This window comes from Balaenoptera physalus (genome assembly GCF_965194825.1).
Source record: "Balaenoptera physalus genome assembly, chromosome: 3".
Taxonomy (NCBI): Eukaryota; Metazoa; Chordata; class Mammalia; order Artiodactyla; family Balaenopteridae; genus Balaenoptera; species Balaenoptera physalus.
This window is the reverse complement of record NC_138890.1, coordinates 65452871-65732912: the sequence shown is the minus strand read 5'-3', so window position 1 is coordinate 65732912 and position 280042 is coordinate 65452871. Positions and strand designations below refer to the sequence as shown.

General features: G+C 41.1%; 5 protein-coding genes, 2 long non-coding RNA genes and 1 pseudogene across 21 annotated transcripts in view; 2 read left to right on the top strand and 6 right to left on the bottom strand.

Annotated features, from left to right (window-relative positions):
• Positions 1-4505: 4505 nt before the first annotated feature.
• Positions 4506-20875, bottom strand: SKP1 (S-phase kinase associated protein 1). Of its 3 annotated transcripts, none has more exons than XM_082454820.1 (7): positions 20717-20869; positions 18561-18626; positions 17881-17977; positions 11969-12042; positions 8248-8391; positions 6039-6179; positions 4506-5394 (listed from the first exon to the last, which is right to left on the bottom strand). In XM_082454820.1, exons 3-7 carry the CDS (start codon positions 17975-17977, stop codon positions 5359-5361), a joined length of 492 nt encoding a protein of 163 aa, XP_082310946.1. In that variant the 5' UTR covers positions 18561-18626; positions 20717-20869; the 3' UTR covers positions 4506-5358. The 3 variants fall into 3 exon arrangements, with proteins under 3 accessions (XP_082310946.1, XP_082310947.1, XP_082310945.1); XM_082454821.1 differs by having other exon boundaries at positions 18561-18632; positions 20717-20867; XM_082454819.1 differs by lacking the exon at positions 18561-18626 and having other exon boundaries at positions 20717-20875.
• An 18739-nt stretch (positions 20876-39614) lies between these two features.
• On the bottom strand, positions 39615-56778 carry PPP2CA (protein phosphatase 2 catalytic subunit alpha). Its single transcript, XM_082454797.1, has 7 exons — positions 56465-56778; positions 46775-46984; positions 43840-44013; positions 43177-43266; positions 42486-42647; positions 41112-41230; positions 39615-40375 (listed from the first exon to the last, which is right to left on the bottom strand). The coding sequence occupies exons 1-7, from the start codon at positions 56564-56566 to the stop codon at positions 40303-40305; spliced, it is 930 nt and encodes a 309-aa protein (XP_082310923.1). The 5' UTR covers positions 56567-56778; the 3' UTR covers positions 39615-40302.
• Positions 56779-57075: 297 nt separating this feature from the next.
• On the bottom strand, positions 57076-172034 carry CDKL3 (cyclin dependent kinase like 3). 10 transcript variants are annotated; one of them, XM_082454748.1, is made up of 15 exons: positions 171582-172034; positions 168110-168292; positions 164577-164771; positions 156395-156573; positions 139900-140012; positions 137715-137854; positions 132107-132195; positions 129799-129952; positions 129364-129692; positions 128159-128249; positions 126786-126948; positions 125873-125970; positions 65232-65340; positions 64408-64469; positions 62558-63774 (listed from the first exon to the last, which is right to left on the bottom strand). In XM_082454748.1, the coding sequence occupies exons 2-15, from the start codon at positions 168272-168274 to the stop codon at positions 63610-63612; spliced, it is 2052 nt and encodes a 683-aa protein (XP_082310874.1). In that variant the 5' UTR covers positions 168275-168292; positions 171582-172034; the 3' UTR covers positions 62558-63609. The 10 variants fall into 10 exon arrangements, with proteins under 10 accessions (XP_082310876.1, XP_082310874.1, XP_082310875.1 ...); XM_082454749.1 differs by having other exon boundaries at positions 168110-168289; positions 171582-171934; XM_082454741.1 differs by lacking the exon at positions 171582-172034 and adding an exon at positions 168570-168912.
• On the bottom strand, positions 71805-90097 carry LOC309657418. Its single transcript, XR_014261804.1, has 2 exons — positions 88959-90097; positions 71805-88641 (listed from the first exon to the last, which is right to left on the bottom strand). It is a non-coding gene; the product is annotated as an uncharacterized lncRNA (long non-coding RNA).
• Positions 172035-172051: 17 nt separating the features above from the next.
• On the top strand, positions 172052-186008 carry UBE2B (ubiquitin conjugating enzyme E2 B). Of its 2 annotated transcripts, XM_082454822.1 has the most exons (6): positions 172052-172217; positions 174300-174380; positions 175913-175938; positions 179639-179728; positions 183051-183139; positions 184375-186008. In XM_082454822.1, the coding sequence occupies exons 1-6, from the start codon at positions 172174-172176 to the stop codon at positions 184501-184503; spliced, it is 459 nt and encodes a 152-aa protein (XP_082310948.1). In that variant the 5' UTR covers positions 172052-172173; the 3' UTR covers positions 184504-186008. The 2 variants fall into 2 exon arrangements, with proteins under 2 accessions (XP_082310948.1, XP_082310949.1); XM_082454823.1 differs by lacking the exon at positions 179639-179728 and having other exon boundaries at positions 172059-172217.
• Positions 184763-200349, bottom strand: CDKN2AIPNL (CDKN2A interacting protein N-terminal like). Of its 2 annotated transcripts, none has more exons than XM_082454824.1 (3): positions 200063-200349; positions 198652-198751; positions 184763-192083 (listed from the first exon to the last, which is right to left on the bottom strand). In XM_082454824.1, exons 1-3 carry the CDS (start codon positions 200299-200301, stop codon positions 192006-192008), a joined length of 417 nt encoding a protein of 138 aa, XP_082310950.1. In that variant the 5' UTR covers positions 200302-200349; the 3' UTR covers positions 184763-192005. The 2 variants fall into 2 exon arrangements, with proteins under 2 accessions (XP_082310950.1, XP_082310951.1); XM_082454825.1 differs by lacking the exon at positions 184763-192083 and adding an exon at positions 193420-193804 and having other exon boundaries at positions 200063-200346.
• A 25462-nt stretch (positions 200350-225811) lies between these two features.
• LOC309657416 lies at positions 225812-245968 on the bottom strand. The gene is made up of 3 exons (XR_014261802.1): positions 245112-245968; positions 243892-244067; positions 225812-228784 (listed from the first exon to the last, which is right to left on the bottom strand). It is a non-coding gene; the product is annotated as an uncharacterized lncRNA (long non-coding RNA).
• Positions 245969-255513: 9545 nt separating this feature from the next.
• The window catches only part of LOC309657408 (ADP-ribosylation factor-like protein 2-binding protein pseudogene), a 28916-nt pseudogene continuing 4387 nt past the window's right edge, over positions 255514-280042 (top strand). Inside the window, exons 1-2 of the transcript XR_014268311.1 lie at positions 255514-272774; positions 275668-280042. The exon at positions 275668-280042 is cut by the window's right edge and continues 4387 nt beyond it. The product of XR_014268311.1 is annotated as an ADP-ribosylation factor-like protein 2-binding protein pseudogene (transcript). The remainder of the gene's footprint in view (positions 272775-275667) is intronic.

The window sequence follows — 280042 nt, the reverse complement described above, 5'->3', positions numbered from 1 at the left end:
TTCTTTTTAACTCAGGCTCCCAAAGTCTGTACTGGTCTGCTTGTCCACAATGGGCAGTGGGGGTCTGAGAGGAGCTATAACTGAATGTACTCGGGGAGTACAGCAGGGAGTTTTACAACAGAGAACATAGATGGGGATATTCCCATAGTCAATTCCCTCGAATAAAAGCCCACCTTAGATCAAGAGACATTTTGAAGTTGTTAAGAACAGTATGGGACTGGACAAAGAGTTAACTGGAAAGGGCATAATTCTGTCCTAGGGTAGGCGTAGGAACTATCCTATCCCTAGCAGTCCCCATGAGTTAGGTCACTAGCAACCTAAAGTAAGGGATATTTCAGCAGCTATGAATTATAAGGGAGATAGTTACTAGTTCAGGCTGACACTTCTTTTAAGTTCACCTGGGTCTCTGGACCAGATGTTCCTTTTTTATTCAGGTGTTCTCACATTCCTTTATCTGAAGTCTTGTTCTTTCAGGCATGTGCAGTCAATGACAGGGCAGGGGGGGAATGGAGGAGTAGAAATTAGGTTCTAGCCACACACACACACACACACACACACAGCCACTGTGAAAACTCCTCTTGAATATATATATCTAAGTTTCTTCTGTATCCCCACCCTTCCTATAAGCCTCCTACTACAGAAATATCTGCAAAGCATCTGAAGCAGGTAAAAGTTAGAGGTTGTGAAATGGCACATTCAGCACACAAAGGAAAAATACCAATTTGCAACACATACAGGTGGAAGGTTCTGAAGGTGAGAGTACTTTTATGGAATAGGCTGATCCTCAGAGTGAAAGAAGAGGCCGGCATATAGCAGGTTAATAAGTTCAGCAAATGACTCCTGAACATGTCAAGTTCAGCAGTGTCAGAAGATCATGAGAACTAGAGACATGGAAGCAGGTACTGTTGTGAGCAACTATATTCCTCCTGCAAATGCCTCTCAGTATTGGCACACAGACCAGATATTGCCAACAGTGCAAAATACTGCAAGGAAGCAAGTATGTTATCCGTAAGTTAACAAACTGTCACTCAAAAGAAGTCCCACACTGGAAATCGCTCAAACAAGAGCCCCTTCACCAACACCTTTATGCCACCAACAATGCTGATAATCCACTGACAACTCAACAGGAAGGATAGCATTCAGCCTACCTGCTTAGGTGTTCAAATGGCTAAATCTTGGGCTAAGGGACATGTTCTAAACTTACATCATTCTTCATCTTGTGTACACATACAGTTCTTACTCATCCTGTTTTTTGAAGGTAGTGACTTTTAACAATAGTAACCAAGAAAAAGGCATCAAGACTCTAGTTGTAAAGTCCTCAATATTCAGAATACTTTAATAATAATAAAAACATTCTGGTTCACTCAAGAACTGCACTGCCTAACATGAGTCTGATGAATACTCTTCCTACAATGTCACCAAAATTCTTTCACCAATCCAGCTTTAATATCTCTTTCCAGACTATATTCTCTAGCAGGCCTAATGACACCCAACTTCTGCTACTAGTTCCAGACTGAGCACACTGCTTTCTCCCTCACCTTGGCATCCCTCCACCCCAACCAAATCCAACTTGACCTTTGAAACCAAGTTCTTCATGGAACCTTTCCTAGACCCTTCCAGCTCTGCAGCCCCCATTTGCTCACTAATGTTCTGTCTCAGAACATTTTTATTATTCATTTCCTCCCAGCAGTATTTATCTTTGCCTCCTAAGCTACACCAAAATCTCCTACGAAGGCAACTATGTCTTATACTTCCTATAAAGAAGCCAGGAGCTACACTTCAGGGATTTAACCATTTCATGTGCTTACCCTTTACTTGCAATCTTCTCCCTTATTCCCTTCTGGTTTTCATACAAATCCAGACAATTGAAGATTACCACCTTTTTAAAGCACAAGCAACTCATAAGGAGAACATTTATTTGGTACCTTCCCATTTCAATGTATACTGAGCTTTATAAAAATAATCAGAAACATCTTCAAATGGAACTGGTGGCAACCAAAAGTTAAGCTTTGAAAGATGAGATTCTGACGGATGTGGATAAGGTAAAGGCCGTGCTCAGATCAAAGGGTCTGCTGCTCTCTTTCCCTGTGGAAACCACTTCGTCTCCCTGTTCAAACTGCCATATTAAGAGCCTAGGCAGGACTTCCCCGGTGGCACAGTGGATAAGAATCCGCCTGCCAATGCAGGGGACACAGGTTCGATCCCTGGTCCAGGAAGATCCCACATGCCGTGGAGCAACTAAGCCCGCGCGCCACAACTACTGAGCCTGCGCTCTAGAGCCCGCGCGCCACAACTACTGAAGCCCGCATGCCTAGAGCCCGTGCTCCACAACAAGAGAAGCCACCACAATGAGAAGCCCACGCACCACAAAAAAGAGTAGCCCCCGCAAGCCGCAACCAGAGAAAGCCCGCACGATGCAACGAAGACCCAACGCAGCCAAAAAAAAAAAAAAAAATCACGTGGTTTGGAGTATCGGCCTGCCCTGAGTCATGTGCCTATAGTGACTCACTGTTACTCTCCTCCTTCTCCAGCTAGTTCCAGACTAAGTTCAGAATTACCATGACACCATGTTACAGAGCTGCAGTGCTAGCAGTCTACCAAGTTACAATATAGATCTTGCTTAATCAAGTCCAGCAGCTGATGTGTTCAAACAGTTGTAGAATAAACAAATCACAGCTATAATGCCACTTCAGGGATCTGTAACCTAAAGGGATGCCTCTGTGAATCTTTGGAAAAATATACAAACTGTAAAGCAATACCTACTTTGTATATTAAAAGCAGATTTATGAAGGCGAGCTAATAAAATATAACAGCACCTCAAAAGAGGTTAAGAATTATTAGAAACTGTTTGAGAGCGCACATTCTTAATCCATGACAATGTTAGGGAGAAAGTAATAAGCTAACATTCAGAAGGCGGCTGGTTTACTTTCCATCACAAGTGACCCAGAGAATCAATGAAAAGCTGAGAAGCCAAAGGACAGTCACAGAGGAGTCTTCACCAAGAGCACCACACTGCAGGTAGCTACTATTTCCAACTTACCCAAGACAAGGTAGGCACTAAGAGGCAGAGGCAGGACTCCAGCCTCAGTCTGACTTCATGCTACAGCATTAGCTCAGAATACTGGGAAATGAGAGGGCAGACAGGAGAGAGTGTGTCTTTGAAGACAGGTTTGCTATTATGGATAATGGGAAAGGGCCACTCACTTTCCTTGGACAAGGTGAGAGCCTGGAAAACTCTTGGTAGACATATTAAAGAAACAGAATATAACAGGGAAGACGGAAGAGGGAAAAGGGTAGGAAAGTGTTGCAGCCAGTTTGAAGGGCCTCTTAATATGCCTATGATTTATTTGGGTACATAATGTCCACAAATTGCCTATTTTCTCTTGGATGAGCTGTCAGATTTCTGTTAAACATGAGAGTTTAAGATTATCAGGAATTTTTGTTTGTTTAAAGACAAGGACCAATGTCTACAAAGTCAAGAAGAGAACAAAATTTTAAACTACTATATTGTCTGTCCACTCAATCTTACATATTCAGAAAGATCCCAGTATCCTTTAAATATGGGTAGTGATGATATTTAGTCCTGTAATTGTAACAATTCTTGGGGGTTACAGATCAACAGCTAATAGTAACAGGCTCCCGCTTCCTATAAGCTGATACTTCCTTTCCAAACTAAATAGAGCATATGCTAACAATCCTGAACTTTCAGGAAAGATTTGTTATGATATTGCTAGGGATATACTTGAGGTAGTTAAACTTTTGGCAAGAGCTGACCATTGGGAAATAGCAGAACTGAGACACTCCAGCTAAGAGTGAATGCTGCTACCTTCCCCACTAAAACCAGAACAAATGGAAAAACAAGCTTACTTCCTGAGTAAAGGGAATCAGGGATCCAGAAGTAGTCGAAGGTTTGCAATCTTTTTCTGTGAAGAGCCAGAGTAAATATTTTAGGCTTTTTGGTCAAATACAGTCTTTGTGTGTCTATTTTTTAACAATCCTTTAAAAATGTAAAAACCATTTTTAAGTCACAGACTGCAAAAACAGGTTGTAGGCTGGATTTCACCCACACACAGGCTGTAGTTTGCTATCTCTGGTACAGACAACAAATGGGGATTTATGTGAGACAGCACATGGAACTTTATTATAAAGGTAGATTTGGGACAAATAAGAGTTGAAATAAAAGCAAACTACTTTCAAGTAATAAGCTGAGCAAGAAGAGCTCACAGTAAACATGAAGAGAACACATTAAGGCTACATGTGAATATAGTTAATTCTAACTGGGAAAGTAAGTAAAAAAGGAACACAAGGAGGAAAGAAAAAAAATTAGAAGACAATTAGAACAGACAGAGTCTACCAGAACCTTACTGTTATGTCGCAGCCTCCAGTGAGCTAGGACATGAACTGCCTGCAACTCTTTTCTAACTAAACAACCATACGTAAATTTAACTTTTAATATTAAGTGAAGTGAAACATTTAAATACACAAAAAGCAAACCACTTACTACCTACTATGTAACTTACTTTTTATTGAAAGTATCTTGCATTCGTGACTGATGCTTTCTGGGTAACGCCATACATTTTAACATTAAAGGTTAAATTATTTTTTACATGCAAGTAGTGTTTATGGTTTTCCCCACGTAGGATTACTGATTATAAAAAGATGACACACCACATGGGTTAAGTGTCTCTTTTAATAGAAAAGCCAGCAAACTGTCTAATTCTGTTTCCTCCCAAACCACAAACTGAGTAGTAAATGAGCCTCTAGCCAACATATTCAAAGCTGAGAGGATTAAAAATGAAAAAACAAGTCCTCAGATCCAATTAAGGGAGCCCTGCTACATATAGGCTAATCAATACCAGTGGACTCCAGGAAGCTGGAAGACATTCTGATAACCCCACTCTGATAACATTTACCTCAATTAGCCTTTTTCCAGTTTCCAAATCATGAATAAAGATAATACGTTCTTAATTCTATTTCAGAAAATTTTTTTGCAAGTTGTTTTATTTACAATGCCAACTTTTAAAAGTCACTAAACTAAAGTTAACTGGACAATAAACTAGGCATAAATTGCTTTACAAAAAGAGGGAAAGCCCAAAATGCCTCTTTCTATAGAGAACCCACAGTTCAGTTTTATTCAGAGCAAAGAAAAAAGAACTTTTGATCATACTAGAAGAAACTGAGCCATAAGTTTGGAATCTGTACTGAAACTACACATGCAATGAGGACAACATTCTGCTAATACAACTGATTTGCTGCTGCATTTGTGGACTGTTTTTCTAATATTAACAATTATAAACAAAGCAGTGCAACTAGTATTTGGAACAATCCTTACAGTGTTACAGCATCAGACACAAAGTTTCACTTCTCCTCACACCACTGGTTTTCTTTGCGTACCTAGAAGAAGAGACAAATATAAAGAAGTACCTTAAGTAGTCTTCTCTAAGACTACTATCTAATGATTCATCAATAGCCTGTGAGGTGGGTCAGAAGGAAATAGATAGAAAACCGGAAAAACCCAGTTAACAGTAGGCTTCCAGGTTACCATTATTTCTCTCCCCAATTTTTTATTGTGCCCTGCTGAAATTATCAAGAAAAGCAAAGACAATGGGCAATTACAGCTTAAGTCACCAGAGATGACCTGCGTCAACAAAATCATTCTGATCTATTCATTTCTTCCCCATTCACTAAGTTGCTCTGAAGTAGCCTGGCACATAATCCATAGGGCCTGCTCTTCTGAAGTCAAATATTGATGGCTTACGTGTAAGGTCCCAGGTGCCAAAACTAGTAACTGCTAAGGAACAAATATCAAACAGCACCTTTGGATGAAAACTAATTGTTCTTATGCTTATAAAAGAACAGTATCATCTAAGTGCTTAGACTAAGAGACAGACCAGAATATTTTTAGCATATAGAAGGTACCTATTTTCCCTCAAGTAAAGTCAAGACTCCTTGATATAAATACCTCTTTTCCTAGCATGCTATGGGTTTTAGTCTCTCTTGAAAAGCATTTGATCAAGAACAAGCTGTTAGCCACCTACCTGGGCTTCCTCTTCTTCAGTAAAATCATTTTTGATATTGAATGTCTTTCGAATCTCCTCAGGAGTTTTCCCCTTGATCATATTGGCAACAGTCTTGCAAGTAACATCAAGCAAACCTTTGATGTCTAAGTAGTTTGCTGCCTGTAAAGTAATTGTTGTTTTCATTAAAGTATACTTGATGCTTTAAATTAAATCCGAAGTCAGTGACTAACAATCCATATCTAACTTAGCTTAAAATACTAGTTAATTTTAAGAAATTAAATGAATAAATAAATCAGACAAATTCTTCTGTGAAAGATTATTGTATGTCCCATTCTTTGTTATACCTCTGTAATATTGAGTCCTTGTGCTACATTCAGCAAACTACACTACCTCAAATGTTAAAGAATGGCCACTACTGGCAGTTGTGTACGCGTGCACACACACAAACACAAGTTTGTGTTTGACAAAAATATTTAAAGAATTCAGTGATGTTCCTGGCGGTCCAGTGGTTAGGACTCTACGATCTCACTGCCAAGGGCCCAGGTTCAATCCCTGGTCGGGGAACTAAGATTCCATAAGTAGTTATAGCATTACATTTTACTGACCTTCTGATTCAACTTTTGGTTTCTTTGATTTTCTCTATTGTTTTCCTGTTTTCTATTTTACTGATTTCTGCTCTTACCTTTACTACTCCCTTTCTTTGGGATGAAATGCATCTTTCATTAGTTTCTTAAGGTAAAAGCTTAGACTGCTGATTTGAAACTTTTCTTTTTTCTTTTTTTTTTTAAATATATTTATTTATTTTATTTTTGGCTGCATTGGGTCTTTGCTGCTACACGTGGGCTTTCTCTAGTTGCAGCGAGTGGGGGCTACTCTTCGTTGCAGTGGGTGGGCTTCTCATTGTGGTGGCTTCTCTTGTTGTGGAACACAGGCTCTAGGCGCGTGGGCTTCAGTAGCTGTGGCACGAGCGCTCAGTAGTTGTGGCTCACGGGCTCCAGAGCACAGGCTCAGTAGTTGTGGTGCATGGGCTTAGTTGCTCCGCAGCATGTGGGATCTTCCCAGACCAGGGATCAAACCCGTGTTCCCTGCATTGGCAGGTGGATTCTTAACCACTGTGCCACCAGGGAAGCCCCCTTCTTTACTAATATAGGTGTTTAGGGCTATCAATTTCCCTCTAAATGCTACTTTAGCTTCATCTCACAGATTTTCGTATGTTGTGTTTCATTTCCATTCAGTTTAAAATACTAACTTTTCTTTTGATTTCTTCGTTGACTCACGGGTTACTAAGAAATGTGTTACTTAGTTTTCAAATATCTGCAGATTTTCCAGATAGCTTTCTGTTACTGATTTCTCATTTCATTCCACTGTGATTAGAAAACATATTTTGTGTGACTTGAATCCTTTCAAATGAGACTTTTTTGTTTGTTTTGTTTTGCTTTGGCTGTGCCACGCAGCATGTGGGATCTTAGTTCCCCAACCAGATATTGAACCTGAACCCCCTGCAATGGAAGCACGGGAGTCTTAACCACTGGACCACCAGGGAAGTTCCCCTGTGACTTGTTTTAAGACCCACAACATGTCTACCTTGGAAGTATACACTTGAAAAGAATATGAATTCTGCTGTCATTAGTCTTCTACATCCTTATGATTCTCTGTCTACTTGTTTTATCAATTATTTAGAGACAGGTTTTGAAATCTCTAACTATGATTGTGGATTTGCCTACTTATCCTTTAGAGTTCTATTGGTTTTTGTTTCACTTTCTGGAAGCTCTGCTTTTAGGTAGAAAAACATTTAGGATTCTTATGTCCTCTTAATAATGAATAGACCACTTTATCATTATGCAATGACCCTCTTTAATCCTGGTAATATTCTTCGCTCTGAAATGTACTTTAATATAGTCACCCCAGTTTTCTTTTGGTTATTATTGTTAGCATAATATTATCTTATTCCACCCTTTAAACCTAATTGTGTCTTTATATTTAAAGTGAGTTTTTCGTAGACAGAACAGCTAACTCTTTCTTTTCTATCCAATGTGATGACCTCTAACCTTTAACTGTGGTGTTTAGACTGTTTACATTTAATGTGGTTATTGATACATGGATTTAAATATAGCATTGCAGAGTTTAGAGTTAAAATTCAGTATCAATGAATTTAACAAATTTAACTCCATGAAAAGTGCTAAAGGTATGGACTAGAAATATCTTATACTATGCATTAAAAACATACCAGTATAAGCTCAAAAAGTGTTCCTTGGTCAACTTTCAGGAACTCTTGATCCCACACAGGGATGTCATCTGTCCGCTTTTCTTTGTTCTCATCATCCTCAGGAGGAGGAGGATCATCCTTGTGGTGGGTGCACCACTGAATGACCTACAACAACAAAAGTTCATTCCTATATGGCATTTTATAACAAGGTACTTCGTTCCACTGCTGGGGCAACGTTATTCCTACATGGGGCTGAGAACTAACTGTAAGTCAACTTGAATAATAAAGTTAGTAGCCCAGCTTGAAAAGTACAACCCTAGAGTTCATGGAAGATCTTAAATAACAGAGAACCATGAAGACAGATTACTATACTTGACCATACTAAAAAGCTCCTGTGCAAAAAAACACATTAAGTTAGACAGGACAATGACTGGGAAATACCTGCAACATGTACATGCCAGCAATGCATTACCTTATAAAATATAAAACCTTAAAAATCTCTACACAGAAATGGGCTAAAGATATGAACAGGCAATTTACAAAATAAATCTGAATATGAATAGTCAAAAAGGAGGAAATGCTCAGCCTCATTAAATGCAAAATTAACACTACAGATACTACTTTAGACTGTACCCCCAAAAGATAAATAAAAATCAAGATGTCGATACTAGTCATTGGCAACAATGTGAGGATAACATGAACTTTTCTACTGTAGAGTGTAAATTGGTATAATCCCTTTGAAAAGTAACCTAGGAGTACCTAGGGAAGCTGAATATGTGCATACACTATCACCAAGCAATTCTAAACACCCTAGACACATGCACAACACTATCCAGTATAAGAATAATGCAGGAAAAGCCCAAAGTTCCCTTAGTAGTGGAATGAACACATTAAAGTTTCCAGAAGCTGATTAGCTAGACTGTGCACCATCTTATAGACCACAATCTACACTGAAAGTGTTAAGTTACAGAATCTAGGTGGTAGGAAAATGGGTGTTTGCTGTATAATTTAACTTTTCTGTATGATTAAATTTTTTTTATATTATAATGTTTGGGAAATAAACAATGCTGAGAGAAAATGGGAGAACTGAGAAATTATACTACCAGGATACAAAAAAGGGAAAGAACTACTTCTAGAAGAAAAAGCCAAGCATAAAGGGCTTTAATTAAGTAGCTTTTTAAGAAGTATTCCAGTAGTATACGAAAGAAACCAATTAGTAACATAATGGCATTTAAAAAGTCTTAAAAGGCTAAGTAGGGTTTCCCTGGTGGTGCAGTGGTTAAGAATCCGCCTGCCAATGCAGGGGACATGGGCTAGAGCCCTGGTCCAGGAAGATCCCACATGCCACGGAGCAACTAAGCCCGTGCGCCACAACTACTAAGCCTCCACTCGAGAGCCCATGAGCCACAACTACTGAAGCCCACGCGCCTAGAGCCCGTGCTCCGCAACAAGAGAAGCCTCCACAATGAGAAGCCTGCACACCACAACGAAGAGTAGCCCCCGCTCGCCGCAACTAGAGAAAGCCCGTGCACAGCAACGAAGACCCAATACAGCTAAAACTAAATAAAATAAAATAAATTAATTTTTTTAAAAAAGCTTTTAAAAAAAAAGGCTACGTAAGAAATTAATGCCGATGGGAGTTTCTGGTCAGATGAGAGACAAGGAAGGGAAATTTTACTTTACACTTTTACAGTTTTGGGGTCATATAATCAGTAAATATACTTAAGTTTAAATATTGATAAGTAATAATCCAAATAGATTGGAAAAAAATTATTCTAATTCTAATTATTCTAATTATTCACCCAACCCATTAACTCTAACCTCTACTTCCTTGCCTGTTCACTATGATCTAGCCACCACACTAGCCTCCCTGCCTTACCTCAAAAGACAGGACATGCTTTTATCTTAGGGTCACTGCACTTACTCCCATTACCCAGAGCTTTCTTCCCCCACATATTCATGTCTTTGTTCAAAGATCCACTTCTCACAGTAAGGCATTTCCTGACCATCTTTATTTTACAAATAGCCAACTCCCCCCTACCATCCCACTTACACTCCACAGCTTTTCCATCTGACATATTTGTGTTGTATGCTTCCCACACACCTTCAGAATGTAAACTACCTAAGAACAGATCTTGTCTCTTTAGTTCACTGCTGTACCTCCAGCACCTAAAAAATGACTGGAATTTGAATGAATGCAAGTAAAAGTCCTTTTAGAAGCATTTAATATTAGCATAAGATAGAATGTTAATTTGCAACACAAAACCCAGAAGTCAGAAAGGAGATCTAACTAGATAAAATACAAAGCTGTGAATTGACCTAAGACAAGCAAAGTGGTAAAAACTACATAAAGAACTCCTATAAAAAGCCTATTAAGACTACAAAATGGATGAACCTTGAAAACATTACTGCTAAGCGAAATAAGCCAGACACAAAAGAATATCCTATGATCCCATTTTTATAAGATAGCCCAGTATAGTCAAATTCACAGAGACAGAATACAGGATAGTGGTTACAAGGGGCTTTTTACCCAGACTAGGGATATTAAAAAGATTGGTAATAGCCAATCATGGTAAGAATATGGAAAAATATGCAGTGCAGCTGTATCTCATGCCAGGGTCAAGAGAAAGCATAAAATGCAACTGCGTATGGTCAATGACTCTGAAAATTCCTTAGGAAGGGGCCAACTGGAACCGACCGTTCCCATCTCTAAGCCTAGCCAGTTTTCCCCGCAATGTGGAAACTGGCTGCTGTTTCTTCAGAAGAGCATTCAGTTAAACAGCTAGCTCTATTAAGGAGCCATATGCTCTGAAACACTAAAATCCTATTCAATGTAGAGGGCTGGGGAATTCCCAGGTGGTCCAGTGTTAGGACTCGGTGCTTTCACTGCCATGGGCCCAGGTTCAATCCCTGGTCGGGGAACTAAGATCCCTGCGAGCCGCGCGCAGTGCAGCCAAAACAATGATAATATGTAGAGGGCTGTTTATGCTTAGACACAGGGTAAGGTGATCAACTAAAAAAAAAAGAAACAAACCAAAAAAAGCACATATCTTGTTCTCAAACTCCTTTTTTTAATATTTTTTTTAATTTTTGGCTGCGTTGGGTCTTCGTTGCTGTATGCGGGCTTTCTCTACTTGTGGCGAGCAGGGGCTACTCTTCGTTGTGGTGCACGGGCTTCTCATTGTGGTGGCTTCCCTTGTTGCGGAGCACGGGTTCTAGGCACGTGAGCTCAGTAGTTGTGGCTCGCAAGCTCTAGAGCACAGGCTCAGTAGCTGTGGCGCACGGGCTTAGTTGCTCCGCAGCATGTGGGATCTTCCTGGACCAGGGCTCGAACCCGTGTCCCCTGCATTGGCAGGCGGATTCTTAACCACTGACCACCAGGGAAGTCCCTCAAACTCCCTTTGAGGCATACCCATTCAGCAGACAAGCAATACAAAAAAATTTCCCTTTTTGCTAAGCACATACCATTATATTTCAATAATTTAAATGTGCTAATGAAAAAGACTAGACAACTTAAATATTCACAGGGCCTGGTTAAACTAAAATAAATATCTTAGTCATAATCTTACTATATAGTTATTGGTTTTGTTTTGTTTTGTTTTTAAGGAAGCTATCTATATATCAATATAGAAATATCACCAGGATATTGTTAATGAGAAAAGGGATACATACATACATACATACATACATATATATATATATATATATATATATATATATAAGGGTATAGTTGCTACCTTACCTTTTTTAATATTGCTGCATTAACATTTGGCAAGGGGACTGGATCATCATCTCCTTCATCATCCATTCCCAAATCTAAGTAAACCAAAAGAGAGTTGCCATTATTTTCTAGCCCCATTATAACAACCAGGCTGTTTCAAACAAGTAACTTGTAAGACATGTTATCTGAAAGACTATAAAAGTACTTTACTAAGAATAGTTCTCTTGAAAGTATTTAAAACTGGCGGTTCCTAGCAACAGCTCCATGAACCACCCAAAACTATATAAAAATGTGTGAGAAGACAAATACAGGATTATATAAAAAGAGTTCTTCATTAGGAGGAAAAGTAATTTAATAAGTGGGCTTGAGATAACTGGGTAACCATCTGGGAAAAAATTAAAGCCAGATGCTTACCCTTCCTCTTTATACCAAACTCTAGATGGACTGCACTTAGGAAAATAAAACAATGTGAGGTATTGCAGAAGTAACAGAATCTCAATCTATTAAAATCTGAAGCCCAAAAATGTATACACACACACACACACACACACACCAGATCGTGCAGCCACTGACAAAAAACAAGGCAGGCAGCTCCGTACATACTGGTATGATTTCAAGATTAAAGTTTTTAAAAGCCAGGTATAAAAGATAAATGTTACCTGAATAAAAATGGGAATATACTTATATTTATATTTAAAATATCTTCAAAAGGATATATAAGGAATTATTAATATTATGTCTAAGGTAGTTAATGAGAACATGGGTTGAGAGACTTAGTTTCAACATATACCCTTTGGTGTTATTCATCACATACATACTACTTATAATTTTGAATATATAGGTTTCTCTAATAAAAAGTCCTAACTTTTAGACTATCAAAGTGGTTGCTGAGCTCCAAAGAGAAAACTTAAAATCCGTATGTTACTTAAAGATTCTAAATAAGAGTATTTTTCAAACCAAATGGGTCCATCCTTCAGTTTCTACAGGACTAAAAAAGAGCTGCCAAAGAAACTTATGTAACAGAAGTACCAAGATCAGAGGTCAAAAGTACTGCATTGCTCTACTGGTTGTAGCACAGCACCAGTTATGCTGACGCGGTTAAGTGCTGAGTCATACATTTGAGTCCCTAATGTATAGCTGTGCTAGGCAGGGAAGAATCAGCAATGAATACAGGAGGATGGGAGGAACTGTTGCAATTTTAGATAGAGTTGCTCAGGATACCTCACAGAGAAGATGACATTTTAATTAAAATCCTAAAGGAGAGAACACCTAAGCAGAGGAAATGGCAAATGCAAAGGCCTTCTGATAGTGTCCTAAAAACACTAAGGAATCTAGTGTTACAAGAGCAGAGTTAGCCAGGTTGAAAGGAGATGACAGGGCCCTAACAGGGCCTTCTGCAATTTGGCTACTATATTGGTAAGAGATAGCAGAGAGCAGGAGGGGAAAGAGGGAAACCAATTATGGGGCTAGCAATGATCCAGGCAAGTACAAGTGGCTTGTACAAGGTATATAGCTATGGAAGAAGAAATAGTGCAATTCTGTATGCATTTTGAAGTGAGAGGCAACAGTATTTGCCAATAGATGGAAAGCAGAATGTGAAAGGAGTTAGCGACGGCTAAGGCTTATAACATGAGGAACCAGATGGATGGAGCTGCCATTGGAGTTGCCACTAATTGATATGGGGAAGGTTGTCAGAGAACTTGTTTTAGAGGGCAGGGAATCAAGAATTCTAGTTTGGGGACTTCCCTAGTGGCGCAGTGGTTAAGAATCCGCCTGCCAGTGCAGGGGACACAGGTTCGAGCCCTGGTCTGGGAAGATCCCACATGCCGTGGAGCAACTAAGCCCATGCGCCACAACTACTGAGCCCGCGCGCCACAACTACTGAAGCCCACGCACCTAGAGCCCGTGCTCTGCAACGAGAAGCCACCTCAATGAGAAGCCTGTGCACCACAACGAAGAGTAGCCCCCGCTTGCCGCAACTAGAGAAAGCTCACACGCAGCAACGAAGACCCAACGCAGCCAAAAATAAATTAAAAAAAAGAAAAGAATTCTAGTTTAATAAGTTTGAGATGTCTATTAGATATTCAATGGTAGACCAAGAAGTTAAATATGCAAGTCTAAAAATCAAAAGAAGAGATTAGAACTGTAGGTAAGTTTGGGAAATGATGTATAAATGATTTATAACACTATGAGACTAGCTGAAGTAACCAAGGGAATGACTGAGTATTGATCCAGTGAAGAGGTACAATGATTAAGCAAACTCCGGGGAACTGAAGGCTTTAAAGATGGGGAGACAGGTTGTGAGTGAGCTAAGTATTAAGTATCCTGAAAGCCAAATGTAGAAGGGACTGATCTACTGTCAAAGGCTATCAATAAGTCTAGATGAGAAATGAAACAATGCACTTGACAACATGGAGATCAATGAGTTTAACAAGCTTCTCCAGTGGAGTGGTAAAGATGAGAGTATATTCAAAAAGTATCCTATTTTCCTGTATGGGTACATTCACTCATCTCCCCTCTATTCCTCCCCACCAATGCCTTTACCTGATCCCATCTCTGCTGACAGTAAAACTATAAAATTACAATATTTCAATTTGGATCAAGCCACTTATGCTTTTCTTGAACTAGTATGAAATATTTTTAACTCAGAGGGGAGAAAAAGAAGTTATACTATGGAAAATGCATGTGTTTGGGGAATGAACAGATTAGAGGAAATGAAATACATAAGACCAGCTTGTTTAGATACAAATGTTATTTGGAAGAAGGCTTAAGTCACATTAAAAATAAGGGCCTTACAGTTGTAAAGGATCACTTCTCTAGCATTTAAACCGAGGATTTGAAATGGTTTTTGCTTTTAGACTGAATGCACAAGTACCAACAGTCATTCCTTTAAGCTATTTAGTTTCAAGGACTTCTGAAAGACACCTGTATCCTGATACCACAACCTGGACCTGAAGAAATGAGTCAATCCATGTGTACACATGCCAAGATTTTCACTTCTGATTGTCCACTGATTAGAAGATTTTATTTCAATACACTCCAGTCTTCAAGAGGCTAGAATTCTATATAAACCACTGGTACTTAAGATAAAGCCATTCACCTCTGATGCCCAAAGCTATGGAAGGAAAGAAACATTTTAACTGTTGCTATCTATCATCCACTTGCTTCAGTGATCAAAGTTGGCAGAAAACCTTCAAGCAGCCCTATGTTCCTACACTAGCAAATGCTTCTTTGAAGCAGCACAAGAGAGATTAGTGTGCCAGGCACCAACTATGATGAAATAAAGCAAGTATTCAGGCAGCAATTTTGTTATCAGTTTCTACATCTTCTAGATAAAGCCTTACTCACCTGCCTTTAGGGACACCTGGATAACTTTCACACTCTTTTATCAGTGACCATACTATAGTTCTTCATTCAACACGTACTTGATGAACAGTGACTGTGGGATGTACCAAGGGGTTTACAACTTAATAGAAGTAATCTATGTAAGTTACCAGGGTGCAGGACTGTAAGTGCCACATAACTGGTGTCAATTACCAAAAACAACTTTATGTTCAGCTTTTATTTTCTATTAGAAAACAGGAAAAAAACCAAAAAGAAAACCGAAAAGAATATGTTCAGCTTTTATTTTCTATTAGAAAACAGAAGACAAACCTTCTGCAGCTCAGCTTCTGCCTCTACCACACCTAATACTTGCTGTTAGAAGTCTTCTAACTTATTATCCCTGAAATCCTAAGTGACCAGTCTGCAGTATATGAATCTGATAATCACTCTGGTCACTTCAAAATGCCTCCCTTTTCCCTTGGCTTCCTACTCCACATATTCTCCACTTCTGACTTCACTCTTAACAGTCCATCCTGCCCCAATATGGCCACCTGCCAAGCTCAAGCTCATTTACTCCGACAGATATATATATATATGTATGTATATATACTCCTATAACACACCATACAAAGTCAGTCTATCTCTAGCAGCCTACAACTCAGGGGCCAAGATCCACATACTCAACTGACTAGCAGCTTATTTATTACAAAGATCTTTTGAGGGAATCTCTAACATACACAACATGTTCAAGCTCAAAGTCATTTTCTTTCCATTCCCCTCAAACTTGTTCCTCAGCTCTATCAACTACAAGTATCACAATCACAACCCCAACTAAAAACCTCAATTTTTTTTTTAAACACATCCTGTTTACTTTACCTCAGAATGATCTCCCAAAACATCTTAATTTTACTAGATTTGAAATATCACCTCACTAGTACTACACACTGCACTCTCTCCACAAGCCTTAAGAATAACATCAGCCAAGAAGTTCCCATAGCACCACTTGGCACAATTTTATTAATGCACTAATTATACCATGTGACCGTTAGCCTTGTTTGGTGTCTATCTCCCTGCCTAGTTTATAAATCCTTCAAGAGCAAAGACCACTTCTCACTCACCTTCTTTTCACCAGCACCAGGACTTATTCTTTGCCCGCCTTTCTGCTCTCACTGAACACTGACTACTATATCTCCCGCTAATGCTTGGCATATAACTCTTTAATTAAATATCTATAAGCTACAGATAAACAAAAACTTTTTGATATTTGAGTGCACTCAGCCCTCCATATCTGCAGGTCCCACATCCTCGGATTCAAACCGTGGATAGAAAGTATTAACAAATAAAAATTTTTAAATTCCAGAAAGTTCCAAAAAGCTAAACTTGAATTTACATAGCATTTATGGTGTTATTAGGTATAAATACTAGAGATAATTTAAAGTATAAGGGAGAATGTATGTAGGTTATAGGCAAATACTACACCATTTTATATAAGTGATTTGAGTATCCATGGATTTTGGTATCCCTAGGGGATCCTGGAACCAATCCCCTGCAGATATGGAGACAAATGTACTGAAGAACATTCTTATTACTACTGTTTTTTTCCCACCAATTCTAGAAACTGATTTGTATGTCTCCATATACTACTAGTGTCTACCAACCCACCGATAATACTAATTAGAGATCCAGGGCTTCCCTGGTGGCGCAGTGGTTAAGAATCCGCCTGCCAACGCAGGGGACATGGGTTTGAGCCCTGGTCCAGAAAGATCCCACATGCCACGGAGCAACTCAGCCTGTGCACCACAACTACTGAGCCTGCGCTCTAGAGCCCGCGAGCCACAACTTCTGAAGCCTGTGCGCCGAGAGCCCGTGCTCCGCAACAAGAGAAGCCCCCGCAATGAGAAGCCCGCGCACCGCAAGGAAAAGTAGCCCCCACTCGCCACAACTAGAGAAAGCCCGCGCAAAGCAAACAAGACCCAACTCAGCCAAAAATTAATTAATTAATTTTTTTTAAAAAAAAAGAGAGATCCATTTTAACTAGTAAAAGTTTCAAAACGTTTCAGGACCTGTTTTCTTGCCTTCCTTCTTTGATGCACTGCATATATGCTTTGCAGCAGTTTCAGAGGAATGACAAAACAGACAAAAGGGAAGACTTGGTTAAAAAAAAAAAAAAGAACGAAACAGACATCTACTCAGTTTACAATCTACTCAGCTTACTCCCGCTGTTGAAACAAGGTGTTCTATTTAGCTACCATATATAAGGTATCTCTTTTCCAAAGGCTTTAGTTTTTGTCATTAGAAATTATGAATGCAAATTTACTTGAAAGAGAAATGGGCCATTGTCTGAGGCTTGGAAATCATTTCAGTATTAGCTTATGGTATTATCTACCTAATAAGGGAAAAAACTCAGTAATTCAGAAAATGCAAAAATATTGACCTGTACCAAAAAAAATGCAGTTAATACTTTAAAGAAAAAAAAGTAAACTTTACCCCTTCATACCCCTGAGAGTTTTCTGACAGATTGTTACTTCTGTAGATTTGATGTTCACAGGTTATATCAAGCTACTCATTTCTTTGCCTTTCCCCTGACCCATGTTTTCTAATAAACTTACCTTCCAACATGGTCTTAATAGTCACAGATTGTTTCGCAATTTCAACATCAACTTCAAATATCTCTCCGTCAGAACTCTGCAACTTAATTGAAGGCATCTAAAAAAAGGTATTATATTGAATTTGAAATTTAAGAGATATTACTTCTATACAAACTACATTTCAAACTACAGTCTGTTAGACACCTTCTAACTTATTAACCGTAAAACCCTAAGGACCTATAGTATATAACCCTATAAAACACTAAGTGATTATTCACAGGCTAGCACACAAGTGTTTCTATAAAAATTTTGTCAAAGTGTAACTCCTAGGAACAGAAGCTTTTAAAGCCTGCCCTACTGAATTCATTACTAGTGTAAGTTTTAGAATTAACACTTTATATTTTTGATGCAAAATGTATCTAAAATGGACTTATTCTTTGCCCGCCTTTCTGCTCTCACTGAATACTGACTACTCCACCTGCAAACCTGAGGGAGGTAAGTCCAAAATAAACAAAGCTACCAGATAAGACAGTAATTTTCCCCCAGTGAGACTTACCAGTGAAAAATGAGTTCAGATCCAAAGAGTAGATCAGGATATACTTATTTATGTTTGGATCAATGCAAGACCATACACAAAAGAATAAAATATTTTAAGGATAAGCAGATGTTGTAAACCTAGTAAATTTCAGAGTCCTTTTTACCTTTCATTACTGACTGTCCAGGTGTCCAAGTTTGAGATCTCCTGCCAAAGTCCTCATAGTAATAACCTATTACTTGCGCCAAAAATGTATTTATTAACTCAGATTAATTATGAGTCATGAGGAAAAAGACACCTCTTACATAAAAGTTAATTAAGCAATTAACTTCGAAAGACTTGAGTTTCGGCAAAAAAACCAAAACATACAAACAAAAAAACACCTCTTTAAAATTAAATGTTCTAAGCTTCTAAGCCAGCAATTTCTTACCATATTCAGATTCTTGGGGGAGTGGCGCAGGGGAGGGGGGAACGGCAACAATACCTGACTGTAAAAATTCAAAACCTCTTTAAATTTCAAGTATAGATTTTTTTAAAGGTCCATCATAATCCTGTGATGTCACTATAGCTTAAAAACATAGAATTTGGCATTTAAAACACTGATTGAACCTGTTTTAGGTCCCAAGACTTAAGACCCATTAAATCAGCTAAAATATTCATTCTGCTTTCCCCAGACAACTGTCTCCATTTCCCAAACGACAAGCTGTTAAGGCAAGGAAGCAAAAAGGTAAAGCTGTTTTAAAACCAGCCATTGAAATATCCAGCTCTCAGCCGTCCATGGGTGGAGAGAATCAGATTTCATTTTACAGTTCACAAATATGTCTGCTTTTCCGTGATGCTCAGTACTTGCCAATAATGCAGTTGTCCTGCTCCATGGAGAAAGACCCAGAGCAGAGGACCTTCTCTGTGACAAGGCAATAACAAAAGGTATCCCCAAAAGAAATATTTTAACGTGAGCTCAATTTTTAATTACGAAACATTCTATGTTCTTTTTATGTTCCACAGTACTGGAGTGAACATTATAGAATCAAGAGTCTGGCAACACAGTTGATAAAATTACTTTTAAGCAAGACGAACATTTCATATTTCAAATAACTTTTGATAAACAGCAAGATCTGCTTAGTCATAGTCAAATTCGTCTATTAGGTTACTCCTAAGGGAGCTGAGATCTTAATAAATAGCAGAGAAACAATCGGTTAATCTGTAATTCGATGCACTTTGTAACGCTAAACTTGGTACTCAAAGACAACTTTTTTAGTGTTATACAGCTGGAATTCAGAGCAAAATTTTCGTATAATGATGGGTGAAATTTTGTTTGACATGCTTTCAAGACCATTCCTTCAATTCCTTATGCTCCAGTACTTGTAAATCACTCTGAGTGGGTTCTATCAACACCATAAAGGAAAAAACCTGTTTTAAGTGACCCGAAATTCCAACACCTCTTTTTAGAGGGTAGAGTGAAATCTGCATTGCTCTATGACACAGAAACATTCTACTGTAACGCTCTGATGAAAAAATTCATGACCCAAAACCTAAACCTGAAGTCTCCATTAAAAAGTAAACCGAAGCAGGTGAATGTCCTATCCCTTCAAAAACCAGGCACCTCGAGTTAGGAGTTAGTGCACCTAAAAGCCACACCGCTATAACGATGGCATCTGCTATTACAACAAAGGTTTCAGCAAGCCCATGCTGTGGCAAAGTAATGGGAGAGAAATATTCTGAAGGAGCAGGCGGCTCTCTGCCAAGATTCGGACCCAGCACAGTTAGCCAAGACCGGTGACTAGCGACGCTAGATACAGGGGCAAGAAAAGGATGGGTGCCAAGAATCCAGCGCTCCCGGACAACCACCGCCACGCTTCCTCCGGACACCAAAACAACAAACACGGACACACGCCCACGCTCACGACAGCCCCGGGAACTCCATTAAAAGCCCCGCCGCCACCCTCGCCCTGGGTGCCAGTGGCTGGCAGGCTCAACGCCAAGCGAGGCCCCCGGCCCCAGCCTGGGCCCTCAGCCGAGCTCCGCCACGGCTGACGGTCGCCCCGTGCAGAGAAGGCCTAATCTCGGGTTCGGCTCGCACCTTCTCCCGCCCGCCCGCCCGGGCACCCATGGGGCGCCGTGAAGACGCGAAGCTAGAGGAGGCCTCGCCGAGTCGAGGGGCGGGGTGGGAGAACAGGGCCGACAACGGGTTCCAAAGAGCCTGAGGGAAGGCCAGGCCCAGGTGCCTCCCGCCTCCAGCAGGGCCAAAGCACCAGCGGTGCGGCCACCAGCTCGCAATCCGCGGCGCCACCGCCCCTCCCAGCTCCGTCGGCGGCTACTCACGGTGTTAGGATTCAAGGAGATGGCTGGCCAGAAGCTGATGAGAGCAGGGCGGCGTCTGCAAAAAGAAACACAGAAAAGCGGAGAACAAGGCCAACACTGCCGAGCGGCGCGGCGTCTGCCTTTATACGAGCGGGCGCAGGCGCCGAGGACCCTGGCGCCCGTCACGTCACAGAGCCGGCGGGGCTGGCCGGCGAGATCGCCTGACGGCAGGCGGAGGCAGGCCGGGCGGGCCAGGCGGAGACGCGGCGGGGCGGGGCGAGGCGAGGCGCGGCGGGCCTTGATTCTCCACCCCCTCCCTCGGAAGCTCGGCTCGGTCTTCTCAAAGCGGGAACGGAGGACTGGCTGTGGTACTCCACGGCCTGCGAGGGTCCTTCAGGCGGGGGCTGTCCTAAGCTGAATTAAAGACCCCAGACCTGAAAAGCCTGGAAGCCGTGGGCGAAGGAGGGGGAGGAGGAGGAAGGGGGGAGGAAGGGGGGAGGAAGGGGGGAGGAAGGGGGGAGGAAGGGGGGAGGAAGGGGGGAGGAAGGGGGGAGGAAGGGAGAGAGAGGGGGAGGAGGGAGAGAGAGATGTTCTCCGGCGTGTGTGTTGAGGGTGGTGTTTGGGAGGGGCTACGGCTCCCTTTCAGGACGGGGAAACTGGGACTCCGAGAAAGAATGGGAGCTGGCCTTTCCAGTCAGCGCTGTGAGCTTCTGCTCAGGGTCTCAGTATCCTCCCCTGAACCTAATAGGAGTTAGCCCACTCTCCACAATAATCCATGCGGTGAAGTATCGTTACCCTTTTTTATTTGTGAGGGAACAGGTTCAGAACGGTTCAGTGGCAGAGCAAGGATTTTTTGGTACTCTGAACCCCTATTGCCTATCGTTGACTTCTGAAGAGGCCTCCAGTCCAAAGTAACCATTGTTGCAGAGAAACCCCAAGTGTAGAGAGGAGGCCTCTCTCTGCCAGTGAATATCCATTCATTCAGCAGAAGTGTATTGGGGACGGGGGTGGGGGCGTGGAGGGGAGCGGGGCGGTGAAGAGCCACCGGGCGAGATTCTGCAGCGAACCAGGCAGCCAGAATCCAGCCTGCACAGAACTCTTGTATGGGATGCTTCCTGAGGGCTGTGTGATAGTCTCCCTAGGATGAAGCCAACCATTAAGGGAAAGGGGTTAGTCTGAAAATCCCCCCCCCCGCCCTCCCCCCATCCTCTCCAGTCAGAGACTTTGACCAGCTCTACCCTGCTCTGCTTAGGGAACATCGCCACCCCTCCCTAGGAGACGAAGGCGCCAGGCTCAGCTAACCAACAGGCACGTGATGGTATTCCTGACGCCAAAGAAACAAAAGACACTTGCACACAGGGCCCCCTAAAGAAATCAGAGGCCTACAGCTCTTCTGGGAAGGGACTGGCAGGGAGGCCAAGCAGCTCCTTGGGTTACCAGGTCTTTGTCTACTAGCTGTGGTATCCAGTGTCTGCCAGGTGCCATAGCTGATGACAGGAAGATGAAAGGACCTACAGCTCTCAGACTTTGTCTCACAACACCGCCCTGCCCTCAGCAGCTCAAGCTTCAGGTCTCCTCCTCAAGACCCACTGGAGCCCCTTTGCTCCCCTGCCTATGGCATACAAGGTGGCACCTTGTAAAGTCTTGTTGAGCGTCGTAAGCAGTGCCACATCACACATCTAGCCTGAGGATCTAGCACGGGGCCTGGCATAAACTAGGTGTATGTTTTTTCCACACGTCTGTGGTCCCCCAATATTAGAGTCACCAAGAGATTCTTGTTTTTAAAAAGCATATTTTATTTACTCATGCAGCTATTGTACGCATAGATTATCTCAGGAAAGATACACAAGTAATTGTTGGCCTCAGGGGAGGGGCACTAGGTGACTGGAGAAGAGGGTTGGGGTGATTTTTCACTTTATACCCTTTCTACCTTTTGGATTTTGATCCATATGAATGTATTACATGTTCAAAAATTTCTTTACTTCAAAAAAATTGGCATCAGGTCAAGAAAAATACAGATTCCCAGGTCCACTCTTGATGTAATGAATCAGACTCCCTGGGGGCAGGTTTTTCTGACTTTGAACAAGTTCCCCCAAGTGATTCTTAAACCCACGGTAAGTTGAGAAACCACTATAGTAGGGACTTAGTGATGAAGCACTGCTAAGAAGGGGCCAGCAGTGTTTGTCAAAGGTGACTCATTTAGATTCACACTTTCTGAATCAACCATACCCTCCACTCAGGAGAGACAAGACAGTTGCAAGACTGCGGGGTGCGGGCTGGGGAACACGCATCCCCACTCATTTATCCGTAATCACCACCCCAGGTCAAAAAGGAATGGCCCCAACAGAGTCCCCTTGGTATGTGGGTGTGGGTGTGTTGTGGTTTTTTTTTGCGGGGGGGGGGGGGGGGAGGCGGTGATTCTGTTGATCCTGGAGCTAGCCCTAAGAAGGCTGAGGTCTCATCCTTACTTCAGTCACTCCACACACCATGTGATCAAACTCCTTGTGCTATAGAGGAAGAAAATAAAACCAAAGAGAAGGGACTTTTCCAGTGTCACAAAGCCATTGCAGAGCAGGGCTGAGGTTCCAGCCCCAGCTATGCTTCTGCAGCCACAGCCCAGATATTGAATTTTAGCCCCATCCCTCAAATGCCAGGAATATTTTCTGATTAACTATTCCCAGCATACTACCTCCAGGGAAGCAAAAGTCCTGGGATTCAAGCAGTCCAGGTGGGAAAATCTGGTTTTTATGGTGAATTCATTTCCAGAGATGATCTCCCTTTGTAAATAGAGTTTCACTGATGTAAAGGGCTCACAGGAGCATTCCTATGAGGACCGGCCCTCTCGGCGGATCTAAAATCAAACTTTGCTGCCCAGAATTCAGTCACACTCCGTTTGTCAAGGGCTTACCCATGGGAAAGACCTCAGGCTCTGCATGTGTGTTCCAGCCCATAGGACAGCATGTAAGCTAAGAAGTAATCCAGTCTACATGGTCAGAGATCTCCTGGCTGTACTCTCCTGCTGTGTCAACTTTCTCAGTCTTTCTGCCCTGATACAGTGGTAAGCACAGTGACTGTTATATGATCTTGAGCAAGTTATTTCACCTCTCTGAGCCTCACGTTCCTCTGCTTAGCCACTCCTTCTTCCCTTTTGTCAAACTCGAAGCCTTCCATCTAAAATCAGACTACCTATTACTCCAGAGCAGAGAGTGCTGAATGCAAAGAAAAAAGAGTGAAATTCTTGGATCTTGATTAGCAAAATGGACTCTTGAAACCCAAAGCTTTTTAACGCAAGAAGTTTTTTTGAGCAATGAAAGTCCAAGAGGCTGAAGGACTTATATCTTAAATTTTACATCAGCAACAGCATAGTCAGGAAGAAGGTATGATGACACCAGAGCGAGTTTTCTAAAACACTGGGGGTGGGGAAAAAATTAAGGCAAAGTGAGCATTGCAGTTAGCTACTGGGGTGGGCCTCTGAGAAGGGACTCTCTCTCACTCCCTCCCCCGATCCCCTCTACCCAGGAATAGGGAGAGATTAGGACCTACAGAAAGGTTTGGGAGCTCTGAGAGTGAAGAGAATCTGTACCTTGGTCTGTGAGTAAGGTCTAAAGTCTTCCATGATGAGAAAGTATGGCAGCAGTGAAGTAGAAATGGCACCTGGGTGTGCCTAGGCAAGTGGGCCTGGGAGCATCTCAGGCTGTTGAGGAGCATTGAAGTATGTCCTGAGACCCTAAAACAGCATGGAAGTTGCTCAAAGAGGGGCTAGATAAGCAGCAAGGGGCTTGTGGGATGTAATAAATGGAACCAAATGAGCCTAGAAGAATCTGCACAGTCCAAGCCAGAGACCATGGCACAAACACGGACATCCATGGGCACAGCAGAAATCAAGGATGACAGTTCACAACTGGCAGGGGTCAAGTCTACCTGCCTTCCTGAGCAGTAGAGGAAGATGGATGATGACCAAGGACCAGACAATCTCCAGCCCCCTCAACTCCCACTCCATGCCATGATCATATAAGCTCAGACTGTAGTTTTGATCCTGGATAGCAGAAGAGGGACAAAGCCCTCAACTTGACTGAGCGTACCCCTGAAATGACAGTGATCATACAACCACTTGATTAAAGTGACCAGATTATATTTTTGCTATCATCTGGAAATAGGTACTATAGAAAGTAAAAGAGCTATCATTTTGGCACACCCGAATTTTCTGACTTTAAAATTTCATACAGCCATGGTGCAAAGGAATCATATCGACCTGCTGCTGCCCACTTGCTGCTCACAGCTGTGTGATCTGGGTGGGATGTGTGGCTTCCCCTCTCTAACCCCAGTCTCCTTGTCTGCAGAATGGGGCTTATAGCAATACCTACCTCACAGGATTTTTGTGAAAATTATTTCAATCACTAGAATAGCTAAACTTAAGAGTGACAATACCAAGTGTTGACAAGGATGTGGAACAACTGGAACTCTCACATGTTGCTGGTGGGAGTACAAATTGGCATATTTCAGAAAATTGACAGTATCTACTAAAACTAAACATGCATATACCCAGTGGCTCAGTAATCCCAATTCTGGACTAATCCCCAACAGGAATAAGTCCTCATGTCCATAAAATATGTTTAGGAATGTTCCCAGTAACTTTATTCATAAGAGAAAAAAACTAGAAGTAACAAATCCATCAAATGGAAAATGAAAAAAATAAATTGTCATATATTCATACAATGGCATACTAAACAGCAATGAAAAGGAAACTACAGATATAGCCATGGATGTATCTCACAATGTTGAGTGAAAGAAGGTAGACAGAAGAGTACTTATGAGTCCATTGAAATTAAGACCAAAAACTAATGTAGGTTAGAGAAGATAGAATAATAGTTCCCTTTGCCAGGGAGGCAGGTATTGAAGAGAGAAGCTCTGGGATGCTGGCGATTCCCTATCTTGATCCAGGTGGTAGTTTCACGGGTGTATGCACATATAAAATTTCACTGAGCTATAATCATATTTGTGTACTGCCTACAAGTCATAACTCAGTTTAAAAAGCGAGGAGTGTAAAAATGGATGTTGCATACTTAGCATGGTTCCAGGGTCAATTCCAGAAGGAACTTTGAGCCCCTGTAGCCTCTCCTTCACATGGCTGCCCAACCCTCCACAGCCAAGGCTGCAGGAGTAAAGAAAGACATTGGGAGGGAAGGTGAGGGATTGTTGCAAGGCCCCTGTGCCTTATCTGCCCAGGGTAGAAGAGTCTAACTGAGGCCTTAGACAACGCTGCAGAAAGGGCCCCTCATCAGCTTCCTTGCTTCTATCATAGCCAGCCAGTGCACTGCACCACCCGCCCCCGGTGGGCTATGGACCCACCCTCTGAAAGCTGCCATGGAAGCTCTAGGCAGAAGGGGCATCCAACCTAAACAGTACAGGAGAAAACTTCCTGACCCATATCTGTACCCAGCACCATCAGAGAGCTGTGGGCCCAGGCTATATTGGAGGGTTGTCAAGCCAGAGTGGACCGGCCCATGAGATTGAGATGGGTTATGCAACCTGCCCCAGCCACATAGCAGGGAAGTGGGGAGGTGGGATTTGAACCTAGATCTGACCGACTCACTACAGAAGAATCAAAGCTTCCCAGAAGAACATGGGCTATTCTCTGTTCCACCCTCTCTCCCAGAGGGAAAGTCTATGGAGACACATTGGTGCCCCCTGTGGGCTCAGACTGGCCAGGATGGACCCAGCAAAGGCAGGCACAGGTATGGGGTTGCCCTACAGGCTGGTCCTGGCCAATCCCCAAGAACTACCAACACTGATTGGTTTCAGCCAGCAGATGGTGCCAGAGGGCCAGATGGCTGTCCAAGGAGGCCTTCCCCCTCCCAGGTTTGCACTCTTGGCCCTGCCCTCTCACTGAGATGCCTCCAGAAGCTGCCCTCTCTCCTCTCCAGGACCCAGAATCCTGTCCAGATCCCTGGTCTGGCTATCAGAGAATGAATGCCAGTGCAGATTTTTCACACACACCGTAGTTGCAGACTCCAATCCTGTGGGCCACAGCGTCCTTCTGTGAAATTGAATTCACACACAGCAAGTCCTGGCAGCAGGAATCAAGTAGGCTCAGTGAGGAGCAGGGCAGTGCAGTGCATCGAGGGCTCTTTTGCAGATGACAAAACCATGACAGGTATGACCTATAATCTCCAGCTATGTCTGCCTCCGTAGGAGATCAGAAGACCCCAGTACCAATGTGGCATCTGGAGCCAGCACACCGGGGCAGAGACCACCAGGCAGGGTAATCTGTCTGAAAGGTGTGCAGCCTAGCCTGCCAGCTGTCTGCCCGTGGAGCTCCAGGCCAGGCCCTGAGATGCTGAACATTCCAGGAGCCAGACTCAGGGAGTCATCAGTGAGGTGAAGCCAAGTGCAGCTTGATTATGTCCTGCAAGGCAAGTGTCAGTTTGTGACTACTGAATGCCCAGGCAGGAAGGCCAGTCAGCCAAGGGGCCACTGAGTAGCAAGGATTTCCCCAGGAGAATCTCTGACTCAGTCAATGACCCACTCACTAACTGGCTCAGAAAGCTGCCAGTGTGTAGACTGTGTCAGTCAATTAATCAATGAGTATTTATCTAGTACCCTCTGGCTTCAACCACCCCCCCACCCCCATGTCATCAGCAGGCAGTGGTAAACAAGAAAGATAAAGGATTTCTGCCCTCAGGGAGTTTCTCTTCTAATGGGTTAGATGTGACCAGCACAATTAAGGGAATGTTAGATAAGTACTGTGAAGAAAATAAGAGTTGAAGTTGGGGAGAGGGGGGGCAGCGATACATTTAAGCAGAAACTCGCTGAAGAAAGTACCAGCCATGGAAAGAAGTGGGAGAAGTGTTCAAGTAGAGCATGCGCAAAGGCTCTAAGGTAAGACTGAGTTTGGCATATTCCAGGAACAACAAGGCCAGCATCCTTAGAGCTTAATGCATGGGGGGAGAGTGCAAAGAGATGAAGGCCGAGAAGGGCCAAAACATGAAGAGCTTTGCAGGGAAGACATTATAAGAAAGTTGGATTTTCTTCTATTTGCATTTAGCAACCTCAGGGGAGGGAGGGTAAGCAGCAAGTGGCATGATGGGATCTACAGTATACAAAGATCACTCTTTTTTTTTTTTTTTTTTGGCTGTGTTGGGTCTTCATTGCTGCGCGCGGGCTTTCTCCAGCTGCGGGGAGCGGGGGCTACTCTTCGTTGTGGTGCACAGTCTTCTCTTTGCAGTGGCTTCCCTTGTTGCAGAGCACGGGCTCTAGAGCGCAGGCTCAGTAGTTGTGGCGCACAGGCTTAGTTGCTCCGCGGCATGTGGGATCTTCCCAGACCAGCGATCCAACCCATGTCCCCGGCATTGGCAGGCGGATTCTTAATCACTGCGCCACCAGGGAAGCCCCAAAAAGATCACTCTTGTGACAATATGGAGAATGGATTATAGTGGGGGAAAGAAGGGAAGTAGTAAGATTTTTTAGCAGGCTTGAACTAGCACAGGGGCAATGGAGTTGAGGAGAAAGATGTATTTGCAGGTATAGCTAGTGAACTACATGTGAGGGATAGCCGTGTGAATGGTGGTACTATTTACTGAGGTAAGGAAACACCAGGAGTTGGTGTGGGAGGAGATCAGGAATTCAGTTTGAGATGCATGTTAGAGATTTGAGTCACGTCAAGGAGGCGATTGGAAATGTAACTCTGGAGCTCAGGGGAGAAGTTGGGCTAAGGATATAAATTTAGGGCTCTTCCGCATATAGATGGGACTAGATAAGATCACCTAGGTAGAGGAGAAACAGAGACCTAAGCATTTAATCATCCTAACGTTTAGAGCACAGGAAGAAATTGCAAAGGTACCTGGGAAGGAGCAAAAAGATAGGAGGAACTCTGACAAGTACAGGTTTCTGGTAACTGACTGTACTGCTGAACTGAATGAATAAGCATTTTCAGAACTCTAATGAAAAACTGGTGAACTCATAAAAGTGCTAACAAAAGATCAAGATGAAAAAAAATTAATTACATGGGACTGAGTGAACTGATGAGGATGAGTATAATTTTTGTGACTTTCTGTCTGAATTAAAAAAAAAAAAAAATCCCACAAGGACTCAGAGGCAAAGAATATACAAATCAATTTTCACTGCAAAGTAAAGGAGCTGTTACAGTGGAGGATTACTGGACTGAATGTCAATATTATGACATAGTATGAGTGTGTTTCATGTTTGGTAATTGCAATCATTGTTGCTTTTGTTGTGGTCATCCATGTACAATGCTTGGTGTCAGTCTATTTATCTCTTGTAAAAATAAAATACAGTGTGTGTGTGTGTGTGAAAAAAAAAAATCTGGAAAAAAGTTGAACACCTATATACCCACCGCAGACTTTAAAAAAAAAAAAAAAAAGATAGGAGGAAAACAAGCAAATCACTAGATTTGCCCTACGCTAGTAATGGTGGAAGAATAAACTATTTCCAGGAAATTGAAATTGTTTTGGTCAATTGCTTCAAATGCTAGAAACTGGGATTTAATATTCAGAAAAATATCTACTATACTTCGCAATATGAAAATAATCTTAATAAAGCCAATGATTTCAGTGGAGTGGTGTGCTGAGAAGGGAATGTAATATGAAAAGATGGACAGAATAGATAACAGTTCTTTTAAGGAGTTTTGCTAAGAAGAGTATAGAAAAGGGGGAGACACTTAAGGGGGCTATGAGGTCAAAGAAGTTTGTTTTTAGGATTGAAGATACTGGAGCCATGTTTGTTTATGCTGCTGGGAATAATCCAATTGAGGAGATCAACATGAGAGACAGAGAGGTTGATGGCGGTGGTAGCAGGAGGAAGAGAGAGATCTTGTCTGACTGGACTCTGCAGTGTTAATAGGCAACGTCATCAGAGTTCTGGAAGGGAGATGCTGGCAATCTTTATGAGTCCTTTTGATGGCTGAGAACAAAATCTCAGGAAGCGAAGGGGATTGTCTGGTGGTAACTATGGTCCCTACCAGTATAGTTGTGTCAGTTTCTCTAGCCATGTCCTGCTGCGCAGGTGCAGCCCCAGGCTCTGGTCAGAAAATCCCAGGCTAGACTACAACAGGCTCCCATCCAGCAGCTTCCCTCCTGCCGCCCCCGACCTCCCCGCCCCAGCAGGTGAAGACAGAAATTTCTGGGGATGTTGTCAGGTCATGGTCAGTGCTGCTCTACAAAACACACTGCAGTTTTCTCTTATTTAAAATAAGTGTCATCTTGAGATAGTGTCTAATACAGACTGGTAAGAAGGGATAGCTCCTGCCATCCTTTAGGTCTCAGCTCAAAGTCACTTCCTCAGAAACCACCAGCCTCATTACTAGCGCAATCAGTGCAGTTAAATTTAATGAAAATTTATCTACATCAAAATGTCTTAATACAAGGAAAACTGTCATAATTCATCATCTTGAGTTGTGCAACAGACAACCTGCACAAAAGTATATGCAGGCTCTGGCTAAAAGGGCACCTGTTTTTACCTTCCTGTCCCCTTTCTCTTCACAGCACATGCTTCCTATCTGCCTTTGATATTTGTCTCTCATTAAGTGTAAGCTTCCAAGGGCAGACACTTGGTGTATTTATTCCCAGTGCCTAATAACACCTGGCATGTAACAGGTGGCTCAGTAAGCAGTTACTGAATGAGTGTTTAAATCTCTCTCCTTCTGCTTGCCCTTTCAAAGGCTGTTCCATTTTAAAAGGCTCCTGGCTAACACCGAGAAATATCTAATGAAGAAACTTCAAAGCTGCAGTTACCCAAGACAACACACCTAGGATCAGGGTCCTCACTATACCCTTCCACTTCCTTCACCATACAGTTGTCTTATGAGGATAGGACACAGCCCTGTGCTGCAACGAAGTCAAAATGGCTCCCAAGCCCGCCCAGGCCATCCTGTCACTTGTCTGACCCTAGGTACCTGTGATACACCACCTGAACGAGCCACTAGCCGCACTCTACCAGACCACTCAGTTCAGCCAGTGCTTGGCAGTGGCTTACTTACCCCGTGAGCTTTACTCAAACACTATGGCAACATCTTTTTGTTCCACTCCCCATTGCTATGCTCCCCCAGATGGCAGCAACCCCTTACTACACTCTGAATGAGAGAAGGAAACCCTCTTGTAGAATCACATACCTTATTCCACCCCACAGCACACACTCATCCTTGCTTTCTCCCTTTCTTTTTGTCGATTTATTCCTACCTCTCATCTCCCCCTTAGACAAGTATCTCTGTCCTTTGCCTCAAGACTTGGAAAGCCTTGAAATTCTCTTATAAAACAAGAGCATCAATAAAGCACAAGGCTTGGAATGTTAGAGTCAGCAAGCCCTAGAGTCACAGGCCTTTTTTTTTTTCTCCACATCTTCACTGAAGTATAAATGCTTTACAATGTTGTTAGTTTCTGCTGTACAACAGTGAATCAGCTATGTGTATACATATATCCCCATATCCCCTCCCTCTTGAGCCTCCGTGGTAGTGTGTATATGTCAGTGCTACTCTCTCACTTCATCCCAGCTTCCCCTTCCCCCCACTGTGTCCTCAAGTCTGTTCTCTACGTCTGTGTCTTTATCCCTGCCCTGCCACTAGGTTCATCAGTATCGTTTTTTTAGATTCCATACACGTGCGTTAGCATACAGTATTTTTTCTTTCTTACTTCACTCTGTACAACAGATTCTAGGTCCAAACACCTCACTACAAATAATAGTCATAAGCTTTTTTTTTTTTAACTTTTTTAAAAAAAATAAATGTATTTGTTTTTGGCTGCGTTGGGTCTTCGTTGCTGCACGCAGGCTTTCTCTAGTTGTGGTGAGCCGGGGCTACTCTTCGTTGCAGTGCGAGGGCTTCTCACTGCGGTGGCTTCTCTTGTTGCGGAGCACGGGCTCTAGGCACGCGGGCTTCAGTAGTTGTGGCTCACGAGTTCTAGAGCGCAGGCTCAGTAGTTGTGGCGCATGGGCTTAGTTGCTCCGCCGCATGTGGAATCTTCCCGGACCAGGGATGGAACCCGTGTCCCCTGCATTGGCAGGCAGATTCTTAACCACTGCACCACCAGGGAAGTCCTGAGTCATAGGCTTTTCAATGCAGACTGGTTCCTGCTGACCAGTCCAAGCAACAGAAGGACTTAGGACTCAGGCGTGAATCCATTCATCCAGCTACCACCTCCAGCACTCCTCCACCAAAAACTCAGATGAGAGCCAAAGCAGAGCCTCGATTCTGCTAAGTTGGTGAGGGTGGGAAAGGCTTTCTGTACCTACAAGAGGAAGGCACAGAACCCCATACTGGGGTGACCAACTGTCCCAGTTTGAGAATTGAAAGCTCTGCTTCCTGGGAAACCCTTAAGTACTTGGCAAGCCGAGACGATCGTCACCCTATGTTGGAGCTGTGCACAACTATGAGCACACTCAAACCACCTTGTGAGTTAACTTCATTTTGCCTCCCTGTTTAAAATTTAGCTACTTTAGGGGCCCAGCATAGTTTCGCCAACTCACTGCTGTTACTTGTAAAATAAATTAAAAGCGCATACTGGTTGGCATGGTATCCAAGACGCTTGGATACCATGCCAACCATGTACAAAAGAGTGTCGGCTATCATTTGTTGTAAGGGGGCCAGGAGTAACACACACACAGAGTGCTTATGTGCTGACACATGTAAAATTAACCTAGGTTGCTCCCAGGGAGGCAATTTACTTTTCATGATCATCATGAGGTAAGTATGATAGAGCATGACCACTGTACCAAAGGCATGCTTTATGTGCTGGTAGGTATGATTGTGAAGGTATCCACAAATCATTAACAGAACTTCACAGGCATAAGGTGGGGGAGATCATTTTTTTGTATACATCTCTATTGCTTGACTTTACTACAAGTATTATTTTATAATAAAATAAAAGATCAACTAAAAACAAAAAAAAGCCGGAGCACCCACACAGGTCAGAGGTGGGCAGCACTTGGGGTCAGGTCTTCCCTATCAGAATTTGTGGATGGTGAACTGGCACCAGGAGGCAAGAGAGTAATTTGCTCTTGGCTTCTGGCTCCTCCCAAAGATGACAAATTAATGGTCTTCAGAAAGGTGGGGAGATTGTCAGGTGATGAAAAGCTAGCAGAAGCTTCCATTTACTCTCGTTGTTAAAGCCTAAACAACTGACTAGTTTCCAACAGTCTTATACAAAATACCAGATGTTTAATTAAAGAGTAAAATACCAGGGGCATTTCTCACATACAAAAACACTCAAAAATCATTTCTGGCTATCAGGGAGAAAAGGAGGAATTATTTCACTTAGATGCAACAGACTGGGGTGGGGTGAGGGAGTGGTGAATAGGTGGAGCAGAGGATTTTTAGGGCAGTGAGAATACTCTGTATACAATGGTGGATACATGTCATTATACATGTCCAAAACCATAGAATGTACACCAAGAGTGAACCCTAATGTAGACTCCAGATGATTGTGTCAATGTAGGTTCATCAATTTTAACACATGTACCACTCTGGTAGGGCGTGCTGACAACGGGGGCGGTTATGCATATTCGGGGGTAGGGGACATATAGGAACCTCTGTACTTTCTCAATTTTGCTGTGAACCCCAAAATTTTTTAAGTCTTAAAAAAAAACTGGATGGGATATCCCACTCCATATATACCTCCTTAAAACAAACCATAGGTTTTCCTTTCCATTTTTAATATATTTGTCAAGCTAAGTCCACTGTGAAAGTTCCTTTATCCTCAGGAACAACAATTAGGCTGTGGTGGCAGGTGGTGAGTCGAAAATAATTTTCTTGATCAGACTCAGCTCTTTCAGAATCTAGTTCACATAAATGTCCTTGAGACACACAGTCAAGTCATTCCATAAGCTTCAGGAGCACAGTGACCAGTATACTTGACTTGGGCCAACACTCAAGAGGGCCAAACCTCCTTGACTATGCTTCCCAAAGGGCCTGCCACATATTTGGCTTACCTGAAGCAGGGTCAGGCACACACACAAGTCACTTTCTCTAGACCCAAAAGCTGTGTAGGCTCTTACCCACACTTCAAAGGCCACTAAATACCAATTTCAGCAAAGGAAAGCGAACTCTAATGCTTTTGATGCCGAGCAGGGCCCTGTGGGGCTCCTGGGCATGGAGGATTTTTGCCCCCCATTTCTTGTAGGCAAGAGTCCAGCCTCCAAAGGACCTTCCCTGAGTTCCAAAGGGCAGATTCGAACAGTTGCTAATCAAGGGAGGAGCAGCCACGAAACTACCTGAGGTAAAATTCAAGGGTCCACCTGAGACCCTGCACACACCCTAATCTTGACAGCAACCCACCCTTCTGACACTTTGCAGGAGGAGAATGCAAGACTGTTACTGCCTATTCCTTTATTACATACCTCTGACCACAGATTATATAACCTCTCCCTATTCCCCAGGGAGTGGGGCACAGTTCCAGCTAGCCTACTAGTGGGGCGCTGGCCTGTGTTCCCTCTCTGCCTGGCAAAGAAATAAAGCCACTTTTTCTTTTTTCTCCATAACACTTGGCTCCTTATTTATTTATGTTTGGCATTGTTGCACAGACAGCCAAGATTTTGGCAACACTTTCTGAAAGTCAAGGACTCTGGGGTAACACTGACTGAATAGCTTTACCTTCCCACCCCTCCTAAACTGTTGAGACAACTCAATAAAATAATCCATGTAAAATGTCTGACACATGGGAAATGCTGTGTTAGACATTATTCACATTAGCTATTTCTGCCATTTTAAGGCCTGAAGGTCCAATGCCTAATGCTCTCCTGACCACTCTGAATTCAACTAACCCCTTTACAGTAATGGTCATTTCAGCACTCTATTCTCCTTATTCACAAATGACACCAGAACCCTTACTTAGTTGAGAACATCAGCTACTGCTCTGAGGACTGAAGCATCAAAATTACTTGAGAAGCCACAGACCACTTATTCTGCACTCTTCAAACATACCTAATGATGTAGGCCATCTGCCATTTCAGGTTGAAAGCAGAAATGTCAAAGTGCTTCCAAGAGGTGGCTTAAACAGATACTCTCACCCATCTATCCACGTTCCCAGCCCTACTTTTAAAATCCTGCCTCCTGATTACTGCAGTAGGGTATTTTCCCTAGGATCTGAGGTGAAGTTGGAAATACCCACAGGCCTACAGTGCAATCATTAAGATTCTGCTTTGAAGAAATCCAACACCTGAAACTAATGCAATATTGTAAATCAACTATACTTGAATTAAAAAAAAAATAAAGAAATCCAGAGCAAAGGACAATATATGCAGCACTGGCACCAGGAGAAGAGGCCATAACCAGATCCCTTATCACCTTGAGCTTTTCACAGGACATGAGAGCTACTGCACTACCACCCCAAAGATCTTGGTCCATATTTGATCATCCTCTCTCTCCATCCCTTCCCTTTCCTTCCTTGGCTGCACTGGGTCTGCATTGCTGCACACAGGCTTCTCATTGCGGTGACTTCTCTTGTTGTGGAGCACAGGATCTAGGGATGCGGGCTTCAGTAGTTCCTGCATGCGGGCCCTGGAGTGTGCGGGCTACTGTAGTTGTGGCGCACGGGCTTAGTTGCTCCACAGCATGTGGGATCTTCGCAGACCAGGGCTCAAACCGGTGTCCCCTGCATTGGCAGGCGGATTCTTAACCACTGCACCACCAGGGAAGTCCCTCCAGCCCTTTTCTCTACAACCAGCTCTGGTGTAGCTATGGGGAGGGAGTAGTGAGCTAGGGCTTATTGTCTTTGTGGTCTTTTAATCACAGGTCATTGAAAGGATTAAAATTAAAGAGGTAGTTTTATTTGAACCAAGGTAGAGATCACTCTTCTTTTGCATGTGATTATGGGAAACAAAGATTGCTCAAGACCAAATACATATACAGCTTCTCCTCCCATTCCTCTTTCTTGCTACATTCAACACACACTCAGATCCTCACTGCTGCTGGCAAGGGACTTACCTTGAAAGGAAAGCTGGACCTAACAGCAAGGGTAATTCTACACACATTATTACGATCTGGCATATTTCACTATACCTTGTAAACTGGCTCTTTCCTGAAACACTCTTGAACATACCTGACCTTAGAGTCACGAGGCCCACCCTTGACCAGGCTTTACAAAACCTAACTACTAGTCCTTGCCCCTGCCCTGGAGGTAACACTGCTGTTTGATCTACTGCAAAAACCTAAACCATAATAGACCATGGAATCTCCTTACAGCTCAGAAGACATGCTAAGCCTTGAAGCAGAAGTGCTCAACAGACTCTGGCATTTCCAAAAGCTTTAATTAGACCTTTCACTTTGGTCTTCCTAGCGTCTGCAGAGCAAGCACTCTTAACTTCCTTTTCTATCACACAATGCTGGTCTTTGACTTCCACCAATGGGCAACAGACTGGATGGTGGCCACAACCTACCACTACACTAATAAGTCAGCTAAGAACTTCCCTGGTGGACCAGTGGTTAAGACTGTGCACTTTCAATGCAGGCGGCGCGGATTCAATCCCTGGTTGGGGAACTAAGATTCCACATGCCGCTCAGCACAGCCAAAAAAAGAAAAAAAAGTCTGCTAAATCATCTCTTGGAAGAACGTACCTGGTATTGTCCATTAAAGCCTAAATGGACTTTCCCAATGACAATATCTGGATGGCTGAGGCTATCTGAAGAGACTCCTAAGGGGGCTAAGCATTCATATGAAGCGGTCTGCTCCATTAGCAGCATTTTAGGCAGAGAAAACTTAACAGCCCACCCACTTATCCCAAACCTGTCGAGGATACAAACTACTTACAATTAAATTTCAGCCATGAAAATCTGTGTTTTGCCTAAAGAAAAAATAAAAGCAACAAATGAAAAAATGAAACAAAAATAACCAAAACACAACCACAGCCTTTTTTTCAGCATTCAATCACTAGCAGTAACCTCCTCCCTTTTCAGTTCCTGGGAGAGGAATTCTCGTCCAGGTATGACAGGAACCTTGAATCTGGGGTTTGTCACCCAGTCCACTTACTCTTAGTTATCAATCATCTTTGTATGTTCAACTTTCAAACAAATTTGTACATTATAAATATCCATAATCCATTTTCCTTCCCTCAAATTTATATACCAGCTGATAAGTGAACACTGTAACCTATTTACTGGATAGCACTAGGACTTCAAGCAATACTACTTACTGTTTCTGCAACATTCTACTTCTGTCTACATGGCAGTAACCTGTGCAATTAATTAAATACATATAATAAGAAACAGGAATATAATGTACTTATAGCCCTAAGATATAAGGCTTAAACTATAATTGAAACAAATATGGAGAACATTAGGTGTGTCCTAAATAATACATCTACGACCTGCATAATAACGTTATTCAACAGAATATGTAACTGTAAAGGGGAAAAAACCTAACTTAAAAAAGTTCATATTCCCTGGTGGTCCGGAGGTTAGGACTCCGGTTCAATCCTTGGTCGGGAACTAAGATCCCACAAGCTGCAAGGCGCTGCCCCCATCTCCTCCCCACCCGCAAAAAGTTCATAAAAGCTAGAAATATGTCAAAGAACACGTGAGAACAGATTAAGGCTTTAATGAAAAAAAGTTTTAGCTCATGGGAACAGAATCTACCTCATACCAAACAAGCCTATTATTAAACTTTAAGGTCCATTTCTAGTGACACATTACAGTTGAAAGTAAGGGACTACTTATTATACAGGACAGGTAAAAGTCACTACTGAAAGAAAATCATCACATGGTATATTTTAATTGTTCACTAAAACCCACAACAACCATCAATTAGCACAAAATCCAATATTCTTAAATTTGTAGTTGGGAAACTGAGCAGCGGTTCTTAAATCTAGAAGTAAATTAAAACCACTTGGGAAACTTAAAAATACTTACGCCTGGGCCTTCCTCCAAATAATTTAAATCATAACCGCTGTGGGCATCAACGTTAAGAACCACAGTAAAAAAAAAAATCCTTTCCTTATTAAGCTAAACCTAGGTCTTTCTGAAAAATTATCCAATACTGACACGCTACACTTCTATTTAAAACACACCTACTGCAACCAAGAAAAGGAAGAGTCGTCTATGTTTGCTTAGGATATTCAACCTAAGAAATGAGCACATCATTTTATCAATTCATTTTACCCTTACAAAATTAAGTTCCAAAGCAAATTTCTCCAAGTCCTCAGTCTAGAACACTAAAAAACATTCATTTTTTTGAACAAGCTTTGTAAAACTGAAAATTCTATTTTAATCTGTTACTAATTGAGAAATCAGCAACAGCAATTATATATTTTTAAAGCAAATTACTATACTTACCATTGCCCTTTTTTAAAAAATTTGTTTTTACTGAAGTATAGTTGATTTACAATGTTACACCAATGCATTTTCTTTACCCATTTCATAATCAGGTAGGTTACTAACACTTTCTAGCTTAGATGGCCAAAGTCCAATCATTCTCTACAATTAGCCAATTCGTTTAAACCCCGGTAATCATTCTAAACCCAAGCCAGTCTGGCCACAAGCCCCACCCCACCCCCTTTTTTTGGGCCATGCCACATGGCATGCATTATCTTACTTCCCCAAACAGGGACTGAACCCCTAACCCCCTGCAGTGGAAGTTTGGAGTCTTAACCACTGGACCACCAGCGAAGTCCCCACAAGCCCTTTTCTGTTAACCACAAGGTCTACTTTAGAGAGGTTGTACCTGGATGACAATAACATATCAGTTACAAGATACTCGTTCTTTTGTAGTCAATTTTGATCACAGGACCTGAAAAATCACTGCTTGGTATCTATCAACAGATCAGCTGGAAACTGGATTACGTACTGCACATTAATAAACTATTTGTTCAGTCAGAAAGAAAATGCATAAAATGACAAAACAAAAAAGAGACAGAGGGATGTATTTCTTATGAAAGCATAAAAGAGTAAAATGAAAGGGAGAAATGTGGAAAAACTAAGGGCTTTTGGACAATCAACTCCACGAGCTACCAAAAAAATAGAAAGTGGACCACTTAAAAAATATATATATTGTGTATGTATTTTCTTCAAGCATCTCAGAAAGAAAAATGCAAAAATTTCCTCATCAGTTCCAAATTCAACACAGTACAAAGCAAAGAAACTTTTATTACTATACCCGCACAATTAATGATTAAGTGTCTTGAAGTTTACCCTGGTAGCTTAAGACAATCAAGTATTAGTTTCCATAGAAAACCTGTTTTAACTTCCTAATCCTATTCAAAGGATAAAAGGGAGGGAAAAACTCAGTATGTGCTTATCACCGCAACTTCATTTCAAATGCCATTTTTGTCCTTGGGTGAATGTACATAACACTAAGCCATGATCCAGCAACAGTTTTCTATTTGGTTTAACTAGTATCATTTAAAGAGCATAATACAGGATAATGCTTTAACAGCTATATCTTATCTGAGACAAATTTAACTTTAAGATCACATGACAAGTAATGTACAAATATTCGTTAAGAACTTACCACTCTGTCAATCATCTTAAAGCGTCCACGTAACACACACAGCAATATTTATAACCAGAAACTGCAGTGACTGGTAAGTAGATACATTAGTTTGTTAACCTCTACCTGAAAACATGCTTTTTTCATTAAAAAACAAAACCCAAAAAACATAAATCTCGATTTATATGGTTTTACAATCAGGCCTTACTGAAGCAGCACAGACTTCATTTCCTTTCTTGCAGACAATATGCAGGAAGAAGAACCCACAAAGAGCATGCTGGCAATCTGACATATTGTACTATCCGGACTACAAATAAGTCCTGAAATTCATTTGAAGAATGTCAAGGAGTTACGAGAGAGATTATGTAGTGGCCTTGATTTTTATTTTTCTTTACCTAGAATTCTACAAATTCTAAAATTTATCAATTGATGTATCTTTTAAATAAACAGCACCAGTCTTGCCCATTGATACAATTAAAATTTGACTTTCTCAGTTCTTAGTTCACAAGTTTATTATGAAAAACACTGCAGTGCTCTTGTGCAGTAACATCGTCTTACAGGAGGGAGGAAAAAAAAAACAGTTCTGTTCAAAACAACTCACCAGGATCTGACAGTAACAAAGAACAACATGAGGCTGAGATTTGAGAAGGGGAAATAAACTGAGTGCAGACAAATCATACAATTAAATTAAACAGTATCCCTGAAAATAAACAAAACGATTTCAAAACTCACAAGTAGAGGGGAGGCCTTGGTACTTAATTTTAAAAATGTTCATTAAGCTCCAATGATTGTTTGCTGCTATTCTTATCTACAGTCATGCTGAGTAAAGCTATAGCTAAATGGAAGTTAAATTGTATTCACGAGGTGTTAATGTTTACATCTTATTATCTGCAGTCTCTCAGAGAAAGCAAAGTAACTACAAATAGCGCTATGCCAGAAACTGGTTTCTTGACCAACAATGTCGCTTCAGCATGCAATGAACTGGTTCATTCTAAAGTGGTCATGGCTGTTGATGACAAGAGGCTTTGTATTTTTATATGGCACATCTTTTTGGTCCGTGTGAAAACAAGTTTTTTTGAATGTTAACTATTCTCTGACACTTTGTGGAGTTACTGTTGCTCTTCCCATTTCCATTAGGTCAAAATATGGTTCATGGCAATACTGTACAAGTTTAAAATTTCGTTACAGGAAGTAGTCTGGGGTACGACGAGTAACATGTGGCTCGCCTCTGCGAGGTGCTGGGTCAAACTGCAAGCTGAAAAACAAGACATATTTGTTGTTTATACTCCAAGACATCAATGTACTGACAATTAAAATCAAGAATATTAGTCTTTGACTTTACATTTTTTAATAGTTTGTTTTTTTAAAAACTGAAGTATAATTGACTTACAGCACTGTTTTAGTTCCAGATGTACAACACAGTGTTTTGAAATTTCTATACATTAATTACAATATGATCTAGGTAAGTCTAGTTACCACCTGTCACCATACAGTTATTACAATATTACTATATTCCCCATGTTGTATATTTCATCCCCATGCAGATTTTTACACATTTCCCCCCCCATCCAATAACTTAATGTAAGAGAACCCTAATCATGCATTTAATAAGGGTCTTCTAGCTGCACACCTCCTCAAAGAACCAAGGCAACTTCAGCTAGAGAGGATATGCTTCTGTATATTTGTAGTTCCTTCTAAGACCATTTGAAAGAAGGATTCTAAATAAAGAAAGTTTAAATAGCCTAAGGTACTGTTACCTATCATCTCATCCTCAGGATATATTTTATTAACTCTACAATAAAAACATGGATTTAAAAGTTAAAACCCTAATAATTCATATTAGGATCTAGGTTTCTGTTGATGTGTTTCAAAGGAAACTTAAAAATCCAATTGGAATCTGGATTTAGCATGAGCTCTTGAACTGTTAAACTTCCTATTAAAACTAATATATTCAAATAATGGTAACCAACGACTCAAGTGTAAATACTTACAAAGAGTACTTTAGAGTATCATCAAGTTCCATGATTGCAGCTTGGTTACCGCAACGGTAACAATAGTTTGGAGCACTGAAAATCGTTACTACATTTCGGTCATGGCACCAGTTATATCCCTACAAGGAAAAGAACAGAAAAAAATCCCCTATTTTACTCCCTTATTTACACAACAAAATGTGACTTCTCTCAAGAGGGGAAAAAAAGATCTCCCCTTCTGCCCAAAAGGCTTTTTAAAAAGTATTGCTTTGTTTCTGGGTGATTTAATAATTTTCTGTACTCCACACAACTTTTTTTTTTTTCTTTTTGCTGTGCCGTGCAGCTTGTGGGATCTCAGATCTCAGTTCCCCGACCAGGGAATGAACCCAGGCCATGGCAGTGAAAGCACCGAATCCTAACCACTAGACCACCAGGGAACTCCTTCTGCCCAACTTAAAAAAAACAAAAAAAAACATGTATTTATTTTTTCCCAAAAGTACAAAAGTAGTCTACTATAAAAAGAAAATCCCTAAAAAAAATCACTAAACAGAAAAGGATAAGCTACTTCTTATATATCCGACTTTCGGTAAATAACAGCATTTCTTCAGCCTCTCTTATTGCAGCAGCCCTAAACATGATACAAGAATGAGTATATGGCCATTCCTTGTAGAGGCAGTTACATACTCCTGGAGACCAGAACCTTATTAAGGTTCAGTCTCAGTCAGTACAGGCATTACCTGTACTGCCCAAGGTACAAAGGAGAGGTGCCTCTAGGAACTCCAGCCTCATTCTCTCAAAGCCCATCTGAATACATGAGTTACTTTTCAAGTATTGTTCACAAATTTCTTTCCCTATCTCTAGCAAAGTCAGACTTTATTGATAATCACAATACAGTTGTATTAGTACTAATCTAAATAGGACCCTAATTTTATAAGTATGCTAATCAATGTTCTATGCTAAGAATTTAGCCCATTTCCCTTTAGCTTCTTCTTTCAAATCACCTGTAATCCTATCATCCAAAGGACCACTTAAACATTTTGGTGTATTTCTTCCCAAACTCTCTTCCATACATACACATGTTAAATACATGAAATAAAACTGAGACCATAAAATATTATTTTTCACTCTCCCCCATCTTACTTTCCCAGCCTTAAACCCCAAGCACTACTACAGTCATTAAGAATTCTCTGAAAACATTTTACCTGTGAATTTCATTTGGATCAAAAGTTTGAGATTTTAATTCTAGTGTGCATCTACTGAAAAGGCTCAGGCTATAATGGCAAATTCATCAGAAGAATACATGGCATGTTCTCACTATATCATATAATTTAAAATTTCCTAAGATCTTCCTTCATTTTTACTTAAAAAGCAAATCAGTCAAAGAATAGAACATACCTCCATCACCAGCTGATGAGCTCTAGACACCAACGTGAGGCCATTGGCATGATTAAATGTCTCAGAAATATCTTGCCCAAAGGTGTAACCAGCTCCTCGAGGAGATATACCCCAACCTCCACGGTCATCTGGATCTGACCATAGCAAGTCACACATTGGACCCTAAAAAGCAAGTTATATTTTAGATTGCCTTTTGCAAAATTGGTTAATATGTGATCTGAGTAATTCACCAAGAGCAGCACCCTACTAAGTCACTTTTTGAATGGTGTTTGCTGAAAATGGTAAAAGGTTTTGCAGATAGAGTCAAATAAATAAGAAACTATTTCCAGATGTCTTTAAGAGGCAGAGCCTACATCAATGAGTCCCAGTAGCAACAAGCCCTAACTAATTAATCTGCCTAGTGTATGCAAATTTCAATGTTAGGCAGTAGAGTTTAGTAACTAAGGCAGAAGCTCTTAAGACAACCAACACCTAGGTCCTAAACCCAGTCCCAGAGCTGTTGTGATCTTGGTAGGTTTCTTAACGTTAGCTTCTGAAGAATGCGGTCAACAAGAGTGTTCACACCACATGATCATTTTTGAGAATTAAACAAGAAAATACATACAATGAACTAAGTTACAATTAAATATTTCCTTTCTCTAAAAAGTTTTTTGAAAAGAAAAGATTTTATTACCAAAAATAAGGTCAATACCTCATGGGGAACTTCTTGTAGGCGATCAAGTGCTCTGATGTGATCCAGTGTATCTATGGATGGTGAGAGGCCACCATGTAGACAGAAGATCTGAAAAGAGTGGTTTACAACATTACCCTCATTTAAAATAAACTACAAACATTCTGGACTAAGCTGCAGGCTGTAGCCCACATCACTCGGCCCTGCTGGTGTTTCTGTGTTCTGCCAGAACCAGGCTTGTTTCTGCAGATCTTTCTTTCTTGCCTCCCACTCTAAACTATGGAATACACTCCCTTTCTTCCTGATAAACCATCCCTACTGCACCCAAATCCCAATCAGCTCTTCTAAGAAAACATTTCCCTGACCTTACCCTCATCATAGACAATTATCTTCCTTCTCACAGAATTTCCTTGCAGTTTCTTATGTGCACTGCTCTACTGGGACCAGTAAATAGCTAATTACATCTCCCCAACATGTCCAGAAACAGCCCAAGAGGATGGACAGGCTACATCTTCCATCCCCCTGTGGTCCCAACATATAGTTCAGTGCCCCTCACAAAGAAGGCACTTCAAAGAAAAACCTCAAAGGGATGTGAGGATGGAAAAATAAGTTACTGTCACCTAAATTAAGAAAGCAGATTCTTGAAAATAATCGGCAATGTAAGTTTTAAGAAGACCTACATACCTGCCCATCCACCAAGGCAGTGAGAGGAAGATAGTCAAAAAGATCTGTAAAATATTTCCAAACATTTGCATTTCCATACTTCCGTAAACACTCATCATAGAAACCATATACTTGTGTGATCTGTCTGCTCTCATGATTTCCTCGAAGAATGGTGATGCGTTCACGGTAACGAACCTGAAACAACAAAGTTGAAAACAACATGAACGTCTGGCTCTTTCAAAAACCAAATAAAAATCAAGCAAACATTCTACAGGGAAATACAGAATTCCAACTTTGCTGGAAAAAGCCTCCCACACCCCCACATCACACAAAAGTGAAATCACACCTACAGATCATTTATCCCATGGGGTATCTGCCAACCCCATTTCAACTAAAATCAAACTCTCACTACCACCAACTTTATCCCACGCATAATCATCAGCTGCAAAACTCCATCCATGAGTTTTTTAATTACATTATACAGCAACCATTACAATCCAGTTTTAGAACCTTTCCATTAACCCAAAAAGATCCCTTGTGCCTGTCTGCAATCATTCCCGACTCCCACTCTCAGCAACTACTGATACTTTGTCTCTTGAGATTTGCTTTTCTAGAAATTTCATATAAGTGGAATCAATACAATATGTAGTTTTTTTGTGTGTGTGGCTTCTTTCACTTAGCAGAATATTTTTTAGACTCATCTGTGAATGGATCAGTGGTCTGTCTCATCTTACCGCTCTGCACAGTATTCCATTGTATGGCTATACCGTATTTTGGTTTTTTATTCACCAGTAGACTGAACATTTGGATTGTCCGCAGTTTTTGGCTATTATGAATAATGTTGCTATGATCAAACCACACATAAGAAGTTTCTCTACGCATATATGCTTTCATTTCTCTTGGACAGATTGCTAAGTTTCTAATCTCTTCAACAAACTCACTAACATACGGTATTATACTAGCCTTATTGATGAAAGCCATTCTAATGGGCCTGATTCTGACTTTAATTTGCATTTCCCTGATGACTAAGGTTTGAGCATCTTTTCATGTGCTTAATTAATGACCATTCATATATCTTCTTGGGTGAAACATCTATCCAAATATTTTCTCCACTTAAAAATTATGTCTTGTTATAGGTTTTAAAAAAATATATATGAATACAAGTACTTTTTTCTTAGTGATGTCTTTTGAAGGACAAAAAATCAATTTTTATGAAGTCTAATTTATCAGTTTTTTAATGGCTTGTGTTTTTGGTATCATATCTAAGACATCTTTGCCAAACCCAAGGTTACAAAGATTTTCTATGTTTTATTTTAGAAGTTTCACAGTTTTAGCACTCATATTTAGATCTATGATTGACACTGATCCATTTGTAAGGTATGAGGTAGCTAACTTCATTTTTTGCAATATGGATGCCCAACAGTTCCAGCACTATTTGCTTAAGTTTCCTTTCCCCTGTATTAAGCCTGCTAGGGCTACCATACGAGGTACCACAGACTGGAAGGCTTAAACAACAGAAATTTATTTCCTCACAGTTCTAGAGGCTAGAAGTCCAAGATCAAGATCAAGGTGTCAGCAGGGTTGGTTCCTTCTGAAGGCATCTCTTCTTTGGCTAGATAACGGCCATCTTCTCCATGTGTCGTCTCATCTTCCCTCTGTATGTGTCCTAATCTCTTCTTATAAGGACACCAGTCATATGGGATTAGGGGTCACCTGTATGACCTCATTTTACCTTAATTACCTCTTTAAAGGCCCCACCTCCAATACAGTCACATTCTGAGGTACTGGGAGTTAGGACTGCAACATATGAATTTGGGGAAGGGGTGGTGGTGGCACAATTCAGCTCATAACACATTCAAACATAAACTCTTAAAGGCAGCATATTTATTCCTCCTCTGAGCACTGGGATTCATCCTGGGCTTTAAGTGCAGGTTAGCTTGCAAGGCTGCTTTCATAGCATCTAGTCACTGCAGAAACTTTCCATCATTTAATCCAACTCCTTCAATTTACAGATGCAGAACATAATGACCTCCAAAAATGTTTTGTAGCACTTTACATGATTCAGACCCATAGCTTCATGAACACTTACACTTTGTTAATTGCCTAAAATTTAGCTCTTGCCAAAACCACATCTCATTGCTTCTCTAGTACTAGAAGATGCTGACAGCCATCTTACCATTCTACATATTCTTTAAAATAAAATCATCTCCCCAAAAGTAAAGTCAAATAATTTCTTTTAAGGGAGAAAGGTCATCTCAAAAAAGCTTTTTACCGTTTTGTGTTTCACCTTCAGATCTCTGTATATCTCCCAGAGCTACAACTGGTATGAAACAACATGCTTTCTTTAATTATCATTTCTATTGTTCTAGATTATGTCATGTTTAATGGCTGCAAACTATTCCATTGAGATAAACCATAATTTAGATATTCACTTACCATTAGATATTTATATCAATTCTTTCTCTGATATTTAAGATACTACAATTTATGTTTTCATGTAAGTAAAGCTCTCTTCCTCTTGAACTTCTTCCTCTGCACAATTATACGATTATTGTGTCAAAGGATATAAACATGCCAATATTTGAAATATTTTGCCCCTTTAAAATACTTCAAAAATATCTAGAAAAATAATTATATTACCTCTCATATCCCAAATTACTGAACTAAAATTTCTATTTAATCAGCTTTCTAGCATTTTTAAATCATCTGACTGAGGCATTTTCTTCCTTAGAAAATAACCTTCTTGTTTTTATTCTGTACCATTCCCTCATTCAGAATGAAGATAGACCTATGATTTATTAAGTCCCAAACCTGAATATCTAAATTCCTAAATGTGGGGATTTATTCTAAAAGCTAACATGCACATGCAGAAAACCACAAATCACTGGGAAAAAAAGGACATTCAAGAGGACTGCCATACCCAATTCAAAATGATCAAACATAAAATTGAAATTACCTTAAGAGCTACAAGCAGAGTAACTGTTTCAACTGAATAATATCCTCTGTCAACATAATCTCCCATAAACAAGTAATTTGTATCTGGCGATTTGCCACCAATTCTAAACAGTTCCATGAGATCATGAAATTGCCCATGCACATCTCCACAGACAGTGACTGGACATCGAACTTCTTGCACATTGGATTCTTTTGTCAGGATTTCTTTAGCCTACAGATAGAGAAAAATAAACCAAGACATTTCACATTAAACAACATTAACAAAGATATGTTTAATTACACATAAGATATGTTTAAGTTACCCTTAATACAGCTTTAAAGGGCAGACTCAGCATAAGATCAAATTGCAAACAATTACAATCCCATTAAAATAAGAGGGCAAGACGATGCCTGGAACCTATTCACCAGCTATCTCACCTCTGATACCTAGAAAAAAAAACATGTATCAAGACACATAGTCCCATTCCCCTCATCAGTATCATGAGTTTTAGATCTATCAGTTGCTGTGTAAGTGCTAAAGAGATCATTATTAGCAGCCATATAAGATCAATGAAAATGGAGCAAGACACTCAGGTACCTAGTTCCCTAGCTTTAGAGTTCTAACTACAATGCACTCTAGGATTCCAGGCTACGAGGAGAGATTTCTTAGTCCTACTTTAAAAAAAAGATTTTTGGAAGACATTAAAATTTTGTCTGTATTTTGGGTTTTTTACACTCTTTATATCAAAACATAAACTTCTTATTTTACAATTGTGACTATTCAATATACATGGTTTTTATGCTGCTTTCAGAAAACTGTTTGGCATCCTATGCATTCCCCCATGTAACCACAAATTCAAACATCGAAACATCACTTTTAAGAGCAACATAATATTCCACTCAGTAGAAACTCTTATTCATTTCAACACACATTTATTGATCATTTACTGTATGCCAAAAACTGTAAAGAGAACTGGGAGATAATCATTCGTTTGCTCAACCATGAGTGATACTTTGTGCCAGGCCCTGTGCTAGCCCCTGGAGGTATAGTGAACAAGATAAAGATAGATCATTCCCACACTAGGGCTGGGGAGGGGGTACAGGGGAACGATCACAAACAAGTAACCAAGTAACAAAGTACAGACTGTATTAAGTGCCATGGAAGAAAGGGAGACAGTAACTGGTGGAGGCCACTTTTTAAGATATCACAACAAACAAGACAGCCGATAAACGTACACAGTGGAGCAGGAGAGGCAGACAATAAAAGATCATTACAAAAGAAAGGGCCAAGTGCTAAGACATGCTAGAGTAAGCAGCAGTGTTCGGGGCTCACAAAAACTGAGAGCTATGAAAACTGCCTGAGGTGCAAATAATGGGCGGGGGCTACAGAAACGGGATGGGAGTAGGAAACCGGAGGACATCAAACACTGGCAGATGCAATTATGTGTATAAAGTCCAAGGAGTTAAGCAGAAAAAGTTAACATGGCTAAAGCATAGCATGCAAGAGTAGAGAAGAGAGCAGACTGGGGTGGGGGCAGGTTAACAAACTACCCTGGTTTTTAGCACTGATAAGTCCTGTATCCCAAGAAACGCCTCAGTTGTACCCAGGCAAACCATGATGACAGTTGGTCACCCAGCTAGGAAATGTAGGAGGAGAATGGAGCATGGATATGGACTGAAAACGAGTCTAATCAAAGTAGTATTAAAGGGCTTCCCTGGTGGCGCAGTGGTTGAGAATCTGCCTGCTAATGCAGGGGACATGGGTTCGAGCCCTGGTCTGGGAAGATCCCACATGCCGTGGAGCAACTAGGCCCGTGAGCCACAGCTACTGAGCCTGCGCGTCTGGAGCCTGTGCTCCGCAACAAGAGAGGCCGTGATAGTGAGAGGCCCGCGCACTGCGATGAAGAGTGGCCCCCGCTTGCCACAACTAGAGAAAGCCCTCGCACAGAAACAAAGACCCAACACAGCCAAAAATAAATAAATAAAAATAAACTAACAAAACAAAACAAAACAAACAAAAAGTAGTATTAAAACAAAGATCCACTGGCAGAAAATTTGATTAGTGAATTAAGGATTTCAGAGGTAGGGCTGTGGATATGGATATCTGAGGTGAAGTAGAGCTTAAAGGCCACCCACCAGTATTCAGGGACCAATCCACCGACCAGTCTTGCCTAGTCTCCTTCCAAAACATCTCAATCCATATGCTTCTATCTTCTTTGCCAATATCCTGGTCCAAGCCACCATCAACTAACCTGGATTACTGTGCTAGCCTCCACAATAAACTCCCTGTTTCTAGTCTTCCTGCCTCCAATTTAATTTCCATGCAACAATCAAAGTGACAGTTTAAAAAATTATCACCAGATTCATTTTATCCACCATTGTCTACACAGCACCTCGCTAAAACAATGCCCCACACGCTTAATATATATTTTGAGGGAATCAAGAACTTAAACTGAGACAGCTCATCTTTAGGGAGAGTCATGGATGTCTGCCAGGACAACAGCATCAGTACGGACCTGGAAAGTGGTACCAAGTTCTCTGGAGAATGAAGAAATAACAGGTAATAACCATAAGGAAAAATGTCCAGGTATCTAGGTAAAGGACAGAAGCCTGAAAAACACAGGGAATTTTATCCTCAAATAGAAGGATGCAGAACCCATCCACCTGGGAGGGCTACTAGAGAAGGTTAAAGGATTCCTCAGGGAGAGTCAGTTAAGTCAAGAAGGTAAAAGTAATTTGTTCTGAGAATGGGTTTAAAGTGTTTTACTTCATGTATCTAATCAACATTTATTGAGCATCTTCTATGTGGGATCAGCAGTATGGAATGGTGTCCCAGAACGTACAGTGGGAGGCTGGGTCAAGGGAAGGCAACACACTGCAATATGCGGGTGAAACTATCTTAAGAGAATTGTTGCTAATGAGCCATTGCTCATTACATTTTGAGTGACAACCAAGGATGTCAAGGACTGGTTTTAAGGTAGTGGTATGCAACCTTAGCGGCACATTAAAAAATCACTTGAGAAGCTCTTTAAAAATATCCAGATGCCCAAACTACTCCTCTCCCAATTAAGTCAGAATCTTTGTCTGTGGGATCCAAGCGTCAATAATTTTTTTAAGTCTCCCCTCCCCACCCTACACTAGTGCTTTCTTAGGGGCAGCCAAGTTTAAGAACCACTATTTTCAAGTCTCCAAACATTTTGGGAAGCCTATTTCAGGACACTTACCAACCACTGACATCGCAATATTAGTTATTAATTTCATCTAACATTTTTAAATTTAGAAAAAATTTCCACTGTGTTTCAAAAGGAGATATTTCTTAAGAAATACATATAATCCATCTCTCTACAGTAATTCCAACTTCCCAATTTATTATTACTGAAAAGCAGAAGTTCACTAGGCATATTCCATTACTAAACCTGTTTGGAATTTATACCAGGCCAGATGTTTTCAGCACCTAGTACATACTAATGAAAACAGCTATGAATGAAAAGATAGGTCCTCCTTAAAAGAAATTTGTAGGACTCCCCTGGTGGCTCAGTGATTAAGAATCCACCTGCCAATACAGGGGACGAGGGTTCGAGCTCTGGTCCAGGAAGATCCCACGTGCTGCGGAGCAACTAAGCCCGTGCACCACAACGACTGAGCCTGCGCTCTAGAGCCCGTGTGCCACAACTACTGAAGCCCGCGTGCCTAGAGCCCATGCTTCACAACAAGAGAAGCCACCGCAATGAGAAGCCCACGCACTGCAACCAAGAGTAGCCCCCGCTCGCCACAACTAGAGAGAGCCCGCACGCAGCAACGAAGACCCAACACAGCCAAAAGTAAAAAATAAATAAGTTTATTAAAAAAAAAATTTTTTTTTAAAAACACACTTTTTGAGTTTTTGTCTCAACTTATCAGCTCTCAGATGATGACTACACAAAATACACTAGTCCCAGAACACCACAACAAAAGACTGTAGACGTCCTTACTAAAGATTATTCTAGTCAGAAAAACTAATCATAGCATAGCTTCTCTCAGACATCTCTTTTTCTATCACAGGAGTCAGGCCTTATAAATCCCAGAAGCACCTAATAGCACCCCCCTCTATGGGTCACCCAATGGGACCTCTAATGAGTCACCTTTAGTGCCTCCAGGCCTTCACCAACCATCAGTTGACGCGGAGCAACTAAGCCCATGTGCCACAACTACCGAGCCTGTGCTCCAGAGCCCGCGAGCCACAACTACTAAAGCCCACGTGCCTAGAGCCCATGCTCCACGACAAGAGAAGCCACCGCAATGAGAAGCCTGTGACCCACAACGAGAAGCCCGCACACAGCAACGAAGAGAAGCCCCCGCTCGCCGCAGCCCGCGCGCAGCAACGAAGACCCAACACAGCCAAAGAGAAATAAATAAAAAATAAATTTATATATATATATATATATATATAAAAAATTTTGGTTGAATGTATTCCAAAAACAAAAGTACACTGTCACAGTTAACAGTATCACTGACACTCCATAACCTGTGTGAACTACGCTTTGCGTGACTATCTAGGTAATCTAATGTTTGTCTTCCAGGTGCACTCTAGAACAAAGGTTCTCAACCTTCTTTCAACAACAGAAAGGTAAAAATTCCCATTGGTGGTAGTAACTAAATGACTAAGGCAGAGGTGGGGACAGGGTGTGCCAGAGTGACTGGCCAGCTGGTCACGTACAGTTTAGAAAATACCCAGATGCAGATATGTCTCTGTCACTGCTTTGTTTATCCATTCCAAACTACAATACCAATAGCAACCATGTATTGTGAAGAAATTAAGCTGTTAATCCCAGATTGCTCTTCACAGTTTTTTCAGACCCCACCCCCACCCGCAGCCATTTACTGGCAACCAGATCTCTGTCAGCCTCTTCTACAACTTCTGCTCCAGAAGCTGAAAGCAAGCCTATTTTAAACAACAAACAAAATCTTTCCCCTTCCCAGTTCTAGTCCATTTCAGATCTCACTTGTGTAGGAGAGAGCAGGTTGAGGGTTTTTTCAGAAAAGGATGGTAATGTGAAATGGGTAAGGAAAAAGGTAAAAATAAGAAGAACAGGTCAAAGTATAAAGAAAACGGTAAGGGGTGGGGGGTGGTTCTATGCCACACATAACTTTTCCTACCTCTCCTCAGCACCCTCAAAAAAGACCCCTCTCTGGGACTTCCCTGGTGGCGCAGTGGTTAAGAATCCACCTGCCATTGTACAGGAACACGGGTTCGAGCCCTGGTACGGGAAGATCCCACATGCCGCGGAGTAACTAAGCCCGTGAGTGCGCCACTACTGAGCCTTCGCTCTAGAGCCCGCGAGCCACAACTCCTGAAGCCCGCGCGCCTAGAGCCCGTGCTCCGCGACAAGAGAAGCCACAGCAATGAGAAGCCCGCGCACCGCAACAAAGAGTAGCCCCCACTCGCTGCAACTAGAGAAAGCCTACGTGTAGCAGCAAAGACCCAACGCAGCCAAAAATAAATAAATAAATTTACAAAAACAAACAAAACACACCAACCCTCTCCACCATGCGTCAACCCAAACCCAATGTCTCCTGGTTTTCCTAGCTTATCTCCTCCAAACTAAACAAGCAATACTCCACAGGTAACCGACAAACCTGACTTACAATGAGATAGAGGAAAAAAAGAACACCAGACTACTGTTAACTCAAATGCTGTTCCAGTGCCCATCATTCTTTCTATAGCATGAGTTTCACCTTAGTCCTATTGCCCATATTTGCAGACACAGAACTCTTGGCTCTGATAGAGAAAACAAAGGCAGAGTGGGGCAGGGGGTGGGGGGAACTTGTGTGTCTGAACAGAAGAACTGTTCACCTTTTTGGTGTTTCCTCATTAAGTCAACTCAAAACCAACTGCACTACCGCTTCATGCCTGGGAGATCAAAGAATACACACAGGCAAACAGCCTTGACTGTGGAAGCTATGAGGATAAAAAGAAGGGCATTTTAACAAGCTTAATGAACAATATAAATGTCAGTTACACTTTATTAGAATATTTTAGAACTCGGTCTCTGGATCATGATTTACAGTATCTGAGAATACATAGAAAATTAACTGAGGTTTATCATCTCACTTATCTTATTTGAGAGACAAATGCAGTTAGCCACGTCCAACATTGAAAAATAAGTCCTGTTTCCTCCTCCAGGAGAGAGTGGGACAACAGTATGTGACGTGAATAGGAAGCTTTAAAGAACAAATATGCTTTCTTTTACAGAGCTGTTGATTCTACAGTTCAGTCTGGCCCCAATTCATCTGCGTCTTCATTATTAACACTACCTCAAAAAAGAGAAGGGGGCTGTGAAGCAAGGCTAAAACATTGGGATTACAAACCATAAACCTAGGCAATCTCAATTTAGCCCCTGTAGTCAAGTCACTTTATCTTTCTGAGCTGTGGTTTCCATCTCTAACTGAGGATAATTGTCTCATAAACCTGTTAAGAGAACTGTGTATGTGAAAGAATGATGAAAACAATATTCTGTATCATGCTCCCCCCACAACTGCTTGTTCTCAATATTCAAATTACCTTTATGGAAATAAGCCAAACCACCTTTTAAATTAAACACACATACAGACTCAAATATATTACCCATTTCATATAGGAATTTAACCTTGGTCAAGTACTTGCAGGTCATCCAACTAGCAGGAAGACTCATACTGCATTTTATTTATAGTGCTTGTAGAGCAATGGAAAACAGCATACCTAGGTAAAGAACTCCTTTGGAAAAAAAAAATCTGGCTATCAAACAACATTCTCCACAAGTTTGGTAAGACATGAAAGCACAAAGCCAAAAATCATACCTAAATGAAACCACTGCTGAACATAACAAAAGACTGTTTACTATGGTTAAAGCAAAAACAAGCTGATACTATTTACTTCTTCCCATAGGTAGATGGAAACATACCAGTCCAGTTATACAGGTGTAGCAAATGACTACAGAGCTGTGACTATAGGCAAACTGCTTCACTCACAACAAATTTTTAAACAACGAACAAATTATGATCCCCAAAATGACAAGGTATATTGCACACACAACAACCCTGTCTTTGATATAGACTTTAATCACATCTTGGGGGAAAATAGCTTAACTAATTAATAACATAAAAACCATATCCACCCTTGTCTATAAACACACTTTCCTTCTTATAATCAAAGGAATTATCAACTATTACCAAATAGTTATCTCCACCAAGTATCGTTTCTTTAAAAAAAACTATTATAGTAATGAGAACTTTTGCTTCACTAAAAAGATTTGTACAAAAGATGTTTCAAGTCATGCACCCTAACTTATCCCATATACCTAAAAAGCTGCCTTCAAATTAACTTAGTTTGGAAGGTTAATAATGCTCCAAAAGTTGGAATACTTACAAGTTAAAAACAGTTTGAAGGCTGTGTGATAGCCCCCCAAAAAGATTCGTGTTTTGGAAATCTAGCTTCAAATATTTTCTCCTTTTTTTTTTGGCTCTAAGAATTAAAATCTTGACACAGTAGATGAGCAATGGAGATTTCAGCATAAATTGATTAACCTCACTACATCTTAGTTTTACAAACACGTGGCAAACAACGACCATTTACCAGATGGATCAAGCTTCAGCCACCCCACTGTAACTCCAGTATTACCTTCTGTTGTCTCCAGCACAAACCCTCTACTTCTGTGTTCCATCTACTACTGACTTCCAACTACATTCAGACTCCTTGAGAATAAGCATGATTATTTTTCACTGCTTTTCATTCATCTCATAAAAGTAAGCAATCTTGGATATCCAGTAAGTATTCAATATTTAAACACAAAGTACTAATTTAAAATGGAACTGTATAATCTAAGATTAGAAGGAACCTTGGAACATATATTTTAATTCTAGTTTATAGACAGGAAAACGTGGACCAAGTGAAGTGGTTGCCTCAAGGTCAATCACAATTAGTTAGTGGCAGAAAGAGGACTAGTGTCCAGTTCTAACTCACAGTCCAGTGGTCTTCCAATTACATCACTGCTCTCTTGCGATGTTTTCTACACAAATAACTAGTCATCTAGCCAACTACTGACTCAAGGTCTTAAACAGAGTAAAAACTCAACCTTAGGAGTCATTAAAATCATCACTTATGGTACCTAGAAACTAAGACCTAAAACTATACATTAAATAATTTTTAAAAGCCTATTTCTAAACCTTTAAAATAAATATTATCCTCATTTGATGGAAGCAAATTAAGGATCAAGAAGCAACAAAAGACTCTACATTGCTACCATTAAAATTCAGCTCCAAAAAATGATGTGCCACCTCATCAATAGGAGAGTTTTGTCGAAGCACAGGATAAATAAATCTGAGTTAGACTAACTTAAATTGCAATTATTCACAGAATAGTTTCTGAAAAAGCCGGTTTTAGGAGCATATACATCAAACTCATGAACCTAATTCTCACATCAAGCCACAAACAAGTCAGCATAATTGCTTTCTAATAACTCTTCACTAATACAAAATGCTAATATGATATTCCACAATTCTGTGGAACTAAAAAGAAATGCTGCAAAGTTAATTTTGAAAAGGTAAATTGAAACATTCATGGTGGACCTCATCATTTTCTCTATTTAGGAAACTGAATTATAAGACTAAAACCCAACAGGCTATCTGTTTCCCCAACTCCTTGGAAAAAACAAATCAGAATTAGGTAATTTAAAACGGACTTACTAAAATAGACTACAACATTCCATTTTCAACACCTGTGAGATAAATTATTTAAACACTAAGCACAATATCTGGGATACTGTAAAAGCTCAATCGACAACTATTCTTATCATTACTACCATTATTTAAAGTCACAAATATACAAACAACTTTTCCAAGAAAGAGCCAGAATACAAAATTTGCTCTTATAGTTTACGTTGCTCGTTTTAAAAAGAAATGGCAAAATGCCAAGTACGTTAGACTTAGAGAAGCGTTTCACACTACCCCATTTGAGTCGGCATATAAATCATAAACTGACACTTGATTTCCAATCCCAAAGTTCCTTATGTAGTATGACTCACCAAATTCTCCATTTCTTCCAACTATGAAAAATAAGTTATACTCCTCCCTATGACTACCACCATGACATTCGTAGAAACTAGGTTAAAAATTCATTTTGACATTCTTTAAAAACACGCTTCAAATAAGTCTCTGGAAAAGATATCTCGGTGAGTTTAACACAAACCACCCAAGACAGTACTAAAGCTGTGTGACCTTTAGAGAGGTCCTAGGATCTGGTCTATAAGCTTGACGTTCGGGGAGCTTCTGGACAGCTCTGGACCTAAGAATTAGGTCTGAGTACAAGTAAAAAGCCTCTTACTCACCTGAGTCCCAGGCCCCACTCCCAGGCCATAGAACTCAAGTCCTCTTACCTACATCTCAAAACCGTCCCCAACCCTGACCCACAGGGTCTCCGCTCCCCACAGCCACCTCGCCCCGTGCCAAGGCCGGGAAGCTCTGAAGCCCCGGAGTTGGGCGAACGGCGCCATTTTAGGCGGCGGTGGCAACGACAACCAATCCCTGCGCGGGAGGCAGAGGGCGCCGGGTCGCCCGGGAGCCGCCGCCGGGCCGCGCCGGGCGCCGGTCTGGGAGGCTCGGGGGGCCGGGGCCTCCGCCATGTTGCACCCTCCCCATGGCCGCCTCCTTCTCTGCGGGCTCGGCCCGCCGCGGCTCCCGCATCCGAGGTGCAGCTCACCTTCTCGCAGAGGCTCTTGACCTGGGACTCGGACAGCTGCTTGCACTCGTTCAGCTGCTCGACCCACTGGTCCAGCTCCTTGGTGAACACCTTCTCGTCCATGATGCCACCCGCCCGAACCGGCTGCCGCTCCGCTCTCCTCCCGCGCCGCCGCCCGCACACGGGCCACAAGCACACGCCGCCGCCGGTTCCCGGGGTACTTGTGCGGGTACTGGCGGTTGCTCGGCGCTAGCGCTGGCCAGCTGGCTCACCCCTCCGTGCTCGGCCACCGGCCGCGGCCGTCCTCCACTCACTCTAGCCCCGGAGCTCTGCTCTCTGTAATGGCGGCCGCCGGCGTGGTGACGTCACGCCCGGCGTCAGGAGGCGGTCGGGTAGAAAGGCCAGGACCAGAGCTGCGCAACTGCAGCGCCAGCCCGGATCAGCCGCCCGACTGGAGTGCTAGGGACTTAGGCGCAGGCGCAACGTAGCCAGCTGGTAACAGGCACCTTAGCCTTTAGGGCGTTGTCCTCCAGAAGGGAGAGGCCGAGGGGGAAGGGAAGACCGAGACCGAGCAGGGGCCAGGCTTGCAGCTGGGAAGTAGGCTAATCCCAGAGCAGTACGTCCTGCGCGGCGGAGGCGCGGACGTGGCGCAGGCGCAGTCGGGGTGGGAGGGTGGCTCCTTGCTGCTGGAGACTTTTTCTCTAAGGCGATACGCTTCGGCTCTTCACCTGGCGACTGAAATCAAATCACGGAAATTAGAAATGCGACCCCATGGCTCCTCCGTGATACAACACTGGAATTGCGTGGGATTCCTGCATCTTGGGGGCAAGAACGGGCGCCGAGTGGTAGCCTGCTTGGAGTGGCCACCTTCGCCTCCGGGCGCGGCCGGCACCTTGTAATTAGGTCACTCGTAGGCGGAGGAGGGTGTACCTGTCGGGGTAGGGCCGCGCAGTGCACCTGACTCCCCCGGCACACACCTATCCCCGGGCTTAGATGTCTCTTCCGGCGCGATGGCTGGGGCCTCGTAGCTCTCCTGGCTTCCGCACGCCCTGCGCAGCCTCACCCCTTGTACCCAAGGTGTGCGCCTTCCTCCTACTCCGGTTCCTCCGGAGTAGAAACGCTCCCCTCCCCCAACCCCTGCCCACTCGGGCCTACTTTCTCAAGGAAAGGCCGCAAGGAGATAGATGCACCCGTCCTGCCCGGGACCCGGTCGTGTTAGAAGCGGCAGTGGTCCGCGCTTTATATAAAGCTCGGATACCCTAGGATCGGACCTCTGTCTGGATGTTAATCTCTTTGAGATTTGTGAAATGTTTTCACATTTCGTCGTCCTTCCCTTCACAGAAATATTTGGCTCCGTAGAGTGCCAACTATGTGCTAGATCCATGACTAAGAGAGAGGAGGGTCATCCAAACAGACACGGTACCCTACCCTGGTGGAGTTTGTATTCTCCCAACAGTACTTCCCAGGATGGTCTGCGGATAGGTAGGCAGAAGAGCGATTATGATGTCCACAGGACCTGAGAGATAGCAGCTTTCCAAAAGACATTAAACCTTAAAGGGCAAGGCAAGAGGTGAACCTGGTCCCTGTCTTCTAGACTCCTTACTCCCAATAACTGCCAACCCAAGTACTCAGCAGTGTGCTGGAGGAGAGCTCTCACTCTGCAGCCTTGACCACATCATCCTGACCAACAAGCAGAGAAGGCCCTGGAGGCCAGGATCAGCCAATGGTGGGACTGAAAATTCTCCTTCATCCAAGACAACCTGCTTGGCGAGGTTGACTGGCGTGGTCTACCCGGGCTGGAAATTGCAATTCCACTTTCTCAATTTCTGACTATGTTTTGCAGTTAACGTCCCCAAACACAGAGGAATAAGAGTTAAGACTATGTGGAATGAATGGGGAAAAAAATCATCACTTGGTGCCCATGATTATAAAGCTATCTTATCTTATTCACCATTGCCCTGTACCTGTGAGAAGTGGTCCTTTCTCATCAGGCAAGAAGCAGACAGGCACTCAGAAAAGAGAAGGGAGTTGCCCAAGGTAGTGGTCAGGATTTAAAACTTCATACTCCCGGGCTTCCCCGGTGGCGCAGTGGTTAAGAATCCGCCTGCCAATGCAGGAGACACGGGTTCAAACCCTGGTCCGGGAAGATCCCACATGCTGCGGAGCAACTAAGCCCATGCACCACAACTACTGAGCCTGCGCTCTAGAGCCCACGAGCCACAACTACTGAGCCCACGCGCCGTATCTACTGAAGCCCGTGCGCTCTAGAGCCCGTGCTCTGCAACAAGAGAAGCCACCACAGTGAGAAGCCCGCGCACCACAACGAAGAGTAGCCCCCGCTCGCTGCAACTAGAGAAAGCCCACACACAGCAACGAAGACCCAACACAGCCAAAATTAATAAATAAATAAATAGAAAATAAAAATAAAAAAAACTTCATACTCCCAAGTGCAAGGTCTCAGCCACACTCACACAACTGACCTCAAAGGACTGAAATATGGAGCAGGCTCAGTATAATTTCCCTTGCCTGAGTTCTCTTATCTAAAAAGGTGGGGGTGATGTTAGTTTGGCAGATTAAAAAGTATTGAGTACTCAATATACGCCTAGATTATAATGAGTGGGTTTTTCCAAAATGCTGTGAGATCCTAGCTGGTAGCATTAATGCAGGTATTATTTTCTCTTGATGCAGATGACTTGGCTCTCCACCACCACAAAAATGGAAGATATAATTATATATACTTAAAACATCCTGCCAAATAATTAGATGCCATGACTTAACTTCTTAAGGAATGAATTCTAGGAAGCTCTTATTAGCATTCAAGCCGTGAAGTAAAGCAAATATGATTATAAACAGTACAGAACTAAATCAGAATATCGTTTCCTTTAGAAGAAATCTAGAATTTTTTTTTTTTTTTACTCTGTAGCACCCAAAATAACCAATGGATCTGAAAATTCAGTTTGATTTATCTGGTCTTGGCTAATTAGACCTGACTGTCTCAATTCTAGAGCTGAGGAATACCTGGAACAAAAAGTTAAAAGCAAGCCAAAAAGAATTGTCCTTTTTTGGGCTTCCCTGGTGGTGCAGTGGTTAAGAATCCGCCTGCCAATGCAGGAGACATGGGTTCGAGCCCTGGTCCGGGAAGATCCCCATGCCGCGGAGCAACTAAGCCCGTGTGCCACAACTACTGAGCCTGCTCTCTAGGGCCCATGAGCCACAACTAATGAGCCTGCGTGCCACAACTACTGAAGCCTGCGCGCCTGGAGCCTGTGCTCTGCAATAAGACAAGACACTGCAATGAGAAGTCCGTGCACCGCAACGAAAAGGAGCCCCCGCTCGCCACAACTAAAGAAAGCCTGCGTGCAGCAACGAAGACCCAATGCAGCCAAAAATAAATAAATAAATAAATAAAAAGAATTGTCCTTTTTATTTCTTGGCAAAAACCAGAGAATGAGTAAAGCAAATATGCTTCAAAAAAGAATCTTTGCTCAGGTGGCAAATTCAGTATACAGTGAGTCTGAGGGTTGCCTATGATGTTTAAACATAGGTATAAATAAAAATCATCTGATGATGGGGGCGGGGTATGAGGAAGATAACCTTGAGCAAATAGCTTTATAAAGGGCACTCTTAGCCAAGGTATAAAAATTGACATTAAACATGGAGAAGGAATGAGATGTATTTTATTTGTCAGCAATTCTCCTGGCCTTATGTTAGGTATATTTTGTTATTTCTTCTAGTTCCCTGACTTCTAAACTTACTGAGACAGAAGGTAGGGCTGTGTAGGTAAGAAATGGCATCTGGAGTCAGATGGACCAGATTTGAATTCCAGTTCTGCAACTGCCTAGATGTGTGAGATTTGGCAAGTTACCTAACTTTTCTGAGTTTTCTCATCTATAAAGTGAGGATCATTATAATAGCCAATAAAAGGGCTCTTCTGAGAATTAAATGAAATTATAAATGTAAGACACCAAAAAGTATATCATAAATGTCCAGTTAGTATTATTATTATTATTTCTAAGTGGTCTCTGATTCTAAATATACTTTAATGCCAGTTGGAGCCCCTCAGTGTCTGCCATGAAATACATAGTGGTCTTTGGAAACAAAACATAACTATCAGAAACATCATATAGGAATTCCCCGGCGGTCCAATGGTTAGGACTCTGCGCTTCCACAGCAGGGGGCCCAGGTTCGATCCCTGGTTGGGGAACTAAGATTCCACCCCCACCAAAAAAACATCATATAGACACAAAGCCATTGGATCAAGCGGGGAAGGGGGAGGATATTCAAGGAAAGAGAGTAGAGATGGAACAAAAAGAACACCCTCTCTCTTCCTTTGCCATCAAGCAAACATTCAGAAAGTTTGTTGTACAGAGAGTAAGTCACTTAGGAATAAATCCAAAAATTAATTCAGTTGGTCAGTCTTATGCTCCTGTCTTCTCTCTGAAAAAGGTGCCATATCTGATAACACACTCTTTGCGGCAAGGCCATATATGCCCCAGAAACCCAAAAACAGATCTGAGCAGTCAACATCTTAGTGGCTCTGCCCATGAGAAGCCTGCTATGCTCTGATCAACTGGGCCTGCCCAACTACCAGAAGATTTTTGCACTCACGATACGCAATGATGCTTACAACTCATTGGTATCTATCCCTGTTCCTTTCCTTTGTGGTTTTCAGAAAAATTAAACTTATACTGCCCTTTCACCTGAAATTAGAATTTTATAGATGTGGCCAAAATTTTGTGACCAGGAACTTTGCACAGATATAAATCAGCCCTTTCCCTTAGCTCTGCAGTTTGGCTAAAGAAAATATGACCATGTCCCCTAGTAATGTCCATGACATCCAGATACCATTGTGTTACAGAGGGAATATTTTTTTCTGTTAAAGGAAAAAAAAATCTGAAATGGAAAGCAAAGTTCATCACTCGGGAAGGCTGGGTAAACCTTAAGAATACTGTCACCAACTTTGCAGCTATTAAAAATCTTATCATAGAAATATGTTTATTGACATAGAACATTAATTGCAATATATTTTAAGCGAAAAAAATACCTTTATAAAACAGCATGTATGAAGTAGTACTAAAAACTGAGAGCAGGTGTTTATAGAAATTAGGTACTGGAATCACTCAGTTAATGTACCACAGTTAAAGAGATAAGGTCAAAAGTTCCCAAACTTTCACCACAAGTTTTACTTAGATTTAAATGCTGGCATCATCTAAGAGTGGTTTTACAACTTCAGAAAGTTGGCTCTTTTGCCCCATCCAAACTTCACTGGGTCAGATTATTCCAATTTAGATATGACTTAAACATAATAAACTTGTACCATGTGGCAGCAAGCTCATGCATACATCACCTAACTGTACACTCTCCAAATGAGGCCTCTTAGTGAATATAAATATTCCATTAATCCCAGTGTAATTCAAACTATGAATGTACAGTGGTTAGGCTGGAGATACTCCTAGTTTATGGGGCAGATGACACAGGAAATTTGGGAGCCAATAGTAGTGGCTGGGGTATGGAGCGGTGATGGGGAGCACAGACAGAAACTTTACCTTCAGTTTTAAAGATATTATGTATATCGAGATATAAATTTATTGCAGCAGAATCCTATTATAACATGGGGTTTTAAAAAATCATTTGCATTGGGGTTGGCAAACTTGTGTAAAGGGACAGAGAGTAAATATTTTAGATTTGCCATATGATCTCTGTTGTATCTACTCAACTCAGTCATTGTAGCCAAAAAGCAGCCACAGTAAAATGTAAATAAAGGAGTATAACTGTGTTTCAGTAAAACATTATTTATAGACAAGGAAAAAAAATCATTTGCATTGTAAGGGGAGTCCTACATTCCAACAATGAAAACACCTGGACAAACAAAACATCTGGAATTCTCTGTTCTTCTTGTCTTCCTGGGCTTGTGCTAGGCTCAATGCAGTGCCACCAATGCGAAGTTCTCTGGGGAACTATATAGGAAGTTTTAAACATGTATGAGCTAACATCTATATTAAGTAGTTGGGCAAAAATTCCTTCGGTGACTTTGTAATAACTGAAGCTTGGAATGTTATTTATGTGATAAAGTAATTTTAAAAATTACCACAGGCCTTAAAAAACAGCATGTATGATATAACCCAAATTTTATTAAATATATATTATAAAATATATGTTTATAAGAAACTTTAGAAAGATACACAGTGAGGTGTTGACAGCAGCTACTTCTGGTAAGCGGGATTGTTTTTTATTTTCTTTTTACTTCTGTAACAAAACATATTGCTTTTATAATTGGGAAAAGAAAATCTTCAGAATACCTGAGTAAATATGACACAGCACATTTTAGGGGAGTCACAGGCCCAAAGAACATGTAGCCAACAGTTCTAGTAAATATTCCACCATGCCCTGGAATATTACTCAAGGGCCCCCACTTTCTTGTGAAAAGAAGTCTCACCTCTCCTGTGGTCTTCTCAAACGGTCTCCTCACAAAGCATTTCAATATGGCCTTTTCTCCTGCCTTACCTCTCACTAAAAGCTCTTCCACTCAGCTCAGTGGGGCCCTAAATCTCCCAGACCAAAGCTATCCTCATCCATTCCATTCCTACTTTCACCTCTTTGCTCAGCCTGTCCCTGCTTCCCAGATAGTCCCTTGTATCTACATGAACCCTACTTGTCATTCAAGCCCCACACCCTCTGAACAGTCTTCCCTGATGACTCTAGGTCTCTCTTGATTGGGAGCACCTAGCCCCAGAATCTAGTGGAACCTCAGAGAGACCTGGCACTTGTCAGAGCAGAGAGGTATGAATGGAGGACTTATTGGTGAGCCCATGGGAGGTGTTCCCTAAAGACTCCCAGAAACACTGCCGAGGAGGGGGACATTTTGCTGGAGGTGGGAGTGAAAAATCTGTTCATATTTTTTTCTTTATTTTCCAGATTAATCAGTTCACCACCACTCTAACTTGATGCTAGGCAAGGTTTAAAAATCAGATCCCCCAAAGAAGGTGAATTTGCAAGCACAGAGGCATCTAAACAGTGCTTTGAAGTTCATTTGTAAAAACAGAAAGATAGGACCATACTGCACTCCTGTCAGATGGAAAGAAACAAACTTTCCCCTCACCAGGGTGTTTGTTCCCTAAGCCATTAGAGGGAACACCAGCCAGGGAGACCCCTTGATTACCAGGTACTTATGTGCTCCTCTTTAAGTTCTCATTGTAGTGGATGGTAGTGGAATTGGTTTCACAAACAGAAGAAGGAACAGTGTGTGCAGAAAAGAGAAAACTGGTGGATAATTTAGTGCCTACATGTTGAGGGTTGTTTCTTAGAGGAAAGATGCTAATCACTGTCTCTGTCTTTGGAGGAACAAGCAAGAGGAAATGAGTCTCTGTCAAGTAGTAACAATTATAAGGCCAGCATTAATTAAGTACTTACTATGTGTCAGGTACTCTTCTAAATGCTTTACATGTATTATATAATTTATCCTCACCACTCATGAGGTAGGTACCATTATTATCCTCCTTTACAGATGATGAAACTGAGGCACAAAGGGATTAAGTAACTTGTAAAATAACTAGTACAGAGTACCTAAACTCTTAACTACTGGAGAGCCTTTAGCATCAGATCACAAGCGATTTTCATAAAAGGAATATCTTGACCACTCGACCATCTGACACTTTCAATGCCTAGCAATCTCCAAGAATAGAACAATAACTGGTGTCCTTAAAGGCTGCAGCTTAGTGACTGGCCTGTGGTCCAACCCACCCCATCAATCCTACTCCCTAAATACACCTATCCCATCCCCTCCTCCACTTTCCTCTCCTCCTACCATGCCTTTCTGCTCTCTTTCCTCCTGATGTCCCCTCTTTTTCTTCTCTTTCTTTCTCTCCTACTCCTCCATTTCCACCCTATTGGGATAACCCATAGGCACAGTTTGGCTCCCCTTATGGCACTCAGAATCAAAAAGGCTGCTGGTCCCTCAGCCACACCTTTCCAAGCCACCTTCTTTGGGAATGAGATCCTTCCCATCCATAGGCTGAGTACAGGCAGCCTAAAAAGCAATGAGAAGAAAAAAAAGACCAAATAATTCTACAAACGAATTACCCAGCTTGCTCCCCATGTCAGGGAATATCAGTTTCCCTGATTGGTTTGTCTTGCCTTTAAGTCAAGAAAATAGCACAATGTGGACAGCACTCTCTTCCTCCCAGGAGCCAGCTGTAGTGTAAGGAAAAGAAAGCTGGGCTCATTTCCTCTTCTGCCACCAACAATCTGTATGACTTTGAGCACATCCTTTCCCATCAGTTTCCCCTCCAACAATGTAGAGATTGAGCTATATTGGGGAGCTCTCAAACTAGGATTCATGGGTGAATTCAAGGGGATATATCAATTCCTAAAGGATAATGTACAGGATTTTTCTTTTTTATTGAAAATTTTATTGAGATAATTTTAGATTCATATGCAGTTGTAAGAAATAATAGAGATCCCAATTTCCCAGTGGTAACATCTTGCACTATAGCAGTACACAACTGGGATACTGATATTGGTAAAATCCACCTATTTTATTCAGATTTCCCCAGTTTTACATGCACTCATTTGTGTATTTGTTGGTGTGTGTGTGTGTATTTACTGCTATACAATTGGGAATTTTCTTTTGCATGTGTTTTCTGGGGAAGGGTTCTTAGCCTTCATCAGATTCTCTCCAGTATCAGAGATACAAAAAGGGGATTGGATCCCAGCTCTGAGAATTCTAGAAGACTACACCACAAACCTCTACAGCTCTCTGTTCCAACAGCAATATTTAATTAGCACTTACCAGGGACTTCCCTGGCTGTCCAGTGGTTAAGACTCTGAGCTCCCAATGCAAGGGGCACGGGTTCGATCCCTGGTGGGGAACTAAGATCCCGCATGCTGCATGGTGCAGCCTAAAAAGAAAAAAAAATTCCAAAAAAATTTGCTAATTAGCACTTACCACATAGCATGCACAGGGATGCTTGGGGGTGGGGGGAGAGTTGATGGAAATAGATACAGGGAAAGCAGGGAAAACCTAGAGGTGTATAACACAGTCCACTGAGCTATGCTACAGCAGGGGAAGACAGACAGTCCGACAGGTAAACAAGTCATTTTTTAAACATTTATAGAAGAGGGATGGCCTTGTTGCTTCGAGCAGCTTGGGAAGTATTTCCACAGAAGCTGATGCTTGAGCTACATCTTGAAAGATAGTCCAGAATTCTTCAGCTGAGAAGAGAAGAACTAACTGTTAAAATCCATTCCCTTTAAATCATATCTGTTCTAGCTGTTTTGAAGAAAACAGGAAAACATGCCTACATTTGTTTATTCTACAATGTTAAGGTGTCAAATTCTTCAACTCCCATGTGTTGGTGTTGAGACCAAGGGATTTTTTCCCCCTGAGTCTACTTTCCACTGTCTTGTCCAAATTGGATACCAGATCCTGCTGACTGAGCTTGAGAAAGGCATTTTATCTCTGATGCCTTGATCACATCAGAGCTTATATTTAAAGCATGAGTGATGAGAAGAGACCACAGCCAAGTCCCTGGCTCTGTCCCATGCCTAGAGCACCCTCTTCTCTCTACCGAAGGCTCTGGACACCAATCCTAGTGAAATGGCTGGTGGGAGTCAGAGCTGGCCCGAACCATGAGTAAAAACATCTCTGCTCTCCAGTCAATTCTTCAATCGATGGGATCTCCTTTTCCACAAGGGCTCATCAGAAATCCTCAGGGCTGGGTGCCCTGGTTCCCCCATGTCTTCCCTCCCCATGTTCAATGTTTGGCTCCCTTGTATGGGCTCTGGCTCAGGCATCCCTTGGGGTCTCTTTCTCTATGTGGATTTCAGGTCCACATCAGGCTGTTTAGTTCCCGGTGCTGTTTTCAGGAAGATCATTCTCTCTGGTGGAGCCATCCCTGAGCCAGGGAGACCAAGACTCTTCCATCAGGCCCACTCTTTGAAGGGCTCCCTAGAAGCCTGATTCAAGGCACCATTTCTTAGGACCTCTGTGTCCTCAGGCAAGTTATTTAAGCCCCTAAACTTCAGTATCTTCATCTGTAAGATAGGGATCATAATAGTACCATCCTCACTGGGTTATTTTAAGCGTTAAATAAATTAACCCAAGTAAAGCTCTTAGCACATGACAAGTACTCCATCTACATTAGCTACTACTATTAACATCTATTTTTATAATAAAATTATTCCTGATTGTAAAAGAATTAATGATCACTGTAGAAAATTTGTGAACTACTGAGAGTTTAAGGAAAAAATAATCATAACATCTAGGGAAGAGTGATATAATCATTCTGATGTATAGTCTTCCCAGTTATTCTGTGTGTATATATATATACTTACAGGAAATAAAAACACTGGGTTTATATTGTGTATGTCTGTTCTGTAACCCATTTTATTCAACTGATATATAGTATTTTCCATACATTGGTACTTAAATACTCTTAGAATATTTTTAAAAGACTACCTTTTTTTCAAGCATATCGATGTAACCCAACTTAGGTAACTAATCCCTTAGTTTGGTAGTAAGATTGTTTCCTATTTTTATATTTGTAAATACCATGATAAATGTCCTTGTTCATAAATTTTTGTGTGCATCTCTGTTTATTCCTTAAGATAAATGTTTAGAAATAGAATAACTGCCAAGTGTCAATAACTTCAGTGACATTTCTAGGACTGTTTTTGTTTTATTTTGTTTTGTCTTAATGTCAGGTTCTCAGAATTGAATTAACCACAATCTTTGGTTTATGACATTATCATAATTGTTACTGGATGGCCTGATTTTGTTAATTTAGGTGGTAAATTCATTTCAATAATGTAATCAGTACCTGTGAATCCACAACCCCAAACAAAAGCTAGGACTTCAACAATAACCAATATTTAACCCATAAGGGCTTCCCCCTCATTTCCCTGTGCTCCCCAACCAAGGGAACCTGCATCAGATGTTCATTTCCGTGCTTTTCCTTTTATGGTTTCACTGTATTTGTATATATTCCTAAAGAGTAATTTTTTAAAATTGTTCTTAGCTTTATAAAAAGGATATCATGTTGCATGTAATCTTTCAGGATTTTTTTTTCACTTAATATTACTTTGCTAAAAATTCATCCATATCATTACATTTTACTGTAGTTCATTTTGACTGGTGTAAAATATCCCAGTGCGTAAATACACCACAGTTTACCATCCACTCTTCCACTCATGGGCAAGTGCATTGTTTCTGGGATTTAGCTCTTGTTCACATTGCTGCTATGAACATTACTGTAAAGGTCCCCTGATGTACTTGCACAAGAGTTTGTCTATAGAGCTGGTTTATACTTCCACCAGCTGTAGGTGAGAGAGCCTCTGGGTCTACATTCTCTGCTACACCATGAATCCATTTTGTCAGGTTGCTTTCCAGACGGGTGGATCAATCTACCTCCTTCCAGTAATGTATGAGAATGCCAATTTCCCCAAACTCTTTCTGACCCTAGAGATCATTTAAAATGTTTGACCATTTGACAAGAAAAAATATCTCCCTGCTGTTTAACTCTGTGGCAAGGTACTGACCCCACTAAAAGCTGAGAGAGAAGGGGTTTGGCTCAGAGAACTGTTTCCAGTCTGATAACTTCAGTGACATTTCTGGGACTGAATCCCCAGTGGCTCAGCTGCTTTCCCATGTCCTAAAAGAGGTGACACAGTTGCAAAGAGTGAGGGGGGCCAGGATGGGAAACAAGCCCAACTCACCACAGTGTATGCTTGTCTCCTGGTCCCAGCCTCTACCAGTGTCAGATCACTCTTTCTCCTTGATGAAGCAGGCATTCTCTCTCCCCACCCCCACCCAAGAAAAACCAGTATAATGCTGCCCTTTGTTATTTGAATTGATAATTTAGACCTCTTTCCCTGCTTTGCAGTAAAAGAACTTTCTATTTTGGGCTTAGTGACATAGCCAAAACCAAGCAGAGAGCAGCAGGCTGCAGCATGAGTTAATAGTCTTTCTTCAAGAAGAGAACTCACATGCAAACAGAAGGACCTTCCAAGATATGTCATCTGCATAGCAATATGCAGCCTTGTTGCCTGCTTTTCTGCTGACATATATTTCAAGGTTCAAAACTGAAGACTATCTAACCTTTGGAGTAAGCTGATGAATTAAGCCTGAACAATCAGGTTTCTTAATCCAAGTCAATTTGCTAGGATCCCCTCTGTGTACCTAGTGCTGCGCTGGGTATTGTCAGGGAAGAGAAATCTGTCTTTAAGGGGAATTCTAGCCACCAAAAATTATACTAATTTGAGGAGAGCCTAAACATTTACCTAAGAATATGCTTTCCTCTGCTAGTCCATTTATCTGCCTGAAATCTCCACATTAGTGTAGGGTCCTGGGTCTCAGGAAGCCCCCAGAATTACACAGAGATCATGTTTATAAGAGGAGCAATCTATTTAAACCACTGGCACCTGTTAGCACAAAACCACGGCCTGGAAGAATAGGACAGAAGACCTACCAACCTGTCTTTTGTCAAACTTTTTCTTATGGGAGTTTTCAAATATGTACAAAACTAGAGATAATAATGTAATAAACCCCCATGTACCTATCACCTGGCTTCAACAATTATCAACATATGGCAATCTTGTTTCATCTATACCTCCCATCTCTATTTTAAAACCAATTTAAAGCAAATCACGGATATTTTCATATTTAAATACTTCTGTATTTATCTGTAACAAATAAGACTTTTTTTTTCAATAACCACTGTATCACATTTTAAAAATTATCAATAATTCCTTCTTTTATTAAAAAATCAATAATTCCTTCATACATCTAGTATCCAGTCAAAAGTTAAACTGCCCTGATTTTCCCAAGTATCTTTCTGTAATACTTTATTCTAATCAGGAGCCAAGCAATGTCATTTGTCTTTGTTGATATGTCTCTTCTGTCTCTTTTAGTTGATAATTTTTTAATATTTAATTTATAACAGTTTCCCTTCCTCTTTTACTACTCTAACTGGTCCATACAAAGCCGTGCTTTTATGTATGTACGCATGTATTTCCTCTTATGCCCACTCCTCACTCCTGTCCTTTCCACAAGCAACCATTTTATTTGTTTGTTTGTTTATTTACTGCACTGTGCGGCATGCAGGATCCCAACCAGGGATCAAACCCATGCTCCCGGCAGTAGAAACACGAAGTCTTAACCACTGGACCCCCAGGGAAATCCCAGGCAACTGTTTTAATATCTTTAATTCCATTTTTTGGCTTGTATGTGTTCAAGGGAGTGTGTGTTGTTGTCTGGTTTGCATGCATTTTAATTTACATCCATAGCCTTGTGATATAGATCTCAATGGGTCTTACTTTTTCCACTGCGCACTTTGTTTTTAAGACCTAACCACACTGCCATGTGCACTCCAGTCCACCATTCCTGACTGCTGCAGAGGACTCCACCATGTACACATGGCATGTGGCCTCTCTGCTCCACAGTAATGGGCACTCCCGGTGCCACCCAAAACAATGCTGCCATGAGCAGCCTCATGTGTGTCCAATTTTGGACCCAAGTGGCAATCTTTTTAGACAATTTCTCATCCATGTGGTGTCTTTTTATGCATCAGAAAAGGCACCTCTTCCTCCTGGAGGACACAGTCCTTGCACAAGGCTTGGCAAGGTGGAGCTCAGGCTTGGTTTCAGCCCCTACTGGCCCCCTCAGTAGGAGCCTTGCTCAGGAAACAATCTGCACAACTGTAGGAGGTGGCTCTGCCAAAAATCATTTCCCCCATACTCACTTCCACCAGGTTTCCACTCTTTTGAACATCACTCCTGACTGCTGCAGGAAGGGGAGGGTGTTAAAAGACTGCAGAAATCTCATCATAGGATATGTGTATACTTAATGTGACTGAGTAGTGCCATATTGCTCGAGCACTGTATACTTGGGCTGAACACAGTTATCCTTCTCAAATGGTTCCAGCATGCTTCATCCCCTTCCATACCTCAAACCTGTGACACACTGCCACCTCAGTGCCCCGGAGCCCGCCTGTTGCCTCAGTGTCTCTTGGTTAGCTCTCCAACCTTATATTCTAGGAGTTACTAACTCATATCTTTGGCTTATTGATGTTCACTTTAAAGAGGTCTGGGTCAGGGCTTCCCTGGTGGCACAGTGGTTAAGAATCCGCCTGCCAATGCAGGGGACATGGGTTCAAGCCCTGGTCTGGGAAGATCCCACATGCTGCGGAGCAACGAAGCCCATGCACCACAACTACTGAGCCTGCGCTCTAGAGCCCATGAGCCACAACTACTGATGCCCGCGTGCTTAGAGCCTATGCTCCGCAACAAGAGAAGCCACCACAATGAGAAGCCCATGCACTGCAATGAAGAGTAGCCCCTGCTCGCCACAACTAGAGAAAGCCCCCGCACAGCAGCAAAAACCCAACATAGCCAAAATATATTAATTAAGTAATTAGGGGAAAAAAACCAATCAAAAACTGGGCAGAAGACCTAAATAGACATTTCTCCAAGGAAGACACACAGATGGCCAATAGACACATGAAAAGATGCTCATCATCACTAATTATTAGAAAAATGCAAATCAAAACTACAACGAGGTACCACCTCACATAGGTCAGAATGGCCATCATTAAAAAGTCTACAAATAACAATTGCTGAAGAGGGTGTAGAGAAAAGGGAATCCTCCAGTTCCTGTTGGTGGGAATGTAAGTTGGTCCAGCCACTATGGAAAACAGTATGGAGGTTCCTCAAAAAAACTAAAAATAGAGTTGCCATATGATCCAGCAATCCTACTCCTGGACATATATCCAGAAAAAACTATAATTTGGAAAGATACATGCATCCCTATGTTCATAGCAGCACTATTCACAATAGCCAAGACATGGTAGCAACCTAAATGTCCATCGACAGATGAATAGATAAAGATGTGGTACATATAAACAATGGAATACTACTCAGCCACAGAAAAGAATGAAAAAATGCCATTTGCAGCAACATTGATGGACCTAGAGAGTATCATACTAAATGAAGTCAGAAAGATAAAGACAGATATTATACATATATGATATCACTTATATGTGGAATCTAAAATATGACATAAATGAACTTCCATGGAACAGAAACAGACTCACAGACATAGAGACAGATTTGTGGTTGGCAAGGGGGAGGGGGGTAGGGGAGGAATGAATTGGGAGTTTGGGATTAGCCGATGCAAACTATTATATACAGAATGGATAAACAACAAGGTCCTACTGTGTAGCACAGGGAACTATATTCAATATCCTGTGATAAACCATAATGGAAAAGAATATGAAAAAATATATATATGTATAACTGAATCACTTTGCTGTACAGTAGAAACTACACAACACTGTAAGTCAACTATACTTCAATAAAATAAATTAAAAAAAAAAAGAAGTTATTGTGTCATCTCAGATGACTAATCAAGAAGAAATGGGCTGGGGACTTCCCTGGTAGCACAGTGGTTAAGAATCCCCTGCCATTGCAGGGGACACAGGTTTGAGCCCTGGTCCGGGAGGATCCCACATACTGCAGAGCAAATAAGCCCATGCGCCACAACTGCTGAGCCTGTGCTCTAGAGCCTGAGAGCCACAACTACTGAAGCCCACATGCCTAGAGCCCGTGCTCCATAACAAGAGAAGCCACCACAATGAGAAGCCCACACACCGCATCTAAGAGTAGCCCCTGCTCACCGCAACTAGAGAAAGCCCGCGCACAGCAACAAAGACCCAATGCAGCCAAAAAATAAATAAATAAATTTTTTTTAAAAAAAGAAGAAGAAATGGGCTCAAATTAACACAAGGGAGATTTAATTTGGCTCCTGATGAAGTATTTCACAAAAGAGGAAACACAGGCTGGACTAGGCCATGGGCAGGAAGATGGGAATGTCATCTCATTTCAGAGCTCTTCAAGGAACAGAAAGAGCAGGAGACCTTGCATAGTCTAGACTCGAGGCATGCCTGTCTGCAAGCAGGGGAAGGCCAAGGTGCCTTTCAAATCTGGTAACACTTCTGCAGAGTGGCTAGATGCTCTAGGCAAGCTGGATTTTTCATTCTTAACAACTGACCAAGAACCTATTCCTAGAGGATAAAGGAGGGCTGAGAGCCTGGCTAGGATTCCAAGAGCTCAGACTACCTGCTCTGTCTGCTCTCTGGAACCCCTGGAGCATGGGCCTATTCACTATTCATTTTCTTAACCACTTTTAAGGGGGCCAAGGAAAGGGGAATCTTAAAAGTTAATGTCCATTTAGTGGAAGAAACTTTCAAATAATCGAATCTTACCTGTTGTATCACAGCCATATTTACCAATTATCCATGTAGAGCTGCTAAAAAAGGTTTCTCCTAAAGAAAACTTCCTGGAGGTATTGAACAATGTCATACACAGAAAAAATGAGATCACAGCAGTTCCTAATGAGTTCCTTGGAGAACACATATGAGCAGGTCCATCCTAAGAGCCAGCAGCTCCCCAGCCCTTCTCAGCTGGGGCCCAGCAAGTGTATGAGAAAGTTTCCCCCTGCTGCTTCAGCCAACAGCTAGGAAATCCTAGCTGCACATACCAGGCTCCTTAAGCAATGATGAATCTGCTTCACTTCCCCCTTTACTTCCTAGCCGAGACTTGCAGTTTCAGTGTGGAAGCCAGAAAGGGCTGACGACATCACTACTTCCCCACAGCAGTTCACTCCGTCATCTTAGCACATTGCTTAAGAGGTAAGTCACCCTCCTCAAACTTCCTTTTGAAAGCCAGAACTAGAGATTATAGTTCTTAAATGAGACACTCAATCTATCCCTTGAATCCTATCAGAATAAAATTTTCAAAACAAACCTCCAAGGTAGATCTCTAGGACCTAGGTGGACGTGGGAAGTTGGCCGGTAGAACTAAGACCTGGCTTCTGGTATCAGCCCTGCTGTATATACCTGGTGCAAGACTCTGCACATTCAGGGTCTTTGGATAACCTTAAAAATAATGCTATGGCCTTTCACAGCAGTAAAATTTTCTAGAACTCTATGCTTAAAGAGGAAAAGAGGCTGCAGTTGCTGCAGAAGATTTCTGGAAGCAATTTCACCTACTCAGAAGAGTTAAAGCTGTGTTGGAGACACACCAATAAGAAACAAGACCCAGGGTTGTGGGCACAGCCACCTGGGGACAGGTCCATTGTCCCTACCACTTAGGAATGAATTTTGGAACAACCACTGGGTGACTGGAGAACATTGCTGCCATTCTCATCCCTGTTTCCCTCCTTTTCCCCTCCTCTCCCTTCTCCATTCTGAGACTAAATTACTTCTGTTTTACAGGAAGAAAAAGTATAATGTATTCCCCTTAGCTTCAAAGAGAATCACTGTTGGTGACTAAGTGAACTCAGCTGTTTCTGACACATAAACCAACATTTAGATAATCACCATCCCTTTGCAAGTCTTTTGAAAAATATTGGTTTACATTGTTTAATCTCCTATTTTATCTTTTTAAATTTTATCATTCTTGGAAAATCATAGTACTCAGCGCTATGGAGTGAGGGGCTGATTACATGGAATGTCCTGACATGATGAGATTACTAATCTAATGAAAGAGACAAGGCAAAGGTGAAAAAACTCTAGGAATACAGATAAAAGGCACAGGCAAATGCATAGGACATTAATCATAGCTCTACAGTGTTAGTGTAGCCTTGGAGGCAGGTGATGGACAGAATAGTGTATAATGCATTACAAAGAGAAATTACTGGACTTGCACATTTTTCTAGAACCAATTCATCAGCATTTCTCCTTTTTCACTACAATACTCAACCCAAAATCTAAACATTGCTAATTCTGCCCTCTACCTAAAGAGTGCTCATTTTAAAATTATGTATAATTTAAAACATATAAAGAGTAGACCTTTTATAAAGCTAATAATTATTCACTAACATATAGTGAATAGTATGATTCCCCGTGCACCCAGTATCCAGCTTTGACAATCATCAACTCATGGCCATTATTATTTTATCTATACCCCCCCACTGACTTCCCCCATCCTGTGCCATTTTGAAGCAAATTCTAGGCATCGTACAGTTTTATCAATAAATATTCATTATGTATCTCTAAAAGACAAAAACTCATTTTAATGTAATTGTTCCCACATTTGAAATTAATAATTCCATACTATCCAGGTGATTATCGTTTAGGAAGCAAATAAAAAATGTTGACCCGTGGAGAGAGGTGAAATATCCCCACAGCCATAGAGATGTGAAATAGTCATTGCCACAGGTTCTGTGGTTAAATAGGACATGCTTCTAGCTTTGCTGATAAGACCCAGAAAATGGGTTACGAGGTCTCACAGTCAACCTAATTGTTGTTATTTGTTTACTCAGCACTTCTGGGTGCGGAATTATGGGATGAAATCCCCCTGAAAGGAAGATGAGAGAGCCTGCCTTCTCATGTGTGATTCCCTTTGGACAAGTGGAGACGGTGTAATCAGCCCATGTCACTGTGTCACACATTGCCTCAGAACTACACATACAGCTCAGGAATGTGAGCAAGCATCTTAAGCCACAGAATTACTTGTAGATCCAGAGCACAGCCCAGAAGCAACAGTCTGAGAGTTTTCCAATACCTAATTCTACTGGTTTCTATTTCTTTGGAAATATTTCAGGAATTTATTGGAGATATAATAATATTTAGTGGCATTCATAAGGGTTAGAAGAGAAAGCAGAGTCATGTAAAAAAGGGGGGTTTGTTTTAAGAGATATATACATATTCCCTATATTCCTTTGTAATGACTGATTGACAAATGTTCCTTTAAGAATGTTACATAAATACAGGTTGGTTTACACATTCACAGAAAGATAGACAAAATGAAAAGGCAGAGGACTATGTACCAGATGAAGGAACAAGATAAAACCCCAAAAAACAACTAAATGAAGTGGAGATAGGCAACCTTCCAGAAAAAGAATTCAGAATAATGATAGTGAAGATGATCCAGGATCTCAGAAAAAGAATGGAGGCAAAGATCGAGAAGATGCAAGAAATGTTTAACAAAGACCTAGAAGAATTAAAGAACACCTAGAAGAATTAAAGAACAAACAAACAGAGATGAACAATACAATAAATGAAATGAAAAATACACTAGAAGGAATCAATAGCAGAATAACTGAGGCAGAAGAACGGATAAGTGACCTGGAAGACAGAATGGTGGAATTCACTGCCGCGGAACAGAATAAAGAGAAAAGAATGAAAAGAAATGAAGACAGCCTAAGAGACCTCTGGGACAACATTAAACGTAACAACATTCACATTATAGGGGTCCCAGAAGGAGAAGAGAGAGCGAGAACCCAAGAAAATATTTGAAGAGATTAGAGTCGAAAACTTCCCTAACATGGGAAAGGAAACAGCCACCCAAGTCCAGGAAGCACAGAGAGTCCCAGCAGGATAAACCCAAGGAGAAACATACCGAGACACACAGTAACCAAACTGACAAAAATTAAAGACAAAGAAAAATTATTGAAAACAACAAGGGAAAAACAACAAATAACATACAAGGGAACTCCCATAAGATTAACAGCTGATTTCTCAGCAGAAACACTACAGGCCAGAAGGGAGTGGCACAATATATTTTAAGTGATGTAAAGGAAGAACCTATAATGAAGATTACTCTACCCGGCAAGGATCTCATTCAGATTTGATGGAGGAATCAAAAGCTTTACAGAGAAGCAAAAGCTAAGAGAATTCAGCACCACCAAACCAGCTCTACAACAAATGCTAAAGGAACTTCTCTAAGTGGGAAACACAAGAGAAGAAAAGGACCTACAAAAACAAACCCAAAACAATTAAGAAAATGGTAATAGGAACATACATATCGATAGTTAGCTTAAAGGTGAATGGATTAAATGCTCCAACCAAAAGACGCAGGCTTGCTGAATGGATACAAAAACAAGACCCATATATATGCTGTCTACAAGAGACCCACTTCAGACCTAGGGTCACATACAGACTGAAACTGAGGGGATGGAGAAAGATATTCCATGCTAACGGAAATCAAAAGAAAGCTGGAGTAGCAATACTCATATCAGATAAAATAGACTTTAAAATAAAGAACATTACAAGAGACAAGGAAGGACACTACATGATGATCAAGGGATCAATCCAAGAAGAAGATATAACAATTATAAATATATATGCACCCAACATAAGAGCACCTCAATACATAAGGCAACTGCTAACAGCTGTACAAGAGGAAATCGACAGTAACACAATTAATAGTGGGGAACTTTAACACCTCACTTACACCAATGGATAGATCCTGCAGACAGAAAATTAATAAGGAAACACAAGCTTTAAATGACATAATAGACCAGATAGATTTAATTGATATTTATAGGACATTGCATCCAAAAACAGAAGATTATGCTTTCTCCTCAAGTGCACATGGAACATTCTCCAGGACAGATCACATCTTGGGTCACAAATCAAGCCTCAGTATATTAAGAAAATTGAAATCCTATCAAGCATCTTTTCCGACCACAATCATCACTATGAGATTAGAAATCAATTACAGGGAAAAAAACGTAAAAAAACCAAACACATGGAGGCTAAACAATACGTTACTAAATAACCAAGAGATCACTGAAGAAATCAAAGAGGAAATCAAAAAATACCTAGAGACAAATTAGAATGAAAACACAATGATCCAAAACCTATGGGATGCAGCAAAAGCAGTTCTAAGAGGAAAGTTTATAGCAATACAAGCCTATCTCAAGAAATAAGGAACATCTCAAATAAACAACCTAAACTTACACCTAAAGCAATTAGAGAAAGTACAAAAAAAACCCAAAGTTAGCAGAAGGAAAGAAATCAGAAAGATCAGATCAGAAACAAATGAAAAAGAAATGAAGGAAACAATAACAAAGATCAATAAAACTAAAAGCTGGTTCTTTGAGAAGATAAACAAAATGGATAAACCATTAGCCAGACTCATCAGAAAAACAGGGAGAAGACTCAAATCAATAGAATTAGAAATGAAAAAGGAGAAGTAACAACTGACACTGCAGAAATAAAAAGGATCATGAGAGATTACTACAAGCAACTATATGCCAATAAAATGGACAACCTGGAAGAAATGGACAAATTCTTAGAAAAGCACAACCTTCAGAGACTGAACCAGGAAGAAATAGAAAATATAAACAGACCAATCACAAACACTGAAATTCAGACTGTAATTAAAAATCTTCCAACAAACAAAAGCCCAGGACCAGATGGCTTCATAGGTGAATTCTATCAAACATTTAGAGAAGAGCTAACACCTATCCTTCTCAAACTCTTCCAAAATATAGCAGAGGAAGGAACACTCCCAAACTCATTCTACGAGGCCAACATCACCCTGATACAAAACCCAAAGATGTCACAAAGAAAGAACACTACAGGCCAATATCACTGATGAACACGGATGCAAAAATCCTCAACAAAATACTAGCAAACAGACTCCAACAGCACATTAAAAGGATCATACACCATGATCAAGTGGGGTTTATCCCAGGAATGCAAGAATTTTTCAGTATATGCAAATCAATCAATGTGATACACCATATTAACAAACTGAAGGAGAAAAACCACATGATCATCTCAACAGATGCAGAAAAAGCTTTTGACAAAATTCAACACCCATTTGTGATAAAAACTCTCCAGAAAGTAGGCATAGAGGGAACTTACCTCAACATAATAAAGGCCATATATGACAAACCCACAGCCAACATCGTTCTCAATGGTGAAAAACTGAAACCATTTCCTCTAAGATCAGGAACAAGACAAGGTTGTCCACTGTCACCACTATTATTCAACATAGTTTTGGAAGTTTTAGCCACAGCAATCAGAGAAGAAAAAGAAATGAAAGAAATCCAAATCGGAAAAGAAGAAGTAAAGCTGTCACTGTTTGCAGATGACATGATACTTTACATAGAGAATCCTAAAGACTCGACCAGAAGACAACTTGAGCTTTTCAATCAATTTGGTAAAGTAGCAGGATGCAAAATTAATGCACAGAAATCTCTTGCATTCATATATACTAATGATGAAAAATCTGAAAGAGAAATTAAGGAAACACTCCCATTTACCACTGCAACAAAAAGAATAAAATACCTAGGAATAAAACTATCTAAGGAGACAAAAAACCTGTATGCAGAAAACTATAAGACACTGATGAAAGAAATTAAAGATGATACAAACAGATGGAGAGATATACCATGTTCTTGGATTGGAAGAATCAACATTGTGAAAATGACTATACTACCCAAAGCAATCTATAGATTCAGTGCAATCCCTATCAAACTACCAATGGCATTTTTCACAGAACTAGAACAAAAAATTTCACAATTTGTATGGAAACACAAAAGACCCCAAATAGCCAAAGCAATCTTGAGAAAGAAAAACGGAGCTGGAGGAATCAGGCTCCCTGACTTCAGACTATATTACAAAGCTACAGTAATCAAGACAGTATGGTACTGGCACAAAAACAGAAATATAGATCAATGGAACAGGATAGAAAGCCCAGAGATAAACCCACGCACATATGGTCACCTTATTTTTGATAAAGGAGGCAAGAACATACAATGGAGAAAAGACAGCCTCTTCAATAAATGGTGCTGGGAAAACTGGACAGCTACATGTAAAAGAATGAAATTAGAACACTCCCTAACACCATACATGAAAATAAACTCAAAATGGATTAAATATAAGGCCTTAATATAAGGCCAGACACTATAAAACTCTTAGAGGAAAACATAGGCAGAACATACTATGACATAAATCACAGCAAGATCCTTTTTGACCCACCTCCTAGAGAAATGGAAATAAAAACAAAAATAAACAAATGGGACCTAATGAAACTTCAAAGCTTTTGCATAGCAAAGGAAAACATAAACAAGACGAATAGACAACCCTCAGAACAGGAGAAAATATCTGCAAATGAAGCAACTGACAAAGGATTAATCTCCAAAATTTACAAGCAGCTCATGCAGCTCAATATCAAAAAAACAAACCACCCAATCCAAAAATGGGCAGAAGACCTAAATAGACATTTCTCCAAAGAAGATATACAGATTGCCAACAAACACATGAAAGGATGCTCAACATCACTAATCATTAGAGAAATGCAAATCAAAACTACAATGAGGTATCACCTCACACCAGTCAGAATGGCCATCATCAAAAAAATCTACAAACAAGAAATGCTGGAGAGGGTGTGGAGAAAAGGGAACCCTCTTGCACTGTTGGTGGGAATGTAAATTGATACAGCCACTATGGAGAACAGTATGGCAGTTCCTTAAAAAACTAAAAATAGAACTACCATACGACCCAGCAATCCCACTACTGGGCATATACCCTGAGAAAACCATAATTCAAATAGAGTCATGTACCACAATGTTCATTGCAGCTCTATTTACAATAGCCAGGACATGAAAGCAACGTAAGTGTCCATTGACAGAAGAATGGATAAAGAAGATGTGGCACATATATACAATGGAATATTGCTCAGCCATAAAAAGAAACGAAATTGAGTTATTTGTAGTGAGGTGGATGGACCTAGAGTCTGTCATAGAGTGAAGTAAGTCAGAGAGAGAAAAACAAATACTGTATGCTAAAATATATATATATGGAATCTAAAAAAAAAAAAAAAAAGATTCTGAAGAACCGAGGGGCAGGACAGGAATAAAGACACAGACGTAGAGAATGGGCTTGAGTACACAGGGAGGGGGAAGGGCAAGATGGGACGAAGTGAGAGAGTGCCATGGACATATATACACTACCAAATGTAATATAGATAGCTAGTGGGAAGCAGCCACACAGCATAGGGAAATCAACCTGGTGCTTTGAGACCACCTAGAGGGGTGGGATAGGGAGGATGGGAGGGAGACACAAGAGGGAGGAGATATGGGGATATATGTATAGCTGATTCACTTTGTTATAAAGCAGAAACTAACACACCATTGTAAAGCAATTATACTCCAATAAAGATGTTAAGAAAAAGAAAGAAACAAGAAAAATCTCAAATAATCAATCTAACCTTACACCTAAAGGAACTAGAGAAAGAAGAACAAACAAAACCCAAAGTTAGTAGAAGGAAAGAAATCATAAAGATCAGAGCAGAAATAAATGAAATAGAAACAAAGAAAACAACAGCAAAGATCAATAAAACTAAAAGCTGGTTTTTGAGAAGATAAACAAAATTGATAAACATTTAGCCAGAATCATCAAGAAAAAGAGGGAGAGGACTCAAATCAATAAAATTATAAGTGAAAAAGGAGAAGTTACAACAGACACCACAGAAATACAAAGCATCCTAAGAGACTACTACAAGCAACTCTATGACAATAAAATGGACAACCTGGAAGAAATGGACAAATTCTTAGAAAGGTATAACCTTCCAAGACTGAACCAGGAAGAAATAGAAAGTATGAACAGACCAATCACAAGTAATGAAATTGAAACTGAGATTTAAAATCTTCCAACAAACAAAAGTCCAGGACCAGATGGCTTCACAGGTGAATTCTATCAAACATTTAGAGAAGAGATAACACCCATCCTTCTCAAACTCTTCCAAAAAATTGCAGAGGAAGGAACACTCCCAAACTCAATTATGAGGCCAGCATCACCCTAATACCAAAACCAGAAAAAGATACTACAAAAAAAGAAAATTACAGACCAATATCACTGATGAATATAGATGCAAAAATCCTCAACAAAATACTAGCAAAGAGAATCCAACAATACATTAAAAGGATCATACACCATGATCAAGTGGGATTTCTCCCAGGGATGCAAGGATTCTTCAATATACGCAAATCAATCAATGTGATACACCATATTAACGAACTGAAGAATAAAAACCATATGATCATCTCAATAGATGCAGAAAAAGCTTTTGACAAAATTCAACACCCATTTATGATAAAAAGTCTCTAGAAAGTGGGCATAGAGAGAACCTACCTCAACATAATAAAGGCCATGTATGACAAACCCACAGCAAACATCATTCTCAATGGTGAAAAACTGAAAGCATTTCCTCTAAGATCAGGAACAAGACAAGGATGTCCACTCTCACCACTATCATTCAACATAGTTTTGCAAGTCCCAGCCACGGCAATCAGAGAAGAAAAAGAAATAGAAGGAATACAAATTGGAAAAGAAGAAGTAAAACTGTCACTGTTTGCAGATGACATGATACTATACATAGAGAATCCTAAAGATGCCACCAGAAAACTACTAGAGCTGATCAGTGAATTTGGTAAAGTTGCAGAATACAAAATTAATGCACAGAAATCTCTTGCATTCCTATACACTAACAATGAAAGGTCAGAAAGATAAATTAAGGAAACAATCCCATCCATCACTGCAACAAAAAGAATAAAATACCTGGGAATAAATCTACCTAAGGAGGTAAAAGACCTGTACTCAGAAAACTATAAGACACTGATGAAAGAAGTCAAAGATGACACAAACGGATGGAGAGATATACCATATTCTTGCATTGGAAGAATCAACATTGTGAAAATGACTATACTACCCAAAGCAATCTATAGATTCAGTGCAATCCCTGTCAAATTACCAGTGACATTTTTTAACAGAACTGGAACAAAAAATCTTAAAATTTGTAAGCAGACACAAAAGACTCTGGATAGCCAAAGCAGTCTTGACGGAAAAAAATGGAGCTGGAGGAATCAGACTCCCTGACTTCAGACTATATGACAAAGCTACAGTAATCAAGACAATATGGTACTGGCACAAAAACAGAAATATAGATCAATGGAATAGGATAGAAAGCCCAGAGATAAACCCACACACCTATGGTCAACTAATCTATGACAAAGGAGGCAAGGATATACAATGGAGAAAAGACGGTGTCTTCAATAAATGGTTTTGGGAAAACTGGACATCTACATGTAAAAGAATGATATTAGAACTCTCCCTAACACCATACACAAAAATAAACTCAAAATGGATTAAAGACCTAAATGTAAGACCGGACACTATAAAACTCTTAGAAGAAAACAGGAAGAACACTCTTTGACATAAATCACAGCAAGATCTTTTTTGATCCACCTGTTACAGTAACGGAAATAAAAACAAAAATAAACAAATGGGACCTAATGAAACTTAAAAGCTTTTGCAAAGCAAAGGAAACTACAAACAAGATGAAAAGACAACCCTCAGAATGGGAGAAAATATTTGCAAATGAATCAACAGACAAAGGATTAATCTCCAAAATATATAAACAGCTCATGCAGCTCAATACTAAAAAAAACAACAACCCAATCAAAAAATGGGCAGAAGACCTAAATAGACATTTCTCCAAAGAAGACATACAGATGGCCAAGAAGCACATGAAAAGCTGCTCAACATCACTAATTATTAGAGAAATGCAAATCAAAACTACAATGAGGTATCACCTCACACCAGTTAGAATGGGCATCATCAGAAAATCTACAAATAAGAAATGCTGGAGAGGGTGTGGAGAAAAGGGAACCCTCTTGCACTGTTGGTGGGAATGTAAATTGATACCACCACTATGGAGATCAGTATGGAGGTTCCTTAAAAAACTAAAAATAGAATTACCATATGACCCAGCAATCCCACTACTGGGCATATACCCAGAGAAAACCATAATTCAAAAAGACACATGCACCCCAGAGTTCACTGCAGCACTAATTACAATAGCCAGGTCATGGAAGCAACCTAAATACCCATCAACAGACGAATGGATAAAGAAGATGTGGTACATATAAATAATGGAATATTACTGAGCCATAAAAGGGAACGAAACTGGGTCATTTGTAGAGACGTGGATGGATCTAGAGACTGTTATACAGAGTGAAGTAAGTCAGAAAGAGAAAAACAAATACAGTATATTAATATGTATAAAACGGATAACTAAAAAGGACCTGCTGTATAAAAAATAAATTTTAAAAAATGTCATATATTAACGCATATATGTGGAATCTAGAAAAATGGTACAGCTGAACTGGTTTGCAGGGCAGAAATACAGACACAGATGTAGAGAACAAACGTATGGACACCAAGTGGGGAAAGTGGCAGGGGGCGGTGGTGGTGGTGTGATGAATTGGGAGATTGGGATGACATGTATACACTAATATGTATAAAATAGATAACTAATAAGAACCTGCTGTATAAAAAATAAATAAAATTCAAAAATTCAAAAAAAAAATACAGGTTGGTTTACATAGTTCCCCAAGATATGCAAAAAATTCTGTAAACCAAATCCTATTTTAAAAGATCTCAAAGGGAACACATTTTGTAAAGCTAAAAATTATTTCCTAAATTATGTTCTTTTTTTAAAGGGCTTTTTAAATTATTATTATTATTTTTTTAATATTTATTTATTTTTATTTATTTATTTATTTGGTTGTGCTGGGTCTTAGTTACAGCAGGCATGCTCCTTAGTTGTGGCTCATGGGCTCCTTTAGTTGTGGCACATGGGCTCCTTAGTTGTGGCAGGTGAACTCTTGGTTGCGGCATGCATGTGGGATCTAGTTGCCTGACCAGGGATCAAACCCCGGCCCCCTGCATTGGGAGCGCAAGTCCTAACTGCTGTGCCACCAGGGAAGTCCCTATGTTCTTTTTGAGTCTAGATTTTTAAACATGTTTTTGTTTTTCTTAAAATGAAACAATCTCAACGAGGCTTGCAAGAGGAAATCACATATTCTTGGGGCTCTGCATGCCTTTTCACTCCTGCACCACTACTGCAAGAGCCACCTGACTGGTTTTTCTGCTTCTCATCCTGCCCCTTCACATCGAGTTGTCTTCCTAAAGCACATATCTAATCGTGCCACTTCAATAATAGGCATTTAATGCTTCCATCACCTTCCAAAAATCCCTGATTCCTTAGGATAGCATTCCAAGTTCTCTGAGATGTGTCCCTGACTTATTGGAACAACCTTATCTCCCACTGTTCTCCAATCTCCACATATTCTATTCTCCAGCCACATCAACTAGTAAATATTTTTAGAACATGGTCCATGTTTTTCCAAACCCTAAACGACTTATTTTACTTCCTAGAAAAAGGAACAGTCGCAGCCAAAAATAAATAAATTAAAAAAAATTTTTTTAATTAAAAAAAAAAGAACAGTATAGCCCAGTGTTTAAGAGCATACCCATCATGTCAGACTAGATCCAATCCTGACTCTGTCACCTTCCAGCTGTGTGGCTTTGATAAAATCACTTAATCTGGCCTGAGCCACAATTTCTTCAGCTCTAAAATGGGGATAATGATAGTGCTTTTCTCATAGAGTTGCTTGGAGGATTCTGTTGGATTACGCAAGCAAAATGCTTAGCACAGTGCCCAGCACATAATAAACATCCAATATATGATAGCCCTTATTTCAGTCTGTTAAGGTCCACCTATCTGTCAAAAAACACTACCCCTTGAAGCATTTTTAGTTCCCCCAGTCTCATCTCTCCTTCTAGGATCCCAGAGATCATTCATACCTCTTTCTCCACGCTACTTTCTGCCTTACATAATTATTATTATTTAGATACATATCTTCTCTGCTTTACTTTACTGAATCCCTGCCATGTACTAAGTGCCATAGGGAAGAAAAGATGAAGAAAACTTGGTTCCTTGCCATACAAGTGTTCACAATCTAGTTAGTAAACAGACATTGGCAACGCAATACAATTCACTCAAATACAATGATTGTTGAATAAAGCTGTGGCTCATTATCATTACTGTGATACTCTGTTTCCCTGAGGTCCTCTTGCACAGAATAATCTCAAAGTATGAGCTGGATTTTAACCCAAGGACCATGACCATTTCCCCTACTATCAAGCAGAATTTACCTCTTGAGAGCAAATACAGTGAAATACAATTGAACATAGCTGAATTTAGGGGACTATCAAGGGAAAAGTTGTATCAGTGATGTTGTCAGATTCAAACGATATGATCAAACCATGACTTCCTCTGTCCCCAAAGCTTTTTCCAAAATAAATGCACAAAGCGTTGGACCTAAAATACGGTACAGGGCTAGAAGCACATTTAGCCTCCTTTTCCTGATGATGCAGTTGTGATGTGTATTCGTGGTGTGTTTGTAATTCGAGAGCAGAACAGATGGTGAAGGCTGCATATCCATGCTGCATCCTCTGTCCCTATAGATTGTCAAGTCCATGAGGTCAGTGACTCCCACTGAGTTTTAGCTGCAGAAAGAGTCCTCTGCTTGTACTAAATGATGCTTTATGTCAGTGCCAGGTTCTCAGTGTCAACATGACTTGAAGTGAGACTCGCTCAGGTCCCTGCCTCACCCAAATACCAGAAGATGACTCTTACAGCGCCTACTACAGCAGGAAACAATGCAGCTGGACAGCATATTGGGGGCATGTAAACTGGGCACACGTCATCAAGATGGCGTCTCATGAAATAATTGCTCTGGCCTGCCAGCAAAAGAGGAGTGGCTTCTTGTCCCAGGCGGAGCTCACCACCCCCTTTTCCTAGACTGCCTGAGTCCTACGACCAGGAGCAGAGCTGGGCTGGTTTTCTCCCTCTATCTCCAGAGTTCTAGCTCTGTGGGTAACTGTGGGAAAGGAAGCCTATTCAACTACAGGCAGTTTCGTGTTTCTGAAAACATATTCAAAAGTCAGGTGTATGGTCAAACATACATTTTGTTTAAATGTTTTAAGGACAGTTCATTCCCAGAAAGCTAAAAACATTATAAAATCCCTAATTACGTCTCACATTTTAATCACAGTGTCCAACAATATATTTCCAGCACTTATAGATATTCTTTCTTTTTTTCCTTTCCTTCACAACTGAGTATGTCATCTGACATGTGACATCTGGCATGTAAGAGTCCAGATAAGGCTTAAGATTAATTAGCACCCTCTTAGCACCCCTAAGGAGCTCATCTTTGTCTTAATGCGATCACATTCATGAGAGTGAGGCTTCTTTTTTGTGTGTGTGTGAGGAGTGAGGCTTCTAATCACTAGCATCAGCAATCTCATTTTTCCACTGCAAATAATTTTCATTTTTACCCAAAAAAGAGTAAAATATTCAAATTGTCACATAAGCACCACTATGCCAACAATGAGAGCAGCACTTTCAAGACTGCACCATGGACCTGGCAGAGGATACTAGACTGCAGTAGCCCAGATGATGGATGAGAGCCTGAATATAAGACAGGTGAACTAAGGAGAAGCTGGGATTGCAGTGAGTATGAAAGTAAAATGTTTGAGAGAGGAGGCTGCTTGTTCTGTTAAAACAACCTGTGTACAGATAGCACCTGATGGGTTACAATCTACTTCCAGGTACATTATCTCATTTGGCCATCACCTCACTCTTTCATCTCATCCCACACCCTTCCTTAAGTTTCAAGGAAGAACAAGGATGGCAGGAGGATGGAAGTAAGTATTTGTTTAGCATGGATTATTAGTAAACAGAAAAGTATTATTTATATCTTTCCTTGATATGGTAAATATTGAGTAACTGCATAACCATCTAATAGGGTGCTAAGAAGAAAGATATGTTACAGGAGTTCTTTACACAGGTCTATAAAAGGGACAAAAAAACAACATTATCACAGTTAAATGATTATCAGTGATGAACAAACCAGGCATCTGTGGAAATGGCTGCCGGTTTCCACAAGCCACCTGAAGAAGTCTAGATTCTGAGCCCATCAATGGAGTGAGTGAGCTGCCCTTCACTCAGAGTGAGATCTTCAGCCCCACACATTTTCAATAGAACTTCACTCAAGATGGGCTACCCTTGCACAGGGTAGCCCATCAGCAGTTAAAAAAATTAAAAGAGGGCTTCCCTGGTGGCGCAGTGGTTGAGAATCTGCCTGCCAATGCAGGGGACATGGGTTCGAGCCCTGGTCTGGGAAGATCCCACATGCCGTGGAGCAGCTAAGCCCGTGAGCCACAACTACTGAGCCTGCGCGTCTGGAGCCTGTGCTCCGCAACAAGAGAGGCCGTGATACTGAGAGGCCCGCGCACCGCGATGAAGAGTGGCCCCCGCTTGCCACAACTAGAGAAAGCCCACGCACAGAAACGAAGACCCAACACAGCCAAAAATGAATAAATAAATAAATAAATAAAGAAGCTTTCATTTAAAAAAAAAAAATTAAAAGAGAGGCCTGATTCAAACAAAATGTAAAAACGGGAGAAATACGGAATGTGAACACTGATTGGATATTGATAACATTAAGAAACTTAATAGGGCTTCCCTGGTGGCGCAGTGGTTAACAGTCCATCTGCCAGTGCAGGGGACACGGATTCAAGCCCTGGTCTGGGAAGATCCCACATGCCGCGGAGCAACTAGGCCCGTGAGCCACAACTACTGAGCCTGTGCTTTAGAGCTCACGAGCCGCCACTACTGAAGCCCGTGCGCCTAGAGCCCGTGCTCCGCAACAAGAGAAACCACTACAATGAGAAGCCTGCGCACCACAACGAAGAGTAGCTCCCGCTCGCCACAACTAGAGAAAGCCCATGCAGCACTGAAGACCCAACACAGCCAAAAATAAATTTATATATTTAAAAAAAACTTAATAACTGTTGTAAAGACGTAATTATGTCTTTATAAAAAGAGGACTTAGCTTTTAGATATACACATTGAAATATTTAGGAAAGAATTATACTGATGTCTAGGATTTGCTCCAAATTAATACAAGAGGGGAGGAAATAAGTGGGGGAATAGATGAAACAGAATTGGCCATGAGTTGATAATTGTTAAATCTGGGTGATGAGTACATGGGGGATCATTATGCATGTATCAAAATGATACTCCATCTACTCATATATATTTGAAATTTCCCCTAACAATAAGTTTTTTTTTTTTTAATTTTGGAGCATTGGAAACATAAATTAAAACTGGATGTAAAGAATCCATATCAACATGGACAAAGATTTAAAAAATAAAAAAACTGGGGAAAAATAAGTTGCAGGAGGATATGTACTGAATGATACCTTTTATGTAAAATGCCAAACATGCCAAACAGTACAATACAAACTTTAAGCATACATGCATAGAGTTAGGAAGACAAGAATGGACACGCCAGATATAAATTTTAGAACCGTGGTTATTGGGGATGCAGGAAGGGGAATCTAAATGGGAAAGTTACACAGGGGCTTCAACTATTTTTGTAAACTTTTACATGAGGTCATGGGCACATAAGTGATTATTATGTTATTCTCTCTCTCTTTTTTTTTTTTTTGGCTGTGCCGCTTGCGGGATCTTAGTTCCCCAACCAGGGATCAAACCTGTGCCCCCCGGGTTCGAGCCCTGGTCTGGGAAGATCCCACATGCCGCGGAGCAACTGGACCCGTGAGCCACAATTACTGAGCCTGCGCATCTGGAGCCTGTGGTCCGCAACAAGAGAGGCCGCGATAGTGAGAGGCCCATGCACCGCGATGAAGAGTGGCCCCCACTTGCCGCAACTGGAGAAAGCCCTCGCACAGAAATGAAAGACCCAACACAGCCATAAATAAATAAATAAAATAAATAAAAAATTAAAAAAAAAAAAAGTAAATAGGTAATGTTCTATTTCTTCTTAAAAAAAAAAAACAAAACAAAAAACCTGTGCCCCCTGCAATGGAAGCGCAAAGTCTTAACCACTGGGCCGCCAGGGATTTCCTTCTAAACATTTTAATATTTCTAAAATGTTTCACAATAAAAATATACATATAATATACAAATTAAAAATAAAAAATGAAACAGAAAGTGGATAATCATCTGTAGGGATGTTCTGGAAGAGTCCTGCACTTCTTCTACTGACTTTCAAGAATAATATCTATTTCCACCCCACTCTCAACTTGTAAGAATTGCTTTTTTGGTTAAAATATTTGTATTATGAAAATATAATACTGGTAAAAATATAATTAGCATATTTAAAGAATAGTAATAAAATAGACTCCCTTGAATCCAATTAACTTAAGAAACTCAACATTACTAGTGCCACTGAAGCTCCAGGTATGCTCTCTGATCACATTCCCAGCAGACAGAGCTGCTATACTGAACTTTGTGTTTGTTATTCCTGTCTTTCTTTATAATTTAATCATATATTGTATATTTCAAGATATAGTTTTGCATGTTTTTAACTTACACATGTGAAATCATACTGTGACTTGCTTTTTTGATGAAAGATGTTGGTGAGGGACTTCCCTGGTGGCACAGTAGTTAAGAATCCACCTGCCAGTGCAGGGGACATGGGTTCGATCCCTGGTCCAAGAAGATCCCACATGCCGCAGAGCAGCGAAGCCCGAGCACCACAACTACTGAAGCCCGCGCGCCTAGAGCCCATGCTCTGCAATAAGAGAAGCCACCACAATGAGAAGCCTGCACACCTCAACGAAGAGTAGCCCCCGCTCGCCGCAACTAGAGAAAGCCCACACGTAGCCATGAAGACCCAATGCAGCCAAAAAAAAAAAAAAAAAAAAAATCACGTTGCAATCAATGTTTAAAAAAAAAAATTAAAAAGATGTTGGTGAGATTTACTGATGTTGATGCATGGAGTTGTAGTTCATTCATTTAAAAACTGTGTGTGGGAGACTTGCCTGGTGGTCCAGTGACTAAGACTCTGTGCTCCCAATGCAGGGGGCCCAGGTTCGATCCCTGGTCAGGGAAATAGATCCCACAGGTATGCCACAACTAAGAGCTTGCATGCTGCAATGAAGATCCTGCATGCCGCAACTAAGACCTGGATCAAGCTAAATAAATAAATAATTTTTTTTTTTTTAAAAGTAAAAACTGTGTGTGTGTGTGTGTGTGTGTGTGTGTGTGTGTGTGTATTACATATATCACTGTTTATTCATTCTGTTGTTGAAGGACTTCTGATTTGCTTCCAGTTTTTGCTATAACAAACAACACTGCTAGAAACATTCTTATACTACTTATCTTCCAAAGTCCATGTGCAAGAGTTTCTCTAGGGTAAACACTAAGGAGAGGAACAGTTGGACATAGTGTGTGCCCATCTACAACTTTAGCAGGTAATACCAGATTTTCCAAAGTGGTTGTCCCAATGTACATACCCACTGGCAGCATATAAAAGAACCCATTGCTCCACATCCTCACCAACACTCGGTGTTGACAATTAGTTTTTGCCAAATGTTATTTTCTTACTCAACCTCAATACAATAATCAAAAGCAGGAAATTAACATTAATATATTACTACCATGTAATCCACAGACCTCATTCAAGTTCCTCCAATTGGCCCAGTATGTCTTTTTTTTTTTTATGGCTAGCAGTTTACTCTGTTCTTTCTATGAAATCCTTACCAAGTCTAAGATTATGAAAATATTGTCCTATGCTTTCTTCTAGATGCTTCATGGTTCGAGCATTTGTTTGAGGATCTATGTTACATCTCACATCAATTTTCGTTCATGGAGTGAGGTAGGAGTTGAGGTTTACCTTTTTTCTTCATAAGGGTATCTAATCATTCCAGGATCATTTGCAAAAAGATTTTCTTTCCCCAATAAATTTACATGGCACCTTGCTTGATAATCAATTGACCATATATGCTGTGGGCGTATTTCTGAACTGTCTGTTCTATTCTATTCGTTCATGTTATCTTTAAGCCAATACCACACTGTCTTGATAGCTTTATCAGCTAATGTTAAGTCCTCCAACTTTGTCCTTTTAAAATAGTATGTTGTATAATCTAGGTCATCTGCATTTCCATATGAATTTTACAATTGATTTGTCAATTTCTTTGAAAAAGATCGCTGAGATTTTATAAGGTTTGCATTGAATGTATACATCTATTTGGGCAGAATAGATAACAACAATATTGAAAATTCAAATCTATGCATGTTATTTCTCTTTCCATTTATTCAAATCTTTAATTTTTATCAGAAATGTTTTATAGTTTTCAGGGAAGAGGTCTTGCATTACAGTAACGTTCTTAGGTATTTTTGTGATGTTATTGTATATGATACTGCTTTCTTTCTTTCACTTTTCAGTTGTTTGTTGCTAACATATAGAAATACATTGTCCCCAAAGGTTTTCCATTGCACCTTCCTTTAACCCTTTCATACCTTTGTCATCCCTATGCAATCATTGATTTGCTTTTGGTCACTGTACATTAGTTTGCACTTTCTAGAGTTTTGTATAAATAGAGTTATATAGATTATACTCATTTTGTCATTTATCATAATTATTTTGAGATTCAGTCATGATGTATCATGTATCAATAGTTTATTCATTTTTGTTGCCGAGTAGTATTCCATTGTGTAAATATGCCATAATTTGTTTATCCATTCACCTGCTGATGGACATTTGGATTTTTCCCAGTTTGGGCCATTAAAAATAAAGCTCACATGAACATTTGTGTACAAATCTTTATAGTGGACACTTTTTTTCCATTTACCTTAGGGTAAATACCTAAGAGTGAAATGGCTGGATTTCATGGTAATTTTTTTTAAAAACTGATAACCATTTTTCAAAGTTGTTGTACTATTTTGTAGTTCTGCCATCAGTGTGTGAGAGTTCCAGTTCCTCTATATCTTCACCAACACTTGGTATCACCAACCTCTATTGATTTGTTTTTAAATCTTCATTTGTTTTTAAAAAAATTTTTATTTATTTATTTATTTTTGGCTGTGTTGGGTCTTTGTTGCTGCACACGGGCCTTCTCTAGTTGTGGCGAGTGGGAGCTACTCTTTGTTGCGGTGCGCGGGCTTCTCATTGCAGTGGCTTCTCTTGTTGTGGAGTGTGGGCTCTAGGCATGCTGGCTTCAGTAATTGTTGCACGTGGGCTCAGTAGTTGTGGCTCACGGGCTCTAGAGCGCAGGCTCAGTAGTTGTGGCACACAGGCTTAGTTGCTCTGCGGCATGTGGGATCTTCCCGGACCAGGGATCGAACCCATGTCCCTTGCATTGGCAGGCAGATTCTTAACCACTGCACCACCAGGGAAGTCTGTCCCAGTATGTCTTTAATAGCAAAACACTCTAGTACAGGATCACATGTTTTATTTAGTTTTCACCTCTCTCCTTCTCTTTCAACATGGAAAAGTTCTTCCATCTCTCCTTGACTTCCAGGGCCTTGACTCTTTTGAATATTGCAGGCCAGTTGTTTTGTATAGTGCCCCAGATTTTGTTTTCCTGATATTTCCTCATGTTTAGATTCAGGTCATGTATTTTTGGCCGGACTACCAGAGAAATAACTTTGTTCTTCTCACTGTATCCTGTCAGGTGGTAAATTATATCAATTTCTTCCATTACTGAAAATGTTCACTTTGACCAATTTACTAAGATTTCTCCTCTGTAAAATTACTCTTTTCCTTTTGTAATAAATAAGTATCCGTGGGGAGACACTATGCAAATATCCTGTTTAGTTTTAGCATCCTTGCAATGATGCTTGCCTGCACCAATTATTAGTGTGATGGCAAACGATGAGTTTCTTTTTCCATCATTCCTTCTACATTTAATAAATGGAGTTCTACTGCAAGAAAGAGCTGTGTCTTCCACATTTACTTATTTTTTCAATTATTCATTTATATGTATGAGTCATAGATACTCATTTTTATTTATGCATTATACTGTATTACCATCATTATTTGTTTTGTTGCTCCTATTGTCTCAGATTTGAGCATTAGGAGCTCCTTCTAGTTGCTATCTGTGTCTTTCAACATTTTTTTAAAGGACTTCCTTACTTTCACAACAAGATGTTTCAGGCTCATCATCCACTTTCCCTGCACCAGCCCCAGAATCAGCCATTTCTCCAAGGACCTCTGTTATCTTTTATTGAAGAACAGTATTTAGAAGTCAAGATCTGGGCACTAGGTGTGTTCACTGCTACTGGAGTGTCTCAGCAGACAGAACTAGGATATATATAATTGTATACACATATGCACATATATATACCGAAATCTAATAAAAATTATATATTTGCTCAACCCTAGAATATACATATAATTAAGTGTCAGAATTACTAACACAGGCTCCTGTGAAACACAAATTTATTAACTAGAGTACAATATTTGTGTACTGTTCTTTTTGTTTTGGGCCTTATAGTATATAGTCAAAATACTCTTTTCTAAAGTTATTTAGGTTAGTTCTTTCCTTCTCTTCCCTCTCCAGTGTGGTTATTTTATTCATTTGTAATATAATTAGGTTCCTTTGTTACTATTTGTATTCAACTTTGGGTCCCACCCCCAAAAGACACACACACACACACACACTCACACACACTCCTGGTGTCAAATGAGTGGTGATAGAATAACAATATCTGATTGGGGGAAACAATGAGCCTCAACCTTTATTCCACGCCATATGCAAAAATTAATTTGAGACTAGATCTAAATCAATCAAACATTACTATTCTAAAACTTCTAGAAAAATACATAGAAGAATATCTTTGCAACCTTGGGGTAGGCAAAAATTTCTTAGATCATAGAAAACACTAGCCATAAAAGAAAATATTGATAAGCTGGACTTTATCAAATTTAAATATTTCTGCTCATCAAAAGACACCATTAAGGGACTTCCCTGGTGGCATGGTGGTTAAGAATCGGCCTGCCAATGCAGGGGACATGGGTTTGATCCCTGGTCCGGGAAGATCCCACATGCCGCAGAGTAACTAAGTCCATGCGCCACAACTACTAAGCTGCACTCTAGAGCCAGCGTGCCACAACTACTGAGCCCACGTGCTGCAACTACGGAAGCCCACGTGCCTAGAGCCTGAGCTCTGCAACAACAGAAGCCACCGCAATGAGAAGCCCGTGCACCGCAACGAAGAGTAGTCCCTGCTCGCCACAACTAGAGAAAGCCCACGCGCAGCAACGAAGACACAATGCAGCCAAAAATAAATAAAATTAAATCTTAAAAAAAAAAAAAGTAAACAGGAGTCTTGAACAGGCAACCAAAGAAGATATATAAGTGGCCAAAAAGCACATGAAAAGGTGCTCAGTCATTACTCATCAGGAAAATGAAAATCAAAACCACAATGAAATACTACTCTACACCCCTTAGAACAGCTAAAATAAGAGATGACAAACCCGTCATTGGTGAGAACATGTAACAACTGAAACCCTCAATCACTGCTTTGAACAACTGTTTTTTGCAGGTTTTCCTTATATGAACTACCCTCTATGAACTACCAGCATTCACAGGTACTTACCTGAAAAAAATGAAAACATTTGTCCAAAAAACATTTGTACAAAAGTGTTCATAGAAATATTAAAATCTGTCAACAGCTCAAATTGTATCAACTGGAGAATGGATAAAGAAATTGTGGCATATTCATACAACAGACAACTACTCAGCAATTTAAAAGGACTGAACTACTCAGAATGGATGGATTTTAAGGGATGTTAGCTATATCTCAATAAGGCTATACAGAAAAGGAATGAATTAAAAATACATGTATAACATTGATTAATCTCAAAAACACTGTCAAATGAAAGAGGCCAGGTACAAAGGAATACATACTATACGATTCACTTACCTATATATTATATTTCATTTTCATAAAATTCGAATACAAATAAAACTAATCTGTGTTAACAGAAGTCATATAGTGGTTGCCTCTGGTAGGAGGCATTGACTGCAAAAAGAATAAGGTGTGATATAGTTGTTCCGTATTTTGCTTTAGGTGGTGGTTATGTGAGTATTTTTGTCACAACTCTTGACGCTAAACAGTTAGGACCTGTGCATTTTATTTTATGTAAACCACACCTTAAAAAGAAGATATCATTGGGACTTCCCTGGTGGTCCAGTGGGTAGGACTCTGCACTCCCGATGTGGGGGGCCTGGGTTCAATCCCCTGTCAGGGAACTAGATCCCGCGTGCATGCCGCAACTAAGAGTCAGCATACCACAAGTAGGAAACCCACATGCCACAACTAGAAGATCCCACATGCCACAGCTGGAGGATCCTGCATGGCTCTACGAAGAAGATCCTGAGTGCCACAACTAAGACCCGGCACAGGCAAAATAAATAAATTAATTTAAAAAAGAAAGAAGAAGAAGATATTAAGAAAATGAATAGCCATATCACACATTGGGAGATAATATTTGCAATGCATAGGTGTGACAAAAGACTTGTGTTTAGAATATGTATATCAAGAACCTCTAAAAGTCAGCAATAAAAAAGCAAACATTCCAGTTGAAATTGCACAAAACATTTTAACAAACACTTAACAAAAAAGACATAAGGATGGCTAATAAGCATGTGAAAAGATGAAAAACATCATTACTTACCAGGGAAATGCAAATTAAAACCTCAATGAGTTACTACTACACATATACTAAAGTAGATAAAATGAAAAAGACTGATTCTATCAAATGTTTATAACGATGTGGAGCAACTGCAACACTCAACCACTGTTGGTGGGAGTGTAAACAGTTTTCTCATTTTAGACAACTGTTTGGTACGATAGTTTCTTATAAATTTAAACATGCATCTAGGCTATGACCCAGCAATTCCACTTCTAAGTATTTCCCCAAGAAAAAGGAAGTCATATATCCACAAAAAGGCTTGTACAAGAAAGTACATATATGGGAGTTCCCTGGTGGTCTAGTGGTTAGGACTTGGCGCTTTCACTGCTGTGACCCGGGTTCAGTCCCTGGTCGGGGAACTGAGATCCTGCAAGCCACAGGACGCAGTCCCCCCAAAAGGTACCTAGCATCCTTAATCATAATAAGTAAAACAACTCAAATGTGCATCAACTGGAGAATGTATAAAGAAAATATTTTATATTCATATAATGGAATACTACATTGACAAAAAAGTAACGAATAACTGATAAATGCAAACCACAGATGAATCTCAAAACATTACACTAAAGTATACATACTATATTCTATTTATATGATTCAAATTTCATGAAGTCCAAAAGCACGCAAAACTAATCTATGGTGTTAGAAATCAGAAACTGTTCGCATTGAGGGTGAGTAGAAAGATGACTGGGAAAGGAACTGGGGTAATGGAAATGTTCTGTATCTTGTTTCAGGCTGTGTTTACATTGGTGAATACATTTGTCAAAACTCATTCAACTGAAGACTTAAGATCAATTCAAAAAGCCCTCGGGGACTTCCCTAGTGGTCCAGCAGTTGGGACTCCGAGCTCCCAATGCAGGGAGCCCGGGTTCGATTCCCGGTCAGGGAACTAGATGCCACAACTAAGAGCCTGCATGCCACAACTAAAGATCCCACGTGCCACAGCTGAGACCTGGTGCAGCCAAATAAATAAATAAATAAATCTTTAAAAACAAAAAAATAAAAAGCCCTCAAAATAAAGATGAAATATATGCATTTTCAGAAAAACATGAATGTGTCAGCAGCAGGTCTACACTGAAGGAAATACTAAAGGCTATTTTTCAGGTAGAGAAAAATGATCCCAGATGTAAACTTGGAGATGCAGGGAAGAATAAATAGCAACAAAAAAAGGTAAGTATTAACTGTCTAAGACAATAGTATGTACTGCAGAGTTAACGTATATAATTAGAATACATGACAAAAATAGCACATAAGTCAGGAGAGAAGTAAGAGGAGTTAAAGTATTCTAAAGTCCTTTCATTGTCCAAAAAGAAGTAAAAGTACTAATTTTATTAAACTGTGACAATCTACAGAGAATTGTAAAAGAAGGTATAATTAACAAACAAATAAAAGGGAAATTTTGAATAATAAAAATACTTAATAAATCCATGGGAATTCCCTGGTGGTCCAGTGGTCAGGAATCCACCTTCCAATGCAGGGGATGCAGGTTTGATCCCTGGTTGGGGAACTAAGATCCCACATGCTGCGGGGCAACTAACCCCGCGTGCCACAACTGCTGAACTCATACGCCTCAACTAGAGAGCCTGCATGCTGCAAACTACAGAGCCCATGCACTCTGGAGCCTGCGTCACAACTAGAGAAGAGAAAACCCGGTCGCCACAACTAGAGAGAAGCCTGCACGTCGCAACCAAGAGCCCGCGTGCCGCGAGTGCTGCAACGAAAGATCCCACATGCCACAACAAAGACCCGACACAGCCAAATAAATAAATAAATAATTTTAAAAATAAAAAAATAAAAATACTTAATAAATCCAAAAGAAAGCAACAAAGGAGAGAGAAAACAGAAATAAATGGAACAAATGGAAAGTAAATGGTAAGTTGGTAGATTGAAAGCCAAACATATCAATAACTACATTAAATATAAATGGCTCCAAATAAAAGACATAAATAGACTGGATTTAAAAAATTTTAAATGGCCAGCACCAACCATATGTTGCTTAAAAAAAACTATTTATATGAAATATATAGCAATACTGAAAGTAAAAGGAAATAAAAATATGTACCATACAAACATACAAAAAAGCTAATGTAGCTGTACTGATAGCAGATGAAGACTTTATGGCAAGAAGCATTACTAGAGATAAGATATATTTCATAATGAAATATGGTACACTTTACCAGGAAAATGTAACAAATCTAAATTTTATGCACCTAAAAACATAGCCTTAAATGTATATAAAGAAAAAATTGATAGAATCAAAAAGGACAAATAGACAAATCCACAATCATAGTCAGAGATTTTAACACACACCCCTCAATAGCTGTTAGAATAGGCACATGCCAAAGAAGCAGAAATGGTATAAAGATTTAAGCACTATAATTAACGCTCCTGACCTAATTGACATCTATAGAACAGTGTACCCAAATTTACTATATGCTGGTGTATGAAACAAGTAAATACATTTCAAAGGGCTGAAATAATACAGCGTATATTCTCTGACCACACTCTAATTAAGCTAAATTCCAGCTTCAAAGATATTCACGTTTGGAAACTGAGAAGAACATTTCTACAAAGCTCATGGGTCAAAGGAGATATCACAAAGGAAATTAGAAAATATCTTTTACTGAATAATAATGAAAATACTACATATAGAAACTTTCAGTACAGTTAAAGCTGTGCTTAGAGGTAAATTTATAACATTAAAATGCTTATTAGAAAAAGAATAATGGCTGATAATCAAAGATTTAAATTAGAAAATGAACATAAAATTTAACCTGAAGAAAGGAGAAGGAAAAAAATAATACAGAAGCAGACACAGAAAACAAACATACATAGAGTGCATCGACTTAATTGAAAAGACTTTGAAACTGATAAATTGCTGTCAAAACTTATCAAGAAAAAAATGAGAGGGCTTCCCTGGTGGTGCAGTGGTTGAGAATCTGCCTGCCAATGCAGGGGACACGGGTTCGAGCCCTGGTCTGGGAAGATCCCACATGCCACGGAGCAACTAGGCCCGTGAGCCACAGCTACTGAGCCTGCGTGTCTGGAGCCTGTGATCTGCAACGGGAGAGGCCGCGACAGTGAGAGGCCCGCGCACCGCGATGAAGAGTGGCCCCTGCTCGCCTCAACTGGAGAAAGCCCATGCACAGAAATGAAGACCCAACACAGCCAAAAATAAATAAATAATTTATAAAAAAAAAAAAAGAAAAAAATGAGAGAAACCACAAATGACCAACGTTGATAACGAAAACTGGGACTTCACTACAAATCCTACAGACTTTTATAAGGGATATTATAAACAGCTTTATGCTGACAAATTTGAAATTTTAAATGAAATGGACAAACTCCTAGAGAATCATAACTTACAAAATTAACACAAGTAGCAGCAGCAAAAATAAATAAATAGGACTTCCCTGGTGGCACAGTGGTAAAAATCCATCTGCCAATGCAGGGGACATGGGTTCGAGCCCTGGTCTGGGAAGATCCCACATGTTGTGGAGCAACTAAGCCCGTATGCCACAACTACTGAGCCTGCGCTTAGAGCCCACGAGCCACAGCTACTGAGCCTGTGTGCCACAACTACTGAAGCCTGCATGCCTAGAGCCCATGCTCTGCAACAAGAAAAGCCACTGCAATGAGAAGCCCACGCACGGCAACGAAGAGTAGCCCCCTCTCGCCGCAACTAGAGAAAAGCCCACACACAGCAATGAAGACCCAATGCAGCCAAAAATAAATAAATAAAAATAAATTTTAAAAAATATTTTCTCCCATTCTCTGGTTGTTTTCCTCCACTTTTACATTTTCTCCATATCCCTGCATATTGATCATATGTTTTAATTTTCTGTATTTCTATGCTTTGGCATCTTGAGGTCTTGCTGACACTTGAGGGACTGCCCCCTCCTAGGGCTAGTCAATGCCTAGAAATAGAACTCACCTGTAAGCATGTCTTTCATATGCAGTCAATCCATATGCATCCATACGCCAACTAACTTTTTTATCAGGCTCTTACACTCCAGGCCACTATTCCCCTGCCCTAATCACCCCAGGGCCAGGTACAGGAAAACTAAGGACAGCCCCTACCCCCCAGAGCCTGCTGAAATTATTCAAACTAGCCATTCCTAAGACTGCTTTTCTGCTTGGCACATTCTTCCCTGTGGAAGCTACAATAAAAGCTCTTTCCCAGGTTTCCCCCTCATTCCCTCTGCCTCCTGACCAATGCTGGTGTTTCCCCATGTGGCCCTCTGTGGCATGTTGTTCCTCCTTCTCTTGAGATCTGTTGAGTATAACAACAATCTTTTCAATGGTAGTTTTCTCCTGATCTGTTGGCCTCACCATACCAGAATAATAATAAAACCTGTGTTTAATACACCCTGGGTTTTAGCAATTTGATTATTATGTGCCTTGCTGAAATTTTGTGTTTATCCTGCTTGGGATTTATTTACCTCCCTGGATCTGAGGACTTATAGTTTTCAATGCATTTGAAGACATTTCAGTCATTCTTTTTCAAATATTTTTTCTGCCCTTTCCTCTATTTTTCTAGGAACACAATTACATGTATGTTAGAAGGATTAATATTGTACCAGAGTCATTTTGCTTTTATTTCAGTTTTGTTTCATTTTATTTCTATCTTCCTCTATGCTTCAATTTGGATGGTTTCTATTGCTATGTCTTAAAGACACTGATATTTTCTTTTACATTATCTAATTTGCTTTGGACTCAATTCAGTGAATTTTCATTTCACTTCACATAATGTATTCTTTAGCTCTAGAAGTTCCATTTGGATCTTTTAAAATATTCTACTTCTTTCTTCATTATGTTTCTGTTTTCCTCTAAATATATGAGCATTTTATGATAGCTGTTCTCAAGTCCTTGTCTGCTAATCCATCAGCATTGTTTTTTCCCTGGCCTCACCACATGGCATGCAGGTTCTTAGTTTCCCAACCAGGGATTGAACCTGTGCCCCCTGCGGTGGAAGCATGGAGTCTTAACCACTGGACCACCAGGGAAGTCCCCCATCATCATTACTTTATCTCTTTCTATTGACTGATTTTTAATTTTCATTATGGGTCATGTTTTTCTGAGTTGTTTTCAAGTCTAGTAATTTTAGTTTGAATGGGAGCTGTTATGATCATTTATTCATCCTGCTAACGTATGATTCTTCTGGGATCTCTACTGAATATGCAGGTATTCAACAAGATCGTTCCACACTGGCTGTCAGAAACTTGAGTCTCTCCTAGCTCGGTGTGATCTCTAAGAAGTATTCAGCTTATAGCTCCCTGGCAGATATTCTTTGACTGGCCTCATAAATTTCCTCTATGCATGCCTTGTCAGTCTGGTTACTCCAAGAAGCAGATGCCAAGAAGAGGATTTGACATGAAAGAGATTTATGGAAGTAAACACCTATAAGGAAAAATGGGAAGGGAGCCAGGGGTAGCTAACAGAGTCATAAGATTGCAAGGCAGGTCTAACCCTTGTGAAGGAGAGAGGAATGAAAGTAAGACTGAGTGGAAAATATTTACACTGCACTGTAGCTCTCAGGAAGTTTGGGAAGCTGATGTGGAATCCTCAAGCCTTAGTCTCCCATCAGGAGAACTGCATTTCTCAGGAACAGGCCTGCCTTATAACCCTGATGAGCTCAGTCATTAACTGAGATTAACATGTGGGAAGTGTAGCTTTAGTGCAAATGCGGTGCCAGATTTCAGAGTGCAGCAGCTGGGGCTCACTTATGCTCTCCACAGTCAGAGATCTAAGAGGTACATTTTTGTGGCCACCAGAGATTCACCCATTGCACCACATATATCTACTTCTCACAATTTGGAGAGAGGTTCCTCCATGATTCCTGTTACCCTTCTTGAAAGGAAATTCAGAGGATGGAGAACAATGAGACAAATTACAGCCCTCATCACTGCAGTTGATCTCAGGGCTGCAACTGGTACTTACCCTCCTCCATGATTCATTCTGCATTTTCCTCACCTACAGGTCATCATTTTAGCAGGTCGTGGTGGCTTACCTGGTAGTGTGACCCAAACCTACATTCCTGGGCAGTCTGAACCCTTGGTAATCATACCCTCCTCAGTCAGAAGTTGCTACGTGAGTCCATTCACAGTTACAGTAGTATAAGGGAGTAACACGGGGTACTCAAATGGATATCTTGGGTTTAACACATATCCCACCTTGCCCCCTTCATGTAACAGTAATCCTACCTCCTGCTGCTCAGGGCCAATTACCCCTACCAATATGGTGACTCCTCTTCTTGCTTGCCATGGGCACAAGGAATCCAAAATTCCATGGTGACAACTCAAATTTTTAGTTCAATGGGACTCTTGCTGTGGCCTCTAGCAAGAGTGTGCCCCTTTTGGAGACCAGGAACTCCAATTCTGCCAAAGCCCTGGGTTGCAGGGATGGAAAGTACAAAATCCCAAAGTAGGTCATTAGGAGTGATGTTAAATGGAACTAATCCTCCTTCCATGCCTTGGTCCCCAAATCCATGGGGATCTAGCACCCTATTATTCCTACTAGGGATACAGCACACTATAAAATGCCTCTGATTTAACACATATTCTGCATCCTGAAGAATGGCATATCATCCTTTTATAAGATTGCCTCTGAGGTGTCACTTCAGCTGCACCTTATAAAGCATCCAGTGTTCTATGATGGTTATGGGACCACACCCACACCTCCTTCAATGTGAAGTGGTTGGATGCTATGCTGTGTGTATTTCCATGCTTGTGGATCAGGTTTTCTGTAAGTTCCAGGCTACTAAGAATCTGCAGGCAGGAAAGAATAGCCATATTCAGAATGGGTATCTATCTCAGTGAGGATGAAACCCTAGCTCTTCAAGGATGGAAAGAGCCTGATATATTTGACTTGCCACCAAGCAGCCAGTTAGTCTCCTCAAAGAATAATGCCATGCCAGGGGCTCAGCATTAGTCTCTTTGCTGTAGGTTTCAATATACAAGTCTTGCACTTCCTTTCACTAGGGTATTCTTTTTTTTTTTTTTTTTAATTGAAGTATAGTTGACTTATCACCAGGGTATTCTTAATGGACTTGGTGAATGACGGGTCCCCTGGGTCCTCCTATGGAACATTACTCTCTGGTTGTCTTCTGGTCTTATATAATACATTTATTCTAGCATGCCCACTTCCCTCAGTCTATTTATTTCTTCCTTTGTCACTGTAAGGGCAATTCAGGCATTTCTACTTCCCTGAGTGTTGGCCATAGTTTTCCTCAGGCTTAAGAGCAAGCACAGCAGTGTATTTTCTATAACCCCTAAGGTCCTTGCTAGGGTGTTAAATCTCGTGTCCTGAGAAGGTTCCCTCAAGTCAATGAATTCTTGCTTATCTAGGCTTATATTCCAGTCACCTTGATCAAACACCCAAAAATCTAATTCCAGGGATATTTTCCTGAATCCTCCTGGTAAGCTAGCTAATTTTTCTTGTTTCTTTTCTTCTTTTTTAAAGATCAAGTCCATTTTTAAAAAAATTTATTTGTTTTATTTATTTATTTTGGGCTGCATTGGGTCTTTGTTGCTGCACACAGGCTTTCTCTAGTTGCAGCGAGCGGGGGCTACTCTTTGTTGCGGTGCTCGAGTTTCTCATTGTGGTGGCTTCTCTTGTTGTGGAGCATGGGCTCTAGGCACACGGGCTCAGAAGTTGTGGCACACAGGCTTTGTTGCTCTGCAGCATGTGGGATCTTCCCGGACCAGGGCTTGAACCCGTGTCCCCTGCATTGGCAGGTGATTCTTAACGACTGCGCCACCAGAGAAGCCCCTAGCTAATTTTTCTTATTCTTTTGGTTTAAGTTAAATTACACTCCCTGCAGTTGGAGCTCTGGGAGGTGCATTATGATGGCTGCAACACATGCACATATTACTACTCAGCCAAAGATTGGAGGGGAAGCCACGCAGATTTCTAAGTTCCTTCTCTACATAGCTTTCTCTTCTCTTGTATTCTGCGTTGCAAACTCTAGCCACCTTGACCTCCCCAAGCTTATATCCCTACCGCATAAACTCACCAAATGTGCCAGGCTATCAGTGAATCACCACCTCCCTGTTTAGTGATCCAGAAATTGTAGAAAGCCTGTGTGATCATAATGATTGCTTCACTCATTTTTCTTCTCTCAGAGATCAGTGTCCTGGGCTGCCTGTTGCCCAGTGTCCAAGACAGTTGTTTCATATTTTTTTCTATTATCTCAGAAGTTGGCAGCAATAAAACAAAACCTTTGACTTGTTAGAGTTTAATACAAATTACCACTTTCACTACTTCTCTGATAGCGCTAACTGTAAGGAAAGCTGGGAAAAGTAGATTTTATTCCAGGCATTCATGTGCTCAGTTAAAAATCAGGGATTTTATTACAAAAGAAGAAGCAAAGAACAGATATTTGGAGATGACTATTAATAATCTGCTTCAGTATTCCAAGTTTACAGCTATTTTCTCTCCATCCTTACAAAATATTATTCCAACTGTCTCCTGACTTTCACTGTGCTGTTGAGAAGTTGCTGTCATTACCCATCATTCATTTGCAGTTATCAGTCTTTGACTACTTTTAATCTTTTTTCACTTCTTTGGTGTTCTGCACTTTCATGATGATATATCTGAGAGTGGGTTTCATTTTAGTTATTCTTGGATTCACTGGGATTCCTGAATCTGAGGATTCTTGTTTTTTTTAAATCAATTCTGGAAAAATTATCAGCTATTATTTCTTTGAATATTGCATTTCCTCATTCTTTCTATTTCTTCCTTTTGGAATTCTGATTAGTATTATGTTAGATCTTCTCATACTTCATCCATGTCTCTTAACTTCTATTTTATCTTTTCTACCTCTTTGTCTTTCAAGGCTATACACTGGGTAGTTTCTTTAGATCTATTTTATTATTATTTAATAGATCTTTATCGGAGTATAATTGCTTCACAAAACCGTGTTAGTTTCTGTTGTACACCAAAGTGAATCAGCCATATGCATACACATGTCCCCATATCCCCTCCCTCCTGAGCCTCCCTCCTATCCTCCCTATCCCGCCCCTCTAGGTCATCACAAAGCACCGAGCCGATCTCCCTGTGCTATGCTGCTGCTTCCCACTAGCTAACTATTTTACATTTGGTAGTGTATATATGTCAACGCTACTCTCACTTCACCCCAGCTTCCCCCTCCCACCCTGTGTCCTCACATCCATTCTCTATGTCTTCATCTTTATTCCTGCCTTGCAACTAGGTTCATCAGTACCATTTTTTTTTTAAGATTCCATGTATATGTGTTAGCATACGGTATTTGTTTTTCTCTTTCTTACTTACTTCTCCCTGTATGACAGCCAGAGAGTGAGGTCCATCCACCTCACTACAAATAACTCAATTTCGTTTCTTTTTATGGCTGAGTAAGATTCCATTGTATATATGTGCCACATCTTCTTTATCCATTCATCTGTCAATGGACATTTAGGTTGGTTCCATGTCCTGGCTATTATCATAAATAGTGCTGGAATGAACATTCTGGTACATGTCTCTTTTTGAATTATGGTTTTCGCAGGGTATACATCCAGTAGTGGGATTGCTGGGTCATATGGTAGTTCTATTTTTAGTTTTTTAAGGAACCTCCATACTGTTTTCCATAGTGGCTGTATCAATTTACATTCCCACCAACAGTGCGGGAGGGTTCCCTTTTCACCACACCCTTTCCAGCATTTATTATTTCTAGATTTTTTGATAATGGCCATTCTGACCAGCGTGAGGTGATACCTCATTGTAGTTTTGATTTGCATTTCTCTAATAATTAGTGCTGTTGAGCATCCTTTCACGTGCCTATTGGCCATCTGTATGTCTTCCTCGGTGAAATGTCTATTTAGGTCTCCGGCCCTTTTTCTTTTTTTTAATTTTTTTTGGGCTGCTTTGGGTATTTCATTCCTGTGTTAGGCTTTCTCTAGTTGCGGTGAGCAGGGGCTACTTTTCATTGCGGTGCATGGGCTTCTCATTGCAGTGGCTTCTCTTGTTGTGGAGCACGGGCTCTAGGGTGTGGGCTCAGTAGTTGTGGCACACGGGCTTAGTTGCTCCGTGGCATGTGGGATCTTCCCAGACGAGGGCTTGAACCCATGTCCTCTGCACTGGCAGGTGGATTCTTACCCACTGCGCCACCAGGGAAGCCCCACCCATTTTATAATTGGATTGTTTGTTTTTTTGATATTGAGCTCCATGAGCTGTTTGTATATTTTGGAGATTAATCCTCTGTCCATTGTTGCATTTGCAAATATTTTCTCCCATTCTGAAGGTTGTCTTTTCATCTTGTTTATGGTTTCCTTTGCTGTGCAAAAGCTTTTAAGTTTAATTAAGTCCCATTTGTTTATTTTTGTTTTTATTTCCATTACTCTAGGAGGTGGGTCAAAAAAGATCTTGCTGTGGTTTATGTCAAAAAGTATTTTTCCTACGTTTTCCTCTAAAAGTTTTATAGTGTCTGGTCTTACATTTAGGTCTTTAATCCATTTGGAGTTTATTTTTGTGTATGGTGTTAGGTAGTGTTCTAATTTCATTCTTTTACATGTAGCTGTACAGTTTTCCCAGCACCACTTATTGAAGAGGCAGTCTTTTCTCCATTGTATGTTCTTGCCTCCTCTGTCGTAAATTAGGTGTCCATATGTGTGTGGGTTTATCTCTGGGCATTCTATCCTGTACCATTGATCTATATTTCTGTTTTTGTGCCAGTACCATACTGTCTTGATTAGTGTAGCTTTGTGGTATAGTTTGAAGTCAGGGAGCCTGATTCCTCCAGCTCCATTTTTTTTTTTCTCAAGACTTCTTTGGCTATTTGGGGTTTTTTGCGTTTCCATATGAATTGTAAAATTTTTTGTTCTAATTCTGTGAAGAATGCCACTGGTAGTTTGATAGGGATTGCATTGAATCTGTAGATTGCTTTCAGTAGAATAGTCATTTTCACAATATTGATTTTTCCAATCCAAGAACATGGTATATTTCTCCATCTGTTTATGTCATCTTTGATTTCTTTCATCAGTGTTTTATAGTTTTATGAGTACAAGTCTTTCGCCTCCTTAGGCAGGTTTATTCCTAGGTATTTTATTCTTTTTGTTGCAGTGGTAAATGGGAGTGTTTCCTTAATTTCTCTTTCGGATTTTTCGTTGTTGGTGTATGCCAGAGATTTCGGTGCATTTATTTCGCATCCTGCAACCTTACCAAATTCACTTATTAGTTCTAGTAGTTTTCTGGTGGCGTTTTTCAGATTTTCTATGAATAGTATCATCTCATCAGCAAACAGTGACAGTTTTACTTCTTCTTTTTCAGTTTGTTGTATTCCTTTTATTTCTTTTTCTTCTCTGATTGCTGTGGCTAGGACTTCCAAAACTATGTTGAATAAGAGTGGCGAGAGTGGACATCCTTGTCTTGTTCCTGATCTTAGAGGAAATGCTTTCAGTTTTTCACCATTGGGTATGATGTTTGCTGTGGGTTTGTCATATATGGTCTTTATTATGTTGAGGTAGGTTCCCTCTATGCCCATTTTCTGGAGAGTTTTTATCATAAATGGGTGTTGAATTTTGTCAAAAGCTTTTTCTGCATCTATTGAGATGATCATATGGTTTTTATTGCTTAATTTGTTAATGTGGTTTATCACACTGATTAATTTGCCTATATTGAAGAATCCTTGCATCCCTGGGATAAATCTCACTTGATCATGGTGTATGACCCTTTTAATGTGTTGTTGGATTCTGTTTGCTAGTATTTTGTTGAGGATTTTTGCATCTATGTTCATCAGTGATACTGGTCTATACTTCTCTTTTTTTGTGGTATCTTTTTCTGGTTTTGGTATCAGGGTGACGGTGGCTTCATAGAATGAATTTGGGAGTGTTTCTCCCTCTGCAATTTTTTGGAAGAGTTGGAGAAGGATCAGTGTTAGCTCTTCTCTAAATGTTTGATAGAATTCACCTGTGAAGCTATCTGGTCCTGGACTTTTGTTTCTTGGAAGATTTTTAATTATGGTTTCAATTTCATTACTTGTGATAGGTCTGTTTATATTTTCTAATTCTTCCTGGTTCAGTCTTGGAAAATTGTACCTTTCCAAGAATTTGTCCATTTCTTCGTGGTTGTCCATTTTATTGGCATATAGTTGTTTGTAGTGGTCTCTTATAATCCTTTGTATTTCTGCAGTGTCAGTTGTGATTTCTCCTTTTTCATTTCTAATTTTATTGATTTGCATACTCTCCCTTCTTTTCTTGATGAGTCTGGGTATGGGTTTATCAATTTTTTTTTATCTTCTCAAAGAACCAGCTTTTAGTTTTATTGATCTTTGCTATTGTTTCCTTTGTTTCTATTTCATTTATTTCTGCTCTGATCTTTATGATTCTTTCCTTCTACTGACTTTGGGTTTTCTTTGTTCTTCTTTCTCTAGTTGTTTTAAGTGTAGGGTTAGGTTGTTTATTTGAGATTTTTTCTTGCTTCTTGAGGTGAGATTGAATTGCTATAAAATTCCCTCTTAGAACTGCTTTTGCTGCGTCCCATAGGTTTTGGGTCACTGTGTTTTCATTGTCATTTGTTTCTATGTATTTTTTATTTCTTCTTTGATTTCTTCAGTGATCTCTTGGTTATTTAGTAGCACACTGTTTAGCCTCCATGTATTTGTGTTTTTTTACAGGTTTTTTTCCTGTAATTGATTTCCAATCTCATAGCATTGTAGTCAGAAAAGATACTTGATACGATTTCAATTTTCTAAAGTTTTCCAAGGCTTGATTTGTGACCCAAGATGTGATCTATCCTGGAGAATGTTCTGTGTGCACTTGAGAAGAAGTGTATTCTGCCACTTTGGGGTGGAATGTTCTATAAATATCAAATAGATCTATCTGGTCTATTGTGTCATTTAAAGCTTATTAATTTTCTGTCTGGATGATCTGTCCATTGGTATAAGTGAGGTGTTAAAGTCCCCCACTATTATTGTGTTACTGTCGATTTCCTCTTTTATAGCTGTTAGCATTTGCCTTATGTATTGAAGTGCTCCCATGTTTGGTGCATAAACATTTATAATTGTTATACCTTCTTGGATTGATCCCTTGATCATTAGGTAGTGTCCCTCCTTATCTCTTGTAACAGTCTTTATTTTAAAGTCTATTTTATCTGATACAAGTATTGCTACTCCAGCTTTCTTTTGATTTCCATTTGCATGGAATATCTTTTTCCATCTCTTCACTGTCAGTCTGTATGTGTCCCTAGGTCTGAAGTGGGTCTCTTGTAGACAGGATATATATGGGTCTTATTTTTGTATACATTCAGCCAGTCTGTGTCTTTTCGTTGGGGTATTTAATCCATTTACATTCAAGTTTATTATCGATATATATGTTCCTATTACATTTTCTTAATTGTTTTGGGTTTGTTTTTGTGGGTCTTTTTTGTCGCTTGTGTTTCCTGCTTAGAGAAGTTTCTTTAGCATTTGTTGTAAAGCTGGTTTGGTGGTGCTGAATCCTCTTAGCTTTTGCTTATCTGAAAAGCTTTTGATCTCTCCATCAAATACGAATGAGATCTTTGCTGGGTAGAGTAATCTTGGTTATAGGTTTTTCTCTTTCATCACCTTAAGTATATCCTGCCACTCCTTTCTGGCCTGCAGAGTTTCTGCTGAAAAATCAGCTGATAACCTTATGGGGATTCCTTTGTATGTTATTTTTTGTTTTTCCCTTGCTGTTTTAATACTTTTTCTTTGAATTTAATTTTTGTTAGTTTGATTAATAGTTGTCTTGGTGTGTTTTTCCTTGGGTTTATCCTATATGGGACTCTCTGTGCTTCCTGGACTCGGGTGACTATTTCCTTTCTCATGTTAGGGAAGCTTTCCACTATAATCTTTTCAAATATTTTCTCAGACCCTTTCTTTGTCCCTTCTTCTTCTGGGATCCCTATAATTCGAATGTTGGTGCGTTTAGTGTTGTCCCAGAGGTCTCTGAGATTGTCTTCAATTCTTTTCATTCTTTTTTCTTTATTCTGCTCCTCAGCAGTTATTTCCACCATTTTTTCTTCCAGTTCACTTATTCGTTCTTCTGCCTCCGTTATTCTGTTATTGATTCCTTCTAGTGTATTTTTCATTTCAGTTCAGTTATTGTGTTGTTCATCTGTTTGTTCGTGAGTTCTTCTAGATCTCTGTTAAACATTTCTTGTATCTTCTCAATCCGTGCCTCCATTCTATTTCTAAGATTCTGGATCATCTCTACTATGATTACTCTGAATTCTTTTTCAGGTAGATTGCCTATTTCCTCTTCATTTATTTGGTCTTGTAGGTTTTACCTTGCTCCTTCATCTGTAGCATACTTTTTTGCCATCTCATTTATTTTTTTTTTAATTTTTAAAGATTTTTATGAGTGGGATTGTGTTCCTGTCTTACTGGTTGTTTGGCCTGAGGCTTCCAACACTGGAGTTTGTAGGCTGTTGGGTAGAGCTGGGTTTTGGTGCTGAGATGAGGATCTCTGTGAGACCTCACTCCAATGAACATTCCCTGGGGTCTGAGGTTCTCTGTCAGTCCAGTGGTTTGGACTTGGCACTCCCACTGCAGGAGCTTCGGCCCAACCCCTGGCTCACGAACCAAGATCCCACAAGCTGTGTGGGGTGACAAAAAACAAAAAAGACAATAACAAAGTAAAAAATAAAATTAGACTAGGAAACTAACAGATATGTTAGAAAGAATGTAAAAATAAAAACGCAGATGAATCAACAACTGGAAGGTACAACAGTACCACAATAGTAAAAAAGAGGAGGGGGGAAAAGAAAAAGAAAAGGGGGGAAAGGTCTTGGTTGTGAAGGGCGGGGCCTAAGAAAAGGTGAGGTTTGGGTGGTGGGCGGAGCCAATGCTCAGCACCCACAGGGCTGGAAAAAGCCCCAGTGGCTGTGGGGGTGGGGCCTAGGCTCAACAGAAGGGGCCAGGTGTGCCCCCCACCCCTGGTGTCAGAGGGCGGGGGACCTCACCTGGGAGCCCAGCAGGCTTCCTGGGCTCGAGTGGCAGGGCAAACGCCCTCCTCTCCTGCTCCTCCCAGAGGTCCCCTCCTGCCTGCCTCTCCTGAGCTCCCCGGCCTCAGGGTGCTGATCCTGTCTGGCCTCCACTTCTCCTTCCCCCTCAGTCCGCCCACATCCTACCAGTTCACTTGGGGGTCCCTCCCGTGTCCTTGGGCATTAGGGTCCCCCACCAGCAGCTGGAAGGCACCCTAGTTTTTAGATCTATTTTAAAGTTCACTAATTCTCTCTTCAGCGCTAATTAACATTTGACCAATCCACTAGGATTCTAATTTCAAATATCATATATTTATTTCTAGATGGATGTTCTATTTTTTCTTTTTCCAAATCTGTCTGGTTATTTTTTATAGCCTCTTGTTTTTTTTAATCATACAATCAATATTCTCTTTATTTCTTTATATGTAGTAAATAAGCCTCTGTGTGTATCTGACTAGTTTAATTTATAAAGTCTTAGCAGATTTGCTTGTTTGCTGTTTCTGCAAACTCTCATTCATGTTGCCTTATTTTTTATGTGTTTGTGATTTTTAATAGTGAGCCCATGTTCATAGTAAAAGTATCTGTGGAAATTCTTTAAGACCTTCATTTAAAGTACATTCCTGGGACTTCCCTGGTGGTGCAGTGGTTAGAATCCACCTGCCAATGCAAGGGGACACAGGTTTGATCCCTGGTCCAGGAAGATCCCACATGCCACAGAGCAACTAATCACATGTGCCACAACTATTAAACCCGCGTGCCTAGAGTCCATGCTCCACAATAATAGAAGCCCCCACTCTCTGCAACTAGAGAAAAGCCCACGTGCAGCAATGAAGACCCAACGCAGCCAAGAAAACCAAAAAACAAAAACTCAAACATCAAAATAAATAACATTTTTTTTAAAACTTAAAAAATAAAGTGCATTCCTCCAGAGAGTATTTGTATTTGCTTCTGCCAGGTAACTGGTTTCATTACTTACGCAGTAGCACTTTAAACCACATTCTAATCTTGGGTTTTTTGGATCATACATGTAGGTGAAATGCGACACCAAACCTGTATGAAGGATGGTTATGAGTTCTCAGGGAAAGGTTGTTGGTTTGATTTTTTTTTCCATCCAGAGCCAAGGACAAGACAAACAAATTTCTCTATAATCACTCTTTGAGGAGTATATTTTGTCTAATTCACTCTTTACTAAGGGTATCACTTTTTAAGGACTCAGCTTTATGTGTAGTTTCCAATACAACTTCTCACCTTGCTTAGGCCCTAGACTTTATCTCCAATGCTCTAAACCACCAGTAACTTTTGGCCATTAATGAGAAGTTTCATAATTGGAATTTTTCAGGATATCCAACACACATACAGTCAGATATCTAGTACACGTATTGCCAAGAAAAAGTAGAATTGCTTTTGATCTGAGAAGGCTGAAACTTGATAAAAACTTCAACTAAGCCCTCCTAAAGGCACACAGAATTGTGAGTGCTCTGAAGTTTTAAAGAACTGCAACATGACACCACTAACTGCCAACCCAAGACTTCTTATGACAAGCTTGCTCTGTGACATCCATGCCTCAGATTCTTACTGATCATTTTTAACATCATTCATTGATTCTTCAGCAAGTCTTCAAACTACCAAGGTCATTCTGAATTTAAATTATTTGTTCCATACATATCAAGGTACATAATTATATGAAGGTACTGGGGGTAGGATGTAAAGGTACAAAGATATAAATTAAGAGGTAAGTAACTAGCATCATAAAGCAGGATGTGAAACATATAAATTTGTTTATATATAATATATAGTATAAACAATAAAAAACGGTAGTCTAATTTTATTCTTCAAGGTGTTAAATGCATCAGGGTGCTTCCTATCACTGTGACTATATTCTACGTTCCTTCTTCCAAATGAAAGGAAATGAGTGCCACATAGCAGCAACCTACTGAGCTACCAGTTGTAACCCCTTCCACTTATAACAACTCCACTTGGCCAAAGGATTGAAACCAGGACTCCTAATCATCACATGAATATCTACCCAACAGATTTCAAAACTTGACCTGGTTGACTGCCAATTCAGCTGCCACTGCCTCTGCCGTTCCCACTTCTCTGCATGACTTTTGGTAGCTACAGAGAACCAAGTAATGGCAATCCCATCAGCCCTGGTCCAGGAAGATCCCACATGCCGCGGAGCAACTAAGCCCGTGCACCACAACTACTGAGCCTGCGCTCTAGAGCTCACGAGCCACAACTACTGAAGCCCGCATACCTAGAGCCCGTGCTCTGCAATAAGGGAAGCCACCACAATGAGAAGCCCGCACACTGCAACAAAGAGTAGCCCCCGCTCGCCAAAACTAGAGAAAGCCCGAGCACAGCAACAAAGACCCAACACAGCCAAAAATAAATAAATACATTTATTTAAAAAAAAGTAATGTAACATTTTATACATGCAGAGCAGACATGTATTTGTCATCCATGCCAACTTCATATCTAAACAAATAGAGATCAAGGCACAGATCCCCTCAGAATTTCACAGGCAGTATGCAACAAGAGTAAAGGGCACCTGTAGACCTAATTTATTACCAAAGTGAATGAAGTCAGGATAAACTCGGACAACTTGGACAAAAGAACTAAGATTAAAGACCATAATTCTGGGGAATTCCCTGGTGGTCCAGTGGTTAGGACTCTGTGCTTTCACTGCTGTGGCCCGGGTTCAATCCTTGGTCAGGGAACTAAGATCCCACAAGCCGTGGGCATGGCCAAACAAACAAAACCATAATTCTGCATCTTTGAAGGAGACAACTAAATTTGATCAGTACAGTACAAACTCACTATGCCCTGTGTGTATTAAACTTTATCTCAGTAAGTCCTCACAAAATCTCTAAGAGATAAGCTATTCTTGTCTCCATTTTCCAAGTGAGGAAAACTGAGGCAACAAAATACCACACACATACTCCCCAGTGAAGAAGTGGTAAAAGCCATGATTCTAATTTAAGCAATCTGATTATAATCTGGACTCTGTTATACTATGTGGCTTTTTTTTAAAGATTTTTTTTTCATGTGGACTATTTTTAAAGTCTTTACTGAATTTGTTACAATATTGCTTCTGTTTTATGTTTTGGCTTTTTGGCCCTGAGGCATGTGGGATCCCAGCTCCCTGACCAGGGATCAAACCACCTCACCCCCGACACTGGAAGGAGAAATCTCAACCACTGGACAGCCAAGGAAGTCCCATACTACATGGCTTTTAATAAAAATTGAATGTTCATTCAACAAATATTTTTAAAAAGAAAAAAGCCCCAGAAATTTATAGGTATAGTTTCAATAAATATTCTGATACCACTAGATATTCTGTTTAAAGGACAGCATTAACGGAACCAATTTTCTAAACTCAAATCTATCAAACAACAACCCAAGAAAGACTACTGATAGCAGATTATTCCATAATAAATCTGGTTTTTAAGGTTTTTCATGAGGCATCAGATGCTTTAAACATTTTAATAATACTGTTCAATGTAATAATTAGTAGCCACAAAGAAATTACTCAGAGATGCCCAAGAGATGCTGTCTGAAATGTATATAAATAATCTAGGGCTTGGTTTGAAAGGTCCTAAGACTTTGGAGTCATCCACCTGAGGAAACCCAAATCCTAGCATGCATTTTTATTACAGTTCTCATCTCAGGGAGTAAAAACCACTGATTTAGAGCAAAAAGCACTGTCTCATTAGGATCCCATCTTCATATACTAGTTCAGTCCAACAGGGAACTGAATGGCTAGTCCTGTTAGATCAGGGCAGACACTAGCTCCAGGTCCTGAAATGCTGGACACTGAGCTCCCTCTGGAGGAGGTTAGGACTAAGTGACTTCAAAGAGAACTTCAGAATCATCTTTACCCTTTGGCAAGAGCGGCACAGAGACCATGTAATAGCCGCTGGATACCTGCAATCTCTATACTGCTATCCATTAAATGAAAAGCCAATTGTGAAGAGCAAGCACCTTAACCCAAAGTTAGTCTGAAAGGCAATCGGAAGCAAACTTCATTTTATTTACCTCTTTGAGTTATATATTTCGTTTATTCTTTCGATACCATCCAATTAAGCAAGCACATTACTTCACTTATTCTAAGCCAAGAGAGTTAACTGAGAGATCTTCATAACACTGAGACAACACTCACACAATTTCTCACTCTATGGCAAGTATTAAGGGTACTAATTTAGGACTTGCCTGGTCTCCTGACACGCAGTCACTAAAGAAACAGAAATGTGGTGACTGAAGGTGGTTAATCTAAACTTCTGACCCATATACTGTAACTCACTTTGTAGAGCATTATTTCTTTTTACCCTTTCACTTGTCTTACCTGAATTTCCTTGTCTCTTTATAAATTTTGAGATACAATTTTTCTAACTTATCTGAGATTCCTCTGAATTCTGTTCCTAAAAAGCATCCTTCAGTTTTACCTATAAATGTAACTAAGTTTCAATTCCTCCATTAAAACACTAACAAACTGTAAGTTCACCTTGTCTACTTCACCTTTAAACTCCATGCTGAATGACTGCTATTCATTCCTTGTTCAGCTACTTGAGCAATGAATATTATTAGCATGCTATAGGAAGCACATTCTACCACACCAATAAAATTATTTCATATTTTATTCTTTGGTTTTTCTCCGGCTTCTCTGGTGGCACAGTGGTTGAGAATCTGCCTGCTAATGCAGGGGACACGGGTTCGAGCCCTGGTCTGGGAAGATCCCACATGCCACAGAGCAGCTGGGCCCATGAGCCACAGTTACTGAACCTGCGCATCTGGAGCCTGTGCTCCGCAACAAGAGAGGCCGCGATAGTGAGAGGCCCACGCACCGCGATGAAGAGTGGTCCCCGCTTGCCACAACTAGAGAAAGCCCTCGCACAGAAACAAAGACCCAACACAGCCATAAATAAATAAAAAAAAAAATTAAAAAAAAAATCTTCCAAGAAACAAAAGTCCGGGACCAGATGGCTTCACAGGTGAATTCTATCAAACATTTAGAGAAAAGCTAACACCCATCCTTCTCCAACTCTTCCAAAAAATTGCAGAGGGAGAAACACTCCCAAATTCATTCTATGAAGCCACCGTCACCCTGATACCAAAACCAGAAAAAGATACCACAAAAAAAGAAAATTATAGACCAGTATCACTGATGAACATAGATGCAAAAATCCTCAACAAAATACTAGCAAACAGAATCCAACAACACATTAAAAGGATCATACACCACGATCAAGTGAGATTTATCCCAGGGATGCAAGGATTCTTCAATATATGCAATTCAATCAGTGTGATACACCACATTAACAAATTAAGGAATAAAAACCATATGATCATCTCAATAGATGCAGAAAAAGCTTTTGACAAAATTCAACACCCATTTATGATAAAAACTCTCCAGAAAGTGGGCATAGAGGGAACCTACCTCAACATAATAAAGGCCATATATGACAAACCCACAGCAAACATCATACTCAATGGTGAAAAACTGAAAGCATTTCCTCTAAGATCAGGAACAAGACAAGGATGTCCACTCTCACCACTATCATTCAACATAGTTTTGCAAGTCCCAGCCACGGCAATCAGAGAAGAAAAAGAAATAGAAGGAATACAAATTGGAAAAGAAGAAGTAAAACTGTCATTATTTGCTGATGACATGATACTATACATTGAAAATCCTAAAGATGCCACCAGAAAACTACTAGAACTAATCAATGAATTGGTAAGGTTGCAGGATACAAAATTAATGCACCAAAATCTCTGGCATTCCTATACACCAACAACGAAAAATCCGAAAGAGAAATTAAGGAAACACTCCCATTTACCACTGCAACAAAAAGAATAAAATACCTAGGAATAAACCTGCCTAAGGAGGCGAAAGACTTGTACTCAGAAAACTATAAAACACTGATGAAAGAAATCAAAGATGACATAAACAGATGGAGAAATATACCATGTTCTTGGATTGGAAAAATCAATATTGTGAAAATGACTATACTACCGAAAGCAATCTACAGATTCAATGCAACCCCTATCAAACTACCAATGGCATTCTTCACAGAATTAGAACAAAAAATCTTACAATTCGTGGGCTTCCCTTGTGGTGCAGTGGTTAAGAATCTGCCTGCCAATGCAGGGGACATGGGTTCGAGCCCTGGTCCAGGAAGATCCCACATGGCGCGGAGCAACTAAGCCCATGCGCCACAGCTACTGAGCCTGCACTCTACAGCCTGCGAGCCACAACTACTGAAGCCCGTGTGCCTAGAGCCTGTGCTCCGCAACAAGAGAAGCCATCCCAATGAGAAGCCCGTGCACTGCAACGAAGAGTAGCCCCCACTCACCACAACTAGAGAAAGCCTGAGCACAGCAACGAAGACCAAATGCAGCCAAAAACAAACAAACAAAAAAAAATCCTACAATTTGTACGGAAACACAAAAGGCCCCGAATAGTCAAAGCAATCTTGAGAAAGAAAAATGGAGTTGGAGGAGTCAGGCTCCCCAACTTCAAACTATACCACAAAGCTGCAGTAATCAAGACAGTATGGTACTGGCACAAAAATAGAAATATAGATCAATGGTACAGGATAGAATGCCCAGAGATAAACCCACGCACATATGGGCACCTAATTTACGACAAAGGAGGCAAGAACATACAATGGAGAAGAGACAGCCTCTTCAATAACTGGTGCTGGGAAAACTGTACAGCTACATGTAAAAGAATGAAATTAGAACACTACCTAACACCATACACGAAAATAAACTCCAAATGGATTAAAGAACTAAATGTAAGACCAGACACTGTAAAACTTTTAGAGGAAAACATAGGAAAAACACACTTTGACATAACCACAGCAAGATCTTTTTTGACCCACCTCCTAGAGTAACAGAAATAAAAACAAAAATAAATAAATGGGACTTAATTAAACTTAAAAGCTTTTGCACAGCAAAGGAAACCATAAACAAGACAAAAAGACAACCCTCAGAATGGGAGAAAATATTTGCAAATGCAACAATGGACAAAGGATTAATCTCCAAAATATACAAACAGCTCATGGAGCTGAGTATCAAAAAAACAAACAATCCAGTTAAAAAATGGGCAGAAGACCTAAATAGACATTTCACCAAGGAAGACATATAGATGGCCAAGAGACACATGAAAAGCTGCTCAACATCACTAATTATTAGAGAAATGCAAATCAAAACTACAATGAGGTATCACTTCATGCTGGTCAGAATGGCCATTATCAAAAAATCTAGAAACAATAAATACTGGAAAGGGTGTGGTGAAAAAGGCACCCTCCTACACTGTTGGTGGGAATGTAAATTGATACAACCACTATGGAAAACAGTATGGAGGTTCCTTAAAAAACTAAAAATAGAACTACCATATGACCCAGCAATCCCACTACTGGGCATATACCCTGAGAAAACCATAATTTAAAAAAGAGACACGCACCACAATGTTCACTGCAGCACTATTTACAACAGCCAGGACATGGAACCAACCTAAATGTCCATTGACAGATGAATGGATAAAGAAGATGTGGCACATATATACAATGGAATATTACTCAGCCATAAAAAGAAACGAAATTGAGTTATTTGTAGTGAGGTGGATGGACCTAGAGTTTGTCATGCAGAGTGAAGTAAGTCAGAAGGAGAAAAACAAATACCATATGCTAACGCATATATATGGAATCTAAAAAAAAAGAAAAAAATGGTACTGATGAACCTAGTTGCAGGGCAGGAATAAAGAGGCAGACATAGAGAATGGACTTGATGACATAGGGTGGGAGGGCGAAGCTGGGGCCAAGTGAGAGTAGCATCGACAGTACCAAATATAAAATAGTTGGCTGGTGGGAAGCAGCAGCATAGCAAAGGGAGATCGGCTCAGTGCTTTGCGATGACCTAGAGGGGTGGGATAGGGAGGACTGAAGGGAGGCTCAAGAGGGAGGGGATATGGGGACATGTGTATGCATATGGCTGATTCGCTTTGTTGTGCAACAGAAACTAACACAGTATTGTGAAGCAATGATACTCCAATAAAGTTGTATTAAAAAAAAAGAAGAATACCCAGCCAGTGAGTTGATAAGAAAATGAAGGTTGAACAAGCGTGAAAGTAGGAAGATCAGTTACTAGAAGACTACTACAAAATCCAGGCAACAAATGTTGTAAATAGCAGTAGAGGGGTAAAAAGTAGTCAAATCCTGGAAATACTTTAACAGTAGAGCTGGAAGGATGTAGGTTAGAGATGCAGAGAGAGAGAGAAGTCAAGGATTACTCCAAGATTTTTCTCCTGAGCAACTGGAAGAAATGGGGTTGCCCTTAACTAAGATGGGGAAACACGGAGGAGTAGCAGAGAGTGGGGCAGAGATCAGGACCTTAATTTGGGACATGATAAGTTTGAGATACCTATTATACATTTTAGCAGAGCTATTGAATGGACAATTGGAAATCTGAGTCTGGAGTTACACGGTCAAGTCCAGGCTAGAGAGAGAGAATTAAGAGTCATCAGTATATAAATGATATTTAAGGCCATGCATCTGGATGAGCTCACCAAGGGAATGTAGAGAGAGTGTGGTCTATTCACACTTGTCTAATATATTGTCACTCATCCTAGGATTGCTAAGAAATAGTTATAATTGATTAGTTATAGTTGTTATTTGGGAAACCTATCAGAAGGCAGACAAACATAGCACCCTTCTTTAAAATGTCATTGGCAAAAGAAGAACAGATTTGTACACCTTAATTTTGAAACTAGAAGACCCAGAAAGAATGACCAGTTGGTTTACAGTCATTTGGAAGAACAGTAGATAATAATCACTATGAACTAATAACTTTTGACAAGTATTAGCAGCCAATAAACTATCCAACCTGTCTACTGCTGAAGTTCTACTGGCAAACTTCATACCTCAAACTTTCATATTATTGGCAAAGAATTTACAGAATAAATGATCATTACGATAACCAGAATAAGAACAACAAAAAGCACAGGCAAGTCCCTACAAATTCCTGTCCCCATATCTATATCCTTAGGGATAGTCTTAAACTAAAAGAACAGACAATCAGGGACATTTTATATAAGGTAGAGCTAGAACTTTTGGTAATGACTCTAAAGGTTACTCCTTATTCACAATAGTGACTAGATCTCTCCACTTTCAGAATTCTTTAACTAAACTTCTAGTTCCAGCCATGATTAATAGGTATTGATATTACCTTAAACAATGGTAAAACTGGAAAAAATAAATTAAACAACTGTTTTCAGACAATGAACAGCAGATAAAGGTCAATTTCATCAGATATATTAATAGTCCTAAATATATATGTACCCAATAACAAAGTTTCAAAATGCAGAAAGCAACTACTACTAGAACTGAAAGGAGAAAGAGGCAAATATATAATTACAGTTGAAGATTTTAATATTCCTCCCTCAGCAATTAATAAACTAGTATACTGAAAATTAGTAAAGATATGAGACATAAATACCTCATTAGCATAAACTCAGGTATGGTTGAAAGGGGCTTATTATGAATAACAAAGATGCTCCTCTCACTCCTATCAGTCAGGAAATTATAAAGGTTTGGGGACCTCTGTGTCAGGAAAAGGGGACAAAGACCAAATATTTGTATTTCTTATTATATCACAATATTACAAAGAGCAAATTAAACCCAAAATAAATAGAGGAAAGAAAAGAGCATAAATCAATAAAATAAGAAACAAACAATAGAAACAATAAAACCAAAAGCTGGTTCTTCAAAAAAATTAGGAAAGTTGATAAACCTCTAGCTAGACTAACCCCCCAACAAACCCCTACAAATTACCAATACAAGAAATGATAATGGGAACATCACCTCTTCAATGATAACACGGGCAAATGATAAACAATGTTACGCCAATAAAAATCAACAACTTTGATGGAATAGATAAATTCCTTGAAAGAGGCAAATTACCAAAACTGACACAGGAGGGACTTCCCTGGTGGTCCAGTGGGTAAGACTCTGAGCTCCCAATGCAGGGGGCCCAGGTTCGATTCCTGGTTGGGGAACTAGGTCCCACATGCATGCCACAACTAAAGATCCTGCAAGCCTCAATGAAGATCCCGTGTGCTGCAACTAAGACCTAGCACAGCCTAAATAAATAAATATTTAAAAAAACAGAAAACAAAAAACCTGACACAGGAGAAATAGCAAATCTGGATAGCTCCATATTTATTAAATAAATTTAAGGAAAATTGAAGTTGCATCTTAAAATCTTTCCACAAAGGAAACTTTAGGCCCTGCTGGCCTCACTGGTGATTTCTAAAAAATGTTTAAGGAGGAAATAAAATCAATCCTACACAAATTCTTTCAGAAAAGAGAAGAGGAGGTAAAACTTCCCAACTCATTTTATAAAGCACCTTAACACTGATTATCAAAAGCAGGCAAAGACAACACAAGAAAAAAAAAGGGACTAAAATCCCTCATTAATGTAGATGTCAAAATCTTAATAAAATATTAACCAATCAAATTCAATACAATACATAAAAAGGATCAAGTAGAGCTTAATGCTAGGAATGTAGGGTTGATTTAACATTAAAACATCAATTAATGTAATTCACATTAACAGAACAAACGAGAAAAATCATAAAACATCTCAGAACATACAGGAAAAGTATTTAACAGAATTTAACACCTGTTCATGGTAAAGACACTCAACAAACAGAAACAGATGGAAACTTCTTCAATCTAATAAAAATTGTCTACATAAAACCTACAATTAACATCACACTTAATGGAAAAGGCTGAATGTTTTCTCTCTGGTATAGGAAAAAAGGTAAGAATGCCCACTCTCACTACTTCTGTGCAACATTGTCACACATCACAGAAACACTGGAAAGGAAGAAGTAAAACTATCTTTATCTGCAGATGTTGTAATTGCTTATATAGGAAATCCTAAGGAATAGACAAAAAAAAGAAGGAAGGAATGAAGGAATGAAGGAAACCTACTAGAATAAATAAATTTAATTTAGCAAGGTCTCAGAATACAGGATCACAATATAAAAACAAATTGTACCTCTGTAATACTAGCAACAACCAACTAGAAGATATTAAAAAACAATACCATCTATAATAGCATGAAAAACTAAGACACATAGGAGTAACTTTAATGAATGATGTATAAGACTGCTACAAAATATTACAGAAAAAATTTAAAGATGTAAATAAATGGAGAGTTTATACCATGCTTCTGGGTTGGAAGACTCAATATTTCTAAAATATCTATTCTCCTCAAATTGATGTATAGATTTTAACACAATCCCAGTCAAAATCCCAGCAGGCATTTTTGTAGAAATTGAAAAAAAAGGACAATCCTTTGATGTAAGGATCAAGAAATATATAAATGCAATAGGCAATGGGCAGACCTATATTTACTGAACCCACCACAGGAACAACTCTTAATTTCCCTGGATGAGATTAGTTACTAAAGCTAACAGGGAGTCTGTTAGAAAGATATGTCATATATAATAATCTGAGCTGTTAATTTTAATCAACCTTTTAATGAGTTGAAAAGAGATCACAAGAAATTATCAAAAGAAATTATCAAACTATCAAATTATCAAATTATCAAAGGAAATTATGTTTCCTTTGTTTTTCATGTCTATTTAGTAAATACAAAATCAGGCAGAGTGCTTGTAAAATACCAGATAATCCCACTTTATTGTTTTTTGAAAAATATGACAATCAAGAATTTTGGTAGTATACCTCTTCTGGGTCATACATAAATAGAAAAAGTTTGTACCACATAAAAGGCACTATCAGACTGAACTAGGAAACTGGAAGAGTGCTGGCAGTTGTTGAAAGGGATAAAAAAAATTAATATTTAAACACCATATAATTTTCTGATACTTTATAAATATTGTAAGTTATAAATATTATAACAGAACATGTTAGTCAGCTATGTAATCATGTAATAGTAATGAACTGCTTTTAGAAAAATGTCAGATATTTCATTAAGAACTCACTTCAGGAAGCCTGAGCATTCTAGGAAATAACTGACACTTAGGTTATGTGACTAGCAGAGGGCAGAGATCAGTATAAATACGGTGTGTGTCATATGACAGGATGTGTTACCTACTCAGTAATCACAGCAAGTAAAGAAGCAGGCAGAGAGGAGACGACTTTTTAATTCCAAATCAAGACATCACATCAGCAGAATTCTTAGAAGAAAGAAAGAAGAAAACAGTGAATGGTTTGCTAACAAAACAAAGTTGGATGATGATACCAACGAATTGCTGTCTTAACAGCTCATGTTACATTTCTATTGTACATAAAATTAAAAGGGAAGACTTGTCAATTTGTATTTTTAAGATTTAAAAGAAAAGACACTACCAGAAAAAAAATCTGTTCCTCTTCAAATTCTTCCCCTTACAATGGCCATCTCCACCCTAAAATTAGAAACCAAGCCAATAAGTGGGATAAGAATGTAAATACATGTTGCCAAAACCTTGCCTGTATTAACGTTAAATTATATGTAACAATATATTCTATATAAACTACTAAATGATAAATATGCTGGTCAAGCCAAAAGATTTGCTTCAATGCTTTGCTCAATTTCCATCCTTTTAAACAACCTTCATGATGTTTAAATACTGCTCCAGAACGTCCAGTGTGAAACCAAACCCACGTTTCATGCTTATCAAGTGTATCTGTTTGCTCAGAAATGTTTGGTGCTCCCAGACATTGGGATCTCACTTTATTACACATTTAGAAACTTTTCCATCTATAATTATAAAGTTCTGAACCAAAGCTAAGAATGACCACTAATCAAACATGACTGAGACAACAGGTCATCAAATAAAATTATATGACTTAACATAAGCTGTAGTTTTATTAGGATGTACCAGTCAGGAAGTTTTTATAAATTAATGTTCAAATTAAGAAAACATGAATAATCTAAAGATTAATAAATTTAAAAACAAATATAGGTGAGTATACACATAACTACACAGGATTTACGATATATCTGTAGAATTCTCTAGTCAGCATTTTTGTGTATGTAATATTAATAAAAAGGATTTTTTTTTAACCATACAGTGATTCTGGGATTCCCTTAATTTTCAGCTGCTGCATTTTCTACTCTACATCTGGCAGGTTCTTCTTCCTTTCAGTTTGTGCATTTCCTGTATTCTAAAAAGTAAATAAAAACAGGACCTTAATTGAGGAAATGGTGAGTCTTTGGCTAAGGAAATACAGCCACAGATAAGTACTTATAATTTGCACCTGGGGGTTATTTTATAAGGTACAGGAACACTATTTAGCAAAGTATTCCTTATTATCATCATGAGACAAAACTGAAGGTGGCTTTTCTATGGACTCTTCTCTCTTGCCTAACTCACTCATCAGCAGTTATTAGAATTTCTCTCTAGGTCACAGAGTCTACTCAGTTCATGTATATACTATTAACTGGGAAGTGCCTGGATGTGATTTGGTAATTCAAAAACAAATCAATGAATAGAACAAATAAGTTGCCATTCCCTATCTTAGTGTTTTAAAACATGTCATATTCTCTCATGCTCTAAATTAACAAACTACCAACTCGAAATTTAGGAAATTTTCTTAATTCTGACATTAATTTATTAAAAGCATTTGAACCAGTCTTACATGCAATTTCAGTCGCTTGTCAGAACTGCATTTTAATGATTAGTACAAATAAACTACAACCATCACTGACGACTTCTGGATATTTCTAACAACTACAACTGTTTCAACATTACTCTTAAAAAGATCGTCTTTTCAGGAGTTCTACACCATATGTACAAAAAGGGGTTTTCCTTTCCTACTTACTTTTGTATTTTTAAAATGACAGAACTGTCTTAAGAGTTCCTTTCTTCCTGCATTAAAATGTAATTTTAGTTCTGGGGGCTCTCATAGGACAGTAGGATAAACACATGTAGCACATTACTAGTCTGCCCAAACTCAAGAGCCCTAACTCACCCAATTATTCAAAAAATGTGCAAATGGTGTGCTGTTCAACATGCTGTGACCCAGGTTTAAAAGTTTAAGCCAGTTTATTACTTTTCATAACAAACTAAAAGATGACCATTAACGCCTTTCTTGTTCTACCTAGAAAATATTTCTTTTCTGCAAAGTTGATTGTGGAGTTGTTAACAAGTTCTAGGCCAGGAATAAGGCATAAATGTCACTGTGAAAATATATCTAACAGTGTCTGGTAACTCTTACCTGAATGTTGCAGAGATTGAATAGACTTAGTTAAAATACCTTCTTACATAATTTCAGATCAAAGTTTCCATCTTCTAATTTCTTCAAATTTCCTTAGGAAGTATGTACTAATTTTATCATGAATAAAAATGTAGTCAATTTTATTTAGAAAATAAGAAACTGAGATAACAAAGTTAATGACCACACAGGTGTACAGGATCGAAGGCTGTCAACAGAATTTAATTCCGTGGGTACTCAGCATAATCCCTTTCCCTTAAAAGCGTACCTTTAAAGAGTATTCATTTAGATGTTGATGGCTTCAAGATTCCCAAATAAAATTCAAGATCATCTGACAGCTGAGAGCAAATCTTTGAAAATAGGACAGTAGGTAGAGAGCAGAGATGGGGGAGTAAATTGGACAAAAGAACAGGAAGAAAAAGGCCAAAGACAAAATACATATGTTCTTGTGGCCAGTATAATCCTATGTTTATACCATTATTCCTTTCCTCTGGCATGGTTTACCCACCACTGGGTAGTACACATAACACACATACTATTTTCCCTGGGTACCATATATTCAATCACTCAACATTCAAATGAGAGTTCATATTTACTACCCTCAAAAAATAACCTTTAAAAAACTTTCGTAATTGATTATTCTAGGAAATTTTAGTTCTGTTTCTAGAGGTCAAAGATTACACAATTATGAATTTTTATCTGACTTTCCAACAGTAATAACTAAAATTATATACTAAGTCAAGGGTTCTAAACAGCATTACTTAGTAAAAGCTATAAATAAAAAAGTCTGGGCTTCCCTGGTGGCGCAGTGGTTGAGAATCTGCCTGCCAATGCAGGGGACACGGGTTCGAGCCCTGGTCTGGGAAGATCCCACATGCCGCGGAGCAACTGGACCCATGAGCCACAACTACTGAGCCTGCGCGTCTGGAGCCTGTGCTCCGCAACAAGAGAGGCTGCAATAGTGAGAGGTCCGCGCACTGCGATGAAGAGTGGCCCCCACTCACCGCAACTAGAGAAAGCCCTCGCACAGAAATGCAGACCCAACACAGCCAAAAATAATAAATAAATAAAAATTTTTTAAAAAAAAAGTCTTACCTCTTGTTTTTCTTGATATTGATCTGCATTAAGTAAAGTTGGTATTTTAGATGAATCTGTTTTCTTTGATTCCCTCTTCAGCACTTTTATCTGTTTAACTTTTGCAAAAATATATACAACAATGAGAACTTGTTACTCCTACCTTGGAATTTTACTTTCCTTTTCAACAGTTTTAAATGGAAATTCTGATATCCACTAAAGTCAGTTTCTGAGTTTACTATAAAGGAACTGAACAAATCATGAGTTGTAATGGTATGATGTGCCAAATATAAATGATTTGTTATATAATTTTACTAACAGTCTACCAGTCTGTCCTCTAAATAAAGAGAACATTTATTTATAAAATTCTGAGTATAACTGTTAAGTGGATCAGATAATTCCTCTTGAGCTATGCAAGTACTATTTTCTTGCTCTTATATTATCTTTTCACAAGGTGTCACTGTTCTTCAAAGAAACATAATAATAACACTGCAAAAAAATGAGTTTCATTTTATGAGCTCAGTACATGTTATAAATCTTAATCTACTAAATCCTTGGATGCCTGAAGCACACATATCATTCCTCCTATTATATGGGCAAGTTATCACAGAGAAACAGAGGAAACTGATTTACCCCAGGTCATATACTAAACCAAAAACACCTTCCTCAAATACTGTTCTAACATTCCAACAAAATTGAGCTAATGAAAATTTTACTTTTTAAAGTTTTCTTAACCCTTTTTTAAAGTTATCTCCTTTAAGCCTTACCCATTATTTGACTATGGGAAAAAATTTTTCATCAGCTGAAAATATTTTGCATAGCAATATACTCCTTTCTACCTAAATCACATTATAACATCTAAGTTATATTACCAAAAAAGGTCTTGTAAAAGATGAAGTCTGTAGATTTCCAAAGCTATGCAACAAATATGTACCTTCCATTCCTTTCATCTCCTTTGACTGTATTGTGAAAGGCAATTCTGGGAAATGGAATTCTTTCCTGTTAGTTCTGGAAAAATTCAGCTTCCTTTTGTTTCCATTTGCCATTTGGTCACTTTGACCTGTTCGCTCATTAAACACACCCTTCTCCATTTGGCTCTAAAAAAAACAAATAAACAAGAGTTAATTTGAAGAAAGGTATGTAACTGCTTATTGAATGACAAGCCTACAAATGCCAGCCATTTGGATGGTATAAGATAGGCATAAAAATATCTTTGCAAGGTTATTTTAATAAGTAAGAAGTAGAAGAGAATACCATCAAACATATAAACAGATCAAACTCCAATAAAAATTTTATAAAGTAAACTTTTTCTAGCATATTCAATATGCTGAGAATAGTCTTGATCATAAGAACCACAGTCTCAACTTTGATCCTATTCATTGCATTTTGACTTTGGACAAATTGCTTCAGTTCGTTTTATTAATAACTTATTTTTCTATTTACAAAATGATGTGCTCTGGACACTGGGAAAACCCAAAGGAAAAAATTACTTGTGAACTCAGCATTCTGGAAAAACTTTTGTGTTACCTGTTTTTGTTCACTTGACAACAGATGATAGAAACTTTCCTAGGTTAATGAACACTCTTCCACAATGTAATGCGTAGTATCCCACTGTGTGGATGTACTTTAACGTACTTAACCAGTCACTTGCTCTTGGATGGATCTGTGTTGTTTTCAATGTTTTATTATTATAAATAACACTGTGCTTCAATTTTTAATTGAACTATTTTCCTATGTGAAAAATGAGGAAATGAACTACATTGATTATGTTTTCTTGTGAAAAGATGTATTTATTTGGTAATTGCTCTTAATCTAAAAAGTAAGATATTAAAATCATTTCTTGGAAGTGAAAAACCAAAAAGTCTTGTGACTTTTTAAAACATATTTATTTATTTATTTGGCTGCGCCAGGTCTTCATTGCGGCATGCGGGATCTTTTTTTTTTTTTTCAGTTGCAGCATGCAGGATCTAGTTCCCTAACCAGGGATAGAACCCCAGCCCCTGCACTGGGAGTGTCGAGTCTTAACCACTGGACCACCACGGAAGTCCAGTCTTGTGACTTTTAAAGGTGAAAAGCTTACCTTCTTTTCCCAAGTCACACATTAAATACACAAATCAAGTTATAAGAAATAAAAATTGTGAAAGCACTAAGGAAACGATGACCTATTTTCACCTCAGGAAAAAAAAAAAAAGGAAACTAAAAGCACGTTAAAAAAAATGTTAGAGCCCCAAACATAGAGAAAATGACAGAAGGTGGGGGGATAATGTTGAAAGAGGCCATATTTTAATGACGAGCTTCTTGCCTTACTTGAGTGGGACCTGCATCCTCATGCCTATTAGATATAACTTGTCCAATAGATTGTGAAGAAGTACGTCTCTTTTTTGCTCTTTCAGTTAACCTATTATTTAAAAAAATGAGAAGTTATTAGAACTTCCCAGAAGTGCTTCTGTTTTAGCTTCAATAATGATGTTATACCATGGTAGTCTACTATTTGAACAATAAGTGCAAAAATGCAACTGTTAGTCCTTAAGTACCAATTGCTCTAAGTAAAGAGGTGAAAACAGAGCAGAGAACAACTCACTCATGGCTAACATCAGTGGTGACAACCATGTTGTAAGGTTACTCCAGCTGGCCTACTTGGTCCCTTCTGTCTGTTCTGAACCTGGATCTCTTAACTACTGCGTTCATGAACTTCCGAGCTGTCTGACCAAGGCTAGTTTGTAACTATGGTTACTGCAACCATGGTTTAGGAGTCACCTCAAGAACGATTGGACACCTGCTGTCTATATTCTGTTGTACAGACATGTCCACTTGCCACCTCTGCAGACCACTAAGCTTCACAACTTATAGCCCAAATCAGTCTGTTAGGATTGGCTTAGGATAACTGAACTAAGCCTCCTTCCCCAACTACAGCCATAGTAATTTCCCTAAATTTAGAATGGGCCCTGATGCCTTGCTAGGAAGACCCCTGTCATCCATTACACTGCCCTTGATTAACCAGACTCATGGTACCAGTCTCTCAATCTGTATTAGTAGTTAAATCTAAAATCGGTCCAATATGCTGTTTTTCTCCCAAAATTTGACCTTGAAAAGCTACTTGACTACACACGATTATTTTCAACTATCTTTTCTCCATTTAGACAATTTGCTATGATACGAAAATAAAGCTTACTTTATTATTCAAAGGCACATCAATACCAAAACTGAGGTCACACTACATTTTTCTCTTCAAATGGGAAGTAATTTTTCTGAGGGTCTTTTTTTTTTAATGAGGTTTTTCCAAACAGCATTAGTGAAAAACTAAACACCTAGATAGCCAAGAAAAGTTATTTCTTCTGTAGCATTCATACGAAGCACTTAGTAATGGCCCATTATATGATTATAATTTCAATATACCTTCAAAATCAGTTTATATATAGACACTACGAAGTTGATTCTTTGAAATACCATTATATAAAAACACTGTATTACTTAGGTCCATTACCTTCTGTTTCTTTTCTGTTAAAACTCACCTTGAATTGTAGTGGGAGAGATTTGAATTAGGATTTGAAGCCATCAAATTCCTGCTAGTTAGATTGATGGGTGGCATCACCATACTACTTCCAGCATGTGGATCGTCTTTCATGCCCATAGAGTTAGTGCTGGGATTGACAGGGTTTGGTGGTTCACTGATTACAGGTTTTATATCTTGAGACATAGTATGAGCAATTTCAACTGCATCCTGTTGACAATGTCCACCTTCACACTCTATCTTTTCTGGTTCTAAGATATCTCCTTTTCCTCCTTTAACTTTAATAACTCTGACTTTGATCTCCTTGGGCTTTTTCTCTTTTTCCATTTCCTAGAATAGATACATCCAAAATCTGAGTCAGGAGAACAGTTATTTTTATCATTAGAGTACTAACTATAAAATAGTTATACTGGCTAAAAAGAAGACCAATTTTTACCTTTCCCAAAACTGAAGTACTTAGCAGTGTATTAGTATAAATTGTTTTTCTATCATCTTTCATAAATTCATTTTCTTTAGAATTCTCTTTTGGCTTTATGAATGATTTGACTTTTGCTTCTTGTAGCAATTTAGCTCTCAGTTCTGGTATGAATCTGATAAAACAAGCAATATCAAACACTTTTATTTATGTTGATAGAGTATTTTATCTTTAAAAAACTTTCTAATCAATTAATTTGCATTTGAGCTACAGCATAAATAAGTTATCAGTAATGCATGCCAAGAGATGGCACAATATTTACCTAATACAAATTGTTTCCTGGTAAAGATACATCTTTCTAAAATTTTTCCATGGTAATCTACTATTAATAAAACTTTTACAACATAGACTTATATGAATTAGATTCCTTTTTTGATGCAAAGTTTACTTAATAAAAGCATTGTTTTTAATTTTGATAAATATACTATTCTTTTCAAGGAAGACTCAGGCCACTTTGTCCCTTTTGTGGTTCTTCAAAGTAACAGGACTTAAAAGATGAACTAGTTTCTAAAATTTACTCTAGAGAAATATTTTCAGAACAAAATGTAATGGAATACATCAATATTGAAGGGAGGGGCTTCCCTGGTGGCGCAGTGGTTGAGAATCTGCCTGCAAATGCAGGGGACACGGGTTCGAGCTCTGGTCTGGGTGGATCCCACATGCCGCGGAGCAACTGGGCCCGTGGGCCACAACTACTGAGCCTGCGCATCTGGAGCCTGTGCTCCGCAACAAGAAAGGCCGCGACAGTGAGAGGCCCGCGCACCGCGATGAAGAGTGGCCCCCGCTCGCCGCAACTAGAGAAAGCCCTAGCACAGAAACGAAGACGCAGCACAGCCAAAAATAAATAAATAAATAAATTTATTTATTAAAAAAAAAAAAAATTGAAGGGAGATTGTTTTGGTTTTAGTTAGGCTTTTTTAAAGTTATTTATTTTTTAATAGAAAATCCATTCACATGGCTCAAAACTCAAAAGGTTATACCGAAAAGTCTCCTTCCCACCCCTCTCCCGAAGTTGCACAGTTTCCCTCCTTGAAGCAGCTACTGCCATCAGTTTGGGACTGAATGAATTCTACCATGAATGAATTCTTCCCTAGAATTATAGTAAAGGGTAGTGTGAGGAGATGAATAACCAGTATCATTAGTTTGGCTGAATAAGAAAATGGCACATTTCTGTTAAAACTTCCTTGCATTGCAGAAGGTCCGTGAAAAAAAGAGGCCTCTTATCCAAGTAAAAGGTCTTCCCCAAAACATTTTCTGAGGCTTCTATTATTGGAACTCAAGAACTTTCACCCCATAATAGTAAAAACCTAATATCTAAATACCCAAGAGAAATCAAATTAGTCTATGTAGAATTGATAGGAAGCAATTTTTTTATTCAATAACTGACCCTTCTTATCAATGGCACTTTTAATATATCTTCTCTTTTTTTAGATTAAAATTCCTGAAATGCCTGAAGTTCTAGTTACTCTCAAAGATTCCCTTTTCTTTGCCTTTTTCTATTTTGGTCTATCTTCAATGGAGGTCCTGGTCTTTTCTATGCCTGATCTTAACTCCATCACATTTTTAACTAATATTCATGTTTGTGACCTCATATCCAAAGGCAAACTGATTGATTTTGCAATTAATGAGAAAGTTTTCCTGTTTCTTTCAAAGCCCAAATAGAAAATGGTGTGTTTTTTTAAAAAGCATGGCTGACTTATGAATCTACATTGTCATTATATATTTTAGATACAATGTGAGACAGAGACAGGCTTTAAGAGGCATGGTCCCTGTCTTCAAGGAACTTCCAGTTTGGTGGGGAGAATAAAACAACAGGAACTGCAACAGAGAATAAGTAAAGCAGAGAAAAAAAATCATCTGGGAAATGAATGCTAATTGTAATATATAGATCAGAGATGTTATCAGAGAGGAAAAACTGAACTATTCTGAGTCAGAGGTCTAAATGGAAACAAATCTATAAAGTATTGATTGTTTATTTAATGTTATCTCTGGCCTATAATGAGAATTGAAAATGCATGTGAAGAGCTTAGTACACTGCCTAGGACATAGTAACTGTGTAATGAATGTTATGTACACTTTTTTTTATTATTAGAATTTTCACCATGACACCTGTAAGTCTACCATATACTTAGTCAATACAGAAACTCAGTAAGTTTTTGATAAATTGAATTCTTCTGTTGTGTAACATTAACCTACATAGCAATTTTCATGCTAGTAAAACATCCTAACATAAAACATGAAAAAGTCCACACTCACTCAAAATGCTTACTTTTCAATAAATCCATCTCTAGTAAAATACTCATGATGCAAAAGATCAGTAGATGATATCCTCTCAGCAGAATCAATTTGTAAACAAGCCTAGAAAATGAAAAAAGATTCTATGTTAAACAAACTCTTAACAGGGCTCCTAAAGGTAAATGTTAAATTTATTTCACAAATGTAGGTGTAATTAATTACCCAGAGCTAAAAGAGTTCTTGAAAAGATGGAATTAGACCTCAGGAATTTCTGACAGTGAGTTCTGACCACTTATTTCCCTAAGAAATTTGTACTTGTAAGGCATTATTACAGGTTAAATGTCCTGTGATTCTAGCCAAAACAGAAGTCGGTCTATTTCTGCTGGAATTAGCAGGAATTAATTAGCTCATTTTGATCCTCTTATCAGCCCTGTAAGGTGGAAAGTTCATGGATTATCATTTCCATTTTACAGAACTAGAAGCATGATTAGTGATTTGCCAAACTAGAATTTTAATTCATATTGTCTGATTACTAACCCAGTGCTCTTTCTATGGCATAAAACAGTTTCACAAATATCCAAGCCCCAAATCTTTCTATAACCCATTATCAGAACAGCTCTTTTCTGTTTCCCTAACTTGGGAGGACTTCAACTGAGTAGAGAACCAAAAAACCCCCACAAAACAAAAAGAGACAATGGAAGTAAGAGTTTTGTATAAGGGGCTTCCCTGGTGGCGCAGTGGTTAACAGTCTGCCTGCCAATGCAGGCGATGCGGGTTCGAGCCCTGGTCCAGGAAGATCCCACGTGCTGCGGAGCAGCTGAGCCCACGTGCCACAGCTACTGAAGCTCGCGTGCCACAGCTACTGAGGTCTGTGTGCCACAGCTACTGAAGCCCGCACACCTAGACCCTGTGCTCCGCAGCAGGAGAAGCGACCACGGTGAGAGGCCCGCGCACCGCAGCGAGGAGTGGCCCCCGCTCGCCGCAACTAGAGAGGGCCCGCGCACAGCAACGAAGACCCAATGCAGCCAAAAATAAATAAAATAAAATAAATTTTTAAAAATTATTTTAGGGGCTTCCCTGGTGGCGCAGTGGTTGAGAGTCTGCCTGCAAATGCAGGGGACACGGGTTCGAGCCCTGGTATGGGAAGATCCCACATGCCGCGGAGCAACTGGGCCTGTGAGCCACAACTACTGAGCCTGCGCGTCTGGAGCCTGTGCTCCGCAACAAGAGAGGCCGCGATAGTGAGAGGCCCGCGCACCGTGATGAAGAGTGGCCCCCACTCGCCGCAACTGGAGAAAGCCCTCGCACAGAAACGAAGACCCAACACAACCATAAATAAATAAATAAATTAATTAATTAATTAAAAAAAATTTATTTTAAAAAAGAGTTTTGGATAATAAGATGCACATAATGAATCTATATATAATTATAAATAGAACACATTTCTCTAATCAAAATATTAAATATAGAATTTGAATAAAAGCTATTTGCCTTATAATATTCATTCTTCCTCTAAAAGAAGGCAAAACATACTAATAATAGTTAACTTTTATTTACGCTTACTATGTGCCATACAACACTCTATCTAGCCTTTTCCTATTACTTGATCCCAACAACAATCCTACAAGGTGGGTAGTATTACTATCCTCATTGTACAGATGAGAAGACTAAGGCCCAGAGAGGACAAGTAATTTGTCTAAGATCTCATAAATAGAAAAGATAGTTAAAGTCCAGAATATCCAAAGTAATTGCATACAATATTACACTTTTGTTTATTTCAAAAGGTGTATGTTTAAATTGATTCACAGAAAAAGTTGTAGAGATCTGCTATACAACAATGTGAATATAGTTAACAACATTGTACTGTACATTTTAAAATTTGGTAAGAGGATAGATTATATGTTATGTGTTTTTTACCACAATTTAAAAAAAGTTGACTCACAAAGTAAAACTGAGTCCATTATCATCTTTATGATGTGGGAATATTCAGATCCTTAAGACTGCAACTAGCTAAAAATATGTGCTTATTTTAGAACATAATAGTTATCCAACAACAAAACTTAGGAAGAAAAATGCTAAAAGGTCATAGCCTATTAGAAGCAGATAAATATTCTTTCTGTGAATAATATAATTCACAAAATTTAAATACTTGCCCTAGTTTGGAAAATGTAAAATACCATACTTTGAGAAACAGACTGGCAGTTCCCCCCGAAAATATAAATACACATCTACACAAAGACTTATAAGTGAATGTTAATAGCAATTTTATTTGTAAAAGCCAAAAAGAGGAAACAACCCAAAACAGGAGAATAGATAAAAAATTGTGATATATCCATACAATGTAATACTACTCAGCAATAAAAAGGAGCAAACTACTGATACACACAAAAACATGAACTGAATCTCTAGACTACAATGCTGAGTTAAAGAAGCCTGACATAAAAGAGTATATACTGTTTGATTCCATTTGTAGACTATTCTAGAAAATGTAAACTATAGTGACAAAGTAAATCAGTGGTTATCTGGGGATAGGAATGAAGGGAAGGATGGATTACAAAAGGACGCAAGGACATTTTGGGGAATGATGGAAATGTTAGGTATCTTGGTTGTAGTGGTGGTTTCACAGGTGTTTACATCTATCAAAACTCATCAAGTTATACACCTGAAGTACATATAGTTTACCGTACAGAAATTATACCACAATAAAATTGTTTAAAAAATTTAAATCTGGGAAAAAAATACATGCTCTACACCAGGTATTAAGATGTATTTTAGGGGGCTTCCCTGGTGGCGCAGTGGTTGAGAGTCTGCCTGCTAATGCACGGGACACGGGTTCGAGCCCTGGTCTGGGAGGATCCCACATGCCGCGGAGCAACTGGGCCTGTGAGCCACAACTACTGAGCCTGCGCGTCTGGAGCCTGTGCTCCGCAACAAGAGAGGCTGCGACAGTGAGAGGCCCGCGCACCGCGATGAAGAGTGGCCCCCGTTTGCCGCAACTAGAGAAAGACCTCGCACAGCAACGAAGACCCAACACAGCCAAAAATAAAATAATAAATAAATAATAAATAAATTAAAAAAAAAAAAAAAGATGTATTTTAGGGAATTCCCTGGTGGTCCAGTGGTTAGGACTCGGCGCTTTCGCTGCTGGGGCCTGGGTTCAATCTCTGGTTGGGGAACTAAGATTCCGCAAGCCGCATGGTGCAGCCAAAAACCAAAAAGACGCATTTTAAAGTTACAGTAATCAATCAAAACTGTATCTGTACTAGAATAAAGAGAGAAATCAACAAAATAGAAACAGACCCAAGCATGTATAAGCATTTTGTCTATGATAAATGTGGCGTTCCAAATCACCAGATTATTCAAGTTGAAAAAAAGTAGTTACAAAATATACAACAAAAGACTAATATGTTTATTATTTTGCAAATCAATATAAAAAGATACTTGAAATGACAAATAGGTTAAGGATTCTTAAAATAAGAAATACAAATGACCAATTAATATTAGTAAAACGTCCAACTTTCCTGTTAACGACCTAAGTGCAATTTTAAGAAAGGTACTTTATTTCTAGTTTATTAAGTTGGCAAATATTTTTTAAATTATAATATTCTGGGACTTCCTTGGTGGTGCAGTGGTTAAGAATCCGCCTGCCAATGCAGGGGACACAGGTTCGAGCCCCGGTCCGGGAAGATCCCACATGCTGCGGAGCAACTAAGCCCATGAGCCACAACTACTGAGCCTGTGCTCTAGAGCCCAAGAGCCACAACTACTGAGCCCATGCACCACAACTACTGAAGCCCATGCGCCTAGAGCCCGTGCTCCGCAACAAGAGAAGCCACCGCAATGAGAAGCCCACGCACAACAATGAAGAGTAGCCCCACTTGCCACAACTAGAGAAAAGCCTGCACACAGCAACGAAGACACAATGCTGCCAAAAATAAATAAATAAAATTTAAAAATAAAAAAATTATAATATTCAATGTTAGATTGAGAATGGAGATTTATATCCAGTGCTACTTGAGTATAAATTAATGAAACCTTTCTGGAGAAAAAAATAGCAAAATATATCAAAAGTCCTAAAAAGTGTAAACCCTTTGGTCCACTAGTCACACTTCTAGGAATTTATCCCAAGCAAACAATACAAGTTCATAAAGACATATAAAAGATGTTCACTGTAGCAACTTTACCAATAGTGAGAGAAAAAACCTGAAAACAAATGTCCAAATTGCAAGATAAGTTAAATAAACTATAGTACAGTCATACAATGAAACACTATGTAAGCCCTAAAATTATGATGTAGCTCCATATTTATTGACATGGTAGTATGCTTAAAATATACTGCTAAGTGAAAATAAACAGGTTACATAGCAGTGTGTAAAGTATGATACCTTTTAAAAAGCATAAACTTCTATGCATGTAGTTGGTTGGGAAAAGCCCAGAAGTATGTAAACCAAAATGTTAATAGTAATTGTTCCTGGATTGTGGGGTTGGGAAAATCTTAACTTCTCCTCACTGTTTATCAAGTATTCCTATTTTTCTTATGATCATTATGTATTCCTTGTATGATCAAAACTATGACATGAAAAAAGAAAGAAATTAAAGTGAAATGTAGTAAACAAGTCTTATCCTTTAATAAACTCTAGTTCTTTCCAAGTACCAAAGAAACAACCTTCTTCCTTTGATAATAGTCTTTAGATGTTACATGTCATATGTTTAGTTTTATCTAAATAACAGCAACAACAGTTAACATTAACAACATTTGTTGACAGCTTATTCAAGCCTCTGTGCTGAGAATATTTCTACCATTACCTCATTTAATCCTCCAGCTCCAGAAAATAAATATTGTTAATGTTGTTTTATAGCCCAGTAAACTGAGGCACAGAGATTGACTTGCTCAAGTTTACAGAGCTAATTAGTGACAGAGCTGGGTTTTAAACAAAGTTCATGTGAATCCAGAGCCCCTTCTTATAAACACCACACTATACTTGCTTTGAAATTTAGGTAACCACTTTTTTTAAGGGCTGTACATTGGAAACAAGATACCTTAGTTGACCCTGGGAAAGGAAACAGGCTGGAAAGAGAAAATAGAAGCAAGTAACTCTCACATTTTGAATTTTGTACTAAGTATGCTGGTATATTTATTATGTAGTTCAAAATAAAATTTAAATTTTAAACTAACTTAAAAGTGCTATATAATGTTTTTGCTTCCTCCGATTCAACCTGAATTTTGGTACTGGTGTATCCTCAAACAACATTAAAACTGCAGCTGCGAACGCCTTGTGCATACCTTAGAATACCACTGTACAAGGAACAAATCCCTTGGGTAGATTGCTAGGAAGACTGGCTGTTAAGAGGTGTTGATAAACATGGTAAGTCCTTAAAATTTTCCAGTTTATCCCTAATTATCAATAAAATTGGGATAAACAAAAAATAATAGACAGGATTACCCCAGGGGCCTTTCATTTCTAACAGTCTGTGACTTTTAATTTCTCTGAACTTAAGACATAAAGACAGAGGAATATAGTAACTTTTAACAGATAACATTACTTCATGAATCCTTTTGGAATTTCATTAAAGTAATATCCTAAAACTGTATTATAATTTATGAAAATTTCCCAGAATAAGTCCTTAATCTCTTAACATACATGAACAATATCTGCCAACAATCCATTTAGCTTTGGGTATTTTTTTCTTGCATTTTTGGGGTGTTGAACTTGAGGAAGGACCACCCCAGCAAAAATGGGATTCTTGGAAAAGATATTCTGCAAGTGAGGTGTCAAATTGCCTGAAAAGAGAAAAAATATATACATAAGAAAACAGGGAAATTATTCTATAATCAAAATAATAAATTGTTATGTAGTCTGCATTAAATTACTAAAAAGGGAGAGTAACAGTTAAGTTCTTTTAATTTTTTAAAGTTGAACAAGGAACTATCTGAATACAGCATAAAAAAATGTGAGTTTCCCCAGTAATCTATTGATAGTACACAGGCAGTAGAAAATATAAAACCACATGTGCATATTCTTTTCCCAAAATACAAGACATATTATATAATGCCATCAGAAAAGGCACATTCAAACTTTTACATATTTCTATAAGGGTATATAAATGGTTTAACTAGCAAGTGTTCATCAGCAAAGCCTTACTCAAAACAGCTAAAATACTAAAATTATATAGAAATAGGAATCCTGCAAAGAAGAAACAAGGCTATAGAGTAGTAGTAGAATGGAAAGAACTATAAAAAGGAGTGGAGAGAGCTAAGTTCTAGCACTAGTTCTGCTATAACTAATTCTGTGACCTTGGGCAAATCTTCCTTTTCTGTGTCTTGGTTTCCTCATTTGTAAAATAACAAAACTGATCCCACCATCTCTAGAGGTCCTTCTAACATTAATCTCATAACCAGAACTTTAAAGATGACAGAAAAAAGTATGATGTTTTAAGGCTCTGAACGGTATCTTTAATCAATATTTACCCAGATTCACAGTTTTTATAGTTGTTCACAGTACCTTTCTCATGATCCTGTAATTACATGTTTATGTATAGCTTCCTCACCACAAAAAAGGCTCCTCAAGCTCCTCATTCAGAGGTATATATATATAAAATCCTTGAAACTCCATGAGCAATGCTAACCATGAAAATGTTTTGGTAGTCAAAGCAGATCAGCTCTCTGCTTATCTACTGTGGTTTAAAAAAAAGTTTTCTCAGTAAATAATTGGTTTTCTATTTCCAAACACTTTTATTTATTTATTATAAATTTATTTATTTATTTATTTATTTTTGCCCGTGTTGGGTCTTCATTGCTGTACGTGGGCTTTCTCTAGTTGTGGCGAGTCGGGGCTACTCTTTGTTGCGGTGGACAGGCTTCTCATTGCGGTGGCTTCTCTTGTTGTGGAGCACGGGCCCTAGGTGTGTGGGCTTCAGTAGTTGTGGCGCCGGGGCTCAGTAGTTGTGGCTTGTGGGCTCTAGAGCGCAGGCTCAGTAGTTGTGGTGCACGGGCTTAGTTGCTCCATGGCATGTGGGATCGTCCCAGATGAGGGCTCGAACCCGTGTCCCCTGCATTGGCAGGTGGATTCTTAACCACTGTGCCAACAGGGAAGTCCTCCAAGCACTTTTAAAAAGCATCAAAATCAACTCTATTACTTAAAAGTCCTCTTTGAAAGAAGCAAATATTTGTAGAAGCCAAAATTTTAAAACAACTTTCAGACAAACTGAAGTAGGTTTCTATTTTACTATTTCTTAGTATCAACCATCAAAACATGGCATAGCTATTTGCATCCCGGCAAAGAAAAATATTATTTGCAAAAACAGAGGAGAGGGACTTCCCTGGTGGTGCAGTGGTTAAGAATCCGCCTGCCAATGCAGGGGACATGGGTTCAATCCCTGGTCCAGGAAGATCCCACACACCACAGAGCAACTAAGCCAGTGCACCACAACTACTGAGCCTGTGCTCTAGAGCCCGTGTGCCACAACTATTGAAGCCCATGCATCTAGAGCCCATGCTCCACAACAAGAGAAGCCACCGCAATGAGAAGCTCGAGCACCACCATGAAGAGCAGCCCCCACTCGCCACAACTAGAGAAAGCCTGCGTGCAGCAACAAAGACCCAACACAGCCAAAAATAAATAAATAAATAAATTTATATTAAGAACAAAAAAAACGGAGGAGAATTTTCTACCTTTTTTATCAGCCCAAAGCATCCATCTACTCCCATCTACCAAAAAAATACGCTTCCCTGTTCTTATAAAGAAAACACTAAATTTGAAAATCAAGCAGAATTGATCTGGAAACACTTATTTGAGGCATTTAACGGCATATTTCAGTAATACCTACCTACTTTTAAAACAATTTTATGAAGTAAATCCAAATCAGAGCTGCTAGGAAGATAGGGATTTCCAGTGGCCATCTCAATAATCATACAGCCCAAAGCCCAGATATCCACAGGTCTGAAACAGACAAGAATAAATCACTTTTCATGGAAAAATATATAAAACATCTTTTCTGAAAAACCTTTTTTTTTTTTTTTTTGGCTGCACTGTGGGGCTTGCGGGATCTTAGTTCCCCATCCAGGGATTGAACCCATGCCCCCTGTAGTGGAAGTGCAGAGTCTTAACCACTGGATCACCAGGGAATTCCCTAAAAAAGAACTTTTAAAATAAAGTTAACGCTAAAGAAAACAGAATGGTTAAGTGGTATCATTTATCAATTTTCACTACAATATCATATAGCAACTTTAGGATATATATTAAATATTATCATGTTTTATTAGTAACTTAAATAGTTTATATTTAAATTGCATGAGAAGCCATGTAGCAGTCCAAAATAATTAATTATAATTCTAAAATTGTTTGAAATACTTATATAAGGGCATTATGATAAATGGTTTATGACATAGAATAGCTGAATACTAAAATCATCTTGTACTTAGAAAGTAAAAATTAAAAATCTTAAATATTTTACCACTTACTTTCATTTATTTATCTTAATGAATTGTGAGTCATCCATAATTCAAGCTTTTTTTCCCACATAATCAGTTTTTTAAATAGATAAAAAGATGCCCAAACTCACATTCAGAAGAAATTATAAATAAACACTATAATGAGATCTATTTTTCACTGATCCAACTGACAAAAATTATAAAATTTGATAACTGCTATGTTGGTGAGGCTATGGAAAATGAATACTCACATGTACTGCTCTGGGAGTATAAATTTAAACAACTTCTTTGGAGGAAAATTGGCAAAAGCTACTAAAATTTTAAATGTACATATTTTTGACTAAACACCTTTATTCTTAAGAACTTATCCAAAGATCTACTCACACATGTGCACAAAGATAAATTATAAGAGAATTTCACTGCAGCACTGTTTGTAGTAGAAAGATTGGGAACAACCTAGACATCCATCAATACGGGAATAGCTATGTAAGTTTTTGTACAACCACACAATGAAATATTACTCAGTTGTTAAAAAGAATAAGGTAGGTCTATCTGCATGTGTTAATATAAAGTGATCTCTGAGATAAACTCTCAAGTGAAAAAAGCAAGATTCATTAAAGAAATCAGAGGAGATGTAAACATAATAAATGGAGAGACATTCTATGTTCATGGATAGGAAAACTCAATACTGTCAAGATGCCAGTTCTTCCCAACTTGATCTATAGATTCAACGCAATCCCAATCAAAATCCAATTTGGAGGGGACTTCCTTGGTGGCGCAGTGGTTAAGAATCCGCCTGCCAATGCAGAGGACATGGGTTCGAGTCCTGGTCCAGGAAGATCCCACATGCTGTGGAGCAACTAAGCCCGTGCACCACAACTACTGAGCCTGTGCTCTACAGCACGCAAACCACAACTACTGAAGCCTGCGTGCCTGGAGCCCGTGCTCCACAACAAGAGAAGCCACCGCAATAAGAAGCCCACGCACCGCAACAAAGAGTAGCCCCCGCTCGCCGCAACTAGGGAAAGCCTGTGTGCAGCAATGAAGACCCAAGGCAGCCAAAAATAAATAAATACATTTATTTTAAAAAATCCAATTTGATTATCAATAAATTGATTCTAAAGTTTATATGGAAAGGCAATAGAACCAGAAAAGCCAACATGATGTTGAACAAGAACAAAGTCAGAAGAAAGACACTATCTGACTTCAAAACGTACTATAAAGCTACAGTATGTGAGACAGTGTGATATTGGTGAAAAAATAGACAAAAAGATCAAGAGAACAGTATAGAGTGCCCAGAAATAGACTCACAGAAATATGCTCAACTGATCTTTGACAAAGGAGCAAAGGCAATTCAGGAAAGAAAGTCCTTCTAATAAGTGATACTGGAACAACTAGAAATCCATATGCAAGAAGAAATGAACCTAGACACAGAGCTTATGCTTTTCACAAAAATTAACTCAAAATGGATCATAGACCTAAATGTAATATGCAAAACTATAAACTTCTAGACAATAATATAGGAGAAAATCTAGATGACCCTGGGTTTGGTGATGAGTTTTTAGATACAATACTAAAAGCATAATCCACAAAAGAAAAAATGGCTAAGAAGTACATCATTAAAATTTTAAACTTTTGCTCTGTGAAAGACATTGTTAAGAAACTGAAAAGAGAAGCCACAGAGTTGGAGAAAATATTTTCAAAACCCATAACTGATAAATGAACTGCATCCAAAATATACAACTCAAATAAAACTCAATAATAAGAAAACAATCAGGGACTTCCCTGGTGGCACAGTGAATAAGACTCCGCACTCCCAATGCAGGGGGCCCGGGTTCGATCCCTGGTCAGGGAACTAGATCCCACATGCATGCCGCAATTAAGAGTTTGCATGGCACAGCTAAGGAGCCCACGTGCTGCAATTAAGGAGTTGCTGAGCCACAACTAAGGAGCTGGTGAGCTGCAACTAAGGAGCCTACTTGCTGCAACTAAGACCCTGTGCAACCAAATAAATAAAGAAAAAAGAAAACAATCAAATTAAAAATTGGGCAAAATATCTGAACAGACACCTCACCAAAGAAGATATACACATGGCAAATAAGCATATGAAAAGATGTTCAACATCATATGTCATCAGGGAACTGTAAATTAAAACAATAATTAGACAGATACCACCAAACACCTATTAGAATGGCTAAAATCTAAAACACTGACAATACCAAATGCTGGTAAGGACGTGGAACAACAGAACTCTCATTCATTGCTGTTGGGAATGCAAAATGATACAGCCACTTTGGAAGACAGTTTGACAGCTTCTAACAAAGCCAAACATAGTCTTACCATACAATCCAGCAAAAACTGCACTCCTTGGTATTTAGCCAAATGAGTTGAAAAACTTATGTCCACAAAAAACCTGCAGATGAATGCTCATAGCAGCTTTATCCATAAGTGCCAAAACTTGAAAGCAGGTAAGATATCTTTCATCAGGTGAATGGATAAACAAACTGTCAGACATACATATGATGGAATATTAAGTGATTACAAAGAAATGAGCTATCAAGCCGTAAAAAATATGAAGGAACCTTAAATACACATTGCTAAGTGAAAGAAGCCATCTGAAAAGGTTGCATAATGTATGACTCCAATTATACAACAGTCCGGAAAAGGTAAGTGTATAGAGAGATTTAAAAGATCAGTGGTTGACAGGGGTTCAGGGAAAAGGAGGGAAAGATAAAATAGTAGAGCACAGAGGATTTTTTGGGCTGTGAAACTATTCTGTATGATACCATAATGGTAGATACATGACATTATACATTTGTCAAGACCCACAGGAAACACAACACAAAGACTGAATATTAATATAAACTATGGACTTTAATTAATGATAATGTATAAATATTGGTTTATCAACTCTAACAAATGTACCAAACTAATGTTAGATGTTAATAATAGGGAAACTGTGCTGTGCGGGTGGGGGTAGAGGGGATATAGGGAAACCCTGTACTTTCTGTTCACTTTTTCTATACACCTAAAACTGCTCTAAAAAAGTGAAGTATATTAATTTAAAAAATTAAAAGAGAGAAAAAAAACAAGATTCTATACAATATATATAGTATGTTCCTATTTCTGTTTAAAAGGAAGGAGATGTGTGTCTGTTTGTGTGTCTGTGTGTCTGTGTGTATTGCTAGATAATGATTTTAAGGAACAAATGACTTAACTGTGGTGTATACAATTTGTTAAGTCCACATTACAACAAAAACTGGATAATAGGAACTTAAAAGCTTGCTTCCTTCACAAGTTTTAAGAACTTACAGCAGAAACTAACACAACATTGTAAAGCAGTTATACTCCAATAAGAAAAAAAGAAAAGAAAAAAAAGAACTTAATAGAAATTTATAAGTTTTAGTGAGAAACAGTAAAATTAAGACCAACTTATTGCCTTCAAAGTTTTAAGTAAAGTATTTTTAGGCACTCTCCCTACAGTATGAAATTCCTACTCACCTCCTCCACTTCTAACAGAGGCACTAAAAACACTCCTACACAAATAAGTTCACTTTTTCCCAGCTTGTTCTGAACTTTCACAGTTCAGTTTGGTAAGGTAAGGCATTATCTGCAGAACTGTAAAGAATTATCTAGGCAGGTCTCTCAAAGAGCAATAGGAGACAAAATACATATAATTGATTGTCATTGCAGTGCTAATCTTAATGGGCTCCCCCATTATCTGAAGTATGAGTAAGTCCTAGGATAACATGCAGGAATAAGAGGAGGATTAAAAAGAATCATATGGGGGAAGAACTTGGAGATCTGCTGACCTACTCTCCAGTGAAACTGCTGAAAATTATGAAAAAAAAACCCATAATAATTAAAACCACTAGAAATAGTCCTAAGGGCAAACAGTGGGGGAAGGACTTGGAGATCTGCTGACCTACTCTCCAGTGAAACTGGTGAAAATTATGAAAAAACCCCCACAATAATTAAAACCTCTAGAAATAGTCCTAAGGGCAAACAGCAAATGAAGAAATACCTATTCAAGAAAATCTATGAAGGGACTTCCCTGGTGGCACAGTGGTTAAGACTCCAAGCTCCCAATGCAGGGGGCCCAGGTTCAATCCCTGGTCAGGGAACTAGATCCCACATGCATGCTGCAACTAAGAGTTCACATGCCCAACTAAGGAGCTGGCAAGCCGCAACTAAGGAACCCAAGTGCCGCAACTAAAACCTGGCGCAACCTAATTAATTATTTATTTAAAAAAAGAGAAAATCTATGAAAATTTGTTTAAAAAGATGAGTATGTGGTATTTGAATCAAGACCACTCTCTCCCTCCTCCACTCTAGCTCAGTAAGGCAAAGACACTACCCTACACAGTTCCAGCCAAGAACTTCAGGCTTCCTTTTTCCCTAGCTCCCAGTCAGAGGGCTTTATTCCCAAGAGGAAAACTTCAGTATTTCTCATATTTTCCCCAGTTACCTGTTCCTGAAGCTAAGTCCTGGGTGAGTGTGGAGAAAAACTTCAAAACAGCAAGAGAAAAATAATTCATCACTTACAGAGGAATCGCCTTAAGATTAACAGTTGACTTCCCAATAAAAACAATCTAGGCCAGGGACTTCCCTGGTGGTCCACTGAGTAAGACTCCACACTCCCAGTGCAGGGGGCCTGGGTTCGATCCCTAGCGGGGAACTAGACTCTGCATGCATGCTGCAACTAAGAGTTTATATGATGTAACCAAGGGTCCACATGCCGCAACTAAGGAGATCCCTCATGCTGCAACTAAGACCCAGCACAGCCAAAATAGATAAATAAAAATAAATAATAAATAAATATAAAAAAAAAATTTAGGCCAGAAGGCAGTGGTACAACATATTCAAACTGCTCTAAGAAAAAATTATTAACTAAAAATCCTATATCCAGCAAAGTTATCTTTTAAAAATGAAGGTGAAATAAAGACTTCCCCAGATAAACAAAAACTAAGAGAATTTGTTACCAGCATGCCTGCATAACAGGAAATACTAAAGGAAGTTCTTCAGGCTAAAAACAAGTGACCCCAGACAGTAATTCAAGTCCACACAAAAAACAATGAGCCCAGGTAAAGGTACTTATGTTATTATAAAAGACTGTACATTACTTAACCATAAAAAAGAATGAAATTTTGCCATTTGCGACAACATGGATGGACCTAGATGGTATTATGCTAAGTGAAATAGTTCAGACAGAGAAAGACAAATACTGTATGATATCGCTTATATGTGGATTTTAAAAAACAAGACAAATGAACAAACATAGCAAAACAGAAACAGAATTATATATAGAGAGAACAAACATGTGGTTGCCAGAGGGGAAGTGGGTGGGGGAAGAGAGAAGTAGGTGAGGGGGATTAAAAGGTACAAACTTCCAGTTACAAAATAAATGCGCCAAAGAGATGAAACGCACAGTATGGTGAACATAGTAACTATGTAATATTTTTGTATGATACATATCATAACTAAACTTATCATGGTGATTATCTGAAATGTATAGAAATATCAAGTCACATAGGGTTATAGGTCAATTACATTGGGTTGGCCAAAAAGTTCGTTCGGGTTTTTCTATAAGATGTTATGGAAAAACCCGAACGAACTTTTTGGCCAATCCAATACTTTAAAAACAAACAAACTCATAGAAAACGAGATTAGATTTGTGGTTACAACAGAGGCAGGGGTATGTGGGGGGAGGGGAAAATGGATGAAGGTAGTCAAAAGGTATAAACTTCCAGATATAAGATAAATAAGTACAAGGGATAATGATAAATATAATTAACACTGTTGTATGTTACATATGAAAGTTGTAAGAGAGTAAATCTTAAGAATTCTCATCACACAGAAAAATTATTTTCTATTTCCTTAATTTTGTATCTATGTGAGATGATAGATGTTTACTAAACTTACTGTGATAATCATTTCATGATGTATGTAAGTCAAATCATTATGCTGTATACCTTAAACTTATATAGTGCTGTACGTCAATTACATCTCAATAAAACCGGAAGAAAAAAAGACAGTATAAATTCCTATTTTTCTCTTTTATTCTCTTGATTTATTTTAAAAGCAACTGTATAAAATACTATGCATATAGTATATTGTTGGGCCTATAACATATAGAAATGTAATATATGTGTAACATTATTTGCCAATAACAGCAAAAAGGAGGTAAGAGAGAGCAAAACTGTTTTGGCTAAGGAAATTACTATAGATTGTAAAGTAATAATTACAACAAGGTATTTTTGGGTTTGTAACATTAATAAATTATTATACACAGCAAAAATACCACAAAAAGACAGAAAAGGGAATAAAGCTATATAGGAGTAAGTTTTCTATGTATATATCACTGGAATTAAGCTAATATAAATCTGAAGCTGATTATGATAATTTAAGGTGTACATAATAAACACTAGAGCCACCACTAAACAAATCCCCAAAAACTATAGCAAAAAAAATCATTAAAGAAATTGAATTGAGGGACTTCCCTGGCGGTCCAGTGGGTAAGACTCCACGCTTCCAATGCAGGGGACACAGGTTCGAACCCTGGTCAGGGAACTAAGATTCCCACATGCCGCACAGCGTGGCCAAGAAAAAAAAAAAGAAAAAAAGAAATTGAACTGATACATTACAAGATATTCACTTAATGAAAAAGGAAAGCAGTAAAATAAGAACAGAGGAACAAAAAAGACATGAGACATAAATAAAGAAATAAAGCAGGTGTATGGACTTCCTTGGTGGCACAGTGGTTAAGAATCCGCCTGCCACCCGCTCGTGTCTTGCACATTATTAAAGACGTTAATGACAAAAAAAAAAAAAAAAAAAGAATCCGCCTGCCAATGCAGGGGACACAGGTTCGAGCCTTCGTCTGGGAACATCCCACATGCCGTGAAGCAACGAAGCCTGTGCACCGCAACTACTGAGCCTGTGCTCTAGACCCGCAAGCCACAACTACTGAGCCCACGTGCCACAACTACTGAAGCCCGCGTGCCTAGAGCCTGTGCTCCACAACAAGAGAAGCCACCGCAATGAGAAGTCCGTGCACCGCAACGAAGAGTAGCCCCCGCTCACCACAACTAGAGAAAGCCCACGGGCAGCAACGAAGACCCAACACAGCCAAAAATAAAATAAATAAACAAATAAATTTATTTTTTTTAAAAAAAAGGATATATTAAAAAAAAAGCAGGTGTAAATCTAACTATATCACTAATAACATTAAATGCGAATAGATTCAACAATCTACTTAAAAGGCAGAGATTGTCAGCCTGAATTTCAAAAAAAACATAATTCAACTATATGAGGTTTACAGGAGACACATTTAATAAATTTTACACATTTATTCAAAGATACAAACATATTGAAAGTAACAGGAATGAAAAAGCTACATCATGCAAACAACAACCACAAGAAAACTGGACAAAGTAGACTTCAAACAGAAAATGTTACTAGAGATAATGTTATAATGATAAAAGTGTCAATTCATCAGAAAGCTATAACAATTATAAACATGTTGAGAACAACTGGACAGAAGATCAACAAGGAAACAGAAGACTTGAATAACACTATAAACCAGTTAGACCTAATAGACATCTATCGAATACTTCATCCAATAACAGAATATACATTTTCTCAAGTCGCATGGAACATTCACCAAGATAGACTATATGGTAGGCCATAAACAAACCTCAATAAATTTAAAAAGACAGAAATGATACAAAGTATATTCTCCTATCACAACAGAATACAATTAGATATAAGTAGTAGGAAAATTTGGGAAATGACACATTACTAAATAACAAATGTATCAAAGAAGAAATCAAAAGGGAATACAGAAAATACTTTGAGATGAATGAAAATGAAGAAACAAAACAAAATTTAGGGTATGTAGGTAAAGCAGTGCTTAGAGAGAAATTTACAACTATAAATGCCTATATTAAGAATTAAGGGGCTTCCCTGGTGGCGCAGTGGTTGAGAGTCTGCCTGCCAATGCAGGGGACCGGGTTTGAGCCCTGGTCTGGGAGGGTCCCACATGCCGCAGAGCAGCTGGGCCCGTGAGCCACAATTACTGAGCCTGTGCTCTAGAACCCGCGAGCCACAACTACTGAAGCCTGTGCACCTAGAGCCTGTGCTCTGCAACAAGAGAGGCCACGATAGTGAGAGGCCCGCGCACCACGATGAAGAATGGCCCCCGCTTGCCACAGCTAGAGAAAGCCCTCACACAGAAACGAAGACCCAACACAGCCATAAATAAATTAAAAAAAAAAAAAAAGAATTAAGACAGACAACACACCTATCCCTATCTACACAGCAGCACTATATACAATAGCCAAGACATGGAAACAACTTAAATGTCCATTGACAGATGAATGGATAAAGATGTGGTATATATATATATACAATGGAATACTACTCAGCCATAAAAAAGAATGAAATAATGCCATTTGCAGCAACACGGATGGACCTAGAGATTATCACACTAGTGAAGTAAGTTAGAAAGAGAAAGACAGACACCACATGACATCACTTATATGTGGAATCTAAAATACGACATAAATCAACTTACCTATGAAACAGAAACAGACTCACAGATATAGAGAACAGACTTGTGGCTGCCAAAGGGGCTGGGGGGTGGGGGAGGGATGGATTGGGAGTTTGGGATGAGCAGATGCAAACTATTATATATAGAATGGATAAGCAACAAGGTGGTACTGTATAGTTCAGGGAACTATATTCAATATTCTATAATAAACCATAATAGAAAATAATATGAAAAAGAATATATGTCCATGTATCAATATAACTGAATCACTCTGCTGTACAGCAGAAATTAACACAACATTGTAAATCAAATACCCTTCAATAAAATTAATTTTTTTTAAAAAGAATTAAGACAGATATCAAATCTACAACCTAACCTTCCATCATAAGACACTGGAAAAAGCAGAGCAAACTAAAACTACAGCAACCAGAAGGAAGGAAAACATTATTAGATCAGATCAGAGTGAAGACTAATGTAACAGAATTTTTTAAAATAGAGAAAATCAATGAAACCAAAAGCTGGTTCTCTGTAAAAAATCAACAGAATCGACATTCAGCTAGAATGACTAAGAAAAAAAGAGTGAAGACTCAAATTACTGGAATCAGAAATGAAAGAAGTAACACGACTACCAACCTTACAAACATAAAAAGTACTATCAAAAAATACAATGAACAGGGACTTCCCTGGTGGCACAGTGGTTAAGACTCTGAGCTCCCAATGCAGGGGGCCTGGGTTCAATCCCTGGTCAGGGAACTAGATCCCACATGCATGCCCCAACTAAGAGTTTACATGCCACAACTAAGGAGCCAGTGAGTCTCAACTAAGGAGTCTACCTGCTGCAACTAAGACATGGCGCAACTAATAAATAAATAAAATATTTTTAAAATACAACGAATAACTGTATACCAACAAATTAGAGAATTCAGATTAAAGGATAGTTTCTGAGAAAAACACAAACTACTGAAATTGGTTCAGGAAGAAGTCAACAGGTACCTCTTTGGTGGCCCATTGGTTAAGACTCCACGCTTCCACTGCAAGGGGCACAAGTGTGGTCCCTGGTTGGGGAACTAAGATCCCACGTGCTGTGTGGCACAGTCAGAAAAAAAAAAAAAAAAAGAAAGAAAAAAAATAGACAATCTAAATAAACCTACAGCAAGTGAAAATTTTGAATTAGTAATCAAAAAACTACATACAAAGGAAAGCCCAGGCCCAGAGGGCTTCACTACTGAATTCCACCAAACATTTAAAGAAGATGATCATGTGAATTCTTCACAAACTCTTTCAAAAAATAGAAGAGGTATGAACAGTTCCCAACTCCTTTTTAGAAACCAGTATTATCCCGATACCAAAATTGGACAAAAACATCACTAGAAGAGAAAACTACACACCAATATCTTTTACACATATGGACACAAAAATTCTCAACAAAATACTAGCAAACTGAATCTAGCAACATATAAAAAGCATTATACACCATGATTAAGTGGGATTTATCCCAGGAACACAGGTTAGCTCAACATGGAAAAATCAATTAATGTAATACATTATATCAATAAATTAAAAAACAAAAATTCACATGATCATCTCAGCAGGTGCAGAAAAAGTATTTGACCAATACCCTTTCATGATAAAAACCCTCAATAAACTAGGAATTAAAAGGAAACTTTGTCAACACAATAAAGGGTACCTATGAAAAAACCACAGCTAACATCATACTTAATAGTGAAAAGATGGGGAGTTTTTCTCCTAAGATTTGGAATAAGACAAGGATGTCTGCTCTTACCACTTCCATTCAACATTGTGCTGGAGGTTCTGGTCAAAGAAATTAGGCAGGAAAAAGAAATGGAAGGCATCCAGACCAGAAAAGAAGTAAAATTATCTCTACCCACAGATAACATGATCTTTTATACAGAAAGTATAAATCCACTAAACAATTATTAGAACTAATAAGTTCAGCAAGGTTGCAAGATACAAGATCAATATACAAAAATCCCTTGAATTTTTTTACACTTGCAATGAACAATCTGAAAATGAAATTAAGAAAATTTGATTCACAATAGCATCAAAAAGAATAAAATACTGGGACTCCCCTGGCGGTCCAGTGGTTAAGACTCTGCACTTCCACTGCAGGGGGTGTGGGTTCGATCCCTGGTCAGGGAACTAAGATCACACATGCCACGCTGTGTGGCTAAAAAATAAAAAAAAGTTAAAAATTAAAAAAATAAAAGAATAAAATACTTAGGAATAAATTTAACAAAATAAATGTAAAATGTAACAAATGGAACCTAATTAAACTCAAAAGCTTTTGCCTAGCAAAGGAAACCATAAACAAAACAAAAAGACAACCCACAGAATGAGAGAAAATATTTGCAAATGATGCAACTGACAAGGGATTAGTCTCCAAAATTTATAAACAGCTCATGCAGCTCAATACCAAAAAAACAAAAACCCAATCAGAAAATGGGTGGAAGACCTAAAGAGACATTTCTCCAAAGAAGACATACAGATAGCCAACAGGCACATGAAAAGATGCTCAACATCATTAATTATTAGAGAAATGCACATCAAAACTACAATGAGATATCACCTCACACCAGTCAGAATGGCCATCATCAAAAAGTCGACAAACATAAATGCTGGAGAGGGTGTGGAGAAAAGGGAACCCTCCTACACTATTAGTGGGAATGTAAATTGGTAAAGCCACTATGGAGAACAGTATGGAGGTTCCTTAAAAAACTAAAAATAGAGCTACCATATGATCCAACAATCCCACTCTTGGGCATACATCCAGAGAAAAACATGGTTTGAAAGGATACATGCACCCCAATGTTCACTGCAGCACTGTTTACAATAGCCAAGACACGGAAGCAACCTAAATGTCTATCAACAGATGAATGGATAAAGAAGATATGGTACATATATACAGTGGAATATTACTCAGCCATTAAAAAGAATGAAATAATGCCATTTGCAGCAACATGGATGGACCTGGATATTATCATACTAAGTGAAGTAAATCAGACAGAGAAAGACAAATATCATGATATCACGTATATGCGGAATCTAAAAAAAATGGTACAATTGAACTTACTTACAAAACAGACTCACAGGCTAAGAGAAGGAACTTATGGTTACCAGGTGGAAGGGTGGTGGGGAGGGATAGACTGGGAGTTTGGGATTGACATGTACACACTGCTATATTTAAAATAAAATGCCTTCCCATGAAAAAAACGTAAAATGTATGTGCTAAAAGCTATAAAACATTGTTGAAAGAAATTAAAGATCTGAAAACATCTTATGTTCATAGATGAGCAGACTTAACATTAAGATGGCAATATTCTCCAAACTGATTTATAGATATGCAATCCCTATCAGAATCCTAGCTGTCTTATTGGCCAAAAAAACCCCCAAAATTGATAAATCTGATCCTAAAATTCACATGGAATTGCAAGGGTCCCATAACAGCCAAAACAATCTTAAAAAAGAAGAACAAAGTTGCAGCACTCACACTTCCTGATTTCAAACTAGCTACAAAGCAATGGTAATCAAGACAGTGTGGTTCTAGAACAAGGATAGAGATACAGATCAATGGAACAGAATCAGAAGTCCATAAATAAACCATCTGATTTTCATCAAGGGTGCCAAGACCATTTAATAGGGGAAAAAAATCATCTCTCCAACAAATGGTGCTGGAACAAATGGCTACACACATGCAAAAGAATGAAGTTAATTAAATTAACTTCATTTAAATTAACTTCATTATATTAATTAAATTAACTTCACATTTAATTAAAAATTAACTCAAAAAAGATGAAAGACTTAAATGTAAGAACTAGAAGTATAAACCTCTTAAAACAAAACAGAGGGGTAAATCTTCACAACCTTGGATTTGGCAAAGGATTCTTAAATATGACACCAAAAGCATAGGCAACAAATGGAAAAAACAGATAGAATGGACTTCATCAAAATAAAAAATTTTGTGTGACAAAAGACGCCATTAAGAAAATGAAGAGACTACTTCAGAGTGAGAGAAAATATTTGCAAATATATACCTGATAAGGAATTTGTATCTAGAGTATATGAAGAATTCTTACAATTTAATAATAAAAGCCAATATAATTTAAAAATGGGCTATGGGTCTGAACAGACATTTCTCTAAGGAAGATATATAAATGGCCAATAAGCACATAAAAGATCAACAATGAAGTTCAACAATCATTAGTCATCAAGGAAATGCAAATTAAACCCATAATGAGATACCACTTCACACCCATTAGGATAACCAGAATCCAAAAGTCAGATACTAACAAGTCTTGGTGAGGATGTGGAGAAATTTGTAACCCTCATACTCTGCTGGTGGGAAAGTAAAATGATGCAGACACTTTGAAAAACAGTCCGGCATTTCCTTAAAAAACTCGACATGGAGTTACCATATGACCCACAATTTCAAATCCTAGGTACATACCCAAAAGAAATAAAGACACATGTCCACAGTAAAATGTGTATACAAATGTTCACAGCAGTATTATTCATAATAGCCAAAAACTAGAAACAATCAAAATGTCCATCAACTAATGAATGGGTAAATAAAATGTGGTATACCCATAAAATGGATATTATACAGCCAAAAAAGATAAAGTACCAATACATGCTGCAACATAGATGAATCTTGAAAACAATATGTTAAGTGAGATAAATCAGTCCCAAAGGACCAGATATTGCATAATTCCACTTATATGAAAGTCCAGAGTAGGCAAATCCAGAGAAAATGAAAGTAGATTGGTGGTTGCCTAGGCCTGGAAGGGTTGGGAGGAAATGGGGAGTGACTTTTAATGAGCACAGGATTTCTTTTTGGGGTGATGAAAATGTTCTAAAATTGAATGTGGTAATGGTCGCACGACTCTGTAAATATACTAAAAACCACTGAATTGTACACTTTAAATCTGTCAATTGTATGGTATGTGAATCATTATCTTTAAAAGACCTGTCACTAAAAAAGGCTAAACTAAGTAGATATACTTTTGCGTAATAAAACTATTAAAAATGCAAGAAACTGATTATAATAAGAGTCAAGGGACTTCCCTGGAGGCGCAGTGGTTAAGAATCTGCCTGCCAAGGCAGGGGACACAGCTTCGAGCCCTGGTCCGGGAAGATCTCACATGCCGCGGAGCAACTAAGCCCATGTGCCACAACGACTAAGCCTGCAGTCTAGAGCCCGTGAGCCACAACTACTGAGCCCATGCGCCTAGAGCCCGTGCTCTGCAACAAGAGAAGCCACCGCAATGAGAAGCCCATGCACTGCAACGAAGAGTAGTGCCCGCTCACTGCAACTAGAGAAAGCCCGCGCACAGCCATGAAGACCCAACACAGCCAAAAATAAATAAATAAATCTATTTAAAAAAAAAAGTCAATATCATGTTACTTTTGAGGTTAGAAAGAGTACTGTAAGTGGAATAGGGCACATAGAGGGTTTTCTGGGGTAGCCTGCAAAATTCTATTTTTCCATCTGGTGATGGAAGTATACATTTGTTGTGTGAGCTTTTCTTGTATCTGTGTTTTATTTTACATGTTTTAAAATGTAAAGATGTTAAAATCTAACATGTTTTAAAAACTCACTAGCAAATTTATTTCAAACTCAATGTGAAGCCTTGCATTAGAATCCAAACTGACTATATACAAGGCATCAATTTTGGCTCTCTAGAATACAAGAGATTACACCTATCCTCAAGGAATTTATCTTTCAGCAAGAAGAATATTTTAAAAAGAGGTAGATAGAACTAGGCCATATTAAATATTAACTGGTACAAAATTTACATATAATGTACAACAGGATTTAGAGGAGGATATGATTTGGGGGCAAGGGATAGGAATAAGGGGGTACATCAGGAAAGGAATTTAAGTAAAATATCACAAATAGAGGGTAAAACTAGGAGAGATCTTACAGAGGCTACATTGATTGAGCATTTACTTTATTTTCATTTTTCTCATTCATTAAATCATTTAATCCTCACAACAAACCTATGAAGCTGGTTCCATTATTATTTCCATTATACAGATAAAGTAACTGAGGCACAGAGGTGGTCTGCATATGGTATCAGTGATAAGTACAGTCGAAAGCATACCCTGGATAGACTTTGGGTAAATTAGTTTTTCTTAGTAAACTTACTCACTTTCTTACTTTCTTAGTGTCTTACTCACTACCTGTCTTAGTGTCGTCTTATTTGAAATGGGGATAAAATACTAGCACCTTCATCAGAGGGTTGTTGTGAAAATTAGATAATTTAATGCATGTAAAGCATTTAGAACAGTTTCTAGCTTTAAAATAAGTACTTATTGATGTTAGATTTTTTAAAAAATAAATTTATTTTTTTATTTATTTACTTATTTACGGCTGCATTGGGTCTTTGTTGCTGCGTGTGGGCTTTCTCTCTAGTTACGGTGAGCGAGGGCTACTCTTCATTGCTGTGCACGGGCTTCTCATGGCGGTGGTTTCTCTTGTTGCAGAGCACGGGCTTTAGGAGTGCGGGCTTCAGTAGTTGTGGCATGCGGGCTCAGTAGTTGTGGCTCGCAGGCTCTAGAGCACAGGCTTGGTAGTTGTGGTGCACGGGCTTAGTTGCTCCGCGGCATGTTGGATCTTCCCGGACCAGGGCTTGAACCCGTGTCCGCTGTATTGGCAGGCGGATTCTTAACCACTGCACCACCAGGGAAGCCCCTATGTTAGATATTATTATAATAACAGAACAATGGTTTCTAGGAAAAGCATGTGAGAATTATCCCCACTCCCATTTCTTGTATTCAGTTGTACAACTTGGTCCCTTTGTTCTTCAAGATTCATTATTTATTAGATTGTTGTTTCCTATACTGTTTCTACTGTTTCACAATAGACTGAGACCTTTCTACTTTTTGAGGCCTCTAGAACAGTACAATTTAAAAATTATTTGCCAGTCTGCAAAGACTGTGCCATATTCAAGAAGCAGGAAATCTGGCAGATCCTGTGGTAACACTGGCAGAGTACAGTAAATGTAGAGCCTACAGGTAAGCAGAGGAGGCAACTCTGTTAAGGGTGTGGCACAGCTTAAAGCAAGCATGGATACAGCCTGAGGGGTGACTGCATAGGTCTTCTGGGGCTGGGGCCACTCAGCCCCAGAGGGCAAGCGTGGTAACGTTAATAGCAGCAGGGCAGGTGCCTAGGGTCTCTCTGCTCTATTTTGGGGTGTCCCTTTTCTAGCCCAAACCCAGATGCAGAAGGCAGAGGGTGTCAGTAGCATGGGTGACAGATACACCAAGGGAAAAAAAGAGACGGCTAGGAAAGGCCAGGCAGGATTCCCAAATATACTTACTTTCCATAAGATGTATCTTTTAATACTAATTCTGGAGCTCTATACCAGCGTGTGGCCACATAGTCCGTATAAATGTCTCCAGGAGCTGCTAGCGTTCGTGCAAAACCAAAATCACAGAGTTTAGTAATTCCTGACTGGGATACTAAAATATTCTCAGGTTTTATATCTCGATGAATGATCTAAAAACAAACAGAAGATGCAATAGATTAAAATGAGGTATCATTATCTAGAAAATCTCTCAACAATTACATAGAGAAAATCTAGCTAATTAAGACAGTAAAGCTATTTTCTTACCAAATGCAAATGATTAACTACACAATGCAAAAGCTAAATAGTTATATACTTACAGTTCTTGCCCCATCTATCCTCTCCAAACAAAGCCAAGAAAACAGACATAATACTGAAAAGGTAAATCACATTCCTAAAAGGAAAAGTAATTAAAAGAACTTAATGGAAAAAGTTTAACTTTCTTTTAACCCCATGTCACACTCCAAGTACTGCCCTTTCTCTCATTTCCTTCACAGCTAAACTTCTCAAAGACATTATTTTTACTGTCTTCACTTTGACCACTCATTCACTCCTCAAGGTAATGCAACCTGTCTTCTGCTCCCACATTCAAACTGCCCTAGCCAAAGTCATCTACAGCCTCGTTGCTACATCCAACACACACCCCTCAATACATATCTTACTTGGTATCTTAGTGTAAAAGATATCAACCACTCCTCCACTCCTGACTTCTGGGACCTAAAATTCCCCAGTCGCCTCCTATGGCAGTTCCTTTTTCTCTATCTGTCCGTAAATGTAGGGTTCTGGTCTTAGGCTTCTCTTCTCTTACATCTTGTTTCCTGCACAATCTCAACTACTTTTTTTTTTTTTAGCACTTTCTTCACTTGGTTATGGGAACACCATATCCTTTTGGGCTTCTTCCCATCTATTGGCTGTTCCATCTCAATCTCACCTACTATTACAGCCTTAGTAACTATCCATAAACTGATGACTTCCGTATTTCTATTTCTATCTTTCCTGGTTTCCACAAGGAATGGAAGTCCACAAGAAGTCCCACAGGGCTGAACCACACATCCCCACAAACTCAGCAAATCCAAAACTAAACGCATCATCTTTTCTCCCAAACTCATTTGTTCTCAACAGTCCTTTAGCTCAGTAAATGGAACCAACATTGATCCCATGGCTCAAGCCAGAAATCAAGGCACTTTTCTCCCTCAGGTTCCATACTCTCTCAACCTGTCTACTTCTCTCCCTAGTTCAAGTTCCCTCAGTTCTCTCATCAAAATTACTAGCTTACCAAATGGTCTCCCTGAATTCACTCTAACCCCCTCCAATCCATTGCCCACAGTGAAATCACAGTACTATTTTAAAGTCACATGTATGATTATGTCACTCCTTCAAGGATTCCCTACCCCACAGGACAAATTTGAAGCTACGTAAAATGGCTGGTAAGGCCTTATAGGATTTGGTCTCTGCTCACATTCTCAATGTCCCTTTGCTAGCCTATTGAATATTAGCTTCCCAATTTTCCAGGTTTGTGTCATCACTTTTTGCATTTGCTGATGCTGTTCTAACCGCCTAGAACACTTTGCTTGGCCAACTATTTCCTCAGGTCTCAGCTGAGATGTTTCTATTAGATGTTCCTTCTATATGTTCTCACATTATTCTGCACTTCCCCCTTCACAGCATTTGTCATGCTTTATTATTAACTGCCTATTTACTTTTTTGTCACTCCCATCAGACTGTAAGTTCCATGAGGGCAAGATGTATGTCTGTTTTGTTCAGGCTGTATCTCCAGGGCCCAGTACAATGCCTAAAACAAAGAAGGCATTTAAAACCTTTATCAAATGTATTAAGCATATTCTCATCACCAGAAAAGTATCATGACACAAGTGAAAATATCTTGGTGACAGAAATCTGGGATCTTTCCTTTTTTATACAACTTGCTGCTATAAGTCTTTGGGGTTGGCTCTTGTTCTGCCTCACTCTTCCTCCTAAATGGCCAAATAATTAATTTAGGGTAATGAGTCACCTTAAAGGAGACATCTATAAAACTATATTAGTCCTTTTTTACTTCTACAACTTTTACTGAGCGACTACTATATGCCAGACACTATACCAAGATCTGAGGATATAACATGAGCAAAAATAAACATGGAAAAGCACGTTAAGATACCACTTCACACATTCTGCCTACTACACATCCATCACCCTCCTCCTCAGTGCTCTAAACATGGGGGAGAAAGATTCACTCAGCTGATGTCTTAATGTTCTCACTCGTTTTAACAACTAACACCATGACTACATGGCAGAACTCTATCCTTGAGAATCAAGCACTCTCTGAATCCCAACTTTTAAAATTCTGTGTTTTGACAACATCCTCCTTGGTCTTCCACAATCACTGAGACCTCTATAAACACAGTATTTCTTTCTATGTGTTTAGATCTTCTTTAATTTCTCTCATCAATATTTAATAGTTTTCAATGTATAGGTCTCATATATCTTTTGTCAGATTTTCTCTAAGTATTTTATATTTTTGATGCTGTTATAATGGTATTTTTAATTTCAATTTCTGATTGTTTGTTGCTAATACACAGAAATACTATTAATTTCAGTATATTGATCTTGTATCCTACAACCTTGATAAACTTACAAGTTAGTTCTCTTAACTTTGTTGTAGATTCCATAGAATTTCCTACATAGATGATCATGTCATCTGTGAATAAAGACAGTTTTACTACTCAAAAAAAAAAAAAAGATACCACTTCACACCCACTGGAATAGCTATGATCAAAAGACAATAACGGGAGGATGCAGAAAAACTGGAATACATTGTTGATGGGGATGTAAAATGGTACCACCACTTTGGAAAAAGTTTGGTAGTTTCTTTAAAAAGTTGAAACATAAACTAACCATGTGATGCAGTAGTATTCTTAGCTTGTCCTATTTCTATTCCTCTCTCCACAGCTCCTGGTAGCTTTGTAAACCAACAGCCCCCAAAATCATGGTGAAAACTAGCAGTCTAGCAGCCACCAGAGGGAGTAGAATAGGGTTGTATCTCCTCCAAAGCCCCATTCCCAGGTAATAGTCATTATTTGACATGTCTGGCAGATCACTGGAAAATCGCACTAGAAGTCTTGTCTTTACTGACCTAACTCAGGGCTGGCCCAAGCAATCAGCCTTCTTAGCAGCCACTGTATAACATTATAGCCACCTGAGGAAGCTATAACAGGACAAACAACAAGCTGACCAAAATACTTAATTAAAAAGAAAGGCTGTTTAGAATGGATAAACAACAAGGTCCTAATGTATAGCACAGGGAACTATATTCAATATCCTGCGTGATAAACCATAACGGAAAAGAATATAAAAAAGCATGTCTCTATGTGTATAACTGCATCACTTTGCTGCACAGCAGAGATTGCCACAACATTGTAAATCTACTATACTTCAATTAAAAAAAAAAAAGAAAGGCTGCAGTTGAAAGGTATTATAGTACAAAGTTTAAGAGCACAAATTGTGGTGAGACTAACAGGTTCAAATCCCTACTTTACCCCTTGATATTGTGAGAGTGGGGCAAGATTCATGAACATGGCTTCCTCATCTATAAATGGGGGTGAAATAAATATATATTTCCTAGTGTGGTTTTGAAGAATATGCCATTACGTATGCCTTAATATATGTAAAACACTGAAAACATTTAAAATAGTGCCTCATGTGTGCTAACTGCCACAAAAATGTTGATTACTATTATGATTCTTCTGTAAAAAAGAATTGAAGACATTCTCTGCATTCTGACATGGTATGACCTCCAAGATATAATGTTAAGTTAAAACAAAGTATGCGTGTAAAACAAGAGGAAAGAAAGAAAGAAAGAAAGGCTGGGAGTGAGATGTCCATAAAGGGTTTGAAAAGTTCCAACATATTCCTGAGAATCATGAAGGGTACATGCACAGCTGTGCACACACCCAGGAAAGACCTGAGATTGTCCCTAAGCTCTCAAGACTGGCGGACTTTAAGGTTCTACACAAGCAGGAAGGTAAGGCTAAGGCAGAGTTGTAAACTGCCTGCCTGAACATTGAAGACATGGCCCAACACAGAGAAAGAGCCCTCAGTAAATATGGCTGAGAGATTTATTGGTTTCAAGAATTGAAGGAAATTTCTGTCCAAACCTTAGCTGACCACTAAACTAACTGAGCAGAGATTTTAGTGGTCACACATGACAAAGAATTCAGACTTCACAGAATTAGTTCAGCAAAGTAACTAAACAAATAGCAACAACTACAAACCCTGAGAGATGGGAAATTCTGACTTCCAGAGTTACCACATATTATTTTAAATGTCCAGTTTTCAACAAAAAATTACAAATGTCCAAAAAAAATCCCCCCAAATAGGTGTGCAAAGAAACAAATATGGCCATGCACAGGAAAAAAAAAAAAGCAGTCAATAAGAAGCTTTCCCTGAAGAAGCCCAAACATTGAAGCCACTAGACAAAGACTATAATTGGCTATTTTAAATATGTTCAAGGTTAAAGGAAACCATGTCTAAAGAACTAAAGAAAAGTATGAACACATCTCACCAAATAAAGGATATCAATAAAGAGAAAGAAATGATTTTTTAAAAAACCACTATCGAGAAGGCAAAAAGGCAATCCACAGAATGGGAGAAAATATTTGCAAATCATGTATCTGATAAGGATCTAGTATCCAAAATACAGAAAACACAACTCGACAATAGAAAGACAAATAACCCAACTTAAATATGGGCAAAGGACTTGAAGAGACATTTCTTCAAAGAAGATATACAAATATAAACTTGCCTATTCTGGACTTTTCATTTAAATGGAATTTATACTTACATCTTTTGCATTTTGACTTTTTTCACTCAACATAATGTTCTCAAGGTTCACTCAATTTGTAGCACGTATCAGTACTTCATTCCTTTTTGTGGTTGAATAAATCCGACTGTAGGGTTGTACCCCATTTTGTTTATCCGTTCGTCAGCTAATATACATTTGAGCTGTTTCCACTTTTTGGCTACTTTGAATAATGCTGTTATGAACATTACTGGGCAGGTTTCTATGTGAACATATGTTATCAGTTCTCTTGGGTAGATACCTAGGAGTAAATGTGCTGGGTCATATGGTAATTCTATGTTTAACTTTTTGAGGAACTGCCAAGCTGTTTTCCATAGCAGCTGCACCATTTTACATTACCACCAGCAGTGTATGAGGGTTCCAATTTCTCTACTTCCTTGCCAACATTCATTCTTGTCTGTTTTTTAAATTACAGCTAGACTACTGGGTGTGATATGGTATCTCATTGTGGTTTTGATATGCATTAGCATAATGACGCAGGATACTGAGCATCATTTCATGTGCTATCAGCCATTTTTATATCTTCTTTGGAGAAATGTCTATTGAGTCCTTTGCCCATTTTTAAATTGGGTTGTCTTTTTATGTTGAATTGTATTTTATATATCCTGGATACTAGTTGCTTATCAGATACATGATTTGCAAATATCTTCTCCCATTGTGTGAACTGTCTTTTTACTTTCTTGATAGTGTCCTCTGACGCACAAAGTTTTTAATTTTGATGAAGTCCAATTTGTCTTTTTCTTTGATTGCTTTTGATGCATTAATACATGATCACACAGATTTACACCTATGTTTTCTTCTGAGTTTTCTAGTTTTAGCTCTTATGTTTAGGTTTTTGATCCATTTCAACTTAATTTTTGTATATGGTGTGAACTATCAGACTTTGGATTCAGTGAGTTTAATTCTCCTTTATTTTGTAGTGAAATGCTCCAAAACTACACAGAACTCCATATTACAATGATTTATAATAACTCTGCTCCATGTGCTTGAATATTTTTGTTTAATTTTTTTTTTTTTTTTTTCCGCTGCACCATGCAGCTTGTGGCATCTTAGTTCCCTGACCAGGAATTGAACCCTGGCCTTTGGCAGTGAAAGCAGAGAGTTCTAACCACTGGACCACCAGGGAATTCCCCTTGAATTTTTTTGACTATTGATTCATTTTCTTTGTTAGTTTTAAGATCATTTATATTTTTTTCCATTTTGATTCCATTAAGGCATTTTTGTTTGTTTTAGTGAACTACTGTTGACTTACAATATTGTGTTAGTTTCAGATGTACAGCAAAGTGATGCAGTTACATACTTTTTTTTCCATACTATTTTCCATTATAGGTTATTACAAGTTATTGAATATAGTTCCCTGTGCTATACAGTAAATCTTTGTTGTTTATCTATTTTACGTATAGTAGTTTATCTGTCAATCCCATACTCCCAATTTATCCCTCCCTCCCTTTCCCCTTTGGTAACCACAGAATGTTTTCTATGTCTGTGAGCCTGTTTCTGTTTTGTATATAGATTCATTAGTATTACTTTTTAGATCCCACACATAAGTGATATATATTTGTCTTTCTCTGACTTATTTAACTTAGTATGATATTCTCTAGGTCCATCCATGTTGCTGCAAATGGCAATACCTCATCCTTTTTATGGCTTAATAATATGATATATATCTATTTAGATATATATATATCATGTTCCTAAACCAATCATCTGCTGATAGACACTTGGGTTGTTTCCCTATGTGCTTGAATTTAAACACCCATATAAGTTCAAAATTGTTATTTTAGTTTTTCCTCCCTTTGAAGTTTTCTACTCTCAGTATAGCCCATAATGGTGTCTCCCATTATTCAAGAAATATTTTTAAAGTCTACTACAGGTAAGACACTATAGGGATACAGATAACATATAACTATTCCTGACTCCTTATCTGCACTATTTAATGAGCACTTAAAACACACCTAGTGTTAAACACTACCTACTACCTAATTTGATCTTTATAAAAGATCTGTGAGGTACTATAGTATCATTTTACAGATGAGGAAAATGAAGTTCAGAGAGGTTAGATAACTTTCCTGGGGCCACAGAGTAATGGGGCTACCACCTTTCATTGTGCAAGTGTGAACTCCACAAGTTGTGTGGTTATCCATACATAAGCTGGTGGGTGAAAATCCAGGACAGTCTGATTCCAAGGACTGTGTGCTCTTAACTATTACATTATACTGTCCCCCCATGGATCCAGTTGGCAAGGAAATTACAATCTGAATTTCCAGTTGCTATCATAACCACATTTTTCAAAGCTGCAACATGAGATGCACTATTACCAAGACAGAAAATTAGAAATTAAGGTATCTGAAAAAGCCTAGGGCATATAGATGTTATGCCTATATCACTTACTAATAAAACTACTTTTGAGGCTTGTACTGTTATTTCACAAACATACATCTAACTTTACAGAAAGTAGAGCTCATGTTGGGAACAAAGTATGTCCATAAAATCCTGCTGAGATAAACATTAACTAAACAATGCTAAAAGACAGCACTAAAAATCAAAACAGTTGATCCTCTTTCCTTTCTTGACTTAAATGACAAGGCTCTACACCCCTCAGCGACTTTATTTCTCTCTTTTCTTTCCCTAAAGGCATCCACCTTCTCTTGCCATTCCCCTGGCCTAGTTTCCAGTTCCTACCTCCAAACCTCCCTTCATCTGAGCTGGCTTGACTTTCAATGTTTTAATGTACTTTCGTTAATAAAAGATGCCCCAGTTGACTGTTGATTCCTCTATACCTCCTTTAGCATCCCATAGTTGGTCTGCCCTATAGTTATAATTAGTGTGTGTTCAATACGTTTTTTGGTTCTGCAACTGAATTATAAGGTAGTAACTCCCCTGATCTTCTATTTTCAGGATGTCAATTAATATTGTCCAGAAAAATAATTTTAACAACTTTCATAAAAACAGAACAATGTTTAAAGGGCACTTACAATTCATATTCATCCTAGTTTGGCTTATTTTTAAGCACTTACATTATTTTTTTTTAACATCTTTATTGGAGTATAATAGCTTTACGTTGTTGTGTTAGTTTCTGCTGTATAACAAAGTGAATCAGCTATACGTATACATATATCCCCATATCCCCTCCCTCTTGCGTCTCCCTCCCACCCTCCCTATCCCACCCCTCTAGGTGGTCACAAAGCACAGAGCTGATCTCCCTGTGCTATGCGGCTGCTTCCCACTAGCTATCTATTTTACATTTGGTAGTGTATATATGTCAATGCCACTATCTCACTTCGTCCCAGAAGCACTTACATTATTATTGTGAAGATATTCAATTGCTCGAAGAATCTGGAAGAGGTATTTTCTAAGTCGTTTACTCTCTAGTCCATGACAATAATGTTGTAACTCATCTAATACTGTGTGGTCAATAAATTCAAACACCAAATGAATTTTCTTTTTCTGTCTAAAAACTTCAATCAGATTGACCAGGTTTTCATGACGGAATTGCTATTAACAAGAGAAATGGATTTTTAGTATTTCATGCACCATAATTTGTACATATAAGACCCATATAATTTTAAAAAGAAGAAATATTCTCTGCTTCTTTTCCTCCATTAATTTCAATAAAAATTTCTCAACTGATTTGCTTACATTTCCATTTTTTTTTAATGTTAATCTATTTAATAATTAATATTTATAGAACACAGGGAGATGTATTGCTTTACTTCAAGTTGACATTTGGTTGCCTACTAAAATAATTCAGAGTTAATGTACTAAAATGTATTCTGCTAAGAAATATCTTCCTATCTTTTAAATTGGTTTGTGATTAAAAGGTCCTTATGATTTCAAATGAGCATGGATTCCAGTGCCACTGAGCATGTAATCTGAATTTACAGAAGTTAATTACTCTCTGAGATTTGTCCTGAACTCTCAAGAGTAAAATATAAGTTCCAGGTGGACGTTATAAATTCACCACACTGTAACAAAAGGGTATCAAAATATCTAGAAACTTTTCATATATGTGAAATACCAATTTATATCCATAGGAACTTTACATAAATATACAATTATTTGTGGGTACATTTTTGTTCATTGTCTGTAATATTCTATTAAGCAACCAAACACATTTTTAGACTGGTAAGCACTCACTGTCAAGATAATTTCAAAATGTCAAAAATGGCATGTATCAGCTTAGAAAACAAAAGAGGTTTATCATTTTATGCTGCTTATTCTATTTTTTAACACACTGACTTAATTACAATCAATTCTCAAATATTTAACTTTTTCAAATTACCAAAAATATTTATTCATTTGGCTAAAAATTAAGGGGTATATTTTTAATGTTGGATTCATCAAAAAGCTATACTTGTAAGAGAAAAAGTTTGCCTTTATTCCAATGGCACAACATCCATTTTTCTACTTATCTGTACTAATACGTAGACTAAATTCCTCAAAACATGACTAATAGAAAAACATGCCAAAATATAATGCCAGATTTCTTTCCTGTTTTTGCTCCCAATCCAATTTCCCTGGTTGGTGGGGTGCCAGAGTGCTGCAGCAACAACATGCTGGCAGTAGCAAAAAAAAAAAAAGACTGCCTTTAGACACTATAATATTAATCCTTCAACTAAGGAGAATTACTGGTTTCTTGACCAGTCTTAATTTTAAAGGCAAAAGCAGATAAGGGTGAATGCGAGTTAATAAGCATTAAGGAACATCCATCCAGGGGTAAGGAATCAGTGACTTTCTCAGATAAACCATAAAACCACTTGAAATACTCCATTATCCTTTTTCAGGTTGTTTACCTTTGTTTTCCTTTATAAATAGAAAACTTTTCTACAGATATTCTCACTAATTACTCTAACTGTAACTTATTTAATGAAATTCTAGCAGATAAAAATTTAGTTCTAATTAAGTCATTATGGCAGTGTTTTTAGACTAAGAATGTTAACTAATCCAAGAAATCTCTCGTGGAATTAGATCTGATCAAACTAAAAATTCTACAAGAAATAAACCAATGAGAAAAAATAGTTAAGCTATCTCAAAATAGTTTGCACAATAGTTGTAATAGTAAATTTTCAAATTCATCTCTGTGTTCTTGCCACATATTGGTTATTTTTACAAAACAATTAAGAAGAAAAAAATAATTAGCTTAAATGCAACAAAGGTGAAGAAAGAGCAAAAGATATTGCCTGGGAAAAGGTCTCCTTCTAGTCAGATTTTCACTTATGGTGCACAACAGTTGCCTTACAGTATTATTATGTTTTAGGTCATCAGGATAAGGACAGGTATCGCTCACAAAATCATAACATCTTTACTGACTTTAACTTTCCTTTTCATTGTCTAGAAATAGAGCAGTTCCAACAATCCACACATGCCTAATATATTTCTTCTATTTAGAAAGCAAATTGATCCATCATATCTAATATAGACTTACAAAGAAAGAACAGAATATTACTTTTGTATCAGATAAAAAAGAACAAGAACAGTATCTGTTTTCTTCATCACATGTAAAAACATCTAGGCAATGAACCTTAAAGCATCTAGATAAATTCCAATAAACAAAATACATATGTATATTTAAATATTTTTAAAATCACTACTTTTGTACCCAATTGCCAATGAATCTTAATGCTCCTTTCTTTACACTCCTGAGGTCTTTCCACTGAGTGGACCTATCATACCTACATGAAATTCTATCTTGTCCCCTGATCTCTCCTGCTATTGTTCTCCACCTCTAAACACCTACCTATCATCTTTACTGCACTGTATTCCTGTCACCTCAAATTCAACATTTCTAAAACTGAACTAGTTCCCAAACCATGTCTCTTTTGGGTCTTTCATATTTCCATCAATGGTAGCAATCACTGAACCTCAAAGATACCTTTGATTCCCCTTCTGTTTCCTTCTACACTTTCATGTCTTCTTTAGTAATATATTATGTTCTAACTCTACTTTCCATTCAAATTGCTGCATTCTAGCAAGGACCCTCACATTTAACAGGATTCCTGAATTAAAAACACAACAGATCTCCCTATTTTTACTTTCTCAGTCCTCCAATCTACTCTAAAAAATAATGCTAGATTAATATTTACAGTTTCTTTACTCTGAATTCAAAACCTCGCACCTCTCACAAAATCAAGTTTTGATTCCTTAGCCTAAAAGACAAGACTTTAAAACCTACCTCCAGCTTAATTCTCTAATCTCACCTCCTTCTATTTCCATATAAGAAATTCTACAGGCAAATGCTCTTTGTCCTTTCTGCTCTGCTCTTTGTCCTGCCTTCAGCCTCTCTGAGTTTATGCTGTTCCCCTAACCTGGAATACAATAGTCTCTCCCTCTTTCCTAAATTCTACATACCCTTTAAGGCCAAATTCATGATCCATTTCCTCCAAGAAACCTTCCCTACCCAACAGGACTTTGTGTTAATCACTTGGCTTTTATTATCAGCCACTTAATATTCAGTATTATTTTTATATACCCTCTTGTCTTTCTAATTAATAAAAGTCCGGAAGAGCAGGTACTGTCTTTTACGTCATTATAGTCACAGCATCTGGCACAAAACCCTGCACAAAGCAGACATTTTTACTAAGTATTATACCTGGATATTTCTGAATAATTACTTCACAATATTTGGCATAGCTTTTGTTACATTATACATAAGAACATATATCTAGTATCACTGTAAAATTACAAAATGTACACAGTAAGGTAAGCTAACACACTTGTTTTTCTATTATATGTCCAAATACATATGTTAACTGAAATATTCATTATATAATTTTTTATTCCATAACAACTTCCCTTTTGACTTACAGAGTGCAATTAAGGCAAAAGAAGCAAACCTTTAGCAACTTTATTTCTCTCGTTGCAATTTTGTTGACAGACTTTTCTGGTTTCTCATAAAATACCTTAATGGCCACTATCTGCCCAGTATCCTTATGTTTACACTTCATGACTGTTCCATAACTTCCCTCTCCCACTTTTCCAAGGGTTTCATACATCTCCATTTTCAAGCCCAGCTTCTTCTTTATAAAAAGAAAGGGGGGGGGGGAGGAAGAAGGTTAAACATTTATACCTTTATTTATTCAAGGCGGATAATGCATTTCCACAATAAACCCATACTTAAAAATACGAAAACAGGAAAAGTAGGAATCTTTTCACAGATTCTGTTTGTCTTCGGGAACTCTGCCAGTTCGGCAGTAAGGGGTCCTTGTGGGGCTCTGGCCCCCACCAGAACTTGGGGAGCTTCCTGCTGTCAAGATCATTCCCACCAAGAGTGAAGATTCGCTCACTACATGTCACCTATTCATCATGAGTGGGGTCCCCACACGTCCAGTCATGCCCGCGTCAAATATGAGGTTCCCGCAAAGCTGCAGTCGCCAACAGGTCAGGCCCTGGGGCCCAAGAAAACCTCGGTCCCACCCGCTCCTCAAACCAGGCGTCTTAGGGTCCTGGACCAGTGCCGCGCCCTTCGCCCCTCAGTCGACCTCGTCCGGACAGCCGCCGCCGCCTCAGCCCATTCTGCAGTCTCGCCGGCCCGGCTCCGCGCAGTCTCAGCCGGGAACCAGGACACCGACCCTACCTATCCCGTCAGCTCCCGACGGCCTACTGCCATGGCAACAGTGCACCGGGCCTCTCGCTCGGGGCCTAGGGCGCAAGACCGGAACACCGTCCAGGCCCGACCCGGAAGGAAAAAGAGAGAACAAGCAGAAAAGAGTTCCGGTGGGGCGCTAACTGAAAGCCTCCTTGAAGGTGGAAGTGGGAAATACGAGCTGCTGTCGATCAAACTGGGGCCACTACACAAGGTTGGTTTTGAGCGGCGATGGGGGCGGGTCGCATTTTGACGGCAGCTTGAGTGACTGCAGATCCTCTAGGGAAGGGGAACCGGCGTGGAAGTTTATCCGACCTGCGTCTTAGATGCCCCCAGGCTCGTGAACACTTGCCACTTGTGCCGGATCCTAAAAGGATGCCTGGTGTCACCAGGCAGAGATTTCTTGTAAAACGAGACTTCCAAGGAAGTCTTGTGTAATTATAGTTTTCTAAGTTACCTATTTAACGTTAATATTCCATAGATCTGATTTCGACCTCAACTGTTGACATTCATCCTTAAAACAGGGATAAAACGATTCATAAATCAAGAACATTTCTTGAACACCTCTTATATGCTTACAACTTTTTTTCGAACTCATAGTAATCCTTTTAAAAAACTCCCTTCCTACGTGTCAAAACTCTAAAAGTCCCTCTTGAAAAGCAAATAATTCAGAGGGCTCCACTACCCCCCAAAAAGAAGCCTTAATCTAATTGCTTAAGAACTAGACATGAGGTTCTGCTGGAGTGCCAGCCTCCAATGAATAAACTGAATATCACTGGAAGCGCCCAAGGAGTGCTGTCTTTGTTAGGGCTTTCATTTCTTTTTTCTGTAAAAAAAAGTGTAAGAGGCCGAATCTCACTGTGCTGCTCGGAAATAAGAGAAAGCACTATTATTGTCCGATAAATGCTAATCCAGTTGGTCTCACCCCAACATGCACGTTAAAATCACACCTACAGAGCTTTTTAAAAGGTCCCATCCCCAGAGATCCTGATTTAAATGAGTTAGGGTAAAGGAACTGGTATTTTAAAACCTTCCTAAGTGTTTTCTATGCTGCTAAGGTTTATACTGAGAGAGGTGTGGGGGAGGAAGGAGAAGTGGTCATGGTTTTTTGCTTATCACCACCAAAATATTTAGAATTGTCTTTCCTTTTGAAAAGTTATTCAACCATGTTAGAAAATACTTTCTATCTATGAATAAGAATATCATAATAAATCTTACAGCGGACCCAGACTTGCTGTAAAGCACATTTATTAAATATTTGTTGTTGGCTTAATAGTGACAAGGGACAAAGCATGAATCAGAGTTCCTGCTCTCAGTGAGCTCACAATCTAAAGCTACAGTCTCTACAGTATAAAATTATAGCTTTAAAACTATTCTTTCTACAAATAGATTATGGCAGGCCTGGTAACCAGGACAGCCTATGATTCTTTCTTATACAGTAAAGCTCTAGGACTTAAATGAAATCTCCTCACTTGATTTTCTCAGAAGCGTTACTTCATTTTGAAAAACCATAATCTGTAGATTTCCAGAACAATTATAATAAATTGCTAGACAAATGACATAACGGATTTAAAAAAAAAAAAAAGTTTCTCTTTGGCATTGCACTGTAGGTAACCCTACCAGTGTGTCCTCATCCTTAGTTATAGGGAGGATAAGGATTGCTGTGGCAGGAAGGCAAAAGTAAGAATATTCACCTTATTAGAGAACTACATTTGTGAATGCGTGTCTGTCAAGAGTTAGGCCTGGCTAACTTGATTACCAAGGCAGTTACTAAAAACAAGAGAAAGAATTCAGGGATTGAAGAAAGGGAGGTACCAACAAAGTAGAGAACGTTAACCCTTTCTGGTTCCATGAAAGTATGGGCAACGCTGAATTCCTCATTCTATCTTCCTATAACACCTTGGGCTGAGGAATTGGCCGAATGGGTTAAAAGAGCTCAGAGTTCAGACCAACAAAGCCCTGAAGAACAGAAATTGGCGGCAATAGAGGAAAAGAACTTAATGACTAGAAGTAATGTCAGAATCCCAATGGTCAACATCCCCGAGCCCCCCTAGAGGGGGACATTTCAGGTCATTTACTTGCTAGTGTAGAAAACCTGAAATAAGTTACTCAGGCTAGATACATAACCCCCACCGACGTTTGCATGCTCTCTGCCCCAGATCTGAATCATAGTATTAGGTTTCTCTGACAACCAACCACCTATTGATATACTCTCTTGCGATCACCCCCACATTTCTTGACAAATACAACGGTGCCCTATTGTAGCCAAATCCACGGACTCACAAAACCTCAAATAAGAGCAGACCCATAAAGGAAAAACAATTCCGTAATTCTATGGGGATTGTAAACAAATATTAGATAATCTATACACCGTTCTTTTATCTCTGCCCAGAATTTCCAACCCTGGAAACCCACTGGAATGCACATGCAGGATTTTTGGTGGCCCTAAGGAAGCATTTCAGGGGATTTTACTTAGTATGGGCCTCAGCATTGAGCTGGGGAAAACGGAGGTCCCTTCCCTGTTCCCCACATACCAGACTTGATAAGCCATTGAGTCAACTAGGGGGCATTTTAAGTCCAAGTTATTTTTGGCTCTATTTTAAAGATTTAAGAAGCAAAACAAACTACTGCTTCCGACACCACCTCATCAGTTGCCGTTCATTGGACAAACTGGACGGAAAACTAATAAAGGTGTATAGCCGTCCTCAGCCCCGTAAATTTACCCGGTTCAAAGACCTGGAGGAAACTCGGATCCAGGCGACGCTCTCACGTGATCCGTTCTAATCGCGTCATAGGGACACGTGGTTCTAGATACTTCGTCCCCTCCCCCTTAGGCGTGGATTGTTGACAACGCCGCCGGCAGTCACGTGATCTTACGTCATCCCACCTTCTTTCCCTGATATCTCTGGCCCCGGATGCGTCCCTCTCTCCCCACCCGGTTGAGCCTAAACTAGTAAAAGAGGGGGAAACGGGTTGGTGTTTCGGTTTCGGTGTTTCTTGATCACAATCTCCAGCCTGAGCACAGAGAACAATAATTGGCCGATTAGTTGAGGAAGCCAAAATGGATAGGGTCCCTGCTAAAGGGCTCCAATAACGAGCTCTCCTACGTCCCGTCCCCTTCTCCCCACCCCTCACTCCATGGTACTGGCGGAGGGCGGAGGGATCTGGAGGCGGCGGAGGGAGACGTCATTGCAGGGTTGTTTGTGCAACCTCGGCGGAGGCAGTGATCCACAGTGATTCGGCCGCCGCGCTGGGGGGTGGGGGGGCTGCGCGGGACTCTTTTTTTTCAGGCTGACCGCGGGGCAGCTGGGGAGCATGTCGACCCCGGCCCGGAGGAGACTTATGCGGGATTTCAAGCGGTAAGGGCCTTCATCTTCGCCTGGATGACGGCTCCTCCCCAAAGCTACGGGGCTGCAGGGCGGGGATCCGGGACACCTTCCTCTCATGACCCTAAGAGGGCCGCTGTGGGCCCAGCGGGACGGACGGAAGCGCAGTCCTAGCCCCCGTTAGCACTCTCGTGTCCTTGCCTGTTCATTCGTTCGACGTAAGAAATTTCGATACCCCCTCGCCACCCCCTCCCCCTCAAAAAGTAAAAAGATGGCCATGGGCTGTCCTAGGATTCCCTGCTGCCCACTTGTCCCAGTTGCCCGATGTCTCGCCCTGGTGTTCAAACCTCATCCCCCGCCCCTGCACCTTGCGGTACCTCCTCTCTCTGCCCTGAAAGCAAGCCCTTGCAGAAGCCTTTCCCCCCGCTAGCTGCACCAGTTAGCTTTGTTCGATGGCCTTGCGGTCTCCTTCGAGGGCCAGGGTTGGGGCCAAACCCTCTCGCCCTCCCTCCCTCCCCATTCTTTCTGCAGTGAGGGTGGGGTCTGATGCGCTAGGGCCGGAGGTTAACCCATCCTCCGAAACCCGACTCTCCCCCCGCCCTCCTGAAAGGACCTTGAGAACTGGCTTAGAGGGCTGGGACTTGGGCTGGCAACCCCAGCTGCTAGTGCTTTCTGGAACTCAGCTCTGTGGCCTGGTGTATAAAGCCCTATCTATAGCCTCCAAAGCCTGGGGAAATGCCGCCTTGGAGACTGGCGCTAACCTGATACTCCTTGGGCCTCCTTTTGTAAAGTAGGGTTTTGTTAGGAGGTGTTGGGGTTAGTGAGGAGGAAGTGACTTTTTTTCAGTTGTTTCCCGTTGATTGAATGCTTGGAGGTACGGGGAGAAAAATGACCGAGAAAACTTAGTATTACGCTCCTCTGCGCATTTTTAAGTGTTTTTCTAGGGAGACCCGCCCTGCTTGAGGCAAAATACCTAGTGTAAGAACTTAGAATGGCCGCTCAGGAAGTAATCTCTCAACTTCATTATAAACCCTTAAATGAGGCACTTGGAAGCCATTGTTTGGGGCTTTGGCCAGTTTATCATTGAGTGTATTCGTAACTTAGCATTTATCTTTGGTGGGCGGGCTTCAAGCAGCATATCCTCTAACGCTTCTGTTCGTTGTGGCCTATTCTGCTTGAGGTTGACTAAAAAGAGCCATTTTGGGGGGTGACTAATATCAAGTATCATACCACATGGCAGTCTATATATATATATAATGTAACTTTTTTTTTTTTACTGACATGACAGTCTTTAAAAGGAGATGTTCTTTTTGGTGCAGAACTCGCTTTCTACAGCTTGAAACCAGTAGATTTCAGATTAGCTCCCATGAGTGAAATTCAAATATTAGAACTTCCCAGTTCGTGGCCATTGTTACCCTGGTTTCTCACTGCAGTTCTCTGCTTAATTCTGAGTTGTATACTTGGCATCTTTGGTAGTTTTACAGGGGACTTTGGTTGCAAGAATTTGATTATGACAAATTTTGGAAGGTAACTTTGTATTGAGTTGCATGATCTGAGAGGTAGATTTAGTGTTGGTGCAGAGCTTTTAAAATAGGGACTGAGGGGAAAACCTTACCAAAGCTTTGATTACTTTAAAACCTATTGCTAATTGAAGCAAATGGGATAAAGTAACTCTACTGCCTAAAACTAGTTTCCTAATTAAATTGGATATACGTGTGTTTTCAGTCATTTAGTGTTTACACTGAGGTGGGGTTTTTTTTGTTTTTGTTTTGGGGGGAGGAATATTTGGTGGCCATGTTGCACAAGTAGCTGTGGTTAGGACTCACGAAGTCTTTGCATGTTGACAACAGTAAAATCGTTTTTTCACTTGAGCTTTTTACTTTGTTGTTACTGTTGAAGGCAGTTCTTGAACAGATATCTTAACCTTGGTGATATTTGAAGAGGGATGACTCCAAAGCGCTTTTAAGTCATGGTTTATTCCAGCTCAGCACAAGAACAAGGAAATTGATTTACTTTGTTTCTCAAAGTAGATGGTGTACAGTCCATAGGTGTTCTGTTTGGCGTTCTTAGTGGCCTTAATGTTCAACTTTTAAAATTTCTACTCTGGATTTCTAGATTGCAAGAGGACCCACCTGTGGGTGTCAGTGGCGCACCATCTGAAAACAACATCATGCAGTGGAATGCAGTTATATTTGGGTGAGTTGAAAGAAATGACAAATGGTAGGTGTGGTGATTTTTTTAAGAAAAGTGAACGTATAACAACTAGGAAAGGGAGCTGAGGGATCAGGGATCTTACAAAAACTGCAAGGTAAAAAAAAAATTCTGAGAAGAGTTTCGGCAGTTACATAAAATTTATGATTTTATGATCACTTTGGGCTTTACATGATAAAAATATCATTTGAGACTAAAGGAGAAAGATAAACTATTTTGTGGAAAATGTGCCAAGCAAATTCTTATGCTTGCATTCTACTAGAACTGTAAAAAGGCTAGGAACCAAAAATACTAGAACTTCCACCATGGTAAGGATTTAAATGAAAAATGTTTCACACCTCAGTGTGAAATAACTGAATGGAGCCTTTTGAGATGCATTCTTACCTTTTACAGATAGTAAATATTTTATATATGCTTTTTAATTTAAAATTTCCTTATGGTTTTTCTTTAGTTTTCCAGAACTGGATTTTATTTTCTTTCGCTCTTTTTAAACTAGGGTTTTGCACTAAAACTTTAAAGGAATACTTTTGTAAACAGAATTCTGAATTGCTATTGAATCAGTTATGAGAGTCTTCGTTAAAGACTAGTGGAAAACTGAGTGTAGTTCACCCTTCTAATTCAGGCTGTTAGAATGCTTCTTTGAGATCTTGAATGTGCCTTGCAAGTGGTAATTAAACTTCATGTTGCTGCTTAGGAAAGATGAAATTGGAATGTGGTAGCAAGGAAAAGATTTGGGCAAAAGAAACTGGCTTTCTTGGTGACATCAGATAAATCTAGTCGATTTGAACAAGAGCTATTGCTCTTTTGAAGAGCAGGACACTTTGGTGTCATAATTATCTTTTTTTAATATAAATTTATTTATTTATTTTTGGTTGCATTGCTGCGCATGGGCTTTCTCTAGTTGCAGCGAGCGAGGGCTACTCGTCTTTGTAGTGCGCAGGCTTCTCATTGCGGAGGCTTCTCTTGTTGCAGAGCACATGCTCTAGGTGCGCAGGCTTCAGTAGTTGTGGCGCACGGGCTTAGTTGCTCTGCGGCATGTTGGGATCTTCCTGGACCAGGGCTCGAACCCTTGTTCCCTGCATTGGCAGGCGGATTCTTAACCACTGTGTCACCAGGGAAGTCCATGGTGTCATAATTATCTTAAACGAAAGGGTATTGATTTCCATCTTACTGATATACATTGAAAGTAAGACTTTTCCTCTTAAGAATACAGATACTTACAAAAGGGTTGGTATTTATGAACTGAATTCTTTTTGTGCTAAAATTATGACAAGTTTTTTTTGTTTTGTTTTTTGCAAAACCACCCTAAAAGGAAAACTTTGAAAATTAAAGTTACCTTTTATGTCTATATCAATAAAAATCCAGGGCTGAGGTGATACTAAATTAACAATAACTTAAATACTCCACAAATTACCAGAATGAGCCCCTCTTTCTCTGAGTTTATTCTTTCCACTTGTGAAAATCAGGAAAAAGCAGAATGAAAAACTTCTTTTAATCAGAAATCTTCTTGTTTTCAGACCAGAAGGGACACCCTTTGAAGATGGTAAGTCATTCTCAATGTTTTCTATTAAGAGGCTTCTTTTAAGTAGGGAATTGTAACACCAACCTATCTAGTTAACTAGTTTCTATTGTTAATAGGTCAAATTGTAACTAAATAATGCTACTGAGAATTTATAGTTTACAAAGGACTTTCTTCTCAAGTCAGCTTGATCACCTTCATTACTAGTTCCCTCTGTTACTTTGATATTGGCTGTAGAACTCTAAGCCTAGATTAGATGGTGGGGTCTATGTTGAGAATAGTTTAAATGGCCTTGTAGCATGCTAAAAGTGTCCTTGAGGTAAACATCAGAAGGGTAATCATGCTTTTTTAACTTTATGTATATTGATCAGGTGCTGAGCTGAAATTGTTCTTAATCATACACAGCTGCCAGTAGCTTCACATAACAGCTAGCATTTGACACCCGTAAATAGTTACCATTCTGCAGGATCTTTTGCGTCTTAAATTCAGTATTTTCACCAAGAGCCAGAAGAATGGAAAACTCCTTCTAATATGTATTTATAGTTGAACTTCTCAAATTGAGTTTGACCAGATACTTAGTTTCCCTAATTATAGCATGGATTTTTAAAAATTGTTAAACAGGTTTGTCTTAGTTATCACAATGGCTTCAGAATTAACCCATCAAGGATATTTGTACAAATAATGATTGCAGAAGTATTTTTAAGGAGATAACCTGAATGTTCAATAGGAGAAATGGTTAAGCAAATTATGATATATCTAGACTCTAGAATATTATGTACCTATTAAAGAATAAGGTAGATCTGGACGTATATCTGAGGAGACAGAAAACTTGCAGAATGTATGTTGTAATACCACATTTTTACTAAATACATACATGCAAGTGTGTGTGGTTAAAGGGGGTTATATACCATACTGTTACCAGTGGTTACCTCTAGATGGGGGGTAAGGAGTTGAAGGGAGGTACTCAAGGAGTTCAGCTTTTTACTTTATACCAGAGGATTCTTAAGGGTGGTCCATAAACTCCTTAAGTTCCCTGTGACTCTTTCAGGGGTTCCATGGGATCAAAACTGTCTTCAGACCAGTAGTGAGACATTCGCCTTTTTCATTGTATTAACATTAGCTCTGATGGTACAAAAGTGTTAGTGGTTAAAACTGGCCCTAAGCAGTTTAGCACCTTGGCATATATCAAGATAGTGGCACCAAACTGCTGGGAGTCATTGTATTTTTTGCATTTTAAAAGATGCCAGTTTCAGTTTAAAATGTCTTGATGAAAAAGTGGGAATTTATTAATATTACTAAATTCTGACCGTTGAGTATGCATCTTTTTAATATTCTGCGTGATGAAGTTGGAAGTATGCATGAAACACTTCTCTTACATACCAAACTATGATGGTCATCTAGAGGGAAAGCAGTTCTGCAGTTGTTTGAGCTGCAACTTCAATTACTGCTTTTTTCATGGAACATTTTTTACTTGAAGGAATGACTGACAAACTCCGGTTATTTAGATTCGAGTTTGTATTTGGTTGACGTATTCTTAAAAGTTACCAAAATGAGCTGTTAGGTCAAGCAAAGTGACTGACAGTATTTGTAGCTGCTGATAAAATGACGGCTTCCCAATACTTTTAAGACTTCTCTCATGAGATCAGTAGGTGGTATTACCTGTTGTGATTTTTTTTTTTTGATGGAGTATATATATAATGAAATACGGCAACATTTAGAAGATTTGGATAACTCAGTGAACCAATATTTTCCAAATGGCCAATGTATTAGAAAATTATGGACGGATAAAAGATATATGCAACAGTTGTTAATATAACTGATGAAGAAAGTTTTTGTGGTTTCAGATTCTACATTGCAGCTAACCTTTAAAAATGTACCATTTCTTTGGTGTAATATCAAAGAATATCTAAATTATCTGAAAAGGCTATGAAAATAGTCTTTCCTTTTTCATTTACATATTTGTGTGAGGCCTGATTTTCTTCATGTACCTCAACCAAAACAGCATGTTGCAATGATTGAATGCAGAAGCAGCTAAGAGAATGCAGCTGTCTTCTATTAAGCTAATCATTTAAGAGATTTGCAAATATGTAAAACAATGCTACACTTCTCACTAACTTGGTTGGGGGAAATATAGTTATTTTCATTAAATGTTACTTAGGTTAATGTGTAATGAGTTTACAGTTGTTAATAAATATGTTAAGTTTTCCTTGAGTTATAGTTTCTAATACAATAAATATAGATAGTTATAGCCTGTGATGTGCTGGAGGCAGCTTATACCGATTGTGAGACTAGATTGTTTAAAAATTTGGGGGAATTTTTGCAAGTTGGTTATTAAAGAGCCCATATTTTTAAATTATTTTCAATTTTTGGTAGAAATACTGTAAAATGGTATGCTGTTCTCAACTTCATATTCAGTGACTTCACTTTGGAAGCTTGGCGTGGTTGGGAGTAAGAGTATAAAGGGGTCCTGAGACCCCATAATGTGAATTTAAAAAGGTTAAAAAAAAGCTGTTTCATATCTGTGTTTGTCTGAAGTGTTTATGTTGTACATTTTTAAAATTAAAATTAAAACTGTAAAACTATATAACTAGGTATAAGGCTATCTTTGCTAATGAACTGTACATTTTATAGACTCTATTAATATATCAAAATGTGAATTAAATATCATCTTTGATTTTGTTTGTATCTTTGGCCTCCCTAATGCCAAATTTCCAAACAAAAAATGTAAAGAGGTAGAGGTTACATACTGAATATATGAGTAATGAAAATAAAATATTAAATATTTTACTAAATACATGCCTCTGATACTGGAGTCATGAGTTTAGAATTTAGGGTGAGAAAGGGTTTTTGTTTTGTTTTTTTAAACTGCATTGATGAAATAAGGAAAGAAGCTTGTAGAGACATCTGGAATGGTTTTAAACTTTTATTGACTTCATTAGGAATAAGCCTCAACTTACTATGCCCAAGGTGTTGTGGTTGGAGTACCTATCCAACCTTCAGGTAGATTTCCTCAAAATAAAAGGACTCTGGATAGTGAATAAATGCAAAAGGAGGCTAGAAAGACAAACACGAAAATATTAACGGTGGTTGTTTCTGCTAAATAGATTTGGAATTTAAGAGCTCTTCTTTGTATACTCTGAACAGATTGACTTTATTATAAATGCATAATTTTTTTTAAACGCCTGTTTCTTTTGACCATAAGATAATGATTTAGACTGACCAAAATGTACTGTATTGGTCTATAACCAACAGTAGGCAGTTACACTAATGCTTAACTGATTCGTGGCATACTTAAGTGATAGGGACAGAGCAGACTTTTCACATTAGTGGCCATGCCTCCAATCTGAGTCCTTTGTCATGTGGTGGTGAGCCCATCTCAAAATCATTTGGCACCCCCTTCTAAGTTACAATAAATTATTTGTAGTTCCTCAAATGTGCATTTAAAATTTTGGTAGCTAGGGCAAAATTGCTTTCCAACAATATGACAGTTAATGTTCCCACCAGTAGCACATGTAAGTGCTTGTACCCCCCAAGTGCTTGCCAATGCTGTATGTTATCAGTACATAAATAGTATATTTAGTATGTTTTATGCGCTAAACCAAAATTGACATTAATTTTTGTGTGGTCATGCAAAAGCCAGCATGGGCTTGGGAGTTCATTGATGAAGAGAGAGAAAAGTTATGCTTGTCTTTACTGTAATTATTTTGGTTTGTTTTCTATCTAGGTACTTTTAAACTAGTAATAGAATTTTCTGAAGAATATCCAAATAAACCGCCAACTGTTAGGTTTTTATCCAAAATGTTTCATCCAAATGGTAAGTAGCAATTTATTAGCCTTTGCAAATGATAGGAGGAAAAAAGAGTTGTTTCATCCTTTTAGGTCTTGCCCATACTTCTCGTTATTAGGGCCCACTTCTAGATGTTGCTTCTATGTCAATATTAACCATACTTTTGTAGTCTGGAATCTTATCAAGGTTCCAGATTTGAGGTAAAGTTTTGTTTTAATAACTTCTGATTTTAAAGTAATATCTATTTATTTATCAAAATGTGAAAGATACTAAAAAGAATTTATAGCTTAAAATTTAGCTTGCAAATAAATGTACAAAATTAAGATCATGTTGTATGTAAAGTTAAGTAATTTATATATAACATGAACATTTTCACTTATTAAATATTCTTTTGTATCTTTTTTTTTCTCCTCCTTTGGCCGCGCCACGCGGCTTGTGGGGTCTTAGTTCCCCGACGAGGGATCGAACCCGGGCCCCCGGCAGGGAGAGCGTGGAGTCCTAACCACTGGACCACCAGGGAATTCCCTGTATCATTCTTAATGGCTGCAAAATGTTCTGTTTTATGAGTTTACCATTATTTATTTAATCATTGTCCAGTTGGTGATTTTTAATTGTTTACAGTTTTAAACAGCACATTTTTCTTGACAATAAATCTCAAATACCCATGAATAAGTTTTTAGAAGTAGGATTACTAGGTCAAAGATTTGTACGTTTTTAAGGGTTTTTTTTAAATACAGTTTTCCTCCCTTGTTCCTATTTTTACTTTTAGCAGTTTATTACTATTTTCCATAAATGATTGCTAAGTGACTCTTTTGTAATTAAATTTGCTCTTCCTGACTTATTGCTCTTTACTTCTAATAAATTTGTATTCCTGGATTATAACTTACTGTATGAAAGACTTATTTTCCAGAATATTTAAGTTCTTTTTCCCTTTTATATCCTTTGCACATTTAAATGTGGTTTTCCCCATCAGTTAACTTACTTTCAGGAGGAACATTTTCAGAGGTCCTCTTGATTGTGCGTCTAGTCTAGAACTACAGACTACGTGAGATAACTGCAGGCAGATAGGGGTCTCCCTACTCATAGGAGAGGTGTGTTTGTGTGTCTGGAATCAAGGTGACTTCCCAATAATAGATTAGATCATAGATTTAGCCTTTGTGCTTTATTGCTGTGAAGTCGCTTTTTCTTTCAAGGTCTTCCCCCACCCAGAGGCAAGGCAGCTTTAATTTTACTGTTTCTATTCTGAGGAAATTTTCAAGTCACTTATTATCATTTATTCTACTGTAGCTTTACTAGCTTAGACTTGTTAGTGAATCAACCCAAACTGTAGTAAGGGAGCTCTGTAAATCAAGGTAGAAAAGACTGTGGAATGTGCAAGGAGTACATGTGTATAGGTTTAAGATTTTCAGCCTTAACAAATTTATAAGGAAACAGTGTATTTGATTTTTCTTTTATCCCTTCATATTAATAACATGGTTTCCCTTATTTCCACTATCAGTACCTTATTTAGTTAACTTCCTAGTTTGCTTTTTTTAAAACATCTTTATTAAAAGATTGACATACTGTGCTACTCACCCATTTAAGTTGTACAATTCAGTGGTTTTTAGTATCTTCACTGAGTTGTGCAACCATCACCATTATCAATTTTAGAACATTTTTATCACCCTCCCCCAAAAATCCCATGCCTATTAGCAGTCACTCCCCATCCCCATCCCCCCCTGCCTCCCAGCCATAGGCAACCACTGATTTATTTTCACTCTACAGGTTTGCTTATTCCGGACATTTCATATAAATGGAATCATAATATATGTGGTCCTTTGTGATTGATTTCTTTCAGCTGACATAGTTTTCAGGTTCATCTGTGTTGTAACACATACTTGTACTTCATTTCCTTTTATTGCTGAATGATAATCCATTGTATGGATAGACTACATTTTGTTCATTCATCAGTTGATGGATGTTCGGTTTCTAGTTTACTTTTGGATTACTTCTCAAAAATAGTTACTAGTTCAAAACTTTAAAATCATTTTACAGTTTTATGGGTCTTACAGAGGTGATGATTTTTGCTTTGGACTTGCTAAGTTTGATGTTCCTATGGGATACACAGTAAGCGGCTGACTATGCTGCTTTAAAGCTGAGAGTTAAATCCGGTCTAACGCTAACAATTGGAAGTACCTAGCACATAGATAGTAATAATTGAGGCCATGAATAAAATTGCCCAGAGGGTGTGTAAAGGGTAAGAAGGAAGAGGACCGAGGATAGAGCCCTGAGGAATGAAGGTACTTAAGTGTAATTTGCCTCCCCTCCCCAAAAAGGCCTCACTTATTCCTGTTTGATGCAGAGTGGTCTGGCTTGTTCTGTGAAGCATTCCACAATTTGGCAGTATCTATAACATTTAAATGCATTTATCCTTTGTCAACACAGCAATTCTGCTTCTGGAAATTTATTGTAGAGATAAATAATCTGGCAAGTTCTGGATAAAAATTTATGTTCATTGTTTGTATTCTCACATAATCAGTTCAGGAGGGGGGAAAAGCCTCTCAAATGTTAGACTTTTAAAACGGTAATCACTTGATTTTTATTTTTATTATGAAAGGAATGCATACTTATTGGAAAAACAAATCATAAAGTACAGGAAAGGTAAAGAAAATAATACCCTTCATAATCCTACTATTTACAGATATCTACATTTTGGCATTTAGTCTTACAAATGTTTTTGTGATTGCATATACTTCAAATGAAAATATTTATAAATAATTCTTTATAAAAAATGGAATTATCCTAAATAAGTAATTGGAAACTTATTAATGTAATATATTGGGGGTGTCATTCTACATTAATTAACATATGGTAGATGTATATCATTTCTGGCGGCAGTATTGGTATGTACCGTTAATAACGTACCATTATTTAGCCAGTCCCCTCACTGTGGACCAAAGGTAGTTTCCAGTTTGTCACTTCTATAAAGAGTATTATAGTGAACATCCTGTAAATAAAACTTTGCATGTCCATGATTATTACTTTTAGAGTGGAATTGCTATGTCAAAAAATTAGCTTTTTTATCCCCCCAAGAACTTTATTTAGGAATATTTGGAAATGTGGAATTTAAACAGATTTGCTATACAGTATGTGATGAAAAAATTTAACTCTCACTCAGCCTCCTGATCAAAAGGCGCATAAAGAGTCCTTAGTTTGAGACTGATTTTCCTGTGAGACAAAAAGTTTTAGTTATTGACTAATGTTCAAGATTTCTGACTGAACCAAGCATTTGGTTTGTGGTAAAAATTTCTCTTTAATTGTTAGAAATGACAAAGTTAATATGTAACCAATTTTAGTGTTGTCTTTGCAGTGTATGCTGATGGTAGCATATGTTTAGATATCCTTCAGAATAGATGGAGTCCAACATACGATGTATCTTCTATCTTAACATCAATTCAGGTAAGCATGTGTTAGGATGCATCTTAACTTTTCAAGATTCTGTGGGATATAATTGGCTCTTTTAGGATCAATTTAAAGGCCAAGTGAGCAAACTAACCTTCCCAACACTAAGGTAACCAGTGGCAGAGCTTGGACAAAACCCTCATGATTTTTATACAACCAATCTGCTTTTTCATTCGTGACCACATTGGATCAAATACACAATCATTCTGATCAAATTTAAGTATAAAGTGTTCTCACAGGTCAGGTGTTTGTTTTGTTTTGTTTTGTTTGTTTTTTGCCACACCACAAGGCTTGCGGAATCTTAGTTCCCTGACCAGGGATTGAACCCATGTCCCCTGCAGTGAAAGTGCAGCGTCCTAACCACTGGACCACCAGGGAATTCCCTCACGGGTCAAGTATTATTCGTGCCCACAAAGAAGAGTCTTCTTGGAGAGAGATAAAGATGATTGTTTAGAAAAAAACGTAGGGACCTCAAGAAACTGCCAAGTGCAGAGAAGCATTGAGTATGTTACCCCATCCAAGAAATTCTATTTTAAACGAAAGTAAATAACTATTCGCCAAAGCACTCTGGCAGAATATTTCAGAGTTGACCTTGAATGACAGTTTGGGGGAGGGGTGGGGGGTGAGTGATGTTTTAGTTATATGGGTTTGAGAGGAGCAGAAGTAACGTTTTTGGTTTATGACCTTTTTAAAGTTTTTTCTGTCACACTTCTGCTTTAATTCACGTCATCTTATAAAGTGTTTTCAGCTTTCCTGTTTCATTCCCTTGCTGCTAGGTGCATACGTTTTGTTGATTAAAGGAAACAAGGTACACTACCCAACTTACTGTCAGAAATTTGCAAGTTTACCTGAGTAATAAGAGTTAAACTTTGGAAAATGTTAGTTGCTAAGCTATTTTATAGATATTGTGTATTAACCAAATCAAGTTATTTCCTGGTTATTGTCTCAGTATGCTGAAGAATATTGTTCTTTTCCAATTTCTTTGAGATTAGAGGTCTTAAGGCAATTAAGAACTATCTGTTTTGAAAGCTTAAGTTCTCTAGCAGCAGGAAACTTAGTGTATTTATCAAACCATTGCTGAAAGTACTTAGATCTAAAAATATGTAAGACGTACTAATTTCTGTCTTTCTTCACAGAATAATTTGTTTTGTACAACTTCTGTGCTCCATATCGGACCCATGTTAATATAAATAACTCTACAAATATGTTTTATCTTCTGTCTTTCCTTCTAGTCTCTGCTGGATGAACCAAATCCAAATAGTCCAGCCAATAGCCAGGCAGCACAGCTTTATCAGGAAAACAAACGAGAATATGAGAAAAGAGTTTCGGCCATTGTTGAACAAAGCTGGAATGATTCATAATAGACAACTGGTCTGTTAATCTTTTTCATCATTGTTGTGTATAATTTACCTCTCAGTAGACAGGCTAACAAATTTTAAGTGCCACAGGTTTTAAGGATTCTGCAGAAAAAAAAAAGTCCTTCGGTTTAGAACCTACAAAAGCTTGTGTATCTTGATTAATGTACTTTTTATTGCATGGTGTGAACTAAGTTATTGCTTACATAAATTTGTAATATATCCTGTTTGTATTTTTTTCCAAGTGTATAATGTTGGTGTGGAGTTTTCATGACAGAATATACACATTTTGTAAATCTGTACTTTTTTCAAATATTGAATGCCTTATTTTTGAATTCTTTAGATTTTTAAATTGGAGAAAAGCACTTAAAGTTTTTTATATATGAATATTACATGTAAAGCTGTTAAAATACATAACTTCAGTGCAAGAGACTTTGTCACTTATTTCCTTATCTGAGTAGGAGGGGTTAATAAGTCTCTAGCTCTCCATCAATTGATAGTTTCATGTCTGATTTCAAAAGAACAGATTTATATTTTATCAAGAAATTCTTCAAATTTGATTCTAAACACCAATTATAATCTCAAACTTTATTTTGAATGTACCTATATTAGTTTCAGTTGAGCAATTATAGACATAACTGGTTTGATTCTGTCCAACTCTGTATTAGGCCACTTGTTACTGTTTCTTCATGCACTACTTACTGTTAAACTCTACCTTTTGCGATTTCACAATTTGCACCTCCACCACGAGGAATTGGCACCTCTACCATGAGCAGAGAGCTGATGCAACTTATTTTGCTGCTTGATAGCACTTTAAAAGATTTTTGATAATGAAAAAAGTAAACCGTCAACATTTACCAAAAACTCATGCCCCACTATTAACAATAAATAAGAACTTGTTGCATTGGTTTGAACAAGGCAGATATTTGGAAGGAATCTTGGTGTAATTTAAATATTTGAAAACTGCCTTTTAATGCAATTGCCTATCTGTTTATTCTGGAAAAATGTTTTAACACCAGGGCCTGCTGAGTTGCTTTCTCTTGTGGAGATTTTTTTTTTTTAATCTCCTAAGTTGTATAAAAGTTGTACTGCATTTTAGTTTACTGGATAAACATAAAACACAGTATTGAAGAAAGCTAATACAAAGCTATCCTATGCCTTCAAATAGTATAGAAAATGGAAAATATACAAGTAAATTCTGTTGAACCACCTGTGTAGTCTTTCTAGTAGTTAAAAGAGCTATTTCATTAACCCCAAGAGTTTCTTGCACATTCATAGTAGCTTAGTAAGCTAACAGCTTCTTTTCTATTGAAAGACTGATTTCTCTACTGGAAGACTGTAGGATGGCAATATCTATAGGTTCTATTTATTAAGCAAATTTTAGAAAGGATAAGTGCTGATGTTTCCCTTTAAAAGTTAATACTTGGGAAATTTGGGGGTAAGTGTATGATCTTAGGGAACTTTTGATACAATTGAGAGTTAACTCACTGGAATTATGCCCCCGCCCCCCCCCCCCCAAAAAGATGCTTTATTTAAAGGTACTTTTTGGTCATATCAAATGTGTGATACTTCTATATTCAGCTCTAAAACAGTTTCTTTAGACATTTACTCCAGTGACTGTCTCTTAGATTAAATATACAGTAGCTATGATAGTCTCCCCTCTTATTTCATTAAATGCTATTTGGATACTACAAAATCTATTTTTATCCTTAACCTGTTTTCCCTGTTTAAAACTGAAATATTTCAAGTATTGATAGATAATTATAAGGAAGTTACATCTTACTTCGCAGGCAGTTAATGAGCTCTAACTCCTAAATTCAACACATGCATAAAACTCATATCTAGCCCCCATTCCTACTGGAGAAAATTCTTAGGAATGTTCCATCTCTCAATTACTCTTCAGTTTTTTTCTTCAGCCTTGGAACAGATTCCTGTTTCTTTGGTTGAATACCAGATGTACTTCAATTTACAAAGTCATGTCATGCAAAGAATGTTTACTCTAAAATTTACTACATAAATTTTATAAATGTATGGTACGGCAAGAGGCTAGAACTAATTTATTTTGGTACAAATTTGGATTCATGTTAAAGATTAAGTGCATTTGTGATGTGCAATTCCTCTGTAACAGTACTTCTAACATAACTGTGCAAGGCACTATTCTAAGCACTTTAACATGATCACATTTCAAACTCAGAGTAATCTTATGAGGTGGGTACTACCGTATTACAGATGAGGAAACTAGGTACAGATCAAGTAACTTTCTCATGGTCAACCAGCCAGTATGTGATAGAGCTGGGATTTGAACCCAGGCAGTCTGGTCTTTTAGCCAATAACTATACTATCCCTTAAGAGACGTTAAGGGATTGAGTTCAGTTTTAAAATTCTACTGAACTTAAATATTCATCCCAATTTGTGAAAATACCATGTTGATTGAGTTTTATATAGACTTGTGTCTATCCAGTGAAGAGGTTTTCACCATTTTCCACTTTTTTTTCTAATGTAAACAAGTAAAGTCTGGATATAGGAACACTCTCATCTCTGATAGAAAGCACTCTTGACTTATAGACCAATTTTTTTCCCCTTCCTAGAAATATCCTTGAGTCTGTACAGACACACACCCCAAAATTAAAAAGTTCCATGAATATGAATAACTTCTGAAACTGATCTAAAAATTCTTCCTCATGTAGGCGGAAGGTAGTGGAGAGGAAAGCTATTGAAGGTGGCTTATTTAGCAAGTCTGTTGTGTGCCCAGTAAACAAGGTACCTATCTTAATTTATTCATTTAGTACTCTTTTAGAAGACAGAAGCCTGGGGCTCAAAAAACAATTTAGAGTTAATGTCTAAGGTAACCTCAATTCTCCCAGGTTTTAAGAGAGATCAAGTTTTTAGGTCTTGGTGGTGTTTATTACAATTCCTTTCTACTGCATTCAGCAATGCAGAGTCCCAAAGGAATCTGGTATGTGGGGATTATGTATGTAAACAGAGAAGTCCATAGGTGGAAAGCCATTAAAGGTAAATGAAATTGTCCATAGGACAGGGGCCTTGTGCGAAGATGGTAGCCCTGTTACTTCAGTTCCCATCTAGTTAGGGAAAAACTAAACTGTTGTCTGATATGGGGAAATTCTAGTTATCTTGTTCCAGTATATGATATAGAACACAAAGATATATTAGAAACACACAGATGTGTGTGCTGTTTTTTCAGTAATTTCTCCCTACCATCACTACAGGTTTTTAAAATAATTTTGTCAATAATATCCTGAGGTTTTTAAGTTTTCTGTTCATAGCATGGACTAGGGCTTTCTTTTAGTTGGGCCCAAAAGATGAACGAGATGCACCCTATACAAAACTCTCTTAGCTCAGCAACATTAGTTCCTTGCTGGTTGAAATCAAGAGCCCTGGAAGGAAAAGCTCCAAGTTTCCTCTTTGGCATATGGAGGACTCAGACTTGGGCTAGAAGCCTGCATGGACTGTCAGGAACTCTGCCATTGACTTAGTGCTAAAGCTTGGCCACAAGATGCTTTTGTTTACCAGTGACTTCTGGAATTGTATATTTGGAAAGACTCTAAATATAGAGTGTACTTTGCTGAGTAAAATCAAATAACCTTTTAGCTGGTTAGAGAGGTCTTTATGTGGTGATGGTCTTCATTTGGTTACAAGTGTGATGCTTCTGTAGTCCTTTGGGGGGATATTAGAGCTGACCTCAGGCTCCATCAACCTGAACCATTTAGTTGCCATTCTTCCTGGAATGCAGGAGGGCTTTTGTGGTGTCTTAAGGGCTGCCAAAGTGCAAGTGTAAGCACACTTAAGGCAGACCTCTTAATGCTGCTTCCTGTCTGAAGCCCTCTTCCCTTCCCCCTTTACAAACAAGGCCTTGTGCCAAGAATACTGCAGCCCACCAGCTAAATTGGACTAGCAGCACTTGAACAGAAGAATGTCAAAGGCAGCTCTTTGGCTGGCCTCTGCATAACGTCATTCTACGAAACTTGAGTTGGGAGATTTTATGTTTTTATGTTTTTGTGTTGGTGCTAGTACAAAGACAACAGGAACGGGAAGCTTCTTGTTCTTATAACTATCCTGAGCAGAGAATAGGAAAGAATCCAGAGACTAGCTCATGGCTTCAGCTTCAGCTACAGGCCTAGAATATCGCCTCCAAAGAAAATCTAGATTAGTGACCTTGCTGTATTGTAGTGGGCCTTGGCTATAGGACTGTACCTGCATGAGCACATAAGGCTGTGGTTTCAGATGGAGACTCCCTGGAACATCGGCTGGAAAGCTGCCTTTAGAATGAAGACTGTCAATCCCAGGGGTGGGTACAAGAGATCTCTCGCAAGCCAGAAAGATCAGCGAGGGCAGTACTGGGGCCTGGTGGTAAGTTGATGATACCATCTGTTAGGGAGAAAGTTTCCTTCCTAGCTTTCATTAGCCCTTACACATTGGTTCTTTGGCAGGGGCTGGATATTGTGCACAGAGCAGCTTGAGAACAGACCACGATCACCATGGCGCCCTCTCAAGACCTAAGTTTGAGGGATCAGGCTGTAAGAGCAACAATATAAGTACCAAAGATTGGAGCCAAACACTGGGAACTGCTTTCCAGATAACCTCTGGCAGTACATGCACAGGCCTAGGGAGGAGGCCAACAGGACAGCAGTGGACCTCCAAGAGTCCAAGCTCTGAATCCTCTGGGGACACTTTAATTAGCGGCTTTGTTTTTTGTTATAAAAGTAGAACGTAGTCATAAAAAATAAATTTGGTAAGCACAAAGGTAGAAGGAAGCATGAGTCATTCTCACCACCTGAGAAGTTGAGAAGAGCTGGTTTAAGGGGAAGTGAGGACTGTAGGTGTTGGTCCAAGCCCAAATGTTTCCAAATAGTCTGGGGCCCAAAATTCACACCCAAAGTGATAAGGAATCTAGTCAGTTTACAGTGTGAGACTCCAGGGCAAGCCTTCTGCCAGGCAGCTATGTTCATGGAGAAAGGAGCACACCCACAGCCTTTGCAAGCCCCAGACCCCTAGAGGTAGGGATTCCAGGGCTGGCCGCGTGCTGACCCCTTTCCCCATCCTGCTTCTGCCCCCTGTCCAAAACAGCCTGGCATTTAATTTGTGCTGCATTGTTCAGTGCCTGCTGCCATTTGTTCTGTCAACATAACTACTGATACGTTGGCACCTAATGGGTGCCAAGCTGCATGTTAGGTCCACCCTTTTGCAGCTTTGGGAATGGAGACTGGTCTGGTGGGGTGATTATGGGTGGTCATTTTTATTTTATGTAAATTTTATTTGAAACATTTCATATCCTCCCAGCGTGGCCTCAAAGGGAAAGTAGGGCAGAAATGAAGCAATTCACTAAGTGCCAGGTACTTATACAGACATTGGTTTTTCTACGGAATCCTCCAATAAAGTAGGAATCATCCGCACAGTGCAGATCCCTACACTGAGGAACTCAAGAGGAAGGAATTACTACCAGTTCACAACTACTGGGGATAATTAAACATTCTTAATAAGAGAAAATGCTGAAGGGAAGGAAAAATGCAGCCCTAACAGCATGAGATTTTGGTGCTAGCATTCACAGCAAAGCAAGGGCTTTAATCACTAGGCCCATGCAGTTCAAGGTTGACCTTACTGTTAATTGCCCCTCCACTAAAGCAGGGGTGGACCAAGACCTGCCTCAAGGGGCTTGCCTGGTGGTCTAGTGGTTAAGAATCCGCCTTGCAATGCAGGAGATGCGGGATCAATCCCTGGTCAGGGAACCAAGATCCCACATGCTGCAGGGCAGCTAAGCCCACGCGCTCCAACTATCGAGCTTGCATGCCGCAACTAGAAAGAAGCCTGCGTGCCACAACTCAGACCCGACACAGCCAAAAATAAGATTAAAAAAGAAAAAAAAAGATCTGCCTCAGGCCCCTAACAGCTTCTTTCTCCTAGGCAAATTAAGTTCAAGGGCCATATTCAAGGATATTTTTGGTTCACTGGCCTTTTTTTTTTACTAGGCTGGGAAAGAAGGATGGGACCTGCACTGTGACTACCTGGATTATGTTTAAAGAGGTATCCTTGTCTGACAGCACTGTCAAGGAAAAAAGCTCTGGTTCACATGCCCAGGTCTAGAACAGGTAGGAATTAGCTCCATTCTAATAGGAGCTTAATAGTCTCAACTTTTACTTTCTATTTGATTTCCAAGGGAATCTGTTCAGGTGATGTAGTCTTTGTTACCCCACCTCCTCAGCTGGTACGCTTGTCTATGAGCAAGCCTTCAGGCCCACCTCCATCTCTGATAGGAGCACATGCAAAGGACTCTGCCTCTACTGCTGGCAGTGTGAAAAAAACCCTTCCACACCAAAATGAGAAAGGCAGTCAATACTGCCACCCCTTGCCCTGGGTGTCATAACTTAGAAGGGACAGAGTAAACTTTGGGAAAGAAATTAGCAGGCTTGCTTTTCATTTAAATAAACAGGTTCTCTGGCTAGCTATTTTAATGAAAAGCAAGCCAGGCAAGGTTCTGTTTCTTAAGAGGGAGAGCATGCATTTATTTGTTGAAGGAAGCAATTTCCATACGACCACCAACCTGTTTAAGTTCTAAAATTCTTGCCTCTTAAGGATTATGTTTACTCTTATTCCTACAGAACTGAAAGGTATCCCTAAACTAGTCAAGAATGAGAGCCAGGACTAGATGACAAGATAACTAAATGACAGGCCTCAGACCCCAGAAGTTGACAGTCTCCTTCCAGACATAAGGGTACCCAGGCAGAGACTTTAGAGCTGGACAGCTGGGAAACACAAGTCACCTGACGGTTAGGGTATATATATCTCATGTCAGATACAACAATGTGTATTTTCACTGCCATTTACTACAGATAGCAAAGCAACAGAGGATGGGCAGTGATAGTTAATGTGATTCCTCCCAGTGCCCACAGAATAGGTAAGCCACAGGTCCAAATGGATCCTGGAAAAGTTCAGAGGGAATCCTTTCCTTTGCAAAGGCAGAATATTGATCAGGAGGGCCACAGACTCTGAGGAATGTTTCAAAAAGCAACTTTCTGGATAACATAAGAGGGCATCACTATTAACTGAGCACCCTAAACTGTACCGTTAGTATAGGTCACCCAAACACAGGTCTGAAATGCACAGGTCCATTTATATGTAAATTGTTTTCAATAAATATGTACAGGGTCTGCAGTTGGTTGAATACATGGGTTGTTCAAGGATCAACTGTAGTTGCTTCTCAAAAGGTCTTGAGACTTAGGTCTTTAACAGATAAGATCCTCTCCTAGTCATTACTTGCAGTAATACTTTACCATGTCCCTTCCTGTGATCTCACTTGATCCTCACCCCATCTTGTGGAGGGCTGTATATATGAAGAGACCAGTAGCTTGCAGCTTATATCTGGTGTGAGCTCCAGTTTCAGATCTAAGAGTGGGCCATTATACTTGCACAAGGAGTGCTGCAATGCAAATTTTAGATTTCTATGCCACTTTCCACTCCAAAAAAACAATGGATAAAATTCTAAAATATTAATTTTATAGGTGAGATAGCCACAGAGGTTGTGAAGGTAAGATGAAAAACAGGCAGCTTATCCTGGGAAGAGTAATGGGATCCTGAAACAGAAAAAGGATATTAAGTGAAAACTAAGGAAGTCTCAATGAAGTGTGGACATTAGTTAATAGTGTACCAATATTGGTTCATTAATTATAACAAATGTACCGTACTAATGTAAGATGCTAGTAATAGGGGAAACTGTGCAGAGTATATGGGAAATCTGAACTATCTTTGCAGACTTCCTGTAAATCTAGAATTGTTCTAAAATAAAAGCTTATTTTTAAAAAGTTTTTAAAAAAGGGCAGCTTAAACTGAGGAAGCAGAGAAAACCCACTAGAAAATGGCACCAGAAAATTTGATTAACTAGAGAAGTCTTCAAAAACTATAAAGACTGCAATGGATATGTTCCTGATAGGACATTTTATTTTATATCTTATAGAGAGGCCAAGGCTCACTGAGCACCGTGCTTGGCCCTCTAACATCTTAATCCTTGCCATAGGTCTTTGTGGTAGGTATTTCTACGATCTTCATTTTCCAGGAAAGGCCACAGGAGAAAAGTGGCTTGTCAGAGGTCCTGAGATCTTCACTTGGCCCACCCTAGTGGTCACTACAGATTAGAGCTAGAAGCTGCACAGAGATGTGGTATGCTGTTTGGCCTTAACCTTGAGCCATGGGTGAGAGTCGTCCTACTTCTCTGCTCCCAGACACCACGCTCCCACAGTTGCTCTCCTCTTCAGCACTTCAGTGACCTGAGTTTGCCAGTAGATTAAGCTAAGGCAGGTCCACTGTCGTATTCTGCCACCCTCTCCTGTACAGTGATAAGTGACTCCTGCTGTGACTGTTACATTGTTGCCCCCCAAATGAAGTCCCTCTCGGTATTTATGCCTGGAGATAAGTACTTAAGAGTGGGTACTAAATAAGAAAGAGGAACAGGGAGGGGGTAAGAAACATACATCAACTGAAAGGGGGAAATTAATAAAACCAGAATTTCTGAGCAAAGCAGCACTGCACTAATAAGCAAGTATTTCTTGAGGGACTTTGTACAAGGCAATTCCTCAAGCCTAGAATACTGAAGCCTCAGGCTCCCTGCAGAAAAAGAGAATATGGGCTTTATTCAGCGGCCTGGAAGGCTTTCTAGAGAACCTACAATCAACTGGCTGCCTGGAACAAGCTGTGGAATCTTGTGTCAATGAGTTTTAAAATAAGACTTTTTTATAGGCTGCCTCTTCCCATGAGCTGGTAGATGCCTGAAGCCTATGATTTGATTTTCACTCAACTCTTCAAAAAAAGATGAGGTGTGTGTGGCAATAGGGTACATGGATGGTGTAAACTTCAGGTAGAAATAAGAGATATAGTTTACCTCAGTCGGCGGGGAAAAAAGACCATAAAGCAGAATCACACATAAAGGTACGTTGTTGAAAAATCCAAAGTGTAAAATTCACTACCTGCCATTATTACATCAACATTAAAAAAAAAAAAAACAGGCATTTTTAACATTTTGACCAACATTCAAAACCTGAAAATAAAAAAGAGGGCATGATTTATAAATACATAAATATCCATGCATACTTTTACAATGATAGCTACTAGAAGAATGAGAACTTTTAAAACGTCAATCTAGACAGATTCCCTTTCATTCCAATTGCCTCTTTCCTACATGTTGTTAATATCAAGAGTCTTAAGAGAGCTGCTGAGGTCAATGTCATATTCATCCCAGCCTCCTTTCCAAGCCTGTAACTAATGATGAAAATGTGATGAATCTTCTGCCTTAGCTTTGATGCTAGGAAAAAAAGAAAAAGTTAGTAGCCATGTAGTCTAATGAATCAAACTCATAAATTAAAATACAGCAGTGATGCAATATTTATGTACTACCCAGATGGTAGGTAGACTCAGAAATTATTAAGATTTTACTACATACAGAAAATTCAGCAAAACACTGACCATACTACCCATTTGGAAGCCAGAGTCTAATTTTTTTGTCTTGTCACTTGTGATCGATAAATGTTCACAATTTAAAGTGATAACAGAAATACTTAAAAAATAACTTTTTCCATGGCATGCTCTGCAATGAAGGCTTCTAAAAACAGAATCACAGGGCTTCCCTGGTGGCGCAGTGGCTGAGAGTCTGCCTGCCAGTGCAGGGGACAAAGGTTCGAGCCCTGGTCTGGGAAGATCCCACATGCCGCAGAGCAACTGGGCCCACAACTACTGAGCCTGCGCGTCTGGAGCCTGTGCTCCGCAACACGAGAGGCCGCGATAGTGAGAGGCCCGCACACCACGATGAAGAGTGGCCCCCGCTTGCCACAACTAGGGGAAGCCCTCGCACAGAAACGAAGACCCAACACAGCCATAAATTAATAAATTAAAAAAAAAAAAAAAAAAAAAACAGAATCACATAAACACTTATTGTTCTAAATTAAAATCAGTTGAATCCAGGTAGTAATTTACAACATTTCACATTGAGTCAGGATATTTAGGAGATGTGAAGGTTATAGGTTTCTGGATTTCACACTATTAGAAACTACAGAAACTGCATGTTTTCTAACAGTGGTGAACTGAAGCAGATATATTCTTTCTGGGTACTCTCTAGCACCACTGGTAAATTTAAACTTGGCTTTAGACAACTTTTAAGCAGGGTGCAAAGAAATCATTTTGTCTGTCACCTTCTATTTGAATGGATTTCCTTAACATTTAGCAGTGCAAGTGAATCAGTCTGAGACACTTTTTAGTAAGCAGAGTTTTCAAGGTATGACCTATTTCCTAGAAGCCTGTCACTCCAGTCTTTGAGAAGTGAAGAAGCGAAATTCCTCAGCAAAAGCAAAATATAAGAGGGCTTTGTCTTTTTAGGAGAATGCAGTATCACCTAAAGAAACCATCTTTAGTCCAAAAGGAAAGAGAATCCCCTAAGCCATCTCTCAAATTTCCAATAGGATAGACCAAGGCTATAGCAGAAGAGTTGCCACTGGCTTTGGCTGCTGCAAGTATGGTCTTTGACTCAAGGTGCTGGCAGGTGATTCACTCAGCCTGGGCACCAGGCAACAGACCGGCCTGTGGGGTCAGACAGAGCTTTTCTGGCTTCTTCTATTTCTGTGGATAAAGGGAAAAGAAAGGTAGCTCCATGGAGCATTTATCTTAGGATACAAGACAAAACCTGATTTAACTAATCTGATAAGCTGAAAAAAAATATTTTTAAATACTCACAAATAGTTGCCACCTTATTAGAATCACATCTCCTTCCACCAATGGAGTGGCTGCTCCATTACTTTAGAGCTTGCCAAGACTGTATATAATGCACAAAAAGCCTCTTGAAAGGCAGGCACACTTATTTTTCCAACTTCTCTTTCACATTTCATATTTAGTCACTTTCCATACTGCCACTTTCCCTCTTGGACAAAAATGTTCTTAGGGGGACTTCCCTGGTGGCGCAGTGGTTAAGAATACGCCTGCCAATGCAGGGGACCCAGGTTCGAGCCCTGGTCTGGGAAGATCCCACATGCTGCGGAGCAACTAAGCCCATGTGCCACAACGACTAAGCCTGCAGTCTAGAGCCTGTGTGCCACAACTACTGAAGCCTGCGCGCCTAAAGCCTGTGCTCTGCAACAAGACAAGCCACCGCAATTAGAAGCCCGCGCGCCACAATGAAGAGTAGCCCCTGCTCGCCGCAACTAGAGAAAGCCCGTGCGCAGCAACGAAGACTCAACGCAGCCAAAAATAAATAAAAGTAAATTTATAAAAAAAAAATGTTCTTAGGAAAAATGGAGTAATTAAGTGGACAGATTTTTTGAGCCAATAATGATAGCTTCTTAGTCAATCACTCCTCTTTCTCCTTAAGACAATGCCTTGGAAATATAAACTCTGACAGTCTTAGTAATAACATCATTCCTGAGTGAGCTGCTGCTCTTTGTTAATTATTGCTCATTAATGGGTAAAGCCGGTTGGTCAATCACGAAGTCGGCTAGTAAGTACCTAGGGAGGGCTGTTAGATAACTGAGACTGTTCAATATATTTGTGTCTGAATCCCCCTTTTTCAAAAATAAATCATACACTGCAAATATCTGATAAATACCACCTGTCAGAGACCAATGCTCATTTCTTTTCTCAGATTCCACATCCCCCTTTCCCCGCCAAAAAAAAAAGAGTTGAACAGACCACAGAGGTGTACTACCCTTAAAACTGCAGAATAACCATGAAGTATTTTTAAAATCTTACTTTAAAGAACTTATGTCCCTAAGTTATCTTCACTATTCAGTCTCGGGATACCAATAATTCCAGGCGATTCATTTCCACTTGCTAGCTAGCTTCAAAACCCAACTGAAATAATTTTAGAGCTAGGGATCAAAGAACTATAACTGACCTTTTCAGGTGCATGGCTCAACATCAAAGATTTTTGTTTTTGTTTTTTGTTTCTGGGCTGGCAATGTTGCTTAATGTTTGCCAGCCTCTATCTATTACATGCAAAAACCTCAGGCAAGAAGACAAAAAAAAACTGCTGCAAAGCTCCCAGGGCGCTCTTTCCAGTGGGCTCTCAGGGTAGCCTTCAATAGAGAAGGGACAGCCTTCAACACAACACAATTCTGTCATGGCACACAGATCAGATGACTTGTTCTCAGGACAGGCTTATCTAAAAGACTCTTACCAACTGGCAAAACTCTACACATCTTCTAAGTATCTCACTTTTCAGGATCAACTTAGCTTCATTTTCAGTGACATCAACAGTCTAAAACGTGGTTACTAAGAAAACATAAGTTTTATTTGAAGGAAGTTCAAACATATATAATCAAAAAGTGCTATAGAAATACAGGCTCCCTGTAGGCTTCTTCCAGGTAGCTAGGTGCCAATCATCAGTCTGATGGCAGAGCTCGTTTCAGGGATGCCAAAGTTCATTTCTGAGGACTCTTCTCTGGAGGCTGACACTGTGCAGTTAAAGTGTCAAAAATGAATATCCCAGGACAGGGCTCCCTACATTTTTGAGGTTCAAGACCCCTTTACAATGTTTTTAACAGTTTAGAAACTCTTCTGCTCAACACACATACATATACTTCTTCACACCAGCCTATGGATAATGTTAGGGATGTGCATATTAATTACAGAACCTCCTTAGTCTCTTCTGGAGTCTGAAGCCCAAATATCGTGAAGTGTTCTGACCTCTAACATCCCAGTATGACGGGAAAGAGACAGAGAAGTATAACAAAATTTATGTGAAAACGGATCTTACGGAGGGCAGAATACCTCTTAAGACTAAAAGGCCAAGGAAAGAATCAGCCATGAGCAGTCAGGAAGTAAAGGCTCATCCTATTCCCTGCCTGCCCCTGACGAATGGGGTGCAATCAGGTGGCCGGAAATTATCTAGACGCCCCATGCCTGGGCCCCAGGAACCTCACCGCTAGGATACTGAAGGACTTACTAGAGGTTTTTTAAAAATATTATATAAGAGAATCCAAAAAGTCACAAACTCCCAATTCACAACGGCTCCCGGGCTACAAACAATAGCCCTGTAACAGATTTTAAAAACAAAATAGCCCCTTGGACACAACCTGAACTTTTGATTCCAGGTTCAATTAAAAAACAATACTTTTTTAAGGAAAAATATCTGAAATCAAGTGGGGTGTGCTGTTTGGGGCTGAAGTACTTTCTGGGCAGCTGAGGATTTGATTAGCTCCTGACACTCACACTGAAGGGAACCTTGTTATATGCCCAGCTTCCCAGAAAAAGACCCAGCTAGGGTGAAGCACGGGCTTACCTATGTTTCTGACGATAGAACTATAAGAGAGGCCAGCAGTCTTTACTCTTTTGCTTTGGTCAATTTTGTAAGCATTTTCTGAGCATCTTCTCTGGGTTATGCCTATACTAGGTTTTGGAATTAGAAGGACTAATATCTTAAGCACCATCTCTTCCCTCAAGAAGCTTACAATCTGCTCTTAAAAAGGTCTGGGTAAAGTGCTAAAGAAATAAACTACGGGAGATGAGGAAGCAATTAATTTTGTTGCCTGAGGAGACCAGGGCAAATGAGAAAAACCATATCTTGGGAGATTGTGAAAAGCAGTTGGGACGCCCAGCCCCATCCTCTGAGCTTCCTTCTGCCACACTCTCCATGGCTCCAGCCAAAGGACCCAGATACAAGGCTCGACAGGCAGCAGCTCACCATGTAAAAAATCCACAGCCTCAGATCAGAACAAGCCTGGCAGAACAGGGAAAAGCTATGATGATATTACTCCATCTACATTTCCATCAGCAAGTCAGAGGGTCCAAACAGGTCTGGTGGGGTCCTCACCGATTGGGGTAAGGATGAGTTAATGTTACCAACAAGATTTTTTAATAAGTGGGAAACTGTAGCACTCTAACCAACATTTTCTTAAAATTCAAGCAAAAAGCTCACAACAGAATTTTCCTAAAGGAACTGAAGAGGTTGAGTTTATGTGTTACTCTACCAACAATGCGTAACTTATCTACTGAGTTGTTCTCTAGTTACGAAAAGGCTTATACCAATTACAGAGAAATAAAATGAAAGGGCTTAGATTGGGGTAGTAAACAAGAGCATTCAGAAAACAATATACTCTAATACATCATCATAAAGGCAGGGGCCATTAGCTCTATACCATTTCAAATGCACTTGGAAATCCTGTTTACCTTTTTCATTAATTCACTTCTGGTAGTAAATTGTGGCAGGTCTTCCACTTCAATCCCATCAGCCATTTCCATCACCTTGTCTAAAAGGTCTTTGTTGTAACTGCACGATAAAAAGTAGTAAGATAAAAACCGTGGAAGAATTATTGTCACTGTGGGCTAAAAAGAAATTGCAGGTAGCTGGACTATAAACTCAACTCTCAGAGGAACGATCTGATACTACTGGGGAAACTGATAGATGTTCAGTATCAAGTTAGAAAATAGTTCTTGCGCATGTGGATACAGAAGCAGCACTAGGGATGCCAATGGAGCAGGCGTTTTAAGATTTACAAAACAAACAAGACTTACAAAAATAGAGGCACTGTACCTCTGGCAGTATATATTCACGGATATGATATGAGGGCCAAAATTCTTTTTTATTTTTTTGAACATGTGGAGTATTGGTCTAACGAAAATAACATTATTTGTTCATTTGTCCGATTTTCTAACATTTGCCTAATCTTGGATCCTGTTAACCAGAATTTACTAGAGGAACCTGGAAGTCAGAAAAGGGAGGGATACAGCAGGCACTGCTTCCCCATATCCTGTTCTAATAACTCCCCAAATCTGAAAGTAAAACCAAGCAGCTTAGGGCTGGAGGGACCATGTGACCAGACAGCCATAAGGAGCACAGAAACCAGGACTAAGCCAAGTCATCTCATTATCCTAACACAATTTCAGGAAATGCTAAATAAAAGGATGTGGGAGCCTCAAGATTTGCCACCTGCTTCATGGAGTGGCAGAGGGAGTGCCATTTCAAAAAGTCCCTTGAAGGCATTTGTTATTTTGATAAAAGGAAAGGCAGAGAGGCAAAGACTGCTTCTTTGGGTCCAGCAGACTAGGACATGGGGAGAAAAAGACAAGGACCACAGATTACATCCTGCCATAAATGGTAAAATCCACCAATCCTGCTAGATGCTGCATGAGCCTAGGTATCTCTTTCCCTCTCTCAGCTTCGTAGATGTAAACTGGAGATCTGAGTTTCTGTCCCTGCACGTTTGCCACGTGGAAGAAAGTAGCTAATGAACTTAAAATGCCCTCTGCAAAGGTGACAGTTTGAAGTAATTATAATAATAATATAAATAACAATGGCAACTCGAACGCCTAGCATGTATAGAGCTCTTGCGAGATGACAGCCTGTGCTAAGTGCTTTTCACCCTTTAATACTGTAGTCATCACAACTAATTTTCCATATGAGGAAACTAAAGCTCAGAGAGATTAAGTATCTTTCCAAAGGATTGGCTAGGGTGGAAACCTGCCTTAGGCCTGTCTAGTACGGTTGGAGTTTGGGGGCAGGGTCAGCCTTGGGCGGGGGTCAGCCCTGGGGGAGGACTGCGGATCGGGACAGGGTCAGCCAGCCGCCAGGGGTCCGCACCTGCAACCCAGGAAGAGGTGGTTGGCCCAGACCATGGAGAGGGATAGCAGCTGGTCCAGGCGGCCGCCGCCGTCTGGCGGGTCGCGGTAGTCGGGCAGGTGGCGCAGGATGAATTCCATGCGGGCCTTCCATTGCTTCTCGCTCTCCGAGTAGGAGCGGAACTGCTCAGCGAAGTCGGTCGCCTGCCGCACACCCGAAACCAGCTCCTCCACGGCTGCTGCCGCCTCACCACCCACCATGGCGCCCTCCGCCGCTGAGGGCAGGACCCGCCCACCGCCTTCCGTACACGCACTGCGCCACCTCCCCACGGCTAGAGGGGCCGCAGCGGCGAGCGACTGCTCAGGCGGACTGGTCTGGAGCGCCCTCGGCGGGCGCGGCGGCTTCACCCGGCCCGGCCCCTCAGACTTCTGCAGCGCGGCCCCTGGAGTGGGTCTACCCCGGGGCCTCAGGGGCAGTTCTCGGCCCACCCCGCGGGGAGCCTGAGGGAAACTGGGAAACTGAGGCCCTCCCAAGCACAGAGTAAGGGCGGCCCTCTCCAATTCGGCAGCCGGATGCCAGCCAGGACTGTACTGTGTCCTTGGCCTGGGAATTCCCCGGGCACCCGGCCCGCAGACCGATGCCCCCAGTTCTGAGGACGTATAGGTGTAGCTGCTCTGGATCTACTTTTACCGATTCCCAGAGGCCTCGACACTCCACCCAGATTGTGGCCCGCCTTCGTGGAGCCAGTAATCCATCCAACTGAATACCTGCCAGACCCTTTGCTAGGTACTGGAGATGCAGTGAGAGCAAATTCAGAGCGCTGCTCTAATGAACTTTACAGTCGTGAATACTTAATTGCTCTAGGGTGGTTTTTCAAAGTTGACAACTTTTAATAAAGAAAGGCCCTGAGTGCTAGGACCATGAATAAGCAAGAAACCTGATCCAGACTTGGAGGTCAGGGAAATGATGCTGGAGAGCAGAGAGATGAACAAGAGTTAACTACATGAAAACGAGTAGGGCACTGCAAGAGAGCCTGGCCTGGTGAGAGAACTGCAAGATCTGTATGACAGATCCTAAAGTGGGGGACAGTGGAGGAGATGAGGCTGCAAAGATCACCAAGCACAGTAGGTCATGGAAGGAGTTGTGGTCTAGACCCTAAAAGGAATGGGGAGCCACTGAAGGATTTTAACCAGGCGTATCCAAAAGATGTTGGGAGGAGCCAAAATGGATGTGTCAAGAGGAGATGAGCAGGTGAGTTGGCCTAACTCTGCTGTCTGTCCTAGGGTCAGGTAGACCCATCGACAAACAGAAGAGCTTCCTCATAAGAGGTGCATTTCCCATCCCGTTCAAGTACAATAACTGGGAAACCACTTGAGCCTCCATCAGCCTTGGGAAATTATTGACCTAATAGGTTTCCCCATCATCCCCCATCAAATGTGGGGCAGAGTACAGAGCTGAGCCTAGAATCCAGGATCCAGGATTCCAGTGTAGGTCCTATGTTGTGAATGAGGCCGAGGGGCAGAGCCACCTATGTGTTGTCTGCTGCTTCTGCAGCTTCTGATGAGACATCAGGGCCTCCAACAGGCAGAAACCCCATATAGAATGGAAATATCAGGCAGTCTTATGAGTAGACTGTGCCTGTAGAACCAGCACCAGGCTCAGTGACATCCCATTGTGGTTAAAAATATGGAGGCACGCTACTCTCACCCTGGTGAGCAGGAAGAATGTGAACAGGGCTGTGAAACCAAAGACAGACTCAGCTACTCTACATCAGCCAGGAATAGGTGCCCAGAGCTGGGGCTCCCAAAACTGAGTGCAGATTATGTCTCCTGAGGGCCTTGTTAAAATAGTGAATTCCCAGGGAGTTTCCTGGTGGTCTAATGGTTAGGATTCGGCGCTTTCACTGCCGTGGCCCAGGTTCAGTCCCTGGTTGGGGAACTGAGATTCCACAAGCTGTGGGATGTGGCAAAAAAAAAAAAATAGTGGATTCCCAGGCCCATCACTGGATGTTGAGTCTAGGCTCCAGGTAATTGATTCCATCTGCAGCTGGCCAAACTTTGAAAAATGTTGATGAGGGTTCTTGGAACCAAATTCTGGGTCACCTGATTGTATGGTGGAGAGGTTGAGCCAGAAATAGGGACCTGGGCTTTGTGACCAACAGCTGCAGCTACACAGCTAACTCCGCCCCCCAGGGTGTGAAAAAGCTAAGAGGTCATCCAGCAACTGGCTCATTTAGCATCATCTTTGATAATGATGAGATATATGCAGACGTGTACCTACATACAAACATATTCAGACATCCATGCAGGTTATAACAACTCAAAAGTACACAAATAGTAATTCTTTTTTTATAATATGATCTTGTTAACATTATACTTTCAAAATGTAAAGTAGCCTAAAATGATTACATAATATTAACATTTTACCAGCCCCTACGGCAAGTCCAATTACTGCCCAGTTTATTGTTTCTAACTCGTTTCTGTGATTCAGGTTTTCTTAAAGTTACTTACTTATATAGACAAGGATCAGTTTTCCTACTTCATCTTCGTTTTAAAACATCATTATTGATATATAATTCCATAAAATTCACCATAAAATTCACCAATTTAAAATACTCAATGGTTCTAGTATATTCACAGATTTGTGCAACCGTCAACACGAATTAAATATAGAACATTTTCATTACCCCAAAAAGAAACTCCATACCCATTAGCAATTGCTCCCCACTCCCTCAAGCCCCTGGCAACAACTAATGAACTTTTTATCTCTATGGATTTCCTATTCTGGACGTTTAACGTAAATGGTTTCTTGTGACTAGCTCTTTCACTTACGGAATATTTTCAGGATTCATCCATGTTGTAGCATGTGTCAGTACTTCACTCCTTTTTTATGGCTGAGTAACATTCCATTGTATGGATATACCTCATTTTGTTTATCTTTTCATCAGTTGCTAGACATTTGGGTTTTTTCTACATCTTGGCTATTATGAATAATGCTGCTGTGAACATTCATGTACAAGTTTTTATGTGGACATATATTTTCAATTTTCTTGGTAGATAGTGGATTGCTAGGTCTATGTTTAGCTTTTTGAGGAACTAACAGATTGTTTTCCACAGTGTCTGCACCATTCTGCATTCCCACCAGCAATGTATGAGGGTTCCGATTTTTCTATATCCTTGTCAACTCTTATTATTTTCCCTTTTTTTGATTATAGCCATCTTAGTGGGTACAAGGCTGTATCACATTGTGGTTTTGTTTTGTATTTCCCTAAGGAATAATGATGTTGAGCATCTTTCATGTGTTTATTGGCCATTTGTATATCTTCTTTGTAGGTATGTCTATTGAGATCCCTTGCCCCTGTTTTTTTTTAATATCTTTATTGGAGTATAATTGCTTTACAATGTTGTGTTAGTTTCTGCTGTACAACAAAGTGAATCACCTATATGTATACATATATCCCCATATCCACTCCCTCTTGTGTCTCCCTCCCACCCTCCCTATCCCACCCCTCTAGGTGGTCACAAAGCACCGAGCTGATCTCCCTGTGCTATGCAGCATCTTCCCACTAGCCATCCATTTTACATTTGGTAGTGTGTATATGTCAGTGCTACTCTCTCACTTCATCCCAGCTTCCCCTTCCCCTCTGTGTCCTCAAGTCCGTTCTCTACGTCTGTGTCTTTATACCTGCCCTGCCGCTAGGTTCATCAGTACCGATTTTTTTAGATTCCATATATGTGCGTTAGCATACGGTATTTGTTTTTCTCTTTCTGACTTACTTCACTCTGTATGACAGACTCTAGGTCCATCCACCTCATTACAAATAACTCAATTTCGTTCCTTTTTATGGCTGAGTAATATTCCATCGTATATATGTGCCACATCTTCTTTATCCATTCATTGTCGATGGACATTTAGGTTGCTTCCATGTCCTGGCTATTGTAAATAGAGCTACAATTAACATTGTGGTACATGACTCTGTTTGAATTATGGCTTTCTCAGGGTATATGCCCAGTAGCGGGATTGCTGGGTCATATGGTAGTTCTATTTTTAGTTTTTTAAGGAACTGTTCTCCATAGTGGCTGTATCAATTTACGTTCCCACCAACAGTGCAGGAGTGTTTCCCTTGCCCTTTTTTTAAAAAAAAAAAAAAAATAGACTTTATTTTTTAGAGCAGTTTTTGGTTTACAGCAAAATTGAATGGAAAGTACAGAGAGTTTCCATATATCCCATCCTCCCCTGACCCCCACCACACACAGCCTCCTGCACTACCAACTGCTCTCACCAGAGACACATCTGTTACGTTGACACATCATTCTCATCGAAGTCCGCAGTTTACGTTAGAGTTCACACTTGGTGTTGTACATTCTGTGGGTTTTGACAAATGCATAATGACATATATCCATCATCATACTAACATGCAGAATAATTTTACTGCCCTAAAAATCCTATCAGTGTTTTCTGAAGAGCAAAAGTTTTTAATTTTGATGAAATCAAATTTATTATTTTTTTTATGAGCCATGCTTTTTTGTCCTATCTAAGAAATCTTTGTCCTATCTAAGGACAAATCTTTGTCCTATCGAAGAAATCTTTGTCTAACTCAGTGACCTAAAAATTTCTGTATTCTTCTGGAAGTTTTATAGTTTTACGTTATACTTTTAGGTCTGTGATTCATTTCAAGTTAATTTTTGTATATGATGCAAGGTATGAGTTGTCAAGAGCAACAAAGAATATAAGATTTTATCCCACTTACAAGCTAATAGGTTACCCTTCCACAGTTTCAGTGGGTGCTGGCAAAATACTTAAGACTCCTAAAACAGAGACAAAGAACTTTGTGACTCAGAGCACAGCAAACATGAGTTTCATGTTTGTATTGGTTCCCCTTGTCCCCTAAGTCCCACAGGGGCTATGCCAAAGGGCCCAGGTAGATAAGGTACAAACAGGTACACACAGTGGGTTTGTATGACCACTGAGGAACCCCAAGTTTAAGGAACATCAATCTTTTTTTTTTTAATTTATTTGGCTACGCTGGGTCTTAGTTGTGGCATGCAGGATCTTCAGTTGCGACATGTGGGATCTAGTTCCTTGACCAGGGATCGAACCCGGGCCCCCTGCATTGGGAGCATGGGGTCTTAGCCACTGGACCACCAGGGAAGTCCCAGGGAACATAAATCTTTTATAAAGGACTGCAAGCAAACCTGCTCAACCTTTGCCCCAGAGCAATACATTATCTTTTTTATCTGGATGGTAAACAAATTTACCCTTTGCTCTGAAGGTAGACACTATCCCTAGGCTGCTTCATGGACAAAACATCCTTGAAAAGACAGTCTGGAACAAAAGGGCAGTTAGTGTCTAACTCTTAAGGTGTGCAGATACTTGAGAAACCCATGGAAAATTATTTCCCAGCATAGGTTGAGATTTTTTTTTTTTTTTGCATATGGTTGTCTAATTGGTCCAGTACAATTTGTTGAAAAGATTATCTTTTTTCCATTCAATTACTTTGATACCTTTGTCAAGAATTAATTGACCATATATGTGTGGATCTATTAATGGACTCTCTATTCTGCTGCATTGATCTATGTGTCTATCTTTTTACAAATACCATAGTGTCTTGATTACTGTAGCTCAAGAGTTAGCAAGCTTTTTCTGTTAAGGGTGGGCTACATATAATTCCTGTTGTATACTTTTTTTTTTTGAATTTTAGAATTTTATTTATTTTTTTATACAGCAGGTTCTTATTAGTTATCCATTTTATACATATTAGTGTGTATACTTTTCTTCGTTTCTTTTTTCAACCATTTAAAAACATAAAAAGCATTGTAGCTTATGGGCCTTACAAAAATAAGCTGCAGGCTAATTTGGCCCATGCTGTAGCTTTATAGTCTTTCTTTTTTTTTAAATATTTCTTTATTTATTATTTATTTGGTTGCACCGGGTCTTAGTTGCGGCACGCGGGCTCCTTAGTTGTGGTAGGTGAACTCTCATTTGCGGCATGCATGTCGAACCCAGGCACCCTGCATTGGGAGTGCAGAGTCTTATCCACTGCGCCACCAGGGAAGTCCCTATAAAGTCTTAAGATCAGGTCGTTTAAGGGGGCTTCCCTGGTGGCGCAGTGGTTAAGAATCTGCCTGCCAATGCAGGGGACACGGGTTCGAGCTCTGGTCTGGGAGGATCCCACATGCCGCGGAGCGACTAGGCCCGTGAGCCACAATTACTGAGCCTGCGCGTCTGGAGCCTGTGCTCAGCAACAAGAGAGGCCGCGATAGTGAGAGGCCCACGCACCGCGATGAAGAGTGGCCCCCGCTTGCCGCAACTAGAGAAAGCCCTCGCACAGAAATGAAGACCCAACACAGCCATACATACATACATACATACATAAAAAGAATGTAAGCAGACAAGAATAGCATTAAAAAAAAAAAATTTAAAAAAAAATGGTCCACATCAAAAAAATCTTAAAAAAAAAAAAAGAAGTAAATCACTAAGTCCAGTACACATTTGAGGGCAAGGTGTTTTAGGCTCCATCTTTCAAATAGAGTGTCAAAGAATTTGTGAATGGATTTTATAAATTTATTTATTTATTTTGTTTTTGGCTGCGTTGGTTCTTCATTGCTGCATGCGGGCTCTCTCTAGTTGCGGCAAGTGGGGGCTACTCTTTGTTGTGGAGCACAGGCTTCTTGTTGCGGGGCACAGGCTTCATGTTGCAGTGGCTTCTCTTGCTGCAGAGCATGGGTTCTAGGCGCACGGGCCACAGTAGTTGTGGCACACAGACTCAGTAGCTGTGGCTCGCGGGCTCTAGAGCGCAGGCTCAGTAGTTGTGGTGCATGGGCTTAGTTGCTCCGCGGCATGTGGGATCTTCCTGGACCAGGACTCGAACCCATGTCCCCTGCATTGGCAGGTGGATTCTTAACCACTGCGCCACCAGGGAAGCCCTGTGAATGGATTTTAAACCACCACATCTTCTTTTATTTAAAACATTTTTTTCTCTTCTCTTCTTTCCTCTTCTTCTCCTTCTTCCTCTTCTTCCTTTTTCTACCCCTCCTCTTTCCTCCTCCTCCTAAGATTATCTTCTAGAACATTCCTCACCAACTCTTTTAATCATGGGCCTGGAAACCTTGAGAGAATTCTAGAAGATACTTTAGAAAATACTCTAGAATACTTCAATTCTTTTACCGCGAATTTATTTCTCATGTCTACATTGCATTGGTTAGTAAGTATAGCATATCCTAAATATTAGTGTCTCTAGTATTTCCTTGTTAAGTAAAGTTTTGCTTTTCTGCTGAAAGAAAAACCTATTTTTCCATTTTGAGGAAGTATCCATTGATTCCCAGTTTACTGAATGTCTTGTTTTTAATCAAGAATAAGTATTTGATTTTGATCATTTGATCATTTGATTTTGATCAAATGCATTTTTAGTATTTATAAAGTAATTACATGATCTTCTATTTAGAACTATTAATATGATGATTTATATTGATAGATTTTCTAATATTGAACCTTATTTCCATTTCTAGAATAAACTCCATTTGGCCACTGTATATTATTCTTTCAGTGTGCTTCTCTGGATTCTGTTTGCTAGAATTTTATTTAGGGTTTTTTCATTGATATTTATGAGTGAGATAGGCCTTTTTTTTCTTTATTCTTATAATCTTTATTATATTTTGGTATTAATGTACTTATATTTGCTTTATGAAAATAATTTGTAAACTTTTCTTCTTTTTTTAGGCTGTGGGGCGTTTTAGAAACCATTGGAATCATCTGTTCTTTTTTTTTTTTTTAATGAAAGCTTATTTATTTATTTATTTATTTATTTATTCATTTTTGGCTGTGTTGGGTCTTTGTTTCTGCGCGAGGGCTTTCTCCAGTTGTGGCAAGCGGGGGCCACCCTTCATGGCGGTGCGCGGGCCTCTCAGTATCGCGGCCTCTCTTGTTGCAGATCACAGGCTCCAGATGCACAGGCTCAGTAGCTGTGGCGCACGGGCCTAGCTGCTCTGCGGCATGTGGGATCTTCCCAGACCAGGGCTCGAACCTGTGTCCCCTGTATTGGCAGGCAGACTCTCAACCACTGAGCCACCAGGGAAGCCCTGTTCTTTAAAGATTAGTAGGCTTGTAGAATTCCCCTGTGCAATAATGAGCCTGGTGTTTCTTGGGGTTTTTTTGGGGAGGTGAAGGGTAAGTATTTGACAAGTTTTATCAATTTATTTTGACAAATTATCTAATAAATTATTTATTATAAATTATATATTACATCTGTATATATTATATTTATGCATAATATATTTCATTAAAATTATTTTGACAAATTATTTTAGGCAGATTGGTGTATTTTGGTTTTCTATCTTTAGTTTTCTGATAAAATTGTACATTTCATATAGGTTTTCAACTTTATTTGCATAAAATTGTATAATGTGTTCTGTTATGGTTTTTTGTTTTGTTTTTTACTTTCTAATGTTTGTTTGACTATTTCCCACCTGTAATTTCTTACTTGAGTTATTTGTATATTTCCTCTCCTTATTTAAATGATTAAATTCGCTTGAGACTGACCTAATTTACAGATTTTTTTTCTAAGAACAAGTTTATTTATTTATAAGTTCTACTTTATTTTTGTTATATTAACTAATTAATTTCTGTATTTGTCTTAACTTTCCTTTTGCTTGCCTTTGGTTTACTTTTAAATTATTTTTCTAGATTTTTGAATCAGCTGTTTAATTCACTTATTTTCTTTCATTTATGTTGATACAATCATTGGAGGCTATTAATTTTCCTTTGAGTACTACTTTAGCTATACTCATAGATTCTTTGATATGGTATGTTCATTATTATTGTTTTCTAGAAATTCTAGTTTTGAATTTGTATTTTCCCTTTGATCATGGAATTATTTTAGACCTCCCACACACCCCCAAATAGAAGGGCACTTTTTCTTTTCTGAATATGTTATAAATGTCAGTGTTTATTGTGTTATTATAGGATGCTGTCTATATTCTTTTTACTGTGGGAATTTAATGAGGTTTGGTTTGTGGCCTAATTTATAATCTTGTGTGTATGCAGGAATATCCCAGAGCACTTGAGAAAAAAGTATGTTCTCTATTCTCAGGGCACAATATTTGATGCATATCAATAATATCTACATTTTTTATTGTGTTGGTTAGACTTCTAGATCCTCATTTAATTTTGACCTCTTGATCTGTTTTGGATTGAGAAAGGTGAAATCAAAGCCTTCTATTATTAGTGTATGTTGTGATGGGATTTCTTTTGTGTTATGATTCCTACTCATCTTGTGAGAAACTCATAGAACTTAAGCTGTGTTAAGTAGTTCAAAATGGAGTCACAGTGGCCAATGTGAATTTCCATATTAGTTGTTTTGAAACATCTGATGTAGGATTGTGAGTGTCTTAGTGTTAGAAACTAAGAGTGTTACTTTAGATAAGAAATTTGTTTGGTAACATCTTAGGAAAGACTTCACTGGAACAGAAGGTACATCAGATAGAGACTAGACTCCCTGTGATGTAACCATTATACCCTGCTGGTAGACTCCTTAAAATGAGACCCTTGAGTCAGGTGACTTGAAGGCTCTTTGCTGGAGGACCCACCTCCAGGCTGCTGAGAGCTGTTCTAGACTGACACTGCCAGAGACTGTCGGAGCAGAGGGCGACTTCTCACTCAGGCTTGTTGTGAGACCTGTTGAGGGACTGGGGACCACTGCTGAGATGCCTCCTTCTGAGGACTTCCCCTTGGAGTGGTTCATTACCCCTTTTCTATTTTCACTACTTTGACTAACCTGTGTTGTGCATTAATTGTGTGCAGTAGACCAAGTGATTGTGCATTGAGTATTGGCTATGTTTCATACATCTCCAGTCCTGTGTTCTTACCTAGCCTTACTGCTGGGCCCTACCACAATGTGTCTTTGTCTAAATCTCCTTGTATCTCTATAGTTCTATAATGTGAAAGTTCCTGCTGTGTTATTTGGTACATAGATATTCATAAGTTAAATTTTCATGATGAATTATAGCCTTTAGCATTTAAAAGTACTTCTCTTTACCTTGTTTAAAGCTTTTTGTCCTGAATTCTGTGTTGTCAGATATTAAGACTTTTAATGTTTGTATTTTTCTGGTATGCTTTTCTTTCTCCATCCTTTCATTATGAACCTTTCTGAATCATTTTATGTATATAGTCTAGAGGTGGATTAGGCTTTGCAATCTACTTTGAAAACCATTTTTAAAATAGATGACCCACTTATATTTATTGAATAGACAGATATATTTCATTTCAACTCTGTCGTATTATTTTATGTTGTGTTTTCATTATATATTTTTGAATTTGCCCTTTTTATTAATGTAGTTTTTTGTTGTTGTTGTTGTTGTTTTTAAATTTATTTATTTATTTATTTATTCTTGGCTGTGTTGGGTCTTTGTTTCTGTGCGAGGGCTTTCTCCAGTTGCGGAGACCCGGGGCCACTCCTCATCGTGGTGCGCGGGCCTCTCACTGTCGCCGCCTCTCCCGTTGCGGAGCACAGGCTCCAGACGCGCAGGCTCAGTAGCTGTGGCTCACGGGCTTAGTTGCTCCGCGGCACGTGGGATCTTCCCAGACCAGGGCTCGAACCTGTGTCCCCCGCACTGGCAGGCAGACTCTCAACTACTGCGCCACCAGGGAAGCCCTATTAATGTAGTTCTGATATTCAGGAAGGTTTGTATTTTTGCTCTAAAAGTTACCTTTATAAAGTACCCTCAATCCACTCTTTTTGGGGACTGTATCTTGATTCCCTACTATGAGCAACAATAAAATTACCTTTTAATTTCATCCTCTCTGCCTCACCCCTCCTCCATCATTTAGTCAATAGAATTAACAATCTTAGTGTTTATGTTGCATATGATTAAGCTTCTACTTGATTTGGAAACTTTAAATACTATCCTTTGAATCAAGTAATTTGAGGTGATCAGTAAACTCATTCTTATTCCTATCTTCTCTCTTTCTTCTTCAATTTTGTATTAGTAATGAGAAATGTCTACAATATTAAGTAAGGCATGTAACATCTGCATTCTGATCTGTCACCCTAATCTCTATATTTGTTTTACTCTTATTTCTACAGTTTAATACATTCAGTGCTCAAGGAAGGTCCTTTTACCCTGATTTCCTCAGGCTTGCTTAGGGGTGCTGAGACTGCTGTCCCATAGTTCTAGCAGGTTCCTCTGAAAGGGCTCATGAGAATGATATCCTGACTTCTTACAGATTTTTAAATGTTTGTCTGCAGGGTTTATACCTGAAGATCAGTTTGGCTGGATAGAATTCTTGGTCTTGCAGGTGTGGCTCCACTGTTTGTGGTAGTGATTGTTGCCCTGGAGAAGTGGTGGAAGGGTGGAGAGGTGGGGCTGGGGGACCTCTCCGTTGCCACAGTCTTGGACTTCTGACATGGACTCCTTGAGAAGTCACCTGTTCTGTGGATTTCAGAGCTTGGTTGAGGAGCGCTTCTCTGTTTCCCAGATTTCTTTACAGCCTTTGTCTCTAGGAAAATGGACCCACTTTTAAAAGTTTTATTTTTTTCCAGTGCTTTCCAAGACTTTCCACTGTCCCCTGTAATCATGCTTTGTTCAAAATGACCTTGTTCTCACAGTTTCCTTTCAGAATAGGGTCCTTCCCTTCCAGAAGGGAATCATTGCTGGAGATTTCTGAGCTCTCTGAGGCTCTACATCCCCTCCTCACTCAAGGTTTTTCACCAGCTTTCCTGCTCATTTTCACCTCTGGCTGCTCTTAACAACACTTTGGAGGTTGCATTTTTCTCCCGGTTTCACCACATACGTAGTTGGCAGGTTTGTTGTTGTGCTTGTTGAGTGTGAGACAATTCAGAACTAAACTGCTGCCATGTTCCTTCTGAAATGGAACATTTTCCTATTTTTAAATTATAATAAATAATATTAATGCCACTAAAACATCCTTTCAACTAAACCTCAATGGACATCAGGGTTTTTTTTTTCCTTCTGAGAAACTCCTAAAAGTGAAATTCCTGGTTCAGAAGGGCATGCACACTTTTAAAGCTTTTACTATGTTTTGCCAAAGTACCCACTAGAAAGTTTATACGTAAGTTTCCATATCTATCAGCCACAGGCTTCTTCTTTAAAGCCGGTGAACAGTTACTGCAATCACTGCTCGAACATTCTAATATTTCCAGACTGTCTTGAGCAAAACTTTCCTTCTCTTTGTGCAGGCCCCCACTTTGCAGCTGACACTCTGTAGAAGTCCCCCACCCAGAGGCCGTGGCATGGAGTCCTGAGGCTGGAAAAACAGCTTGTCATTATTTACCTTCCAACACTTTCAGCTCTTCTCTTCTGATCTTGGTCTTGAAAAGGGGGGTCAATCCAACAGGTGAAAACACTCCTGGAAATGGCTCAAGAAGGCCTCCTAGTGGGTGGTCAGATGAGAGCACTGAACCATGGACCCCCACGGTTTCCTTTTTCTTAGCAAATAACCTAAATTCATAGCGGTCCTGGAGGTATCAAAGGGAAAAAAGTACCTAGTTCCCCTCCATAAGTGACAAAACTATTTCAAAATAGCCAAATGGACTGGAGAAGCGGTTTTATTCTTGCCCATCCTGCTTTGGAAAAGTTGAAAATGCAGGTGCATTAAAAATACCAAGTGGAGAGAGCTCTTGGATCTGGCTTCTCAAGCCTTTGTACAGGTTTTCCCAGCCAAAGCTGGGAAACATTAAAAGTTTTGAAACCCTGGGATCCATGGCTATTAAAGAAGTATCTAAATTCTAGATATTCGTCTCCTAGGGCTTCTCCCATATCCTGACTAGCTAACAGCAGAGGGCTCTCACAGGGACAAATAATATGCACAACTTGTTTTAGTCTGCTTATGATAATTGTCTCAAATTAACATCACAAGGCAGTGGAAATTACATTCCCCAAAGGCTTCCTACTGCAGGAAGTTACCCTGCTCCTTACTGCAAAGGTAGTAAAGATTAAAATCAGGTTAGCCCTCTGTTTTGCAAAAGTTTGTTAATCCATCATTTATATTCATATAAGATGGTGTTTTTTATCAAAATGCATGAATGTTTTAACCTGTTGTAAATGTAAGCTTAAGTTTTTCCTGTTGAATTAGACAAGTCTTCTCTCTGCCAGAAACATTAAAACTGATATTCTTATAACAGCAGTTCAGCGGCTGCTTTAACCTAACTGAATGGATATTCAGCGCTCAGATCACAGAAAGTTCTAGTTCTTCACTATTTTGTATGCCTCGGGCCATACCAGGAGTTGAGTCTGAGTGCCTTATTTTAAGCACAGCACTGATGAACTGAAGTGCTCACAGGGAAGGAGATGGAGGAGGGGAGTCAGAGACCAGGTTATATGGGAGCAAAGGACACAGTTGGAGAGGCCCTAGGACTGTCTTCAGATCTTTGAAGGGCTGTTTTGTAGAATACGGCTTTTCAAGGCAGGCATAAGGCCAAAGAGTGAGAGCTCTATAAAATTAGATTTAATCTTTAAATAGAAGAACTTTAAACAATTAGAGATGTCAGAAGAAAACAAAATGCTTCGTTGGGTTGAACCGAGCTCCCGGTCATCTCACATCTACACTAAATTCATGATTGAACTAGATACATAATTAAATATTTTACGATTAAAAAAATATGGCCACAGCTATTTGTTTTTAGGAAGACCTGAAAATGTTTAAGAAAAGCAGACTCTTTTGTTATTCTATTAGTTTTGCTGAATAGGACCCTGTGGCTGATCATCTTAATCCCAATTGGAGTTCTGAAACCTGTTGCCTGCCTGGCTGCCTTTGACATCTACTCACATAAGGAATAATAATAGCAAAACAACAAAAATGCTTTATATTTGTGTTCTCCCTCATTTTTAAATATCTAAATTTTAGCTGTTTCTCTTTCTCTATATACATTTATGTACATGTATTTCCAAATTATGTATTTATATATTCCAGAAATAATTTTAGCTTTCAGGAGGACTCACATATCCTTTGTATTAATTCTATTAACCCCAAAGAACAGTTTCCCCAGCACAAAAGGGAGAAAATTATTACATTCCTACTGTTAGTCAGTGGTCGTAGAGGATTTCCCCACAGTTCAAGAACAAAATCCTCTTCTGAGAGTGAAACTCTTAAGTAAGCACACAGTACACTTTTTGTGTAAGAAATTTGCTTAAGGAGATAGTTTTTCCAGACAACCCAATCAAAAAATGGGCAGAAGACCTCAATAAACATTTCTCCAAAGAAGACATCCAGATGACCAACAGGCATGAAAAGATGCTCAACATCACTAATTTTAAGAGAAATGAAAATCAAAACTACATTGAGGTATCACCTCACACCAGTGAGAATGGCCATCATCAAAAAGTCTACAAATATTAAATGCTGGAGAGGGTGGAGAAAAGGGAACCCTCCTACACCTTTGGTGGGAATGTAAATTGGAACAGCCACTATGGAGAACAGTATGGAGGTTCCTTAAAAAACTGAAAATAGAGTTACCATATGATACAGCAATCCCACTCCTAGGCATATATTCAGAAAAGATGAAAACTCTAATTCGAAAAAATATATGCACCCCAATGTTCATAGCAATACTATTTACAATAGCCAAGACATGGAAGCAACCTAAGTGTCCACTGACAGATGAATGGATAAAGATATGGAATATGGTACAATGGAATATTACTCAGCCATAAAAAAGAATGAAAAAATGCCATTTACAGCAACATGAATGGACCTAGAGATTATCATACTGAGTGAAGTAAGTCAGACAGAGAAAGACAAATATCACAAGACATCACTCATATGTGGAATCTAAAAAAATGATACAAATGAACTTATTTACAAAACAGAAACAGACTCACAGATATAGAAAACAAACTTATGGTTACCAAAGGGGGAAGGGGAGGGGGAGGGATAAATTAGGAGTTTGGGATTAACAGATACACACTGCTGTATATAAAACAGATAAACAACAAGGAGCTACCATATAGCACAGGGAACTATATTCAATATCTTGTAATAACCTAAAATGGAAAAGAATATACATATATATATATATATATATATATATATATATATATATATACATACACACATATATATGTATAACTTGATCACTTTGCTGTACACCTGAAACCAGCACAACATTGTAAATCAACTATACTTCAATTAAAAAAAAAAAAGAGAGAGAGATAGTTTTTCAATAAAAAGCAAGAAGGTGGAATTCCCTGGTGGTACAGTGGTTGGGACTCAGCACTTTCACTACTGGGCCCGAATTCAATCCCTGGTCGGGGAACTGAGATCCTGCAAGCCACACAGCCCAGCCAAAAAAAAATAAACTAGCAATTTTGGGGGTTTGAGTTTTAAAAAAAGCAAGAAGAGGTGATATGGATGTGGTTCCACTCTTGAATTTAGCTAAGTTAAATTTATTTTTTATCTTGCCCCACCCCTTCTCAAGAAAGAAAATGCAGCAAAGGGATGGTGATGACTGGTAAGAGCCCTGGGCTCATCTCCTGTGCCCTGAGGAACAGATGGAGGGAAGCAGCCAGGCATTGGGCCCTGGGGTGGACACTGCTGCCAGTCACAGGGCAAGAACTGCACTCTTTTAATACTTTTGGACTCACCAAGACTGGCCAGGGACTGGTTGGCACCACACCACGACTAGATACCAGATCACTTCTCAGCATCTAACCAGGAAGTTCTGTCACCTGTTATACACTCTCCCACACTGTGAATATTAATTGCAGACAAACTTTCTGGTTCTGCCATCTCTTTAGCCACAGGATTAACCTGTGGGGCTAGTGAAAGGAGAACCACATTTTAGTGTGCCAGATTTAGCACACACAAAAAAATACTGGAAGCTAGCTTAAATTTGAATTTCAGATAAACAAATAATTTTTTAGTGTAAGTATATCCCAAATGTGTTTTCTTTGGCAACCTGCCACATTTTTCCAATCAATATTTAAGACTTTGAAAGAAAAATGAATGAATGAATGATGAGGAAGATCAATAGGACAGAAACAAATCACAGAGGTGTAATGAATGCATATCTAACACTTTTAAAATTTCTGTTTTTGTCAATTTAAAATATTTTCTATTAATTTTTCTTAATTTTTAAATTTTCATAAAAATAACATATATACCCCCAAAATTAAAAAGTCAAGTAGTACTAAAAGAGACATGGTGAAAATAGCAGTCTCTTATCCCACCCAACCCCAGCTCCCTGTTTGATGCTCAGAGGTACCCAGTTAAATGCTTTCAGCTGTTTCTCTCAGTTTTAACCTCCTCTCCCATCTTTCTAAATCATATATTTATAGTGTTCTTTTGTTGGTTTGTCAATTTTAAATATTACCCATTTTCTTGCAATCATGGGAGATGAGGATTGGTTTCTTTTACCCTCTTCCACCTACATCCTCCTTCCCTTTCCTCCAGCTTCCCAACACTGTATCACAGCCTTTGGTTAAATCAATAATCTGTGTTAACATTATTATGGCTCTGTAAATTTTTTTGTGTTGCCTTTATCTTTTACAGTTTTTGTGTTGTGGGGTTTTCTGTAGGTAGCAATTGCCTCAGATTTTTTATTGACTCAGTTTTTGGTAAACTTTTTCTCACAAACTTATTCTCACAACCATCTAATAGCCCCTCAACATAATTTTCCACCTAGTCACACCTGTTAGGTAATCCATCTGGCCCATCTCTGTCCTGAGTCCTCTATTCTCTGGCTCAGAGGGGAACATCCCTAGGCCTACTGCCCCCCTGGCATCCAGGTCTCCTTTACCATCATCCTGGGAATCCCTATGCCCTCTCCTGGGTATGTCTTCCTCATTCTTGGACTGTTCTCTTATTTGGGTGGAGAGCTTCCTGAGAAAGGGAGCATGAGAGGCAAATTACTTGTGATCTCCCATGTCTTCAAGTGTCTTTTATTCTACCACTTCTCTTAATGGTTTAGGTTTGGATTTCTAAGCTATAAATAATTCTCACTCAGAATTCTGAAGTCCTGACTCCATTATCTTCCAGCTTCCAGTGTTGCTGCTGAGAAGTCTGGTGTCTTTCTGATCTTTTCCTGATCCTCTCAATTGACCTGTATTTCCTTTCTGAGTCCTTTTGGGGTCTTTTCTTTATCCCTGGTGTTCTGACATTTCATGAAAGTGAACCTTGAGAGAGAAATCTTCTTTTCTTTCCCTGAAGATTTCATAGCATTTGTAAAGCTTTCTTCTCCTCTCTAAACTTATGCATTCTTCCTCCCTCCCCCACACCTATCTCTCATGCCTGAGGCTTTCCTTAAATGTCTGGGGATCTTGGCTCTCAGAACATATTTAAGAGTCATGTGCTGAAGAGATGACTGGATGGTCAGCATGCTTGGGTAGAGCTTGTCTACCAGTGGATTGCCCTGTAGAAGGTGGCTGGTCATGAGCTGGCTCTTCTATTGGGCATCTGTAACGGTATCATGTCTGTATCTGTAGGCCTTTCCCTTGAGTCTGCTCGGTTTCCTCAGAAGAGTTCTTGAGTCTTCAGCCTGGGGTGTGCCTGGTTGCCAGGCTTCCTAGAAGCAGGGTGAGGAAAAGGGGCTGGAAGTTTACCTCTTAGTATCAGGGTTTCCATTTATTCCCCATATTTTCAGTTCTGTACTCCATACTCACCCTCTATAGTGTCTGATGAGCTGACCCAAATTCCCCATGGGCACTTGAAGTCTCCTGCAGGAGCAAGCAAGGTGTGGCGACCCCACTGCCCACAGGGACTGTGCTCTCATGCAGTCTCCACCAGTTCCCCCCTCTGCGCCCCATGTGCAGCTCTGCCCTCCCTGTCCCAGCAGTCTGCCCGCTTCTCACCCAGAAGCCCTCTGTAGGCATCAGGCCTTCAGCCTCCCCCTTGCTGCCATGTGACTCGCCACTCCTTCCTCTGCTTCCTGCCTTCCAAAAATGTGCTGACATACTTCATCTGCTGCCATGTCCTCCCTTATTTGCATAAACCTTGTGGATTTGTAACTCTTTTTACTCCTTTATGGTTGTTTGTAGTAGGGCTTTGGGAGGGAGCAGATGGAGATTCATGAGAGGCTCTTTTGTCACATTTAGCCAGAAGTTCTTTAGAGTCCATTTTCACTCTGAAGTACTTGAGGGGAACAATTTCCAGGCCACGTTCTGAAATGACTCCTGCTGTCAATCAACACACTTTTTATTACGTTTTGGGCTAGGTGTTTCTTTGTGGGAAATGGAGCAAAGTCCAAACACACACATTGTTTAATCATATTAGTAAAACACTTCTGACCTTTTGAACGAGATCCAAGTGGGTTTCTCTACTTTTGTCTAGGAATGGGGACAGAAAAGCATGAGAGGCACTTTGAAACATGGTCCCGGCCCCAGTGCTTACCAGACCTGCTCTGTCTTTTGGGCTTGAATAAAAGCAGGGAGAATGCTGAAATACCATCTTCTTTGAATTAATCATGAGCCCCACCTCTCCTGCTATCTTGTGTTTACACATTACTGCTATTGTGTTGTATCTGCTGGCGGATCTCCTTTCATCTGCAGTCACACAAACCCTCTTCATTTAAAGCTGCACACATGGCTCTTGAATTAAGAGGGCATTTTAGCAATAATTCCTCATTCCTCTTATTGAAGGGCTCAAAGTCTTAGGGAAGGATCACTGCTGTTTCAATTGACATCTAAAGTCCAGACAAGCTAAGGAGAGAGAGCAGGGCCAGGAGGCTGTCACAGGGAAACGTGGCTCTGTGGGTGGGGCAAGGGGTTAGCAGGATGAGTAGATCAGGATGGAGAGGGCCTTGAATGCCACACCAAGGACTTTGCACTGGCCTACAGGCAGTGGGGAGCCACCAAGGAATCTTGAGCAGGACAGTGACCTGAGATAAACTGTGCTTTAAGAAAATTAAGCTGATAGCTGTGGGTGGGAGGGTTTGGAACAGGGAGAGGCTGGAGTCTAGGTGGCCAGTTAGACAAAGTGGCTCTTAATCCTGGCTGCATAGACCACTGGGAGAGCTTTTTAAAAATCCAGACCCTGGCCTCCACCCTGCTAGATTGTTTCAGGTTTCTGGGGAGGGGACCAAGAATCTGTGTTCTAATACATTCATCAGGTGCAGCAGTGAGCTAGAAGGCTAATTTTTTAAAAATTTATTTATTTAATTTATTTATTTTTGGCTGTGTTGGGTCTTCGTTGCTGCACGCGGGCTTTCTCTAGTTGCAGCAAGCGGGGGCTACTCTCCGTTGCAGTGCGCGGGCTTCTCATTGCGGTGGCTTCTCTAGTTGTGGAGCACGGGCTCCAGGCATGCGAGCTTCTGTAGTTGCGGCACGCGGGCTCAGTAGTTGTGGCTCACGGGCTCTAGAGCACAGGCTCAGTAGTTGTGGCGCATGGGCCTTAGTTGCTCCGCGGCATGTGGGATCTTCCCAGACCAGGGATCGAACCCGTGTCCCCTGCATTGGCAGGCGGATTCTCAACCACTGCGCCACCAGGGAAGCCCTAGAAGGCTAGTGAGACATGCCAGTAAAGGGCTCCAGACCTCAAACACAGGGCTGTGGCTCTGGGAGGCAAAGGAGGACACAGATTGGAGGCAGGCTGCCTTCAGGGTGGGAAGTGGGGGGAGGGCAAAGGGGAGAGAGGGAGTCCCACCTGACCCCTGCCTGTTTCAGGACCTGAGGGGAGGGAGGCATGAGGAAGACCATCAAGTTGGGCCTCGAGGGCCAAATGGAGGCTGGGCCCCTCCTGCAGAAGAACCTAGAAGAAGATCAGATGTAGGAGAAGATAGCGACAGGGGACATTTAGGATGTCAAAGGGGCCTGGGACTTGGGGGAAGATGACTGCAAGCATCTGGCTCCCACTTGGAGGGGAGTATGTGAAGCTGGGAAAAGGAGACTACGATTCAGATCCCTCCAGTTGCACACGCACACGGACACATGCATGGCTACATATGGACACGGACGTGGACACACAAACAGTCTTCTTCGGCAGGAGGCAGAAAGTGTGGTGGTTCAGAGATTGGGCTCTGGAATCCAGCAGCCCTGTCCCTGTGACTCTGGGAGCCTCAGCCTCCTCACTGACAGAAAGCCAATGACGCTAGCAGTTAACTCAATATGGTTGTTGTGATGACTTGATGAGATGCTGTATGCCAAGGCTGGGCACAGAGCCTGGCACGCAGGGAACACTCCATAATGGTAGCTCTGAGTAATACTAAAAAAAATGTGATCTGACTTCTGAAGCCAAGGAGCCATAAAGTATTTCATTCAGTGTATCTCACTTCTGAAGCCAGAGAGTCATAAAGTATTTCATTCAGTGTTAGGAGACAAGTCCACGGGAAGGCATGAAACCTCTCATTTGTTGCTATCCACTCCGGGTGGCTTTCTCTGGGTGTGTCTTGATGAGTCCTTTGCCTTTTATTTCTAGGACTCCTGGAGAAATGACAGTCCCTTGCTGCTGCGTTTAATTGGAGAGGATCTCAGAGACCCGAGATTATAATTATGACACGTTAAATGCCGAGCTCTTCGAAAGTCTGCCGTTGCCCTCGCTGTCACCCTGAACAGCTCTGAGAACCCAAACCCTGCAGCCCCCAGAGTGTGCCTTGGGTCTCTCAGCCAGGCCTCACCTGGGAAATCTGAGTGATGGTGACGTGCAGGCAGCAGGAAGACACACAGTAAACCTAAGAGCCTGTGATGAGCTCAGGAGAGGTGAGTTGATGATATGCTATTTATAGCCCCACTAAGAGGCTCTGGCCGCCAGCTCCATGTGAGGCTGGGTGGAAATGATGCCTTTGTGGAGCTGAGAGCACAGAATGAAACTGGTGATTCATGGGCAGCAGCCACTTGAAATACAAACGCTCCCGCGTCCCAGCCCTGCTGGCCTTTCAGACGCCCACTTTGGAAGCATGTAGAACAGAGTTGCTAGCCTACTGTCTCCAATCTGCATGCCTTTGGACAGGATGCGAGGACAGGCAGGTTCTGCCTCACAAGGGACCTAAGAAGGGCAGCAGTGCTCCTCAGAGAACCCCAAGACCCTGAGCCCCCCGCTCCCAGGGCCTCAGCCAGAGCCCAGGACAGGGCTGAGTAAGAGGCAAGCCCTGGGCTCAGGAGGCCTGCAGGTCAGAGAGAAAGGACCATTCCTGCTCCTGCCCTCTGTCTCCAGGGGCAACACTGGCCACACAGCAGCTTCCTGATGACGCTTGTTCTGCTGAACATACAAATACGTACAATGAGGAAATCCTGGTAGTTTTAAAATTTCACCCCGCCCCCCCATTCCATAGCCCAGTACCTGTCACCTGAAATAGCTGTTGTTTATTTTCCTTGGTAATGTCTTGGCTTCCAGGCCAAAGTGTACTTGGAGGCCCCAACTCAACTCACACTCTGAGGAATGTGCTGGGGGTCTCTTAGCTTTGTCAACTAAGACTGGATTGAAAGGGTCGAACCAGGATAATGAGGCATAACTGAGCTCTGGAGCCAGACTGTCTGGGCTCAAATTCCATCTCCACACTTGCCAGCCATGTGGCCACCATCACATTCTTCTTTTAGACCCAGTTTCCTCCCTGGTAAAGTGGCGGCAATAACAGAACTTACCTCAGTGGGTTGTGGGGAAGAGGAAGAGAAGGAATGTATGTGAAGCGGTCAGCGCAGTGCCTGGCACATGGAAGGACTCAGTGAGTGGGAGCTGCCACTGCTGTGTGCTTGTTCTTGCTGCAGCGTCTCGGCCCTACACTGACACCATAGCCTGTGGCCCTGAGGCTCCTCACGGAGGTGGTGCCCTGAGCCTCAAGAGAGACCCTCTGTCCCTCACAAGCACAGCCCGCATCAGGCTGCCCGGCATGATGGAGTCCACCCCTGGGCAGCTTGGCCCTTTGCGCTGCCTGCCCCTGCGCTTGCCTAGGAATCAAGTGCCTGTCTTTTGGGTTGGGCCTTGCCTGGGCTTGACACTCTACTCTTCCACTCCTCTGGGCCTGGGGTGGCCCCTGGGGGCATTAACTATCACCGCCCAGTGGAGGACTTCACCTGAGGGCCCCAGGTATTAACTTGAAGTCTGTAGCCAGCAGGTTGCCCACCAAGGTGGGGCCTGGACGGCAGACAGGTTGGGCCCACCTCACCTACCAGCTGGACATACAGCACAAACTGCTGAATCATGAAGGCCCATGAGGCCTTGGCTGTTTGTACGTTCTCTCATCTCTAGCTGTCAGCCAAAACATAATTGTAGCTGTCACTTTGGCAGCAAGATGCTGTGATGTGTCCTAATACAACTGCCTCTGCTCCATGGCAGTGAGCTTTGGGGAGGTGGGAGGAATCTGCAGCTGCTCCCATGGAGAGAGCCGTTCTGGAAAGTGACCTGTGCGACGTTCAGCCACGTGCAGCCTCAGGGGTGGTGTGAGCACCAGGGTAAGGCCCTGCATTAGAACAGGCACTGGCACGCCTGCATCTGCATCTGTATAATGCAATTCTGAAATGAGGCATTTTGGGCAGCTACAAGGGCTTGGAAAACAGCCTTTAGACTTACACAGAAGTTGGACTCCAGTGTGCCTGGGCTGAATGAGTGGTTAGACAGGGGGGTACATGGTGTAGGGAGATGGTGCCAGAGGTATACCTAGGCCCAGATTGTGAAGCAAGGGGCTTGAAGGCCAGGCCATGGAGCTTGGACTTGATCCTGCAGGTAATGGGGAGTCACTGAAGGACTTAAGGGAGAGAGTGATGTAGTCATACGACATTGAGTGTCTGGGCTCAAACATCCAAAGTAGTGGCACTAGGCGTAAAGACACCCCCCCACCCCCCCACAGCAATGGTGTGCTGCGTAGGAGAGTGTTCTGGAGTGCATGGGGCAGCAGCCCCAGGATTCAGGGGTGACTGCAACTCTGTGCTTAGTGGGTAAGTGTGGGAAGGGTCAGCTCTAGTCAGGCTAGCTGCAGGTGTTCAGCACGTGAGAGGAGGCTCATGCCTTCCTTCTTCCTTGGTCCTCCTAGGCCAGAGTTCATTAATGAGGCACCTGTGTGCAGATGTGCCCAATGCAAGGGACTGCACACGCTCATGCCAAAGGTCAGGGGAGGCTCCTGGGGCTGAGAAATGGTCCCACTGCCTGTGGGTGTTGCCTCCCTCACCACACACACACTAAGAAAACAGCAGAGACAAATATCCAAGCTTGGGGAAATTCCCTAGAAGGAAGGTTCTATCCTCATGAACTTAAAAAAATGCCAATTCATAGGCCGGTTAATGAAGACAGAGAATATGAAGTGTTGGGAGCCATTACTAGTGGGTGAACCACCCATGAGCATGGAAGCCAGAGCATATCTGGACCATCATGTAAGTCAGGAGGAAGACAGGATTCAACTGACAAAAATTGTGTGTACCCTGCTCAGAAGTGCGTTGTTGTGCAAGCAGTGGTTTGGCAGTCATTCTTCCCTTTCAGCTGCAAGCCAGGGAGGGCGGGATGCCTCTCAGTTGTCAGGAGAGGAAGGGAAGGGGGAAGGAATGTTCCCATTCTGGAATGATCTTCCATCAGTGTTCCCTGAGTTGGGCTGCCAGGAAGGCGGAAGGGAGGGGATGCGACAGGTATTGAACAGTGAGGAAGGTCCCTCACCTGCACAGCCCCTGACACAAGGTGTGTGTGGAGGGAGGGTGCCTGGAACCCTTTGGCCTGTGGGTGGAGCCTGAAGCTTATCCTCTTCCCTGAGGACAGGCAGCACATTGTAACCACCACTGGCTGCCCAGGGCTGGCTTGGAGCAATATGCCAAGATGTAGTTTTTCCTATTTGGTTTGCTTTTTCCTTTAAATTTTAACATGTATCAGTTTTTTTTTTTTTAATATAATATACAATCAGAAAAGTCCAAACAACCATATGTACAGCTTAACAAATAATTATAGTTAATGTTATTATTTTTTTTATAGAGAAAAGTATAAAGAAAGAAAACAGATGGCCCTTAAACCTTTGCCTGGCCAACCTCCACTGAAATTCTTTTAACATAGTTTAAAAATTAAAATAGTACAAAAAGATATAAAATGAAAAGTAAGTGCCTCCTCCCTCCCTCTTCCCCACAGGTGAACATTAACAGTTTCTTGTGTATCCTAAATTTTTTTCTCTGCATCAATAATATTTCTGGAGTATGTGATCACACAAGATTTGTCTGTATTTAACAATAAATTTTAAAAGAGGATATAATCATGCCTGTCCCAAGATATAAAATTAATATGTGTCAAAGATTTAGTTTAACTCATTAATTAATGAGAGAACCACTAAAACATTACAACCAATTCAAAGGAGAACTCAAACTATCACACATGATAGTCAGATAAGGAATGCTGAAATCATTTCAGAAATGGATGCAAGATTGGTCAGAATCCACAAGGCAATAGTCAATTGTCTTCCACTAGACACAATCTGTATAACTGTGAACAGGAATTATTTGCATTACTATCAAGGTTTTACAACTTCACTTCCATCTTTAGAGCTGAGAAATATCTAGTCAAAGACACAAAAGGCAGAAAGAACCTAGGTGGGTAAGTTATTCAGAACAACCACTAAATTTCAACATCTTTCACAGTTTTCCCTACACTTGTAATTGGCTCCCTACCTACATCCCTCCTTGGAATTCGCCTGCCGACAACCCTTGCTGCCCTGTTTGTACCAGTTGATATGCTGTACACGTTCCAGGTGATGGGCCAGGGCTGAAAGCCTAGCCTGGGAGAACCAACAATCACCCAGGCTGAGCCAGCCAAGTGCTCCCAAGGCCCTGACACTCTGCTTCTTTGGTTGCGGGCCCTGGAGTTGTGAGTCAGGCTGACTCAGAACTGGCGGTCATGTTGGGCCTTGTAAAAGATGGTTAAGGGTTTTGTGAAAAAGAGAAGAAATTAGAAATGCAGGGAGAAAGGACTTGTAGTCCAGCACAAAAGACAAAATGTTTGTCTAATGAGCTTCCAGTTCCTGGGATGACTTCGTGCATTTGGATTCTGTGAGAGTCCTCTTTATGCTGGCGTCAGCTTGGGTAGTGTCTGTTCCAATAATTCCTTACCCAAAGGAGTAGCTGACATGCAAGATGTATTATGACCTAAGGAGCTGGGGTGGTGTCTGAGGCAGTTTCCCACAGAGCCCAGGGTCTGTGTTGGCACCACGGGGCATTATGTCAGCTGCAGAGAGCAGGGGGCAGAGTGGGTCTATGATACATTAGAAAAGAACAAATACCTGCCTCACTCTGCATCCTTGTACAATCACCTCATCTCCTATGAACAGGTTTTCTTATCTTAAAAATGGGGGACCATGCTCCTTTCTGGCTTCCTCCCTGGTCCCCATGGAGGTCCACTGGGAGGCATGGGTGTGAGTCTACTGCCCAGGCCAGTCATGTGGTAGGAACTAAGCCCACAGCACTGGCAGGATGGGAGAGCTCAGCCCCTCTGTGCAAAGTGCTTTGGGAGAAGAGGTTTTGTGCAGAATGGCCAGTCATGATTAATTGATGGGAGGCTCTCAGGCAAAGGATCAGATTTCACAGATAAATACACACACACCACACACACACACACACACACACACACACACACACACACACTTTGGCTCTCTTGAGAAGGAAATGTTCATTCAGCATAAGGCAAGCATATCTAAATCAAGATTTTCCATTCCTTCTACGGGTTCCTTTCCACCATCTTCATTCACTCACTGAGCATGTACTGAGCACCTACTGTATGATGAGCACTGTCCCAGACACTGAAATCATGAGACAAAGAGTTAGCTCCTGCCCTTGCGGTGTTGGGAAGCAGACACACAAAAAGAGCTTTACCAAGGAGTGTGATAGGAACAGAGAGAGGAAAACAAAGGATATTCTAGCAGCACTCACCCATGACCCCAGTGTGGCATCGAGGATCCTCAGGGCATGGCCAGAGGAAAGTCTAGTGTTGCTGGAGTGCCATGGAAAGTAAGGGGCTGGCTGCAGTGGGGCCAGTCATGTGGGGACTCGGGGGCCTCAGAAGAAAGTCCATACTTCACTCAAGAAACTGAGTGCTGTGGTCAGATTTGTACTGTAGAACTGTCACTCTGGCTGCCCGTGAAGAGTGGTTGGAGGGGAACAGACTAGAGGCATAAAGACCTGTTAGGAGGTGGCTACAGGCATCTGAGCAGGAAGTGATGACCTGAACTGAGTAAAACAAGTGGAGGGAACTGATTCAAGAAATGTTTTGGCCAGGATTTAACCTGAGAAACGAGACAACGATGACCGTCAGATTTTCAGCAAGGACAACCATGTGGTTAGGGTGTCGCCATCACAGGAGAAAGAAACCCCAGGAGGAGAAGCAGCTTTGGGGGAGGGGGATGGGCTGGACAATGGTGAGTTCAGTTTGAGACATGGTGAGTATGAAGGCCCTATGTACATGCAGGTGGAAGCAGTCTGAGGCAGATGGACACACAGGTCTGAAATCTAGGGAGCAGTTCAGGCTGTGAAGCTGGAGGGAATGTGGGCACAGACAAATTTACATGAGCGTGGTTGGGGAGAAGAGGGCAGGGGAAGAAGTGGAGGGGTATCATGCCCTTCGGCCCTAAAATTCTCACCTGCTGAGAATGAGGGTGGGGAAGGGGCTGAGGGCAAGGAGAGGATGCTTGGAACACCTGTTAGGGGAAATACCAGAGAATCTGACCTAGGCCTAGCAATACAGGGGCCCTGGTGGCTTTGGAGGTCATAAATCTGCATTGGCACTGATCTGTCCTCCTCAGGGTCTTCTCCAGGACATAGAAGGCAGGAAGGTTGGTCGGCCTGTAGTACTTGGGCTGCAGTCTTACAAGACAGTTGTGGCAGAAGGTTCATTTCCTTTTGAGTGTGTAGCAGAGAGAGCTAACTGTTCATCAAAAAAAAAAAGTGTATCCCTTGCCCTGCCACAGAACAGAGTTGAGGCTAGGAAGGGGCTTCCCAGCAGAGGCTACATTTCCCAGCATATACCCCTCCTCTCACATCTGTTACATCTGAGAGGAGTCAAGTGACACGTTCTTGCCAATGGAATGTTGATCAGGGATGACATGTATTTTCCAGCCCCAAATAGTTAAGAAGCAGATGTGCCTTCTCCACCCTTCTTTTTCTCTTCTAATTTGAGGCCCCCTTGGAAACCACATGTTGGAGATGGCAGAGCCACAAGGTGGAAGGATCCCGGTCCCTAAATCATCACTTGGAGGACACACACCACTGATCAGGAACACGCACGTGAGTTGTTTGTGAACAAGAAATCAACTATATTGTCTGAGCCAATATACATTTGGGGATTTGTTTGTTATAGCATCTAGCATTATCCTAACTAATATAGGGTTTAAGAAAATTGTTGGTTGTTCAGATGACTCTGATGCGGCCAGACGGAAGAATCAATTGAAGCCTCTCGGGACAGAAAATCTTTGTTAAAGTGCAAGAGCAGGAGTGGAGAGCAGACTGGAAAAATCTAGAAAGCAGGAGGTCAAGGCCTCTGGTAGAATTCAGGAGGCTAAGATTTCAGAGAGGCTATCCTGCAGTGTGGCAAGAGCCAATGGGAGAAGGTAAGGAACATTAAGCAGGTCCGGGAACTGTGATGCTGGGGGTCAGGAATCATGTTGGATGGTTAGTCCACTTGGAAATTGTGGTCTGTGACAAAGCAAGACATGGGGTGGAGAGAAAGTGTCAGAGGGCTGGCCACTGTCTTGCAACCAGGGCAATGGGAAGAAGTGCTTTCGTTAAAAACTAGACTAACCATCAGGACTGCCATCACTAAGCCCTGTCAGCTGCCATGGCTGAATGGATCTGAGCAGGGTGTCTCATCATTGGTGAGGATTTGTTCATTAGGCCACAGAGATGCACACCTGAAAGCTGGTCCATGAAAGGAACACCTGTAAATGCTGAGGCAGGCTAACTCCATCCAGAAACAGAAACAGCCAGACCCACAGCAAGAGTGCTTTCTTCAGTTGGTAGAGCAGCTTGGCACTCTCCAAATTGCTTATTTACACATCTGTCTGAGCCTCATGGACATCCCATATAAAGACAGTGTCCCTCTGTGCCAGGTAAGGTCACCAAAGTGTTAAATAAATGATAGCACTCAGGAGGGAGTGGAGCCAAGGTCTCCTGATCCTTGGCCAGTGGTCCTCATTATAAAATTCCTTTTACAGACATTTTTAGACATTAACTACCCATCATCTTGGGAAGATTTAGGCCTCAACATGCCCCTGGCAGCAGGAATGACGGGGATGGCCTCCAAAGGCACTTCCAGCTAGCAATTCTTAAAAGAGTTTCTGAATGAGTAGTTCCAAAATAAGACTAGGAATAGGAATGACAGAAAACTCAAAATAATAGTTGTGAAAATAAGAGAAGTTTATGTCTCTTAAAAAAAAGTCTGATGTAAATGTAAGGGTTGCTATGGCCCTCCACAATTTCAGAGGATCAAGGCTCCTTCTATTTTGTTTTTTTCCTCTATTGTTGTGTAACAAATTACCTCAAAACTCAGTGGCTTATAACAACACTAAGCTTTTCTTACCTCACACTTTCTGTGTGTCAGGAGTTCAGGAGTAATTTTGCTAGGTGATTCTGGCTTAAGCCCTCTCACAAGGTTGCAGTCAGGATGTCAGAAGGGAGCTGTGGTCACCTGATGGCCTGACTGGCACCTGCAACAGTGGTTCTGGCTGGTGGCAGGAAGCCTCAGTTCCTCACCACCTATAATGCTCCATAGGGTTGCTTGAGTGTGCTTACAACATGGCAGCTGGCTTCCACTAGCCTAGAGCAAGTGCAGAAGCTGCAGTGTCCTTTATGAAGTAGTCTCAGAAATCACACTATCATTTCTGCAATATCCTGTTGGTTACACGGGTCAGTCCTGTTGAATACGGGAGAGAATGAAACAAGGACATGCCAGTAGTTGAGAATTACTGGAGGCCATCTTGGAAGTTGGGCTACCACATCTGCCATCTTCAGAGAGTGGCTTCATCCTAATATTCTAATATGGCTGCTCTAACTCCAGCTATCACATCACAGAAGGTACTTTCTGGCTGGCATGAAAAAAGGAGAAAGGAAGAAGGGCATGCCTTTCAAGAAGTTGCATACACTATCCTACTTATAGCTTATTGACCAAAACTTAGTCACATAGCTGGAAAGGAGGCTGGGAAATTTAGTATTTATTTTGGATGCCATGTACTCAGCTAGACCAGATATTGGGGCACACTTGGCAGTCTCTGACACATCAGCAATGTTCCTGTGTATATTTCAAATGATGGTGTGGGGAGGGGAGCACGGAGGACATCACTATCTTGGGTTACTGACCTGGCTAAGGACTTCTGACCCATCTTGTCTGGGAAACGTGTGTGTGTGTGTGTGTTTTAGGGACAGGGGAGGAGTGCAGATAAGTGCTTTATCCTGTAATTAGTGAATCTCAGTGTCAAGAGAAAATAGTCCTTAGAAGAACTCAGGAGACAAATGAACATTAAAAACAGACTGAGTCCTAGAAACCCAGCCAAGAGTGGTCCCAAGAATTAAGATGATCCAGAAAATGAGAAGATCATCACAGGAGACACTGTGAGAGCAGCCTCATTCTGCACCCAGACCTGCAGGTTTAAATAAATTCTAGGCAGCCCAACTTATGATCCAAATGCAGAAGCCCAGATGGGCAACTCTACCAGCTGTGTTTTTAAAAGATTGTATGATTCCTGATCAATGAACCAAAGAGACCAAATGCAAAAGTGTTTAGAACTGAGCTGCAGATTTGCCCAGAGACCTCTTAGAGACCAGAGCCAAGGCTTGAGCAGCCAGCTGGGTGCTGACTCAAGCTGGTGGGTGAGCCCGACATTGGAGCCTGGCTAAGCAGAAGATGAGCCATCAGCCAGCCAGAGAATTCTAAGGCTTGAGAAGCCCACAGAAAAGCTGCCCTGGCAGAAGGAGGGCAAGGCTCTGACTTGGCCGAGTGGCCGGTGACAGAGGGCACTGTCATCCTAGAGGAATGCAAAGTCTGGAGCAAGAAGCCTACAGCTGGGGCATCCAAGGGGGCAGCTGGTACTTCCAAGGCCCCTGTGGCAGGGGCTGGCATTCTCTTCACTGCCAACGCCTGCCTGGACCTTGGATCCTTATCTTGAGGGTGGAAGAGATGGACTGAGGATTCAGAGGTGCTCGCTTCATGGAGGGTGACTACAGTCTCCTACCCGCCTGGCTAGTCTCGCGTGCCCTGCCCATAGCTCAAGCTGGATCACGTCCTGGGTCCTGAGTCCACACCAGGCCATCTCCAGATGGGGTGTCGGGACACCCTGGGTAGGCAGCGTGCTCACTCACCCGGGTCACAACCCATGCTCCTTATTGTACATGGGTTGTCAATCATCGCCACATTGCTGCTGCACAAGGGTCAACCTCCAGAGCAGTGAGGGATCACCACGGCTCCAGCCTTCCCCGCTCTGCCTCGGCCCAAGTGCCAAGGTCACCGAGAATTTGGGGGACCTCTACAGACTGCTACGTTGAGGACCCTTTCAAGAAAGACACCTCCAGGTGTGGCTGACATCAGGCTCCAACCTCAGGTGGGGGTAGGGGGGTGTTGGAGGCTAAGGGTGGGCTGGTAGGGGGTAGTTAGGAAGGGTAAAGCATCCCAAAGTGGCCTGGAATTGGCTTGGGTAATCCAGGACTGTGCTTTGTGGCTCTGTTGCAGCAATGCTTGGTGAGCACCTGCTCAATGAGGCAGACACTCGGCTACCCCCGGGGACACAGAGCAGAGGAAGGCTCATATGACATCACACCAGACCATAAATAAAGCAAAACAGCAGAGGGTGCAATATGCAGTGATAAGTTAAATACAAGACACAGAAACAATGGAGGAGGGGAATGTGCTGGTAGAGTGGTAAAGGGAAGCTTCACTTCACAGAAGAGGTGGTACCTGCAAGAAAGAACAGGAGTTCCTCAGCCACGATGGGGCCAGGTGAGGAAGGGAATCTAGGCAAAGGGAACAGCAAGCCCCAGAGCTCTTAGCTGTGAGACCACCAGCGGTAGAGGAAGAGATTTTCCTTGCCTGATGTGTTCATTAGACTCTGAAATTTCTGGGCCCTTTCAGGGTGCAGTAGCCTTGATCTCTTTCCATTAAACAACTCAGAGGAGTCAGAGGGGGAGAAGATGCTCCCTCCCTGCTCATCGGGTTTTCTTTCAACTTTGAGTCCTTGGTAGCTGGTCATAACGGGGGGGGGGGGAACCATAATTATGAAGAGGAGAAGGGTTCTTTGATCTTGAAGAACCTGCCCAAGGCCCAGTCCGTCTCTATGTAGGTCCTCAAGTGACCTTGGATGGCCCCTTAGGCATGACTGCCCCCAGCAGCCTCTGATGGGGCAGGAGGCAGGGCTGGGAGGTGCACTGGGTGGGGCACTCTAGCCTACCCTCCCTGCTGTCAGACCCAGTCTGTTGAGGTGTCTGGGCCTCTCTGGAACCCTTGGGAACCCCCAACATTGCCAAAGCACCGTCCTGCATCTTGCAGGTGGCCCTACAGTGTAAGAATCGTCATCTGGCTCATGCTGACACATCCTAGTAACTTTTTTTGGTGTGTACAGGTTTGCTTTTCCTCTAGGACCCAGGAAAACGTGATATGCAAATGAATCACCAGGTGACCCAAAATCAAACAGCTGCTCTGGAGTTCTTCTGTTAAGGCAAAAGGAACTGGAGGCCCCAAGAGGTCCACCTCCTTTCTGGGTCAAGGTGGGCAAGTGAGACTGAACCAGAGTTACACTGGGATGTCACCCTGTCTCTGGCTACAGGTGGACCAGGAACCTCAGGCAGAGCTGCCAGTGCCCAGCGAGGCTTTGGGAGGATTTGTGGTGCAGGTGGCGGGTGGGTCATCAGTGCTGAGGTCCTGGCCAGCCCAGCTCATTCATCCAGGAACCCCTTTCCCCTGACTGTTGCTCTTCTCACTGGGATATGCAAATAGCCTCCTGGCAGGCCTGGCCTTTCTCTCACCTATGCCAGCTCCAGCCCCAAGGCCTAGCTCAGGTCACATGTCTCTGGTTCAAAAACCCCTTAATATAAACTCCTTGGTCTGGCATCCAAGGCCCTACACACTACAGTACTAACTCACCTCTCACCAGTCTTCCATAAACTCCTCTTCCAGCCCAGTGTGTGCCCATCCTTTTTGTCCTCTTCCCCTAAAGCTCTCTCATCTTTGAGCCCTGGATCTTGCCTTTACCGGGTCCAAAGGTCCCCTTGCCACTGCTGCCCTCCTGACCAGGCCCAGCTCCAGTGCCGTCTCACCTATCAAGTCTTCCTTGTCACCCTCTGCCCTCCGAACCTATGGCCTACAAGCTGGAACTTTTTACTAGATTTGTATCGTTAATTATAGGAGTGATACATGCTTGTAAAAACATCCCCACATTATAGAAGCATACACAGTAAAATGACTGTGTCGTCCCAACTCTCCTTTCCCTAGAACTCACCCCAATCAACAGTCAGGCATGCACATGGGTGCCCGTTTTACACAACAGGAGAGGGGGCCCTTGAGAACTTTCCATCACCACTTGACATGGCGGTGGCAGGGTGGTGGTGGGGAGGAGCAGAGTTGGTGGAAGGTTTCAGAGAATGGTGACTTGTGTTGACTTTGGAAAAAATCACTGGCCTCGAGGTCAGTCTGTGGGACCCCTTGATTTCTTTCAAAGAACAGAGCCCCAGGGAGGCATTTCTAGTTCACAGGAGGATATTCATTCTGTTCACCCAAGAGCCAGACACTCAAGTTCAAAAGGCAGCCAGGCTGCTTGAGAATCCTCTTGGCCTAGCACAACCCCCACTATAAGCCCGGGCTGAGCTGAGCGGAAAGTCAGGCAGCTTTAATGGCACGGTCACTCGGTCAGATGGAGAGACGCAGAGTTTGAACGCTGGCCTGCCTTTCTCCAACCTGGGCCCTTGCCTGGCCCCTGTAGGTCCAATGTTCTGGCTGGTCAGCCTGGAGCCCTCTACCCACTGTGTGCCCTGCTGGCGAAGCAGTGAGTCTCCTTACAGCATGGCTCAGAAGAAGAATCCACCCAAGGGACTACTCACCCTCCTTAGAGTAGGAACTAGAGGCAGAAGCGGGGCTGCGCTGGCATCTCCTTCTCCAGAGGTTCCAGCCCATGTTTCTAGGCAGTTTGAGCAACAGGGGATAGACGTCTTCCCTAAATAACCCGAGGTACCACATCTCTCCCCCACACTCCAGTTCAAATAAATATTTAAGGAAGAGAAGGGACTGTGGTACACTAAGGTGGGAACACCTAACCCCAATTTAGAGATGTCAGGGAAGGCTCCAAGGTATTGGCATATAAACTGACACTTAAAAAATAAGCAGGATGTGGCCAGGTGAAGGTGAGAACAGCATTCCACCCAGAAGGAACACCACTGGCAAAGGCCTAACAGTGAGAGGGAGCATGACTTTGGAGAAACTGGAAATTCACTGTGGCTGAGCCTAGTGTGTGAGGGGGACATGGAGGGGGTGGGCTTGGAGAGGTCGACTGCTTGGGTGTGCAAACCTCAGGGCTTTGTCCCAGTGGCCAAAGGGAGTCAAGGAAAGGTTTTAAGAAGATAAGTGACATTTCAGACAGATGACTCATAGACCATGAGCTGGAGGTGATAAGTTTGGAGGAAATGAATGCCTTTGGGTGAGCAATAATGGTAGCCTAGACTAGGGCAGGCACAGTGGAAGATGAGAGGAAATAGAATTCAACACAGCATGTGGGGGTGAGGAAGAGGAAGGCGACCCTGGCTTAGGTGTTGAGGACATAGATCACAGATCGACAGTCGCATTCAGCAAACAATTATTAACTAGACTGGACTCGGTGTAGGGACCTGGAGATCCCCGCACACTTTCATACGTAAAGAATTGAAGGCCAGTGATAAGCCCCAATCTGGCCATCTAGCCTGCTGACATCAGTGCAGACCTGACTGGGCACCCAAATCTTGATTCGGGCATATCATGTATACACAGAGGCTGCTAGACACCATAATCCTGAAGCAGACACCCCAGGTCCACAGCCGACCACTCTCAGCCAACTCAGTGCTCCCCTGACCTACAAGCCAGATATCCCCAGTCAATCAGCAACACTCAGAAACTTTGTTTTTTGAATACAGAACAGAGATAGTTCATGACCAACCCCATTTCTCCCCCTTCCCCAACCTAGACTCTCTGCTGGAACAGTTTTTTGTTTGGCAGTAAAACTTTTCTACTCAGCACTCAATCTTTGGCCTCTAGTCTTAACTCAAGCCAGAGGCCTCCACCAGCCACAGGGCCTGAAGGGGCTTCAGCAAAGTTGGATACACCTTATATGTTCTTTGCACAATTCTGATATTCTATACTCTGTGGTCCTTCTTTGAGCTCTCCTGGGCACCTGCGGGTGCAGTGAGCAGCCCAATAGGGGCTGAGGGTGTTATCTGAGGCCATGAAACATGTGGGCATTGGGCTGTGGCGTATGGTGGAAGAATACAGGTAGGAATCCCAAACCCTTGGTTATGGTCTCCAGCTCCCCAGGTGACCTTTCCTCTTTGGGCCTGTCCCTCCAGCCCCCAGGCCTTTGCACATGCTGTTCCCTCTACCTGGAATACTCTTCCCCTTCCCCTTTGTCTGTTTGACTCGTCCTTCAGGTCTCTGCTTTCTCAGGGAACACGTGACTTTTTTTTTTTTAAATAAATTTATGTTTTTGTTGTATTTATTTTTGGCTGTGTTGGGTCTTCATTGCTGCATGGGGTTTCTCTAGTTGCGGTGAGCGGGGGCCACTCTTCGTTGCGGTGCATGGGCTTCTCATTGCGGTGGCTTCTCTTGTTGTGGAGCACGGGCTCTAGGCACATGGGCTTCAGTAGTTGTGGCACGAGGGCTCAGCAGTTGTGGTTCGTGGGCTCTAGAGCACAGGCTCAGTAGTTGTAGCGCACGGGCTTAGTTGCTCTGTGGCATCTCACTGACTTCTTGATCCAGGTCAGATTCTTTAGTTAAATACTCCCATAGACCCATGTTCCATTACTTCTTTCCCTTCATTAGGGGTTTTTGTTTATTTGTTTGTTTGCTAGCATCTGCCTCCCCCAGCAGACTTCCATGAGAGAGAGTTTCTGTCCTACTCACTGTTGTATCCCCAGACCCTGGCAAGGGACCTGTCCAGTAGTAGGCACTGAATGAATGCATGAATGAACAGATGGATAGATTTCACTTGGTAAAACAAAAGCTCAATTGGATGAGACCCTTCCCAGCATTGACGTAACCTTCTAGGCCTCTATCGTCTCATCTCTGAAATAGGAAGAATGTTCCCTGCTGGCTGCTTTACTTCTGTATCTAAAATGACTCCAGTTAGCCTGATAAAGTTTGGGATGCTTTAAAAACAACTGGGATAAAGGTTCCTATTTGGCTCGAGGACCTTATTTTCTGACCCCTGGTCACATATATATGAACACTGAGAGAGAAATTCAGGCTGTGCCAGAAACCCCTGGGCCCTCTGTCAGAGTTGGAGTTAGACAACCCCTTCCAGAGAAGGATGCGTGGCCAGAAGCCCCAGCCATGCCTCCTAGAGTTACAGCGGTAAAGGCTCTCCTGTGTTCCCATGGCCCGGCAGGCAGGGTGGATGAGTGTCACAGCTTAGAACTGGGAATGGTGCCCCATCAGGGGCTCAGAGTCTACTCATTTATCCTTCTGTCTGTCTTCAGTGATGGACTGAGTGTAGGAGTTTTTCTGAGGCAGAGCCAGAGGTATGGCTTAGGGCCCAGTGAATCATCTCCCAAGAGTCTAGGCTGCACAAGAAGGCTGCCTGTGTCCACCATTGCTTTCACTGCTGCAGGTGGACCTCACCTGCTGAGGTCCAGATCTGCTTATAAGATGCACCAGGATGAGGACACCATCTTTATAATCTTCACGAAGAGATTCTGCCCAGCCATCCTCTCCCTGAGGGCCCAGAGCTACACATTCCTATTCCCCACAGTCTTGAGGGAACTTGCTCCTCCTGGAAGGGGTAGCTGGCTGGACTGGAAGGATGACCTGGTCAGGGGCTGGAGTGAGACAGAGTCTCAGCCACATCAAAATTTGCGCTAATATCCCTAAGAGCCAGAATAGGGAGTACCAGGTCCTAATAAATCAATAAGGTTTTTCAAGAGCTGAAAAACCTAAACGAGGAAAAGGAGGAGGCATTTGATTCTGGAGGAGCCTTTTCAGTGGCTTAGGAATGCAATGCCCATTACACAAATGGGTAAACTCCTGCCATGGAGACCTGTCTCTGATGGAAACCTGGGAAGAGCCAAAGCTTTCAGTATTTTAAAGAAGGGTAGCCCCTTGCCCCCACTCTTCAATGTGCTAAGTCTGTGCCTTCTCCTTCTGCTCAGACCACCATTCATCCTTACTGCACTGCTGGTTCCTGGTCACCTTGGGACACCCTAGCTGGCCCAGGCCCTCCTTAAACAAACTCACAAGAGTCAATACAATCACTATCAAAATCCCAACAATGTTTTTTTCAGATATAGAAAAATCCATCTTAAAGTTCATATGGAATCTCAAGGGACCCTGAATAGCCAAAACGATCTTGAAAAAGAACAAACTTGGAGGTCTCGTATCACCTGATTTCAAAACTTACCTCAAAGCTATAGTAATCAAAAGAGTGTGGCACTGGCATAGAGACAGACATATAGACAAATGAAATATAATAGAGAACCAAGAAATAAATCCTCGCATATATAGTCAAATGGTTTTTGACAAGGGTGCCAAGACAATTTAACGAGGAAAGAACAGTCTTTTCAACAAATGGTATTGGGAAAACTGGATGTCTACATGCAAAAGAATGAAGTTGGATCTTTACTTTACACCATATACAAATATTAACTCAAAATGGATCAAAGAGCTAAACATAAGAGCTAAACTATAAAACTCTTAAAAGAGAACATAAGGGAAAATCTCCATGTCATGTCATTGGATTTGGCAATGATTTCTTGCAAATGACACCAAAATCACAGGCGACAAAAGGAAAAATAGATAAATTGGGCTTCATCAAAGTTAAAAACTTTTGTGCATCAAAGGACAATACCAATAGAGTGAAAAGGAAACCCATGGAATGGGAGAAATATTTGCAAATCATATAAGGGGTTAATATCCAGAATATATAAAGAACTCCCACAACTCAACAGCAAAAAACAAATGAACACCGAATTTAAAATTGGACAAAGGAATTAAACAGACACTTCTCCAAAGAAGATACACAGATGGCCAGTAAACACATGAAAAGGTGTTCAACATCACTAATTATTAGGAAATTCAAAATTAAAATCACTATGAGATACTAATTCACACCCATTTGGATGACTACTATTAAAAAACAAAAAACTAAACTGAACAGAAAATAACATGTGTTGGTAAGGATGTGGAGAAATTGGAACACTTGTGCATTGCCAGTGAGAATGTAAAATGATGCAGCTGCTGTGGGAAATGATATGGCAGTTTTTCAAAAAATTAAAAAGAATTACCATATGATCCAGCAATTTTACTTCTGGGTATACACTTAAAAGAACTGAAAGTAAGGACTTGAACAGATGTTTTTACACTTGTGTTCATAGCAGTATAATTCATAATAGGCAAAAAGTGGTAATAACTCAACTGTACATCAGTGGATGAATGGACAAACAAAATGCGGTGTATACATAAAATGGAATATTATTCAGCCTTAAAAAGGAAGGCAGGGGCTTCCCTGGTGGTGCAGTGCTTAAGAATCCGCCTGCCAATGCAGGGGACACGGGTTCGAGCCCTGGTCCGGGAAGATCCCACATGCCACGATGCAACTGAGCCCATGTGCCACAACTGCTGAGCCTGCGCTCTAGAGCCCACATGTCACAACTACTGAAGCCCGTGTGCCTGGAGCCTGTGCTCCACAACAAGAGAAGCCACCACAGTGAGAAGCCTGTGCACCGCAAGGAAGAGTAGCCCCCGCTTGTTGCAACTGGAGAAAGCCTGCGTGCAGCAACGAAGACCCAACGCAGCCAAAAAATAAATAAATTAATAAATAAATTAATTAATTAATTTAAAAAAAAAAAAAGGAAGGCAATTCTCATATATACTACACTATAGATGAACTTTGAAGACATTATGCTAGGTGAAATAAACCAGACACAAAAAAACAAATACTGTACGATTCCACTTGTATGAGCTATCTAGAGTAGAGTTCATAGAGACAGAAAGTAGAATGGTGGTTGTGGGCTAGGGGGAGAAAGGTATGCGGAACTGTTGTTTAATGGGTACAGAGTTTCATTTTGGGATGATGAAAAAGTCCTGGAGATGGATGGTGATGATTGCTGTACAACAATGTGGATTTACTTAATGCCACTAAACTATACGCTTAAAAATAGCTAAAGTGGTAAAGTTTATGTTATGTATATTTTACCACAATAAAAAAAGAAAAAGTTGAATGGGAGTAGGCACCTGAATCTGTAAGTGTCCTCTTCTGAGAGCTTACTCATGACCCTAGGAGATAGTAGGAGGGATGGGGGCAAAGGAAGGGGGCTGTCTGTTCCCCACCTCTACCACCAACCTCCCTTTATTTCTACCTCTCTAACTTGTGGTCATTTCACATGTCTTGTTCGATGTGTGTGGTCTAGATTGTGACTGTCATTCTCAAGTAGGTAGACTCAAGAATAAAGAAATATGACAGCAAGAGGTGACAGGTGTTGGGGGGATAGATTCAGGTTCAGCAGGGATTCTCAGAGCCTTGGAGGGGGTTGGCAGATTGAAAAGTCTTCCTAGTCTTAAAAGATGAGTAAGTGACAGTTAAGAGGCCAGAGAGATGGAAGAGTCATAGTCAAGCTAGGGGCACACAGAATGAGGCCACTGTAGCTGAGTTCTGTGGTCAAGGTAACAGGAGATGGGGCTGGAGTCAGATTGGGCAGGACATTTACCCAAGGGGATCACAGCGCCCTGGAGGGTTTGTAGTAGGAGTGAGACCCACCTGACTTACATTTTGAGATGCTCACTCTGGCTGTTGGGTGAAGAATGGACAGCAGGGGGCATGGGTAGGAGCAGGCAGACAGTGAGAGGCTGCTGCAGGCATCCAGAAGAGAGGTGGCGGTGGCGTGGCCTGGGTGGTGGTAGTGGAGGTGGAGGGCTATGGATAGATTCTTGAGGTGTTGGGAGGGAGGGATGCCAAGGCCTGTGACTAGATTGGACATGGGGCTGAGGGGCTCGCTGCCCAGGGGTCTTGGGTGGATAGGTGGCTGGTAATACCATTTACTGAGATCTAACCAGTGGCGGGACAGGTTGAAGGGACAAGTCTGGCACCTGGTTACTGAGAGATGAGTGGTCAGTTCACCTTTGCTGGTTACACATCACAGCTCTTATATTCAGAAAGTTCTTCGAGTCTAACCCTGACCTTCCAGCTGCAATTGGAGCTCCAGCCATTCCAGGTTGCCCTTGGTGAGTCTGCTCGGTGCTGAGAGGTGGTGGGACTGAGGCATGGGCTAGCGGCCAAGGGCTTGGGTGGCAGTTGTGCCTTTTGCATGACCGCTATTAAGCATATCAACCTGTGGTGCCTGTCAGACTCAGACCCAGGGAGCCCATGCCAAGGTGCGTGGGCTGGAGGACCCGGTACAGGAGCCTCCTGCCCCAAGCACTTCAGGTCCATACATGCCCCTCATCCTGCCTCTGGAGCCCTCTCTCAGATCAGAAGCATCCCCCAGGGCCCTCAAGAAGGGCTCTTCTTCATGATTCCTTCAGAGGTAGAAGGTGGAGAGCAAAACCTCTGATCTTGATGCCAGACACAAACTCCAAGAAATTACTCACCAGAGGGCAAAGCTTCAGAACCGCCAGAAAAGGGCCCTGCCCCACAGTCTGATCAGAATAGCTGGTCAGCAGGGGCTGCGGCACAGGGGGCTTTCAAGGTTGGGGCCAAGGCCCTGACCGGGCACAGCTCCTTCCAGAGCTGGGCTGCCCTACACCTCATCTTACCAAACTACAACTGCGACCAGGGAGCCATAGGCAGAAACCCCCTTGGATCTGCCCCCCTAGCTGACCAGTTGGGACCCTCAAAGCCCCCAGACCTACCCAAGACTGACTTGCCATGTGTTTGGGGTCCCATCAGTGGCTTCCTCATCCCTGATCCCTATCGTGCCCTCCTGGAAAGTGTCGATCAGTGCCGCAGCGGCCCCCATCCTGGAAGCCTGCTCCCTGACACCCTCAGGGAAGGGTCCCAGTATTGGCCTCTCATGAGCTTCCCATTCCCAGGAGCTGGGATCAGATGACCAGCCTACTCAGGTTTCCTTCTCCTGTCCACCCACCCACCGCTTAGCTCTCCTGGGCCTGGCTCACAGCCATGTCTGGTGTTAAGGCCTGCCAAAGGGTAAAGGGACGAGCACTGGGGAGGGAAGAGGTGACCGGGGTTCCAGCTGGCTGGGACAGAGCCAGGGAGTTGTCCCAGCAGAGATGACATTTTGGGAGTCATTAAATCTGAAGGAACAGAGTGGATTCACCAGGGTGGCAGCTCCCCCCCTCCTGAGCAGAAGCTTGTGTGGTGTAGCCTTGAGAGGCAGGCCTCTAGGGGAGGAGCCCTTTGGCAGGGCGCTCTTTCCCCATGATGCCTCCTGTTCTGTGCTTTCGCAGCTTGAGTGGTGAGGACGCCTTCCTCATGGGAGCAGGGTCTCTAGGATGCTCAGCCCCAGGCCTGGTTCTGTCCTGAAGCCACACAGAAACGCCTGCCCCCGATCCTCCTCCCCACAATCCTGTGAGCTCCCTCAAACCACCCACTCCTGGCTGCGCTCCTAGATTTGCTCCAGAGAGCTGGACGGGGTAGGAGGGGCCTCACTAAGTGTCCAGGGTCCGTTTCAGGCAGGGGCTGGGCCTGGCCGTGTGCAGAAGTGTTGTGGGGTGAGGCCGGCCTGGGACCCACGAGAGGCGCCAAGAGAGGGGCTGATGGCTAGAGGGGTGGGCCATCGGGGGAGACTCAGCCAGTGTGCTCTCCCAGCAGCCACCTCTGACGGCTCCAAGGGCTGCCCTAAATCCTACTGTCACCTTCATCTCCATTCTCAGCCACCGCCAAGAGCCCTGGTCTCTCAAGGGTGAGCCAGTAGGTGAGCTAGCGAAGTCGGAACCGCCCCCTCCCTTCCCGCCACCCTTCTGCCTCATGTTCTGGGCGTGGGACAGAAGTGCCCATCCCTGCTTGCCATCCTACTCTGTGTGGTAAACAATGTAACCCACATGCCAGGCCGCTTCTGCCCATGAGATTGTGTCCTGTGGCTCTCCTGGGGGCATTAGTGCTCCCCCTACTTCCATGTCCAGACCCTGGCCAGGGTGTGCCCTCCATGCCTAGGGAGCCCCTCAGAGCTTTTCAGGGGTCAGGCCATTTGTCTCTCTGTTCCTGGTAATGCCCTGGGAGAGGAAACCCAAATTCCCTGAGGATAGAAGGCCAGGCAGTCAGGGAGAGATGGAGAAGGGCACATTACCGAGAGGAGTGAGTGGAAAGGTGCAGACCCTCTTCCCCTTGCCCCTTGTTCACCACCCTTCTCTGGCCAGGTGATTCTCCCACTTGCCACCACAGCAATCTCTGGGAGGAAAGAGGCTGAAATCTCTAGGGTCTCTGGATATTTGGAAAGATGGGGTCAGGGATAGGAGGACTGCTAGAAGAAACCTCCAGAGAACAACCATGACCTAGGATGGAGTCTCCATGGGCCTGTCAGCTTGCTCTGAAACTGGATGGAGGGCAGCTTCCATAGGGGCCTGAGGAACCCCCGCCCTCCCAAAGGATCCTGATCTTTGCTAGGTCCTGTAGGGTCAGGCTAATAACCCTGATACAGCCAGCCTCCCACGCTGTTAGATGAGCCCTCAGGGAGTCAAACATCTGGGCTTCAGTGTCACTTTGGCTACTTGCCAGAGCTTCGTGAGCTTCTGCCCCTCTCTGAGAGCCTCGGTTTCTGCATCTTTAAAATCGATATTATCATTCCAAGGGCTCAAAAGAAGTTGGCTTTGTTCCTAAATATCTCCTTTCTCTGCCAGTCATTCATTCCAAAAGCCCGCTCTCCTTATTAGCGAGTTCTGGTTAAGCATTGCTCTAGTCAGATACTCTTGAAAGGTGGTTGGGGGCACAGTGAGTTTCTCATCTTTTGGGGAGGATGCATTTTTCTGATGCCATTGGGCCTTCCAGCCCCCTTCCCCAGTGCTGGCCATGCCCCCATAAATTGAGACCTCTATCTAGGCAGCACCCTTGCCAGCACCCTGTGCTATGCCCAGATGATTCCAATCCAACGGACTGCAGCCTGGGCAAAGATGTCAACACAACATTCCTTTGCTAATGGGAGCCTAAGCTGTCATTGGCCCAAGCAGGACTCTGACACTCAGCCATGCCACCCTCTGTTTCAACCGACACCTGTTGGCTGAGTCCTTATTTTGCGCCAGGCACCTTGATAGGCTAGGAGGCAGGGAGTGGGCAGAGAGGAAGGTTAGCCATTCCATTGCCCCGACCGGTCCCCAGAGACCAGTGGTATCCTCATACACATGGCATTGAGGTTCCATGCTAGCAAAATCCTCAAGGTGGGGACTTTCCCCTGAGAGCCAGTCAAGGAGGGCAGGGAGGGTTCAGCCAGGTCTCCAGACTCCCTCACACCCTTAATGAGGTGGCAGTGCCATCAGATGTCTGGTCCAGCAGGCTGAACAGACAGAGCAGTCCTCTCACATTTAAGAGAAAATAGGATGTTGGGTTTACTATCAGGCTCAAAAGCAGGGAGCTGGCAATAAATCAAGAACTGAAAAGCTATGTCAGTGCTTCAAACTAAATTTCCAAGCCCGGGAAACAATTGCACATTAAAATCCATTGGAGGAAAAAAAAAATCTATTAAGATTTCAGGAGAAATGCTTTGCTATAAATTAGATTTTTCTGCCAACCAGGATAATTCAATAATTTCCCCTTGACATTCTTGAGATTGCTCTTTGGGGGGAATTATGATGCTTTGAAGTTGGGAGCGATTTGTTTCCAAGAAAAGATGAAGAGTTGACTGGGAGTGGAGGTGAGAGGGCAAGGAGGGGACTCTTCTACTAAAGGGGAAGGGGGCCCCCTTTGGGGGCTCTGTGCCACTGGACAGAGATTTTCCAGGATGGCCAGGAGGACTGCAGGGCAGCGCTTTGACCAGGGGATGCCCCAGGCCAGACTTGACTCTGACAGGAGAGTGTGTGTATATGTGTGCGGGGGTGTTTGGGGAAGATCTTGGGGTCCTCCAATATCATCTTATAGTTAGGGCAGCCTCAAGTCTTACAGCTTTCCTAAATAACTGTCTAAAACCTTCCTCAACCCTGATGGAACCAGAGCTGCTTTCAGGTGCCCAAGGTCACTTCTTAGTTCTGCGTGCAGGGTAGGCAGAGGTGGCTGCCTGCCTCCCAGTCTTCCTTTCTTCCTTTGCTGTGCAAGATTCAGCACCAGCCAGGACCCCTCCCTCACATCTTATTTATCTCCTGTAATTTGGGGCTTTGATCCTAGCCCCTATCAACCCTGGTCTCTCTGTACAAGGTCCAACACAGCCATGATGCCAGACTGTCTCTGGTTGGCCAAAGCCACTCTGACTGGACAGGACAGCTGGCAGAGGAGGGTGCCAGGCAAGGGGAGGGATCTTGGAGGACTAGGCACAATCAGACAGGCCACTGGGTCCCAGCCTCCAAGACAGCTGTGGGGAAGGGGCAAGGGACCCAAGTCAGAACTTGGGTAGGACAGGGCTCCAAAGTCAGCCAGCCTGGCTGTGAATTCTGGCTCCTCCACTGGCAAGTGTCTTAACCTCTCTAAGCCTTGATATTGCTATCTGTAAAATGAGATAATAATAGTACCTACCTTATAGGTAGAACTAAATGTGACAATGTGTGTGAAGCCCCTAGCACCATGCCTGGCACGCAGAGGTGATACACAGTAGTATCTTTAGGACAGCTCTTCCCACTGCAGGAAACCCATCCCCTGCAGCCCCTGCTCAGGCCCCCTTCTCTCTCCCTTCTCTCCCACCAAAACTTGCCTGTCCTTGCGGACTTACCTCCTCAAACAGAACCACGAAGAATGATGTTTGCCTGTAGAGCTGGGCTGCCCGCTGAGAGCCATCACACAATTGTGCTTGAGAAGACTTTACCCATGGTAGTCACTCATTGTTGCTACCAACTACCCTCACAGGAAGGTTGGTTGATGTTAAAATTCTCTCATTTTGCAGAGGACCTGGGAGGTAAAGTGACACTGTTCAAGGTCACATATCTGGGAGAAGAGGTTGGAGCTGGGACTAGGGCCCAGGTCAGACCAGCTCAACCAGAGGCAGTCATTCATCTTAAAATACATCCTTCTTTCCATCCTTCCTTCCTTCCTTTCCTCCTTCCTTTCTCCCATGAATCAGAGCCTCCCAGAGCCCACACAATGGCCACTGGGACAGAGTGGCAAACTGAGGCAGGGATGCATGGGCGTCATCTTCTTTCCAATATTCTCCGAGTCTCCAGAAGGAAGATCATGGAGCGCAGCAGAAAGAGGTCAAAGGGGAAGGAAGTGGGAGAGTCTGGGAAAGTTTCCATTAAAGCAGCTGTCAGAACAAGCCATTCACTTGGACACTGCCTGACTCATAGAATAGAGAAATTCGGGGTTTTAAAGGTCATCTCATCCCACCCTCTTTTTGAATCATTTCTTCCACAGGTGCTCCGCCACCCTAGATAACAGGGAGCTCACTACCTTCCAGGGCAGCCCCAGGGTGCTCTTTGCTCCTCCACCCCTTCTGGGGCTCAGACTTGGCTTTCTGTGGCACAGTCCTGGCCCTGACCCCACACAGGCAGGGGCCAGCCAGCAGCTTCTCACTTGGCAAGGTCCCAGGTTTGGGGAGCTAATCTGTGAGCAAGGCAGGGGCTTTCTGGAGACTGCGACTCTCCAGAGGACAGAGCTGGGTGCTGTCAGGCCAGTGTTCCCCGGGGATAGCCCTGTTCCTAGGAGTTTCCCCTCAAAGTGGAGGTCAAAGGGAAACTTAGGGCTGGGAAACTTTGCCGCCACCTGAAACCAGGCTGGGAGTTCAGCAGACACGTAATCAAGACCACTGCAATTGCCTCAAAATGATGAATATTTGAACTGAGTTAGCCCCAGACCAGGGGATGTCCAGGTTTCTGGTTTTGTCTAGGGAGGCACCCCCCAGGGGACCTGCTAGCACCTGGAGGGGCAGGACATGGGAGACATGGGAGCTGGGAAGGGGCAAGAGGTGTCTGGGGGTTTGGAAACTGTGGCCCTTACCATTCAGTAGCTGTGTGACCTTGAGCAAGTCGCTCGGCGTCTCTGAACCTCAGATTCCATGTCTCTTAATGGAGGTAATAGTGGCTCCTGCTTCAGAGTCCTGATGGAGGTAACAAGACACGATGCCGGCAAAGTGCCTAACACTTAGTGAGCGCTCTGAAAGTGCCAGCCTTTGTTACTATTTGCAGCAGATGGGGAAACCCGTGGGAAATCCGGACGCCTCTGGGAAGTTGGGGGTGGTGGGCCGGAACTTCCCGGAGCCCTGGGGCTGGGCGGGGCGTCCCGGGTTGGGCCCCGCCTCCTGTGTCCCGTTCCTCGGGGCCCGCAGAGCTTCCTTGCAGCCGCCGCAGCTGAGTCACTGCGGCCCGGCCGGCCGTTGGCCTTATCTCAAGACGTGTCTGCCCCTCGAAAGCCCCCGGCGTACCCGCCCGGCTACAGCTAATTTGCGCCAAGTCCCTCCGGCAGTTCTGGAAAAACTCCCAGGGTCCCATAGGTTTGGGGTCCTGAGGAAGGAGGGAACCTCCTTCCAGGCTGTCTGGAGGTATCCAGGAAGCCCCTTGCCTAGAAAAGTCTCCCTGTGCCTACCGGCACTGCTCCTTTCTTTCCACCATTAGCTAAACTTTCCTTGGGAGTAAGCATTGTCTTCTGCAGATTTCTCTTTTAAAATGTGCATTCCCACTCAATGCTTTAAAGGGGAAACCAGAAGACTGGAGAACGGGGCGGATAGACCCTAAGAGCCAAGAAGGGGAGGAGTACTGAGAGGCCGGCCTGGGATTTGGCTGCCTCCTAGGCTCCCTCAGGCCCCGCCTGCCGTCTCCCAGCCCCCTGGACTCTAGGGGAAGTGGTGGGAGGGGGAGGGGGAAACAGAGCTGACAGACTCTGTAAACAGAGCTGGTTTGGGCCTCGGCCAAGGACTGGGTGTCCTGGCCCAGGCTGGGTGTGAGGCCCATCCGCGGCTCTCCAGGACACCCCGCCCTGCCCCGCTAACCCCGGAGGTGCCCGGCCCATAGCCAGCTCCAGCCAGGATGTGTCTTGAGTTTGGGGAAGTTGGCCAATTCCCACGTGGAAAATGTGTCCCGAACTGGGGGTAGGGGTTTCTCTCTAAGAACCATCATTGATCGTTCATTCACCAAGTGTCAGATTCAGGCATGGGGACAGCATCTGGTCCCTGCCCAGGGGAGAAGCTGGTACTGGGTTGTCACCCCACCCGCATCTCACGTCCGATCCCACCCTCTGCTCTTCTGCTGCCTGAGGCAGAGTCCCTGTGGGGTAGGAAGTTGAGTGAGGGGGCTCAGCTTCTGAGAACTCTTCAAGACCCAGTCCTGCCCCCTTGGCTTGTTGTCAGGTGTGGTATCCCATGCCCATAACCTCACAAGGGCAACTCAGAGAGCAGCAAGGAATGACCTGGAAAGGAGGAGGGAGAGAGGACAGGCATCCAGGGGTACTCAAGGATACTCAAGGTTGGTAGCAATAGCCAGCAGTGGGTATGAGGTGGGAAAAGGGGTCTTTGGGTGTTTAAGGGAACAGGTGGCTCCAGCAGGTGGAGACAGCTGTGGGCTATGCCTTGGAGGAGAAGAACATGCAAGATGTGGAGAGGACTGGTGGCAGGAGAGGAGAGAGGTTGACCAATGAAATCTGTAGGGTGGGCCCCAAATGCCAGTCATAAGTTCTGGACTTTACGGTTAGGGTGATGTGCCCCTGGATGATAGTGGGTGGGGTAGACAAAAAAAAGGGTCCCATGGAAAAATATGTTTGGGAAGCACTGCGGGCAAAAGACTTAAATACCATTTACTGTAGGCTTTATCAGAGCCTTTCTTCCATATGCTAATTAATAAGCATCTTTGTTCTTCAAGAGGGGGACAGGGTATGCAGAAGGCCCTCTCCCACCTTAAGCGCAGCCCCATGGGACTTGGTGCTCTTCTGAAAACATTAGGGCCCAAGAGTATCTTACTCGCTGGCTCTGGTCCAGGTGGAATGGATGGCACGTGTAGTCACCAAGGAAAACACGGTTTTCCTAGAAACCCAGATTCAATGACCATCTCCTCAAAGGGAGGTCAGCCTGTAGAAGCCCAGGCAAGGGGCAATGGTCATAAGAGAAATCTTTATGAATGAGTTTGGCAGATTCACGATTCTGGGTTACAGGCTCCAGGCAATATCCTGTTCCTCAAATCAGGTCCCCAGGTTAGCGTCAGTGAATCAGGGATACCCGGTCATCGTTAGGGAATCCCATGGCCTATGCTACTCTTCGTTGCAGTGTGTGGGCTTCTCACTGTGGTGGCTTCTCTTGTTGTGGAGCACGGGCTCTAGGTGCGCAGGCTTCAGTAGTTGTGGCACTCAGGCTTAGTAGTTGCGGCACACAGGCTTAGTTGCTCAGCAGCATGTGGGATCTTCCCAGAATGGGGATCGAACCCGTGTCCCCTGCATTGGCAAGCGGATTCTTAACCACTCACCACCAGAGAAGTCCCAGATCCATTGAAGTTTTAAAAAATAAACAGCTTGCTTGAGATCTAATTCACACACCATACAATTCACCTATTTAAAGTATACAATTCAGTGGTTTTTAGGGTGTTCAGAGTTGTGCAACGATCACCACAATCAATTTCAGAACACTTCATCACCCTCCTCCTCAAAAACCATGCCCATTAGGAGTCATTTTACTTTTCCCCTCACACCCCACTTCTAGACCTAGATAACCACTAATCTACTTTCTGTCTTCATGGATTTGCCTATTCTGGATATTTCATTTACATGGACTCACACAGTATGTGGCTTCTTTCACTTACATAATGTTTTCAATGTTCACCCATGTTGTAGCATGTATTAAAATTTCATTCCTTTTTATGGCTGGATAATATTCCATTGTATGGATATATTTCATCTGGTTTATCCATTCATCTGTTCATGGCCATTTAGGTTGTTTCTACTTTTTGGATATTATGAATAATGCTGCTATGGAATTCATATACAGGTTTTTGTATGGGCATATATTTTCATTTCCTTGGGTATATTGCTAGGAGTAGAATTGCTAGGTTATATGGTAACTCTATGTATAATGTTCTGAGGACCTGTCATGTTGTTTTTCCAAAGCAGCTGCACTGTTTTACGTTCACATCAGCAGTGCGTGAGGGTTCCAATTTCTCCACATCCTTGCCAACATTTATTATTATCTGTCTTTTTTTTTTAATTGAGGTATAGTCGATTTACAGTGTTGTGTTAATTTCTGCAGTACAGCAAAGTGATTCGGTTATATGTATATATACATTATTTTTTTATATTCTTTTCCATCATGGTTTATCACAGGATATTGAATATAGTTCCCTGTGCTATAGAGTAGGACCTTGTTATTTGTCCATTCTACATTCTATATATAATAGTTTGCATCTACTAACCCCAAACTCTCACTCCATATATGTCCTTTTGATTATAGTCATCCAAGTAATGTGACATAGGATCTCATTATGGTTTGATTTGCTTTTCCCTGATGGCTAATGATGTTGAATGTTTTTTTCATGTGCTTATTGGCCATTTGCACTCTGTGTTCTTTGAAGAAATGTATATTCAGATCCTTTGCCCATTTTTTTAAACTGAGTATTTGTCTTTCTATTATTGAGTTGTAAGAGTCCTTTATATATTCTAGATACAAGTCTCTTGTCAGATACATGATTTGTAAAAATTTTCTACCATCATCTGGGTTGTTCTTTTTACTTTCTTGATGATGCTCTCTGCAGCACAAATTTTTTTTATTTTGATGAAGTCCAGTTTATCTCTTTCTTCTTTGGCGGCTTGTGCTTTTGATTTCATAGCTAAGAAGCCATTGCCTAATCCAAGTAACAAATATTTATTCCTATGTTTTCTTTTAAGAGTTTTACCTGTTACATTTAGGTCTTTGATCTGTTTTGAGTTAATTTTTCCATATGGTGTGAGGTAGGGATCCAACTTCATTCTGCATGTGAGTATTCAGTTGTGCCAGCACTATTTGTTGAAGACTGTTCTTCCCCTGTTGAACTGTCTTGATACCCTTGTCAAAAATCAGTTGACCTTAGGGAATTCCCTGGTGGTCCTGTGGTTAGGACTCTGTGCTTTTGCTGCTGAGGACCCAGGTTCAATCCCTGGTCGGGGAACTAAGGTCCTGCAAGCCGTGTGGTGTGGCCAAAAAAAAAAAAAATCAGTTGACCTTAAATGTAAGAGTTTATTTCTGAATTTTCAGTTCTATTCTGTTGATCTATATGTCTCATCCTTATGGCAGTATCACACAGTCTTGATTACTGTAGCTTTGTAATAAGTTTTGAAAGCAGGAGGTGTGAGTCCTCCTTTTTTGTTCCCCCAGCTTGTTTTGGTTGTTCTTGCTCCATTGCATTGCCACATGAATTTTAAGATCAGCTTGTCAGTTTCTGCAAAGAAGCCCATTGGAATTTGATGGGGATTGCATTCAATCTATAGATTACCATCTCAACAACATTAAGTCTTCTGATCCATGGACATGGGATGTCTTTCCACTTATTTAGATCTTTAATTTCTTTAAAAAATGCTTTGTAGTTTTCAGTATATATCTTACACTTCCTTGGTTAAATTTATTCCTAAGTATTTTATTCTTTGTGAATTGTTTTCTTAATTCATTTTTGGATTATGTTGTTAGTATATAGAAATACAATGGGTTTTTGTATATTGATCTTTTTTTTTAAGATAATATTTTCTAAATATTTATTTATTTAGGCTGCGCTGGGTCTTAGTTGTGGCATGCGGACTTCTTAGTTGCAGTATGCATGCAGGATGTAGTTCCCCGACCAGGGATTGAACCTGGAGCCCGCATTGGGAGCGCGGAGTCTTACTCACTGGACCACCAGGGAAGTCCCTGTTATTGATCTTATATCCTGAAAACTTGCTGACCTTATTTATTAGTTCTAATAGATGTTTAGTTGATTCCTTAGGATTTTCTATATACAAGATGGTGTCATCTGTGAATAAAGATGGTTTTTACTTCTTTCTGGTCCAGTGGCCTTTTATTTCTTTTTCTTGCCTAATTGCCCTGACTAGAAATTCCATTACAGTGTTGAATAGAAGTGATGAGAGTGGACATTCTTGTCTTATTTCTGATCTTCAGGGGAAAGCATTCAGCATCTCCTCATTAAATAGGATATTAGGGTTTTTTGTAGATGTTGTTTATCAGGCTGAGGAAGTTCCTGTCTATTCCTAGTTTGTTGAGTGTTTTTAGCATGAAGAGCTGTTGAATTTTGTCAAAAGTTGTTGAGATTATCATGTGGTTTTTTGTCCTTTATTCTATTGCTATAATATATACATTAATTGATTTTCAGATGTTAAACCAGCCTGTGTTCCTGAAATAATCACATTTGATCATGGTTTATAAACCTTTTTATATGTTATTGGATTTGGTTTTCTAGTATTTGTTGAGGATTTTTATATCTATGTTCATTAAATATATTGGTCTATAGTTTTCTTGGTTTGATACCAGAGTAATACTGACCTCATAGAATGAGTTGAGAAGTGTTCCCTCATGTTTATATTTTTAAATGACTTGGTTTTCATATTGCAAAAATAAGAAAATACAGAAAACTACAACTAAAATTAAAGTTACTTATATAATCCCACTAAGTAGAGGTAACCACTGTTAATATTTAAGTGCATTTCCTTCCCATTTTTCCTATGCTTATACATGTTAAAATACAAAATTGGCATCATGCTCTATATGGAGTTTGGTATGCTGTTTTGCTTTTTTTTTTTTTTAAATGTTAAAATTACATTTGTGGGGACTTCCCTAGTGGCACAGTGGTTAAGAATCCACCTGCCGATGCAGGGGACACGGGTTCCAGTCCTGGTCCGGGAAGATCCCACATGCCATGGAGCAACTAAGCCCGTGCGCCACAACTACTGAGCCTGCGCTCTAGAGCCCGCGAGCCACAACTACTGAGCCCGTGTGCCACAACTACTGAAGCCTGCACGCCTAGAGCCCGTGCTCCACAACAAGAGAAGGCACCACAATGAGAAGCCCACGCACCACAATGAAGAGTAGCTCCCCTCACCACAACTGGAGAAAGCCTGCGTGCAGCAACAAAGACCCAATGCAGCCAAAAATGAATAAATAAATAAATATATTTATTTTTTAAAAAAATTACATTTGTGGGACTTCCCTGGTGGTCCAGTAGATAAGATTCCATGCTCCCAGTGTAGGGGCCTGGGTTCAATCCCGGGTCAGGGAACTAGATCCTGCATGCATGCCACGACTAAGAAATCTGCATGCCTCAACTAAAGATCCCACATGCCACAACTAGGACCTGGCGCAGCCAAAATAAATAAATAAATAAAATAAAATAAAGTAACATTTGTGAGCTACAGTGGAATATTATTCACACATAAAAAGGAATGAAGTACTGACACATTCTGCAACATAGATGAACCTTAAAGACATCATGCTAAGTGAAAAGCCAAACCCAAAAGGTCATATATTGTATGATTCCATTTATAGGAAATATCCATAAATTAAGGTAAATCCATAGAAACAATGCAGATTGGTGGTTGCCAGGGGCTAGAGAGTGTGTGTGTTTGGGAGGTGGGGGGAATGTGGAGTGGAGAGTATGGAATGCTTAGTGAGTACAGGGTTTCTTTTTGGGGTGAGGATAATGTTTGGAACTATTTAGAGGTGGTGGTTGCACGACATTGTGAATATACTAAATGCCACTGAATCGTTCATTTTAAAATAGTTATCTTCATGTTATGTGAATTTGACCCCAATAAAAAAAATTTCATTTGTGAGCATTAGTATATGTGATTTAAAGCTATTTAAAAGTGTGATTCTAAAATATTTTATTAGATTTTTAAAATTACAATATGTACATATTTTGTTGTTATGAAGTAAAGTAACAGTTAAGGTTTATGTGGAAATCCCAGAATCCCATAATGATTTCTCAGCAGCTACAAATATTTCATTAGAGATATACTTTGTTTTATTGTATATCTAAGTCATCTAAAATTATTATTATTATATATTATGCTATAATGAATAGCCTTAAAATTGTTTCTTAGAAGTGAGTTATTATTTCCTAAGTTACTATTTCCTAAATGAGTTATCATTTACTTAGGATTGATTCCTAGAAGTGAGTGTTTGGGTCAAAAGGGAGGAATCAACATTTGTAAGATTATTCAAGTTCACTGCCAATTTTTTTACACAGCTTCAGCAATTATAATATTTTAAATAAATCTTTGCCAGAAAAGGCAAAAATATAAAGTTTTATAAGATACTATAGGAGAATATCTTCACAACTTCAGGAGAGAGAAGATTTTATTAAGCTAGACACACTCAAAAAAACAAAATTAATATGTAAATTGAATTATTCTCAAATTAAAATTTCCTGTTCATTAAAATATTACAAGAGTTAACTGGCAAGATACAGAGTCAGAGAAAATATCTGCAAAACATATAATTAGTAAATGGCTGTATCCAGAGTATATAAAGAACTTCTATAAATTCCTAAGAAAAACAACTGAGTAATAGCGAAAGTATTATGTATAAAAATTTTTGACTATACCTAAGGTAGTATTTAGAGGAAAATCTATAGCATTAAGTGTATATATTTGAAAAGAATTGTTGAAAATATGAGCCAAGCATGCATTTCAGGAAGTTATATTCAAAGTAGAAGAATGAACTAATAAACATAAGAGAAGAAATTAATGAAATAAAAACCAAACATACAATAAAATTTTTTAATATTAAAATTTATTTTTCAAAAAAATAAGGAATTTGAAATAACTATTATGAAGAAAAAAAATAAAGAAAAAAGAGAGAATAAATAAATAATAGTAAGAATGAAGGAGGTGATATTACTAGAGATCAATACACATTTAGAAGATACTAAGAAGATATTAAGAACAACAATGCCAATAAATGTAAAAAGTTCAAATGAAATGGAAAAATCCCTAGAAATAATAATTTATCCAAGGTGGCTCATGAAGAAATGGAAAATCTGAATAGTCTCATAAATATTAAAGAGATTGAATCAGTATTTATCTATTTATTTTTTTAAATTGAAGTATAGTTGATGCACAATATTACATAAGTTACACAATTCACAATTTTTAAAGGTTATATTCCATTTATAGTTACTACAAAATATTGACTATATTCCTTGCGTTGTACAATATATCCTTGTAGCTTATTTATGCATAATACTTTGTACCTCTTAATCCCCCTACCCCTATATTGCCCCTCCCCCCTTTCCCTCTTCCCACTGGTAACCACTAGTTTATTCTCTATATCTGTGTGTTTCTTTTTTGTTATATTCACTAGCTTGTTTTATTTTTTAGATTCCACGTATCAGAGATATCATACAGTATTTGTCTTTCTCTGTCTGACATTTCACTTAGCATAATATCCTCCAAGTCCATCCATGTTATTGCAAATGGCAAAACTTAATTCCTTTTTTATGACTGAGTGGTATTTCACTGTGTGTATATGTGCACATATACATGTATATGTAAATATGTACACATCTCACATCTTCTTTATCCATTCTTCTGTTGATGGACATTTAGGTTGCTACCATATCTTGGCAATTGTAAATAATGCTGCTATGAACGTTGAGGTGCATATATCTTTTTGATTTAGTGTTTTTGTTTTTTATGGATATATACCCAGGAGTGGAATTGCCGAGTCATATGGTAGTTCTATTTTTAGTTTTTTGAGAAACCTCCATACTGTTTTACACAGTGGCTGCACTAATTTGCATCCCCACCAACAGTGTAGGAGGGTTCCCTTTTCTCCATATCCTCACCAACATTGTTATTTGTGTTCTTTTTGATGATAGCCATTCTGACAGGTGTGAGGTGATATCTCATTGTGGTTTTGATTTGCATTTCTCTGATGATTGATGATGTTGAGCATCTTTTCATGTGCAGGTTGGCCATCTGCATATCCTGTTTGGAAAAATGTCTATTCAGGTCTTCTGCCCATTTTTTAATCAAGTTGTTTGTTTTTTGGATGTTGAGTTGTATGAACTGTTTATATATTTTGGATATCAACACCTTATCAGTCATATCATTTGCAAATATTTTCTCCCATTCAGGAGGCTGTCTTTTTGTTTTATCGATGGTTTCCTTTGCTATGCAAAAGCTTTTCAGTTTAACTAGGTTCCATTGGTTTATTTTTGCTTTTATTGCCTTTGCTTTAGGAGACTGATCCAAAAAAATATTGCTATGATTTATGTCAAAGAGTGTTCTGCCTATGTATTCTCCTAGGAGTTTTATGGTTTCTGGCTTAACATTTAGGTCTTTAATCCATTTTGAGTTTATTTTTGTATATGGTATTAGAGAATGTTCTAATTTCATTGTTTTACATGTAGATGTCCAGTTTCCCCAGCACCACTTATTGAAGAGACTGTCTTTTCTCCATTGTATATTCTGGCATCCTGTGTCATAGATTGTCTGACCATAACATGGGTTTATTTCTAGGCTGTCTATTCTGCTCCATTGATCTATGTGTCTGTTTTTGTGCCAGTACCATACTGTTTGATTACTGTAGCTTTGTAGTATAGTCTGAAGTCAGGGAGCTGAAGTCATGATTCCTCCATCTCTATTCTTCTTTCTCAAGATTGTTTTGGCTGTTCGGGGTCTTTTGCATTTCCATACAAATTTTAAAATTATTTGTTCTAATTCTGTGAAAAATACCCTTGGTATTTTGATAGAGGTTGCATTGAATCTATAGATTGCCTTGGGTAGTATGGTCATTTTAACAATAATTAATTCTTCCAATCCATGAACACAGCTGTCTTTCCATCTGTGTCATCTTCAATTTCTTTCATCAGTATCTTATAGTTTTCCAAGTACAGGCCTTTTACCTCCTTATGTAGCTTTATTCCTAGATATTTTATTGAATCAGTAATTTAAAATCTTCCCACAAAGAAAACTTCAAATCCAGATAGCTTTACCTGTGAATTATAGTGAACATTCACAGAAAATAAAATTTCATTCATACACAAACTATTCTAGAAGTTTAGAAGTTTCTACTCTCAGAAAACCAAAGCTATCCTCCTCAACTCATTTCATGGAATTAATATGACCCTAACCCCCAAATCTGACAGGATCCATATAGGAAAATTAAGGGCCAATCTCACTTATGAACACAGATATAAAAAATGCTAACCGAAGTATTATTAAACAAAATTTAGGATCCTATGAAAAGTATTATTTAAAAAATTGAGGAGCGTCAAGCTTAGTAAGGCCTGGTAGGGCTTAGAGGCCCGGCTGGCTGCAGCCGGGGAGTCTGAGGCCAGGGCGTCATGCGCAGGCGCTACTGGGCTGGGCCGTAAGCCGGCCGCAGCCTCGGCGAGGCCTTCCCGATGCCGGTTGGGGCTCTGCAGAGCAGAGCGGAGGCTGCGCCTGGGCCGCGGGCGGGGTAGCAGGCCAGTGGGCCAGCTCCCTCGCGCGCGGTGGATGCGGCCGCGGTGATGCATGCCCTAGAGGAAGAGAGCTTCGCGCTGTCCATCTCTTCCGCCTCTGATGCAGAATTTGATGCTGTGGTTGGATATTTAGAGGACATTATCATGAATGATGAGTTCCAGTTATTACAGAGGAATTTCATGGACAAGTACTACCAGGAGTTTGAAGACACAAGAGAATAAGATCACCTACACACCTATTTTTATAGAATCTATTTCTTTGGTAGAAAAGTATATAGAAGAACAGCTGTTGGAGCAAATTCCTGGATTTAACACGGCGGCTTTCACTACAATTTTACAGCACCATAAAGATGAAGTGGCCGGTGATATTTTCGACATCCTGCTCACGTTTATCGATCTTCTGGCTTTTAAAGAAATGTTTCTGGACTATTGAGCAGAAAAAGAAGACCGGGGACTGGGCTTAAGCAGCGGTTTAGTGGTGACTTCATTGTGCAAATCATCTTCTATGCCAGCTTCCCAGAACAATCTGTGGGCCTAGGTCCCACGTCCAGGTAATGGGATCTTTCTAGACATCACCAGCCCAATAGACTGGGAGAGGCTTTGGCTAATAATGTCAGAAGAATACATCTTGGAAAGACTGACTCTGTTCTGCAACTCTTCATTAATGTTAAGTATTGATGGGTCAGAAGAAAATTAGCTGACCTTCCTGGGACACGTTCTTGTCTTCAGTAACCCTAGTACTCCTCCCCGAGTAGACACCTCTCTCAGGAGCTTTTGAGTCTGGCTCCTGCATCAAGCCCAAGTCCAGCATTCCACCTGGGGGGCACTTCCCCAGCATACATGTTGGTGTGTCCATGTTGGAAGAACCCACCATCATCAACTGTCTTGGCCCAGCAGGCCTTGCATGTCCCACGAGACTTTTTGTGCACTCACAGCTTTTTATATGGGTCAGAGTTTCAGTCCTGCAGTCTCAATGGGGTTTTTGACTGGGAGTATTTATCTAGGGTTTAACTCAAGCTAGCTGCCCATCTCAAGATTTTTGAAAATCCTACTATCACAGTTCATCTTGGCTGTAGGAATCAACTTAGAGAGATTTCCTTTACCTAAAAGGTACATGTGAAAATCAATTCCTGGTCTTACATGTACAGTCCTTGTATCACTTTCTGCTGGTCCTGATGTAGTCCCATTGTTTCTATAACTCTCGTTTACGTGTATTTTTTAAAATAAATTTATTTATTTATTTATTTTTGGCTGCATTGGGTCTTCGTTGCCGTGCATGGGCTTTCTCTAGTTGCAGCTACTCTTCGTTGTGGTGCACGTGCTTCTCACTGCAGTGGCTTCTCTTGTTGCGGAACACAGGCTCTAGGCGCACGGGTTTCAGTAGTTGCAGCACACAGGCTCAGTAGTTGTGGTGCACGGTCTCCATAGTTGTGGCTCACAGGCTCAGTAGTTGTGGCTCGCAGGCTCTAGAGCACAGGCTCAGTAGGTGTGGCACACAGGCTTAGTTGCTCCGAGCCATGTGGGATCTTCCCGAACCAGGGATCAAACCCGTGTCCCCTGCATTGGCAGGCAGATTCTTAACCACTGCGCCACCAGGGAAGCCCGTTTACGTGTTTTTGGAAAAATATTTTTATAGATGAATACTCAGGCTAACCTAATGGATATAATCTTAGAACTTCCATGATTACCCACTTCAAGATCAAAGTATTGGGGCTTCCTTAGTGGCACAGTGGTTGAGAATCTGCCTGCCAATGCAGGGGACATGGGTTCGAGCCCTGGTCTGGGAAGATCCCACATGCCGCGGAGCAACTAGGCCCGTGAGCCACAATTACTGAGCCTGCGCGTCTGGAGCCTGTGCTCCGCAACAAGAGAGGCCGCGATGGTGAGAGGCCCGCGCACCGCGATGAAGAGTGGCCCCCACTTGCCTCAACTAGAGAAAGCCCTCGCACAGAAACGAAGACCCAACGCAGCCATAAATAAATAAATAAATAAATAAAATTTAAAAAAAGATCAAAGTATTATATGCTGTGTGCTTTTTGGCTTTTAGTGCTATGAAAGCAAAAATGCTTTCTATGTTGGTGTTCCTATTTTACTGGGCACCAATGAATGTATGCTGGAAGTGGTCTAAAAGGTTTCCTTTTCTTAGAGCATGTTAGCATTTGTGCAGGTTTGCTTAAAACCCTTTCTTTGTAAATCAGCTCCTTAGGTTTTCTGTTGGGGTTGGGGCTCTGCACTTCCTTCTTTCTGTCAAAATAATCCTACCAAGACAGTGTTCCACTGGTCTAGCTCAGTAGGAGATAGCAAACAGCTTTACTGGCCATCTGTCTGCTTGGATTTAGTACACTGGTTTAGTACAATGTTTGATAGAACATTACTGACCAGAAAACATGGATGTCACATCTCTAGAAAGAAAAACTACAGTGGTTCAGTTCCTAATGTGTACCTTAGCTTTTTTTGTTTTGTTTTTTATTTTTTATTTCTAGTAAAAATAAGAATCTCTACTGACTTTTCACTTGGCTGTTCTGGTTTTAAAGGCTGAGCTATATAGGCTGTGTGTTTTTCTGTACCAACGTGGTGCTTATTAAATACTTTTGTACCGTGAGTAAAATTTGAGGTGTTTTGCAAAAAGCAAAGGAAAAAAAAATAGAATCTTATGATCAAGTTATAATTAATTCTATGAATGCAAGTTTTGTTTAATATTCAAAAACATTAATTCATCACATTAACAGATTAAAGGAGAAAAATCTTATGGTTATCTCAATAGATGCAGAAAAAGCATTTGGTAAAACTCAACATCCACTGAATCAAATGGATGAATAATTTTTAAAAAATTTTGCCAAACTGGAACTGGAAAGAAAATTCCTTAATTTTCTAAAAGCTTCTTTTGAAAAATAACTAATGCAAGCATCATACTTAGTGGTGAAACATTGAAAGTTTTTCCTTTGAGAATTGGAAAAAAACAAAGCTATCCATTACTACCACTTTTTTTCAACATTATACTGGAGGTTATGGCCAGCACAGTGAAGAAAGAAAAGGAATAAAGACTGGAAAAGGAAGAAACAAAACTACCATTATTTATAGATGATAGGATAGTTTACAGAGGAAATAAAAAATAATCTACCAATAATTAGAATTATTAAGAGAGTTCAGCAAGTGTCCTGGACTTTAAAAAAAATCAATGTACTTAATAGCAGCAACAAAGAGAAAATTTTAAAAGGACAGCATTTGTAATATCAATTAAAAATGCCAAATCACTAGGAATAAGCCTAATAAAAGTTGAGTAAACCTCCAATGCAGAAAAAATGAAAGCATTATGGACAGAAATGAAAGATCTCAATAAGTGGAGATATGGTGTTCATGGATTGGAAGACTCAATATTACAAATATTGTCAGTTCTTTCCAAAGTGATCTACAGATTCAATTTTATTTCTAATAAAAACTCAAAAACTCATCAGGATTTTTTTGTGGAACATGACAAGATGAGTCTTAAATTTATATGGACATGCAAGAGGCCAAGAATAGCTAAGTCATTCTAGAGGAAGAACAAGGCTAGATGAATTGCTGTACCAGATTACTATACATTTGTAGTAATTAAGAGAGTATGGCATTGATTGGGGGATAGACAATTCAATGGAATAGAGAGGAAGTTATGCAAGCAGACCTGCACATCCAGATGCTTGATTTGTGACAGAGATGGCACGTGTAGCAGTGGCAAAAAGACAGACTCTCAACAGAGTTGGCTGGAACAATTCGATATCCATATCAAAAAAGAATGAAATTGGAGGGACTTCCCTGGTGGTGCAGGGGTTAAGAATCCGCCTGCCACTGCAGGAGACACAGGTCCGAGCCCTCGTCTGGGAACATCCCACATGCCAAGGAGCAAGTAAGCCCATGCGCCAGAACTACTGAGCCTGCGCTCTAGAGCCCTAGAGCAACAGCTACTGAGCCCACGTGTCACAACTACTGAAGCCCGCATGCCTAGACCCCGTGCTCCACAGCAAGAGAAGCCACTGCAATGAGAAGCCCACGCACCGCAACTAAGAGTAGCCCCTGCTCGCCACAGCTAGAGAAAGCCCGCGCACAGCAACGAAGACCCAATGCAGCCAAAAATAATAAATAAATAAATAAATTAATTAATTAATTAATTAATTAATTTTAAAAAGAATGAAACTGGACCCCTATCTCACACCATACACCAAAATCAACTCCAGGGGCATATGGACCTAAATATAAAAGGGAAACCTGTAAAGTTTTAAATTAACAATGTAGAAGAATATTTTCATAATCTTGGGTAAGGAAAGTTTTCTTAAACAAAGCACAAAAAGCAGTACTACAAAAGAAAGATGAATAAAATGAAGAATTACCATTCATCAAAGACATTAAGGGACTTAAAAGGCAAGCTACAGAATAGCAGAAGATAACTGCAACAGATAAGATTAACAAAGGGCTTTTATCCAGAATATATACAGAACTCATTAGAATTAATAATAAAAGACAACCTAATAGAAAAATGGGCAATTCAAAGTCATCCAGTTGTATACATTAAATATGTACAGCTTTTTTTTTATATCAGTCATACCTCAATAAAGTGGTTTTAAAAGAAATAAATAAGTAATAATTTAAAAATAACTTGGCAGAAAGAAAAGGAAAATTGGACAAAAGATAGGCACTTTGAAAAATAAGAAACTCAAAGGCCAATAGCGTTAAAAAACAGTGCTCAACTTCTTTGATAATTAGGGAAATGCAAATTAAAATCATGATGAGATACCCTTACACACTTATCAAATTGAATAAAATTTAGAAGTCACAATACCAAGGATTAGCAGAAATAGTCATCCATGTAAATCTACACAAACTTGTGCAACCACTTTGGAAAACAGTTCAGCATTATTCAATTAAGCTGAAAATAACATACTCTAATGACCCAGCAATTCCACGCCTAGGCAAATATCCTACAGAAAGGAGTGCTTATAGGACAGGAAACATAGACAAGAATGATCATAGAAGCTGTGTTGTAATAGCCCTGTCATAGGTCAGGTTCCCAGGAAACAGATGCTGAGATGGAGTTTGGGGTGCCAGAAGTTTATTAAGGATGTGAGGGATCAGCATCTATGAAAGGAAGGGAGAGAAGCAGGACTGAGCGGACAAGTCAAACTGTGATGCAGGGTCAGTGAAGTCTAGGCCATCTTGGTAGGGAACTCTGGAGCAAATATTCTGCATCTGAATACTCCTATAGCGGATAAAAATGGCCCAGCCTCTATATCCTTCCTTTGTTCAGTCACACAATGCAGTCTGCTCTGGGAAGAGGCAAGGCACTATCTGCAGCTCAGGTGGACCCTGAAGAAGCTATGACTGATCACACTCCCTGCAACTGGACAGCAAATCCTTCCTTGAGGAGGGATCTGGGTGGCAGATCCAGATCTGCCACAAGGCCAAACTGGCAACAACCTAAATGTCTGTCAACTGAAGAGAGGTTAAACTCTGCTATGTTCATACAACATATGCATAATTCCCCAATGTTTCCTCCTGTACCTCTGAGGCCCATCTGTTCTAGGGCAACCAATGATCCTATCCTTGCCAATACTTAATTTGGACGGCCCTTCTAGCATGTAGTTTTAATGAGTATTTCCCTAATGACAAATGATGTTTAGCATCTTCTCGTGTGTTTGTTATCTAAATATCTTCTTTGGTAAAGTCTTCTTCAGTTCTTTTGCCCATTTTAAAATTGAGTTGTGTATCATTTTTGTATCTTTGTATGTGTAATTTTGTATATGGCTCATACATATAAGCCTACAATCCATATCAAGCTAATTTTTGTATATGGTCTATGGTGTGAGTAAGGGTCAAGATTCATTACATTGCATATGGCTATCCAATAGTTCCAGCATGATTTGTTGGAAAGATTGTTTGCTCCCCGTTGGGTTGCCTTGGTACTGTTGAAAATCAATTGATCGGGTATGGTGTGGGTCTGTTTCTGTCTTTACACTAATATCACACTTTTTACACTAGCTTTTTAATTTACCTGAATTCATTTAGTATAAGATCTGAAGTTAAAATCTGGATTTGTTTTTTCTCAAACAGTTAACCAATTGTCCCTGGGGGGGAAAATATGCTTTCATCTCTACTGTTTTAAGGGCCAAGTTCATTATATACAGATTATACCCTATATAAGAGTCTATTTCTGGGCAATTCTCTTTCATTGACATGTCTGTGCTTTTACTCTCAGTTCTATGAAGAGTGTTTTGACTAATATTCCTACCTGGGAGTAAAGAGGGAGCCCAGAGCTCCAGCTGCTCTGGGAAGACTACCTCTCCTCAGACCTCCAGACCATCATCAGCAGGAGTGAAGAGGGCTCCTGACCTTTACTGTCTCCTCCCACCTCCCGACAAACCCAACCTGGCCACCACCCTCTGCCTCGGACTCCTCAGGCTGCTCTCATCAGTCCGTTCATCTCTGTTCATATCAGTCCCCACAAGAGGCCCAGAATTCTCAGGGCATCCCTCACCCCAGGACTCTAAGCCCCATATGGCTCTGTATTTCCCTCTTTGACCCCATTGCCCAGCCTACCCCACGTCCAGAAACCCTTTCACTGGACTCGCTGAAACTCATGACCTGGCATCAGTAAACTCCCCCATATCCTCAGACTTCATCTCGAAATGTCCCTTTTGCTTTCTTACTCTAATGAAAAACTGCCTCTCCTGTAAGGACTCCACTCTCCCTATAGCCTCTCAAGTGGTGGCTGTTTTCCCTCTAATGGTCCTTGTGTCCCTGAGTCTAGGAGTGGGAGGTGCCCATTTTGCTCCTCAGTGCCACTTCTAGACAGTTTGCCCTCTTCCTTAGCAACACCCATGTTTGGAAGCCATGTCATCAGAGAAGACCACCCATTTCTCCCCCTTTTTGCAGTCACTTATAGACCTCCTTGTCACTCTCCATCATTCCTTCAAGACTGTAGCTCCTGGCCCACAGTCACCCTCTCCAAGGCCACTCCTGCCTTGGTTTTTTATTTCAGCATTCATGTAAATAAACAGACCCCTTGGCCTCCTCTTCATGATCTTGGCTTCCACAGTGCCTCAGCCTCTCACTCCCATACCCAGACTTTAAACTGGTTGTGATCTGTCAGTGCACTCCCTTCATCACCTCAGTTTCATGCATCCCACTCTCCAATAAACACTGCCTCTCTCTCCAGCTCACGCCATCTAGTACCCCCCCTCCAACAGTTCTTCCGGGAGCCAAGGAAGTGTTCATTGCCCCACTTCCCTCCTCACCCAGCTCAGAGTTCATGATCCAGTATTATACTCTCTCCCTTGCCCCTCACTGCACTATAGTCACCTGGCAAAACCACATCCCTGGTTAAACTCAACCCTCTAGCTACTCTCCACCTGCAGCCACAGGCTGCCCAGGACTGAAGAAAAACCTACAACTGAGCTGACCAGCCTCGCTTTATTTATTTATTTATTTAAGTTGTTTAGAACCTTTTAAAAATGTTATTTTGTGAATTTGTATACAATTTTAAAAGGTTACTTTCCATTTACAGTTATTACAAAATATTGGCTCTATTCCCCGTGTTGTACAATACATCCTTGAGCCTGTCTTGCATCCAGTAGTTTGTACCTCCTCCTCCCTCACCCCTATGTTGCCCCTCCCCCCCATTGGTAACCACTAGTTTGTTCTCTATATCTGTGAGTCTGCTTCTTTTTTGTTACACAGCCTCACTTTAAATTAATACCACAACCCTCCCTAAGTGAGGCCTAAAAGCTTCCTAGCAATCATACTTCATCCCCAAGTCTCCTCACACCCTCTCTCCCAGCGGATTGCTCAGATCTCCTCCTCCACCTCACTCTCAGCTGACAACCTCTTCCTAGCTTAAGAAAATAGAAGAGAAGTTCCATGGGCTCCACCACTACTTCCTCCACCCACCTGCATCTGTGCTCATCAACTCTGCCTTCCATTTCGCTAATGTGGGTGAACCTTCCGTGCTCCTATTTAAGGACAGCCCTCTTTTTTGTGCACCAGATGCTATCTCTACCTGTTTACTCAAGGACTTCAGTCCAACATTTATTCCCCCTTCTCACCTGCGTCATCAAAATTCCCCTCTCTCCAGCATTATTCCCATCAACACACAAAAATACTGTAATTTTTCTACCTTAAAGAAAAACCTTCTCTTGGCCTTATATCCCCCTCAGACTGTCACCCTATTTCTCTGCTCCTATTTATGGCACAACTCCTGGAGGGAATTGACTCTTCTTGCTGCCTTCAAGTCCTTTCCTCCCTTCCTTTCTCCCATACACTCCCATCAGCCCTCACTGCTACGGCAAGACTGCCTCTGTCAAGGATTCTCCATGTTGTTGAATCTCAAGCCTCACTTTCCTTGCCTCTTCATTAGAATGTGAGAGTTCATCTGTCCCTCCTTGGCTCCCGGATTATCACCCCCCCTCTCCAGGTTTCCCTCCTGCCTCTCTGGTTGCTCCTTCACTAGCCCCTTTGCTGGCACTTCTTCATCTCTAAGGCTCAATCCCTAGACCCCTTATCTCCACTCACTCTGTTGTTAATCTCCCCCAGTGTCCTGGCTTTAAATATAATTTGGAAGTTGTTGACAACTTCCAAATTTATATCGCTGGCCTAAATCTTTTTCTGAATTCCCACTCATATTGTCTCTAGGCAGTCTCCTGAAGCTGAATCATGGCTGCCCCCCTCCAATCAGGCCCAAGCTTACCAAGTCTGCCTGGTCCAGAGCTCGCCCACATCCCATGTAGACATTTGAGTTTTAAACCCCATTAGAGGATGAAAGTTACGACTTTCCCTCTGCATGGGCCTTTGGAGCCAGGGCAGTTGGAGTGGCTGAGCAGCTCAGGGGGAAGCACTCCTGGGTGGGTCAAGGTGGCCACTGTAGCTGCATCTTACATGTATACCGGTGCCTGCCCCTCGACACCTGTGCACTCTGCCTGCTCTGTGTCTCCCTCCTGCCTTCCTCCCCAGGTGCAGGGACATAGTGACTTTCCAGGAAGGCCCAATCCTGAGGACACTGCCAATCTACCTTGTGGCCTCGATGCATTGTCTCGCCTTTGGACTCCTTAGCTCTCCGGAACCCCATGGTGACCAGGACAAGTGCGGAGCTCTGTAAGACCCCTCTGGCTCCTTTCCTACCTTCTCTGGACTTACTCCTCTGGAGCTATACCTAACCTGGGGAACCCACCTAGGCCTTCTTTTTTATTTAATTTTTTTTTAAATTTATTTTTGGCTGTGTTGGGTCTTTGTTGCTGCCCACAGGCTTTCTCTAGTTGTGGCGAGCAGGGGCTACTCTTCGTTGCAGTGCACGGCCTTCTCATTGCAGTGGCTTCTCTTGTTGTGGAGCACAGCCTCTAGGCGCGTGGGCTTCAGTAGTTGCAGCACGTGGGCTCAGTAGTTGTGGCACACAGGCCCTAGAGGGCACACGCTTCAGTAGTTGTGGCATGTGGGCTCAGTAGTTGCAGCACGCAGGCTCTAGGGCACACGGGCTTCAGTAGTTGTGACACATGGGCTTAGTTGCTCCGAGTCATGTGGGATCTTCCTGGACCAGGGATCAAACCCGTGTCCCCTGCATTGGCAGGCAGATTCTTAACCACTGCACCACCAGGGAAGTCCCCCACCTGGGCTTTCAAGGTGGGTTACGGGTCCTCCCAGACCAGTACCCACAGATGGGAGGCCGAGAGCGCTGTTCACTGCAGCAGGAGGCATCCATTTTCCAAGAAGCCTCCTGAGTGGGCTTCTTAACATCGGATGAGACATAGGGCAGTCTTCTCCTCCCCACACCACTCAAGGCTGCAATTTTGCAAACCAAGAATTAAAGGCTGCAATACTCAACGCCCTGTGGTCTCCCAAAGTGGGAGGATCCTAAAGGAGGATCAGCTTCCCTTAGAAGGCACATTGGCAGGAGGTACCCGGGTAAACAAGCAATCTTGAGGCAATGCTAATCTGCTTCTTCCTCTTCTTCAGAGTGTCTGGCTGAGTCTAAATTGAATTATTAATCTAGTCCTGTGTGCCCGTGTCACTTTTCCAGACAACCAGTTTATTCATGACTTGCCCACTATCAATTTCAACATGCAATTTGCAATGAAATTTGACTGATCAGCAATACCATAATTAGTTGCAAATGTCTGTGCTTGTATTTGTTTGGTGTAGGGGCTTTTTCATTAAAGTGACGAAGGCCAATAAATGCCATGACTTTGCTCTGGGATATAGGACTAGCAGCTGTTGTGTCTTGGGCCAGAAACAGGCGGGTTGGTAAAGAGACTGTGGGGATTTGAAGCTGCAGCACCAGGAGTTGTGTTTTCACCGTAATACGTTTCTGTTCACAAAGAGGAATCTGAGTTGGGCAGATGTGTAACCCTTGAGGAAGAAGGGAACTGGGGTTACTTTGCTTGGCCTCTCCCTCACTCTCCCCAGGTCTGCTTGTATACCTCCAGTAACGGGGGGCTTCCTACCAGGTGAGGCAGCTCTACTTAGAAATTGCTTCCTTGCCTGGGCTCCCACCTGCCAGTTGTATGTCTGTCCCACTTAGTCCAGGGTTCTGGTCTCAACACGGAAATTGGCACATTGCATGAGCTTGGGCCAGTCTCTGAGCCTCAATTTATCCATCTGGAAAAAGGCAATTATGCAGTTGTCTTATCTCAAGGATTATAACAGTCAGACTTTTTAGCTGCAAGCAACAGAAATTGACTCTTAACTTAAGCAGATCGACTTAATTGACTTAAGCTAAATTGATTTAAGCCAAAAAATAATAAGGATATTGAGCAGCTGAGAGAGTCGAGAATCTCTGGGCAGAACAGAGAAGCAGCTCCATAGACTACACAACTCCGAACAAGACCCCAGATCACACTGCCGTACTCAGTCAGGACCTTGCTGCCATCACTGTCACCACTACCACCATGCACGAGGCTGTGCAGACTGGGCTGCAGCATCCTGTCCATTCCCTCGGGTATCACAATCTCCACCACCCCAGAACGCGGACCTGCTGCACCCACGATAACCACCAAGTGCTTCTTTGGGCCTCTAGCTCCTGGGTCACAATCTGGAGCCTGTGTGTCTGACTGTCAGAGCCTAGGTCATGGGCCCTTGCCCAGCGACAGGGAGGCTGGGAAACAAATGCACGTGGTACTTTCAGCCTCTCTGGTGGGAAGTGGGCTCTGCCTCAGAATGAGGGGAATTCCCCATCACAGGAAGTGTGTTCAGATCCTGGGTAGCCAAAAAGAAGAACAAAGAATCAAATATGATAGTAGATGTTAAAGAGGTTTGAAAAGGTATCAAGCTCCACACAGCTGCTAAAAGTTATTATTCCTTCTAAAAATATTTCTGCAGATACAGAGGGGAGAAAGTTGTGGTCTCTGCCCTCAGAGAGAACACAGTACAATCAGGGAGTAAGGGGGCATGGGCCAGATGACCCCTGCTCCAGGCAGGAACCAGTAACTCTTGTGGACTTCAGGGTGCCCAGATTATACACTGATTAACTACGATGTACCTAGTCCCAGTGAAGTGGACAATATTTGGGGGTTTCTGACGCAATCCAACATTTTCTTGGAAGTGGGTGGTATCTCATATTCTCATTGTATCCTAGAGCTATGTATCAGTCCCCTGATGTCTTGTATAGACCCAGGCCCAAGGATTCCTGCCTATACACATCTATTCCCTGTTGAGAACTGTTGTGGTTCCCCTGCTTAGTATCCATTTCTCCTCTTCCGGTAACAGCCACCCAACTTTCAGCTGAGGAACGACTCTTGTCATTTTCAGCCTGGGTACTTCAGGTGGTTAATTCCCTGTCTTGAGAGTCACATGTGAATCAGGCCTGGACAATCAGAGCAGCCTAATGCATTGTGCGCTATTCAGAGTTCCATAATAGTTGGTTTAGGGATGGGATGTGACACAAGTCAAGCCATGAGTTCTAATCGGAGCCATACCAGGTATTTGAGTGGCCTAGAAAAAGATGTTGTCCTTTCATGGACTTGGAGATGTGAGGGTGTCATCTTGCAGCTGTTTGCAGCTGTCTTGCCATCACAGTCTAAGAACAGGGTCAATTCTAAAGAAAGCAGAAATGAAGAATAGCCTGGTCCTCAACAAGGACCTACTGTATAGCACAGGGAACTATACTCAATATTTTGTAATAACCTATAAGGGAAAAGAATCTGAAAAAGAATATATATATGTATAAATGAATCACTTTGATGTATACATGAAACTAACACAACATTGTAAATCAACTATACTTCAAAAAAAAAAAGAATAACCTGGTCCTAATGGCATTTTTGAGACCCTGGACCAAGCTGTGCCTGAAACCCCTGAACTTTTTCATTATGTAAACCAACCAAACAAACAAATAAATAGATCCCTTTTGCTTAAGCAAGTTTGGGTGAGTTTCATATTACTTAAAGCTAAAAAAGTCTAATTGATTCCCCCCCTACACACACACTCTGCTAAAGCACCAGCCTTGAGCCAACTCCTTAGGAATACCCACAATGAAATCAACAGAGGGCGTTCTCTCTGGTACTGTAGTTCTTCAGAGCCCCATGATAAGGCAAGTCTCCCAAATCATTCCATTTTACAGATAGGAACACAGAGGGACAACTAACCAACAGCCCCGGGTACACAGCATCAACCTAGAGGCCTATGAATGAGGGGACTCTGGTACCATCCCCCAACCTCCCCATATCTCAATCTCCCCAAATCTCAGAAGCCAGTCTGAGGATATATAGCTAGAAACGAGCTGATCATATGGCTGAGGCAATGGTTGGTAGGATATCCAACCAAGAACATACATGGTCTATGCAGAGTTCAAGAAACTAACCTAGGTCTATTATAAAATTCTTCTTGACATCAGGGTAATAATTAAACTGAAGGCCCCTGGCCACACCTGTCCAGGTCTTCTCAAAGACATCTCTAGGGCTTTCTCTCACAAGGCACCCCCACCACCACCCCAAAGGAGCCGTGTGTGCTGGTTGACCGTCATTGCTTTGAACAGTGAACAGTAAGCTAACTATGGCGTTTGCTCTTAATGATCAGCCTTCAAAGCGTGGAAAGCATTACTCAAACTTTGAGCCGCCTTCTTTCCCAAGATACTGAGGGGAGCTTCTTTCAGAGGTGCAGTCAGCTCTGTCATTCCAGGGATTGAAGACCTGGACCAGGGAGAGTGACTTGAGGGCAGAATCTACCTCTGAGAAACCCTGCTTGAAGGTGTTGACAGTAGCATGGAATGGAGGTCCCATGAATTAGAAACTGCTCAGTAAGGGACCAGATGGGGACCTTCCTCACCAGGCTCTGAGAACAGCCTGCCAACCCCCTAGCAGTCCTGAGCTGCTAAGTCAGTTACACAGGTGGACAAGACCTGTTCAGGCACGTGGAGCCCCTGTTGTATTTATGGCACCATATGACAATGTTGGGATGCCTAACCCTACATGGAATCTCACTGTTCTTACCCACAGTCAGAAAAATGGGTTTCCCAGAATGGTCCCAGCTTCAAATGTGCCATCCAGTTGTCAGACCCCATGTTCCAATTTGGGCGTCTGAAATGGTAGGGCCCATTGATGCCTGAAAAGGACTCTGTTGCCTCTAGGGCCAAGGATTTGGTACTGCGTGTATCTTGCAAGTCCCAGTGCCCCCCACAAGCCCAAGCTCCGCAGAATTGTTAGCAGGCTGAGGGTAGGATCTGTGGGCCTGTGGGTATGGGGGCATCATTTCTGAATCGGTTTTGGAATTGGGCTGGCAAGTATTTGCAGCCTAAGAAATGGGTTGAGATATTGCCTTGAATCTCTCTCTCATTCAGTTCTAAGTTTCTTCACAAAAGCATCACTGCCCACTCACACACACTCACACCCAGCCCAGGTCAGGCATCCATACCTTTTGCCTGCCTCTAGAACAGTGGTCTGCAAACTATTTGTGTACAGGGTCAGACAGTAAATATTTTAGACTTTGTGGCCCATAGGTCCATACTGTCTCTTGCAGCTACTCAACTCTGCCTTGTAATATGAAAGTAGCCAGAAACAATACATAAATTAATGGGCTTGGCTGTGTTCCTGTGTTTATGAACACTGAAATTTGAATTTCATATAATTTCTACTTGTCATGAAATATTGTTCTTCTTTAATTTTGTTTTCAACCATTAAAAAATATAAAAACAATTCTTAGCTCATGGGCTATACAAAATAGGCAGAGGGCCAGATGAGGCCCTCAGGCCATAGTTTGCCAATTCCCTGTTCTAGAATGTGCCATCCTGGGGCCCGGACTCCCAGAGTCACTGAGGCAGTCATGTCCTATAGAAATATGGGTGGTAATAAAGTGACCAACCCTTTGGTTTGCTCAGAACTGAGGGGTTTCCCAGGATGTGGGATTTTGGGTGCTAAAACCAGGACAGTTGGTCATCCTAGGTAGTAATCAATTACCCAAAGAGATGGGCTTCAGGAAGCAGCTGGCCAGGATTCCAGAGTGGCCCCTTAGAGCCTGCCCCATGCACTGCCTAGTCCTTGCGGTTTGTGGTGGGGCCTTGTCCCACTCTGCTTGGCCCTCAGCAGGGAGATGCCCCCTCCTCCAAGCGAGAAATCCTCTGTGGTCTGGGAGCTCTCAAAAGGCAGGAAGTTGAATCATCAGCTCTGGTAACGTCTCCGTCAGCCTGTGGGTCGGCCTGGGGAGCTCAGGGCTCCAGGCCCAGGGGGCTGGCTCCACACTTTGTTTGCTGTTTTCTCTGAAAGGAAAGCTCTAGAAGGAGGCTTCCATTGAGGTTTCTGAAGAAAAGAAAGCTGTTACATCAGGTGGGGGAGGAGAGCTGGATGGCAGGTCCATTGGGGCACTCACCCAGCTTTGGCCTGAGCTTGCTGCGTGACCTTCAGTTATTCTCTCACCCTCTCTGTTTCTTGGCTTTGGCATCTACCACAAAAATGCTGATTCTTGAAATCCCCTTGAATTAAGAGTGTGGATGGTGACCTAGGAGAGCATCCTAGGTTTCTGGAGGACTTATTCTAGCTTTACGACCAGGGGTGAAGGATACTCAGATACACATCCTTGTCTCCCATTCACCTGGGAGCAGGACCTGACCAGCTACCCTGGTTCAGACTGCAGAGGCTTTAGGAAGGTGACAAGACTGGATTTAAGGGACTGGAGGAGAGGGACAAAGGAGGAGTAGCAGATTAAAGAGGGATACCCACAGGTAATAACAGTGATACTCTCTACCACCTGTTCTTTATTAAGCACTCACTATGTGTCAGCCCCTGGATGATCTCATTTGATCCTCACAATGACCCTCTGAGATAACGACTATCATCATTTCCGTTTTATAAGTGAGGTAAATAAGGTCCAGAGAGGTCAAGTACCTTGCCCATGTTCAAACAGCTGCCAAGTGGTGGAGCAGGCATTAACCACTTTGTTAGACTGAAGCTTTGAGGTTCGGGGGCTGTGGGCTGTACTCAGGAAGCCCACAGATGGCAGTGGGGAGGGATGAGCTTCCCAGAGAAGTCTAGGGTAGGGTGGGGGGAGAAAGTGTCCTTCCTTCCTGATACTGCACAAGGACCTCCAGAGAATACTTAGAAGTCTGGGGTTTGCTGGGCTGGGAGATCAAGCCCCTGGAGGAGACAAATGACACCCCACAGATTCTCCAGATGGTCTCCATGGGCCTGGTGAGGAAATTGGACACACAGCAGGGTTTGCTGCAGAACAGAAGCAAAGAACAAAGACAGCCGGCCCTGCTCCAAAGGCAGCCCCTGGATACTCTGTATACCCCTCCCCACCTGCGCGTGGGTGCCATACTCAGGGTTCAGACGGTGGGCCACAGGGTCCATGCCATGCCTTGCTGGGTTTCCCTTTTCCTCTGCAAGGAAGGGGACAATGGGAGATCAGCGGATCTAGCCATGCTTAGCAGAGGACCAAGCCCAAGAGGGGCCACTGACAGGATGTACTTCCTGGAGTGGAGGCAGCCCCCAAATTAGGTGTCCTCAGTAACCCAGCTGGTAGATAGTCCTGGGGAAAGACACCAACCCAGCTATCCAAGCCACTGACTGGACCCCCAACATGGGCTCAGGCCAGGCCTAGAGATGCCTTCTCTGATCAGCAAGTAGGTTCCAAGCTAGGCTTAGCCAAACCTCTGAGCATACCTTATCCTCTCTGGGGCACCATGAAATTCTGCACGAATCCGTTAATCTAAAAATGGTTTTATTGATGTCCGCTATGTGGGCAGTGACTGGATTGGTAAGAGCAGGGATTTTAGAAGCTTCATTAGCTTAAGGACCTACTAGGGGCCAGGCCTGGACTGATGCCTTGGGGTGGAGGCAGGGGGTCTGGAGTCTGGGTGCAGGGGCTGAGGTTACCCTCCTGACACTTGGACATGTACTGGACCTTCACTCCCTCCTCACCCCCCTCCCCGCCACATAGGCCTCAGGAGCCAAACTCTCCTTGCAGACATTTGGCTTCTATCACCTGGCTATTTTAGACAGCCCCACTGAGCTAGACTGGATTATGGCAAAACTGAAATAGTTCCTTATTAGATGTGGCTGGCTCACCCTGCCAAAAGAGCCTTTTTAGGACCCTTGGGGTCTTACGGTGAGCACAGCCCTCATCCAACCCTCCGATCCCTCTGGCACGAACGGAGTAGCAGCCCAGGCAGCCCAGCCTCATCCAGGGCCTCCGGACAGAGTAGGAGCTCCATGGGCACATGCGGGCCGGGGCAGCACAATGCTTCTGGCCCGGTCTGGGCCCTGCCCTCTTCCCTGCCCCCAGCTCCTCCCCACAGGAGAAAGGGCAGAACAGGACTGGCCGGTTGAGGACACTGTGGGACCGTGCCCTGGGAGGGACAGTTCTGGGCCTCTCCCTGCTTCCTGTGAGTGTCAGCCTGGGTGTGGGGCCCGGGAGGCCCTAGTCCTTCCCAGTCCAAAGGCCACTAACAGCCCCGGGGCGGCGTGTGGAGGAGGCTCTTCAGCCAGGGAAGTGCAGGGCAAAGGAGGGCGGGCTGGAGAGAAGGAAGAGACTGAGCTTAGTGCCCATCGTGGGGCCTGAGTGCATCTGCCGCAGCTTTCCCTCACCCTGCAGTCTGGACAGAGCTCTGCAGAATAGTCCTTCTTCGGCTCTTCCTGCTCCTGGGTGGCACGTCTCCCGTAGGACTTGAGTGAGATATCACCAGGCTGCCAGGCTCCGGAGGCAAGTCCTGCCCAGCTACTCCTGGCAAACAATCTCCCCTTCAGGGCATTTGTCCTTATCAGGGGTGAATGCTGTCAGACTTGCCAATGGTGGAATTTCTTACCCGGGGCAGGTGCGTGAGGGAGATGGGGATTGGGTCAAAGAGCGCTCTGTGGGACTTTCCTGGCAGTCCAGTGGTTAGGGCTCTGCACTTCCACTGCTGGGGGCGCAGGTTCGATCCCTGGTCTGGGAACTAAGATCCCACATGCCGCGCGGTGAGGCCAAAAAGTAAAAAAAAAAAAAAAAAAAAAAAAAAAGAAGAGAGAGAGAGAGCCCTTTGCAAGCCCCTCCACTTGCCTCAGGTCGCCAGGGCTCCACTGTAACCCTGGTCACCGGTGGGGCCAAGTGGCGAGAGTGGGAGGACCTCAAAACTCCAAGGGATCTCCGGGGAGATGCCGTGTGGCCAGAGCAAGGGAGACGGCCACAATCCGGGCTGCTGGTGTGGGATGGTTCTGCTCCGGAGGTACTGAGTGCCCTGTCTTGGGGACAGTGAGGGGTGGTGAGGAGGGAAATTGGAAACGGCGGAGGGGCTAGCCTCAAGGCCCTCACCTGGGCACTGTGTCATAGACTAAATGAGCCCTTACTCAGACCGTGAGAGTCTCAGACTTCAGAGGAAGGCGCTGGCACTTCCAGGTCAGTGCCTGTGAGCACTTCCTGAAGACGTGGGCGTGCCAATATAGAAAGAAAAGCTCTTCAGACAGGGGGCCGTGGGAGCAAAGAGTCTCGCGGTGGGAGCGTGCCCGGCAGGTGTCCGGACCAGTGAGACACCCGGGGGAAATGTGTACAAAGGTTGTGGGTGATGAGGCAGCAAACAGTTGAGAGCTCTGGCCCTGAGCTCCATGCCCTTCCAAGCCTTTGCCCACTGTTAGGGTTGAATTGTGTCCCCACAAAAAGACATACTGGGGACTTCCCTGGTGGCGCAGTGGTTAAGAATCCACCTGCCAATGCAGGGGACATGGGTTCAATCCCTGGTCCGGGAAGATCCCACATGCCACGGAGCAAGTAAGCCCGTGCGCCACAACTACTGAGCCTGTGCTCTAGAGCCCGCGAGCCATAACTACTGAGCCTGCGTGCCACAACTACTGAAGCCCACGCACCTAGAGCCCGTGCTCCGCAACAAGAAGCCACCGCAATGAGACGTCCGCACACCACGACGAAGAGTAGCCCCCACTCACCGCAACTAGAGAAAGCCCGCGTGCAGCAACGAAGACCCAACACAGCCATAAATAAATAAATTAAATTAATTAAATAAATTTAAAAAATAATAAAATATTTAAAAAGACATACTGAAGTCCTAACTCCCCCCCACCACCTGTGAATGTGACCTTATTTGGAAATAAGGTCTGTGCAGATTTAGTTAAGATGAGATCATTAGGGTGGGCCCTAATCCCATACAACGCATATGCTTGTAAGAAGAGGGAAATTTGGACACAGACACATGTGAAGAACACCACGTGAAGACGCAGAGACGCTTAGACACAGAAGGAAGACAGCCTGGTGACGATGAAGGCAGAGATTGAAGTTATGCTGCCACAAGCCAAGGAACAGAGAGAAGGAAGAATCCTCCTTTAGAGGCTTTGGAGGGAGCCCGGCCTTGCCAACACCTTGATTTCGAACGTCTAGCCTCCAGAACTGTGAGAGAACCAATCTCCATTGTTTTAAGCCACTCAGTTTTCCGTACTTGGTTATGGCAGCCCCAGGAAACAAATGCACCAGGCTGGTTCTGCTGCCTGGATTACCCTTCCATCCTGTCTGTGCCCTTCTAGCTAGCCTGCTAACTGACTTCAAGTGCCACCACCTGCTCCACGTGGCAGAGTCTAATGTGGCTTCTCTGTGTCACCCGATGCTGAGACCTTGTCCAGTAGATCCGTAAGGTTTGCTGGCCAGCCTGCCTCCCAGACTAGACTGTTAGCTTCTTCAGGGCAGGGGCCTGGTACACAGTGGGTGCTCCGTCAGTGTGAGGTAAATGGAGGGGTCATCAGGACTGGCACGTGCCATCTGCTCCTTCACAGCCTAGCCCAGCTCAGGTGGGCACAGAGCTGGCCAGAGAGGTTACAGCATCGTCCACGCAGACCGCTCTCAGCTCCTCCACTCTACAGTTCCCTCCTGGTCCCACGTGAGTCTGAAGAACTTGGGGAAATTCCTAGCCTTCTCTTTCAAGGAGTTTGCTGCAACATCATTGCTCAGGTCCCTCCAACAAGGGGACTGTGTCTGTGGATTGATGACTCATGCACACTGCTCCATCCCGCAGCCTTGGGCGGGACCCAGGGCTGGGGATAATGCCAGCCAGAGCAGGCTAGGAGCTTGGACATCCCGTTGCCCCAGCCCAGTCCCAGGAACGGAGTGTTCTCAAGGCTTCGGGACAAAAATCTGGAAGCAGGGAAGCAACTCTCATTTGAACTGAGATCTGAGTGACAAAAAGGAGCAGGCAGAGGAAACAGTGTGTTCAAAGGCCCTGAGGTAGGAATGAGCTTGACATGATGAGGAACTGAACAGAAGGCAGGGGAGGCTGAAGCATGGTGAACGAGAGATCAGTGGGAGGACATGTGATTAGATTGGGCCCATCTGGATAATCCAGGATAACCCCTCCATCTCAGGTCCTTAATTTAATCATATCTGCAAAGTCCCTATTGCTATATAAGTAACATATTCCAGGTTCTGGGGAGCACAGCATAGACATCTTTAGGGGGCATTATTCTGCCTAACAGTATCTCTCTCATCCTTGTGTCTGTCTCTTTCACTCTTTCACTTCATTTCTGTTTTCCTTTCTACCTACCTATTTGGACCTGGCCATGGATCTATTGACCTGTCACCTGGTCACAATTTATCTCTCTTCCTACCCCTTATCAGGTATCAGCAAGTTATTTACCAGTCTGTCATTCCTCCATGGCTTTAATCTTTCAGTCTAATAATTGCATCACCCCTCAGCCATCAATCTAATAAACTGACTTTTAAAGTCAATCTAGGGACTTCCTTGGTGGCCCAGCGGTTAAGAATCCACCTGCCAATGCAGGGGACATGGGTTTGAGCCCTGGTCCGGGAAGATCCCACATGTGGTGGAGCAACTAAGCCCGTGTGCCACAACTACTGAGCCCGCGTGCCACAACTACTGAAGCCCATGAGCCTAGAGCCTGTGTTCTGCATCAAAGACAAGCCACCACAATGAGAAGCCCGCGCACCGCAACGAAGAGTAGCTCCCGCTTGCCGCAACTAGAGAAAGCCCGTGTGCAGCAATGAAGACCCAACGCAGCCAATATATAAATAAATAAATAAATAAATAAATAAATAAATAAAGTCAATCTATCATTTAGTTGTCCTCTGTCCATGATGAATTATCAATCATCTAGCTCCGTATTTGCACATGTGTCACATATGTGGACATTCTCAACGTCTGCAAATAAATTCAATGAATATTCGCTGGGTGCTTGCTATGTGCCCAATTTTATGTTGTGTATCGGTGAGAAAAAGGGTTGATGACACCCCCCCAGTAGCTATATTTGGTTTGCTTTACCATCATCATCACCATCAATGCCATCAATGCCAATCCATGTGCACTGTTCAAATTTGTTATCCATATAGGGACCTTTTGTTAAAATTTTTATTTATTTATTTATTTATTTAGGCTGTGTAGGGTCTTCGCTGCTGCGCGCCAGCTTTTCTCTAGTTGGTGCGAGCCGTGGCTACTCTTCGTTGCAGTGCATGGGCTTCTCACTGCAGTGGCTTCTCTTGTTGCAGAGCACAGGCTCTAGGTGTGTGGGCTTCAGTAGTTGCGGCATGCGGGCTCCAGTAGTTGCAGCCTGCGGGCTCAGTAGTTGTGGCTCGCAGGCTCTAGAGCACAGGCTCAGTAGTTGTGGCACACGGGCTTAGTTGCTCCACCGCATGTGGGATCTTCCCGGACCAGGGATCGAACCCACGTCCCCTGCATTGGCAGGTGGATTCTTAACCACTGCACCACCAGGAAAGTCCATAGGGACCATTTTTATATGAACTTTCCAGACAAATCCAAGGTATTCTAGTCTGACTTTTGCTCACTAGCCATCCCATGTATGCATAAATAATGCAGACTCATTTTAACTTGATCTTAGATAAAGTGTTGGTAGAAAAGTATATCTGGCGGGCAAGCATGTTATGTATCAAATAACAAATCCTAAAGTTAAGTGGAAATTATTTTTAGGTTGTCTGGGCAAATAGCACAAAAGACAGGAACTCCAGAGATGTGGCATCAAGCATGTGTGGGTACCTGCAGACACAATGACATAACACACACATACACATGGGTACACACAAATGCACACACAAGCACATGTGCACCCTCTCCCTTCCCTCTCTCCCCACATAACGGCTCCTTCCTTCCCCCCATGCGCACACAGGGCCAAAGCAGACACTTCTGCGCTGACTCATGTCCTGCCTCATCTTGTTTCCACTCTGGGTATCTCACCTCCTTACCTGGGTTGTGAGATCTTCTGGGGCAAGGATGGTGCCTGCTCTTCCCTGGGCCTACCCTCCCTGCCTGGTTAGCCAGAGGACGGGGCACTTAAGAACTGCTTGCCTCTCCTTGAACTCTGAAAGTAGTTGGGGATCAGGGAGATAAGGAACTAGATGCCCAATGGCAGAAGCTCTCTAGGGGAGTCCCCATTGCTAAACACAGTTCCCCCTGCACCCTAGGAAACTGCCTTTCCTGCCCTAGCTGGATGCCAGGGTAATGCAGGGTTTCCTTCTTCTGTAGAACTCTCCTAAAGGACCTGTGTTAGGTGGATAAGCTGCCTGGAGCTGGCCTAGCTGGAGAGCAGCTCAACAAGAATACCCTTGTTTCCAAGCATCTCTGTTGCACAGGCATCCAGCGCCAATTCCTGTCCAAGCCTCTCCCCAGGGCCCTGGCAGGAGATCCAGCACATTTGGAAGCAGCTTGCCACCTGCCAGAGCTGTAGGTCCTAGATGTCCAGCAGTTATAGTGCCCAAGGTCACCCCAGGCTCACAAGTCACTTTGTCCATAGTCCTAAAGGAGGAATAGCTTGCTCATTAGTGCCTGCAGGAGGCTCTAAGGTAGCCACTTTGCACCCTGGAATACTTCCTGGCAATGGGAGGCTCATCAAGGTCAGGAAGTCTTGACTGCGGTGAAGTCATTAATGAAGCCTTGACTGCGGTGAGGCATCTCAGAGCCAGCTGGCCTTGCTGCTTCTGGCTCCACATTGAGCCTTAATCCTATCTCCATATTTGACCCTATGCAAACCTGATGTATGCCCCTTCTACATCTGTGGTATCCTCAGGTCAGGGACTTCATGTAACACACCCCTGTATCCTGAAGCCAGCCCAGACCAACCATAGGAATTGTATGCAGAACAGGTGTGCACCTGTGCACAGATCACACCAACATCCCACAGGCCCAGAGCCCAAGCCCTGGCCTCAGGCACCATCTACTTCTCTCACCCAAGCCAGAGCCCTCACTCAGTGGATTTCACTAACTGTTTAGGTACCACCAGGTATTGAATTATCCCTACATTTGTTCCCTAAGGAGACAAGCTGGACCAGGTATCCTCACACCAGATGTGTTGAGAAGAAAACGTGCTCTACCTGTCAGAGAAGGGAGCTCCTCCCAGAGGCCATGCTGCTCAGAAACTTCTCTCTTCCCACACTGGTTCCCAGTTGCAGTCTGACTCATGCCCAAGTCTCAGCAGGCCAAAGGCCAAGTAGGGCTTTACCATGCCCTTCCTGGAGCTCAACCTCCATGGGAAGGGTCTGGAATAGACTTAGAATCTCAGACCGGGCCAGCTGGAGAAGTCCAAACAGGCTCCAGGCCACCCAGGAGTCAGCACTGGAGTTAGACCAGAGAGCAGGCTTCTTGTCCCTGCCTGCCAGGACCACAGTCTAACCATTGTTGGGCTTGGGGAGCACATCCCTCCACCCCACTGATGCTTCTGTTCTTAGAGAATTCTAAGCACCCATGGGGCAACCAGCACTGCCCAAGTGCAAAGGGCTTCTTGAGACTCCCCAACAACCACAGGGTCACCTCTTCCTCTCCATCTCCACAGCCCTACCCCAGCCCCTTACCCCTTCCCAACCTCACTCCTTATGCTCCAACATAGGCAACTGGTCATCACCAGACACTTCATTTTTTTCTATGAAATTACATATATCTGTGTGTCTGTGTTCAGATTAAAATGTAGACTTTTTAAGGTATTTTTTAAAGTAATTGGGATCATACTGTACATATTACCCTGAAACTTTCTTTTCACTTAACACTTTTATTAGGGCTCTTCCTACGTCAGACACACAATGCTTCTTAGTTTGATGCCTTCTTCTTTTTGCTCTTGGTTTATGTAGTGAGTTCTCTAGTGACAGATATTCAAGCTATTTCAAGTTTTCACTGTTATAAACAATACTGTAATGATGCTCTTAAACAGATCCTCTTGTGCCCACATCAGAGGATCTCTCTGGGAGAGATTCCTGGAAGTAGACTGTACATTCTCATCTCCTCCTTCCAACTTGGGACAGCCATAGGGTCTCACCTTTCACCCTCAAGAAGCATACTAGTATACTTTCCTGTACAAAGGGTGGCTCCCTTTTCAGGAAGAATCTTGGGGCCAGCTATGAGCATCATGGTGTATACCGTACTGCACTGCTATAGACCAAGCAGACACTACCCATCTCTCTGGAACATCCTCCATCCTCTCATCATCTGAATTGCCATCTGTATGGAGGTCCATCTCCAGGCTCTTTTAAAGAAACTCTCTTGACCATTACACCTCACAGGCTCCAAGACAGTTTGTTTTACCTTGACCATCCCATCTATGCTTAAGGACTTGTCTTCCTAAATGGGCCTAGATCCCTAGAAGACAGGATCTTGACCTGGAACTCACTGCCCTAAGACAGAGCCTTGTTTGTATAGGTGCTTGTAAAATGCTTGCTATTTCTAATAAAATCAAGTTACCTCCAGTATGGCTATGAACTCATCAGTAAATGCATGGGAAGGGTCTTTGTAAGGCTGCCACATTGGAGGGGGGTGCTTTGATTTATGAGAAACCCTGGGAAAAGTAGAAAGGGTTTTTCTTACACTGTTCAACTTGATTTGGAGCCAGTACCTTTGGTTCTCGGCGGTTCTTGGATTGGGCCAGACCCCTCAGCTCCGAGTGGGGTGTCTCACACTTTGACTCTGGTCAAGCTGGCCCCTGACTTGGCTGGAGTTACTGCCTGCTGCCAGTTTCTGGGGAGGTGTTTGGAGGCCCCAGGGATCTTCTTTGCCTTCTGCCATCTGTGGCCACTGGGCTGGGGCTGAGAGTCTGAGAACGGACAGGTGGCCTGGCTGGCACATCATCTAGACATCTCCTGGGGCTGGTCAATACC

Coding starts and splice junctions, on each gene's coding strand:
- SKP1 (XM_082454819.1), bottom strand. CDS start 17,977: ATGCCTTCAATTAAGTTGCAGAGTTCTGACGGAGAGATATTTGAAGTT. Junction 12,043..17,880: donor TATTAAGACCATGTTGGAAG/GTAAGTTTATTA, acceptor TGGTTTACTTAG/ATTTGGGAATGGATGATGAA. Junction 6,180..8,247: donor CACTTTTTGAGCTTATACTG/GTATGTTTTTAA, acceptor ATTACTTTACAG/GCAGCAAACTACTTAGACAT.
- PPP2CA (XM_082454797.1), bottom strand. CDS start 56,566: ATGGACGAGAAGGTGTTCACCAAGGAGCTGGACCAGTGGGTCGAGCAG. Junction 46,985..56,464: donor TCAAGAGCCTCTGCGAGAAG/GTGAGCTGCACC, acceptor CTCTATCTGTAG/GCTAAAGAAATCCTGACAAA. Junction 41,231..42,485: donor CTCATCAGCTGGTGATGGAG/GTATGTTCTATT, acceptor TTTTCCTTGTAG/GGATATAACTGGTGCCATGA.
- CDKL3 (XM_082454748.1), bottom strand. CDS start 168,274: ATGGAGATGTATGAAACCCTTGGAAAAGTGGGAGAGGGAAGTTATGGA. Junction 156,574..164,576: donor AATATCTTCACAATAATAAT/GTAAGTGCTTCT, acceptor GTTTGTTTTTAG/ATCATTCATCGAGATATAAA. Junction 125,971..126,785: donor GGAGATGAAAGGAATGGAAG/GTACATATTTGT, acceptor TTTTTGCAAAAG/TTAAACAGATAAAAGTGCTG.
- UBE2B (XM_082454822.1), top strand. CDS start 172,174: ATGTCGACCCCGGCCCGGAGGAGACTTATGCGGGATTTCAAGCG. Junction 172,218..174,299: donor CTTATGCGGGATTTCAAGCG/GTAAGGGCCTTC, acceptor CTGGATTTCTAG/ATTGCAAGAGGACCCACCTG. Junction 174,381..175,912: donor TGGAATGCAGTTATATTTGG/GTGAGTTGAAAG, acceptor TCTTGTTTTCAG/ACCAGAAGGGACACCCTTTG.
- CDKN2AIPNL (XM_082454824.1), bottom strand. CDS start 200,301: ATGGTGGGTGGTGAGGCGGCAGCAGCCGTGGAGGAGCTGGTTTCGGGT. Junction 198,752..200,062: donor CACCTCTTCCTGGGTTGCAG/GTGCGGACCCCT, acceptor TTTATCGTGCAG/TTACAACAAAGACCTTTTAG. Junction 192,084..198,651: donor GAAGTGAATTAATGAAAAAG/GTAAACAGGATT, acceptor TTTCTGTTTCAG/GATCCCATTACTCTTCCCAG.